Raw genomic sequence first — 283,127 nt, 5'->3', positions numbered from 1 at the left:
GGCTCTGACTAAGCAAATGAAGGTAAGACTTTGACTCCTTGACAAAGCTAAGCTGAGCTTTTATTGCAATACTGGATTCAGAGAAGCATTGTACTTTCCAAGAAAGTTCTACATCCTTTCATTCTCCATTCTCTTCACTTATTTCTAGCTGGTTTTTTGCCTGTGAAGGAAAAATGTAATACATCCTTTACAAATTACTTTTGCTTTTTTTTACCTGTAAACTTCTACTTTGGAACAGCCATTCCTGCTTCATGAATTATCAGTAGCAATGAGCTCTTTTCAACAACAACGCCTGTAGCATTATCACAAGTCTGAATGATCAATAGCTATAGGAAGAACTTTGATTTACTTTCTGTACTGGAGAGCTTAGCATCAGTTTCTCCTTTGGCAATCTTGTCAATACTGTGTAAAGAGGCAAGTATTTACTTTGACCTCAGCATTATCTGGAAACTGTCATGAAACCCTGGTTGTTTGTGATCACTGCAAGAGAGATCAACCAATAAGTGCTCAGCTCAAGCAGGTGCATTTTTACAGCAAACAGTTTAGGATTCTGATTGCCCTTTCTAGGAAGATACAGAAGAGTGGAGGCGTTTTCAAGCTGATCTACAGACTGCAGTGGTTGTAGCCAATGATATTAAGTGTGAAGCCCAGCAGGAGCTCCGTGTGGTAAAGAGGAAGCTTCAGGAGGAAGAGGAGAAGAGTGCCAGGCTGCAGAAGGAGCTGGATGAAATAAAGGGCAGCAACAGGTTGGTTACTTACAAAGGCTGGGATTTGATCTGTGACTGCTAACATGCGTGCAAACAGTGCTTTGTCAATAACGATTCATTGGCTTGAATGTGCACGTTGTCTGTTTTTAACTCTTCTGCCAGATTTTGTTGTCTCTTATTCTAAGATGTTTCTGTTCTTTTTCTTTTGGGCAATCTAATTCTGTCAACTAGGCCATGAAGGTTTTAATATTAAGTAATGACAATTGCCAATATATTCCTGCAGCTTTGTATTCATACAGTATTCTGTTGTGGTTTGTTGCCTTCATAATTCTCTGTGCAGCTGTATTAAACCATCTATGAAAAGTTTGGTTGGCTACATCCAGAAGAGAACTACTTAACTTGAGAGGAGTCAAGGACTTGTATATGTTGAAATTAAAATGAGGACTAGCTGGACTTTTGTTCTGCAAGTCTGATACGTGTTGATTGAGTGATCAATGCAAGTACTAGGGTTCCTTATATCACATCTCCTGTCCTTCATTTGAAACCTGTTATGTGATTAGCTGTGTTAAACGGTCTGGACTGTGGCCTGGGTTAGCATTTAGCCCAGAAGTGATTTTGTCATGCAGTGGACCCACCTGTAAAACACTTGCTGTAGTCTCGGTGGTTGGAGGGGGAACAGTAATTGTGAATCATTCAGAGATATGCCCCAGCATGGTAAGCTGTATGTGTGGGGCTTCCCTCTGTGTCATGGTAAGAACAAAGTGACTTCTACAACTGAATCTGGAACCAGTACAGATGCCTTACAGTGTGGCTTTTATGCAGTGCATGTACCACCTTTCATTCCAAAACTCCTACTACAATTGAAGTACTGAATAAGAGACAGAAAACAAAAGATGTATTAGAAGAGAGAACCAAAATGTCTAATGAAGACAGTGCTTTGCTCTTCTTTTGCATTGATGCAAGTAGAGCAAGCAGAGCTACAGTGATGAAAAATTGTACAGGGGGAATGAAGAAAGACAAAATAACACAAACCAGTCATACTGTTCATCAAAAATGGGTGCCAAATTAATTTTGCTCCTCTAGATTTTTCCACTGAATCTCTCTCCTGGTAGATTCATGACCACTGGCAGAATAGCCATGGGAACACAGTGAATCCTGTCGTTTCTTTCAGGTGGAGTAACAGTCTGGCTTTGTTGCACATACTTGCTCGCTGTTTTCCATTCAGGAGTTGCCACAAGCAGCTGTACAGTAGATGATAGAAAAAGGATGGGAGGGCTTTTGTGTGGAGGTGTACGGATCAGAATTCCTGGGCTGAAGAAATAGAAACACTTCAGAAAAATAAAGGAATGTGTTTAAGCTCCAGTTTCATGATCAGAGTCCCCAGTGGGTGCAAAGAAAAGCTATTACAGACTATGTATTCAGGCAAAATGATTACCAGACAGTACTTAAGTTCTGGGTTGTTTCCATTGCTAGTTTGTTCTTAATGAAATTTTTCTTGTATAGTGTGGGTCCATATATAAGGGTGGGAATCATATACTTGTAGTTTCCTTTTATTTTCTTTTTATCTGAAGATTATTCTGAATATGATTATTCTGAAGATAATACTTAACCTGAATAGGCGATGACCTGCTAATTTGCAAACTGGGATGTTTAGCTTCCATGTATAAGGAACGTGGCTGCATTGTGAGCTCTTTGGCATAAGAAGCCTAAGCTGCAAATACTGCTTTTGAAATGAGATCCCCAGAATCCATCCATACATAGTTCCAGAAGGAGGTATTCAGACATGCATTTAATTAAGTTCGTTTTGGCATTTGTGTCTCCCTCTTTCACATACGTATAAATAAATGTCTGTCTCTGTGTCCTGTTAACTATCTGTATAGCTTGCTTTGAGTACTGCACTGGTCATAGAGCCAGACACACTGTCTGCAGTGGGCAATACTTAATCTCTTTCAAAGACAGGAGTTGAGACCCAATTCTGTATGTGTCAAGTATGATTTGACTCGGTGTCCATGCAGAGAGTGCAGAGTTTCTGTGATATGGAGTGGTATGGAGAACATAATGAAGCCGATGCAAGTCATAGCTGTTGATCACTGGTTTGTTCAGGCAAAGCACGGAAATGTTAACACTGTACTGACCTATAAAACACTTGTCTTGAAGTCGCCAAAGCTGCTGCTGAGAGCTAGTTCTACATTCCCAGTTGGTTTTGCATTCCTGAGGTCACTGTCTTCCTGAGCACCTCAGCTTCTTTCACCCAGAAAGTTCTGGGATATTCCCATTGTTGCTTTTAGTCAGCCTTCACAAATGCTACTACTCAGAATCAGCAGTAGATTCTGGTACCTATGGTGACTTTTAATGTGTGCTCAGCACTGGTGGAAGCAGTTTGTAGCATGATACTTTGACACAGTCTATAAAGTATTCCTCATTTTTGTTAATGCTGAGCAGCTGTGCACTCAACTGAATATCTGACAGTCCCTAGTGAAAGTTTCCTGTTGTATTTTGAAGCTCTGATTGGAAAATGTACCTTCCAGATAGCTGCTACTCAAAGGTTTTTGGCAAAATCTCAGCCATCTCTTGAGGGTCATTAGACTCCACCTCATAAATTGATCCTGAAGCCAATTTATCTCCTACAACATCCTGCCATTTTAATGTTTGCTTGTGGCTGCCTGAGTTCCTGCCTCCAGTTTGATTTCACTGTTACATTCTTCTAATCAGACAAAAAGTCATTTTTGGTTCAGGAACAGCCAAAGAACTTGCAGAAAAAAATCCTGATGAGGTCATCAGAGTTCATCTGAATGAAGGTAAGAGCCTCCCAAAGGCATCTTTAACAAAGATTAAATGTCTAATTCTATGACTAAGAATGTTGGGGGGAGGTTGGACCACCATCAAACAAATGGAATGAGGAAGAGAGGAGTTAACTTGTCCCAAGTTAGTACTGATTGACACCTACCAATTGATTAACTCATGTTTCAAACAGTCTTCTATGATGTTTTTACATCCTAATTAATGTTACTTCTCTGCAATAAAATGCAAAAGCTTTTACGAACCACTGTTGTGTAACTGTCTCCTCACAGGTGGTGGACATGGAAATTATATAGTCTCTATCCTTGGAGGTTTTCAAGACCAGACAGGATAAGACCCTGGGTAACCTGGTCTGACCTCATAGCTGACCCTGCTTTGAGCAGGAGGCTGGACTAGGAGGTCCCTTCCAACCTGAATTACCCTATGATCCTGTAGCAAGTTACATCTTTTAAAAGAACTCACCTTGGAATTAAATTTAATTTTGTAGCTGATTTTAGAATCAAATATTTAAGCAGTGATTAAAGAAAGCTATATTGGATTTGTAACACAAAGGAAGAAAGTTATTGCTGAAAGTACCCAAATAATGGACAGCTCTTTTTGGCTTCATTACACACCCATTTCTAAGCCTTTCTGGCAATACACTGTTTAGCAGCAGTGAAAGTTTCATGGTTATGCTTTGACTTTTTCCCTTCAAGTTCTCAAAATCATTTTGGTTATGTGCCTTGAACCAAGAACATGGAGGGAATACAGTTGGGCTGGGAGAAGTACTGTGAAACCAGAGAGATCCTATCTGTAATTACACGAGCGACTACTTAGCGTAATAGAGCAATCTAACCAAATCTACAAACAGAAGTCTAAAGTGAAGATTTTGATGTATCCCACTAATTTGCTTCTGTTCTTCCTCCTAAAGTCTCAAATGCCACAGCATGGCAGTGTTACACGCTTTTTCTCTTGGAATTAAGCTTGTACTCTGTGTATTAAACCCTGCTGTCAGTCTGTATGTGTTGATGTGCTGCTCATTTGTGTCTGTGTTTTGCAGCTGTTCTATTTTATAGAGGTTTGATAGTTCATTCTGCTCTCACTGAAAGTAAGCAAACTAGAATGTCAGAGCAGGGTCCTCCAAGTCACTAGTTCTCAAAGTTGTGTAGGTTTATTTGGGGGTTTTGGTTTTGTTTCACTGGATGGAGATTATTCCATGCCCTTCAGTATAAGAACCCTGACACAGACACTGTGACTGAGGTAGAGCAGTTGCCTGAAGGGGTTCATGTACCCATTTTAAATGAATAGTCCTAAATTATTAGATGGGAGGAAAGCCAGGAACACTACCACCCCTGTCCTTTGAAATTAGTTCCCTGGTTTTAAATACTTAATTTCTTCCTGTTTGAGCAACATAGATTTCTTTTTTGTGCTTTGTAATTGCTGTTTGCTCATCATGTCCCAAAGCTGAGTTAGTGGAATGTTAAGGCACTCCTCCAAACTTCCTAGCAACACCATCAGCATTTTCCCCCCCCTCTCTTTTTTATTTAGTGATGATGGGATGATTAATTGTAATGTAGAGAGCTATACATCAGGATGGGCATTGTATTGCTTCTTATAACGTCCCTGGTTGTTGTCTGTATCTCCATAGGTGCCTGATCTCTACCAGCTAACACAGCCCTGAGTGGAGGCATAGCCAGGCCTGTGGGACACCGCAGGACATATCTTCAACTTGCAGCTGAAAAAGGGAAGTTTCAATTTGAGAAAGCACCTCAAGCTTTTTATTGCCCTGCAAAAGTCAAGTGTATCACAAAGTGTGAATGCTGCTCAGGTCCACCTCCTCCCCATGGGGAAGAGCCTATTTCTTTGTTTCAGAAGACTGCATGAGGTGGAAGAAGTTCTGAATTAGTCTGAAGCCAACGAGGCCATAAGAAGTAATCCTAGAGATTTGGGGAACTGAAATAATTGAGGGCTTTTTGGAGGGATGGGGATTATTTGCCCTGAAACAGAAATTCAAACATGCCATTTTAAGTTTAAGCGAAAAATAAAACTGTGTATGTCTAACTTGTAAAATGTAATGTGCATACACATTATGAATTTTCCATCTAGTATTATATTCCTAGATCTATTTCTGTGTCTAAATACACATATGCATATGGATCGGTATGTGTGTATATACACACACAAGCTCAAGAAGTAGGTTACTGAAATCCAGCAGGAAAGCTAAATAGAAACATGAAGTTGTTTATTCGGTTTCAGCTGCTTTGATGGTTTCACATCTTTAATATTGTATTGACAAGGCACTCGCCACTGGGTGGCATGTCTGACTCGGTGTGTCTTAGGAAGCGGGGTGGGGCCCAAGGAGCATGTCCTGCTATGACTTTGACAGAGAATGTCCCATGTGAGGTTTGTCCTGGCTGTGAGAATTGCAGATGGAGAGATCTGAACAAAAATAAATATATCAAGCCCATAGTAAATATCCTCTCAGAAAGGAATCTTTCTCATGCCCTTAACTCAGGTGAAGTATATGATGATCAGGGAGAACTTGAAGTTCAGCTTTCCAACTGGAGACACCTGGAGACAGCCTTACTTGGATGCTAAAGAGAAACTCAGAAGCCACCATCTCTACCAGGAGATCATCAGGATTCATTCCAGGACTGGAATTTCATGTTTTGGCTGTGGGATTCCCATCCCTTCCTTCTGGATGTGAAGACCTACCAAGGGCCTGGTCTCAGAGCAGGCTGAGCTAGTGGAGAATTCTGCGGGATGTCCTGGCTTTGGCATGGCCTTCACCTTTGTGCCGTGCTCCTGGAGTGCATGCATATATGCACACTTGTGTTGCCTTTCTTTTCCGTGCTGGCAGCTGTTGAATGTTGTTTTCTATGTTTAAGAAATATATATTAAAGTGCCAAATAAATGTTTAAGTGTCTGGAATTGTCTGCTGCCTGCCCTTTGCCTCTCTTCCGTTCTGTGCATCAGTAGCTGTGTGTCTCTTTGTATCCCCTGGAGTTCAGGAGGATTCACAACAACAGGAACTGTAGCAAAGACTAGATTGCAGAGTAATTATTTCTGAACATCTGGTTTTGTGGTCCTAGGCCACCTGTAACAAAGAGCAGCTTAGAAATTTCACAAACACATGGAGGTTGCTGTTGCCAAAATGTGTACATTAAGCACAAAGACTTGCACCTTGTTGGTGGTCTGTTTTCCACATATTCCACACTTAGAAAACAAGGAGACTAACTCTTTCTGTTAGAGAAGAGCTTGCTGCATCTACTTCTTTTGCCAATGAATGAATGAAACTAGGCAGTGGTTTTGTGAAAAGGACTGCATGTTTTAATTCCTTTGTGGCTAAAGTGCTCTGCTTCCTCCTGGAGCTGCTCCACTTAAGCCAGCTGCGCTTGCAGCATTTATCTATATAAACCATTCATTCTTGTTTCAAGGGAAGCATACAGTAGTAGACGACATTTTGTTCAAATCAATCCTTTTTGTAGCAGAGCTTTCTTGGTCTTCTTGGATGACCTAAGCTATAACTAAGCTGAATAAATTCTGTGCACAAGGCGTCAATTTTGGTTTGAAGTTATGGCTTGTCATTAATCTAAGTCATGTTTTCCTATCCTGTCCTCCTGAATTAGCTTGCTACTGCAAGTTAAGCTCTTACTCTTCTGCTTATCTCTTAAGACACCCATATATGTACACATACATGCATCCCCTTACCATACAGATTTTTTTTCTCATTAAAAATGGAAGATACTCACCAGGTTTCATAACCCTCCATTGCTTGTTGGCTGGCATGTGTGGTTTTAGTTGAAGCGAATGGGTCTCAGCACTATTCTTCCTGCCTTTTGTGCCAAGGTTTGCAGCATGAGAGGCCTCAGTTTTCTGATGTGATTGTGTTTAATCTAGGAGGTTGTTTCAGGGTACATTAGGAGCCTATTACAAATATACAAACTTCAGATTACAGGAAGCATCCTAACGAAATTGGAACCGGTAGTAGCTCCAGCACTTGAATCTTCATAATTACCCTGCACAATGCCAGAATAATGGCATGTGATTTCTCAATGGACTTTTCTGTGGCACAGCATAGGGGCTGGTCTAATTATTCTAACTTTATTTAACATGTTTGCATCCTTATGCAATCAAAGGCTAGACTGAGGAGACAAGTCTGAAGTTTGAGCTGTTCTTGGAGTTAAATCCTAACCATTGAAGTGATGGCTGCCTTGAGCATACCTCTGGCTTGCTTTAGTCTCACTTGGCCTCCAGGCAGTTACTGTTCCTTTCTTATCCTGATAATACTCTGCAAACCTGGCACATACCCTTATTACCTGGATAACTAGACATAACTCTAGCATAGTGGCCTATTTAAGCCTTGAAAGTGTAATGGATTGCAGTGGGTGGCTTGGTGTCTTGAGGCAGAAATCTATCCTTCCTCCATACTTTACTAGAAGCAGGACTCGTGTAGCTTTTGCGTGTATAATTACAGTGCAGATACTATTGCCTGTTGATCTGTTTTATGCTTTATGAAGCCACAAAAGAAAAACTGAAGGGTAGAACTTAAAGTTAGTCAGCAAAACAGTGGCTCCCTGAGAGCTCTGTGAATTTTACCTAATCTGCCTTTCCTCCTTATTGGATTAAATGGAGCATGGAACTGAAATGGCTTTTTCTCTAGCCATCTGCCTTTGCAGGCTGCCCTGGCACACAAGGAGCTTGAATGAATTAGCAAAGAAATAGCCAATGTCTGCTTAAAGACAGCACCTCCTTAAGCTCTGCTAAAAATAGAAACATGAGTCACTTTTATTCTCTTATTCATTGACACCCTTCGGACCCTTGTATTTTATAGACTGTAATACCAAAGGGAAAGAAGATAACTCTGACTTCTATTTTTAGCTCAATGGAAGTTGTTCAACCCCATAGGCACTTTCTGGGTGGAGACCTTCAACCTTCTTATGAAATGATTTCTGGTTTTGTGTTCACATAGCTCTTAGTGTCCACAGTGCTTAAAAGAAGAAGTGGTCACCTGTAAATCAACATGTGTTTCTTAAGCAGCCAGGACATCAGGAAGTAATGTACAAATACTCTCTTTTTATTTGACTAGACTGTGTTATTAATTGCAGCTTTTCTAAGCTACAGCTAAGTAGTTATAATCAAAATCTACCTGAGAGCTACTGGGTAAGTAGTGTTAGTGCTAAGCAATGCCAGCCAGATCTGTAAAATAGTGACTAGAGGCAGCAGTTATACTGGATGATTACATTTGCTGTTTAACAGAGCTGTGGGCTTCCCTGTGCTAACTGCTTTAAGTCTAGCACCTGATCTTGACTTCAGAATTTCTTTTCAGTGGAATAACTTAAACAATCCTTCCTGTTAAAATATGAGCCTTATGCTATTTTGAGTTTGTCTCTCTTCATTCTAGCCATTGAATGTTGGTATTCTTGCATTTGCTAGGATGAAGCACTTAACGCTTTTATTCCCCCATATAGCTGCTAAAGGATTGTGATTGAGGGTTTATATGTTCAGTAGATGTCCTTGTTGATAAGCTGTAAGAGTTGGGTTGCCAAAGGTTTTCTTTATGAAGTATGTTTGCTGGTTTAATTTTTATGGCTCTTATCTGAACCCTATCGTTACTTATTTTATTTTCAATGCTGGCATTTTAACTGGTAACAATTACTCCAGCAGTGGTTGCACCAACTAAAAACATAGAGTGTAAAATAACATCTTTCTCTTTGGTTACTTTCCTCATTACACACTGAGGACCACAGTAGCCCCTTGGCCCCTGTGCTGTATTGAAAGCCCATCTTCAGGTAATTATTGATGATCACTCACAAATCTCATCAAACTGTTTTTTTCTATGATAATTCTCCATCCTGTTTGAGGATGGGGAATGGGGGTGATATGGTTAACAATGCAGGAAAGTTTGTTAGACTTCATGATTTCATGTTTGCCAGGCATTGCAAGGAAAGAACGTGAACCTTCTGAGTGGTCCATGTTCTGGGCATTACAATATATGATGTGCATTGTTGGATGTGCCTTACCACACATGTAAAGACCTTTCATCTCTGCTTGCACTTCCTGTTGCCCCTGACTTTGATCTGGTTTCTGCTTTGCAGGCTGATAGCTGAAGAGGTAGAATCTCTAGAGGCAGATACAAGCAACCGCTGGCAAGGAGTCTGCATTAGCAGAGCATCTCCTACACCATCAGAATCTGCAGCCACTGTGAAGTCACTGATAAAATCATTTGACTTGGGATGCTCAGGTATTTGAACACTGTATTTTATGGTAAAAAACATTTCTAGCAGCGAGCAGGTAATTTTTGCCTTTTTGTGCTGCTCCTTAATAGATATTTTCCATCAGTGCTTGCTACATAAGTACTATCTGTGGCATATCACTACGTCAGTGGTTCCCTATTCTGACGAGAGGGACATAGTTGGTTTTGAAAATAAAATGTTTCCATGTTTTTTCCTTGCAGGTAGCACTGGACAAAATATCACGGTTCACAAAGTCCCCAGAAGCCCTTTGAGTGGAATTCCAGTGAGGACAGCCCCAGCAGCTGCTGTTTCCCCCATGCAGGTACAAGGAGCTCTTTCTATCCTCATAGTTTTAAAATGCAGTGTTTGCTGCAGCATGACATAGCTTCAGCATGCCAACATGCATATGTTGACAAGGGGAAAGGGAAGCTCATCTGTTTGTTTGCTGTGGAAGATCAAATGCGGTAGTACTACTAACAAAAAGGATCAAAGTGCGTTTGTCTTTGACTTCAGCTTAGAGTCTCAGTGGACGGATGCGAACTCTTTGGAATACAAGTCTGAACTTTAGTCACTGTTGACCAGAAAAATAGGTGTCGATTATTGGGAGTGAGTTACCAGAAACATCAAACTAAACTACGTAGCTGGCATGTGAGCCAAGAGACCTGGGTTAATAAGTTTTTAGCATGTATGCTCCCAGTTATCCAATAAGATCATACAGTGCTGAATGAAAAGCTCTTACAGTTGGGATTTTTTTCCTATTGAATCACAACTCTCTGGAATATTGGACTTCTTATGTCACTGCATCATCAGTTAACTTTCTGTTAGCAATTCTCAAACCCGTGGTGCAATGTTATTGGAAATAGTGCTTTTGTGAACGATGGAGAAGCATATGCACTGTGCTTCCCAATTTCTACATATGCTGAAGGTAGCATACGATCAGCCTGCTGACCTTTCTAGGCTAGAGAAGCCATTGTATGTTTTCTGACTGGGTGGTCACTGAATTTACGACAGGATGTTCCCTTCTCAATCTGGGTGAAAAACAGTTGTGAGACTAAAGTGTTTAGGTGAGTGTTCTGAAGTCAGATGACTTTGAAAGACTGCTTAACAAATGTGTGAGCACATTTCCTTCAAAGAATCAGCAAAGGAAGTTTAAAGAATGGGATTAAACAGAGGTCTGGGAACCTTCTGTTAATGCCTGGCTTCAGGGAGTGTTAATGCTGAAAAGTGGTGCCGGGGCTGCAGAGGGAAGAATGCTTCTAATTTACGATTCGAAGTGCTGGGGACAGAGGCAGGGTTAGGAACGGACATCCTTACTTTGGGTTTGTGACACTAGGTTATGTTTAGCAAGAGGAAATTATGATGCAAAGAGAAATGTGAAATAGTTCAGGAACCAATATATTACCAGCTAAAAATATTGTCCCTTTGTTCATTTATTTTTCACAACCATTTATGCAGCTCTAGGTACAGCTGATACCTTGTTGAAGGGTTTCTGTATCCCTCCACCTGCTTTGTAATCTTGAGATAGCAGAAACATCTCTTCTTTCTGCTTACCTGTCTGAGCATGCTGTCTAGTATTCTTTTAATGATCTTTTGTACATTTGTTTCACAGAGACATTCTGTTTATAATAATGCCAAGCCAGTCAGCAAGGGTGTTGCCAGACACGCGGATCTTTCAGACCTTCCTCTTGCAGGTAGGTTGCAGTAAACATGCAGATGTTGCCTCTTTTTACCAGCAAAAGCTTGTCATTAACTGTTGGCCACTGCCTAGGCCATTGTTCCTCTTCTTGTATGGTCAAAGGAAACATGAAGGGTCTTCAGAGTCTTTGTTTTAGAGAGCTTATTAATTTTGTTGTGTTTCCATTCCCATCTTGATCGTAGCCTTAGAAAACAAAAAAATTAGCTGATTTGTAATGGCTTGCCAACACAAACTTGCCTTCTTTATTCCAAAGTATCCATGGCACCTCTCTAATCCACGCTGTGGAACTGGAGAGGATTGGATTTTGTTCAACATGTATGTATCTGGAACAAGGCCAAAGCACTGTCTTTTGAGGGTTTATTTGTTTTTAAATTGAGTTTCATTTGGAATACATCAAACATTTCAGATACCGATGTGACTGGTTTAGGAACAGTCATATTTGGGCTTGAAATAGTTTGTTTTGAGAGTTCTCAAGAGATGCGTTTGTTTTTATTTCACACTTTGCTTTTGTTCTCTTGTCATTTAATATTCTCTTCTACCAGTGTTTGTTTCCCATTTTCTCTAGGGCCCTTTATTTTGGTTATCTAGTCCTTAATGTAGTTGTTGCATTGGAATCAAAGCTAGTAACAACAGATTATTGAATTTTTAAGGACAGCTGAAATATTATATTCCTATAGTGAAACCTCAGTGAAACTGCAGGGAAGGACAAAAAAAATATCATCAATCACAACTTCTTCATTGGTAGACTGGATTTGCTGCAATAGTTTGCTATTACAGGAGAGAAATTAGAACCTGTCTTCATTTTTAGACTCTTCAGTTAATCTGCTAAGCTTTTCCCCATCATTCAAAGCTGAAGAGGTACTGGATCTGAACAGCAAAATGGGTTATAGGGTGGATGGCAGCATAAATAAATAACATTTTTTCTATGCTACTGGCTTCTCCTGCAGGAGTAAATGCTAAGCAAGCAGAAGTTATCAGTGAGACAGACAGAGTTTACTTACTTGTATCAGTTGGCATCCAGAAAATGACTTGCATAAGAGTATACAATGATTCTAAAGAGAACTTAAGACCTTTTTAATCTCTACTAGTTTACCGTAGAGTGAAGTAATCTGTCAACTGTGTAATATAATGCCAGTCCTTAATAGTAAATATCCCACTTCAGGACATGGATAATTGCTCTTATTACCCAGAGACAATTGTTCTGTGAAGATCTATTGAATATGGTTTACCATCTAACAAGTTCCTGTATTTACAGCTTGTCTTTGTACCTGGGTTTAATTTAGTTCCAGTAATCCATAGTAAAGGCTTATTCACTGTAAAGTTGTAATAGCTCTGGTTCCAATCTAAATAATCCTAGAAGGCAGTTGATCCAAGCCCTATGCAAACAACACTGAATTAAAAAATATCCCCAAGGAAATTCAGAGTGAAGTAGTCTCCATAATAATAATCTTCTGGCTGATTCCATCTGAGCAGTACCACAGTAGGGTTCTGCGATGTCCTTAATATGACCCAAATGTTACATCGTTGGAGAGGGGAATGGATTACTTTGTGGAGAGAGCTGATCTTTGCCTATGATCTTTTAATTTAGAATCATAAGTTTACTCGTTCTGTCCTGGAGTTCTAAAATAAGTCAAAGGAAGGATATTACTCGTGCAAGTGAGACTCAAAGTACAAAGCTGCATACTGTTAACTTGCATCACTTCAGGCACTACTGTATAATTCAAGCCAGTAACCAGAAAGTTCCTTTAAATAGTGCAAATATAGTGCTAACAGAATGGCATTTTCCTTGTGTTGCATGTTTTTCATACAATTATTATCCTGTTTCTCTTTCCAAATGACTCCTAATATGCCTCCATCTTCTCCCTTGTTTCTTTCCATCTAGATGCTTCCAATAGCCTTTATACCTATCTGAGATCCTTCCTTCTCCTTCCTTTTTCTGTACCATGTGTGAACACATCCTGAATGATTGGCACAGCGCTTCCTGATTAGACCATGCCATTAGCCAGTCCAATTATGTTAATGGCAATTTAACAGTGCCTTTTTTTTGCTATTCTTATAAACTAGCAAGAAGCCTACATTCCTCTTCATAACATTCACATTTTTGCACTAGATCTGTTCCTCTAAGCAGAATTTGCTTAAGTTTAAAACAGACCCAAGAATCATTCATTGGTTGCCTGTCTGACTGGTGTGACTATTTAAATTTGAGGCAATTCCCCATAAATCCAGCATAATGAGGAGCTAGAAGAGTCATACACATTTGGAATATATAGTAGAAAACCAAAACAAAGTATGTTGTGTGCCATTTCTTGTTTGTTATGTGTTCATGATGCGCACAAAGAAGGGACAGTGAGTGGAAAGAACGATGACCCTAAGGTATATGCAATTCAGTGTAAACCTCTGCCAACAGCCAAGCTGGGATGGTTTCTGTCCTTTTCCATCTGGACTTAATAGATGGGAACTTGTCAGCCCGGTATGCTGTGGAGAGAAGATGCAAAATGCCTATAGCTCTCAGCAGCTGCAAATGCTTACGGAACTCAGGAGGCAAAGCAAGGGCAGCTGCATGCCTGTTTGAAGGATTTGTTTATCTGGCAACTGCTGATACACACACCCCACTTACTGCTGAAAAGCAATTAAGGGCTGATTCAGTGATAGACACCTTTGCTGAAGGTGAGATAAGAAGGAATTCACACCTCTAGGTGATATGGCACTAACTGATAATGAACATCGGGAGGGAACTGAAAAGGAGAACAAGTTGTGTTCTACAATCAATTAATTTCTGATAACAGCACATAATATGCTGGCATAGATGCGGGCTTGTTGACAGTTTGTCTACAGAAAGGAAGCAGCCAAATTTCCCCGTGTTATACATCACTGTACCTCATGACTGATGTGAATGGGAAGATAATTTCTTTTCTATGATCTCTTTAGCTTCTCTTAAAAAACCTATTGGGTTCTATGGCTACTAATTTTGTTGATTTTTATATATATACACACACCCCCTTGTAGAAATACATATAATTTAAAATGTTATATAAAAATATGTAATATGTGTAATAAAAATATAGGTGCATGTATTAATATGTGTAATAAAAATGTAGGTGAATATATTGAGGCTTTCTAAAGTCCTGTCAGATAGGACACCAAGCATCATATGATAACAACTGCCTCTTGCTGCTGCCCCGAGCTGGGTTGTGTTCAGGAGACAAGAGGCTTTCTCGTTACAAATCACTAATGGCAGAAAATGAATTATTGTGCTAGGGCTGGCCAGTCATCTGGTGAAGATATCTGGTGATCAGCTTTTGAACCTTGAAGACTGTAGATTTTGGTATTTCCCCTCATTCACCTGAGGCCCCTACCCCCCAGCAGGAGTATCAATCACAGGAAACCAGGCAGTCTGTACTGTTGAAATCATCAAAGCCATTCCTTGTTATGATCACCTCTAATCTGCTCAAGGTTTCCTAGCCCCATGTGTGTTTAATGAACAAATGAGTACATTTGTTTAGAATCAAAACAACTCACTGCATATTGTGTGCTGGGTGGCAGGACAGTGATTAATCAAATTCCTCAGGCTGCAAACTGACAGGGGTGTTTTTAATTCCCACAGACCTTCTGAAGGGGAGAAATGAAGAGCTGAAACCAGACCATTACCTGCGTAAAAGCCCCTCCCTGGAATCCCTGAGCAAACCTCCTATGGCCTTCAGCAGCAGAATGCTTACCTCTACCCCCAGCAGCTTGAAACCCCAAAGCAAACTCAGGTACCAACTGTTACCTGGAAAAAACAGCACACAGGAAAGATTGGCAGCATTACCTAGCACCAAGGTCAATGTTTTAATCTGGTGACCCCTCTCTCCAGTGGAAACTGCTGGCTACTCTGTCCAGTTCAGAATCACGAGGCTGTGGCACATCCAGATGTCGTAATTCAGATTGTAATAACCGCAGTTATCTGTAAGATGAGCAATCATAGTAAAATGAGGAATCATGGCAAAATGAGGCTAGCAAGCTTTCAGGAGCCACTAAGTTATATTCCATCATGTGTACGAGTAGTCTTACTGTAGCTTTGCATGTTACGGTAAGTTAAAAACTAAAAGCTTTGAGGTATAAGGGAAAGCTGGACACTTAATTTTCCTTCTGTCTTGACAGAACATGTATTTTCTTCTGATCTCCACCATTATTTCCAACAGTAGGAGCTGTAGGGTGGAGACAATGCAGGCGTTTTGATTGCTGACCTTGACTGCAGTAGAGCTTCCAGATTTTTCATTTTGTTCAAGAACTCATTCTGCAGCAGCTCAATTGGATGTGAATTTGCTGTTGCAGATTCTTTTGATAGTTGCTTTCCATTCTACTCTCTAAATCCTAGTTTCGATACGTAAAGCAAAGAGGTTACTTGAAACTTTATAAGTGAAGTTGGTGAAAATAATAGCAGAAAGGTTACAGTTTGATTTACATTTAGGTTCTGTGCTGCCACTCTGGTTTGTTATGCAGATATTATTTACACACTGCTAAAAAGAGACTTCAATCATATTTATCTTCTCCGTTTGCTTCTCTGGAATAGTGTGGAGAGAAAGGATCCATTGGCAGCCCTGGCTCGGGAGTACGGTGGTTCAAAGAGGAATGCTCTGTTAAAATGGTGCCAAAAGAAGACTGAAGGTTACCAGGTAAGGAAATAGGTACATTTTTACTTTTCCCTGGAGAGTAATTCATCACTTCTCTATAGGTGTGCAGAAAGCAATGTCACTTCAAAGAAATTTGTGTATTTCAGTCTGCTGATTTTTCATGTTTACTTCTATTGGGTGTTTCCATCCCCTTCCTTCAAATTAAACACTGCAGTGCCCAATATTACATTATCATAAATAATTTGTGTACAAAACCCAAAATACTGCATCAAAGGTTGCTGACGGTTAGAAACCATGTATATGGGCAGCAGCTTCAGTTTAGCATCAGATTTTGAAACTACACTGTAATATTCTTTTCTGTGAACAATGTGCTATTGCAGGAGTTTTTTCATTGGTCCTTTCTGTAAAAACCAAAGAACTATTTCTTTGTTTGGCCTTGACCAAATGAAGTTTGCAGTATGTAGCCCTGCTCTTTCTAATGTCCTGCAGTTTAACAGGGTTTTATAAAGCAAGTTTTGACTGCATGAGGCTGTCTCATTTCTTTGCAAAGTGATTTTCACTCTTAAACAGACATAATGATTTGTCCAGTTCTTGTATGGCCATTGCGGTGCTTATCAAGCTCTGCCTGGTGTTTGTATGCAGTTGGGTTAGGCCATTGGTTCTGCTTGTAACTGAGCTGTAGAAGGCAACTACAGACAACAGTTCATCCTGTGAGATATGCTGGGTGTGCAGGATAGTCTTGGTTTGATATAATGTTGAGATTTTTCTTTCTTAAGAATAATATTGTTTGTTACTTAGAGCAGAAGACAAAAGCCGTTATCACCACATGATATGCACGCTGGAGCAAGTCTTTAATAAAAGCAGAGTCCATCTTTTAAAGTAAATAATAAAATATTTTTTTTCTTCGCAACCAGCTCTTTATGAAGCATTAGCTGCAGGGGGCAGAAGTTTGGAAGAAAAGACAGTAGCTTTCCCTTTAAATAAACTGAGCTATAAAAGCTTGAGTTGTTTCTTAACGCTGGCGTATTCATCTGGCTTGCACCAATTTCACGGAAGGACGGGTATCAGAGAAAGCTCTTGATTTTAGACATACCTTAGAATAAAGCCAGGGTTAGCATTTGTCCCCTCAGTTCTGTGAAACTGCCTAAATGGCCACAGTGCTGCCCCCTGAAACTATACGCTTTGTGCTGTGTTGATTTATTTTATATCCCATCTACTAAAAGTCTCCTGGTCTTGGATTTGAAAGCGTGGGAAAACAATCACATCCAGCCTCAGAAAATCATATATGAAATACAACTTTTCCAAGTCTAACTCCTGTTAAGCCAGCAAACCCATCTCTTGAGGAACGCTTTCTCCTGACAGCGTTGCCCTTTTTTGTTTCAAATGGTACATGTGGTGAGCTTCTTCCACTTCTCTTAGAACATTCCGAGTTCACTGTTAGAAGTGCTGTCTGAGAGTCAGCCTGTAGTTTTCTTTTTCTGATTATACCCAAGTTGAACTAAATTTATTGCTTTTAGAAATTATTACATGGCTTTGCAAATATAGATTTGTCCTGATTCTGTAGGTACCAGCCTGGCACTAGAAGTGACAAGTATTCCCTCTGTGGTAGAAAAGAAAAGGAATTTTGTTTTTCTATGCTGAACCTAAGTAGTAGAGCTAGCAGTGTATCAGATAGCAGGCCACCCAGGAGGTATGCAGGCAATCTGGGTCTATTTGTTTTTCCTTTTAGTATTAGTCTCTGGAGGAAAGTATGTCCAGGCTTCAGAGGACAGTGGAAGTCTTTGCTTTTATATATGGCTGCTGAAGTGTTGTTGCTACGTGACTGTTCAGATGATGTTTCAGGAAAAGCTTTGTCGTTTCAGTTCCTGCTCTGATGAGGCTCTTGTTCTGTTCATGGCCGTCCTCTGTCGTTACTCTTTCTAAAGCAGCAGAATGAGTTCTCTGCAGTTTTGGAGAACAAGCAGGCAGAGCACTGACAAACACTCTTATCCAGGAGAGCCTGAGAAGTTCAGGCTGATGTGGTGAGGGGCCTCATTATCCAGAATGTAAGATCTCAGGGCAGAAATTAGAGTCAGATGAACCAAAAGACAAACATGGTATTGATTTATGGTGAGAGTCTTGCCTCTCTATCTTCACTGCTTCATTTAGAGGCATTATCTCTTGGACATTCTTCCTCAGATTCTCTTTCCATTGCGCTCTTTGTGGTGCATTAACTAACTTTTCTTGAACTTGCTTTTCCCAGACCCTTGCACTCTTACGATAAGGCTGATATTAAACTCCACAGGGAGTTTTTATCCTTCTTGTGTACAAAGAACTGGATCGGAGTAAAGAACGTCATCCTCCTTCCTGCCTTTCTTCTACTGCAATGGTGGGAATGAGGTAATGAACTCCACTGAGCAGAACCTCAATGATGTGCGTATCTTTTTTTCCATCAATAATAGCCCTGTCTATGAGGCATCATCTGTGCAAATCCCACTATAATCAGTCATGTTCTCTCTATCATGAAGCCCAGAACCTCACATGACTTTGGATACAAACTGTTTTCAGCTCTGTGACACAGCAGAATGAGAGAATAAGACTTGCTGCTTGGTTGGCTTAACTTATTTTTTCAATGTCAAAATATACTGCCTTTGAGGTCTAGTAACAGTTCCTGATCTGAGCTGGTGAGGAAGAGGGAGATTCCTTTGTTTAAATTATGAAGATACCAAATTTCATTAAATAGTATGAACAAAATGCATTAGAATAACTGATATTCTCAGTAGCACCTACTACCCGTGTCCCCCATTCCCTGAGGAAAGCTGGATTAGTGACCTAGGAAGGTATCTGGGGATAAGACCTAGGGACCAGCATACAAGGCTCCACTTTTTAAATGCTTTGATCCATACAAGACTTATCCTATAGATAGAAATTTACATCCTGCTCCTGACATATCATAGAATCATTTGGGTTGGAAAAGACCTTAAGGATCATTGAGTCCAACTGTAAACTATCCTTGCATTGACTGCAGTGGGAACATTCCCTGGCTTTGAACTTCAGCATGTTCCCCAGGAGGCAATCTCATAAAACAAGAGAGGGACACTGGAGGGAGCTGAGAGAAATGCAGCACAAATTGGTAGTGGCCTGGAGGGGATTTTTTGTGTTTTGAAAAAAGAAATTGCATGAGCTTACAGTAACTGAGTGGAAACATGAAAGCATTGCTGTTTCTCTGATCTGCTCTGTCATTTCTAAGATCCCTATTTAAACAGTGACTTGATATCTAAAAGATATGAATGCGAAAAAGAGAGTAACTATTTAGAACGTGAATCACTAGAGTGAAAATAAAGTGGAAGTTCACTTTAATGACTAGGACAAAAGAATATGAAAGTGAGATTGCATAAACTGTGGCATGATCAATGGTATGATTTCAGTCATAATTCAGTGCCTAAATGAATGTTATCTGGCGTTTTGACAATCCATTTTTAATAAGTATGCAGGGGAGGTGCTAAAAAATTCTCTACAGTAAAAAGAATTGTAGTGAAATAAAGCTTAGGGCCCAGTGGCTTTGTGCAAAACTTCCTTGAGGAAAACCTCCTGCTTAAAAACGTCAACCTTAATCTAATGTATGGTTTCCTGTAAGAATTGTGACCTGGCACATGATATCTTTCTCCAGACATATATAGACTGTTCCTTCTGCTTCTCTGAATTTGTTGACATCATGGTGCATAATGTAGGGTGATGAGATGACCAGATTTGAGAACTGCTTTTGTGGCTCTGGAACTCAATTACCACAAGTCCTTTAAACCACAAAGCCTGCTGAGAGCAAGTTATTTATGTGAAAATAGCTTTTTTCTCTGTTGTCTTGTGGGTTTTTCTTTCATCTATTTGAAAAGATTATACATCATAGCAATAGTGTGAAGTAGAAATTGGGTGCCTCTTTTCTAATAGGCTCTTTTCCTGTGAGTCGTAACTCCTGGAAGCTGCCGAGAGCCATTCTTGTTGCATTATCACCTTCCATAATCATATCATTAGTGACTGTAATGTTATTTAAGTGCCCTGGTTCTGTTTGCTCTCTGTGGAGACCATTTGTCAAGGGGCCAAACCTCTCTAGATTAAGTCTATTGCTACCCACAGATGTATTGTGAAAACACGGAACATCAAGAGGCACTTAACCCACAATCATTAGAACTGAGGATTATTGTTTCTGCCACATATACCCTCTCCAGAGAGGGGGGGGAATTGCTACCATGTTAGTGAATGTTTTGCTTAAAAGAGCTATTTTCATGGTTTTTTTCCAATCTCTGCACATCTATTCTATGGCAGAGGAAAAGAGAACCTGAAACCAACACTTTTCTCCAATGCACAATCATGATTATTCTTTTTATCAAAGTTGTATTTAGTTTAACAGGACCCATTTGGGATCCGCTTGTTGAAGAACCACTATCTTGTAAAGCTAGCTGTGCGGTTGTCTTAAGTAGAGGAATGCTAAATAGGATGAGACAAGGAATGTTCTAGAACTGACAAAGGGAAATGGCAGCTATAACTCTGAAGATTTTTATATTTCATAGATTCCTGACCTGTGCATTCAAGCCATGGCATTGTATCATCTCCCTGACTCTGACAATGTCAGTATGCCAGTGTACGGATAAAGGCAGTGGGCATCTTCAGGAGAAGAGGCAGTGCTCCCTATTAGCACTGGCACCAACATCAGATGGCTGATAAATTGGCATTGATCTTATTGGTATTTGCAGGACCAGCCTTAGAGCCAATTTCATATCATCTGGAGGAATCTCAAGAGCATGGGGAAACTGCTAACCAGAGCAGTTCTTATGTAGCTTTCATGTTGTGCAAGTAGTTCCTGGAGAAAAGAATTCCTTTTCATTATCCTGCATAAAATACACTAGTAAATATAAGCAAAGCTAGAAGAAAATGATTAATTTGTTTCCATGCCTTATTCGGAGCTATTTGACTTTGCAGTAGGTCCCAGGAACACTGTGCTGTTTTAGAAAGCATGCTTAGGAGTTTGTAGGAACTATTTTTAGGGTGATGCTCTCTGACATTGTATTGTTTAGTCTGAATTAGCAAAATATAAGTATCTGTAAGCCCAACAATTCTGAACATTTGCCTCAAAAGTTATGAATTGTTATTTGAAGCTTCCTTTTCACAGAATCACAGGTAGTTTTAGGGCTCTGATGAAGTATCCTAATGGAGACTGCAGCCTCCATAGTTTCCAGAAATATAGACTAGCATTAAGAGGAGTCTAAATACTTCAACCTTTGTCTTTACTGTATATTTTAATAAAAGTAAATATATATTCCTGTATAGTGCTTCAGCTGTTCAAAAAGAAGGGAAAAACCCTACCTCGAAGTATTCCCACTATAATGGCTATTCCAGCCTTGAGAAACAGAAATTGGAAACAAATTGCTTCCAAACATAACCTAAAAGTCTTTACATGTAATTCTGAATGCTTTTACTACAAGAAGAGTAAAGCTGGTATATCAGACTATGTAAAACTTGGTGTCTCTGCATAGTGCTACGTTCTTCAAGTAGCACTTGAAGATGCAAGTGCTTCTTCATCTTCTTCTTCTTCTTTTTGCATCTTCAAAGATGCAAAAGCTGAGGGGGAAAAAGGCTGTTGCAGTGTTTGCTGTTTGTCAAGTAATTATAGCGAGCGACTGGTTGACTAGTGGTTTGGCAGTGAATGTAATATAAAGCTTTCTACTCTTTTGTTTTCAGTTTAAACTCAGACTAATACTAGCTTTTTGTTTATGAATTTGTGGCTTTATTTTTCTCACAGGAATTTGCATTCCTTTTCTTTCTGTGCTAGACAGTATTTCCTCCATATCCTCTTTGTTCTCAAGCCCTATTCCGTGATATTATCCCCTGCTTTTTCTCATATTTTTTGCCTCATTTGCTGGCTGGATGAGATCCAGCATAGATTAAGTGTGGCCCAGAGATGTACAAATGCAGATAGGCTGACAAGGACACAACATATTCCCTTTGGTCAAGTGGTCATGGGGCCACTGCGTTCTCATTAGGGAGGTGGACTCTCTGCTGCTTGGACAGCCAGCCAGGATGACTATTTTTTGGCTGCTGATGCACTGAACAGGCATATTCCTGGGGCTGCACATTGTGGGGACCTTCTTTATAGGAGATCAAAAGCTCCTTCATGGCCAGTTGTACATTAACATGTACATGTTTGGTTTCTTCCTTATTCTGGAAACTAAGGGTTATATTTAGAAAGAAGAAGTCAGTTATTTCTTTGCACGTCATTAGTGTGGGTAGTTGACGTTGTCTTTCTTCTTAAGCAACTACTGTCTCAATCTTTTTCAAGTCCTGACCAAGCACTTTGCCTCACGTACACTTCAGTCATGCACTGGCTTGGACCACAGAGAGTGAACAGGGACATATTGCAAATGCTACCACGGTCCTCAGGATTGGTGCTCAGGTTGGGAGTTCCAGTAAAGAACCAAAAAGCTGAATGGGACAAACCCCAGGATCAACTCTCTCAACCTCTGAACCTGGGCAGAATATAATTCCTGGGTCTTGGCTTGTAAAACAGTCAGTCAAACACTTCCTTTGACACTAATATACTGGAGCTTAGTTTTAAAGCCTTGAGAATCCCAGCACAGCTGTGCACTGTCCTAAAGAAATACAGGGGAAAAAACCTAAAACAGTTGTTTCTTAATCACAAGATGTGAGCGTGGGTATGAGAGTGATTCTCCTACCCTTTTCTGCATTACTGCTTGTGTCACTAAGTAGTATGAAACTCAATATGTTTCAAAATTGTATCAATCTCTGTCTTATAGATCAACATTAACCAGGTTTCTATCTAAATATTTAAGTAGTTGGGAGAACTAGGTAAGCAGTGGCATTCCATAATTCAGTGCTAATACTGAGGAGGTTTTCTGGCCAGCTTTCCAACTGGTGTCTTTCAAGCAACAAGGATAGGAGGTAAATCCCATCTGCTGTTAGGCTGCGCAGTTCATATGCAGTCTGGAAAGGCTGGATTCCTGAAGTACTGTGATCTTATGTGCTGATGATCAACAGCAAAACAAGTAACTCCCAGTTTATGTGATGTGGGTGAAGAAAAACACTGAACTCCCCTCCAGATTTAAATGGCAGCCATACATTTAGTCTAAGCAGCATTCATGGCAGTCTCTATCTTCTGGGGAGCACTGGGAAGATTTCCCTTCTGCCACACCAGCCTGTGTGCTTCAGATTAGAGGCTGACTGCCAGAGCCTGCCGAGCAAGCAGGAAAAAGCTGTCTATTTGAATATTTACCAATACTGTTAATGCAGCAAAGTTCTCTGCTGAACAGTGACACTTCTCCTAAAGCACCACATACTAAGCATATCCCTTGTTATGGGAGGGTCCACATGCTTCCTAAGAGCTCTGCATCCACAGTACTTGTAGCATTTTGACATTTAGAAGTAGGATATATGTGCAATGGGGCTTTTCCCAGGAAGTTAAGACATTCTATGAGTTTCTGAGAAATGGGTGAAATTTCTGGCTTGCGTTATGCTTCTCTGATTTTTGCCAAAGAGGAGGTTGTTGACTTCAGAGAAACTTTTTCCTATCTATGCAAAAGCTATAGGGAGTCTTGGGTAATAGCTATCAAGATTATACTGTGTTTAAATAAAAATTGACAATAAGTTGGTCAGGCATTTTGCTTCCAAGTCTGCCTTGGACCATCTTTGTCAACTTGGCAGTCTTGCTTATCACCATTGCCTTGATTTCCCTAGCTGTTAAAACATAGATCATCATATCCTATCATTGGATGATGATGAGTTTCAGTAATATTTGGAAAGATACTCTGATAAAAAGGATAATCTTGAGAGTTTTGAATGAAAGTATGGCCTTAAAATTCCAAGATATTCCCAATTTTGGCCAGAATAAATGTTTTCTTTTTCTAAATAAAACCGCTTATAGCTGAATGTGTACATGCAGTTTCTCAGTATGTCCCAGCTGCATCCAGGGTTGGGGCTGGAAAATAAATGCAGCAGCCAAATTATGGCATGTTGGGAATAATCAAGTTGATTACCAATGTGCAAGCCCCCTTCACAGTGATGCCAATGCATAAATGTGCTTCTCCAGTGCAGCCAAATAACTTAAGCCAAGCTCTACCTTTTTTCACATAAAGGGCTTTATCCTGTAAACAAATCCAAGTCTCTGGATTGGAGGGATAAAATAAACGCCCATGCAGTGCTCTCATGCGTAACTTTCTATCCTGCTGGGTAATTTTAAAAATAGCATTTACATTCTATCCATCCCAAAGTCCAAGACACTTTCCTTGTGTTGCCTGGATGCAATGACAATCAGTGAAAACACTGAATTGATTGGTCACCAGCTGGAACAGCTCCAAGCTGTGAGTTTAACTGGGAGAGAGCTGAGCTCTGCTTTCCAGTTCCATGAATATCCTTTGCTGTTGAGACCTCTCCCCACCTTGTTCCCATCCTTTCCCGTGAGCCTGCTGCAGGCTGCAGCCTACCCCTCCGCCCAGGAATTCCAGGACATGGCTAATCTCTGAACTCTCAATACAGATAATTAGAAATAGCTGTGGGAGCAGTCAGTGTGGTCATTAGCAATTCTGCACCAGGGCTCCAGCCAGGAAGTAGCTGTGCTGCTGTCTTGGACACAGAAGGGAGCTACTTCCTCCCCCTTGCTTCCTCCCTCCTTCCCCAGAGTATCTGTGTGGCCCTTGGAGCTATGCTGCTGCATCTTCACTCTTGCAGCCTTGGGAACGAAGGGACACAGCCCAGTCTGTTTCTTCTCTGTGGCATTCAGCAGTGGTGTCTTTTATGAGCTGGTGAGAAAATTGATGGAAGTGTTAGTTGTGTAGCAAGCAGGGAGCTGGCTTTCAGCAGGTGAGCGTAACAGGTATCATTTATCCTGAAGAGCAGAAAAGAGATGCATAGCAAAAATAAGAACTCATCAATACCATAATGTGATTATTATAATGAGGAGAACTTGTTATTCCTGGTCTTGCTGTGTAATCCTTGTCTGCCTCTCCAGATATAACTAACACTTGTTTGCTCACTCACTGAATGTGATAGTGGTGTAAATTACAGAAGTACCAGTCAAACTTGATATAGATCTTTTGTCACCATTACCTCATATGTACAACACCCTGTGAGAGTTTCAGGTAGGTGACTTTTAGTAATGAGACTGTTGTCATGGGGTAATCTGCATTCAAACCAACTCATGCTATTTGCTAGGAATGCATCAAATACATTCACTATGTGTTATGTTCATTGTGCCAGCAACTACTCTCAACCCCTGTTCACCAGAATTTGTTTTAATTTTAAAAAGTGAAATTTTTATACATAAAAATGCAAATGAAACCCCAAAAATGTGGGCAAAGTATAGTGAAATGTTTTCCAGTCCGCACAGTGCTGGGGCCAACGGATCTGATGGGCACGAATGGATGCTATCTGGTTCATTAGAGAGCTTACTCATGTATAGTTACTGTCATGATTTCAGTATCAGTAGTAACTGGTTTTTACCTTGTATGCAGAGGAAATAGGAGGTCACATAATTATTTTATCACATATTACCTTAAATATCTCCTATGTGATACTACTTCCCTTTTTTTTTATTCTTATGAAACCTTTAAGTATAGCAGCACCATATCTCTTTTGTAATCAAAATACCAGAACTAGCCTACCTTGTGGAGGTCATGGACCCCCTCAGTACCTCATGAAGAAACAGCTGAGCTTGAAGAGTGCACAGCTCATCTTAGAATGGCTTTTCTTTCAGTTTACTGAATGACGTCTCTGGGACAGCTCCTGTCAGATGAGTGTGGTTTGAGCACAGAACTTTAGAGAGCATCATACTACCTATTCTTTCCAATCTGACTCAACTAGGAAAGGTAATGAAGAACATTGGACATGCCTGACTTCGGTATCTTCTTAGATCTCCAGCTTTTGAGAGACTAAAATTGTTGGTAGCTGAAAAATCTTTGTGCAGGATGCATGGCAAAAAGCTTGTTAAATTTCCTCTTTTTAAATGTCCTCACTCCATGTGACTACTGTAGTCAACTGATGTTTGATGCTTTTGCAAAAAAGTACAATCATAAGCTCTCTTTCTAATGTATTGTCTATGCTAAGAAGGCTCATTAATTCACACTTATTGAATGAAGAAATTAGAAATGGTAAACACAAGGCAACACCCGTGGCAGCAGTTGGAGCAAGGAGCAAACAGGACCTCAGAGTGTGTTGGGAAATGAGGTTTCTTTATAAAAAGGAATGTAGAAAATAGGATAACCTTTAAAGAGCTGGCACCAGTTCCTTATCATTTCACTGTGCTGTAACTACATTAATTTAACAGCCTTTTCACAGAGCATTTTGTGCCTGAACTATGTTGTTTCATATATGTGTAATCAGCAATATAAGATGCATGACTTACTGACATGGCTTGTAGAAGCATTAGAAATATGGATGATGGGGATAAAAATACAAAGTTTCAAAGAAAGGTTAAAACAAGTCTTATGGAGACTGCAGCTGCCTGAACCATTTGAACTAGGGATATTAATACAGCCTGGAGGATAGAAGGTCATTTGGCTTCCTTCCCAATCTTGGCTAGCCACTTAATCTCTATACAATACACAGTATTGCTGTCCCACAAGTTATTCTGGATTTTTTTTTAAATCAAGAGGCATTACTTTGTGTATTCTATTTAAGAGGAAAAGATTTGTAAGGGAATTCAGAAAGGTTTCTGGTAGTAGATTGACTAAATGTGATATGCAAATCACTTTAGACTTGCAGCTACCCATTGAAAATAGCTGTGTGCAATTGTCCAAGTCATCTGAGTGCACCCTGTAATTACAGAAGAATCCAGGCAGTCTTTAATTTTAGGCATTCATGCTTTTTATCCATGTTAACTGGACCTGACCACACTTCTAATCACCTATATTTCCAATAGATTGCCCAGATGTTTCATAGCTTTGCTGGAGCATTTTTTTTGCTCAGAAGGTTAGGTCATGCTAAGAGGAGCCCTTCTTCACTTGTATTGCTTCTTAGGAAGCATTTAGAACTTGCCTATCCAGAGCTCAAAGCCTATATGCTTTCTTTGGTAGAATCTCTTCGGCTGAAGCCTACTAAATGTCCCCAAACAATTAGGGCGTAATAAATCAGATCAGATTTGCATTTCATGCAGCTGTTGATAAAGGTGGGTAGGTGTAGGTAATCTTTGGAGGTTGCTTTTCGAGGTACCTTGATCAGATTTTACATTAATAAGGTCAGAGTTTAGATTTGCAGAGATGTGGCTTATGAAAAGCAGGTTCCTGATCAGATATCTGTGTCTAAATATAACCATGTAAAGGTACTGAGCTGTGAGATGTTTGCTCCGAGGAGGGGATGTGGGTCTCTGGTTAGTGATAAGCAGAAAGGATTGGAGAAAGCTGAGCTGGTTAAGGGGGAGCTGCTATTAAAAACAAAGCCATTCCCTTTGGTTTATCCAATATACTTATTTTAACTACTTCTGTCTTCAGTACTTAAGTTTATATACTGTATGGGCTGAATCTCAGTAATAAGCCACTCTGGCATGTTCCTGGTGTGCTATACCAATGACTTCTGAGAGGCAGGGGAGTATGTTGTGTGCTGAGGAAGAAGGGTGGAAAGAATGATGCTAAGGTCATATATTGCAGGCTTTCTTCCGTAGAGTTCCAGGCTACCTTCAAGCTGATTCATGTCTATAATTTATAATTCTGTGTTTTATAGACAAAATTATGACTCAGACAGTCATTGCTGTGGGCTCAGTAACATCAGCATAATGGGAATATCTTGTGTCAGTATTTTAACATCCTCAGGCTGTAATGAAGAGCGTATGATGTCATTGTTGCTTTTTACTGAAGACTTGGAGTCAAAGATCTAGTGAAATCTAATGGGGTGGTGCTTTTTTCCTCAGATAAACAAGAAACTGTTTTTAGTGAGAACAGATCACACACATTTCCCTGTGTGTCTTTACCATGGCTATTGTAGCGCGCTGTTATCTATGAGCAAAGGTCCTGTTCCTGGGGTGAGCTGAGGTTAATGGCTTGCAGGTGTCTAGTGTCTTTTAGGCTTGGCATGCCACTAATATCACAGATAATACATTTGCTCTCTAAATAACAATCCTGGTTTCTTTTTTTTCTTTGCTTAATGTCAGGTACTTTAATATTCATAGAAACGAGCCTCACTGGGTACTTCTGTACTTTCAGATAACCACATTGCCTGGTGCGCTTCCAGATCCTAGTCTCTTAATATTCCCAGTGCATGTACAGTAGTTCACTCATGAGCTTTCATTTTAAGTGAATGAACTGTTTTCACTCTCAAGAAGCCTGGGAACTACACTGGAAATAGTTTACCCTTGACACCTCTGTTCTGTGCACCACTATCCCAGCAAACTTTGTACCCTTACATTTTTCCATACTTCTTTTTGCCACTCCACATAGGGTATGTAAGGATGGTTATGTGCTTATGTTACAAAAAGCATCCCTCTTCTGGCCTGACTTTCAGTTCTTTCAAGATTTTTCAACTATACCACCCCACCTCCCCAATAGTTTCTTAGCAGCACCATGGAAGAGATCCAGGTCAAGTGCTGTGTGACGTGGGTATGGTATGTCAGCTCCAAAGGAAGTTAGTAACCCAGAGCACTGCAGGCCTGAGCTACTTGGCACCCCTTGACTCCGGAGCCAGGGGTTAATCTCTGGTGCAGATGCCTTTAGGATTTTGGATCCACTGATGGCATGCTGAAGGTAGACCTTGGGGCACTAGTGACCATGAGACACACTGTGACCATAAGATGGCAAGTTTTTCACCCTGTCTAACGAGCGCTACAGCTCAGTTTGATGTGCAGTCCCTATTCAATTTTCATATTTCTCCCTATGTTCATTCTGCATACACACTGATGGTGCATCTTCCTCCTGAAGGGTGCCATCCTATACAGGTTAACGTCTAAGTCTCCCCATGTGAAACCACATGCAGTTTTTCAGAGCTCAGCATGGGGGTTCTGCTGTAAGCACACTGGGAGACAGAGAAATCACCAAACTCTCCATCCTGCAGCTTGGAATTGTACATTAACAACCAGCATGTACACAAATAGCTCCCACGTATTTATGGACTGTGTTGAGGAAGAGAGGTGTGGCAGAAAAACTGAGACAGGTTCCACTGCCAAAATAATCAAGAGAAGTGAATAGTTTCCAAGGTGTTCATTCCCTAAATTGTTTTCCTTGTTTTCCTTTTTTTTTCCCCCCTGGCTTCAACAGAGCCAGAGATCTGAGAAATCAGAGTGCTTCTATTTTGATTTAATTCCACTTGGTGTGGTGTAGTAGGGAGGTATTACAAGTGAAGTTGCAGTGTAGCAAACCACAGAAGACTGCTTTTCATTTACCATGTCCTTATATCCCAAACTGAAAAGTAGTTAACACAGAATCCAAGATGAGATGCCAGAGATGGGTTCATGCCGTGTGTGAAATGGAAATGCATTTGTTTAGAGGAAAAAGCCACAATTCACTGATGCTGGTTGGATATGAAAATGGCAACTAAGTAGTTTTGAGTATGTCTAAGTGTTTGTTGTACTATTAACTAAACAATTGAACTGGACCTTCCAACATTCATTTTGGGTTTGCATTTAGGATAAAAATTCAGATTTGAGTTCATTTTCTCTGTTGCTGTTGGAGGTATGTGGATTTTTGGACCTAGTTCTGATTTTACCATAGGCCTTAGCACTTCTTATCTCTGGATATTGTTAGATGGGAGGAAGAGAAGGTTTTAGGTGTTAGTTAAAACTACAAAGATGGGTAAAGTTATCAAACTGGTGATGGGCTGGTGAAATACTGTAGGAAAGAGTGGGTTTGTATCTTGCATGTCTCTATAATAATAACATAATGAAAATTAGAGTTGGATATTATGTTCCAACACAAACATGACTTGCCTTTTTGTCTAGTCCTGTTGCTTAACTAAGGCTTTGTTTATTCCCGTTTCTGTGGTCTTTGGCAGGGGGACACACACAACCTCCACTTTCCATTTCTATCATACAATATAAAATGAGAATATTGGCATTTGATGGTCAGCTATTTGCTGAGGAAATATATTGGCCTCAATAAAAACACTTCTGTAATTGGGCAGTTGGTCCTTTTCCCAGTAACTGCAGATTGATAAATAGTAACTTGTTTATCTGAAACATCAATAAAGAGTAATCCAGCTTTATCCAGTTCCATAACACAAAGTTGGACTTCCATGGTGCGACTTTATGGATGAGGCAAAGCCAAGACAGCTTTCAGAGAAAAGTGGTTTTTTCTTGTGATGGTATTCAGCCACTGTGTTGCTTTTCTTTTATCTCCACTGACAGATTTTAAGAGAACAAAACATATTGTGGTGGCTGGTGCAGTGTGGTAATGTCTGCTGCTGATGGCCTGCTTTCTGAGCCCATTACACTTGTAGATTTATTACAGCCAGAGTATTTTAACCTGAAATATTCTGTACTGCTTCAATTTGAGTCATGTTTGGTTATGGACATTTATTACTAATCTAAAATCCTGTCTGACTGGACAAGGTCCAGGTTGGACAACTAAGCAGTGAAGCACCATAAGTGACAAGTATATGCTAAAATACTTCCTGTCTGGGTTTGAGTGCATCTGCATTAGCTGTTACATGAGAGATGCAGTAAAAGCTTTGTCTTTGGGGGAATCTTGAAAGAAACTGAAAAGTAGCTAAATAAAGAAAATGAAGTGGCAAAGAGTCTGAGTTGAAGTTCAGAACGCAGGAAGTTGTGGCTGGTGAGAATGATGTGAAGGTAGCTCCAAACCTACCATAGCGTCAGATGATGCAGTACCATCATGTCCTGCAGCCTTCCGTGCTCTAGCAGCTCATACTTTTCTAAGGAATATTACTTAGTTCACTGATTTGTTTTTAGCTGGCATTTGGAGCTACAGCTGCTACAACAGCAGTAAAACTTAGCCATGAGAATTCCTTAGTGTGCTGGTATGGCCAGTCAGTGCAGACAAGAGCAGTAGAAAGGTCACCTTGTTCACAGGATCAGAACTGGGCCACAGGCGTATGTTTAACTACAGCTGTGCCTCGCAACAGAATCCCTGAAGAACCTCTAGTGATCTTTGTATTTTAAAAGAGTTCTTCACAGATGGGCTGATTTTAAAATACCAGTTTCTGTAATCACTCTAACCCACCTGCTGAACATGGCATGTTCTGGACTTCAGTTGTTATGAGTAGGGAAACTGTTTCTTCTGTGCACCTGAGTGCATCCTTGTAATAAGTTATGTGACTAACAAAGAAGAATCCCACCATGTAGCAACAAGGGGAAGAAAGGTGGTTTTTCACCATTTAAACTCACAACAATATTAGACTATTTCTTTCAAAGCATTTCTTTTTCACTGCCCTCCTGTTGGAGCTGGGAGCGTTGCTACAGACAAATCAGAGATTTTTCTAGCTCAGCTCTGGGATTTCAATTGGGTGTTTATTAATATATCCATGCTCCCTGAAACATTGCTTCCTCGAGCAAACTCAGACTTGATGGAAATATGTGAAGACAAGATGTAAGGTTTCTGTCTGTTTCTGTTCCATAAGGATCTTGTACTGTACTTGTTACCAGTGACACAGCCACATTTATTTGTCAGTGACTCTTGTAGTAGGAGTGAGCATCAGGAAAGCCCTCTTCTCTCCTAACTACTTATGGCTCATTTTGTGAATTAGGATAGATGATTAAATTCTATCTCTCAGACTTCCTATTCTTTATCTGCATTTTGTTAAGTGCTCTGTGACATGCAGATGAAAGATACTGCGTTGGTAAAGAATATGGGAATGCAGACATGCATTCACATAAATGACTGCTAGCTGGGCACATCTCTTGGAATGCATCTCTTCCAATGTCCAGCTCTTGGAAAGCTGCCCATTCAGCCATTGCTGTTGCCACATTTAAGCCTCCCTCTCACGTACACATAAGCACATTCTTTATTTAGGGCTTGAGGACTATGTTAGTATTTCATCGATTTGATATAACTTTTGATAAGGGGATAAATCAAATCATAATTGTTAATTACATGTTCTCAATAAAGTATGTGTTGATGCATAGTATCAGAAAGACAACGGTGGTCAAAATACACTGATTCACTGCCTCATTGTTCTACAAATCCATCCACTGTGAAAAACATTTAACTCCTTAATAATCCCTTATCCAGGACTTTGAAACTTGCCATCCTATATGGTATCTTTCTACTTGACATAAAAAAGAAGGGGAGAATGGAAAATGTAAACCTATGTTCCTTTAATACTCTGAGGTTTTGGTTAATGACTGTGTCAAAGTATTGTTGAGAGACTTTGTTGCATAGCACTGCTCAGAACAGTTCATGTTTTCTCTTATAGAACATTGATATTACCAACTTCAGCAGCAGCTGGAGTGATGGGCTGGCCTTCTGCGCTCTCCTGCACACATACTTGCCTGCACATATTCCTTACCAGGAGCTCAACGGCCAAGATAAAGTAAGTTTTGTTGTACCTGCTCCTACACCATTTGTAGAATTCATGGTGAACATTATCCATTTTGATGGATATGTGGTGGAGATACAGTGTTGCAAGATCTTGATTGATGCAGTATGGGAGCAACAGTAAGAGCCAAGTGTCATTTGAGAACCTACAGAGCAAACTGACTGGATGAAAAGGGGAAGGAAACCAACAGTGAGCTCCCAAAGAGAAATGCAGGGACTACTAGATAAAGAGTTAGTGGCAAGTTGCTGGAATTCAGTGAGTGCTGCAGATAAACATGAAGACAGCATCCCTTTGGAAAGGCTAAAGCATTTCTGGACTCCCGAGTTAACAGCACACTTTAAAAGTGTGGCAGGCAGATCATTCATTGAGCTACTTGGACAGCAATGTATCTAAAAGTCTGACTATGTCAGCATATTCCATGTCTGTTAAGACCCTCACAAAGAGGAGGAACCTGGATTTCCTTAGACAACTAGTGTTACAATAAGAGTTATATTATATACAGGAATGTCTTATATTAGTTAACACCTCTTCAGAAGCCTTTCATTCATGACAAAGACAGAACCTCAGTGGCTTTTTTTGCCCAGTTGTAATCAGTTTCACAAGAACCTATTTGTCAAAAACAGAGGGCTGTAGCTTGGGCAAAAGTAGACGAGCTATTCAAAGACAAAGAACTTTTTTGTGAGTATACCTGACTAATACAAAAAAGTATCTGTGTGAAAGTACTGAATCTAGTGATTTTCAAATATACCTGCTCATTTAAACTTACTGATTAACCAGATGAAGGTAGAGTTCATGAATCGTACTTTGATGGTAGTCTTTTGAACTTTTGTTTTACAGAAGAGAAACCTGCTGTTAGCATTTCAAGCTGCTGAAAGTGTAGGCATCAAACCCAGCCTGGTGAGTAACCTTCTTTTAGCAAGGGAAGATTTACTCCATACACTGTTATAGAGCCATTGTTGCCATGTGGCCAGCCAGCTTGCACTGAAAATGTTCAGAGTGCTAGGGAAGGCTGCAGCACCATCTCTGAAAGTCCATAGTGTTAGGAGAACTTCCAGAAAGAAGAGTCATAGAATTAATATAATTTGAAGGAACTTCTGGAGGTCATCTAGTATTGAAATAAGAGTATTGATATGTCATTTCCTCTTGGAATCCAGAAGATTCCTATTTTCATGAGCAGACTTGCCTGTTAGACAATTTTCTTTTGGTTTAGTGTTTTAAGAAACAAAAGGATAAATAGTGTTTTAAGCTGTTTAAAAAGCCTTTTCCAAAATCAACAATATGATGACAAGGAAGAGATCAGTTTAATATGAAGGAAAAAGTATTTTGGGGTTCATAAGGTAAATGCAGAACCAAAGACATTTAAAGAAGCACCAATTTAAATAAAGAATTGATCTTTGATCGCATATGGAAAAATCTTTTCAGAATGTAAGATGTATATGGCTGTTTAAACACTTTGTTAATGAGTTTCAGAATTGCAGTAGGCCAGTAGTCATTCCCATGGGCTTTTATACTGTATGTGGCTTTAAGCAGCTCTGGAATGGCAGCAGTAGTAGTGTTCAACAGCCACAGCTACTCAAAGGACCTTGTGATGTTCCCAGTAGTGGTGCTTGACTAAGTTTTGCAATGTGTCTGTCCTGTGCAGGAACTCAGTGAGATGATGTACACGGACCGCCCAGACTGGCAGAGTGTGATGCAGTACGTCGCCCAGATTTACAAGTACTTTGAGACCTGAGACACAGAGCAAGAGGTGGACAGAAATGGGGAAGAGAACAAAGAATGCTACAGATGCACTCGATCACTTTAAAAATCCACTTGCTCCTCTTCCACAACCAACCTAAGCTCTTAGTTTGAAAGAAAGCTCTTCCATAGTTCTGATGACATCTGGGACTACAACCAAATAAATATCCATTGTCTATCTACACAAACCAAATTAATCTGTAATTTTATTCCCATGTGGAAATTGCAAAGCATTTTCAAATACACGTGGGATTTTCTGAAGAGGATCCCTTGTGCTAAACAATGTTTTCCTCCAACCAGACTCCACCAACAGGAGACCTGCTACAAAGTGAAGTTCTAAATCAGTGTGGACTATGCTGGCACTCAAGGGAGGCTGGGAGATTCACGTTAATACAAAAGCTCACAAAAATGCTCTTCTTGCCAAACCATGCTTAACTCATCCCAAATATGTGTTGTTTTCTTGCCTCCATGTATTTTATAAAACACCATGACAGATGCACATAAGTGTGTAGAACCTTAACCTGAGTTATTCTCACATGCCTGATTTAGTAAGTATACTAGTTTGCTTGTCATAGCTTTACCAGCAGGCTAATAACAGGGTTATTTGTAACTCAGAAACCATGTTCTGATCCATCATCAGTTAAAGTACTCTAAAAGAATCCTATTAGGTGCTGGGACTTCATTTCAGATCAAACAGAAGTCATCTCGTTGAGGAAAAATAGGTTTATTACTACAACTTCGTTACTTGATTACTGTGGGAAGCCAGAGCTTGGTTTCCCAGCTGACTGTGCAGGCACAGTTATCCTAGGAATACTGCAAATGCAATTTGCTGGCTTTAGTCTGCAAGGTGCCAGTAATCAGGTGGTGACTCTAAGCAATACAGTAACATCTCAGTAGTACATATTTGTGTGGATTGAGTGGAGTAACTTCTTTGTGTTGATCCTCTATAATCAGCACAGATGTGTAATTGCTGTGTAGAGGCATGACTCCTGAGGCATCCTGTGCTCTGTCCAATAAAATAGGATCCACAGAGCACTGTTAAATGCTTGGAAGTGACGTTACCCTGTAAAGGATCACAGCAATATATTAGTACCAGTGGAAGTTGCAACTTCACAAGTTACAAAGATTGTAACTGGAACTCCTCTGTGTGTCATGGAAATCTCTAAGGCGCCAGAGAATAGCTTTCCAGCTCGATGATACTGTTAGGAAAATGTCTGAAAGATACTGTTTAATTTCCATTATACCATTTCTCTTATTTCACCTCATGAAGTTAAATTTTCTATTGGTCTCCAAGGATAGCACGATCAAAGAGGCTGCTTGATTTGTTCTCAGAGCAGGTCTTGGAGAGCTGGCTTTATACAGGACCTCGTAGGAGCCTGTGTAGCTGCTTTAGATTATGCTGGTAGAAGAAAGTTGTTTAGTTAGCATGTTTAACCCTGTGACCAGACTTGACGCTTTGTGAATGTTAATTATAGGGAGCTAGGGATAATTTCTCTCTTACAAAAGAAAGAATAGTGCGTGCTCACTGCTCTTAACTCCTGAAAAAAGGCTCATGAAATAGAAACAAAAGTTTCTTCTTTCACAGAAGAAACTTGGTTTCAGGTTTTCTGGGGCTTTCTTTACAGGCAGCTGATCTCAGCCTCTCGCTTCCCCACAGTGCTCTGTTGTTTGTTTTTCTTAGTACTATTTAATTAGTAAACAACCTATTTCAGACTTTGGTTTTCTCACAGCAAAATACAGGATTAATGGATAGGTGATAGTATTGAACAGAAAGGAAGTTGGACGAATGCAAGAAGAGCATCACTTGCTCTTAGTCTTAGTCTGACATTTATTCTAATTCATTACCCCCAGGAAAGTCTGATTCCAATCTTTTGAGAGTCTGTGTGATAAAAAAGGACAGTGGCAAGCACTTACGGTGCCCTTGCACTCTTTGTGTCATCCTATACTGTGAGAAAGCAGTTGTAAATGCTGGCCAGAGTTAATTCTTTGAAAGAGAGTGCTTTCTAGATTGAATTAACTCTCCAGTATTTTTCAGCATAAACTCTGCCATCCCTAGAGAACATAGGATGAGTTGCTTTGAGTGTTCTCAGATGCAAGCGTTCTGTTATGTGATAAGATGGAAGAGAAAAATAGCTGCTAAACAGAGTTCATTTCGGAAGGCAGTTACACTGCAGAGCTCCATTGCCTTGTGGCTGCAGCAGCTCTTGTCCCTTGAGGTATCCATTGGCAGACATCCCAATTCTCTCCAACAGGCTGTGGTTCAAAGCATAGTGAAGTCAACACAGAAATTCCATATTCCTCAGTGGGCTTTGGATCGGGCACTTGCAGGGATGAGAAAAACTGTTTTAATTCCCTAGCTTCTGGTAAACATTTCAGAGTCAGAGGGTTCCACTGGATCTAAAAAGGAAAGATAATCTTAACCCTCTGCTCACAGGGAGAGCGTGTGCTCCGTGTGACTGTCAGATGTGCACTCAATACATGTGCTATCTAATGTGTCGGCATCACTTGCTTCCAGCGCTGTTCTGACATTTATTCTAATCTGGTTCTTCAAGACTTATTCTAACCTACAAACCATTTTTGATGGAGCAACTTTTTGGTTTTTTCCCCAAATGATTTTTGCAAAGTTCCTGTCATCTCTTTGCAGCTTATTCTCCTGTGTCCCCAGCAGCACAGACCAAACACTAATTCTACCCAATTCTTATGGTATATTCTTAACATTTTTTTACGTATCTAGGAGTTAGAACAAGGAGCCATCTGTCAGGAGGGAGTAATATTCAGTTTCACTGTTTGCTCAATGTTACTTTTCAGTCCTCAAACCTGCAAAACTTCTCATTTTGAAATGCTGATACTTTGAGACTGAGAGGTGATCTTTAAGTTTATTCTTTGAGATTGAGAATGTTGTTTATTTGTTCATTTAACTGTTACAATACTGTGTATTTTTCTTCTCCCTTTTGAATCTTGCACAGTTACGTTTCTAGCCCTGGATTTTCAGAAATTACTGTTTTTTCTTCATGCTGCCTTAAAATTTGAATATGAATGAAAATTTGTCCCACCCAAGATGCTGCAGACCAGAAAATCTACAGGCCCTGTAAGACATCTCAAATTTGAACTGTAAAATTAAAGTCTTAGCTGCCTTTACAATTAGAGAGTTTGCTGATTAAGTTAAGCTAGAGGGTATAGGGATAGTCATCATAGGAGTTCTGAGAATCCTTTGAAATGTCCTAGAATGGAACATGTGATGATATGACATGGATGGATCAATGTGTTTTATCAGTTACAGTTTGCCTAAATCCTTTCTGACTCTGCCTCTTAGGAGTATTGCATCTTTCCCTGATGCAGGCAGATGAAATCTCTTCACCATGTCACCATATGCTCCCTAAATATACATTCACTCTTCAACATACCTGCACATACTTGTATGTGTGTACCTGGGGAGTCTTTCGGACTACAAGAAACCAAATAGCTGATTTTGGATGAGCACGTGAGAAGAATGGTTAGGATGGGGATTTCAGTGAAGTTCCATGGAGGGTTATCGTATTGTGTGACTGTTGTACCATAGCTGCTAGAGAGGAAAGGAGATTGAAGTGTGGAAAGTATACAGTCTGGCTCCCAGAGCTTCTGGTGGGTCATAGAAGGTACAAGTTGTTTCATGGCTTGGGAAGGTACAGAGGTGTTGAGAGGCGAGCCCAGAGTCAGCCCTCTGAGAAGGTTTTCTAGGAAGGCTGATGAGCTGTTTCTGAAAGTACACAAGGAAACTGAATGATGGAGTGGGAGTCCAGTGTGTGAGGAGAGGGGCATACATGGGACGTGTACCTAGGCCTTTGTGGACAGCAAAGGACATCAGCTTGAGAGCCCTTACTGTCTTCTTGAGTGACATTTCTCCTAAGAGTGCAGCCTGGGGTGGATCTAGGAAGACAAGGAGGGAAGAGAGCACGGAGCTTGCTGCCTTTGCCAGGTTCTCCTTCCTGTGCCTGTGACAGTCACGGAAATGCAAAGGGAACAAAGATTTCCTAGTCCTTCTGTGCTGCAGCAAGGCAGCTGTGGTGAGCAGAGTCATTTTTGACTTATGCACGTTCTCCAGTTTCCTCTCAGTGAGACACGTTCTCTTTGACTTTTGGCGGGTTTTCTTTTTATGTTCTGAAGTTGCTTTTAGAGGTTTTCTTCGGTTTTCTTGTTTTGTATCTGCAACCAGCACAAGTTTTATGTCCAAATAGGTGCATGCTGGCAGAATGATTTGGTCTTCCCCATTTGATTCCTGACCTGGAACTCTTCCAAATCTTTCTTTTTGCAGCACTTTCTCTCTTCCTTGGCAATGAAGTCTGAGCATTGGCTCACTGGTTGGTTTGTATCTCCCTCATCTTTCTGTGCTTTCGGTACCACGTCTTCCAGCAGGAAGCATCTGACGGGGCAGCTGTGTGGAAAGCTGTGCCTCATGTATCTGAGGAAAGGCAGGGTCTGTATGGGATGAGATTATGCATTTTCCTGTCAGGAGAGGGCTTTTGCCTGAAAAGACTCAGGGCACTGAGCATTAAAGCATTTTTATACCCAGCAATAACTTATACTATGCTAGACTGTATTGGTTTTTACCAACTCCAGTGCCATTTAGACTCACTCACCAATACGGTGTAGAATCAAGCTTATAACTGAACTGCAGTTACCATGTTTCTCAGCTGATGGTCTCTACATTTCTGACTCGCACATGTGCCAAGTTCCACTGGGCAGTGCTGGACACAATGTTTTTATTGATTGTGGGTCCAGGCTTGAGTTTGTCATCTGGGATAATCACCTCTAACAAGTGTTTTCGCTTTCTCTGTTGGGTACAGATGTTACATCATAATCTAATTTATACAAAGAGCACATTAGAATGTATATACTAGGCATTGCCAGATTTGGACATGCTAATATTTAAAGATTAACATTATTAAAATGTACGATGCAAAAATCTGTGTCATATTTCTAATAAATCTTTTTCTGTTTCTGATGTTAGTTGTAACGTTTCAAATCTCTGCATACAACCAGACTCTCGTGCAGTCTGCTAGGCAGCAGGACTCCCAGGAGAGACTTTAAAAGATGCTCGTGGTTCATTGATTCTCCTACACTGGTAGCAACGAAAATTTGGTCAATTGTCTTTTCATAAATACATCAAGTTCCATTTTTTTAAAGTAATTTATATGCATTTGGATGCCTTTCTCTGAAATTGTCTTGAGGTTGAGATTGTCTTGGGGATAAAGGAGTACAAGAGATCTCTCAGTTTCTGAAACAGAGCATCAAAGAGACAGTAGGGAATCATCCCAGTGCAAAGGTAAGAAAAGAGCATGGAAGAGACCAATGTGTCTGCATTGGGAGCTCGTAAGTGACTAGAGGCTTAAGAAAGAAGTGGCCAAAAAGTGGAAGTAAGGACTGGTGGTTGGAGTAAGTATAAAATTAAGGTTTTCATTTACATAATCCAAACTGCTTTGCCTTTCCCCACGTAAGCATTGTGTTTCAGTGCTGGATTTTTGATGCTGGGCTCATCCTTTCTTGTGGCAGTGTCACAGGCAGAGCAATGTTGTTTTGGTGGTTTGTCTGATCAGGGTAGCTTTATCTCCTGGACAAAGTGTGACCACGTGAAATGGCAAACTAGATTTCCTCCTTTTGTCCAGCTGCCACTGCACTTTATTTTGAAGGTTTGCTGTGCCTCACTTAGACTGAACTCAATATTTGCACCTCAGTTGTCTTCTGCAAAGGAATTCTCAGAACCAGCCCTTCTTGCTATCTGGAAATCTCACCATCACCAGGAATGCAGGCTCCTGTTGTGCTTAAAGTGTGAAAAGCAGGACTCTGAATACTCAAGTTCATCAGTTGTATGACCTCGGAATAAGGCAGTTCATGTCTGTCTGTCTAAATTCCCAATTCCTTGTGGATTTATTTTCACTATCCTTTGGTTTGTCCTTGTCTTTTTTGGCTATAAAACCTCTGCAGCAAGAGCTGTATTTGCTAGGAGTTTATAGAGCCTCCAGCCACAAACTAGAGTTAATACACAATATTATAATAGAACCAATTAATCAGATTGGATTGATTTTGAAATATTGTTTAGTCGTGATGAGGACAAATCCTGGTTGTCTCACCCTGCTCAGGGAAGCTGTGATTTATCTGGATTTCCCCTGTATTTGTAACACAAGTATCATGTAACCCAACCTGGTGACAGGTTGGCATTCAAAGCTGTGTGTCACCAACTGGCTCATTTCCATCTGCCTGTGACCCAGCCAGGTCTTGGCTGAGGTGTAAAGCTGGTAAGTCCTGTCAGCATGTTGCAGTAATTGCAGTAAGTGTGGGGTTTAGGGCTATTTTACCATGAATCAAACTGTTCAGGATGCTTGTAGGACATTCTCCTTCATGTCTGGCAGCACCCAGCAATTTTTGGATGGGGATAGATTCTTGAGTCCTGGGATGTGGAAAGGCAAAAATCCTTTCTGCCTTACAGACCAGCGAGCAAAGATTGCACATGATGAGTCTCAGTCCTATTCCCTGTCTATAAAGAGATATGAATCTGACAATGCTGTCAGAGTTAATCTGTTCTTTGTACGGCATGGAGATACCGGTAGGTAGCGAGATACCTGTCAGTGCAGCTGCTTTAGTTCATGTTTGCTTTGGTTTTAAGCAAATGATCAAACAAGATTATCTCTGGCTCTTTAAAAACCTCTCCCTGTAATCCTTCCTACAACACAAAGCTCTGCTGTCACAAACCATGCCTTCAAGTATCAGCCAAACAACTGCTCATAAAGAATATTTATGTTAAAATGGATCCACTGCTCCTCTGCCTGACTTCAGCAGGTTACCTGAGCAGTGCCAGTGCCTCTGCTGTGGTGAGCACATGCTGGGGAGCCAGCAAAAAGTAACAGCTCAGCAATCAGGATGGACAGTTGGAAAGGACGGAAGACAGTTCTTATCTTTGTCAGAATTTGCTGTATTGGCCATTTTTAACTGTATTAATGTCTGTGAATTCTCTTGTTATCTTACAGAAAATAGAATCTGCTTAGGAACAATTGATTCTGAGGACCTGCTGTCTCCCACTACCAGACTTGGTGTTCCATTACTGAAGTAAGCTGTTAGCTGCTTACAGGCTGTGCTGCCTCGACTCTTTTCAGAACACACTCCAGATGCTTTTATTTATTCCTTGGGAAGAGCTGGGTTCTCTGTGGAGATGTCAGTGAGTAATAAGTGCCGGTATGTTCACAAGTGGTTCGGCAAGAGGCTGAAAATAAGAGGTGAGGCCAATATTTTCTCGGGTTTATTTGTCCTGGTTGTAGATGGGGTGAGGTGACGATTCAAGACTGTGCTTAGTGCTTAGTACACTTTGATTGCCAAGTGTCTCCTAATACATAGAGAACATAGATTTGGGGTGGAATGACTAATTCCCTTCCTGACTGGTGCACGTTCTTCCATTTGAGATGGAGAGGGTTTTATTTGTATCACCACAGTGCCTCTGACCCCAGCATGAACCAGGACTTGCCTGTGAACACACGGACCAGCTCCAAACATGGATTCAGCGTTTCGAGGTTCATATTCAGCTGGAGCTCCTGGCAGAGACAGATGAAAGCAAGGTGCCATGACCTGATCTATCTTTGAAGCTGAAGACAAGGCAGATAGTGTAGTCTAAAGTTTAAAGCCCAGAATGAGCACTAGGAGCCTTGCATTCTCAAGACAGAGATCTTCCATGGGAATTGAGGCAGGTGTGCTAGTCACAATAAGCATAAGCAATACCAGTAGAATAAAAGTCTTCCAGGTGGAGACTCAATAGGCTCTAAAGGTCAGAACCAGATAGATGAAGTCTCATAGGTATAGCTTTTCAGAATTTGATGCTGGAAAACTATAGGCAGAAACTCTGGGAAGCAGGACCCTGAAGTAAATGTCACCCAGAAAAGATGGCAGTCAGATTACGGGGGCAATCAGTTGGTTTTTATTGAGCATAGCAGGAAGAAAATGAAAGCTGTAAAAGGCCAATGTGGGTAAACATTATTCACATATCTACAATGTGAACTGCTGTCCCTTCTTAAGTACATAGCAATGACCGAGGTTTTATCCTTACCCACACACACATCATGAGTTTAAGCTGGTTAAAGAGAAAGTAACAAGATTAAGAGAATTAACATGGGAGCAACATGATTTTTCTAACTTGCTTCATGCAGACAGCTGCACACCCTCTGTGCAAAGCCCCATTTTACCACTCCTTTTGGCTTTAATAAAGAAAGAGTATATAGTAATTGAAACCCTTGTTCCACCTTGATGTGCTATAATTTTTGTCTTCTCAGTCAGCTCATCCTTTCTCTCTCACTGCTCCCACACTCCAATCCAGGAAGCAAGCAAATTCCATACCCAACATTCTCCCAACAGGATCAAGCTCCTGGGAAGCGAGGCTACAACCATGGCTCTGCTTGGCTTTTTCAGTTATAAAATGTCTGTTATTTTCCTTGCCAAAATCAAAAGCGCAGCCAGGGCAGTTACAGTGGAGGCAGTGAGTGTGGCCTCTTGTGTATTTGTAATGCAGCTACTAGTATTCAGTTCAGAAAACCCAACCTGTCTGAATAGCACAGCAATAATGATAATATATGCATAGCTCTGCCCTTGAGAGCAATTGCACTGCCAAGGCCCTGGAGAGCCATTCAGGGAAGGGAGAGTTCAGTCTGAAGCTTGCAAAGGGGCTAATAATATTAATAATAAATAATACGCCAGGGGATAGCGCGGTCCAGGTTCTTCCCCTTCAGCTGTGATTCAGACATTGCTTTCATAGTGGCTAGGATGGTTTCTAGTCTTGCAAGGATGGAAACCACACTAACCAAGTCCTTGGGCTCTAAGAGTGTTTACCACTAGATTTACATAGCACTTTTGCCAATAGTTATGGAGACAGAACAGACAAATCTCCTATCTTCGCAATGGAGCAATACAATAGGAGCTTTGTAATAATGATCCTGGAGTTCAAACAGGTTTGGAGTGCAAACTGAGCATTTGCTGGCAGCTGAGTGTGAAGCCAGAGGGGACAGGAAGGCTCATCCCTCCCCTGCATTGGCTGATTTGAATTTTGTGAGTGTATCCTGCAGTTTTCCCTTTGCCACAGCCAAGCTGCCCTTTAACCCCTGAGTCACCTGCATGGATATTTACAAATCTTGGTTCTATCTTGCACAAAGAGGCTGAAGGATTTTAATTTATTGTTTCTCTAGAATTTGAGCACAATTCTACACTCAGAGCAGTTGCATTGCACCAGTTCAAGTCTTCTCACTGCATTCATTCAGAGCTCCAAATGTCACATTTCTGCATAAAGCAGAATGGCTTTAAAGGCTTGGGAGAGGAGCACATTTCCCTGCCCTGTCAGGGTTTGGCAGGGAGCAGAATCAGTTCTTATTGTTGCTGTGAAGTGTTGATTGGGAGTGAAGCTCCAGTCAGGCTGTGGAACAGGCACTTATCAAGTTTGTTTTCTTAGGGGCATGGAGTTGTGAAGGTTCTGCCCAGGAAGCAGCTCTAGCTGTGAATGAAGCAATCCTGGGTTGTTTGATATCTGAATTGCAGACACATCACCGCCTGTCCAGCTTCACCCTGGGCTTTCCACTACTGACGTTAGCCTGGTAAATGTAACAAGGCTTCCTATCGATTTCTCTGGGAAATGGGCTGTGCCAGCTCCACCAGCATAAACGGGACAACTGGCCCCAGTAGGCACTGGGAGCCCTGTGCAGGTGAGACCTCACAACCAGGGCTCAGGGCTTCATTCCCTCCTGGCTTGAGCTGCAGCTTTCATTTGAAATGAGTGCTGGAAGAGGTACTTGGCTGTTCATCATAGAAGGTGGTTAGTAAATAAAATCAAACCCTGAGATCAATCAAAAAAGTCTTCAAGCTGGTATCCTCATACCCCTGCCTCCGCTCAGCCAAAATCCTTCCTTTTGAATTTCACCGCTGTTTATTTTTTTCAGTCTTGTGGTGACTTTTTTGTTTTCTAATGAAAGGTGTAAGATATAACCCACAGTGCACAAAGAATTCACACACCTGCATTGTTACAAGATGAGTTCTCGCAGATAATTTAAGCACCAGCTTTAAATTCCAGGATAATAGACGTTTATTACCTGGCAGTGACCCTGGAGACTAGGAAAATCCAGTATTGTTGAGCTGCTCTTTGTGATTTACCATAATTCTTCTGTTTTCCAAGGATTTTGCAGACTGGCTGAAGTCTCCAGTATGGAAATAGTTTTCTCTGGAATTTCACTCTCCGCTTTCCCACCTACAGCGATACAGCAGCAAACCTCACCTTTGGCCATTCACCTCCATCACTGTTTACCTCAGAGCTCACCTGGAATCTTTGCCATGCTAATGCTCAGCACGGCAATGCAGCAATAAATATCCAGGCAGAGCTGAGTGCTGGTTTCACCTGCCTGCACACCACCTGAGCCTCAAAAACGTGTTCCCTTCACCTAGCTTGCGTAGACTGTGTGTAGTTCAGCCCCTCCTTGGCAGTACCACTTTGAAGAGGGCTTTTGTACCTGCTGTATGGTTTAGAGGTTATATTGTGTCTTGGGAATCCTTTCTTGGAGTCAGGTTCAGGGCAAGCTATGTCTTGTCCTGCAAAACAACGCAGAAGTGCTAGTGAAGACTTGAGTTTTGGTAATGGGGATTTGGTTCATGCTACTCTGCGAGGCTCATGGTTCCTAACGAGCAAGTTGTAGCTAAGGTGTGCTGCCCTGGCAGTTAAGTATGGCTATTTTAGAGACATGAGCTCGTTCTTTGTCCAGGTCCTCATGTCTGCCTTGCAAATCCTCACCATCAGCACTGGCACTAGTCATTTCCTTAGCAGATAGCCCTTGCAGAGGAGATAAGTAGTGAAAAGAGGTTAGAAATGCAAGTGTCTTCTGGGGAGACGTGTGGAGGCTTGTACTGAGGTGTACTGGCAAGGTCTGGAAGAAGAGAGCACCTCTCTGCGCCTCTGTGGACACAGAAGGGCACATGCCACGGCTTGGGACTGTGCCGCAGCCTAAACTCCAAAACAGGGCTTGTGCGAAGAGCCCTGGGAACTGTCTCTGTCTTTCCTTATTTCCCATTCTCTCCTCTCTACGGGAAGGGTTTGGGATGGAGCGGCCTCTTCATGGAATGGATGGCTAGCAGCTGCTTTGCTTGTGAAGCCTCCAAGTACCGGGCTGATGCCCTCTACCACCCAAGAGCCAGTTCTACTCAATACTGCAGCTCTCATGGGTGGATGAAGGGTTGCCAAAGTCAGTATAATGGATGAACTTTTTGTCTGGCATCCAACTTTCTTTCCCCTCCCTGTTTTTGATAACCAGAAGGTGTCTTTGTCCTTTTGAAGCAGAGACACTCTCACCTCAGCCCTTGTTACTCTTTAACTCTGTGTTGTCTCAGGGGTGCCTGAGACCACAATTCCGGCTGCAGGACCAGCAAGAACATCTCGGCTGTCACTGACTCTGGAGCTTTTCTTTGTGTTTAGGGACCTGCCCCTGCAGGCTGCCTGGGTGTACATTGGGTGTGCATGGAAAGATGTGTGTTGGTGGAGCTCTCGCCCATTCTTTGTGACTGGGCCAAGAGAACTGGAGGTGTCAAGCCAGAGGTTGCTAGGGAAGTCCTCAGTGAAGCCCGAGGCTGCGCAGAGGCCTCGCACAAAAGAGATCACAGAGGGCTGCAGGAAGCACACAGCCTCCAAAGCGGCAGCTCCGCTCCCCCGGGACGGCAGCGACAGAAGGAACAGCACGTACGAGGTCGGTGGGCTCCTGCCAAGCCCCGGAGCCGCGGGCTGCAGCCACACCAGGGTGCTGATCCTGTCTCCCACTGCATCGCCATTCATAACGTGGGATCTGTTTAAATCAGCTTCCCTCTGAACAAAAGAGCCAGATTAGTTCTTACACTTGAAAGAAGCAGGTTGGGGCTGGTGCTGTTTCCTACATGAGTGCTGAGAGGCAAATCCCCAGGGTAAAATAGAATCCAGGAAAATAATAGTAATGGTGATTCATTTGTCTCTCACATCTTCGCATCCAGCGGTGCACCAGTGACCTGTTGCCATATTACTTTACTCTCCGTTCTTGAATGGATTCCACAAGCTTTGGGCTGTATTTACCTTCCTAATCTTGTGACTTCCTTGCTCATTTACAGACTCCAGTATATAAATATGGACATTATCACCTACAGACTCATCATCCTCAGAGCCCCAGGAACTGCAGAGTTTCACGACGACGTCTGCTCAGATGATTACTTTACAAGGCCAGCACATTCGGTTGGTATTTAATGGTAGGGTGCACAATGCCATATATTTTAAAACAAGGCTCAAAGAATGCAGCTGGAGGGCAGGGTCAGTATCTCTGGCTGGGAATGGGCTCATCCTCCTCTTGCTGCCAGCAGGATTTAATCACGTTTGGTACAACAGAGCTGAGCACACTTGTCCTTGGCTTCACTTGCAGCTAAGTTGTATTCAGAATAAGTTCAGTTGCATCAGTTAGCGCCAGAATAAACCACTGGACCTTGGCAAAGGCTTTGCTGCTTTGGAGAGCCATGAATCTCTGTGTAATGCAAAATCCATAACACCCACAGTGCCTCACTACCTGTCTCACAGAGAGACCTTGCCCAGAACAACCTATTCATCAGAATGTGAAATACTGGTTTCTCTACGTCTGACTTGATAAACCGCTCTTTCCCTTAGCTCAGCCTGTAAAACCTTTCATGATCACAAAAGCAGATCCTTTTCTAATAAAATGCATCCACTGTTTGTGTGTATCCACCAACGTTAATTCCCGCTTCACCCAAGTGCTATAAAGCCGCCGAAGGCTTCTGTTGGCACATGTTTTAGAGCTAGGAAAACGATGTGTGTAAAAACCCTGATGTAAATCCATTGCTTTGGGGGAAAAAGTGCTTTTCCATGCTAGTTTACCATCGTTTACATGATTATAACAGGCTCTGCACGAGGGAAGCTACACTCATCCCAAAAGAACAAATAAACCAAACCAGTGTAGGCAAGTTCAGGATTGAGCCGGTGCTGAGGATGATGGAGCAGCCTCACATGGGGGCTGTGCACCAGCAGCTTTGAGTCCTCCTCAAAACTCTGTGGTCCTCTCTGTGTTTGAATCACAGGAGTTATGTGCTTGTCTGTTACTGCTGTTGTGAGGCTCCGACCTTTCTTTGTGCAGGCAAAGTGCTTGGAGGATGGAAGTGTGAAGGTGTTAGGTGGGAGGGCAAGGGCAAAGGATCTGAGTGCAGATCCTTTTGTCTAAAAGAAACAAAGGGAACCTTGCTCTAAATCCCCATGGAATTAAATACACCACAGACATGGCTCTCCTTCAGCATCCAAGTCATCCTTAAGTCATTCCTGCTCCAAAGATGTTCAACTTGAAAAAAAAATAGCTTCATTCCATACAAGTTAGGAGTTCCCCTTCATATAACTCTGATCCAAAGCATTGTTAGTGAGAGTGTCTCCATTTACGCCATGTCCATTGGAATCATTTTGACCCTGTTTTTCCCATGTGGTTTTGCTCTAACTTTGGATCCCCAGAAAGCTTTCCCTGCTGCAGGATTTAATTTCCAACTTAGTTTTGTTTTGTTTTTTTTTTTAAAAAGGCAATTTATTTGACTTTGCTGCAGGAAGATTCATTTTGCTTTAACTCTTTGGAGTTTTTTCTTGTTTCTGTCCTGGGTTTTTAGTACTGCTGGATGCTACAAAACAGGAGTGAAGTTCAGCCTCCGATCTGGTTGTGTTTTGATGGTGAACACAATACAACGCATGAAAGCTGTGCTGGAAAGGTAAGTAGTTATGAAATTATATTTATCTTCACATCCTTTGCTGGTTTTAAGTGCAGACAACCCCTTTCTTTGGTGATTGCATTAGGTCTTCATTTTTTCCAAGCTCCTTAAACCCAAACCCAACGCCTGTAGTCCTCTGTGAGTAACAGTGTTTGCTAATCCGTGGTATTTTGCCATTTTCTTACATCAGGGACTGTCACGTTGCATGACAACCCGGCCGCTGGCATGAGGCTTTTTGTGAAATCTCTTTACTTTTCCCTTGCTCCCGGGGACTTTTCGCCGTGGGGCAACCACGACAACTGAGCCCAGCGCTCAGTGAGCGGAGAGCTCGGGGGAACTTTTGGTCCTCATTTGGCCCTGCGGGCAGAGCCCGGCGCCCCGGGGCTGGACCACCGGGGCCGTGCAGGGGCCGGGGCAGTCCCGGGGCCGTCCCGGGGCCCGCCGATTCCCGGCCAATCGGCTCAGCGCCGCGCTCTCCCCGCCCCGCTCGCCCCATGTGCAGAAATAGCCCCGCCGCGGCCGGCAGCGGCTTTCCGCGGGGAGCGGGCGGACGGGCGGGCGGCAGCGAAGCATCCCCGGGCGGAGCATCCCCGGGCGGAGCAGCGGCGGGGCCGTCCCGTCCCGGCCGGTGCCGTCCCGCCCCGAGGTGCCGGCGGATGGCCCCGCGGCGGGCGCAGCGGCCGGGCCCGGCGGCGGGCGGACGGTGACCGGAGCCCTCGGGAGCGCGGATGCCGGCCGCGGGCCGGGCGGTGCGGGCAGCGGGGGGCCGCGGGCCGGGGCTCGCTGCGCCCCTCGGGCCCCCCAGGGCCGGGCGGGAGGCGGCGGTGAGCCCGGACATGGGTGTTTGTCTCCGGGCAGCGCTGCCCCGTGGCCTGTTGGTACCTGCGGCCGGGCGCCCGGTGGAAAGTACCTTTTTCTCATGAACGGTTCTAGTTCCTCGTCCTGGGCTCTCGCCATGGACACTATGAAAACCACTTACATCGTGCTGGAACTGATCATCGCTGTGCTCTCCATCGCTGGCAATGTCCTCGTCTGCTGGGCCGTGGCCATCAACAGCACCTTGAAGAATGCCACCAACTATTTCCTGGTGTCTCTGGCGGTGGCTGACATTGCCGTGGGTTTGTTAGCCATCCCTTTCGCCATCACCATTAGCATTGGATTCCAGGTGGATTTTCACAGCTGCCTCTTCTTCGCCTGCTTCGTGCTGGTGCTGACCCAAAGCTCCATTTTCAGCTTGCTGGCGGTGGCCATCGACAGGTACCTGGCTATTAAGATCCCACTGAGGTAAGAGGCTGGAGTGGATGGAGGTAGCCACGTTCCCTGAGAGCCCAGACCATGATCTTCCTTGTCTTAGCCTGCAGGAACTTCTGGTCTCTAGCGTTGCCCTCAAGATGTTTGAGGTTCATGAGTGATGATGAAAATAACAGCTATTTTGAACTCGTTTGCTGCAGGACTTGGATCAGGGTTTCAGTATCCTGCCTTTCACTTCAAAATGCACCTGAGAGCTCAGTTTCTGGAGGATGTCTGCCCTGGGAGGGTCAGTGGCTTCTTGGTGGGGCGATCCAGGAGTATGCTTGGGATAGTTGTAGCTAATCTATGCAGGTATTTATACAGCCCCCATTACTGTGGTGTCTGGGCATCTCCCAGGTAACTAAATATAGGAGCACCCACTGTTTCTCCTATTTCCCAGCCTATTAGGGAAGCGGTTTTCAGGCTGTTCTGTAAAAGTTCTTGTCTCTTCCTCAGCTCAGGTCACAATACGTTCAGAAAGGCTGAAAGTCATCTTAAATAGATCTTAACATGACTTTGTACGTACTTATTTTCAGCCAGAACTAGAGTCTAACTAGCTTGTCTTCCAGTTTTTAGAGGGCTAGAATTAGACTGAAAGCGCAACTTGTTGTATCTATAAATGCTGAAACCATATTTCCGTGCTTGCATATGTACATTTTCCTTCTGAGTGCTTATCATGAGTGTATAGAGCAGTAAATGTCAGAAGGTGTCAGCTCTGTGCATACACTGGGGGAGGAGAAAAGGGAAGGAAAAAGGATTCACACATCAGACTTCAGAATTTTACAGTTCAGACTTCCACCCAAGTGCAGCATCAAAGACATAAGCTGTTTTCCTTATAATTTATGGGATGTTGCAACATAATGGGAAAAACTATCAAATATAATTTACAGGCACTTCCCCAGTGAGTTGCCGCAGCAGCTGCCTTAAGCTTAAATGCACCAAAACCCTGGCTTTGCATTACAAATGACCCGAGTCCATTAGTCTCAGTCTCCTCCATGTCTCTCTTGTCCCTCCCTGTGAATAAGACACATCATTGATGGAGCAGGAGTCCAGGACTGCTCCCGGGTTGGCATAGGGACCTCAGCTGAACTGTGTGAGCTGCAGCTTTCCTCCATTCTGCTTATCTTTGGTATCTTCCTTGCACGAGTGGTGACCTAAAATGACTTAAAAAACCCTTTTCACCCTCTTCTGACACCTTGCATTGGAGGACCCCCATCTGTTGGGCAAATATGAATCAGTCACCAGGCAGATGATAAAGATGGGCAGTGGAAATCTGTGTGTGCTGAGCGTGTCACACGGAAATTCCATGGGATGTAAAGCAGATCAGCAGCACCCATCGATACAGAGGGAGCAGGGTCAGAGCAGTTCACACCCCTGCCAGCACCTCTGACGCGGCTGCTTGTCTTCACAGCCACCCGCCTGCACTGGGAGACACTGCTCCGGGTAACGCTGTGGTGCCTCTTCCATCCCTTCCTTGGGGCTTTCTCAGGATGGGGGCTAATGGCATGGGAGCAGGTTGGAGTTTTTAGGATTCAGTTTAATCACGAACAGGCTGTTTCAAGCGCGGTTGTAACTCTCACCCTTTGTACTACAAGGGCTTTTTGCAGTGCTTGGCTGAGGAAATTGGATCTTGTGAGATCCTGTGGATCTCATGAGGAACCTGACGTGAGAGTACCAGCTCCAAAATGCTCTGATGGGACCATTCACATGCTTGTGGAAGGGAAGTGGTTTTGCTGACTGACAAGATAGCAAGTATTTCTTCCACTTTCTTTTCTTCTTATTATTTTCCCCCCAACCCTGGTCTTTAGCAGCTTTGCTCAGCTCTCCAGGAGGTCAGTTCATACACCTATGGGGGATGACATCCCAGGGCAATTTTGCCTTGCTTTGGGATCCTTTCCCAGCGTTGCTTTTTCACCCCCTCTTAGGCCAAATCTTTTATTCTGTTTGCACAAACATCTTTTTTCCTATGAGCGCTTTTAGTCCCTTCAGCTGTAAATGGAGATCAAGGAGTCCCATCCTAGGCTAGTCTAAAGTATGAAGTTTGGATTAAACTTGGTCTTGGCATTGAGGCTCATTTTATTGTTTTCAAAGGTGTCAAAGAAGTAAAACTCCTTTGTAAGGAGGGAGGTTTCTCCCTGCTAGGAGTGCAGGGCAATGGACAGAGTGTTGGTCGGGCAACAGGAGATTTAGAGACTGGTACTTAAAGGCTGCTTTTATTTGTACAGCCAAGACCAAGAGAGGATAGAGGAGGTTATAGAACTACACTGGCAAAACACTTCTCTACTGCACCAGGGTTAGAACTGTCTCATCAGCATCATTACTCCTGAGATGCTCCACAATGTTGCCAGCAGCAAGCGGGAAGGGACTTGTCTGGCTACCCGCCCTAGGTAGATGCACGTGGTGTTTCTGGAAGAAGGTTTGTGCTGTGGAAAGTGAAAGGTGTCCATCAATTTGTAGGAATAGAAACCTTAGGAAAAGTGTTCTCACTGAAACACTCATTCTGGAGACCAGCGCAGGGGCTGATAACAGGCCTTGAACTATTAAATGTCTAAGAAAGTGATTTTGTCCCAGCCCTATCTAGCAATTCCAGAACAGTTATGGCAGAGCAGACAAGTGTCCATGCTGCACCCAGTGCTCCACCAGCTCCCTATGGAAACCTCTGCAGGGACACTGTGAACTGACTGTGCCGTATTACTTAATACAATTTCAGGGCTATTTAAGCACACTGAGAGGCTGGGGGGGGCACAGGAGAAGTTTGCATTACAGCCAGGCTAATAATGGATTTTTCAGTTCTGTGGCTGAACCAAAAAATCCCATGGGAAAGAGGGAAATTATTCCAGTCAAACTGCAAGAGCGATATTTGGAGGTTTCAGTGAAACAAAGTGATCCTGACCAACCTGGCAGATTGTTGTTTGAGCTGCTTAACCCTCCCGATGTCGTTGTGCTGCTTTTTGAAGTAGTGGCATCCTCGCTGGGAAGGAATCACAAATTCTTATCTAGACAATTGTAGAACAAAAAAAATCTCAGAACATTTAAAAATGGTGTTTTTGAACCCTCCCTCTTCTGGCTAAAAATATTTGCTGGATTTGACCTGGAGCCATGAATTCTTTCTGTCCCTTGAAACTCTGATTTTGTTTGTTTGCTTTTGACAATTCACTGTGTGTGGAGGAGCCCGCGCTGCCCACTTTGTGCAGCTGCAGCTCTGAGCCCTTCCTCGGGTCCCTTCACACAGCTTCTTGTCCTCAGACACGCGCTAACCCTGCTTTTCTTTCCACATCCCCCTGCACCCCCATGCTTCCAACTAGGCAGCGCTGCTGCTTGTGTGTGCCCATTCTTGTACTGCCCCAGGTACATGGCACCATCCCCGCTCCCCTCTGCCAATCCAACTCCCAAACTTCGCTCCTCCATTGCGCTTCCTCCAAGCAGAGTAGCAAATCCAGAAAGTCGAGCACCTTTCAGCAGCAGTAAATCCATCCTGCAGAGTGTTTGGCACAAGAGCAGCGCGAGGCTTTCGCTCTCTGGCTTTCTTCAGGGCTGGATCTCACCCACAGTCCCATAGCTGTGAGCCAAAGAAGATTTATAGGTGGAATAAAGTCTTTCCCTTTTATTTGCATTAACCAAAATCCTTTGGCATGGCTAATAACTGTAGGTACAGAGAGATGCCTGGAACAAATGCGTCTGGAATTAGGGAGGGAGAAGAGTATCTGTACTTAGACAGCAAAAGAAGAATGAAATGCTGTGCAACATCATGCTGAGTGTGCCCTTGTCTGGCTGGTAATGTGCTGCAGGACAGTGAACGTGTTACCGCTGCTGCCCACCTGGCAAACACCCCAGCAGAGACCTCCAGAGGGAAAATTAGCCCCAGGTCCCTGTGATTTGAGCTTATCTGGTGCTTGTTCTTCCTCCCTGGATTTAGTTCTCTCCCATCGTCAGTTTTATCCCTAGCAGAACTGCAGGACTGATCTTCCCAAGCAGCTTTGCCATGAGCTGGAACAGAGTATCCATGACCATGGCCTCCCCCTTTCTGCACCAAGCCCTTGCTGTGCCCCTGCAGCCAGAGCATCCGTGCTTGGATCACGATCTGCTGATGGTGTTGCCTCGCTCTGCTTCTGGTGCTGCCAGCCTCCCATGTGAGCTGCTGCCCCTCTTGTCTTTGACACAATGAAGGCAACAGTCCGGTTCCTTTCTGCTGTCCTCATGGAGACAAGTTTCATTTGGGTTGTTGTGGCTCTTATCTGACCCTTTTAGCTGAGCAGTGGCCTTTCTAGACATGGGCTGGCCGATGCTTCACGGCTGCCTGCCCTCGCTGTGCCCTGCTGCTGCAGAGGAAGTGGTTCCCTCCGTGTTCCTCAGCTAAGAATTGTTCCTGATTCCTTTCAACTCCCATCTTGTTCCTCAGCAAAGCAAAGTGGTGGGTATTAATGGCATGTGGGAGGGCTGGAGCCACTGAAGAGAAAATCCTCTTCAGAGCCTTGGTCTTCACTCACCATTTTCTGTGTGGCATCAACGACATGCAGCATTGCGGCTGCTCTTCCTTCTGCCCTTGCTTCATTTCCTCTCTTGAAGGGAAATCCTTGCATTGCCCTTCATCTGAACCCTGGCCGTGTTCTGCTGTTCACGTGTGGCTCACGCACACGGTGACTGATCCTGACACCCTGAGCAGCACAGGAGCCTGGATGGATTTGCTGTTTGTCACAGACCACAAAACAGAGTCTTTTAGGAGTGTTCTGCCCCAGCCTTTGGCTACACCGGGCAGTCACTGCGTGAGGGTGTTGGGCTCCTATTACTGTATTTGATCCACAAGATTCCAGGAATCAGTGGTACCAGCTGTGCCCTACAGATGTGTCAGTCCTCTCCCCTCCCCATCTGCTCTCACGGCTTTGTGAAGTCCAACGAGCTCATGGAATTTGTATGTGCTAAAGAGCGGATTATCTCCTAATCCTATGGATGACAGCAGGCCTGGGCATGAGCCACAAATAACTTGTGAGGACATCAGTGGGGTGTGTCCGTGCCGTTATGCTCTCTCTTTGGTGCCATGTAGGCACCAGCATGTCGCTGAGCACCACGACCAGAGCTGCTGGACCCACTGGGGACAAGGCACACAGCAGTCCCCGTGCGGGGAGACTAGTGCCACCATGGCTGGGGCTCTGCACCCCCTTCGTGATGCACTGTGCATCAGCACCCATCACCCCAGTGTTCACATCCTCGCTCCCACCCAAACCCCAGTGCCAGGTTCCTGGGATCACGGTGCTGTGGGGTGGCTGTTGGCCACATCCTCCCTCCCCAGTGCCCAGACCTGTCAGGTTCTTCCATGAGATTTCCCTGTCATGTTGCGATGGTGTAGCTGGCACACAGGGCTGGATGCTGTGTCACTAACTGAACCTGGAGGTGAGGACAGGATGGGCTCCTGGAGCTGCTGGAGCACACTGGGATGAGGCGTATGAGGGTGAGTGGTGCTGGGCTCAGTACTGACCATACAAGGTCCACCAGCCCTTGGGAAGGGCTCTGCAGGGAAGGCAGATTAGCAGCAACTTGCTGAGGCTGGTGGATGGAGAGCAGTTTTGGGCCTTTGGGAAGGGCTTTAGCACGCGTTTCATTACAGAAAGAGTGATCCAGCAGAAATCTGCCATCTCCTTGCTCTTATCTGTTATCTTAGTGAGCAGGACACTGGGGGCCTGGGAGGGGGAGTGGTTGCAGCACTGCTCTATGTACAGGATCACACCCAAACAGCTCCCTGGGAATCGCAGTTCCTATCTCACCTCTACCAGCCGCCTTTAACTCAGCCACCCGGGTGCTGCACATCTGAGGTCTGACCGCGCTGGGAGGTTTGGAATGACAAAAATGCTCAGCCCCAGGCACTGTGAGGCCGATAACTCTGGGGTTTAGGGCCCTGGAGGGAGGTGGCGCCGAGGAAGAGCTCAGGAGGGCTCCGGGCTCCTCTCAGCCCTGCAGTTTCAGGTAGGGAGCACCAGACTGTTGGGCTTTAGGGCTCAGAAACCCCCTGTGGCACATGAAGCGCTGCTGTCCCACTCCCCTGCCTGCACATGAGCGTCTTGAGGCTGCTGCTTATGTTCCAGTGTCAAGTCGTTGGAGGGTGGCAGCTGAGCTCATTTCCTTCCTGTGCCCCGGGCTCTGCGCACCTCTGGCAGTCCCCCAGCATCAGGCACGGGCGCAGGGGCTGCCCAGCGTGGGCACTGAGCCCGCAGCCTCCCTGCGCCCCGTGTCCTGGTTCAGTTCTCAGTCACCTTTTCTCACCCCAGAGCTGGCTGGGGCCGGCTGAGGCGGACGGAAACCGGCCCTGAATGCAAATTCCTGCCTGTTTGTGGGCTGCTGTGACAGCGTGCATGTGAGAAGAGTGTTCACAGAACCACATCACAGGTGCTGCTGGTGTTCAGCAAGCACAGAGGTCCCCACCTCCCAGCCTGAGCTGTGGTTTCCCTTCTTAATCCTCCAGATTACCCGTTTGCAGAGTGCTTTGGGACAAAGCTGTGCTCTCCTGTGTTTCTCCTTTCCACATTCCTGGTCCTGCAAGACTGATGCTGTTCAGCAGTTCCCCTGCCCTGTGCGGGCAGTGGCAGGGCTGAGGTCCCAGCCTGCATGGAGCAGTGCGCAGGGATAAACTGGTGTGAGGCAGCTGCCCTCAGTTGGAGCCTTTCCTCTCCCAGCTGTTCTGCCTCCACCCCAGGGAAGGAGGAGTTCTCAGGAGGGATAAGCACATGGCTATGGATATCTTGTATTGAAACCTGCAGGCACTCGATAATCCGAGCTTGCAGGCTGCAGAGCCCAGGGTGCTCAGGGGTAGAGAATGCTCCCCTCCATACACCCGGGCCATCCTAAGAGGCATCACCGTGGCTGAGTGTGAAACACGGGTGGGTTTTGTCTGCTTTGTCCTTGGAAGAGTAATTTGAAGTGTTCGTAACTGGGGACCAGTTAACGTGGGGGCTGCAAATTTGCTTCTGTCTGCCAGTTTGCTTCCGACTGGCAGACATCCCCCATCCTTCCCCTCGGAGCAGCAAATGGCCACGGCCACCCGAGGGCTCATCCCCAGCCAGGATGGCTTCACACCCTGCTCTCCGTGCTGCTGCTCCCTGTGCCTTCCTCTGCCTCGCATCTCTGTGGCTCTTCTCCCAGGTGGAATTACTTCTCAGTGAGCAAACAGGCAATACGGCAGGTCTGGAGCAGCCCCAGCTCCTGACAGCCTCTGATCACACTGGGCTTTTCTTCTCATATTGGTTCAAAATCATCAAGCGTTTATTTCAGACTAAGGCTGAAAATGCCAACGTAAACAAAGCAAAGAAGTGAAAGCCTTCCAGTTTTTAAATCATAGAATCATGGAAAGGTTTGAGTTAGACGGGATCTTAAAGCTCATCCAGCTCCAACCCCCTGCCACGGGCAGGGACACCTTCCACTAGAGCAGGTTGCTCCAACCCCTGTGTCCAACCTGGCCTTGAACACTGCCAGGGATGGGGCAGCCACAGCTTCTCTGCGCACCCCGTGCTAGCGCTTCACCACCCTCACAGGGAAGAACTTCCTAATGTCTGATCTAAATCTACCCTTTTTCAGCTTAAACCCATTCCCCCTTGTCCTGTCACAAAATGTTTTTTAGTGAACTTCCGAATCTGAGAATGAAGCATTACAGCCTGTCACCTTGCTGGTGAGGTGCCTCACCACTGAGAGGCAAGGAGGTGGATGTTCCTCCTCACTCTGTGAGGGTGGGAGCCAAGGCAAGGCTGGGTTCCCTGTGTTCAGACCTCAGAGCAGTCCTCCGCTTTACAGACAAGGCTTGAGGAGCAGCCTGCAACCGGGCTCTGCGCTGCGAGGGCCGGGTCTTCTCATTTACCTGTTACTACCCAGGGCTGCAGGACCAAGGGGCCACTTGCCCAGTGGGTGCATGCTCAGGGCACCGGGAGCTGGGAATAACTGTCACCCTGTGAGTGCTCGCTTCTTCCCATTCAGCTTTTCCTGACAGGTTAAGGGTGGAATCCAGCATCTTATGGCACATCCAGGGCTATCTCCATCCCCGGTTTCCCATGAATGCACCAGGCAGGCAGCCAGAAGTGGATGGGGCTGAGCGGTGCCTCTGCCCCTCCAAAGAGCCCCGTGTGCTCACCTGGGTGCTGGCGTGGTTGCAGTAACCCGGCCAGCGGAAGGCCAGGAGTGCGAACGGGGGACGCTGCTGCTGTCCCCTGTCACAATAGGGACAGATGTGGGAGGAAGTGATTTGTCTACAACTGGACGTGGACGGGTGCAGATGTCCTGCTTCCTCTGCTCAGCCTGTAACTGCTAATCAGATTTCTCACTCTCGCCGCCAACTCCTTCCTGGTTAAAAAGCTTTTTCTTTCCCTTTTTTTTTCTTTTGATTCCCTCTCTAAGGTGCAATTTATGATTAATTTAAAATGTCCTGCCAGGATGTTTCAGCTGGTATGTGATCTCCATTCCATGGCTCTGCATGGAGCAAACAGAACGGCAGCAGTGGTGCTTGTTTCATGCTGTTATAGCTCAAAAAAACACCCTCAAAAAGAGCAAGATGCAAAGTCCAGCTGCAAGTAGCTGACAAGGATACAATGCTTGGCAGCCGCACTGCTCTCGCCCCTTGTGAATAGAGGTGTCTGTGTATTTTCCTTCACACTTAAAATAGAAACATATAAATTATCACTGCTTGTTTGTATCAGAACACCTGCATGGTCCGAGTTCTGCAGGCTCTCCATCTGGTCACCTCCCTGCATCCGGCAGCCTGGCCACTGGGAGGGAAGCGGGGAGAGCAGCGGGAAGCACCAGTCCGCAGGATAAGGATTGGGACTTTCCTTGCTTTTCCCAGTTAAGGTTGCAGAGACATCCCCATTGAAATGCTTGGAATGAGCCTGGAGGCTCTGTCAGGAGAGAAGGTTTTCCTGCTGGAAAAGTTAATGTTGCAGCTTCAGAACTGTGTTACCTGCACAGGAGAAGCATTTAAACACCCAGTGTGTGTGTGAGGCTTTCACAAGCATGGCCCAGCCACATTTTGGGGGTGGATTTCTCCGAATATCTTGTTGCTGCTAGAAACTGCATCTCAGCCATTCCCAGGGATTTCAGACAGCACCCAGTGAGGATGTGGGACAGCGCTAATGCCTGGGTGGGTGGACATCCTATTGCAAATGTCTGAAGAGTCAGGACCCACAGTGTATTTGCCAGATTCCAGCTGCAGGCCTTCAGACCATGACAGGGATGATGGAGCTCATTTTTGTGCCTCCAACAGCGGCCCAGTAGCAGGGGAGGTTGGAAAGATTTTGGGCACAGGGTGGACAAATGTAAGGAGTCTCCTCCTGCCTGCCCATCCCCAGGCAGGACAAGGGCTTTGTGGTTGGATGGTGCCCAGTGTGGCAGACCCTGCACTGCAGCACTGATGAGCACATGGGGGCAAGTGCTGACACAGTTCCTCAGCTTGCAGATCACCCTTTTGTTCAGCAACATCTCTCAGATGTTCAGTAACATAAACTATTTGCTATTGGCTTTGCTCTTTGCTAATCTCGGGTTTATTTACTCAGTAACTTATCAGTCAGGGCCCAGACCATCATCATGGTCAGGGCCACTCTCAGGCTCTGCCCAGCGCCAGGAGAGCAGATTTGTGGCACCACAATGTTTTGATCTGCTCATCCTTCAGGGCTGTTTGGGGATAGTGAGGAATTCTTCTCCTCCATTCCTGCTCTCGAGGCCAGGTTGGATGGGGCTTGGAGCACCCTGGTATAGTGGAAGGTGTCCCTGCCCATGGCAGGGGGTTGGAACTGGGTGAGTTTATGGTCCCTTCAACCCAAACCAGTCTGTGATTCTCTGAGATAAGTAACATGGGAATCATAGTCCCCTTCCAGACTGGTCTTCTGGAAAGCTCTTCAAGGAAAGCTGTGGACCTTGCTGTGCCAGGCTGTTGCTCTTTTCCATCCCAAGTTTAATCGCCCCAGATGCTGAATTACACCTTGGTGCTGCTGTACACTCCTTGTTTGACAGGAGCTCAGGAGCAGCAGTGCCTCTGCCTGGGTGATCTCTGCGGGGTTGGTGGGGAGATGCCAGGTACGTGCAGGACATGACTCAGTTCCTGCCACTCGGGAGCCAAACTCCAGCTCGGGAGAGGCTGCGCTGGCTGTGGGCTGGCAGCGTGTCCTGGTTTGCTCCAGCTGTGCTCAGCGGTGCCTGCCTGGGTGTCTGGGCTGGTTCCATCTCTATAGCAGGAGAAATGCCTTAAGACCTGTTGGAAAAGAGCCCTAACCCTGACCACCCTCCCAATCAGAGGCACGATGCCTGGAGAGTGCGGAGAAACTTCCCACGCCCTGTGCTAATGGAGAGCTTGGTCATTTTGGTGGTTGCCATGATGCTCTTCAAGGAAAGCTGTGGACCTTGCTGTGCCATCAGTGAAACAGAGGGGCCACATGTGACACTGATGTCTGCTGGGTGAAGGGCACCATCTCCAGTCCATGGGCCAGCTCAGGGGACGGCAGTGGCCGGGCGGTTACTCACTCCATGGTTTGGTGACAGGGCAGAGCTGCATGGTGCCCTGGGTGAAGCCTCTGCAGGCACATAGTCGGTCAGAGCCATGGTGTAAAAACAGCTGAGCTTTCTCTAAAGTATTTGAGCTCCTGCAGCCCGGGCTGTGTGACTGTGACAATGGTGGCTAACGTATGGGTATATATGTCAGAGGAATAAAAACCTGAATCACTCCATGGTGGCAGCACATGGAGGATGGCATCGGGGCTTCTACAGCATGTCCACTGCAGAGATAATTACCTGCTTGGTGATGATTATGCCAGTAAAGAGACTACCTGGCAGTGCAAGAGGAACTGATGCATTGCCAGAGTTATTTCATCTCAATAAATCATTTTAAAATATTCAGCTGTTATTTACATTGAAGCTAGATTTCACGCCTCTGGGCAGAAACATAGAGGAGGTTCAGTATTTGTTATACAGTAGGCGAGTAAATTTACTTTTATAGTTCTTTGCCTGATAATATTAAGCTGAGAAGAGAACGAAGGAGGGGTTTGCTGGAGCATTCAGAGCTGTGAAAACCTGCTGGTTCCTCACTGTCTGATCATGTTTTATAGTGCTGAGAAAAAGGCTGAGGCGCTGTCTCACAGCCCCTGCCTCCTTTTGCTGGTGGTGGTTTACAACAGGAGTTGCTCTGTCATGTGGTATGCTGCAACCCTTGCTGTTCCCAGCAAGACTCTTTGTACCATGACCTGGTGACAACCATGCACTTTATCTCTAAGCACATGCTTACCTTCCCTTAACTTTAGGGCAATACAGGCAGTGTCCCACCAAATCGATGTATTAAGGTTATAACAAGGTAATTCGTGAACAATTTGAGAACATCGAGCTATTCCCAGTTTCACCTTGGCCTCTTCTGGCTGGTAGCTCAGCACCCAGGTATTTGCACAGCCCCTTTCTGTAGTCACAGCAGCAACCATCACCCTTACCCACAATCAACTGTGTGATGCATCCCTATGAAAATAAAGAGCTAATCTAAGGGGTGCAGTTGTTCGCTGTGATTAACTATCTCCAATGAAGACCATCTCTTCATTGACAGGCTGTCAGCCCTCTTCGTTGCTCAGCTCTGGCTCTTGCAGCCCTGCAGCACAGCACATTTTGCCATCTCCTTCTCACAGAAGGGGCCCCTGTTTAAACGTGATGCTGCCGGCAGCTCTGCTGGGCGCTGAGGAAGAGCGAGCAACACTAAAATAAACATGCCACCATCATGGACATTGGAAAATCAAGTGACTTCTTAACTGCTTTTGTAAACCTTCACGATGGGCCTTATCTTTGCAGAAGAGTTCAGCAGAGCGGGTGGAAGAAGCCTTATTTGGGATCATGTGTTCTCAGCAAGAGGCAGTGGTGGACACTCAGAGCTGCGCCGGCTTTTCCTTGTGTTCCTGTGCGCAGCCTGATTCAGGGACACAAACCTCTTGACTCCTTCAGTTTCTGTTTCTGAACAATGGTCCCTTTTGCATTTTCCAGTGTCAATACGACAGTTCTGGGGATGTGGCAGAGGAGGAACTGAAGTGATCAACTAACCATGAACAGCACAAGCCAAGGAGCCACGTTTTCCTCTTCCCACATGCAGAGCTGTAGGTCAGCAGCAGCCCTTGGTGCTCGTGCAGCACTGGCTAAGCTTGGCCAATGTTGGAGCTCAAGACTCAGACTTTGCCAAGAGATTGGATTTCTGGGCTTGGCCTTACTGGTGCCCTGTCTGATAACTTCTCACCTTCTGGAGCAGTGAGACTTAGCAGGAATGAGAGAAAAGTCCAGGAGAAACCTCTCAGTGGCTGCACCTGCCCTTTAGACATCTATCCCGTGGAGTGTGTTTGCAGTTTAGCAATGCCTGAATGTGGCTGCTGCTCCCGCATCCTCCTGGCCATGCCCAAAGCAAGCCCCATTCACAGCGGCCACTCAGAAGGAGCCGAGGGCTCCCCCCAGCCCCTCTTTGCTGGGAGACCCCCCACTTCACCCTCCTGTCTGTGTAGCTCGCAGGAGGAGGGGGACATGGGCTCGCACGGAGGTGGCCGCAGCGTGATTCAGAGGCACAGCTGCGGTTCTGTGGGAATAGAGCCCTCCCCTGCCTCACGGGCCGGAAGAAAATCAGAACAAACGTTCTTAGGAAAGGAGGAGCAGGGAAGCCAAGCCAGAGTAAACAAGCGCTGGGAGCAGGGTGTGGGAAGGAGGGGACATGCATGTCAGCCAGCAGACTCTAATGGGCTGTGGGGAGGACATTAATGGCTTTCTCATGTTGTCTTTCTGGCAGTCGCTGGTTCTTCATATCTCCAAAGACTGATCCTACTGATGCTTTGATGTTGGCATCTGCTCTGGGTGCATCCAAAACAGCTTGACTTTTGCTGCTTTAGGTTCCAGCTCTGTGTCTCTGAGCACCTGGGGGCTGGAGGGGCACTTTGGTTTTCTTGGCCATGAAGGCACCCAGTGTGTGGGGTTAAGGAAAGATGTAGGCATCACATGGCTTTGTGCCCCTCAGCACTGCATCAGCCTATCCCTGGGTCACAGCAGAGCTTCTCTGTAGCACATGTGAGAGCAGCAGGTGCCCAAGGAAGGCATTGGTTTAAAATCTGGATCTTTACAAGCAGTTATGGTGGGTGAGCAGAACTCAGCCATTGTTTGACCACAGGCAGCTGTATGGTTTAACCCCACTGAGGGCTTCAGAAGCTGCAGTCCAAGAGCGTGTTGGACCCCTCTGTGCTGCATGTCCTATAGAACTGGCACATCACGTACATGAGCAGTGAGGGTGGCACCAGAGCTGGGTGAAGGTGCCCACATCAGTGCTGTTGGAGGATGCACAAAGCAGGGACATCAAACGGGGGGGGGGGGGGAGAAGAGCCCAGTGTCCCTGGCTCCCAGCTCCATGTCTGGATGTGAGACTGAACGGAGACACACCCCCTCACTTGTAATTCTCCTAAGCAATCCATCATTAGCAGTTGCTTTCAGACGCTGGCTCAGAAAAGTCTTTCAGGGTATTTGTTATCCACCCAGAACGAGCTCGCGTGGGCTGCAGTCTGGCATGTGTTAGCCAGGAATTGTGCTGCTTGAGAAGCTAGCAGAATCCCTGGTTTCCACACACATGTGTACTTCCCACTTGAGTGTATGAGGTAGCATGGGAAGGGACATCACATTTCACGACTGCTGCAATCTCCAGTGAAAGCCAGCATTGCTGCAGGCACAGGAGCAGCCCAAGTTGAAGCAAGTTGTCTGTGGTACAAAGGCTGTAAGTGTGTGGTAAGGGTGGTTAAGTCTTTAGCTACCCATTACAGGGGAGAATTGAAAGCCAGCATTGTCTCAGCTGTAACAGATCAGCCCAGAAGTTCATGTAGCTCAGCAGCATGCCCCAGCATGCTCATTAGTGGCTGCTTAGAGCAAGAGGGTAAGATGGTGGTTACAGAGTGAGCCTTCCCCCTGTTCTTGCCCTCCTTGCAGTTGGTGGTTTAGGCTTAGGCAGTGATAAAGCCTTTTTTAAGACTCCAGGTCCATACCTCCCATTGAAGGGTGTTTGAGGTCAGGGGTGGTGCTTCATGCCTCTCAGGAATAGTAAGTAAATCACCTCCCCAGATCTCTGTGTTGGTGCAGAGCACAGGTGAGATTTTCACCCCTCCGGTGATGGCAGAGATGAGGTTCCCACATGGGTGTGGGTGGGGATTTTGCGGCTTCAGCCAAAATGTTGATGACTTTAACTGCAGGGAAGTCATGAGTGCTCATTTATATAATGGCTCTATCCTGGTTTTGTTCTGGATGCTGTAGGTATAATAGTCTGGTGACTGGCAAGCGGGCAAGAGGCCTCATCGCTGTGCTGTGGCTCCTGTCCTTTGGAATTGGACTGACTCCACTTATGGGCTGGAATAAAGCCATGAGCGGTTGTCCCAACGCCACCAACGAGACAGGGGCCAACATCAGGACAGAGCACCATGGCTGCTTCATCTCATGCCTCTTTGAGAATGTGGTAACGATGAGCTACATGGTGTACTTCAACTTCTTCGGCTGCGTGCTGCTTCCCCTGGTTATCATGCTGGGAATCTACATTAAGATATTCATGGTCGCCTGCAAACAGTTGCATCAGATCGAACTGATGGGCAACTCCAGGACCACGCTGCAGAAGGAGGTCCACGCAGCCAAGTCTCTGGCCATCATTGTAGGACTTTTTGCCTTCTGTTGGCTGCCCCTGCATATCTTGAACTGCATCACTCTCTTCCACGAGGAGTTCTCCAAATCCAAGCCCGAGTGGGTGATGTATATGGCCATCATCCTCTCCCATGCCAACTCTGTCATCAACCCCATTATCTATGCCTACCGGATCAGGGACTTCCGCTACACCTTCCGCAAGATCATTTCCAAGATCCTCTGTAAGACTGATGACTTCCCCAAGTGCACCACTGACAACAACCAGCACCTGACTGTCACCAACATTAACTGTCCCGTAGCCTCTGTGACCATATGACCCTGCACGTCCTGCTCCCGGGATTCTGCAGTGTCCCTGACACTACCCTCCCCTGTGCCTCTGTGAACAGTTGCAGTGTGCTCCTGGAGGAGCGCTCAGAGATGACCACTATGCAGTTATGCAGCTGTATTTTTTGTTATTATTATTATTACTTTTGTAATTAACATAGTGCCTCCTGGAGGGATAACCTGAGTGGGGAGACCGACCGTAAACCCAAGTTGTGTGAGTGCTGGTGACCGTGTTGTGTTTCCATTCCAGGTCAGACATTGACTGTGGAAGACCCACTTGCTGGGGGTGTTTTCCCCAGTTGTGCTGCTCGTGTCAAGTCCTATTTTAATTATTATTATTTTTTTTTTTTAATCTTTTGATTCATTTAGGAGTAATAATTTTGTGTCTGGTTTTTGAGTTGTTCTTTAAGTCCATACTTGACAGCACTTTGGTAATACCCTAATTATTCCATCAATTGTTTGATGCAGCTAGTATTCTCCGATGGGAAAAAGTCTTACTTAGCCCAGTTGCTGGTGTGAAACTGAATCTGCGTTCCAGGCTCTGAGGGACGTGACCATGTTGATGGGAAAACAAGCTCAGAACTGGCCAGCTATTGCTGGCCCCAGTGTGGAAGCCCTACTTACTGAAAGAGAAGAATTTTAGGAACGGGTTGACTGAAGTTTTTAGCTCAGTGGTTTTATTGCCTTTAAATCCTTTTGGCCTACAGGACTGTACAGCCCAGTGCTTCAAGTTTGCTTTCAAATCTGTTTCCAGCTAGGAAAATGCAAAAGGCAGATGTGCCCTAAGGCTCGGCTAGTCTGCTCCAGCCACTGAGGTTAGTGCAAACCCTGTTTTGGTGACACTATCTCTGCAGTGAGGTTTTTGCTCCAAAGTCAAACCTTCACAGCCTTGCAGTGCTTCCGGAAGTGCTGGGTTTAGCTGCGATAGCTGGATGCTGCAGCTCGCCTGATTCCTAAAACTTGGTCTTACTGGGGCTTCTCTGTAGCCCAGTAACCCCCAGAAGCTGTGAGTGCTTTGCTTTCTAATGGTGATGTTTATTTTTGTATTCTGTTTTTTAATCCTGACCTGCATTGGTAGCAAAGAAGACTGTAGGGGAGCTAATTCATTTGAGAAGCTAGAATGCCTTGACTTGTGACCTGATTTTGACCAAGCTCTTTGGGGCTGAAGCTCACCTTGCAGCCTCTGCAGTCAGCCAGGAGTCCTGGCCTGACCCAAGTACAAAGCCCACTCAGCAGTGTAAATTGGTACTGCAGCTTAATAACTCTCTGCAACCACAGCTCAGTGATTTAATATGTAGCCATGATATGTAGAACTAGACAAAGGTAGAACAGCACATTCATTCTGAAGTATGAGCTCCACTTCTCCAGACTGCACAATGGCACGTGCGCTGCTGTAAATATTTCTGGCATGGCCTTTGTTTTATAAACAGGACTCTTGCCTGAAGGTCCCTATGTGGTAAAATAGACCTGTCTCTCTCCAGCAGCTTCACCATGCGACCAGTGAGAAGTGCAAGGGTGTGTATGAAACGGGGTTTTCGGTGGTAGCTCATGCAGGGAGACAAAGAGAGGGAGCCGGACTTTTAGAGCAGAGAAGGAAGTTTAAACACAGCCAGCTCCTGAAGAACAAGTCCAGTGGACAGACTGTGATGCCTGGAGCAGTTTGTCCATGATAAATTGTACTTGAATCATATAGAAATCAGCTTTCTATTTTTTTTAAACTGCATTGCACTAAAAGGGGAGTAATAGAAGACCCGAAGAGTTTAATTTCTCTGGTGTATATAATGACAAATGCGGTGTAAAATCAGCTGAAAAGCTGATGTGAAGAACTCCTGTTCCTGCAGCATCTGCTGTGCCAGCTGGCGTGACCAGGCAGCCCTGCAGGTGTGGCTTGGGCCCACCATGCAGCCAGGGAACAGCTCACTGGGAGTGATGGGTTTTGGTGCTGTGTGTGTCAGCTCAGCTGTAAGAGCCAGCCCCAAACCTGGGTGAATCACCAGTAGGCTCTGAATGGGTTTGTACATGTTTATGCAATGTCCAAATTTAGCTACAGCTCAGTATCTCGGATACTGGCATTTCCAAGAAGCAGCTGAATAGTTAAAGTTACTGTCCCAAGCATTTCTCCTTTAACAGCTTCATTCATCTTTGCTGCATCTGTCTTGGTCATAGTCCAGCTAACACATGTAGCCACCTCTTGCCATTTGGGCAGGGTTTGACTCTGTCCTCCTTTCAATCCTTCCCTTCTGTATGATCTTTGGCTGGGTTCCTTCTGTTAATCGTGGCTGGAAACAAGCAGGGTTTCACCTGCAGGTCTGGCAGTGTTGCAAAGCAGTTGCAAGCCACATTTATCCTTAAAACAAAGAATGTGATCTCTCCCTTCCTGCTGGCTGAAAATGAAGCAAGCTCTGGACAGCACGGACAGACTGAAACACACAGTGCTGCAACATGGAGAGAGATGTCCCAGAACACTTTCTGTATGTGACAGCTTGCACTGCAGCTCAGCAGCCACCACTGCTACCTTTCCTACACCTCTTATGAGCCAGAATTCCTGAAGATACTTGCGGTGCAGCCTTAGTATGATCTTGCCATTGGGTTGTTAGCCGTTAGTAACTATGGCCCGGGTCACTATGGGCTTTAGGCACATTAAGTGCCTTTGTGGATCTGAGCCAAAGACATTTCAAGGCAAAATAAAAATAGGGCACCTCCCTTGCCCCCCTCCAAAAAAACCCCCTGAAGGTATCTATAAAAATGTGAAGTATAAATGGCAGAGGAATTTCTGCAGCGAGTGCAGCTGTAGCTATTCAGCTATCCTTACTGCTCTGATGTACATAGGATGATGTGTTCTCCTCGTGTTGCTCAGATTTTGTATTTGCAGTAACTGTTATTTACATACAGAATGCTTAATTTACCACCTGCACAACCTGGCTCAGCCTCTGCCCCATCATTTCTTGTGGTGTTGTGTTCAGACATGTGTCATATGAGGCCACCCTGTACTGGAGAGGCCCAATCGCGGAGCATGGGCAGGGATGCACAGAGGTGGAAGGAGCTGGTTCACCCAGCACTGGCTGCCGTGCAGAACAGGGGAGCAGCAGTCTCCTTTCCCCCATGTCTGGTGTGACCAGCCTTGCCTTGCCTGCCTGCATGAGGTGCTCAACTTGTCTGAAATGGGTCAATTGAAAAGCACAGCAACCAGGGTGATGCTTCCAAAGATCCTGCAGCATAGTAAGTACAGTGGAAACACCAGTCTCGAGGTGCTGAGGGGTCCCTGCCCTAGTCCCTGGTACAGGTTTGGCAGTGATGAATCAGAAACTGCAGCTGCAGCGTGGCTCTGCCCTCACTGGCACTGCGCACTGGGCTTAGGCAAAGCACAAGCAGAGTTAATGAGGTTTAATGGATCGCTAAGAGACCCGCTGGACTGTTTGTATCCCCACACCACAAGCATATAATATTACAGATTAGTTCAACCACCTTCAGAAACCCCAAGAATAGCCTAAACAAATGAAGCTGAAGTCAACACAGGCTTCTTAACATTTATTAATTAATCTACCAGTTCAAGGCTGCTAATTAATGTCAAACTTGGCCACAGCACAGGAAGAAACCTACCAGCCATGATGAACATTTGACAGCCTTGTAAATACAAAAAATGCCAGCTACAGAGCCGGGAGGGTACACAGAAAGCACATCCATATGTGCTGCAAATCCTTCATCCTTCATCCTCTTCATTAGCCAGTAAGATGTTTGTGAGCTGCTCCTCAGACACAGTTAGTTCCTGGCAGGCTCCCATGGCCTGACTGAGGTAGACAGCAAGTATATGTTTGCACTGCAAATAATAGCACAGCCAAGTTAACAGCAGGAGCCACGCAGGAATGTCAGTGCTCTATCTGGAAGCTACAAGAATCCAGCCCGGTTTAATGAAGAGCTCACCCCTCCTAGGAACATGGTTGTCTCTTGGCACATCAAGCCCTGGCACAGGCTGGTGCTCCAGTTGGCCCTGGTCAGTTCTGCCATGAGGATAACGTAATACAGGGATCTGATACACAACAAAGCGTTACTGGCCTCTGATGCCCTCCCCACAATTGCAGGCCAATTGGTTACCCTGAGCCCTTCCTCACTGGCACCAGGTGAACTGCACCATTTCATCAGCTACACCCCATGTGGCAGTCCCATTAGCAGCAGTAGCCCTTGCTCCAAGAGAGCAGGGATTATTCATCTCTTGAAAGTCAGAACAGTAATGCCTAAGTACGAACAAAAGCCTTCTCTAGCCCTTGTAAGGCCGAGCTCCACCCAAAGACCACGACTCCCAGAGGGCAGATGATGCAGTGGGTCAGGCAGAGCCTGCACGGCCAACTCAACACTCATGCATTTATCCTTGGAAACTTCAGGCTGCTCAGGTTCAATGAGCAGAGCACAGCTTCTCCCCTGCTCCCTGTCCCGGCCCCAAGTTAAGGCAGACAACTTACCAGAAGGCTCTCGCTCTTCTGCAATACAGTAAACCCAAAAGCAGGACACGTGCAGTAGTGGCAGGAGCTGTAGCAGGTGTAGAGTTTGCCTGAGCTACCAAGGACCTGAAACAAAGGCAGATGGAGGAGGTGAAGTTAGAGGCAGCATCCACTTTTAATTTCCCTAACTCTTAGCCTGTGTCTGGCCTGATGTCCCCTCCACAATGACACATTGCATGCAGCTGGCAAGTGGGTGTCACAACACAAAAGTTGTCTCAACACAACCCATCTAAGCTTGAAGCTCCTCAGCCTTGTCTCCACACCTCTCTCCCTGCAAGCGAGGAATGCTCCTGACTTGCAGCAGACCTCAGCTCTAGTCACTTCCCTGCTGCTAAGAGATCAGGAAAAGGGCAGTGGCACCAAGCACAGAGCCCCCTCCCCTGATGTCCCACAGCACAGCGAGCCACCAGCTCCTCCAGCGAGCTCCCTCCCCCTGTGCTGGCAGACACAGGATAGATGAACATGATGAAGACTCTCTTGTCACAGAAAGCCCATTTGTGAATCCACCACAGGCCTGGGGGTGGAAGGAGAGCAGCAGCGAGCACTTGCAGTGAAGCCTTTTCTAACTAGCTCCGGTGGCTGAAGGCTGCAAAAGCTCTTGCTGTTCTGGTCCCAAACCCAGCTGCAGCTATTGGAATCCAGTTTTGCCTGAATAAACAAAGTTGAAGTCTCCAGAGAAGAAGCCTCTCTGCTACATCTCCAGTTTGGGAACAGCACTGCCTCCTTTTCCCACATGCTGTTCCTCTGTGAGGCTGGTACTGAGGCGTATTCCCTCTGCACCATGGGGATGGGATGCGGGATACCAGGTGTGGGGAGCATTTGTTTCCAGCATGAAGAAGCTGACAGGCAATCTGTGAGGTGCTGGAACTGACTGCATGGTACAGGAAAGCCAACCTATGGATTATTTCTCTTTTGGTTTCTTCAAGACTGGGAAATAGCTGTAGAAAGCTACTTTAAGAGCTGACTGCTCTCCCTACTTCTATTGCAAGGGAAGGGTCTGCAGGAGCAGAACACACAGACTTTCAAGCAGAAACTTGCACTCAATAGCATGGGCTTCACTAATGCTCTGAGGCCTAAACTGAGTGCACTCCATGGCTAAGACAAAATTACCACAGAGTATTTGCCATGATGTGTCTCTTATCTGCCACACCAAGTACTTTATGTCTGCTTTGTGGCCCAGGTAGCTGGCACTAACTCTTCCTGGATATTCCAGAAAATGATGGGGATTTACATGGGTGTAATCACCAGCAGTGCCCTCCTCTGCACACAAACCCTGGGCTCTGGTGGCACAACACAGTCCTCTCTCACACCAGACTTTAGATTCTGGTTGGGTTTGTGGTGCACATACACCTAAATCCAAAGAAAACACAAGTGAAAAGACAGTGGAGCTCTGCAGAGTGCTGCTCCCCTCCAGGGCACCCCTGGCACTCCTAAGTCCTTCCAGAGGAACATCATCCATCCCGGTCCAGAGCTGCATCTGCAAGGGGTGCCTTCCCCTGCCCCAGGAGCTCTCTTTGTACTCCTTGCCTGACAGGTAACATTCACAAGTTTAAGCAGCACCTATGCCTCCTAATCCCCCTTTTACTCCCAGCAGAATCAGGACACAAGACTTACATTCCCGTTTCAGAGTAAAACATTTTGCTTTCAGTCTGGCCTTTACCCTGCACCCTCCTTATACTCCAGGCTGAGTTTGTTTCACTTGTGATAAGTTTGTTTTTCTCTAGCCCCTTTGATTGTTTTTTCCAAGATGAAGGATTCCAATGGTGCCTTCCCTTTAGAAGTGTTTTGCTTTGATGGGGGGGGGCAAGACACAGACACTGCCAGATTTGGGCTGAGTTTAGCATTCCCCCATCCTGACATAGATGGCAAGAATGCAGCTTCTGTGTAATGAGGCAGAATCTAAAATCCAAAGACCAAGAGAAAAAGGTGCCTCTGTTTCTGGCCAGCTGCAGCTAAGCCAGGCACAGGGATGCTCTCTTGGACCTGAGATGCTGTGAGATTTCCTTCCTCTTCCCTTCTTCCAAGCCTGAAACTTGCTGGCTGCACAGTGAGGAAAAATCACCTTTGGTGGTGTCCCTGCCAGTGTGGGGGGATGCAGGAGGCCAACTGTGACACCAGTTGCTAGGTAGTACATAGGGCTAGGCAGCACCACAGTCTGTGCCAGGACCTGGTGCTGAAACCCTTCACGGTGGGGCAGGCTGCCACACAGCTCTAGGAAATCAATTTTAAAAGACATAAAACAGAAGAACCCAATAAAAGTGCAGGATGTGAGCAGTGCAAGCAACACTTGGCAGGAGGGCTAAAGCGCTGCCTCTTCCCCTGCTAATTGGCTTCATTCTCACAGCTCACAGCACTTCTGCAATGCAGGCATAGCTAATAGGTGCCCAGCTGCTCCCTGCTCACCACTTGACAGCTCCACCATCAGCCACATCCACCATCCACCATCTCTGCAGCAGGTAAGAATTATTTATCCCTGACGCAGAGTTACCAGGGTTGGCTTTAGTCTGCAGCATAGGCAGGTGTTACACAAGCCCTTCTGGGATGATTAACAACTCTGAGGGAACACCAGCACTTGAATACCCCATCAGTGCTACTCTATTACGTAGCAAAGGCATTAATGCCCAGGCACGAAATGACAAATCATAGGTTTCATTTGACTGAGGGCTCTTTCTTCTCCCATCTCAGTTCCTGAGGGCAAGAGCTGCCTACACTGGATCAACGAGAAGAGTTCTCCAGGTCCAGCTGCAAGTGAAAGCACCACCTCACATTCCAGCTCAACCACATCTGGGTGCAAACAGCAGATTTGCAAACACTTTCTGGGGAATGAGTGAAAGGGATGACTGTGCATGTGTCCAGGCAGTGCGTGTGCCCTGCCCCTCCCCACTGCACTGGCCATGCTTCCCTGCAGAGGCAGAAGTGCACACAGCTGGGATACATGTCTGCACCACACACACACATAATGAAGAGCCAGGGACACTACCCAGCTATTCTTCAGTGCAGAATCCCACTCAGTGTTTCAGTCTCTAGAGCCCCAGATTGTGTTCCTGTCACTGCTCCAGCCAGTGGCCTCAGGGGAGGCTCTGCTCTTTGTTTCTGCATCTCAGACAGCTGTGCTGGGGAAGAATTTCGCAATGGGACCAGCCTGACACCCCCAGAGAAAATATCTCTTCAGATTCCTCTGTTAATGAACTCATCAGCAGAGCCTTAATCAGAAATCAAGCTCCACTAAAGAGGAATGCTGCTGGGAAGCACTCCTGCACCTGCAGGCAGGGACTGCTTCCTGTAGGCTGCCTGTCAGCTGGGAGGACACAGGCAGAGACCTTGGGTTGATGCAGGGGGGCTGCTCACATCAAACTCATCAGCTATGAAGTGCATTCAAGGCTGAGCTTGTCCTACATTAACTCCTGGTGATCAGCCCTGACCTACCTGTCCAGGGGTTCCTTCTCTGCTGGAGCACATGCAGTTTGAGGCAGCACTGTTCAGCAATGACCCTGCCCTACCCAGAACAGGGTGTCAGGGCAGCAGCCAGCACATCAAAGCTCTCTTGCCATGCTTCTCTGAAATCTTCCATGTTCCATGAGGCTTCTACATCTAAGAGATGCATATTAGGCCTCTTCAGATGCAGATAACTTTGCCGTGCTGCAAAATGCTGTAAGCATGTGAACACACATTTAGGCTGCCTGGGAAGACCAGAGGCTCTAAGCAGTCCCTGTCATCCTTCACACAAAAGAGTGCTAAGTGAAGGCTTTGCATCCCAGCCTGCAAAGCTCTGCAAGGAGAATGTGACTATTCTCTGCCTAGTGGCGTATTCAGCTGAGCAACAGTAAAAAAGGAAAGACCTTTAAGCTTTGAATTACGAGGCAACTGCTGTCTAAGAGTCCTGGAAGCAGAGTTTCTCAGGCTTTACCAAATGCCCACAGGCAAGCCCTCAATTAAAATCAAAGGCTGTGTTCTTGGGCCCTGTATGTTTATGCATCATGCCTCTCTGGAGGGGCCAATGTCCTCTCCAAAGCCCCAAAACTGATAAAAGCTCCATGTACAAATCAAGCAATGCAAGCTCTGAACATGTGAAAAACGTTTGTGTCATTACCCAGGCCTGGCTTCACAGCTCTTCACTTACCCTAGATGACCCCAAAGCATCTCAGCACCTCCAGGGAAGGAGAAGGCAGCCCTTTGCAGGGAGGATATTTGGAAATATTCCTCTTGGCTGCTACAACACTGAGCAAAGAGATCACTGATGTGTGAAAAAGCACAGCACCAGGTTCAGTAGTGAAGGGGGTTGTGCTGTCTGAGGGGTTTAGTAGTGCTAAATAGAAGGAATTGGGTGCTTCTTCACCAAAATCTTATAGGCACAGGATCCCACTGCTTTAGCTAGGGCACAGCACACAGTGTCTCTCTGACTCTGTGACCTGCTGTGGCTGCTCACTGGTGCTGAGGCACAGTAGAGCAAGAAATTGTGCATACAACAGGAAAGTCAGAAAGAAGTGCCAATGGCTTGTCTCCTCACCTAATGAGCCTCAGCTCCATTTCCAATCCTGCGCTGTAAGAAGTTTGATCTTTAGGGCTAAGGTGAGCTCTTCTCCCTAAAATGCCATTTTATGAAGATGTTTCTGTGATTCACAGGCTTGGCTACAGTGAACTAGCATGAAACCCACGGATTTGGCCTGCACTGCTTCCTCCAAGGCAGCAAGGATCCTGTTGCCAAGTAGAGGTCATGAGTGTTCAGGACACTGAGGATCTGGAGTGCAAGAGGGAAAGAAATGCAGTGATGGCAGATAACACTCTATTGCGTAGTTTGTCAAGAGGAAGAACTGCCTTTGCTGGATAGGATGGAAGTAATAAAGCAAAATTAGCAATCCCTGGAAAACTTCCTCTGACCATGAAACCCACAGACATGTAAAAAATTGTCTTTGACTGGCTGGGAGCCACAAATGAAATGGTAATGTACCAGGCTGTTCTAATCCATGGCTAAGCTTTCCAGTATCACTTCAGGAGTTTGTAAAACAACACTGATATTCTCTCTGCGTTTATCCAAGTGCCCTTCCATGTACTGCAAGTTAGCAAAATATTGGCTCATATATCAACTGGAAACCATCAGAAAGTGAGACTGAAGAGGAGCGTGTACCTGGTATGCAGTCCTTCCACTGGGGGATGTGACTCGGGTGACAGAACGCTGATCCACCAGATCCAAAGCTGGGACAGCACATGAGCCAAATATGAACTTCAGCCTGAAAGAGAAAGTGTCTCTAGTTAGGTCACACCACAAAAGAAGATCACTTGGCTTAGCCTTATCGTAGGATTTAGCCCTATGGAGTCCAGAAAGCCTGTAGCCAAAGGTTCCCATTGCCCCTCAAAACCTCATCAGTTATAGCTCCATTGATTACTCTATCAAACAATGAAGTGCATTTGTCATTCTCAGCTCTGCTGCCTTTCACTAAGTGACCATTAATCCTTGCTCTGTCCCTCTGAGAAAATCCCAGGACTCAGTCCTTAAGGACAGCCTCTATCCCGTGGGCTATTCAGACCTGGGTTTTGATACTAAGATAACTTCCAAATTTCCAAGCTGCTCCTAAGCAGTCCCACATTTCTTTGCAAAATCCCACTCAGATTTAATTACATGACATTTTAAAGATTTTTCTTACACAGGACATTACAGCTTGTGTGTTTCTCCTTCAGCGCTATGACCCAAACACTATTCTGGCTGTCTGCTGCACAAACAGGACATGAAGTGGTTCCTGTCCTGAACTAAAATGAGACAAAGTGCATCAGAGGCACAGAAGTGAGTCTTTAGTCAGTCTCTATGACTGTAACACAGCGTTAGCCATGTAGGCGAGGAGTTATCTTTGAGCAGCGTTTCTGGCTTAACAGTCACTTTAGAGATCACTCATTATTGCAAAGGGAGGGTAGGTGAAATAAGAGCCACAGGTTGTCCTTACAGTGATCTGAGCAGCCTTTTTGTTAGTATTCCCGTAGTCCTTCCGATGCAAATTCTGTGCAGACAGAGCATTGGCACTTCACCAATTTATCAAACAGTGAATCTAGACTCTAAAACTGGAAACTCTGCTTCTGCCCAGCACCCTAAATACACCAGGTCTTCTTCAAGGGAAACTGTACCTCTGGCAGCAAAAGCAAGACAAGCTAGCAAAGAGAAGATGCAGGAAGGAAATCCTGGGGGATGCACAGCACTGGGGTTACAGGCAACAGGCAGTGTCGCACCCCCAGCCCAGTTATCCCTGTTGCAGTAAACTGTGAAACTATCACATGAAGGTAATGAGCATAAACAGGGGTTTTAGTGGGGGCAGCATCAGGTAAATAAGAGCACATGAAGCCAGACTCACTAATTCTAAGGGGAAAAGGGGCTCGTGCTCTGGGACACCTTAATTGTACCCACAGGCTGTCCTGGATGAGTTGCCCTGGGTCAGATTATTGATCAGTTGGTCTTGAATCCCATCTCCAGCCATGGCCCACACACCGTGCTTCAGAGCAAGGACAGAGCAAGGCTGATATGTAGCTCCTTGAGCAACAGGAAATGCAGCAGCAGGGCTCCTTCCTCATCCCAGGGAAATTGGTTGAAACCCCAGGGAACAAATGAATCATTTTGTAGTGATTGCATCTCCTCTATCACAACTAAGGTCTAAATTATTCTTTCTCTAGCCACCAAACTGCATCAGTAGAAAGCTAAAGACCATCAGGGAAATACTTAAGACACTCCACTGCACATGGAGCCACTGGATAGTGGTAGTTTTACATTTGTAATCCAGCTACCAGCAGGGCTCAGAGACAGCAAATTTATTCCAGATAAAACCAGGAACAGCACATCCCTTCTGTCACTACACCCTCCCTAAATCCCCTTTCCTTTTCCTTTCCTTCCAAGCAGGACACATTATCATTCAGGGATGCACTACTGCACAGGCTTCATGGATCAGAAAGTGGCTGGGGTGGAGTAAAGACAAGGTTGGCCAGGTTTGCTTAGGTACATGTTTGCTTCCTGCAAAACATTGCCTTTACACAACTCTCTCCTCAGCCTTGGTGCTGCATATCCTGGCAAGGAGGTTTTTATATCCTGCTGGTGCTGTATATGATAAGCTCTATGTCAAATATGGACATTGGTACCTGTAACCTATTGTCCAGACAGCTCATAGACTTAAAAGTTATTCTAGACTTGTATATCCAGCTGCTCTGAATGTGTCCCAAAATGCTCAGGGGCGACTCAGTTAACTTTACAGACCTTTTATCCGCTGAGAAAAATCTGTGTAGTCGAGATTAGTTACAAGGGTAAACAACAAGAAAATCAGCAGTGATGAAAAGATAGCACAAAACATAAGCAGGAGAACAAGAGAAAGCAGAGGAATGTTTCCAACTCCAGTGAAGACACAAAGAGCCAAGGCAGAGCCCTGGCGTCTCAGCAGCATGGCTGACCTATGTGTCTGAGTCAATCTCATTGATAACAAGCCAAGCAGACAGACTTATTCCAGGAAGACCAAAACTTCAGTTGCACAAACTCAAGGCAATAAGGATTGGCTTCATCTGAGGACTAAGAGGTGGGTGGGGGAACACTCAGCATAAGACATTCCTTAATGATTAGGTTTGGGACTATAAGGGGGCTGAGTTTAATGAGTTTCAGTAACTCTTTCAAATTTAGGGAATTCTTTTTCCATGTATATAATTCAATCAGTCTAACAGGAAATAAATAAGGGAATGCCCAAAGGAAATTCAAAGACTTCAGAGATTTGGAAAAGATTCAGAAGTTAAATCAGAATTACTTCTGAGCTGGTGGTCATGGGGGATGGAAATCTGACTGCCAAGAGTTACCACCCGACCGTTATTAAACTTAACAAGGGAATTTCTTTCCTTCTCTTTTCTTTTATGACAAGAAGGAAACAAAAAGTTAAGAGAGTTGTCAAATATAATCCTACCCTTCAAAGGCCATTGTGCTTCCAGAAGAGGAAGCCCGCATGCATACCTTTTACAACTGTTCTGTTAGATAACTTTAGACTCAAAGATAGTAAGGCCTGAAGGGTTCTTGGTGATCTCTCCTGGCTCAATTACAGGCAGGCAGGAACACAAAGTTAAAGATGAATCTGAAAAGCCTTTCTTACTGTGATAGTGCCTTTTCTCTACCTTCAATACCAATTAGTGAGGGTCTACAGAAGTTGTGAACCTTGGTTCTCTTACGAGACCATTTGGAAATGATTGAAATATTCCCCAGTTTCAATCAACATCAGGGTGACAAAGCTGACCTGAGACCTCTTCTAAACAGAAGAAAACTCTCAGGGTAATCTTCAGTTAACAATTCCCTTGTGCAGAGAGATGATACGTTCACTTCTCCCTTTCTATCACACATGCCCATGACTCAGATGGAAGAAGGGATCTCAGGATGTTGCTGTGCTCACAGTGATATGAACACAGTGGAGATGCAGCACTCCAGCGGCATGAATCACTCTGAAACACAGTCCACTCTCACAGAAAACTCATCCCAGATGTGAGGGTGGACTCAGAGCTCAGGTTAAACATTCCGGGCTTCTGCATGTTTAATCCACCCAAATTAGAGCAAGTCATTAAAGGAGATTCAGCAATACAGAGAATTTCATTAATTTCTGGAAAAATCCTTGAGATTGTCCCTTTGGACCTTCATTTTCACTACCACGTAGCAACTCTGCATGAGAAACACGTACTGGTCAACACGGGAGAAAAATAGTGGTACTATGAGAGCAGATTATCAACTGCCCTTTAGCAGGACACTTGGGACAAGAGCTGAAGCAACGGATACTCACCCCAGCAGCAGGTCATCGGGAACTGCAACAAAAAGAAAATGAAGTGTGATTTTGCTGAACTTCCCCCCTGTGAGAGACATCGATATCACAGGCAGGCTGGTGTCCCCCTAACGTACCCCTCGAGCCACACAGGACTGCAGTGCTCTAGCCATCCTCTCCAGCTATCAAAAAGCAACAAGGAGCAGCAAAATGATCAGCTATGATAGCACTAAAGCACTTATCAAGTACAGCAATCAGAACCACAGGGATTATTTTTCAAAAGTAAAGCAGAATCCCAAATCTACCTACTTTTCTAATATCCTACTTTTAAAAGCATGCAAGAATAGGCATCAGGCCTCACCATCTTACCCTGCCACTTTAAGAAGTTGGTTAAAAATATATATATTAGTTTCCCTGAAACTCTCTTGGCATGAGTTGAGAACTCTGGCATCAAATCTTTAAAAATGTTGTTCTTTTCCCAGCACAGTCTTGCAGGGCGCCACTGGTTTATAGCTTTTAATACAGCTACAGAAACATAATGTCTTCACTTATTGGAACTTCTTGTTAAGACGGAAAGTTACGCTTAGGAAAATTTGTTTGTTGTAGCTAACAGTTTAGGCTCTGATCACCCAATCTGATCTTTCTGTTCTCACTAATGGGACGCAGTGTACTGTGTCTCTGTATTCCAGTAGAAGATCAGGACTTTTGTCTTGAATATCCTTTGTTCCAACAATTCAAGGTATTCTCTATAATTTAAGCTTTTGGTTTGACTTTGCCAACTTTTCTCATTTACTCTAACTTATTCTAATTTAATTCTCCAAGATGATTGATCAGTTTGTTTCTGCAGTTACGTCTCAGTGCATGTCTTAGCACTATCCTGGTGCTTTAAGGAGAAGTATACCTTAAAGGAATGTTGACCTTTTTTTTTTTCCCCTCATTTACAGCAGGATTTATATGGCTCTTTTAAAAATTGACATGTAGATTTTGGATCTACTCTACCCTGACAGAAGCCACACAGCAAGCATGCCAAAAAGCTGTCAATGTGGTCACTCTGCCAGTTTAGACATTAAATCTCTGCCCATTCCCCACTCAGATGTAGTGCTCAGACCTCTCTGAATGTTTATTTGCTTGAGTTTAGTGCAGTTAAAAACACTCCTTTCCTTAGGAAGCACCATTCTGCGCTACTTATCATGTAAACACAAACAGTAATATTCTTTCAGCACAGATTACAGAAATACCTTAGTAATCCGAAGGGCAATGAAGGTAATTGTTCTTATCTACCTGTCAAAATTGGCCAAGATCTAACTGCTGGCTTATGCTTGCTTCATTCAAGCAACCGGAAAGTTGTTCTTTGCCCTGGCTCACTAACACCACACCCTCTGCCGGTCAGTCATGAAACATCATCGTTTCTATGAAGATTTCCCTTTCAACTCTCGTTTTGAAATTAGCGAGTCTGTAAAAACAGGCGGACAGTAGGCACACCAAAATGCCTGCCTAGAAATATGGAAAGCATCGTCCCTTGAATGCAACCACTTGCACTACAAACTCTAAGCAAGCAGGATCTTGAATGTAGGTCTCACATTCAAAAACATGTCCAAAAGGGACATGGTCTGATTTCCAAAAGGGCCTGACTTTGAGAAGGGGGCTGCTCCTCATTATCTGTGCTTCAAACCCCTTTGCGTTGGCTCCACACAGGGACAGCTGGCAACACCTGATACAAGCTGCTGCTCCTGAAGGTGAAGGCCACCCCTTAGGCTGGAGTTGGAAACCAGACGATGCCAACAACCCTCGCTTCTCGCTGAAGGTTATGACTGACCCCACCACCTGCCAGGATGGTTCTGTTTTTTCTTTACCTACCGTGCGAGGTCTCCTTAAAAGCCTTTTTGATCTCTTTCAACAGCTCTTCTGCTACTGCTGGCAGGGTACTGTCCATCTCATCGGCTTTGGCCTCATGACTGGAAGGAAGGCAGAAGAGAACAGTGGGAATCATTACACTGCAGATACTATAAACCAGGACAGTTTATCTGGGCACCGCTATATCTCAACCCTGCAACGAGGCAGCAAGCATCCTCGCCAACATTTGAAATGTGTTTTTCACAGGTTCTCAGAACAAAGGGTTTCTCCACAACAAACAGGGGTGTCTCTCAGACACCCCCACGTGTGAACACACCCCCTGGAAGCGGACGGGGGCATAGAGCTGGCAACGGCGAGAGGCCCTGACCCGGGCCGCCCCGGCGCTGCCCACTGATCTCTCATGGAAGGGCCGGCAGCCGCCAGCTCCTAGCAGCGGGAGCCCCGCCGGCGCCGCCCGCTCCCCGCCGGCTCCCTCCTTACGGCGGAGCCGGGTCGGAGCTACTTAGAGCGGCCGGTCCCGGGACGGCGGCCGCCGGGCCGGGCCTACCTGTGTCTACGCCGCCATGAGGGCGCGTCTCCATAGCAACAGGCGCCCTTTGCCCCACGTGACGCACAGCCCGTCTCACGTGGCGAGGGCGCGCTCTTAAAGGGCCCGCGGGGGACGATGCTGGCAGCAGCGCTGCCGCGGGCCCTGGGCCGCCTGTCCGCCCGGCGCTACCCCGCGGGGCTCCGGCCACCCCGGGCCGCCTGGCGCGGCGGGGCCCGCGGAGAGGAGGGCAGCGGCAGGGCGGGGTTTGAGCGGCGGCGGTGGGCCCGGCCGGCCGGAGGTGCCCTGGGCTTCCTAGGAGGTGAGGCGGGCCGGGGGCTGCGGGCCGCGGTGGTGTGTGGCCGGGTGGCGCTCACCTTCCCCCCGCAGCCTTCTCCCTCTTCCCCAGGGACGCGGAGGAGGACGGCGAGGACGCCATTATCCTCCTGCTGAAGAGAGCCAAGGTGAGGCGCCGTGCCCTGCAGGGCCGCGGGCATGGCGGGGGTTAGCTCAGCGGGGCCCCGGCCCGTGAGCTGCCCCTCGGCTTTCTCCTGTGTCTCCGCAGCTCAGCGCCATGAAGGGTGAGCTGGGGGAGGCTGAGAAGCTTCTGCACGAAGCCTTGCGGCTGTCGCACCAGTCGGATAACAGGAAAGCCATTATCTACACCTACAGCATGGTGAGGCTCGGGGGGCCGGAGGGGCCACCCCATGTCGTGTCTAGTTCACGTTAAAAGGTGCTCTGGGACTCTGAGTTCCCTTCGGGGTGTATTGCTGGGGCTGTGGTGGAGCTGTAGGTAGAAGGAAAAGCAGTTGTGTTGAGCAAGGCAAGTCCCTGCAGTCTTTGTGGAGCTTCAGCACTCTCCGTCTCTTCCAGATGGCAAACGTGGCCTTCATGCAGGGACAGCTGGATAATGTGAGTAACTCTGGTTTTCCTCTGAATTCTGAGGCTGACATCTTGTGCAGGGGCTGAGAGTTGTGAGACAGAGGCCTCCCAGTAAAAAGCAGAGCGATCTGCTTTGGAACTGCAGTCCTGTGGAGCATGTTCTGCTAAGAAGGATGCTTTTGCAGTTAGTCTCTGAGCTCCAGGATGGTGCTGAAGGGAAGGAATACTTCTTACTGTCAAATGCCACTGTCAAATGTTTAGATGGCTGTCCCAGGACGAACCTGGGAAAGCCCTGACGGCACAAAGATGTGATAAACTCATGGCTGATGTAGCAATCCTAAAGTAAAAACTGAAGGGACCTGCTAGTTGTTACTATGTTGGGCTCTGGTTAGCTTTTCACTTCTAATTTTGATGTACAATGTAAATGCCACAAACTGTAGGACAGGTTTCTCCCAGTAGCCTGCCTTTGTAAAGGGTAGAGATCTTTTAAGTGCCATTATTCCCCAGTGTTCTCTTCAAAATTCTCATTTCAGGCAGAAAAGCTCTACAAAGCAAGTATGAGCTATTTGCTTGCAGGGGACACAAAGGAGGTATGTTCTTCTCATAAAGGCTTTCAGCTGGAAGTATTAACAGTGGTGCATGTCTCTTTGGTCTATTTCTTGTGCTGTAATACCTCCTACTGGAAATTGGCAATACTAGCTATGAGCTTGCTGGCTTCTCAGAAACTTCCTTTAAGGGATGGTAGCATTGGAGTGAACAGGATGGGGATTTTTAAGCCCTAAACTTGTTCTCTGACAAAGTAATGTTTCTACTGGGGAGATGCAAAAAGAATAACAGTTGCATTGTGTGTCCTCCTGGCAGGATGACAATGCAATCCTTGAGATGTCCCTCAAGCTGGCCAGTATCTATGCTGCTCAGAAACAGTGAGTTCCTTGCTAAAGGCATCTTTTGCTTTCATCTCAGCTTCACAGTGGCAGTGGTATCAGAGAATAGAGTGCCTGAGGAAGCTTTGATGTGGCAAGATGCCATCAGCATAAAGGTTCCCACAGGCATGGTATTTGCCTACTCACAGTCATGTAGCAGGGTTTGCTGCAGATTACTGTTAGGACCTGCTCAGCTTAGGGCAGAAGTAGCCATAGAGACATCACTTAAAAGCCTTCTTTGCTGTGAGGTGTGGATTTGAAGTGGTTGGTAACTTGTAGCTTCATTTTTCAGTGGAGCATTGGCATGGTTTGTCTTAGCTGGCCTTGTCTGGGGGGAGGAGGGGCCCTCTCCACCGCTTGGATCTCTTTGCCCAGTGGTCAAGAGAAGGGTCCAGGCTGTGGAAGTGAGCACAGAGGGCAAAAAGGGTCCTGTGAAAGCAAAAAGTTGTCTTGCAGGCCCTCTAGAATGAGGAGTTGAAGGTGTTCACATTTGTCCCTTCAGGGGTGCAAGGAGCTTTGCTTTGCTCAGTTGTTGCACTTTGCAGGCACAAATTAGCCCTGGCTGGATATGAGTTCTGCATCCTCACCTTAGAGGAGAAGATTGCCAAGCAGAAGGACTTGCCTGAGGATGTGTTACCAGGTGGGACTGCCTTGTCTGCCAAAGGCTTCTCTTTATCTTTTCTCCATTTCTCTGTCTTTGATGTGGCTTTCCCTGTATTGCACCATCTTCACGTCAGTCCATTGTCTTCACACTGCGTGAGTTTCTTGCTCTTGTAGGACGGAGACTCATGCTTGATCTCGTAGAAGTGATCTCTTCCACTCCTCTCTATTTGCAGCTGAAGAAAAGGCCAACACCCGTCTCTTGCTTGGGATGAGCCTAGACTCTTATGCTCGCTATCTCCTAAACATTAACCAGCTCCCAGCGGCCCAAAAAATGTATGAGAAGGCTCTGCAGCTATCAAAAGATGTTCAGGGAGAGACTCATCCACAGGTGACTTGTATAGTGGACTACTAGGGAAAGAATGGCTAAGCTCCTAGGGAATGAGGCAGCCTTAAAAGCAGTTTTGCTGGTATCAAGCATACACAGCACTAAACTGGGCTCTGCTTTCTTGCCAGGAAGAATGAGCATGCAGCATGTTAATACAGAAATACAAGACACTGAAAGCTCCTCTGGGAAATACTGTTTTTACTAGTGTGGTGGGGTTATGAATGTGGTGCCTGTGATGCTCCAGACTTCTACACAGGTCTTGCCCTGAGGTTTCCTTTTCTGTCCTGGTGCAGACTGTGGTCCTGATGAGCGACTTGGCAACTGTACTGGATGCTCAGGGGCATCATGATGAGGCGTATTCCTATGTGAAGAGGGCAGCAGAGCTGGCAAAGGAGACTCAACATCCCGAGGAGCACATGGTGCTGAACAACCTTGCAGCAATTCTGATGCACAAAGGTAGGTAGATAAATGTCTGGCTTCTGTCACTGTGCTTGTGCTGACTGCAGACACCTGTATTGTAGGATCAAAGTATAGTGTTGGTTTTGTGTTGCTATTTGTAGTTTAAGCAGTAGATCTGCTGACTCTGTGTAGCAATCTGTGTGGTGTTCATATGGAATTCAGCTGTTGAAGGATCCTGCCCAGGATAAACGCAGTGCTGGTGCATCTGACTCAAAAGGTTGCCAAGGGATCTTGTTTCCCTTGTCCTATATGTGCAGTAACTGGCTCCAGAGGAACAGAAGACATGCTGGAGACTTGTTTCTATGAAATCTTCATGCTGAAGCAGCACCATCATCATTGCTGCTGTCTTGCTCTCATAATTGCCACCAGTGCTGGGTGTTTTATGAACCTATCTAGTTCTTGATGTGTTCCAGTAGTCCTTGCTTGTCCTTTGCATATGGTCAGCTTCAGGAGGAGACTCTGAGAATGCCTCTTTTTCCTCTTGCTACAGAGGACTTTCTGCAAGCAAGACAAGTGTACAAAGAAGCTCTCAAGCAGGCACAACAGAAGGGAGATGCTGCTTCTGTTCAGCATATCCAGGAAGAACTAGCTGAGCTGGCTAAGAGGAGAAAAGGCTCCAAGTAAGTTTGGCCAGAGAGTCCAACCTTGAGGTGGCCAACAGCAGCAAGGGCTGGTCAGTACAAGCAGCCTTGGTGCGATTCTCCAGGGGAACAGCAAGGAGTTTAAGGACTGTGTAACAAGAAGGGCTGCTATTACCTAACGACTTAGCCCAAAATAAAGTTGTGAAATCTTAACTGGGTAGATATGTGGTGTACTCTATGGTTAGTGAGCTACCATGCTAGTGATTTAACTTGGTCTGGACTGCCAGCAAAGCACAAATCTAGCCAGGCATTAATACTGGCACTTAGAGTATTTATTTGCTACTCCAGACTGATCACAGAGGTATTCAGTTTCAAAACATGGCTGTACTAAAGTGAAGTCATGAAAAAGAACAGGTAGGAATTGCCTCGCTCTACATGCTGGCTGCCACAGCAGGGTGTGCTTGTGTCAGTGCTGCAATTCAGTGTGTATTAAGTAGAGCATTTCCCAGGCTATACCTGCACTATGACAGAGCTGTACCTCCATGTCCTTTTCAAGGATGTTGCCTGAAGATCAAGTGTTTTTCTTCAAAGCATTTAGCATCCAAAGATAGAACATGTACTCTGTGAGGAGGGGTGAGACTATGTTACCAAGCAGAGCTGTTGTCAGAAATGAATCACTCTGCCGCCTTACCCCAGTCAAGAGCACAGCGAGTGCCAAAGCTGTCCTCCTCTCTTGGGTAGGTCAGTGCTAGAATGCTGAGGCTCCTGGTGGAAAAGGTGGTGTGTACAAACCATCAGGTCTGTAAACTACATGTGACTCCAGAATGAACAGCCTGCTCGTACAACAGAGTGTTTCAGTTCTGCAGGGAAGCCTAATGTTAAAGGAGAATTAAACCAGAAGATATCAAATCTGTACTTAGCTAGGATGGAATAGAACTAATTCTGTCACTAGCCATGCATTATTTTAACCTCTCATTTGTAAGAACTTCAGCTGGTTGGTACAACCCTTAATGTTAATTGCATTATCATTAGTTTACTTACAGTAGCATTAGTGGCTTCAGCTCTGTTTAACTTTGAGCTAAGAGGCAGCACGCAGGTTTTCTAGAGCAGATGTTCACTGAAGCTGGAAGAATAAGTCACATGTACAGCTTTGTTCTCAGCAAGCTAGGAAGTAAAAATACAGCTGTTACAGGCATGCTTATACTAACAGACAGGCTCTGACACAGTACAACCAATGTTCTTCAAAGTTCTGGGTTCTGTTTTTGAAATGGCAGACCTTAGCCACTCCAGCAGTGTTAACTGGGAACCCTGCAGCACTCCCTGAGGGAAGTGTTTTGCCTGTTCTCAGAGCTTGATGCTGCGAAACAAGAGGGAGACACAGGAAAAGCAAATGGAGAACTGATCCCCTTTATTGATTGGTCTGAATCCAGAAGTCACTGTCTACTGAAGACATTGTGTGGGAAAAAAAAAAAAAGTTGTTTTATGATGCATGGGTTTTTCAAGTCTTAAATGATTTCATATCAGAATCACGAAACATATCAAGATGAAGCATTGTGAAAGCGCTGATCAGAAATCAGTTAAAAATTTGTAGTAAACTACACTTTGTAAACATGACTTACAAACACCTTCCTGTTTGAAACAGGGCAGATGTAATTCCATACTTGAAGATTACTGGAATTGTGGTAAACCCTAACTTAGGCTCTGGAGAGGTTTTTACACTGGAGAAGTTAGAACTTGGATAACAAACAAAAAAGCAGCAACATTTTATGTGCAAATGCCACTCAAGCTGTAGCTTAGGAGAAAGTGACTATCCTACTTTGGGAATCTTGCTGCTGCAGCAGCAATAACATGAAGCTTTGCAATGAACATGCTATACTTACAGTTAGCAAAGACATTTGTCTGTACATGCCTCTTTCACATTGTATTTGTTACACTAGGAAAGTGAGAACAAGTGAGTTTTAGAATGGAACTGAACTCTCCACTCCAAATTTAGATCTACAAAAAGGGCAGAACAACTCGTTTTCCAGTATATGTTGCTGTGGGAACAAAAAAAGTTAAGAGCACAGGTCTACAGACAAGATGAAAACTTCACTATGTTAAGCTAGAAGCGTAAAGGATGGGAGGGTGAGCAAAGTCTTTCTTAGAGAAAGACTGGAAGGAGATTTAAGATTGCCAACTGATCTATTCTGATGCAGTTTAAACAAAGTAGCAAAATAATTCTGTATTTGCAACACAGCGTCAAGTTTCCAAATGAGTTCCTTTGGATCTTTTTCTTTCCCACATTTGGGGTAAAAAGGCTTTCCTCTCAAGTACTCGAAGTGAGTTTGTATTGATAAGTAGTTCTTCCTGTTTGTAACTGGACCTTACAGTCCTCCTGGAAGATGTAGAGCTTCCGTACAACATGTCACAAATACAGGGTTAAATTAGAAATATTTTGACTGGAAAATAACTTCGAGGCAAGGACTCTGTTCATGGATGAGATGCAAAAGCAGTTTGGAATCTGACAGACGGTGCCACCCCCCAGCTCAGTGCTATCATCTGTAAATCAGTCCTTCTACCCCAGAAGATTTCAATTCACTTCCTGAGGTCAGTGCAGCAAAAAATAAGATGCTTTTGAAGATGGATGTCAGGACACCCTATGGTATCACTGACCAGATGTATGTATACATGAGCTATAAGCATATCATAGCAGGCATTGCTAGATGAGTGATTAAGGAGACTCTCCTAGTACCATATACAATTTAAAAATCACCCTAACAAGTATTGCACACTTTAGGAGTTAAGCCAAGCATTTGTAAGGACTTCCACCAAAAGCTTGCTTACAGGGCCAGGGATTGGGATGCAGACTTTAAAATAATTATTACATAAAGATTTTAAAATCAGGCTGGAGGAAGGTAAAAATCACAGTACCTATTTCAAACCGGTTGTAACAGAAGCCAAGTAGTTGACTCATATGTTGCTCACTTATTCTATAAAAGCATTTTGTTTTATTTAAACTTGGGATGTGGAGGTTTTTCTTCTTAAAGGATTTATCAACCCACCCAGAGCCTCTGTTCAGATAAGCCATTTGCTGTGGTTAAATGTGACAGTAAAATTTAGTAGCCTGTCTTGACTGCATACAATGCAGAAACAGAAAACACTTAAGATAGGCTTTTGGGGCACAGTTAAAATTCCCAGTGTGCAGAAGTGAGGTATGCCTCCAGAAGCTGTTTTTGCTTTTTTTATATCCTTTTAAAAATGAACCATAACATACCCATGCAATAATAGTTCTGCAGTGTTGCTAAATAAAACCGACTGCACCAAAAAATTTACAATGTGGCAGAATTTAAAATTCAAAGAAATATATCATCTTATTCCAGCGAACTGGGCTATGGTAATGTACAGAATTCATTAAGGGGTCAGTCTTAATAATCAACATTTTCACAAGAGCTTGATCACCACTGAGAAAGTGTGTCTAGGGAAAAAAAAAAATGATATAAAAGCACAATGCCTGCAAGAAGTGGCCCGGCAATAACTGGGCAATGATGCTAGGCTGGTTGGGAGGCTAGGTTATGGTTAGGCTAGGCTGGGAGGGAGGCTAGGGTTATGAAGAGTACTCTACACTGGAGAAAATGCCTAAAAAACAAAACAAAAAAAATTACAAAATGACCCCCAAAGTTTAGGCAATGATTTGAACATAAGTACACCAGATACTATAGCAAGGGAAAAAACACTGCAAAAAGTACTCTCTATTTACAGAAGAATGATTTAAAGACATTACGGTTTTCTTTACAAATAGATGTAGAACAGGAATAGTCCACATTTTTTAAAAACTCTTTACATATTTATCTTTAGTAAGTCAACCTTCTTGTTAACAATCCTCCAACACACAGCCTGTGCAGAAGGCATTTAACGGACTCTCCATCAATTCTTCATTGTGTGGCCCTTGCTCTCTTGGAAAGTCTCTATGGGCCCAAGTCAAAAATAGATTTCTTTTTTTGACCCGCAAATAAAAAACAAAAAGAATCTGCATAGTTCAGTCATCACTGTCAGACAGAGTCTCATATTGTGCTGAAAGCAGTGGTGCAGGCTCTCGCTCCCATATCCTGTTCTGTTGGTGAGTGGTTGCTTGGCTCATGGACGGTGGGGCACACGCAATGGAAGTTGGCGGTGTACTGCTGAGCATCCTCATTGTCAACGGGTTGTAAGGAAACTGTGTTGAACCTGAATAAAAGAGAGTTTCTCCGAGTCAAAACCATGAGCTCTTCCAAGAGACCCATATCTGAAAGATAGGCTGGGTTTGGTTGTGACAACTAGCAGAAAATCTGTTATTTCTGAAATTCCTCATATGCTGTAAACTCCTGACCAATGCAGAAAAGTCATATGTAACACTGGTACAAGCATCACATCTGGTGTGTTACGTTTGAAAGAAACCCATTTCATTTCTCACCTGTTGATGAAGGCCTATCTTCCCAGGCCCACACTGGAGTCTGCCTGTGGTAGTCCCCTTCTGAATGTACAGATGAGACAGAAGAAGGTCTTTCGGTTCCCAAATAGCCCTGTCCAGGAATTGGAGACTTTGACTTCCTATTATTCGACTTGCTGATGAGCTTCTGCTTGCCCCCTCCTGGAAACAGAAAGGACACGCTTTACAAAGATGTTACACTGCTATTTAGCCTCTGTGTTTGTTTCTATAAATGACTGTGTACCAGCAAACAGGAGTTTCACACTGGTGCCTTTTGGAATGCTGATTTACCTCAATTAGTGACTTAGTCTTCTGACACAGTATTGCTAGAAAATCCCTATTCTTACTATAATGAAGTTATATTCCCATGTTTAGGAAGCGAGATGTTGTCAGTTCAAGCTGGCACATGTTCCTTATAGGTAAACATCAAACCACTGAGAAACTTCAGTTATCTAATACATCCTGTTATATCTTCCCTATTTCATTAGTGTTGTCATTCTCCAAGAAATACTGGCTAATGCTCCTGAAGTTCCCAGCACTATTTTGAAAGCCAGGACCACTAAAGGGAATGGAAACACCATCTCTATTCTTTCCAGAGGAAAACCACTGATTTTCAATGACATCAAGTTTACTCAAACCCTTAATTTTTATTTTAAGACTATGAAATATTTAGGAGTTGCAATAACCCACCTGAATTTGGTGATGGGTTGGCTTCTTCCCTACGCGTCTCGTTACTTGCTGATACTGCAGCACTGGAACTGCCGGGTACTACCGCAATAGATTGTGTCATTACAACTCCATGCTCCTCGCTCTTGTCATCAAAGTTTCCCATCAATGCTTTCCTAATAATGTCTTCCAGACCCAGATTACTGGCAGGATCTGCAAAGGAATGACCCCTAGAACTGACTGCACCTGGGAGATAAAAGAAAACATACAGGGAAAGGTGGGAGGGGAGGCAAAAAACGTATCTCGGAGAAATTACAATGGGATTTGGGAAAAGGTTTGAGAGAGAGGCAGAAAGGTGGGGGGAAAAAAGAATTTTTTAAGCGCAAAGCGACATACTCCAAAGCAGCTCACAGTGGCTACAAGTTAGGCATGCCAGCGAACACTGAGGAGCTATGTCAGTAGTACCACTGAATGTCAGAATCCTTGCAAGAGGGTGTATCTTACTGTTTTGTTGGTTGGGTTTGGGTTTTTTTTACATAGCAGAGGAAGCTGAGCATGCTGATTGTGATAGCATATTAAGTAAAATCGGCAGCTATGATTCAGTTGTAAGACAAAAGACCAGAAGAATGCTTCTCTCATTAGTAATTCATACTAATTTGGCTTATGAATTGTGATATGTGGCAAGTATTTATTGCAAAAACTTCTTTTCCATCTAAATTAATGGAGATCAGTACTTTCTCCATTTAGAAGACAGAAGCACTGTACCAAAAGGGGCAGTGACTGTCCAAAATCACGTAAAGTCAATCTGTGCTACAAGTCAAGATTCAGATACAGCAGCTCTTCTCTCCCACCTTTCCATTCAATTCTCTGCCTCACTTTCCTCTTTAATACAGTATAAGTATAGGTTATATTTAATTTTTTCATCTCATAGAAAGTTGAGGGGGTTTATTATGTATTCATCACAGGACAAAACAAAAATCAGGAAGTATTTTAAATACCCCAGTTTATAAAGTAAATTGCATTTGATAAAATAAGCTCAACTATACTATATTTAAATTCTTTTTAAGTGAGAGGCAGAAAATTAACCAATTTCTCTGTGTAAGATTTGCAGAGCATACAGAAATCAATCACTCCTGCTTAAGTTCCCATTTAAATATTTTCTGAAGCCTCCTTTGGTCATTTTTCTTTTTCTTACAATACAGGAAACAAGTTTTCATGTAGGATATTACCTTTTAAATTTTCATTGTCTTCCTCATTTAATGGACTCCCCAAAGCATATAAATGAAAGACATGACATGGATTTACCTTTTCTGAACCGTACGTTGGTTTTTCTTTACTGAAAGACTTACCTGAGGTAGTGACTGCTGGCAAATTAAATATTTCAGTCCCTGGCTGAGCAGTTGCTGCAATTCAAACACAACATTTCATTGAGTTTCTCAGTACTGATGATCACTATAAGTAATTGTTTCTAGTCCTAATGCACAACGTGTAATTACTTTTGAACTATTTTCAATGTTCACTTTTTCTTTCTCAGTCTTCTAGGATGAATGTACATCTATGTCTTCTCAGGAAAATGATCTATACCAGGGTAAAAGTATGATCATGGCTGTTAATTAAGGAAGTAAATTTGTGAAATTTCACAATCTAAATGCTTTAAAATGCAAAGCTGCATTTGATCGCTAAATATGAATTTTAAACACTACCTGTATGATGACCAATTTGAGAATAAAGTTTTTAAACTGTAACACTGAATTCAATACAGAAATGAAAAGTCTGCTGGCAGCAATGGAAAGTGTGCTTGTGTGCCAAACATGCACATCAAGCTTTCGACAGAGCAAAATCTATTGTGCGCACAATGAGGATCAGTACTGCAACCCTTACTGACACAGCTTGTTTCTCAGAATGAGATTCATTTGTTGCTCAGTGCAAGAGCATGTACTTTCAAATAAACAGTCTCTATTAGGTACTGGGTTCACAAACAGCTTTAATTCTCACTACTGATAATTTTGATACAAAGTGCTGTTAAGGTGTCTAAGAGAAAAACCAAAATACAGTTCTAGTATCATATTCCACCATGTCAGAATCTGTTACTGAAACTGTATTAAAATGGGTCTTTTTAACAGCCATAATCATAAAGGTCAAGAAAACACAAAGCATTCCATTTCAAGACACCTTTCCAAAAAGGAAAACGTGTAATAGCTAAGGGTGATATAAAGCAAACTACAGACACAAAGTTACCTAGAATAATGTCAGGTTTTAACAATTCTTTTGTTAATTATGCGGTTTTTTCCATGGTTTTCAGAAACCATTTCCATCTCTTGAATTAAGTGTTAAAAAGCTTTACTGTGACAAGTCCTACATCCACCAGAATTAAAAAAAAAAAAGGGGAGGGGAAATCTAACACAATATTCCAGTTCTTTAGTCATAAATTATTATATACTTGTTCTTTATTCATAGATGTGTACTCATCCATGTGTTATTTGAAACATTTAGGTTGGGACATTGTCGTGGGGACAGACATCTATGGACAGCAGTCACATAAAGCTTAAGCTGGAAAAGTTCAGGGAAAAGGCAAGTCCTGCATACCCATGTCAGAGTCACCTCCACCAGATGAGTTCAGCTTTCGAAATATCTCCTGTTTCTTGGATTTTACCATTGGTGAAGTGTTCTCAAGTTTGGTGAAAAACGAAGGCAGGTAGCTTATACTACCTGGAGAGCGAGAGTCAGTCCTGCCAAGACCAACATGTGTCAAAGAGAGAGAACGTTTTCCAAGACGTACATTTCAATCTTTCCAAAAGCACTCAGGCAGAAACCACCAACATTCACATGAACTTTAAGACTCTTTCCTCAGCCTGTTTTCTGGGGACTAGGCAAGTCTAATGACTCTCCAAAAAACTTCTGCTTTATCCAGGTAACAGAAAAAGTGATCATGTCATTCTTTGTGCATGGAGAGGGGTACAGAGATGATGTTCTTAGAAGTTACCTCCGGGGTGCCTACTTCTGCCTTGCAACCTGCACACCGGCTGAAGTTTGCACTGCGAATCGATAGGTGAAGAAATGTTTAAGCTAGAAGCCCAAATACTCATCCTAGCTGCTCCTATTTACAATCTTCTCACTCTTTTCCCCAGTATGCCACTAAAAAGACTTACTGCTTTTAAAGTCTACTCATCCACCCTGTCACAGATGGTCCAAGCAAATAAGCTATTTCAGGCATTCTTAGAAACCAGGTAAACCAACCTTATGCACTGGAATTTGGCTCAAGAGCTGGCAGTTAGCCACTCTTGCTCTATGGCACAAATTCAGACTGGGATCCACGTTCTGTATTTCATACCTCTTACCAATTTTACATTCACAGTGGCTGGCACACTTTCTGCACATTATTTCTGTCACAGCGTAAAAAAATGGCTGAAGTAAATGTCAAACCAACTTTATCTTCAGATCTTAAAATATGCAAAGTTTAGGCTGTTTATAAAGATGATAAAAGCAGTAGCATTCCAACTACAGAATTTTAAGGAGAAAAACGCCCTAAAAACCCAAGCTAAAGCATGAAGAAATTCAGGTGAAAAATCTAAGCTAATACCAGCGTCCTGAATGACTTGCACTGTTTTGAAAAGTGGATAAAAATGATCAACTGTATGTTCACTTCTAACAGTTGAGTTTATTTAAGCAGCGGTAATCCAGCAAATCAGCTTTAAAACCCCCACCCCATAAAAGTGCAATCTTCTCTGCCATGTTCCTGAAAATCCCTTTGCATCCAGCTAAACATCCATCCTGGACTGTAACAACCCTGCCAGCAACTGCAGAGTGGAGAGGGTAGGGGTGAAAGAAGAAGAAAAGAATCAATTTCACCAGCATGAGCCTTAAATAAGTACATGATGAGCCTGCTGGGTGCTATTCCTTCTTCAGCAGGCAGCAGAACAAGCATCCATTCCAATGTGCATCTGCCAGATGTTTGAAGACACCAGCCCTGATGCAGTTTGCCAGGGATCCCATGTAGTTTTATGTTGCAGATCTGGAGACTGACAAATAGCCCTGGGAAACAGGGCTGCCCGATGCACGGGCCTCCTGACACCCCACCTTCACACCTCCCTGAAATGAAACTCCTTAGCTTAGTGCCATTTCACGAGATAAGCTGCTCTAGAGTCACAAGCGTTGGAAGCCTGGGTTCTGCCACACTTCACCAGGACAGTATCCAGGAAGCCAAGCAGGCAGAAGCAGCCTGAATTATTTAATAAAAGCTGTAGAAATTGGACCTATCCCAAAACCACTTCAGTTTTACAGTACTGGCACTCAATGAGGAGTTTTGTTATAGTGCTTTCTATCAGATATGACATAGAACCCACTGCTTGCAGCAAGAAACTTGAGACAGAACTGGTACAGATTATGTTTCCTTCAGGCTTCCCAAAGCACCTCTCAAGTAGCAGGTTGTGAATGCTAGTGCAAAGGGATCAACAGTGATAAACTACTCGCCTGTGGCGCCAGAGGAAAATCACTTAAACTGCTCTTTGATAAAGATACTGTTTGCAGCACAAAGATCCAGAATTATGTTTTTAAAATTCAGCTCTACACATACCTCTGTTCAGTAGGCTCAGTTCTTTGGGAAAGCAAAAGAACATTTTCCTGTTTCTCATGTACAACCGGGACCTGAGGTGGCGAGATTGGCTCATAGGGCTCTGAAGAGACATGACTCCTCTCTGGAGATTTTCCAGGTCTACATCCATAATTCAGAGACAGGTAAGTGCTCTTAATGCATGTAAAGCAGTAGTTAACACATGTAACTGCATTCCAGTTGTTACATAACTACTTCTGTCTAGTTATGTGTGTTACATGCTTTTTAGTATGTCTGGAGATCTAGAAAAGATGACTTAGAACTTTATCAGAGTCATTATGGACAATTCAAAGTAATTAAACATTATCATCCCTCTAAAGACTGGAAATTAAGCATAGGAAGTGAAGGTAGAAGAGTTACAATCTATGTTATGGAGCCAAGCAATTGTCAAAAACAGTGCAAAAAAAGATGTTGCCAAAGAAAAGGACCAAAAGATACCTCTATGTCTGATCTACATCAAGATTACTGTGCTATATTTTATAAATATCAGATTTGGGCATTAATTAAACTTGCAGTTAAACTGAATACATGTGTTACCTTCCCCTGGACTTGTCAGACAGGTTTTCAGGCGACACTCTAGCTCCTGGCCGCTGATGGTGGACAGACTGTGTCTGGGACTCAGGGCTGTAGCGATTCGATGTCTTTGCCCGGGTAGCAACAGGCGTTGGAACAGGGGTGGAATTCTGGAATGTAGTGGTGGGAGGCTGCAAAGAGGCCTGAGAAGCTGCTTGGTTTCTAGCAAAGTCTTGTGTAATAATTTGCTGATTGTGGCCAAGAAAATAGAAGAAAGATCTCGGTCAGACACTGGCCAAGAGACTATGTATTCATGAACTAGATGAATACGAGACCGATTGCAACAAATGAGATGATTTTAAGTTCAGACACATTGTATAATAGCCTCAAGTAAAACTAATAATTACAGAATTGGTATTATGTTTCAAAACATGTGTTTTCATCATCAAAATATAACTTTTCACATCTGAAAAGATGCATGCAAATAAACCTACACAGATGTGATCAGCAAGGGTGATAAGTCGATGGGTCCTGGGCACATGTGCCATCCCTTCTGCTTGGGAAGAGGGAGGTGGAGGTTGTTGGGGTGAAGGGGGTTCCTGTTGCGTCCTATAGCGGTGAATCGGCCCCTCGTATTGCCTGTTTGGGTCATCTAGTTGAACAAGAAAAGGTCAGTCTGTTAAGATGGTATTACTGAAGCTTCAAGATTTGAAACTTCTGTGCTTACAAATTTAATAGAGGAAGTGTTTCTGCATTAGATTTTTGATATCCTGTGTGATAATCACCTTCTCCCCCTTCATATATAGGCCCTACAATTTAGAATAGATAAAATAAAGCTTCATTCCACAATGTAGACTAATTGCAGCTCCTTTCTCACCTGCAAATTGTTCTGTAATAGTTTGAGTTTTACCAATAGGTAAAAAATTGTGGGAATCAACACCTATGTGCAGGAATTTGAAAGAATAGATTGGAAATAAATTTCTTATTAAATCAGCTACCGTGTAATGTAAAGGAGCTCCGTCTATTGCCAAATGTCAGTGCCAATACATTTGCTCTAGTTTTTCCAGATCACTGCAACAACATACTTCCAACAAAAGTTTCTGAAAAGTTAAGAATGTGCTAAGCAGCCACTTAAAGACTCCCAAGATATTTATGATTTCATGGAGCTGGTAAATATAAGCAAGATAATTGTGAGAATATTTACATATGCAGATAAACTTACTTTCTGCCTGGCTTTGTTTAGGTGTCTCTGGCTGATAGGGCTGTAGCTTTTCTTGAGTAGGTACAGGTGAATTTGCAGGGCTAATCACCTCAATGGCATCTCCAGGAGCTTCATACCGGTGGGAGGATACTGAGTATCAAGCAAAGGTTGTGGAATAAGGTGTAAATATCACAGAAAATTTCTGTTTCCTCTACACAGCAACAACAGTGCTTCCATTAAAATTACACCAGTGAAATGAAAGTCAGAACACTATCTTTTTCTCGTGATAACCATGGTGATACAAATGCTTCCACAACAGTGTTCCAATGTAAACCAAATAATTTTAGGTTTCTTGACTTCTGATCAGGTTAGTCTTATTATCCTGCATTTTCTGTTGTAGCAGGGAATCTGAATAAAGCGAACAACTCTGATTTTGCAAGAATCTTGAGTCACTATATGCAAAAACTGTATTTGTCTATGAAGTGTTTCTACTGTGCAGAGGTATTTTATCATTGAACATCAGAATCATTTCACATCTTATTATTTCCCTAAAAGGCTAAGACAGACAGCAAAGAAGTAGATAGTTACTAAGATACGTACAACTACTGGAAGAATCTGAACTTTGAGAGCCCCTATCTCGTGCATCCTTGTCTGAAGCAATCTGTCGAGTGATGATCACATCTATGAAGTTAGCAGCAGTAATTGTGGTCTTTCCTCGAGTTCTCAGCTCTTCCTCGTACCTGGATTTAGGAGGAGGTCCTTTCTCTTTACCAGCCTCTGAATAGACTACTGAAGACTGTCCCTGGGACTTGCCACCAGAAAAGTTTGCAGATGTATAGGGGCACTGGACAGGCCTCTTTTCTACCTCCAGAGTCTTCTGTTCCATCTGCTGCTGTTCAGTAACCACAGCTGACCGGCGTCCCATATTCTCTTCTATTCTGGTGCCTTCGTGCTTGTTCTCTTTTGCTTTGGCAACTTCCATCTGAGGAGCAGAGGCTGCAGCATCTACGAGTGCTGCAAGGGCATCAGCAGCAGTATTGTAACGGGAAGCTGGCAACCCTTGAGTAATAGAGGGAGCTCCAGGGGTGAGCTGCCTGTTGGCAAACATTGAATATTCTCAATTATATCACATGAAGAAGAGAACCAGAGCCATATCACGCATACAACAAAGTGAAGCTTTTCTGACACTAATTTCTATTCAAACTGGACTAGTGAAAATGCATTGGATCACTTCCAATAAATCCAAGAGCAATCAGATAGCGATACATCCTCATCTTGTATTTTCCTCAGGCTAAATGCACCTTTTAATAAGCTCAAATGTTAGAACAGATATCTCTGGAACAGTAACTTATAAAACATACATGATACGTAGCTGAGCAGCAGGATCCAAAGGTGTGATTACACTCGTCCCGTTGGTTCCTTGAAAAATACTAGGCCTTTGCTGCAGGATGTTTTCCTGGCTTCTAACTGAAGGGGACGGGGAGCGAACATATCCATGACTGCCAGGTCTGCCAGGCTGCTCTGTACCTGTGGAACACAGAGCAAAGGGAAACAAACAAATATATATAGATCACTCTTACAACAATGCAGAACTATCTATCGATGTTGTCTCCTCCACATCCTTCCCCAGCTGTTTCCACCACTCTAGCTGTGACAGTACATATCAAAGGTTTAAATGGCAGCGGTATGTTTACAATGCTATGAATGACATGCAAGCTGTGCTAGCGATAAGTGGGATTCACACCATTCCCCAGGTACTACATTGCTGTGAGAGAAAGATCAAGAAGCAGTTACAGTCTACAAGACAACTGATCCAAACATAGGGATGTGTACTCACCTGGTCGAAGATAAAGTTCAGCAGGGACTGAAGCAATTCTCTCCCTCTCCCGCTCTCGTTCTCTTTCCCGCTCCCGCTCACGTTCCCTCTCCCTTTCCCGTTCCTTCTCTCTCTCCCTTTCCCGTTCCCTTTCAGCATTTGCAGCTGCAGAAGCTGCCAGATGTGTAGGGTGTCCTGGAAGGTCCACAAAAGAAAATGAAGTAGCAGAAAGAGACACTCAAGGCTCAACAGCTTTTTACTAAAGTGGTTTCTATACAGATAGAAACTACACAGCTTACAGACCCAAATTCCACCCTTCAACACATACAAAATGAGGTTAGTGAAATCATAATCAAATGAGTATAAATAAAGACCTGACAGAATGAGGCAAATCCTGAATTTGTCAGTGCTCCTAATGTAACTACAAAGGATATCCTTAAGAAAACCTGTGCTATCCAAGCAAGAAGTGCATGCAAAAAGCATCACCTGAGAAAACATCAAAACATGACATTAATGAAACCTAAAGAAAGATGGTTAATTATTTCAGCATGTCAGACAACTAGAGATATCAGCAAATCACAAGAGCTCTTACCTGGTGACAGAGAAGCAGGATTGTAAGGCCTGGGAGGGAACGTCAGTTGGGTACCAGGGATATACGTGATTCTCTCCATGGGTGGTGTGCTTGTTCCTCCAGGATGAGGCACTAAGATAGTGGGAGCCATATTGTTCAGGTCAATAATTCCTGTTAGGAGATGACACGTGTAAGAATGGCCATTCAAGGATAGATCAATGGCCCACACATATATTCTGTTCATTAATAAAGGTCAGCAGTGAATGCTTAGTGGAAAAACACAGAATTAGGCAAATGCAGAGCTATATTCCCACTGGTTATACTCTCTTAGATCTGGCAATCAATTTAACTTGTCCAGATTCACATTTTCTCTGTTTGAGGAGTTACACTTTCAAAGGATGTCTTTTTACTTTTAGCTCCTTCCTGCTGCTGTTAAATGTCCAGATTGACTTAGGCTTTTCCCAATCCTGCAACACCTCACACACATTTGTTAACTCTCTAACATAACACCTTTAAACAATCACCCTGTTTTTCACAAACCTTACCCTTTTAGGTGTTGCTTTTCTTTTCATTTTGAAGAAGCTCTCATTTTGATACAATTCTCTGTTCTGAAGTTGAAGATGAGTTAAATATGCTTCCGAGTATCAATTTAAACCAGCAAACCCAGTTTAGTTTCTTGAACACTAATAAGTCTTACAGCCTTCCCTTTAACAACACTGATTACATACGTAGTTTTCCTTTATACCCACTGAAGCTAGTTAGAAGTATGACAACACATTTGCAAACACATCTCTGCCTATGCACTTGTATGCATACACACAAACACATATATTTATAAGCAACAACAAAACAAACCAATCAATCACATATCCAAAACATGCTTTAAAGAACATCAGAATAAACACAGGCATACCTCTTGCTCCCGCATACGGGAGAGCTAAAGTTTGCTCTCTAGGGGATAATCCTCTCGTTACATCGGGACGTAAGTTGACTTGCATCTGCTGTGAGGTAATGTAGTCATTTAGGATTGTCTGTCGTGTGTTCTCCATTGCATAAAGCTGATACTGACTTGGGTAGCCTGGTGTAGGTGAGAGCTGCCTTTGGAACAGGTAAGCAGCAGCAGCTGAGGGTGAAGGAGGAAAAAAACCCAGAAGATTTAGGAAGCAGCCTGGGTGATATCAAATGAAAGTTTCAGATGTCTATGTAACTTCAATGAGAAGCACTATCAATTCTCTCTAGCCAGTGCCAAATGAATTCAAATAGCATTTTAATACTGGTGTTTCACTGAATTTATGCATTGCATGCAGACAGATTGGAGATATGTGTAAGAGACTTAAAAATATAAATCCTGAAGTTCTGAAGATGTAAAGGGCTGAAATAACTAAAGAAGATTAAAATACCTCAGAAGTGGACTGATGGCTAGGTTAACAGGAAGTCTACTGTATTTAGCATCACCAGGGATGACCTGATAATCCCTCAGTGAGAAAGAATCACAATCTTGAATGGAAAGGTCCTGATTACACTTTAATTCTACAGCATCTTCCACATCCCTCTCCGCACAGCTTTCCTGAAAGCTTTAATATATTTCATGAGTACTTATCTAAAAATACTGTCTGAACTTTATAACAAAACAGAAGCAAGCTGACAGCTTCTAGAAAAAAGTTACAGCCTTACACAATTATATTTTCCATAAGTTTCCTGACTAGATAATAAACCTGCCCCCAAACTGAAATCAAACCACAACAGTGTATATATATGACCTCTTATCAAGTTAAAAGAACCCAACACAGAAGTATTTACCAGGATCCAGAGCCCTGTGAAACGGCATAGCAGGATCTAAGTGAGGAGGGAGGTGACTCCTATAGACTTCAGGAGTTGCTCCTCTATGATGAGGGTCAAAAGGACTGTGAGTCACTACAGGATCAACCCCGGGGACTGGAGATTTTGCTGGCACGCTCTCCCTCTGTGTCGGAGTAAGTGTGTTTTTCCTTTCGTGATTTGCTGGCTTCCCAGAAGATATTCCAGCTAAAACCAAAGAAAACCTCAAATCAATAAAATGCCTATTTTTCAATAGACAATTCAGCTGTAAGTATACACTGGCTCCCAAGGAACAGTCTAGAGGATCTTGCAATGTGATACAATAAACCACAGAAAGTATTTTATATCACAAACTATTTCTGGTGAAAAATCTAAATCCTAAAGCTAAGATTGTTTAGCTTCACCATATTACCTTCCTCATCTAGATACCTCCATTGGAATAGCTTCTGCCCTTAAAACATTACTCTTGTAGGTAACTCTTTCAATATGATCCACAATCAAATGCAAATTGAGATTGAATTGTCTTCCCACCTCCATGTTACAATATGGCAGATTTTAATTTTCTTATTTCAGTTAACATCTTACAGCATTCTAAAATTCCTTCTAGCCACGCTCCAAATTGAGAGAAGCCATTAGAATACAAGAATGGATTACAGAAAGAAGTTTAAAATTAAGCTTAAAATGAAATCATTAAAACTTCTTGTCTTACTCTGGATAGGAATAACATACCCTCACTAACTCTATTCAGCATAGGTGAACTCCTGGACATTGGACTCTGATAGTTCACAGGTGTCCTCCGAGCATTGGTATCATCATAAATCCCAGGGCTCAGCTGTGATTTGGGAGTTTCATGAAGAGTTGACCTGAGAACAGAGGGACCAGAGCTGACTACTGATGTGTGACGGGAACGTACTGCATCCCCGGTCTTCACATCTTCATATTTTCCTCGCTCCACCACCTTCACGTTTTCTGGCACCATTTCCAGCTGAGGCATTCCACGGGGAAGCTTGCTTGGTCCAGTGATTAAAGATTTTACATTATGTTTGATGGCAGACTGGCCAGAGTTGCTTTCATATTTTATGGGTGTGCCCTGGAAAAGGAGAAAAACCTCAGGTAAGGTTATCCTGCAATGTTTCACGTATGGTAAAACCCTCACATTGCTGACATTGTAGTTCATTGCTTGCATCACATTAACACAGAATATAATTGAATCTTAGTGACTGTTACTTGTCAGTTCTCTCACATTTGCTTGCAAATATGTTCCCTACAGGTGTATCATCAGGATTTATCTAACACACAGAAAATATTGTGAAGCTTTGTAAGTTGGTAGCTTTCTTAAAACAAAACGCCCCCCATTTGAGATTATTCAAATATCCTGAATTGATTCACTCTTGGGTCTGTAAGCAACTGTGTGAGTGTAGCAGTGCTTTTTGTATTCACCTGAGATATGGAGCCTTCTATGATTGGCCTGGTCGTCTGCACCATTTCAGGAGTCTTGCGACTCTCCTGGCTTAGTAAGTCCTGTCTTGGGATTTCATGGATGGAACGACCCATTTCTTTTATAGTAGTGACTCCATCATATGGTTTCCCCTTAGTAATGGCTCCTTCAAATGTCCTTATGGGAGGCGACTCTCTCTTAATCTGTTTAGGGTATTTCAAGCCTTCTTCAAAACTTTCAGCTGTTGCTCTTGGTGTACCTTTTACAGAAAGAAAAAGTCACATGGTTGGTATCAGTAATTACGAAGTCTCTTTTTTCATAAAAAGAGTAAATAACTACATGTCATAATACTGGAACTTTGGTTTGCTGTAATCTCTGATATGTTCTCAAGACTAAGAAAATCACCACAGAAGAAATACTGAACAAATATTCAATACATTACTGAAAGCAACCCAAGCTATTTCAGATGCTGAAATAAAGGAAATAGCACACATCTTCACAGGTTCGGGAAGCTATTAGTGTTCATTTACAAAACAGAGCTAATTGCCAAGTATTTGTATTTAAAAAAGCCTGATTTCCAAGAAGAAATAAAATGCTGTATTTACACACTAGCTTTGTATACAGCATATCAGAAAACTGCTGATTTATGCTCTGAAAAACATGTTTAATAAAGTAAGCTCCACCTTTAACACAGCTACCATTGTTAACATCAGTTTTAAGATTCAGAAATCCAGACTTTTGAGGTTGCAATTAATGTTTGCCTTCTAAACTCACAATATTTTACCTTGCATTATAGAGCCAGACAACACTGTTCTCTCTTTTAGTTCAGCATGTGGGCTACCCCTAGGCAGTGCACGGCATATTAAACCTAAAATTAAAATGAACATAATTTAGAGAATTAAACAAGTGTTCAAAAAAACCCAACAAAACCCTCCTCTTTCTTACATACATCACAGATCGTATCTGTATCAGGGTAGTGCCAGAGGGCCTAGCCTCAGCATGCTAGGCATTGTAACAACATGTTATAAACACCATCCTGCCCTAAAAAAATAAGTCTTTCAGTTGAAGTATTCGTGCTATTACATTCCTGCAAGTTTTAACATTCTTAGAAAACACAAGGTATTTTTTATAACTAAGCTTAACTCTTGCCCCAAATGCAGCCACTGCTTCTCTTACACTTCACTTTACTTACAGAAAGGTGTTCATGATGGGAAGCAGAACAAAAAGAAAAAAAAACTTCAAAATATACCTCAGCATCTTTTATCAATTAAATTAATTGATAAAATTAATCAAAGTTCATCAATTAATCAAAGTTCATACTGAATCGTCTGGGAAGAGATGAATTTACTGTTCTTACAGTAGGAATCTGAATCAAACCTCCAAAGAACTCATGATTTTCCACAGTATGAGGACAGAAAATGTGTCAGATGCCAAGATACAGCATATATGTATCGGAGCAGCTTCTCATAACCCAAAAAACCAAAACCCGAATATGAGGCAAATGCATAAGCAACTTAAAGGCAAGACTGAATTTCTAGATTCTAGGAACTTCTTATTCATATTGCTCCATCTGCTGAAAGTGTACATGAAATAGCCTCTAAGGGCTACCCAAAGATGGGGAAAACCCCCTCACACTTAAGGAGAAAGACTCCATAGTTCAGGTATGCAACATTTTCTTGCATTTGTATTTTTTAAAAACAATCAGAAAAGTTATATAATGGCCTGACTTGACCTTGGCAGCCTTGGTTTCATTACAGTTTATTAAATCAAAATAGCACTAGCGATGCCCTGAAGCAGGATATAGCAGCTGTGCAATCTTCTTCTTGGCATAATCGAAGAGGTTTATTGCAGGAATGCAAAAGGTCATGCCAGAGTGTTCCCAAGATACTGCGCCATGGCCAATATTTAACTAAGGGGTGTGCCCATGGAGGCCACACTGGTGGTGTTTGAGCTCTACATGACCTGCTGGGACTGTGATTCAGAGTCAGTCGCACCTGCCAGATGTGCTAAGAGGAGTAAGCGCTAGCTGAACTCCAGTCGTATTTCCAGCATGCTTTAATTGTACTGGTTATTACATGGATTTGGTTAGTAGTGTAAGATTTAAATCTCATTTCTCTTTTCGTCTGCTCCATAAAATAACTCTAAATACTCTTACATCAATGTAAAATATTTGGATAAAACACAGAACACCTTGGAAGCAGTTGTTTTTACCTTCCAGTGGTGCAGACACCGGAGACTCCCGCATTGACATTCCTTGCTTTATATTCCCTTCCATTGTATCATAGCTTCTCTTTAAACCAATTTCATGAGCTGTTCTTGGACTCCTTGTTCCTTCACGAACATTTTTAATAGCTGGAAAAATTTATAAGAGTGTGGTTAGGAAACAGGGATGATAAGTAAGAGATACACGAGCATTACATTTAATGACACCACAGGTCATTAATACTTTAACAAGACAACTTCAATTGAATATTGTAACATTAAATCTCAACCTTAAAAAGATCCTTTATAGTTTGTTAAAAAATATATTTAAGAGTTACTCATTTATCAGTATCTCAACCGAAGTTCACACTTAAAGGATATATTTATTCTGATTTTAATACAGATCATTTTAAACATGTTTAACCTTTCAAAATAAAAATACTCCATGACAAATTGGAAATAAATGGCAAAGAAATTAAATAGCTTAACTATTATTTTAAATACATAGTACAAGAGACTCTTCGTAATACCAGCACAATTTCTGGATCACTTTAATTCTTAGACTCTCAAAAACACATGCAGGTCAATACTTCTCCCAGATGGCACCCCAGTGATTAAGGTTTATTCCTACCACTTGGAAACAGATACACTTCAGCTATGGACTATAAAAGCAGAACATGCTGCAGTCTTGCCTTGGATCAGGTAGAATATACAAATACTCACCATCATAAGATAAAATATGCCCACTTTTGCCTTCATAAATAACATGGCCTTTGGCTGAAGCTTCCTCTCGGCACTTTTCTGGGCTGTTGTCTTCTGTAGCTAGCCGGGTGATGGTTCCCTTCAATAACGCATCAGCTGCTATGCCGGGCTGGGACAGAGCTGGTGTACCCTGCAGTTCAATAAATCAAATGTAACTCAGAACATGGGCACTTATTTAAGAGAACAGAGAGCAGTGAAGGGGAAAAAAAAACCTCCAACCAAAACCCACAACGTTTTTTAGATGTAGAAAGCCAACTACTTTATCAAGCAGTATGGAAGTTGTTAATAAGCCTTCACCTAGGTTTACCAAAGGCTCTGGTGGTTTTATTTAAAGACTCATATACATGAAGATGAAATCATGGTAATGACGACTTCAGCAACAGTAGGATTTGGCCATCCGATTGTGTTAAAATGTCTTTTTTCAAGGCAGTTCCTACTTGTGATAACAACTTTTTCAGTCATGCAAATACATCCACAGTGACAGCTTCAATATGCAGGTTTGCCTCAGCCTTCTCAATAAGCAGAAAAATACCTGAGTTATGGAGCCTCTCAAAGAAGGAATCGTCTCAACAGAAACTTTATTGGTTGGAGTTCCTCGTGTTATACTTCCCTCCTGTATCGTTGCTGTACCTGATTTGAAATAAGACATCTTGATATATAAGAGAATAACAAAAAAGTAGCTACTCTAGTTGAAACAATTAAAAACTCTAGTGAGAACTATTAGCTTACATTAAAATACAGAGAAAATTTCAGTTTAACAGCACGCATTTGAGCAGTCATATAATTTCCTCTTTTAACATAGCCTTTTACAGACTGAAAGCATTTTGCAGCATTAATCCATGGTATTTAGTTTCTTTTCTTTTGATGTATTTGGATATTTGACATGTACTGCTCTGCATATGCTCTAGTGAACAGCTCCGTTTTGAAGCTGGCATGCCTTAAAACAATTGGTTTTAAATGAGACGCAGACAGAAGGAGCTAGCTACAAATACACATGCCTTGGAAATAGGGAGCAGATTAATCATATAATCTTATGGTACTTATATAACCATATAATACTTAAAAATAACACTTCAGCAGTTTGAGCTCTAGAAGTTAATTCCCTCAGTTTTCTCAGGCTCTGACAAAGTTTCTTAATCTCTGTGATTTTCTTTACCTCGAACCACACTTTCATGTTGTGCCCTAACCAGGAGTCCCTCAGGTTGGGAATTCTGGCTTCTGGGAGAGAATTCCTCTTGTTTGATATAGGGCAGGGAAGCTATTCAGAAGAAAAAAGAAGAAAAGTTTGGGTTTTTTTTTTTCTTTAATTACAAGTCATTAAACAGTCTATATAAAACACATGTTAGCTTTTCTTTTGTTACCAGATTTGGCTGACTCCTGCTGCCTTGGCAGCCCAAGAGATATAGAACCCACTGATGGCTTTGCAGTTTCTTGGGTGTAGGAAGCTTGACTATGGGATGTTAAGTAAGTGCCAGGTGTTCCCTGAAACAATGAATATATGTTAATTCTTGTTTGTGGAATGAAGATTCACATCTATGTTTGCAGGAGAACATTAATACTACTACGATCCTATCTTAAAATGCTACAGTACACCACTGCAAAGGATTAAAGTCAGTCTGGAGATGCAGTTCACTCAAGCTGGACATCCTCAGCCATGCTCCTAAACGTAAATAACCGCAAGATGTTCTATTTCCTAAAGCACCTGTAATTCCTGGACTTTTAGAGGTGGCATGTATAGGTCTTAAGTGTTAATGCTGTGAACACATAAGCCAGTACAAGATGTTGAAGGTTGGCAAAAGTGCAAATATTGATGTAAGCACAGATTTTCAAATAATGGTTTTCTTACTTGTGAGATTGAGCCTCCCATGATGAAGGAAGGCTTTTCTGATGGCACACTTGTTTTGGAGGATGGAATGAGTGGTGGTGGTGGTCTGGTGGGTCTGGTTGTTGGAAGGCGGACTCCTTCAGGTATATTGGTTATTACCTGGTGAGGTGCTGGCTGGAGAACTTGGGGGGAAAAAATTGTACGTTAAACATTACGGTCTGTTTCAGCTCTACTAGTTGTTAGAGAGACAAGAGGAACGGAAATAACAAGTTCATCTGATAATTTCTGATGGGAACACAATAGCCAAAAGCTATCTGGCTGTATTTACAACTCTGAAATTCACTACGTCCAAGTGTATGTTACGCATAGAAACTGAATGGAAAATATCTAACCTGGCATCAAAGTTCAAAAAGAAATGGCAAAAGCTGCACTGTAGAATTGCAGGGTCTGAAAACTAAACTTTTAAGAACAGCAGCCCAGGGCACATTCAAGTTTTTTGCTGTTTTCGTGTTTTCAAAGAAAGTTCTTATTCTTTGAATGGAATGCAACTGAGTCAGGAATAATCTAAGCTTCCCTGCTTTTGTCTTTTCTTAGCATGACATTACACTCTGAAAGGTAAAGCAATAACCCACATTTCACGATGAAGATTTGTCAGTTATTTCAGTGTTTTATAAAACACTCAGATTATAACATTATGCAATTACAGTCAGAAACTAATGCCAAGGCTAGCGGCAGCTTTCTCTTTTCCTTAACTCCTCCCTTCATAAGAAAGGCCACCCATGAATATGACAGTGCTTGTATTAAGCTGAAAAACTCTTGATGACTTTGTCCCAATGCTGTCCTAACACTTCCCAGATCATCCTATTTGCTTTAATAAAATGTGTTATGCAGCTAATGCAGCAACAAAGAACAAAAATACAATCTCAAAGGAGCTTGAAATTTACATGCACAAGGAAAACAATCTGTTTTCTTCTCTTGTTAATTTACAAAGCATTTAGAGACTAATTTGATCTACACCAAATTTCAGCAGTCCAGCTTCCAAAGGAAGACTACATATCCCTATGATACCCAACAAGGTACTTACCTGGCGGGACACTATAGCGAGCTGCATTCATATCAGGCTGGGGAGAGGCTTTATTGACTTCTCTTGGAGACAGCCTGTACGGTGATGCTGACCTTGTTGTTGTGTTTTGCACTTGTGCTTCCTGTTCTATTGCTCGCTTGACCTCAGCATAAGGCATATAGGCCACTGGTTTTCCTGTGAAGGTTAAAGTTATCAAAAAGGCAAAAACCCCGGATTAGAAATTGGACTCAAAAGGTTCAGTCTACAGCACAATTTTAACAAAGGGCCTACTCAAATGTCAGATGTACTCATCAGGTATAAATGTTACAATTAAATGTAGTATTAAGGTACAGCTTCATTTAATATGCTCTTGCTTCTATACTTCTATAACCAAAGCTTTGAAAAACTCTCTCATACTTTCTGTATGTGAAAAACACTATCTGGATCCTTCAGGTCCTTCAAGTGAAAGCTCTACCACTGAAAAAGATTTCATTTCAAGAAGATTCCTTTCCAAGTCCTGTGCACCAGCCAGGTTTACACGCAAGTACAGCCAGGCTTACACACCAATCCCACCAGACAAAAGCCTCCCTTCCTTGTTTGCCCAAAGAAGTTACAAATCAAATTTCAAATATCAATATTGCCCATCAGTGGTGCTTAAAGGGAAAAATGGGTTTTCCCTGAATTTAGGCAATTAAAAATCCAGCACCAGAACTTCAGAAATTCCTTTTCTCTGGCAATGGACAATTTCAGTATTCAAAATTATAAGCCAGAACAAGTCTACTGCAGCTGTAAAGTTGTATCTTTAACCTCCATAAGGAAAGGATCTTTAATATTTTATCTCATGGTATTGTGTAGGTTGTCAGGCTCTTTAGTTTGACAAGATGCTCCACAACATCAGCAGTGTTCTGATGTATGCAATACAAGGTTTCTAAAGAAGTCTGTGGGCTCTCTGCTGCATGCAGCAGTTGGCAGACAAGGTTCATATGCACAGTGTATCTTAGGAAGTAGCTGTTGTAATCATCTGAAGACAACCTCAGTCCCTTTTGGTTTTCAGACTAAGATGTCCAGGCTCGTAGAACTCATTTACATTAATCATGTTATCCCTCCCTCTCTGTTTGCCTCAATAACCACCCAGATTTTTGCTGGCAGAGACTTCACCCCAGAACTTTCCCACACTTCATAATTGCGTACTGCCAATGCCAAGAGTTATTCAGGTACTTTTTCAGTTAAATTGTACTTTTAAGCAACCTCAGACCTTCCACCTAAAGAAGCAACTTCCAAAACCCACAATCTTACCCTCCCCTCCTCAAATCTACCAGTTCCCTTCTCACTATTTTAACAGGCAAAAAAAATGGATATGTTACTTTCATTTTACTTTGGTAAAAGAAAAAAAGGTGAAGTATTTTCATAACATAATTTAAAATAGTTATGCATATTAAACATACTCAAGTTTCAAAGAACGTGATAGTTTCTGTTGCTAATACTGTGGAGACAACAGAACACGAGCATATAAAATCTAAAAATGCAGAATTATGCAACTGTGATGACATCTCCAACATTGTAACATTCAGCACATTAATCTTACTCGGTTTAGTTCCATGTTACAATGTACGGTTTGTGGATCTATTCCTTTTCTAGTAAGGGAAGTTGAGGCAAAAGTTACAAACTGCTGAGGTACAGAACTGGGCATCCCATAGGATATGCTTTTCTTGCACACAAAAACCCCAATGTTCTGCTAAGCTGTTTGTAATTTGCAAGCTGTTGATGAAATAGCTTCAGTTCAAAGAATGAAAATATAGCCAATATACACAGAGAAACCCCATAACATGAATGTCTAAGGAAAGCTAATAAATGCATCCTGTGGCTCTCAAGCAGCAACTTGGACAATGTAACATCTACACTGTCCATGTGAATCAGGTTCCTGTAACCAGCAACTGTACCAGACAGTTCCACATTTGGTCACCCTGACAGGTTCTGTGAGCAGTTTTAGCCTTGTTCTGTACCAGAGGTCACACTAAGAGCCACATTCACTAAACACAGGTCCAGATTGCAGAGTTCAGTTCAAACCCGGCCTCCATGTATCCTCTATACATACAAAAGCAACCAACCATCATATCCCCAAGAGAAAGAACCTTTCACACAGCCCTTCTGAGGACACACAGGCTGGAGTATGACAGTTCTTTTATGCCCTACTCCAGGGCTCAATGTCCATGTATGTACTCCAGTGCAGCAAAACATTCCTCATACTCCTTTAGCAATTCCCTCCCATCTTCACCTTAAGCTTCTGAAAGGTGCTTCCCCAGAACATGCAGTTATCTGGGTCCTCTCACCTGCACACTTAATCTTTCTGAATCCCTCTCTGTAGGAAGAACCCATGTTTGGATTTCACCTGAATAGAGCCTTTTTTTTTCTGCCTTATCTAAAGGGGCTACGAGGTAGTTCTCCAACACTGTAACTGCAGCAGGTTCTCTGTAGCAGACAGGTTCCTTTAATCAAGTGCCATCAGAAAGCACTTATTAATTATTGGTACACTAAACTTCCATTCTTAAATGAGGCAGCATTGTAACACAGACATAAAATGCAGGGTTGTTTCCATAACAGATGTGAAAACGCCTACCTTCCCACTCGACATTAGGGCTCTTGGACGTGCCACAAGGGCTTACAGCACTTCGATACTCCATATCCAGCTGCTCCTGCCTCTGGCGTTGCTCCTCCAGCAGTGCTGATTCATGCATTGCTTTAATGTGCCGTTGATACAGCGCGTAACCACTCACTGGTGTTCCAACGGGAACAGTACAGGGACTGCAAGAAACCTACAAGGGCGGGAAGGTATTAACATCAAGTACATTAATATAGGTACTTACTAAAGTAACTATCTTGCTCAATGCCTCCACTGCAGCAGCTACAGTCTATGTATGAGTGTTTCAAGTGATCCACACCTGTTTTTTAAGCTACTACTTGTGTATTTATTTTCCCCCTCAAAAGTACGAAATAAACCAAATGATGTATTTCTTCATTTGTTTCACAATTTTTTGCTGCTGTAGTGTTGCAAATAGTTTTAGGGACAACAGATACCCCTTCAAATATCACTTAAAACAGCCCGTACCATAGGCGGTATGACAGCAGCTCGGTGGTGAAGCTGTTGTAGATCCATCTGCCCTTGCTTTATCGTGGATGATACCAGTATTGACCCAGTGGGATTTAATAGTGAGGGCTTTGACTCCCTGCTGAAGATACTGGAAAGAGAGACAGAAAGAAAGGAAAAAAAATCACCATAAAGACAAAGATTAAACATCTTAATAAATTTACAGGCAAAAGTATGCCTCTCAACTTAGAAAAAACACCACATTTAACACACTGGACAAACAGCTGAAAAATCAGAGGCCTGCTGTGTTTGTCCCACAGCACATCTGGTAGAAGAGGCAACAGATGCTGCTGTATTTTTATAATACACAGAAATACCAAAAGAAGTGTTCAGAACCTCCCATACCAGAAATTTCTGTATGCAGTCTCTATATGCACAGTACTGCAACAATGCAACTTTCTTTATAAAGAATGTTTTGGGGGAAAAAAATAGATAGGAAACATTAGATATAGCACAGGAAATAAATAAGGAGTAGTATACAACGGACTACTTTCACACGGAGGGCTAATATATTTGTGAAGTGGAAAGCTGACGTCTGAAGAGGCAAGAGAGCGCAAAAACACCATCAACTGCACTTTTCCAGAGACCACGTGCAGAACAATGATACTGGATACTTTTGACATTTAACATCTACCCTTGGCACTGCGTGTATATTAAGGCCACTGAGAGGGAGGGAGCATTGGGTCTGGTGCTATGCTATGGTTACACAGGAATTGCACCAAGAGAATACTAAAAAGACTTTAAATATTATCAGTGGTGTGTCAGCCATCCCCAAAAGATAAATGGTTCCAAAGACATGCAGTGTTGTTCATTTACAGCCCTATATATATTCATGTGGGTTATCCAGAATACTTAGGGCCAAGTTTCCAGGAACTAGGAAGTTTGCATGAAGACAATGGAGAAAGTGGCCATCCATTTCTCAGGACACTTGCCCATTAATTTAGGGACACTGACTGGTAAGCGTGAGAAATACTTCCACTACTCTATCATTAAGAGCCTTCAAGAGATTTAATTCTTCAAGAGAATTCTACTGATTGATATAACATGGTTCTATAACAGTAACTGGGTACAGGACTCCAGAAGTTATACAAGCAAATAAACATGGAATGTTAAAAGGTAACTAAAATGTCAATATTTTATGCCCCTAGATTATTATATTTTTTAAAGCAATTTTTGTCTCCTACTAAAAGCAGGAGACAAAATCCCTGTCAAATTCAAGGAGGTTTGGATGCATTCTACTAAACTGAGTTTGTGAGAGCAAGAATCAATTATAACTTCATCTCCAAATTTCTGGTTCTACATTCAAACAGCTTTTTCACTAAAGGCAAGGGAGAGCCCACGTACTATCCCACAGTCATCAATCACACTATAAAAATAATAGATGGCAATATTTGAACACTAAACAATTAAACTCACCCCTGTCTGTCAGGTTCTCCATCAACCTCCTCATCAGCACTACAGGTGGCACTCGAATCATTATCTGAATGGGATTCTTGTCTTGCTGTATTAACCTGTTGTGACAGACTATAATCCATTTCCTCTGGTTCTGACTTTTCCTTGGGTTTTTCCATTTCTCTCTCTTTGGTATCACTCTCTATTTTCACTTGAATATTCTCTGGTAGCCTCATTTCAGTCTCTACAGGTTCTACTTTGGTATGCACTGGAAGAGTAATCACAGGCTTAGCTTCAACTGGATGGCTTCTACTGTCAACTTCCATAGGCTCTTCTGCCTCGTTATTTATTTCCTCCTTAACCTGTGGTTCAGGGTTCTGACTTTCAGCTGCTGATACACTTTGGGTTGCTAAAGAGGGAGATGTGCTGGTTGCAGGTTTAATGGTAGATTCTTGTTCTGTTGTCACCTCAGGGGTTACTTTTGAAGCAGCACTCTCAGATGGAGTTTCTTCACTTGGCTTAGCAGGTTCTGCTGGAGTTGGGGATGGAGCACTTTCTGTATCAGAACTATTTTCAGCACCTGGTGAAAATGAAAGTTTGACAAGAAAATCAGTCACTTCTATTGACATGCTGACTTGCAATTCTTGCTGTAAGTTAACAGTTCTAGTTTACTTCCTTTGTGAATCACCACTGTTTTATTGAAAATGCCTTCTTTGCACTGTGAAAGGTGTAAACAGCATTGACAACTGGATACCAGTTATACAAGGGTATTGATATTTATAGTAAAGAACCTTCCTCCTCTCTTTAGCCTAGTTTATGAACTCCATTATATTATAGATGCTTTTAGAAAAATCAAAACATTTAGGAAAACCTACGGCAACACCTAGAACATAGATGATATATTCAAGTCTTCTGATAAGAATCTTCATTCCTTAGAACCACATCATAGAACCATAGAAGGATTTATGCTGGAAAGGACCTTAAGATCATCTAGTTCCAACATAAATATTTTAACATTTGTTAAAAAAAAAAAAAAAAAAGGATGCAACAAGGATCCATCAATTTTAACCTATCAACTGTAAAAACAGTAATTAATTTTTACTTGTAGAAACGGACAACTTGCTGAATTGCACACATACACACTGCAGCTTAAAAAAATACCAACAATTAAAAACCAAGACACCCACATTTAGCCATATGTATTTGCGCATTACATTATGGAGTGGAACACAACTTTCTGAGTGTATAATTGGCACAAAACATAGGTCCCTTTCTGTGCATGCACAAGTTGCCTTCCTGGAAAAAAGTTACCTTCACTGTCTTCTGGATTCTCTTCTTCATTAGATGCTTCAATATCTTCATCCTCCTGAGCTGACACAGTCGAAGCTACACTCTCACACTGTGATACATCTCGCTCCTCACGGGGCCTTCGTGAGGACTGGTAAAAACATAGCATTTAGATTTGCAAATATTATTTCCTTTTACATGCATTCTCATGTATCAATCTGAGGTTGAAATGAAAGACAGAATCTCTGTTTAGCACAGATTCATCCACAAGAGCACGCTCTGAAGCTCAGGCCAGCTTTTGTTGCCTCTCATCAAAAATAAGTTTGGGAACAAACTACTGTCTCAAGATATGTTTGGTGGACAACAGAAGTACTGCAGCAACACACTGACACTTTCGCTTAAGTGAGAGAAGACTAGGACAACACTGAGTTTAGAGGATTAACACTCAGAGTTCTACTTTAAATGCCCCAAAACTTTCAGTTCCTGGGCTTCTGCCAATTCTCTTGCTCCATTTTGCAAGGTTAGTGCTTACTGTGTTTCAAGGTAACTGCTATACAGTGATGACCTGAACTTTTATAGTTGCTGATGTACCTAGGAGGAATGTGGATTTCAGAGCACTAAAGAATTCTTCAGGCTAGAGTGTTCTGATAGAAAATTTTCTATTGAACTTTAGAGCAAGAATTGATTAGTGTCACAGGTCAGTGAGCATCAACCACCTTTTCTAGGAGATGTATGTCACAACACAAATCCAAGTGGTGATTGCAAAACAGTCTTAGTGAAGCGTGACGAATGACTTCAGAAAGATGCCAAGTTTTCCCCTGCAAAATATTCAGCGCCCACCGTCCTTACCTTCTGTTTGTGCTGTTGGAGGAGGCTGTCCAGATTGTGTCTCCTTTTATAGTTGAAATAAAAGTTCTTACACTGAGCTTCACTTTTTGTCCCAACCATTTTGGCAATTGCTGCCCAGTTTCGTCCATGTTCCACTAGGCCTGTTCAAACATATAAGAACCAATATTTACTATGATAAATAATTCAGCTCTCCAAATCCTAATAAATGCCTGTAAGAAGGTAAGATACAGAAGTACTGCTGTCCGTAAGAGAATTCTCACTATGACAATGTACTTGATAACTACTTACAGAGTGAAAAAAAGCGGTGTCAACCTGAATGTCTGCTTACGAAGCCTTCAAACTTAACTCTTTGCTGTTGCTAATATGTAAAACTTCTGCTAAAATACTGATTTTATGCATAAAATTTATGGGTAACAGTATCTGCCAAATGAATAGACAAGTTATAAACTACATTAGCTTTTCTATGAAAGGAATGTCTTATACAAAAACACATTACTCTAAGAAGTTACATGACACACACACCTTCACAACATGGACATGTGTAAGCCCATGTTGTACTCCATGGACCAAGTGCAACATCAAACAGTTCTAAGTGAGCCACATGAAAACAGTCAACGTGTCTCAAAAAATTGATTCTGCCTATCAAAGATGTCTGCCTTTTTTTAAGTAAGAAACCAACAGCAAATCTTGAATTATTCATTCAGGGTAGTGTTGCAAAATATCACAGCACTCATATTCTGTAATTCAGTAAATAATTGTAATTATGTAAAAACAAGTATTCAGAAGTAAGTCAAAAGCTTTACAAGGTTTACCTTTCTTAGCAACTTCCATTTCTTCTTCTGTCCAGCGGGATGTCTCCACAGGCTCTGAAGAAGCTGAAAAAGAAACAAAAACACTGATCAGAGAAAGGACAAGGATTCACTATTATGGCACCAATCGTGCATCCCCCAGTCAACTAATCTATTTACATTAAGGCTTGTTCAACTCATTTAGGAAAGCTGCTTTGGTCAGTGGGAAGTAGTCAATCTCCATTAAATCAAGTCAGAGATATCATAGGAACCACCTCAATGAAAAATAAAAGAAAACCAAAAAACAGTAAGTAAAACCAAGCAGGAAACTAAGTAGAATTCAAAACAAAATACTTTTCCTTCACATATCTGCATGTGTATCATTCTGTTTAAATTTCTGAATGGCATTAACCTGCCACAGCCTCCATTTCCTTTTCATAAATTATGCCATTATGCACAGCATGCAAATGGACCCTTCCCCACTTCCATCAAAAAAATAATAAAAAGTAGGACACTATAAAGCATCTGATCCCTTGAAAAGCTATTTTGGATTTTCCAGAAAACACTGCAAAAATGGTTAAAAAAAGAAAAAGCAAAGCCCACTAGTGCCTTAGTCTAGCTGCTGACAAAACCCCACCACCTCGACTGAGCAAGAATGTCTATCACAATCTCTGATGTTTACAGTTAAATACGAACTGATTTGCCCACTTTGTTCTTTAGGATACTCAAAATATCTGAGCAACAAAAGAGCTGTTACAAATTCTAGAATAGCAGCTGCCTGAAGTACCCAGCTGAGGAGCCAGGAGCAAACTGCCACAGCAGAGCACTGCAAGAAAAAACAACCAAACCTGCCCTACCATCCTAGATAATTATTTACTAGCCACAAGGTACTCTGTTTGCTGGTATTTCTGCACCACCACAAATTACGTTAGCCTTTTCAGAAATGCAGTCAGAGACAGCATAGTCTTTTTTAACCATGTGCCAAGAAAGTAACATTTTAAAGAAGCTTCTTGCCATCTAACGCAGAAACAACAACAAAAACAACTTGCTAGGATCTATTTCAGCTTATGAAACTCCTACAAGTACTCAAATATCAGGTCTACTTATTTAATGATATCCTCTGTGAGCTACAGCCTGTAAGGCAATCTGTGTCAAAGGCTTTTGGATCTCTACAGATCCACCCTTAACCCTGCAAAGAGAGAAAATGTAGTTATCACAGGTCAAACTGCCTTTTCCAACCCTCACATGATTCTAACAGAGTCATCTGATTACACATATACTATTCATGAAGTTACACTTGTGAAGATTAACAGTACCACAGAGTCACAAAATACAAGCAGCTCTAAGAAAAAAGATGCACAAAAAAGGGCATAACTGACATAACAGTGAAGAGCCTGATGACCAGATGGGTCCCCAAGTGTCCTATAAATGCTACTCACAAGGTTCTGGTGGGGGTGGAAGAGGTGGAGGTGGTTCTTCAGTGGCTGCAGCTGCAGCAGCATTTGCTTGTGCAGCTTCATTTGTCATTGATCTGGTGATTCTGCCCTTACGACGACCTTGGCTATTGGCAGTTTTTCGGCCCCTAGGAGCAGCCTGCTCCCTTTCCTCTGTTTCCTCTGGTGCAGCTTCAGTTTTGTCCTTTTCTTTGGTATTCTCTCTGGGATTAGTTAAAATAGAATTCAGTCAAATTCAGATAGCCATTATGGACAGATATTCCTGAATACCAACGTAAAAAAAACCCATAAAGCCAAACTAAACCACAAACAAAACTCCACAAACCCAAAAGACGCCTTTAGTGAAATAGAATTCACTTACTGTCCACAGTTTAGAATTGCTAGAGAATAACATAGATACACATTATCAACTCCACAGAAAAGATGAACTGTGGTAGAACATATGAAAAAAGCCCAAACCAGCAAGATATGAATATTATTACATGTGCAAAAAAATAATCCCATAGCCTTTTTCACCAGTTTGATTAGTTCAGCAAGACAGAGAAATTCATACATCTAAAAAAAATAGTTTAATGCACAAAACCTAACCTAAATAGGAACAGTTTTCAGTCCAGATTTCACTGCAGGCTAATGTGAATCCCGTTCTGATCTTTGCAAAATAGAAAAATGCAATCTAGGCTGAATGAATGCATTTTCAGTCCATATACTTACTTAGATTCCTCCTTCTCGTCCTTTTCCTCCTCATCTTTCTTTTCCTCCTCTTTTTTCTCTGCTTTGTCTGCTTTTTCCTCTTCTACCTTTTCTTCTACCTTTTCTTCTTGAGAAGGACGAGCAATTTGTTGCTGAAATGAAATGGGATTTACATATTATAACAACTTGATCACACAAAGATGCAGCAACTCGTACAGGCTTCTTTTGCAGAGTGAGCAAAGAGGTGATAACGAACACGTACATGTGTCAACTATTACATGTGCTGTTGTATGCCACACTAAAAAAGAGAGGTCTGACCAACATCTTGCATAGTAATGGTGTTGCTCCTCTCAAATTTTATTTTTAACGTTGTCCATTTTGAAACAGTGAAACGTGATAGCTCACAACTTGGAAGCAGATCTCGTAGCATGAAAATTAGGACCAACTCTAAGTCACCTTCTCAACGCTGTCGTTCGTAATTAAGAAATATAAATGTTCAAAAAATTGGGTCAGGCATTTTAGACTTACGCTTCCAGTAGAAGTCTGGAAGGAAAATTGTAGCCTAGAATTTCATTTTTTGAAAAAAACTATAGTCTTTATTGAGATTATAGTTTTACGAGCACATTGAGCACTGGCAAATGACAAAGTAATTACCCGTTATTATCCTAAGGAAAACAGCGCACAACACTATTTACACATTCCTTCTTAAAAGACTCTCACTTCTTGTCTTTCAAAGCAATCCAGATGACTACCATGTGCAAGAGTATCTTATTTTAGAAAGCACAGAAATTTGATTTAAACTTTCCAGAAGGTACAAACAGGAATTAATGGAAGAAATTTCTCTTACTGAATGTGATTACACAGAATTACCAGCATGATCCCTTACAGATGCTAAAAAAATAAGTAAATAAAAAAACAAAACAAAAACCTTAAAAAAAGGTACAAAAAGTATGGCATTGTTTTTGCTATTCCTTATCACACACACAAAAAAGCTTTTGCATTTCCTTTTGCTGTTAGAGGTGGCCTAACATTAGGCAAGCCAAGTATCCTGTGGTGTTTTAAGAAAGCATTAGAAAAAAAGACACTGCTCATACAGGGAAAAACGAACAAAAAGTATCAGGAAAGATCTATCAAATGTGCCTACAGAAAAGATTTAATTAAGATTTAGTGTTGGTATCCTCCCTAAATACATTTAGGAGCCTAAATACTGCTTTTTGCCATCCTTCATGATGTATCCGTACATGGCCAAAGCATCTCGCTTTCCAACACCACTGCATTTCTATGTGCATAGCTCACCTGCAAATCCCTTCCTCTCCAGACTAAAATCCCAAGCAGGAGTTGGCTACCACTAAATAAACCATGTAGCAGCCTACTCACCAAATTACCAGAACTCTTATATGAAGCAAACAACACATGAATGAATACTGCTGATGGGCCTCAAAAGCCAGCAACCCATCAAGCATCTGATGCTTAATCCATATTGCACATTCATGCTGAACAGTCTCCGTAACAAGGTGATGATTTGAGTGCCACCAAAAAAAATCCAACCTTTCTGTACTAGGCACCATACAAAAAGAATGAGAAAAGAAACTGAGGCTGCAGGTGAGGTTTTAGCAGGCAGACCTCTATTTAAAGGCAAGGGGAGTGGGAGGAGGAAGAAAGAGCTCTCTTCCTCCTCTCTGAAAATATCTAAGTTTATTTAAAATGTATGATTACAGTTTAAATTCTGCCATATTCTTTAAATATGTTTTCATAAGAAACTACAGAATGTAAGAGGAGATGGGGAGTCGGATAGGGCCACACAGGAGTTTACACTAAAAGGGCTTGAATGGGTTAAAAACCCACTGCCTTTAATGAGTCATTCATTCAGAAGGACTGCAATACCCAGATGGTCTCACTCAAATATGGTCTGTGCAGAACCAATCTGTTCCTTACCAGGCATTAGACTCTGCAAGTCTACTTCAAAAAGCAAGATATATGTAATATTTATATAAAGCTACATTTCAAACAATTTCCCAAAGTACGTTTGGCAATTCATGGAAAGACAATGACAGAGAACTATGAGATTGCTGATCTAGGACTTCATTAACTCAGATTTTACAATCCACTGAAAAATTCCTCAAAATAGGCTTTTCTTTTTCAACAGAGGAACCAACCTTCCTGTAAGCGTAGCAGCAGGTGTCACTGTTCCACTAACAAAACTGAGGCTGGAAATAGTCACAAAAAGGTCTTGGTTTTGACATTTTAAATCATGTGAACTGGAGCAGAAAGCCCAAACACTAACTGCTATCATCCTCCTGCAAATTATTAGCATTTAAGATGCTGCCATTACTTGATTATGCAAGAACAAGATGTCAGAGACATGCTAAGATAATTTATTTCCATCGTGCTAGATTGGCCTCAAAAGCACAGAGTTAAAAAATGCATTTTCAAGAATAAAAGAAAAAATTTTTAAAATAAAATCTGTATTTTACACATAATCTATTCAGAGAAGTTGCTGAAAATCCTCTGTTCTTTTTGCCTGACTAACTTAACATCACGCTTTGTAAATAACAGGGTTCTCTATTTCACAGTGAATTTATTTAACATGCATATCAATAGGTCAAGTGCAGGTTAAACACAAACCTTAAAACAGTCGAAGCCTCGGTCAGCGACGTACCTGCACATTCATCTGTTGATTAAAACTTTTACTATCCAGGCCAGGGGACGGGCTTTAACTCAGGGCTCAATCCAAAAGGACAAAACCCACACCGGCACCGACATCACACAGCTCTCTAGCAGGGGCTGCCTGACCCAGCAACGTGTTTATTCCAGGAAATTGTGTCATTCTGCCACTTAAGCTGCCTACAGCAGAGTTGCCCATCTCACATACAACCTTCTAATCTCACCGGAGTCACCAGAGGTAATCCCCACCGAGCCAGGCTTGATTGGCCGGCACAGACATCCAGCGAATTTCTGTCTCGTCAGATCACTGGATGTACCAGCTGCTCCGGAGGCACACGGCTCCATCTGCGGCCATGCACTTGTGCTGAGCAGGCAGCCAGCACAGGAACACAGCCCTGACCCACCACCGCTTCTCTAGGAGAAACTTTACTCAGAGAGAACCTCCGTCCAAGGAGGTATTTAAGGAATTCTCTATAACCAATGCAAAAGCATCGTATAACCATGTTTTCTTCTGATACTCCATTAAAAACTTGAATTTGAAGTTTTTGAAGGATCTTATTTGAAGGCTCATATTTGGTTTACGACGCACTTGTTAGTTGTCTCAGTGAACATTCTGGAACAGTTCAGGTAGCATTTTCTAAAAAGCCCTTGCTAGACATATTTGAGGACACAAAATAGTATCAGAATTTAACAAGCTTTACGTCTCTTGACGGGTTGCAATCTAGTATTTAGCTCCTCTAAAGTAAAGGTGTCCCCACTGAAATTTGAGTCAAGTTGTACTCGCTACATTCTCTGAAGGATTTCACCATTATTACCACGATTAATATCTTCTTCTCCACTGCAATATTCCACTTGCTTGCCTTCTAATTTACAAAAATATATGAACTATTAAGAGTTTAAACTGAAGCACCCGTTACTGGCATAAGCTCATCTTGGAGCAGATCATAAATCCTACATGACTTGCCTTTGCTGATCAGCAAGGAAGTTTCAGGTTGCTACTCAAAGATATGAAAAATATCAGCTTCAAAGCTGGGGCACAGGAGGGAGAAGGGGGATGAATTGCATTCTGCAACCGTAAGATAAAAGTTCTGGCAAGCAAGGCAGTTCAACACTCTCAAGTTCTTTTTTTACTAGCTGTTATAGATGTTGGTAATTAATCATTAATGAAATTAAGAAATGCAAGGATGATTTTTGGTACTACGCAATTCCTTACTACAGCATTACTAGAATGCTAATGACAATACTTCTGAATTTAAACTTCCAGATATGGTAAAATTTGCCATTTAAAAGGCTTAGACTATTTCCTTGAGTTTGCAAGCATACTTCAACATTCGTCAGACCTATGAAGCCTGACACTTATCTGCATCCTTAACAGAGCACACACCAAGCCTGTCTAGCACTTTCTCAAATTTTAGTCATCTGCTGTAGTACTTAACGTGGATCAACAACTAGCAATTAAGACCTACAACCCTGCTAAAATTCAAAGGGCAAGTAATTGGAGTTGAACAAACAGCAACTTCAGTGTTCCTACTCACACATTGAGTTATTCACATATAAATTAGCATTCACAGGAGCAGTTACAAAGTCAGGCAGAGCACCTTGTGTTTCCCTTTATAGTGTGCTAAATTCACAAATCTATGCCCTTGTGTACAGGGGTGTAACCAAAATCTTTCTGGTTTATATGCATTATCCAAGAAAAACAAACAATTTATGGGTTGAGAAATCCAGTTGGACTTTGAGCCTGACCACCAAGTAAACATCACTATTAATTTCTGCTTTTTGACAAACACTGAGATTATGAAGTGATTATATATTCCCCACAGCAAGCCACATGCTACACCTAATTTCTGTTGGTCCCAACACAGGATTTAATGATGGATTCAATACAATGTCTATGGCAGGGTCCATAAAATGAACTGTCATAAAAAAAGCCACAAATATGCAAAGGAAGGAGATATTCCACAGAATTACAAACAAACTACCCCAGAACACCCTTGAAGTCATGATTACTTAAGTTTAAAAAGGGAAAAAAAAGCAGTAAACGAAAAATGATCATTTTTCCTTCACCTCCCACCTCCTGCATGTAATATACTTGCTGTATCGGGCAGTAAGGCAGTTGTAAATATGAAACAATAGAATAACAATACCCAAGTGATGAATAAACTTTAGATACCTGGTTTCTTCCTCTGCGTTTACCATAATTTCTTCGCACAAGGGCCTTATAATTTTCATTTTTCTTGGTCAAATAATAATATAATACACAGTCGGGAACATTCTAGAGTGAAAAAGTAGTAAAAAATTAGATTAGGTTTTACTCCTATAAGAAACTATGGGTTTGGTATTTAATATCTCTCAACACTTAAACTATTCAGCCCCTAGACTAAAATAAGATTCTATTAGGTTTGTTTACTCAGCAGGGAAATGAATTCACACACAAATATAACAATATAACTATGCATAAAATAAAAGTGTTAAACAAGTCTCATGTATTCATAATATCCCTTGGCTACTTCAGTCTGCATGATTTAATCTATAGGAGACAACCTGCAAGTTTGAAAGCTTCTATTTATCATGACAGCTGTACATACTCAAAATTCTGCAGTAAGTCTTAGCAAATCCTAATTCTCCATTAATTCTTACACCAGTTCTGCAAAATCAGTTCTAAAGACTACAACTAGTTCTAAAGACTAATTCAGCCAGCAGTAGGATCCCACTGACTTGAAAGGTGGTGGCAAGACTTCTTAGAGTTAGCACAGTAGCTTGGCAGAGCCAATTATGTCTTTATTCAAGCACAGAGATAGTTAAAGAAGCTTACCTGCTTCAAAAAGAAAGTAAGATCAAAACTCAATGAAGTGTCATTCTCTTTTATTGTTGTCAACAGTGTCATTTCACTAACTTTTGTTAGATGTTTGCATGCACTGATTATGTTACTGATCAAGTATTATAAAACCCTGTCAAAGCAGTAACTTTTTTTGGACTTAATTTTTTTTTCCAGGAAGAGAAAATGATGCTGGGATAAATGACTTACATTTGCAAAGTTAGGGAGCCCACCCTAGGCTCTACTTATATTAAAAAAGGTCTTACCTTTCGTTCCAGGTAGGAAGCAATTAGACCAAAGTTCTTGGGATGTTGGACAAACCTTTTGTAAATCAGAAATTATTTAAGTTTAACAACATAATTCATGATCAAATAAGCAAAGCAGTCTTCCAAACAATCTGTTCCATCAGCAAGCCTTTGATTTACACAACTGAAATTAGTCTAAAAAGCCCAGCTTTTGAATTGTGCAAATTTAAAACTAACTACTTAAAATTAGCTGATATAATGAGATCATATACCTACTCTTCTCACTTTAATCTCATCACAGAACTCAGTTTCTTTTGAGAGAATTTCTTATCTAAGGACTAAATGCATGTGATGAGCCTACTCAGGTGAAAAATGAGTGGCAAAGTCTAAAACTTTTATGTTTCATTCATCCAACAAAGAACATTATCAAATATTACTGCACAAAAGCTTCAGCATTCCCGATTTAACTGATGTTTACTATGGGGTTAGGTATTTAACTGTCATTTGCAATGTAATAAAAATAAAAGGTAAGAAAGCCCATTACTTTTCCTTAAAAATCTCTTTCTCATGGTCGGTCCAGACATTCATGAATTGTCTGTCTTTATAAACTTTCATGGGATCCTCCATCAGACCATTCATATTAATAAACTTCACTCGTCTTTGTTCTGCATCAAACATCATGGGAGGAATGACAGAGAGCTGACGCATTTGTTTTTCATTATTCTACAGGCAAAGAAAGAATAAAAGAAAAAGTAAAGAATACAGAAAGTTGCTTCTAATGTTTACAGTTCTTGAATTACACAACTCTTTAAAGCTCCACCACAGTATACATTCACAGTTAGTCTGAAACTTCTTTTTGTCCACTTAACTCTTCTAGAAGTTGCCACTACCCCAATGAGCATTTACACAGTCAGCTAAAGGAAATAGTGTTTCAAATGATGAAAAACTAAAATGGTGCAGGGTTTTAGAAAGGAAGAGTTTTCACATTTGTTAGAGCTGTAAAAAAACAGGTTGTAGCAAGCCTGCAATGAACACAAGGCACAGGAGGAAAATCTAGGACAGATACAATTAGGAAGCATAACCCATAAAAGTATTCGTAAGACTTGTTTCAAGCCAAACTTCACATAAATTCTCTCAAACCAGCCCCCAAAGTTTTCTCTTATCAAAAAAATAAACCCTCTGAAAGAGACCTTTCACTGACAATAAAAGGATATTGAGTTATTTGCTGTGCTGCTACAGCAAAGTACAGACAATAACCTCACCTCCTGCTCAGAAAGTCCATCAATGATTTCAGAAATCTCATGTTCACTTCTAGCAATAGTTGCTGAAAGTCCAGCTCCTCTTTGACCAACTCTAGAATGAGGGGAAAACAGAAGTAGTGAGGATAAAGTGGAAAATAGCTGTATTTTCAGATTTTGTACACAACAATGACAACCTTCAGAATTCCTTAAAATCCTGTTACCAGTCTCCCAGATCAGCTAGGACTGTTCTTTTGCAAGTAGGCTCAGGGTACAACCTCTGTTCATGTACTGCAAATTCTAACAACTGCTCAGTTTTACAGGCAAATGTGCAAAGCTCACAAGAAGGGTATGCTCGAGTCAACATCCAAGGAGTGTTACCAGTGATTCCACTGCAAGCATGTGTTTTAGACACATTAATACGCTTCTGCTGAGTATGAGAAATGTTCATCAGTGGCACAGAGATCACGACCTTAATCAATACAACTGAGACACTGAAATACAGCTTTTTTTTTTTTAAAGAAAAAAAAACACAAAATTTGCCTTTCACCAATTTAATCAAGTTACTAACACAGTGCTGAGACCCATCACAATAAAGGAAAATTTTCAACTTTATAATTGATAGGGAGAGCTGTAATTTGGAAGAATTTTTCAGCCAGTGATCTTTACACTTAAGAACATCATAATACATTAGGGCACACGGATCAAAAAGCATTTCAGAGTTAAAAATCACTGACAGACATTAACACTCTCATTTGCTCACAGGTTTTACTGAAGTAATCAGTTTGCACAAAATCTGTCAAAAAAACCCCTTAGTATTTTCACAGCAACAGAATTACAAGCACAGCTATAGACAAAGATGCCACTACATTAGAGAACATAAATACAGTGAAAAGAGATAGCCCCGTCCCAAGCAGTTTGCAATTACAATGGTGAGATGTGTTTTTAAAGTAAAAGCTTCTCATAGAAGTGCTGTTTCCATTCTAACAGTTTACTTTTTCCTCTTTTCTTGATTCCCCAAACCCAGATCCTGCAGTCTTCATGATAAATTGCAAACTATCCGCTTTTCCTATGTTTTATGAATTAAGGTGATTTAGACAGATGGGTAGGATGAAATCTTTATGGGGCTTGAACTCTCAAAGGTGTATTAAAATGGTTTCAAACATTGGATAAACACATTTTAACACAACTGAATCAAACTTGACCTAATTTTAATGCACTACCTACACTACCATAGATAAAGTGAGCTCTCAAATGAATTGCACTTCATTCCTTTTCAGACTTTTTGTACAATTTCCATTTAACAAGTGTCTGATAGATTAAAATTAAATAATAGGGACTTAATACTTTATAGGCAAACCCACATAATTCAAAAAGCAAACGTGTCTGGAATAAAATTACATGGCAAGTAGAACAAAAGATCACTCAAATTGTTAATTAAAGAAGTCAAATGATTTTTTGAGTGTGTAGGCTAATGAATATAGGGATCATGAAACACAGGAGTAACGGAGACACCCAGTGACAGAAAAACACAAGGATAAAATAGGGCGTAGGCCCAAAATGAACAGGCTCACGTGAAACTGATGCTCCACAAATCTCTTTGTGCACTTCAGCAGCTTAACTCACAGTCTCACTGAGCACTACAACCTATGAGCCTTTGCTAATTACCCCCTTTTCCGTATTTCTTTCGGAAAATACGGGGTTTGAGCAGGTCTAAAAAAGAGGGATAAGCAAGCACCAATTTGGACATCACTAAAGCAGCCCAACAGGACACCAAACTGATGAGGTTAGCACTGCTGACAAAGCTGATAGGGAGGGACAGGAAAGGGTGAGACATAAGACAGTGAATATACAAGGACAGTCATGAAGACCCTGAGGATGTGAAGTGAAACTTGAGCTCAATGCCATGAAACACGGTGAACAAATGAGAGAACATTTTAGTTTATATTGTATGATACACTGACATTCCTTTTAAAGGAAAAAAGTGATGAGCATAAACCAACCATTAAGCTGAACCAATTTTGTTATAAATAATTCTAAAACTGAAGTTCTAACATGTATTTTGTAGGAATACTTCAAATTCATGGTAATACCTTTGGAATCGTTCTTGCTGTTCTCTTTGCTTCCGGATTTCTGGAAATTGTTTTTCATAGTATTCTCTTGTTTTGCTCTCCTTTGCTTTCCTGCGTGGATTATTTTCTATCCTGTCAACTTTCTTCTCCCATGCCTCCATCAGCTGATCATAACGCTGACAGATTTTCTGTTCCTGTTAAATTCCAAAAGTAAGCCTTGAACTAAACAAAAATACACTAAGACATCAGTCCACATAACATGGGTAGGCTCCCAGAATGAACAAGCATATTTTTCATGCTCTAGTGGCTTCCATTTTGAAGATGACACACACCCAATTTTCAGCAGAGAGAAGGTGAGGAAGTGGATATGAAAATGCAGATTTTGACTATTACACACTATTTCTTTGCTTTACACATCACAACAGTATTTGGCAACTGTTATTACTGCCTTCCAGAAATCTCACATCTTCTGGTACCAGACTTTTCATTAGTGGAATTGGTTTAATTTTTATTTAAATGTTTAATTAACAGAGTGGGGTTGGAATGATCACAGCATATCCTCAATCTCAGCCATATGTAGGGAGCTGCTCCTACATAAAAAAATCCTCTAGGACTGTAAGAAGAAAAATACTTCATTACATTTTTATGGTGGAATCTTCCAATTCAATATATAATCTTCTGCTATTCATAATAACAATAATGATCTTTCAGACATCATCCAAAAGAGCCTTTTGACTTTGTATACCACTTGCTACAACAGCATGCAAGAGAAAGCATTAAATCAATTAATACTGGTATCTAGCATATACGAGTTGGATTAAAAATGCTGTCAGACTTCAAAAATCAGAAATCTGCCCTATTTTCTTTCTGATACTATAGCTACTATACTAGAAAAGAAGTTCAGAGAGAAGCCAGGCATGACAGTTAAAGATTTTCACTGGGTGTCTTCATGGAAGAGACATCCTCTTTAAGAAGAAAAGCTTTTTCCTTATTTTAGTTCAGATGGTTTTCAGTCACATAATCAACAAACCAGTTGTAAACTTGTAGTTTATTTTTCAATAAATCAACAGAATTTTAGCTTACGATCTTTTTCTAATCGACAGGATTTACATGACATTTGGGGATGCAAGTCAAAGATCCAGACAGAAAACCAGCTACTATGTGCTCTTTTTACAAAAACATGGCAATATTACCCGTTGTTTTCTTGCATGGTTTCTTCTTTTAAAGAACAGTATTAGCTTTTTCCTCATCACTTGGTTTCTGGAAAACAAAATTAGAACAATGTACATAAGAATTAAGCACTTCAAAACTACTCAACAAAGCCCATTAGGTGTTAGAAGCCAGATCATTGTTATGAAAAGTATTTATTTTTGGGTATAGACAGCAGAGAGAAAATTCCTGACGAAGCAATCATCTAACTAATACTGTATTTTTTCAGATAGAAGATTCTTGAAGATAGGTAAGACACGCAATTGAGACACAAAAGCTTCCAATTTCAAGCTATGTGCTCTCCTTCACCACAAGAAAAATAATTTGCTAAAATGAATAAATTTGGCTTAAGATGATACACTTTGGGGGAGTGTAATTGTAATTCAGCCCTGAAGCTGAGAGGTTTACAGTATATTGCTAAAAAAAAATAAATAAGTATACAGCTACATTTGAAGAAGTGGAGCAAGTGTAGATCTCTTACACGGCACAATGACAAGAGATTAAAGCACTTACGTTTTGATGTTTTCATGGTAGACTTTTGTGTCTGATGGTTGGTTGTAAAGTGGCTGCAATTTTGGATTAGAAAAGGTATACTTAGGACATCTCAATGTATGTAATTCTAAAAGTACATGCAATGTATTTAACAATAATTTAGTATTCTGCTAACAGTGCACTCAATCTGAGATGCAGCAATCTGGAAGGACTAGAAGATATTCAACACAAAGCATAGGTTACTTAAAATTAGATTATAACTACTTATGTATATAATAGTATTTATTTTATTTTTTGTTTTCATATTTCAAACTGTTCTCTCAAGTAGATTCCAATCTGTTTTTAAAATGACACTTATGTGGTCAATCAGTTCACTCAAGCCCCAATTCACCAGTGCATTTAAACACACGGTTCCTATATACATAACCACAGAACTACATCTGTTTATCACAACAGAATTACAGCAACTGGCAACACATAAAGGGGAGGGGGGGGGGGGAACCAAAACCAAAACCAAATCCAAGCACAACTTACCAGTTCGACTTTTGGACCAAGACCTTCAAATATCTTGTGAGCTTCTTCTGCTTTTTTCTGCAAGTAAGATTTTTGTATAGTCTAAGTAAATAATCTGAAATTAGTGTCAAAAGTGTATTTGAACTCTTTCACTTACGCTAGGTGCTAAACCCCTCTCTACCCAAACTATATCCTTTTAAATCTACTTCTGCAATGTTGCCTCAGCAAATCAAGAAACACGTACTTGAATCGTGCAGTTACTACTCCGACCTCTGTGTTTGGAAGCTGATAGAGCATAAAAGCAGAAACTGACCTCTGCAGTTCATTTAATAAATAATACAGCAAATAATTGTTAAGAGGAAGAGAGGGGTCCAGTAAAACAAAGATTAGCTAACTTTGAAAAATTGAATTAATAGACTAAAATCCTCCAATTGCCAAGTCTGAGAGTGTGAATCAATGTGTACATATACAAACATGAAGGTACATTAAAGGTCCTCCTTCCCTCACACTGGGTCAAGACCTCAAAATAATTCTGACCCTAAAGGAGGCAGCTCTAGATAAGACAGTTGGCTTTCAGAAATTCATTTCAAGCCTGTACAGTCTTCCTAAGCCCTTTCTCAGCAGAGAAGGCTATCTGAAATAACCCAACAATCTAGTTCAAATTTGCTTCTTTCCCTCCAGTAGCTATATGTGCCAGCCCTAAGGCATTTGTAAAAGAAAAATATAGAACAGACTAATCCATAAAGCAGTTATTATTAGAAAATGTTCTGCTAAGTTCTAACCTCTTTCCATGTAAATTCAATCTTGAGGAAGTATTTGGAACTCACAGCTGTACAAAATAATGATATATCAAGAAAATATTATAGTATTACCTGGGTACAATGTTTTTTCTGGCCTCAAAAGATTTAAGTCTAGCCCTATTACTTTAACCAAATTTTAACCAACAGTAGCTGACTATTAAAAGTAATTATCCTAAACTGCATGGTTTGAAGATGAAAGCTGCCAAGGGACTGTCCTCTTGTACAGCTGCAGAAGAAAAGATACCAAACAAGTGCTATGTACACAAATGGCTTAACACATCTTTAGTAACCCTTTAAGTAACACAGAGAGTATTGGCACGTGCTATTAGTATTGAGCCAATAAATATTGCCATTCTACACTACGTGTAATTCATGATATAAGAACTCAAACCAAGTGTTAAATGGATTCACAAATGAATCAAGCTTGGTAATTCCCCTTGTATATAGAATACCATATGAACAGCTGCACAGACAGAAGCAGCTAATAGATTACTATATATTGACACATTACTCCACCTCAGGCAACACAGAAATGGGCTTCCTCATCTCCTAGCACATACACAACATGGGGAGTGCAATAGCAGGTTCAAAATTCTGTTGTAGAATCCACCACTAACCAGTTAGCACAGAAAGAGTAGCACAGCAGCCCGCTAAGATGTACGTATTGCTGTACATTGGTTACATCAGTTTTTATAACACAGTAATTGCCCCTAAGCCCTGTATTAAGTAAATACATCAAACTTCAGAGACAGCTGGGGGAAGGGGAGAACAGGCTGGATGGAATGCTTGGGACACAGTTCTACTTTAGAAGATCTAGTATTGTGTTGCAGTTTTTTTACCACCTCAAACTTTCAAAAATAGCCTATTGTAACAGAAGTTAGCTGTTCCTCTAAACTACAAAATAGAATTGGGAAATAAAACAAACATATACCACTCTCACAAAAGATCATAATATGTTCAAAACCAGCGGATATCCAACTCGCTAATCTCAAACTACCAGGGGAAAAAAAAGCAGGAAGCACTTTGCTGCTGTTTGTGATCTACTGAGCTCTTGTACTTTTCTCACCACTTATGCAACGCAAGCTCACAATTCACCTACATACTGCTGCTTCTTATCTGTTCATTTAACCAAAGTGCCAGAAGTCAGAGTTTAAAGAGAAGGCATGGAATCTTACAACATATGCAGTTTTCCCCTCCAGCCAATTTAAATGGTGAGTCTTCAGCCAAGCTTGTCAGTATTTATGTGAGGAAAAGAGAATTTAAGACTAATTTCTGAAGCATTTTTTCATATCTATCATGTGTGTGTGTTCATATATACCTATATCTACCCATCTCAACACCAGGTTCTAGGGATAAGACCCACAGATGTGTTTCTCTAGACTGCTTGCAAGATAAAAGGATCCTGTGATCACCAACAGTCATGAAAGTGTCTTTCATTTAAAGAAGTAAATGAATATTAAAAGAGGGGAGGGCAAATCAATAAAGCAGATGAAGCAAAAACTGCCCCACGGAAGTAAATGAAGACATAATGAATTTTAGCAGTGGGGTCAGATTCACAGCTACACTATTCAACTAAAAAGCACTCTTACCCGATTCTCATCGTAAATGATTTGGACAATACTGCGGTGTTTCTGTTCCACTGGAGGAGGGGAGACAGGCCTCTCTGGCTCTGGAGGCTTAGCAGCTTCTTCTTCAAGTTGTTGCTAAGAGACGAAAGAAAGAAAATCAGCCATCCGTACCATGTTACCCTTACCAGTAATTAGTCACCAGAATAAAATATGCAGCTGATCAACAGTTAGCACCGCCTGTTATTTCTCTTCTTAACTGACAAGGAGTGAATGAAATAGTTTTAATGCCAACAAGGATGATAACAAGACTATTTTTTGTACTATTAGTAAACCAAATTAAGTGTTTACAAGACTCACCTGCCTTGAATAAGACTTGTTTTAGTTTGATGTTTAAAGACACTGTCACTTTTACCACTATTTAAGTTTAAGAAAAAGTATTAACTTTGGAGAACAGTTACACCAAACCTGCCTTTTCACAGAGGAAATCATCCACAGCACTGACTTTCTACATTCCAGATATTCCAGTGCCATTATTACTACTGTCTCATTGTTTAAAAAGGCACAAAAAGTCCTAACACTCCTCATCATTCCAAATGCACTTCAGAAATAAATCATTCCACATGTATTGAAGTTCCAAGACTGTTACAATACCAAAGCAGCAAAAAATACCAATAGCAAAAAAAAAACCACCCTGTAATCTTTTCCTAGCTGCTACACTGCTGTGATTTGCCTTCACACCAAATAAATCTGGTTCAGTGACATCTTCACTTTTTAATTGTAAATATCCTTCATCCATGGCTGCCACAAAGATGCAACAAAGAACTTTGACACCAGGGATCCATCCTGTCATACAGTACTGGCTAGAATGTGCTATACTGCCACATCAGATTTCCAAATCTAACGTTTTTGCAAAATACCATAAAAATCCAGGCTCAGTTACTGCAGGCAACAGAAACTCTGTCATTTTTTTAAAGTACAAATGTGCACAAATGAACTTTCATAGTTGATATGCACAGTACTTGCTGATTTTGTGGAAAAATGAACAAACAAGAAGATAAGCATCATTAACACACAGCCAGGTACTTCGTGACATCCTTGGGATTTTTCTGCTGAAACTCACTTTACAGGTCACTAAAATTCAGACATAATTAAATGCTTCCAGACCATAAAAACATACCACTCCAGAGTTGTCTATTTGTTCTCCTGGACCTACAAGTTAACGAATCCTACCATGCAACTCATTTCCTACAGAGGTCTCACTGAAAGAATAAAAAGGTAAAGCTGGTACTACATCTATGGATCTTTGAAAGTCTTAAAAGGAAAAGGAGACAAGGACTTTGTTTTTGCCAATGAATAACAGATGCCTAAATTGAAGGGTGGGTTTAGTTGGCCACAACAGCTAAAGGGAAAGCAACGACTACTGCCAGTAAACATTTCCTTTGCCTCCAATGGCTGAAATGCAGTTCTCTGATGCAAAACATAGCTCGGACCATACTAAAAAGGTGGTATTTCCTTCTTTATTTCTCTGCTGTCTCTGTTTACACGCATCCTGCCTACCACTTTCCCCAAGGCTGACCTTAGCTCCAGATGTTAGGATCTCTTGCCCTTGTGAAAGCAGATGATCCAGGGACTTTTGTACAAGCTCTGGTTTTGGAGATGCATGCAAGGGATTCTCCCCTTGCACAGACTGCGAAAGAAGAAAGCTGATAGTCTCCCCTCACTCAGCAGTCATCTTTAAAGCTGAAATTACAGCCACAGTGCCCTTGCTTCACTAGTCATCTAAAAAAAGTTCAATATAAATCCATCTACTGGTGGTGTTCCTCTATGGCTTCCTCCCATTTTCAAAAATGCTTAAAACTACGTGATGTCCAACCTATTTAAATGTTCTAGCAAAATCATACACCTAATCTTCCCTTTTTAGCTTGTTCATTTGGTTCATGTACCAAAAAATTTCACCACCACCAAAAACGATGCTTTTCCACACCTTTTTCACTGGCAGATAACAACAGTAGTGTCTGTTATGCTTACTTGCTTTTTCTTCAGTTTAAGGATTTGCTGTTCAACTTTCGCAATTTCACGATCTACGCGGTCCATGCTCTGTATCAATTCTTCCTTTGACAGCTTTGAAGGTGAAGCATTTTGGTCCTCCCCACAAGGCTGACCAGAAATTGGAGAAGATGGTCCCTCATGCTTTCCTCCAAAAGCTGGGTCCTTTCATGGGGACAGGGTGGTGGGGGAGATTGAGAGAAACCAGTCACACTGATAACATGAATAAGTGTTCAGTAACTAAACTAACATGCATGAATTTAAAAGAATTTCAAGTTATATATATCTCTGTTGAGGAGCTGAGTTAAAGTTTAATATTTCAGTTTACTAATGCTCTAAATATTTTAGAATTAACTGACAGCTCATTTATGATACTGTAATTTCAAAGTCCACCTTCAAAAATAACAGCACACTTCAGTGTTTACCTTGAAACTGACATAAGATCAAAATATCTCCCTTATCTTCCTTAAAAGTAAACAGTATCTTTTATCTTTAAAGGCAAGTTACTTGAGAGCCAATCCTCAATACTCTGCACATATACTGATGAGGATATCCTTGTAACCATGATGAGCCTGATAAAGTACATCTGGAGTTAGTTGTGGTTATAAATGTGAAGTTCTCTTGAACTTAACACAACTTCAAAATGATGACTTAAGAGAGGACAGGTCACTATTTATTTGGCTTTTGATTTTTTTTGTCTTTGGGGGGTTTTTTGTCTGTTTCCAAACAACATAATTCAACGTGCTTCATGTTCTAACATCAGCACTGATGTACCTTCTCTTTGTTTATGTCCTCAGACCATCATGCGCCATGACTACCTAGCTGGCAAATGCTAGCTCAGCAATACAGCCCTCATTCAAGGCAATTTGACTAAAAGATGACGTGTCTGAATGCCTCTTCTCCTCAAGATAATACTAGGCTGTATTTCTAAATCGAGACAGTAGATTTCCACACGTAGCACCTGGATAAAAACTCAGTTACATACAAGCATGTTAATGTCATTTAGTTTCTCCAACCCCTTTTGATCTTCGCCATGCAATACAGCAAGTTACTAAGAAATCACACGCTATCATAATTTCACTTTACTTGACAGTTTATCCACATGATAAAAGGAATGGCAGAGAGAAGACAAGTAATCAACTGTTTAAAAATCTGGTGCCTATTAGATTTTGAATCCATATGGTGAAATTTTTCTTTACATGATCTGGGTCTAGAGACTTGAGCACTCACCTTCATAAGTCACACCCTTTACACAGCACCTTTTTGGTGTGTGAGGCTGCATGCTTGTGTGTGTGCATGAGAGAAGGTATTTAATATTAGAGAGATTTGTCTGCTCTATACAAATAGCTTTCATCAATATTCAGTATCTACAACAGATCTACGCCAAAACTAGATTGTCCTACATTTACCCAAAATGAGACAGTGATGATTAGTGTTATGTAAATAAGCAGATTCATTTTAAATGCTTAAGAAAGGGAAAGAGGGTGGAGGGGTGTACTTTGACCATTCAGTACAAATATTAATTACAGAAAAAAACCAGATCTGCATTCATCTGCCAGCAGCTTTCAATTGAAAAGCAGAAATTTTTCATGCACTATACCTTAATCATTCTGCAAATGAGTTTTTAACGACTTAAGAGCGCAATGGCAACTCAGAACACCAGTATCTTTACTGTGTTTGAGGCAGACTTATCTCCTTGTTCTCTTTATAAGAGTAACGTTGACTCATGACCACAGATTGTGATAATGCGTAACATTATATTTCTGGGGTTGAAAAATGAGCCTAAGCAAATAAAAAAATTACCTAACAGTAAAGAATTGATTTGCTCACTACAACATAGTGAGTTGCACCTTCAGCAGCGCAACAGAAAACGACTTTACCTTCTTAATATCTGCAGATCTCAACCCTTCCTGCAGAGGATGCACTAAAGGCAAGACAGTAGCTGCACTGACACGCTGAAAATGGGAATCGGAGACTTGCTCAAGACGTGGTCGCTTAGATTCCAGTGAATCATGATCTGTCTGAGATGGACCTGGATGAAATTGCTGTTCATATCCAGTTCTCCTTTCCTGAGGCCTAATATACAGAAGAGAGAAACTATTAAAATACACACTGTCCATACAAGAAAAATATTTGGTGTTTCTCAACCCTTTTCAAATATATAGGAGATGCAATACAGTAAATCCCCTTCTAAACAGTAAGGCAAACAAATGTTTCTAAGTATGACCTTCCAAAATACAGGTTAAAATCCAGTGAAAAAAACAAAGTTTACTTGAATTTTAAGAGATGGTTTAAATGCATGCCCATCATTACAAACACCTGATGAAACTCAACCACTGCTACAATGATACTGTTCAAACCAAAGCTCTGATTCAAACTGTAAACAAAAAAACCCATGAGATAAACATAGTATTATATTCCACTGAACACAGATGGCCACAACAGCTCCATTATTTTCTTTTTGCAGTCAAAATGATTTTTAAATATACACAGAATGCTTGAAATGGGCTACGAGTCTATTTGGAACTTGATCTCTACTAAAACACTACTCTAAGACAGAAACAGTCATTGATTCAATCCATGAGTCATCTAAGCCCTCCTCCTCCTCCTCTTTCTCCAAAAAATGCAGAACACATTATCACTACCTTCTTCACAGAGCAACGCACAGGATGTCCATAAAAGAACCTCATATGCTTCAACATCTTCCTATGAAGTGCCACTGAAGAGATGACAGTAGTTGCCTGTATTTTGCCAGAACTACTGAATAAGCTTTTACAAATTTACAAAGAGGGGGAGAGGATTTATTTCTGCTATAAACTGACATTTTGAGAACTCTAAAAGCTATTATGATTCTCAGCACTAAAACAGAGCCTTACTGGCATTTGGTGACAAAAGACAAAGGCAATACACAAACCCCAGGTTTCACTATCACCAAGTTATTTCTGGGAATATTCTAATGAGATTTTAAGCTATACCAATATTTAAACAACATTCATCACTGGTATTTGTTCAGAACTAGGTATCTCAGTTATAACCAAAACAAACTGCTAGCAGTAATCCAGCATATAAAGTTGACCCTAGCAGATATACTCACTAAGAGCCTAAGTAAAAAAAGAGCTTGTTATAAGCAATAATACTTGCTTACGACAGCACATCAGCATACTAATATGCTAAAGAATTGAGGTGCATAAACCATATAGTAACCTCTTCCCTAAACAGCAGCATATTCTTGGTAACTTACTACAATCCAATTCATCTTACCCTGATCTATAGTTGGTTTTTAATTTCTAAACTTGATTTTCAGAGTACCTCCAGTATTCTTCAGGTATACAGTCAAACAAATGCTTCATATGTCCTCAAAACTTTCTTGAACCTATCAACCTTCCAGTAATACTAATGTACACTTGAACATTCATCAGTATCCACCATGAAGTAACGCATTTTACTGAGAAGATACTACCAATCTAAAACTAAGTTAGAACGTATGATTCAATGTATCTGTGCACTCCACTTGTCCTCAGTTAACCTACTGGACCCAGATCAGTTGCAGCTACTTACAGAGACAGGAGTGGTATATGAGACTGACAAAAAGGGTATTTAAAACAAATGATATGGAGCTGTGAAGTGTCTTGCCAACAGGAGCATACAGTCTGATTTAGTCCTCTGTGCCTAGAAGTCCATTTTCTGCCACATTTCAGTGCTTTATAACTCTTACAACTCAAACACCCCATTAGCTCTATTGTTTCTTACTTGCCCAGCCACACAGATATCATCTGTTGAATAAACAAGTCCAATCTAGAAAAGTACGACAGGTAGTATTCACTCTAACAACTCTGCACTTGTTGCTTCTACTCAGTAAGATCAAATTATCCAAAGGTACAAACTCTACACACTTCTGGCCTGAACCGCATTAAAAACCTTGTGCTGTGCACTTGGATTCTCAGGAGTTTGCTGTTAGGAGAGGTGTGGGCAAAGTGAAGCAGCCTGTCACTTCCTGTCTGTGAAATAAATGCATTAGTTAAGCCAAAGGGACTGAGGAATTACACAACAGTTACAACACTCAAACACAGGAGACCAACACTACTACGACGGAGCACCATAATGAAGTCCAGTACTTAAGACAAGAACTGGGAAACACAGAAACCTTTCTATTCAAAAGTTGAAACTAACTTTACGGAAAGCACAGATGCATAGAAGATTCATGTCAGATACTTCAAAACCAGCATCCTCACCTGTCCGAGCCCGGGTGAAATTCGGAAAGCAAAGAAGGCCTGCGCCGAAGTTGCTGCTGCTGTTGCTGCTGCTGCTGCAGGAGCTGGGTTGCCTGACTGACTTCCAGGTGAGACGAGCGATAATCGGGAACTGCAAATTCCTAAATGAAAGACACTTCTGATGTTAACAAGAACAAAGGTACAGAAAACAGGATCAAAAGAGTTTGGTGTCCCAGCATGATCATTTCCAAAGATACCAAATACAGACCAAGACCAGATCACTAAAACCTTAATCCAGCTCAAAAACTAAAAGCTTGTAAATGGCAGTTCTAAGTTTTGAATGAACTTTAAAGAGACTGAACACTTCTGCTAAGAATTTCACCCAACAATTTCTAACAAAACACAAATGAGTCAGCAGCAGAAAAATACCCATTCAAATCAATTTTGTGCATCCAACCACAAAGTGGTAAAATGAGAATGTATTTCAGTAACCCTGAAGCCATTTCTTCTGTTATCACCTCAAAACATATTTACATCAGACACTCTTAATTAGAACTAAGAGTCAGACAAGACACATTTCATTTATAGTCAAAGTGAGGTACAAGATAATTTATTTGTGTCTATGGGTCTTCAAAAGCAAAAATTAGCTTTAAAAAATGGTATGCAGCTGCCATTAACCAAAGAGAAGCTCTACAAGACACACAATAAGTCATTACCCATAAGATTTAGTTTTTACAAATTATCTGAAAGTAACTATGGAACTTGCCAAAAAGCTCCAATTCTTGAATATCCTTTTGCAAACATATAAGTAGAAGAAACCATCTTACGTATCCGTAGCAGGAGGAGAATTTAATTAAACTGAGAGAAACCTGAACCGTTCTAAAGCCAACAGCTAGCTCTCCATTGCCCACCATGCCACAGAGAGCACGGGATGGCAGAATGAATGCTCAGCAGGAATGACCAAGCATGAGATTCTTAGAAATCACTACCCCAATTCTGGCTAGCAGAACACAGCTAGCTGGAAGCACTGGTATAGCTGCTTCAGAAAAAAACCAGTGTAACACAACTTTTTACACTTCAGATTCAAGCACTACAGGACGTAAAGCACTACTTTTAGCTTACAGAGAATCTAGCCCAATACTCCTTACATAGGAGGAAAGATGACTGTGGGTGCATTTCTAATGCTCCTGGGCCTAATAGGAGATTAATTCCCCATAAAAATTTAGTACCCACAAAAGCCACAAGAGCCCAGACTCTCAAAGGACTTGTTACACCCAGAATGCTGCATTCATATTAAATGTACACTAACTACAAGCAGATTATTCACACATTCTTGGAAACTCATTGCTATCAATGAATATGGACTCAGGCACACTAACACTGGACAAATTTAGTATGATGACTAACCATTAATAAATTAAAGCAAAACTACAGCAAAAGTTCATGAACACAATCCCTAGTGAATTTATTCAAACTACGAGAAACCAATGATAAAACCAGGAAGTTTATATTAATTCCCTGTGATAAAGGTCTAGAATTATAAAACTCGGATTTCTGACACTAAAGAAAAAAAACCCAACATAAAAACAAACAAGTAAAAAAGCAGATACATATATAATCTTAAAGAAGCAAAAAGCAGTGCTTTCAGCAAAAAAAAGAAGGGCAAACCAAGCCACCCCCCATCCCACAACTATCTACCTAAGCAACACTGGCAGTTCTCCTCAGCAGGGCATTTGGTCTGCAACTCCACTGTTTTCAAATGCGAACGACTTTTATTACATTGGTTTAAAAAAGAAACAAAATACATCCCATTTGGCACAGCAAGCACCTGAATCATACTCTTGTTAGATTTGTAAGGCTCATGTCTCCTTACCTGCTGGTGCCGGGTGCTAGGGAAGGTGTACTGGACAGAGTGAGTAGGATAACGACTCTGTTCTGTGCTGAATGCTCCTTGGTTAGGAGGGTAGCCTGAACTTGACATTATCAGAGAAGAAGTCTTCACAAAGCTGTGAGATCAAGACCAGCAAGCAATCATGTTTCTAGGAAACCGCCTAAAGGAAAAAAGATCACTGATAAGCACCCAAGTACCAGATGTACTCACAATACATTACAGCCATAGTCACCTAAGCAAAACAACCATTACCAGTAAAAGCTTTTTCCTGATGTATTTATTTAACAGGTTACTCTAGTCTGAAACATGCTAACGGGTCTTAAATGGGCTCAAAATGAGGCATGTCAGCATTGTCTGCTTGAAGATTATACTGTTGGAATACATCATTTACCTTACCAGATGAATTAGGAGGATTTTAAAAGGCGAGTAGGTTACTTAAAATAAATGTTAGAGAGGATATAATAGTCTATAGATGGACTCTTTATTTACAGTAAATTTCTTTAGCACAACATGAAGTTAACTTTCATTTCTTCTACAGAGTGTTTGGATTCTATGAACTGTTTCTTACTTTCAGATTCAGGTAATCTTAGGGTTCCTCTACTCAATGCCGCCTACAGTTTATTACACCACAGTGTATTAGTCAGGCCCTAAAATACTATAACCATCTAAGAGCAGCTTTACAGAAGTAGTTTATAAAAAAAGGCAGTCACAAAGAGAAAAACGCAACACTTTCGACTGACACCACAGTTTGTCTCACATAGGATACCAGAAACTGAATATACTATGAAGCCTTACAACAATCTTGCTTAGTTAACATTTGATGGCTGCTTTGCCTCTATTGTATTCTCCAGCTACAGATTAACAGTGAACACTGCAATGCATACTGATCTGGAGAAGAATTTTAAAGACTGAAAATATCCAGACAACTTCACTAACTCCAAGTATCTATGAAACTGTGTATTGTTTCAGCTGCTGAAGATCAGAAGATATTGATTAAACGCTGCACCCATTAGGCTTTGAGTGGGTAAGTTATGGGTCTAAGGAAGAGAGTAAGACATTATATATATATACATAAAAACCACAAGATATTTCTCCCCGATAGCTCAAAAGACATAACCCTTAGAAGCTTAGGTCTTACATACAGGATTCTATCAGACCTGTAGCAAATTCTCAAACTCTGGTCCAGAGCACAGCAGACATATCAGACTTTTATATGAAGTAACTGTTGATCCCTGCCTAGATTGCTTCATTTCAAAGCGCATTCATCTGCAGCCTTTCACAACCACCACATGTGAAGTTGTACTTCTGAACTGCATTTTCCATTAAAAATCAATAGACAAAATCAGCTCAGGAAAGGATCAGACACAGCGAGCTACGCAAACAGATCTTAAAGTTTATCATTCCTCTTCCGGTTGGGATTTCCCCCGCCACGTCTCCATCAAACAAAGGAAGATAGTTACACACTGAACTATCAGAATGATGAGACAAATCTAGATTTACATTTTACACCTAATTTTCAGATATGAAAAATCTAAGAAAAAACTGCAGTTTCTGTTTCAAACCAGTACTACAGATCACTAGTTCTGTGATTTACAGTACTATATATCTATTATAGTACCTGTAATTTATATCTAAGCGACAAGTTCTAACATAGAATTCTTCACCATTAACATTTATTATGCTTCATCATTCATACTGCATTCATTAAAGTACATCTTTACCAACTATGTGATGGTCTAATAGGTCTGAGTCATATGGTTTCCATTTAATCAGGAAACAGCATCAGAAAGCAAGCAGTTTTAGTTAACATACATTGTGAGAGTTAGTTGCAAGCTATAGTACCTGAACACTCAGAAAGTCCAATGTACAGCAAAAAGAAAACCTTTGATTTTTCTCTCTTAATTTCTGTGAAAGTCCATGTGGAACTATGGCATAGAGCTAACTGCCAGCTCAATCAAATGTTTACTAATGTGGTAAACTACTCCCATCACAGCCTGCTGAACATCTATTATTAAATGAACTGCTGGCTCCATGGTATAAGGGTGCTCAAACAACTGAAGGTTATAAATGTACAAATCTTAGTTTGGTGAATTGCTGATGCCCTAAGTTGTGCCACCTCACCAGCTTCATATGCAGTCTTCATAAATATGTGGAAGATGACTAACTGGATTTTATATACATATGCAGCTGCCATATATAGAGTGTATATATGCCACTATATATAGTGTATATAAGGATATGTGTATAAGGATATGTTCATCTCCTACACCTTAAAAACTTTAGTGAGGAATAAAGACAGTAATACTGGATCTGAACAAAGCTCCTTTAGTTCAATATGCTGTGACCGACAGTGGCCAGGAGCAGGCATTTAAGAAGCATGTACCAGTGCCTTCCCAACAAACTCCAGCCTTCTGGTGGCAACCCAAGCAGCAGCTTCTGGCTCAGGGATTCCTTGAGTCAGAGCCTTTCTGTTTAAGATTTCTCAATGGCTTTCTCTTCCATTGGTTTGTCCAGCCATTTTCTGCATTAGTATGAACTCTCAACATTCACAACTGGTTGTTGCAAGAACTTCTACAGTTTAGCAGCACTTCACATGAGAAACTATCAGCTTTTGTTTGCTCTGGACCTGCTACGTTCCTTTATTGCAACACACCAAACATCTATTTCATATTCTTATTTGCCACATTGCACACACAATTTCATAGACAATATCATATCCCTCAGCTCTATCTTTTCCATGCTGAGGAATCCTAGTCGACTTGGTTGTTCCTTGTCAGCCACTTCAAAAGCTTCTCTAGTTCTTTGATACCCATTGTGAGGCACAGGGAGCCAAAAATGTACACCAGATTGTGGGAAAGTATCAATAAATACTCCTCCTGTTCTTATTCTCTTCCCTGACATGCTGGCCACAGTCAGATAGATCTGAATAATCTGGGGATGCAGAGCGGATCAGGTGAGCAACCACTTGAAAATCACACACAAATATAGGCCAACTACTGCATGATTCAAAGTCCTTTTTAGTTTCTCTCTGTCAGGTGACATCTTCTTATTTTTCCAATATTCAGTCAAATCCAAAAGTTGATCATTAACCCAAGTGCTGAAAGTTCAATCCACACTCACTCTGTATGATGCTATAAAGGCCATTTCTCCATTCACACGAACATGAGTGTATAGATCGTTAGGTTGGTGTTAGGACTGTTAGTCTTGAAATCTCCACCAATATAAGAAACTTTCACAAGCAACAGCAATTAGAAGTCCTGACCATCTCTCCAGACTCCATGCTAGACATGGAAAGATGAGGGGGAGGAGGGGAACCTGGCACACAAGCACTAACATCCTTCATCCATCCACCAATGTTAAGCCAAACCCCCATCTCATAACCTACAAGTTTCACACAACACATATGAAAGCTTTCAGCCCAATGGCCTTCCTGCTGGGAACTGCAACCAGCATCATGGTCATAGCACCATAATAAAAATTAAAAAAGGTGAAACAGAGAAAAGCTGCCAACAGAAGAAGGCAACAGAAACAGCATTAGAGGTTCTATTGCAGTCAATAAGAGAGGTGAGAAGCGAAGAGAGAAAACGAAAAAGCAAAAATTAGGTTATCAATGGTGGGGGTGCATTCTTGTTCCTCCCCAAGGGAACCGACACAACAGCAGGAAGAGATAAGGGTAACAGTAGAGGAAAATACATGGTTACACACTGGCAATTACAAGGTGTGTGTGCGTGGGGGAAACCTAAAGCATGGGGATTCTGCGTAGGATCTCAATTCTTTCAAGACAAAATCAGCACTGTAGTACAACAACGTGTAAGATGACATTAAAGTACAATATTTCTTCCCTCTAAGCCTCCTTCTCTCATTACATTTACATGTATCTGCACCTTTTCCTAATTTGACCTCTTTACATGACCTGCAGACCCCATCTTATCTCCCAGTCTCCTATATTATGAGCCTGTTTACACTCTGCCATATTATGGGGAATGGGGAGTTTTTGCCAATATTTGCCAAAAGAATTACCACCAATACTGCTCATTTCTCCCTGTCTTGCTACCTTAATTCTGCAAATGTGGATCTAAGTACTTGACTTTAACTCTTCTTTCTCTGCAGAAAACCTTATGACCTATCAGCTAAAAGCATGTTCCTGTCTCTTCAGCATCTGCGCGCATGCATCCGGCAGACACAGATTATTCTTCATCAGCCTATTTCCTGGTCAGTGAAGGCAATGCCAGCTTCCTGCTGTAATAGCTCCAAGTTCCATACGTTCAGATTATGTTTTAATACAGCAGTCTTTTTGCATAAAATTCTAAGTGTGCATGTAGACTGTAAACAACCTCATTGGGGCTTTCCTCACTGCTGTATCCTTCCATTAGTCATGACAAACCTTGTCTTGCTCTACTCAAATCCAGTCAGAATCCTCCTTTAAAGCTCCTCGCTATTAACTCTCTCTGCCTCTCCAATCCTTCCACTGGTTTCCTCTTCTCTGCTGGAACAGAGGCTGCTCATCTTCATTTTCAGCCCCCTTGACAAAACCACAATACAAGAAATCAGCTTCCAACTCTGCTCAGTCAATGACAGCAAGAGTCTATTTTTCAGACAAGTATTTTCCTAGCTTTTCATGTTATTCTGCAAATTTGAGGGGTTTCTCATATAAACAAGAGCTGTTATAGACTTTGGAATTTTGCCTTTACTGACTCACAAAGATAAAGTCAGGTCATGAATACTTTCATACAGCTGCCAACGAGGCTGGCAAATTGTCTGTCTTGCTGACAATTAGAAGGGACAGAAAGAAATATTTCTTGGTTTGGACCTCAGAACTCAGTTCATTCTGCTTTAGTGTCCCATTTCAGTGACATTCCCACATTCCCAGGCTCTGTGGTAAAACATATAAGGGATGGGAAAACCCAGTAGTACCAAACAGATAATATTAATATATATATATATGAGAAGCATATATATACACACATATATATATGAGCAAAGAGTCAAAACAGAAACTGTTACATCTGAAGATACTTAGCTGAGAAAAAGCAGTAACAAGTACCAGTTCCAGGAACCATGAGGAGATACTCAGCCCTGTGTTAATTTGAGCTTCTCGGGCAAGGAAATGATTTAACAATGTTTATTTCTAAATGTATGATGATATTTTTCTCTTTGGCCAGCTCAAACTACTTGAACAGATCCGATTCAGACTTCCCCTTAAAAGCTACTGTTTGCACTTGCATTTGTCACATGTGGAGAATTTTGAGTAAGTTACAAATAATTTAGAACTGGATATTACACTGGCAGCAGTCATAGTGTAATTTCAGATCTGATTTCTATAATGCAATACTAATTTGAACAATATCTCTTGATCTCCCGATCTCAAAATGCTTCAGAAAGAAGCAGAAGTTCATACTAACTTCAGTAGACACATGGGAAAACAAGTCACAGAAAGGTTAAGAAATCTACCAAAGACGACACAGGAAATAGTCTATGACTGAATCAGAAATAAGACTCAAAGTCTTGCAGCACTTTAAGCAGGCACAAGCTAAGCACTGCCTGAGAAAAGCAGTTCTTCACTTGGGAAAATGCAGCAGGTTAAAACCTGTGATTATTTTTAGCAGGCCAGTTCCCCCAAACCCTTCAATGCATGCCCACACACATGTTTATGCCAGCAGAAGGGAAGGAGTCAAGAGGCCAGATGGATTGTGGAGCCACCTACTCGCTGCTTGTGGAACCACGGCCCCACTTGCTGGAATACCCCATCTCCTCCTCTTCCATTCACCTTCACGGATAAACAGCCAGTCTCATGTGTAAGCTCATTTTTTCTTCTCATTTATGAAACAAGCCACCACTTTTGCATTTGGAGTAATTTTCAAGCCATCTTGAAGTACTTAACCAACATTTGCTAATTAAATTTCACATCCTTTTGGGAATTTTCCTCCTCTTGTTTTTGAGCAAACTGAGTGCGATATAAAGAGTGCAAAGAATTAGATTACAGTCATATAAGGCTTAAAGCGAGTTGGGGGATTTTGTTTTTAACTCAGTAAATTGAGCTGTGATGTAACTAACCTACGGCAGAACGAGGAAGGCTCTGCCATATGCGGAGGATCCACAATGTATCACAAAATTAATTCAGGGATATTTATTCAAAGTTTACTCTGGTGAGAAAATGAAGAGTGAAGGGGCTGTTTCAGCAGTGGGTAGCGAGGCTCTATCCAAAGCCTGATAACAACACTTGCGAATAATTCTTTCTGTGCAGTGAAACAATCTCATGGAAAAAAAACCAACCCCAAACCAGGCCGTATTTAAGGACCAACTTATCAAACTAAAATAACTAGATTTCATGATTTATAGACCTGTATCTGTACCTTCACAACGCAACTTTCCAACTCACATAGAGCAAGACAAAACTACAAGTTGAGAATCACGTAACTAGAAACCTTTCAAATATATTGCTAGATTTGCAAAACAAATCTTCCTCGTTGCATTCTTATTTTGTCAGATAACCATAAATCTGTTCAAACATTCCAGCAACACCATCAAATTTGCATCTTGGGGATATGCCATACACAAGGAAAAAAAAAAAAACAAGTACACTTCTGACCCATTCCTAAAAATACCTTAATGGGTCCAACCTCCATATAAAAAGTTATTTACTCAAACTATCAGACACAGTAAAAGGCTACGTATTGCCATCTAAAAGCTCCAATGCTCAGAACATTAAACGGCACCATTACAAGCTAGGACTGGCCTAACAGTCTGAAGTCTTAACTAAAAAAGCCTAACTAAAACTAGACCCTTCAGCAGCAGTTATTCATCCTTCAGCCCCTGCCTTATTTATCAGCACAGTCATATGATAGTTACTTAGAAAAACAATGAAGAAATGTAGTGACAAAGAAAGTAAGTTTGGGTTCAAACTGATCTATGTTAACCCTTCAAGTCTGATTATTCAAAGCTCTGCAAAGTATTGTGGAATGGGATGGGATGGTAAGAAAACCAGCTACAGGATCATTAGCTAGGACAATCCTAAAAGAGAAAGGGTTTTCATTCAAGAAGCTACCAGGAGGCTGATGTCTGAAGAGATTTAAGATAATTTTGTGCTTTAAAACAAGAACTGAAGGAAGTGTATTCCAGCTACAATATCCCAGCTTACAGGTGTGCTTGTAAGTATGAAAATCTGCCGGGCATATCCCCCAAAAGATGAAAGATTCTTAGCATGCTACAAGCAAAAAATGATAATAGGTCAACAGTGAAATTAAAGACAATTTAAGTAATGGCTATTTAAACACATTCCAGAATACTGTGCTTCCAGTTTTTGCATCAGCCTCATAGCTCAGGACCTTTTCCACACTTTCTTTAATCTTTTTCCACTCAGTTTTATGTTGCAGAATACTCTGAAGCTCATAGTCAAAGTACATGGGCATATGCTAGTAGAATGAATTGAAACAATGAACATATTTTCTCCAAATTGAGAACTAACTGCTGAATTTTCCATTGCAACTCCACATATGCAAATGCTTTTTCTTCTTCTGTGGCAGACATTTAAAATATACCATAAATGCCTGAGAACTTTAATCTCACTTTGTTGCACCCCCTCTACTCACAAGGTTATTGACGTAAAAATTGCTATTTCTATCCCTGCTAGAAATACAGTTAAGAAAATAACCTCTATAAGGCCGTGTTTTACTAGCAACACTAAATAACATCCTCTCCATTAATTATTAACGTCATATGATTCAAACCAGAAATACAGCAATGGGGGTATATGACAAAAGATGCTAAGAAAAGCCCAAACATCTGAATTTGACCCTTCTCACACCCTGAAATTTCCACTAACATACAATATCATCTTCTTTCTGAACATCCAAAGCATTAACTCACAATTATGCTATACAGTGTCTGACATATTCTACATGACATGGAAGCATGGTATACTTTAATTCAGGCAATTACAGACGTGACAGAAGTCAAGGAGCATTACAGCCGTCAATTCAAGATGTCACATTTACTCTACACTAGCAAGACTTTTCCATCTGCATCAAGAGAGATGAAAAATTAACATAGGATTTTCTATTTCGAATTTTAATAGAAAAAGATTTTCCATCACAGACTACCAGCTCCTTTGAGCACTTAAGTAATAGCTTTTGGAACATTAAATATTAAGTAAGTTTTAGAAGAGTACTTCAAAACGATTTTTATTCCCATTCCAAAAGGTGAATTTTGGTTTCACGCTTGCATATGCAATTTACAACCAAACTGCTGCCAAATCTCAGGATCACATTGTTATACTTCATCTTTAAATAACAGTTTCTCTCTCTCTCTCGAGCTAGGTAACTACAAATACAAATAGAATTTGTGCTCCACCAAAATGGGGTCGATCAAATTCAGTTGACAAGATACTCCAGGAAATTCTATTTTAATCTCTCCTGTAATTTCCGATCTTAAAGAAAAGTTGCTAATACATGATATCAAGACCCAGGCTATACACAACTTTGCTATATTATATGAGGGATCGTAAAAGGGAAAACTAAGACTACATCAGCATCTTAGGAAGCTTCTGATCAGCTACCCAGTTGCCTCACAAAAAAGAGGGGTGCTGAGTACATACATTTCAAGTAAGAGTATTTTCAGCATCTTCTCACCAGTTAACATGTTAACACACCAGGTTACACAGAATCCCTGAGGGAGGAAACCTCCTCTTCTGAATTTTACTGAGGAATAGCACCTGGTGATAGCGAAGGAGCCTATCCAGCTCTCTTCTGCCAAGGAGGGTCACAGGAACACCAAAACTGTCCAAAAGAGGTAGGAAGAAGTTCTCCATTCAGAAATGGAAATTAAGGATGTAGACATTTACTTGATTAAAAGTACCACTGAGCAATGATTTAAACCATAGAGTGGATAAACCTTACAAGGTTTTCTGGTTTTAAAAGTATACCATAGAAAACTAGATAGCTTATTTCCTGAAGACATTTACAACACATTTTGGTTTTCCCTGCAACACCAGATTCTTGTTTCTGATTGTCTCAATACAGCAGGCAGTTAACATACGCCACAAAAATTTTTCATGATCCAAAGACAAGAAACCAAATCTACAGAATTGAACGTCCAACACAAAGCCCAAACACTGCACAGACAAGGTCTCTCCTTCACAAGGGGAGACAGCTTTTTTCCCTGAGATAATTGCAGCAGTTCCCAAATCCCAGACATCTACCTTACCCCTTTTGAAGGATCCCATCCCTGCCACAGAGGCAATTCAATTGGTTATGAAACATCAACTGAAGCATGTAAATTCCATCCACAAATCTCTAAGGTGAAACAGAAACCAACCCAAGCATCCTCCAATGCATCAGTTTGTAGCATGCAAGGGGTTCAAGAGATGCTATGCAAACAGTGGTGGTAAGAAGTACAACAACCTTCCTCAGCAAGTCATCCTCACTCATGAATCAGTGGCCAACAACTCATAGGTTTACTCAAATTCCCCTATTCCCTCCCATTTCATTTATGATTTAATGAATCAGAAATAACCACGATGATCTCAAACTTCTCATGTACACACACACACATATATATGTATGTATATATATCATGCACTACACAAAATATTCTTTCCAAACAATTTTTGCTTCTCCCTCATGGACTGAAAGCATAGGCACTTTAAAAACAGCTACTGCATGTGAATTTATTCCTCCACTGTTAATCCATCCGCAGGTAAAACTGCTTTTGACATCATCTAACATGCAAGAAATTATGTGGTCACAGTTTTAAGTTTCCAACCTCTTCTTGTAGTTCATTCATTATCAAAAGCATATCTGTAGTGGCAGCTTTTTAAAGCAGCTTTGGCGTGGAAAAGTAAATGTAACTTGACTAATCCACACTGACAAACTACAATGTATTATGAGAGAAACCACATACGGGGCTTCAGGACAAACCAAGCATTAGCCTCATCTCTCTCCTCAGTTGACTGGGTTCAGATAAAATCAAGTCTAGAGTTTAGATACCGTACAGGAAATGCACCAGAGCCTTCTGGAAACAAAGTTTATTGTTATTACATTTATGATTAAGTTTGAGATGTTCTACTTCACAAGGAATGCGACAAAATGTAACTCCAATTGAGACTCAAACAACAGCCTCTAGGTCACAGAAAAAGGCAAAGAATGGAAGAAATCTTGAACTACGAATGTTCTAAGTAAACCTTTGTATCTGTGAAAAGAAAACCCCAGAACTTCGAGGTTCAAAATATGCCTAAGTCTGATCTTTGAGACCACAGTGAAACATCAGCACCTATACCAATAATAGCTATAATGGAGCAGGTAAGTGACTACATTTGTGAAGAAAGGCTTTGGGAATATAGCATACGAGCAGGAAAAGAGTTGAAGAATATGAATCCAAAGCAAAACTCTACAATGGATAACCAAGTGCATACAATTTTTTTGATTTAAACTAATTCCTCCTCTTCCTTCCCTCCCCCCCCCCAACTACTATTAATGAGGTGAAGAGCACAGCTGAACTGTAATAATATACCTGTCCAGTTTGCTGAACAGCACTTGAACTTGTAATGAACTTATACAGGCTTAACTTTCTAACATTGACAAACAGGAGAGGAATCAGTAGGTTTCCTAATTGATTGTTAGACATCTTCCTCGAAACATGAATGCATTCTAATCCATCTAGGAAAGAATCTGCTTTTCAAAGCAGCCCCAGGTTCTGCCCAGGAACCCAACCAGACCTTCCACATGGAGCGTGTGGCCTGTGCCCTGCAGCCAGGGAACGCTACTGTGGCTGTTTTCAACTCTTCCCAGGACAAACCTGCCTCTGACTTCATGAAAAGAGCTAGCCAAATGCACTTCCCCTGCAGCACGGCATACAGTGCACGTGAATGTATGGCACAAGAGAAGGTATTACAGGAAAAGTGTATTTTATAGTTTACCTCATCCTTTCTCATTTATAGGTGTTCTTTCCCTCGTCATCTTTGTGAATGTGTTTTCATTTTCAGTTTTATCCAAGTCTTGTCACTCAACACACACAGATTTTTTAAATCCTGGACAAGTTTGTCCAGGTAAGCTGTTACGACAAAAATTTAATTTCTGATTTTATTTTTTTTTTTCCTGCTGAGAGTTATGAACAATAGGATTTTTCGGAGATGGATGATGCATCTTTGTACCAATACAGTATGTTAATCTTGTAATACCCTTTGTAATCATAAGCAGATAAAGTCGCTCTCTTCAAAACCACACAGATCAACATCCTCCTTAAGCCTGAATTAAAAAACTGCATATCAAATCAGTGAGTGGCAACGTTACACTTGGTTTAAAAGTGAATCTATTCAAGGACATAGAAATCTCTCTTAGGATACTGGGAAGAAACATAGCTCCAAAGTAAGACTGAGCTTTCTGTATGCACACCAACTCACTAAACTTAAGCTCCAGTAGGCCCAGACTGCAGTTGTCATTTAACAGATGGTGGATAAACACTGAACTAGAATGGAAGAGTAAGGGAACATCACAAAACATCATTAGAATCATAGAATAGAATCATACAATCAACTAGGTTAGCAAATCATTGAGGGAGAGAGAAACTAAAATGGAAGATACATTCGGCACGTTCCTGGCTATTTGTATATTTTAGAAGTAGCACAAAGTAAATATTTACAGACAGCAGTCCTGCACAGGTCAGAATTTTTATCTGTAACTGTAACAGTAGAGAGACAAGGTAATACGTTCACTTACTAGCTTGTTATCTGAACCACTCATTCAGATTTGACTAAAAAACATAAATGACTTGAGGAGTTCAAGACTGGCATCCAGGAAACATTTGTTTGCATTCTGAAACCACTGTCTGGTTACTAGTCTGTTCTCAAGATTGTCCTCTGTTGCAGTGCACCTGCATGAGGCACAGATCCCTTCCAGTTTAAACAACTATTAAAAATCTTAAATATAAGTAGCTAAGCACACTAGAACTCCAAAAAGTATTTTTGACCATGCAAGTAAACCTTCATTGAAACCATTTTGTAGGCAAATATAAAAGAAGAGGAATAAAATATTTCACCAAAACTTTGGCTGAGAGCTCCAAGAGTGAAATGCCACTACTAAGAACATAATAAAGAGAAAAAAGAAAATACTGTTCTGTAATACAGAAGGGGCTTTTTTATTTATTTGATTTTATGCATTTAACAGTAGTTGAAGCAGAATCAGCTTCCCCTCCCTGTGAGCATCTCTCACTCATGCTGTAACTGAGAAATAAAATAACTTAGAAGATGCACTTAGAGAACCACAAGAACTGTGGAAGGAAACTATAGGGGGGAAATTGAAAGGAAGCTTTAGAGCCTATTCCTACTTTTATCACAGTTTTTGAAAGAGTGTTCTAGATCCCTTTAGAGCACAACAAAACTAGCAACTAAAATGAGTGGTTGCACGAAATAAAGTATATTTAAAATAAATCGGCAACAGTGTAGGAAAGTCGATATACTCTGGTTTTGTGCATGTAATTTTGACCTGGAGAGTTACTTTTAATTGATGGGTACAATAACTAATAAGCTGGAGAGAAGTAACACTTGTGGAAGCAAACACTTGTAACATCCTCTCCACCCCCTAAGAAATGCACATTGTAACTCCTAGAAAGAAGATTCCACTCTCTTTCCCGTGTTTCAGTAACAAGTTTAGCTATTTTAGTGACCGATATCAAACAGTATATTTCAAATAAGCAAATTATACTGCATATAAAGCACAGCTGAACTTTTTTCCTTAGCAGCCTATACTATATTACAAAGAAAAGTGATGTCAAGAAAAATTAACCATGCTTTCGCAAAAAGGGTCACTGTAGTTGGCTTATTTCCTCTCAACTTACAAGTCCTTGGGATAAGCACGAAGGTCTTTCATGCCCCAACACAAAACGCTAGGCTTCAGCTAACTAGAAATCCACTTCAGATATTACATACTTCTTTTCCAAATGTCAAGGTTGTTTAGTTAATCAGGAATAACAACATTCTGCTGAATATAATTCCAGTGCAAAACTGCAACAGATCTGCACAGTCCTCATGTGCAGTGAGATTAACACTGTGTCCACTTTTTCAGGCACTTATGCTCTGCCCATGGTCATCCTACAATAGTAATGGGGTTTTTTGTAATAGCACCAGGGTTTTTTCCCCTCAAATCATACTGCCTAGGATAAAAATCCCTACCTGAGCTCTAGCAGTTCATAACTACAGCGCTGTACCTAAAAATACTGCTTAATACAAGAACACTGCCACAAAAGCAAGTCTTCAGAATGAGACATCCCCTTCTCATTGTAGTAAGTTGTCTTAGGTCACATCAATATTTACAGTCATGAAAAGGTAATATGCTTGTTAAGACTATATCTGTGAAACAAGAAGAAACAGGTTTTGGATAATAGATTGTTCAGACTACCTACTTACTTACTTGAGCCTGTCTGACACTAACAGCACATACATCCATCTAGAATCCTGTCAAACTGCAACGCACTTGATATCCACAGATTTTTAAGTACAGAAAGATCAGTAAGTACAAAGTTCTTTACCATCAAGTAAGAATAATTCTAGAAAAAGCCACTTCCATTGTGCCCTTCAGCAGGGATGACAGAAGCTGGGGATGTTTACAGGTCCTATATGGATAATTCAGTGTCAGCATCAGCAACAACTCCTCACTACTGACAATCTCAACGTGGGGCTGGATGGAGCAGGCAGCCGCGACGCACCTCCAACGCTGCTCGGACGGCAGGACATCTTCAGGAACTAACGCACTCCTGGCCGAGCATCCAAGTGGCCGATTTTGAAGAACTGCCCCCTTTTTTACTATTATTATTTTATTTTGTTTTTAACTTGCACTTTTCCTACCTACAGGACAGGGATGAACGCCCAACACACCGATGCTCTGGGATTTCTCTAAAAACTTCCCCTCAAGGGCCATCCCTCACGGCCGCCTCAGGTCCCCTCCGGACCTTCCCGCACACAAACAGCGCAAACGGAGAACAAACCTCGGGGGCACCAGGCACCCCCGCCCCAGCCCACACCTGATCCGCCCACCTCCCCAGCCCCGGCGGCTCCCCCACGGAACCCCCCCGGCTCCAGCGCCCTCCCCCCGGGGACGAGAGCGGTTCTCTCCCCGGTGATGAGGGAGGAGGAAGGGATGGCCGGGGCCCCCGCCTCTTCCCCCTCCTCCTCCTCCTCCTCCTCCTCCTCACAGCGGAGGCACTAGGCCCCGCTGCGCCCCCAGGCCTCGCCGCCCTCCCGCGCCGCCCCGCCGGGCCCCCTGCCCTTACCGACGGCGCGGCGCTGGGGCGGCCCGGGCGGCAGGTTCTGGTGGGGCCGGACGGTCGCGGCGTCTCACCTCAACCTCAGCGCCACCGCCACCGCCATCTTGCCTCCCCTCCCCCGGCTCGGCGCGCTCCGCCCCCTCGCACCAGGTCCTGGCAGCTAATGAACAAACGGCGGCGCCGCGGCTCGGTGGTTTCTACCGACTGCTGGGGCTCGCTCCTTTCTCCTGCCATGCCGGTGTACGGTGGTGCCCAGGCAGCGCCAACCTGTGAAAAGCCGCGGGCGGGCTGGCGATAAGAGGGGGGCTGCTTTGCTCCTTCCAGGACCCGCTGGCCAGTGCGGCGGGGAAGGGTTCCCTCCCCCTCCCCACAGAGGGGCTGGGGGGGGCGGGAGGCGCCGCCATGAGGCGAGCGCGGGGCGCGGCGGCGCTGAGGCGGAGCGGGTCCCGCCACCCCGGAGCGGGGGGCACCGCAGAGCCGGGAGGCCGCGGCCGTGCCAATGAATGGAGTCTCCGGAGCCGCGGGCGGCGCGGAGCCGGGGGAACAGGAACCCGGCCGGGGCCCGGAGCGAAGCCTCGGGGGGCGTCCGGCCCAGCTGAGCCCTTCCAGTCCCTCGGGCTGAGGCACCTCAGCGGGACTCCCGCGCGTCCTGGCTGTCGAGCCTGTGCCGCTGGCGACGGCTGACTCCAGAATAACGTGAGAGGTTTAAAATCGCAAACTCTTTTTTATTCGTCCCCCTGAATGAGGGATATGTGAATTGTTCCCTGCTTTTTCAAGGTATTTCAAATCTGCATGGCGTTTTACCTGCGAATACGTAATCTCAGGTGTTCTAAGATCACAAATGCATCTCTTACCAGGTTTACTATGGTGAAAAAGAAAGAGATAGCATTAGGCAAGATTAAATTACCTCATGGTTACAGTTTCTATTAAATATGAGAAGTCATATCCCACATTTGCAGGATGTGTGCTCACACATTTATTCAGATTAATAAAGCAGGGGCTCGCCCTGTGGCAAGTGGGATTACTTATGAAACGTGTTGTATTAAGCATGTAGTTACTACAGCAGCCGAGCTCCACTCTCATGTAGTGCTACGTTAAGGTGACGTGACATCTCCAAAGCACTGCAGACTTCACATTAAAGATTTGCAGTATTTAATCCCAGCACATGCCGATGGCTGCCTCTCTCTGCTTAGAGGTGTCCAAATAGAAGTCTGTGAAGACAAGCCAGGCAGTTATCTTGTGAGCTCTCAGCTGCTCTTCAGATGCTGAACTTCTCTGCACCGTTTTCACCATTTTATTCTATAAACCCACCCAACCGCCATACGCCACCACTGCCAACTTGTCTTCCATATTGGCCGTTTGTCTGGAAAAGCAAAGTTTCCAAGCCACAGTGTATCCGATTGACATTTTTTCATGTTTATCTAACTATTTCCTGTCTCTTTTTGCTCTGCAACCTCCTCCCATGGTTGACTGCACTTCCAAGACGTATCCAAACATTTTTTTTCACCCTTGCAGCCAGGCTTGGCACAGCCAGATCTGCAGATAGCAGAATGTGCCTGAAGATAAGCTCCTCTTGCCCTGCTTTTGAGGCTTCCCTTAACCCGCGTCTCTTCCACAGCAGCGCAGCGCAGGGATCAAAGGTACCACACGCTGAAAAGCTCAGCTTTTGTCACTAGTAGCTATTATTTCTGGACGGCTGGCGCGCTGCAGGGCCTGGGCAACGGCAGCTCTCCCCGCGGGAACGGCCCCTGCTCGAACCGCGTTGCCAGGCCCGGTGAAGGCAACGCAGCGAGAGACCTCCCCGTTGTGCCCCTCCTCCGGGGCAGCCCTGGAGGAGTAGCGCCGGGGCACGTTTCCGCGGTAGCGGCCAAGCGGCCCCGCCCCGAGGCGGGGAGAAGAGGCGGAGTGGGGAGAGGGAGGAGGCCCTTTTGGAGGCCGGAACCTTCCAGCCGCTTGTCCCGTTTCCCGCCGGAGCAGCGCGGCGCGGGGCGCTATGGCAGCGGGGCTGTGGGGCTGGGTGCCCGCCGTGGCGGTGTTGGTGCTGCTCGTGCTGCTGCTCGGTGGCGCACGCCGCCTGCGGCGCCTTACCGCGGCCGGCGGGGTTTGCGCCGAGCTGAGGGGAAGGGCGGGTGGCGTCCGAGCGCTGCTAGTGACGGCGCACCCTGATGACGAAGCGATGTTCTTCGCCCCTACGGTGCTCGGCTTGGGCAGAGCCGGTGCCCGCGCCGCGGTGCTGTGCTGCTCCGCAGGTGAGGGGGGGAGCGCGCCGGGAACGGCGGGGCACCGGCCGCCGGCCGAGGTGGAGGCCGGGCTTCCCGCCCGTGACGTCGTGCGAAGGCCGCCATGATGTCTTCCCATGCTGGCTTGGCGCTGTGTGTCAGGGCAAGCGGTGGCTGTACCCTGCGGCCACCCCGCTCGGCTGCGTGTGGTGCCAGTGCTGTGCTGAACCTCACGGCCCTCTAGGTCTGTGCTGCCATGACTGCATGGCAGAAGTTGTGAATGCTCCATCCCTGGCAGTGTTCAAGGCCAGGTTGGACAGGGCTTGGAGCAACCTGCTCTAGTGGAAGGTGTCCCTGCCCAAGGCAGGGGGTTAGAACTGAATGAGTTTTAAGGTCCTTTCTAACCCAAACCAGCCTGTGATTCTATGATATCCATAGAATCACAGTGGAGGATGTGAGGTGTCATCCATCTGAGGTTTGATGTCATGGCTCCGGCTTGTGATGCACTTTGGTAACATCCTGCGCTTCCTGGAGAGCTGCCACAGATGGGCAGCTTTAGTCCGAATGTTACTTTCAGCAGAGTATCAGCAGTGACATCTTCCTCTACACCAGAACCTCACGCAGAGGTTTCATGATTCAGACCTAGGTACTTTCAGACTGTGCAGAAGTGTCAGTACGTTATACAAAGGCGCTGTTCAGCACAGCCTTTTGGCATCTTTGATTCCATCGTCTTGTAGAGGACTTGCTTGGATGATCTAGTTTTAATGGAGCATATGATATATGATCATTATATATGATATATTAGCTGGAACTCTTCTAAAAATTACTAAGTTGTGTAACACTCTAATCATAGAAAAATAGCCCAAAGGGAGCCTGAGGTCATGTTGTCCATCAGTCAGGCTGGTGCAGCATTGATGTCTCTTCAAGTGCTGCAGACAAATATTTGTTCTTCAGAACTTCCAGGGAGGTTCCTCAGCCTGTGCGGGCTGTGTCAGTGCTGCATTAGCTTTTTTTCAAATCATTTTTTCCCTGAATCGTTGGTGGAATTTAAGCTCATTTGTCTGTTTTTCCTGTCTGCCATGAACATGGAAATCAAAGTATCCCTTTGTGGTGGCCTCTTACATATTTTAAGACTCTTATCTGCCTCTTCTGTCTTATCTTCTCCAGACTAAACAACCCTATTTCTTGCAATCCTTCCTCATAGATCATGTTTTTAAGCCTCTCATTTTCATCGCTCTGCTTTGGACTCGTCCAGTTGGTTCACATCTTCTTTGAAGTGCAGCAATCAAAAACTAGAATCAGTACTCCTGCTGAGGCCTTTCTGGGGCTGAATAGAATGGGAAGATTCTTGTTTGCCCAGGACAGGAGTTTTTCACAGCATGTGAGAGTCTTGTGTTCTTTTTGTGATCTACTAAAGCTCCAGGTTATTTTTTTTCCTCAGATCTGATACCTGATCAGTTATTACATTGTTCAGCTTTTTGTGTCTAAGAAACAATTTCATTTTAATTGATCTTTCACACCATACTGCTGTACTAGAATTCAGGAGCCTGCTGTGAAGACTAGAGGTACTGTTTTGATGCTTGTCGAGAGGACTGTCTTGGGCTTATAAACATTTACATCTTGCTCTGATAGCAACTTACATTTGGGAAAAGGGCCCTCTGAGGTTTTGAAAGCTCTGGCTAGTTCCCTGCCAACTTTCCAGTTCTTTGTTTTCAAAGCCTTCTGTCATAACAGACCATGTAGGTGGGAAGATGGGGATTAAGCTATTGTTGAAGTCCTGTAGTGTCATGGCTTTACTGTACCTCCCATTCAAGATTTAGTGCAGAGCTTTCAGTTGTCTTTGCTGAGGGACAAAGGTCTGTGGATCCCATTTGGCTGTTTCACAGCTGTGGAGAGATTACTGAAGTGCAACTCTGCCATTTCAGTTTGGGGCACTAATACACTCCTGCTATTAGAGAAGTTTCCAAAGAAGTGTTGTGCTTCTGTTTATTTTGTTCCATTTTCTTTTACTCTTGATTCAGCACTGTGAAACTCTGTGTTTGACATTGCCTTCTGTGTACTCTCTTGCATGTCTCTAGCAAAACTAGCAGCCCATATAGGAGAGTACATTCATTGAGCTCACAGATTTTTCCATGCCTCTTACTAGTCTTTGGGGTGATTCACATGGTTCATCCTCTTATTGTTGGTGTTGATGATAAGTGTATTGATCAAAGACTGCAAATTGTAACACTGAAACAAAATCATTACTTAGAAACCATCATACTTGCAGTTTTCAGATGTCAATCAAAATGACTTAGAAATGAATTAGAATTGCAGCACTGTGGGGGAAAAAAAGTCAGTCTTTTACACACTGAATAATCTTCAATTGAAATAATTGCTCAGTCTAAATGTGCTTTGCTCTCTGTAGTAACTGACTATTGTGAGTGCTCCATGGATGAGGTCCAGCAGCATCAGCTGGTTTTGCTTTCAATAGCTTCCCATTTTTTTCATGTTAGCATTTATCTGTTCCTGATGTCCTGATACATTTCTCAAGCTGTGGAACATGGATGTATTCCCCGAGTTCAGTAGAAGTGAGGGGTTTTGAGACCAGGGGTACTATTTGGATAAAACATCACCAGCACTCAGCTTTTACACTGCATTGCAGCGAAAGATATATTATCTTAAACCACTACTATCATTTAAAAAAATCACTACTATCATTGTAAAAAATGAGTCTAAAGTAAATCCTGTTGTACTCGGTAATCCATCCAGTGAAGGTGCACACTAATTTGCTGAAGCTGGAACTTGCAATCTAAGCTGCAGACTACAGAGCTGACATGTTCCTAAGCAAACCCACAGATAATCATTGCCATAGTCTCCTAAAACCATTCACTCATAGTTTGCAGGGAGAGGTTGGGTTTTTTCTAATTACTCTCCCTCTTTGAACATTTGACAAAGCTTGCTAGTGATGGATCAGATTGCAACACTGCTCGAGAGAAATGCTGGATTTGGATGACTCACACCCACAACAATAAAAAGTTCTAGTGCAATTCAAGACAGCTGACTACAGACTTGAATCATACATTAATTCTCAGCCGTATTTTGTGCATTTTATTGCTTCAAAGTTAAAATTGGGTTGCAAGTACTGCCCCACACAGGGCAGCATTCTGGAAGGGGCCACCACAGCTCTGGCATGGACTTTGCGTGGCTGATGCCAAGAAAAAATAAGGGAATGTCGGGGCAAGATGAGAAGAAAATAATTCAGTGAAGAAGGAAGCAGTGTATAAAGATCATGAGTCCCATTTCACTGCTAGTTGTTGAGCTCAGTCTGTTACAACTTTTCCCAAATGCCTTACTTAAATTAGGTTTCCTGTCTTCTTTTGGTTCTCTAAGTTCTTTTAAATCTTACCATTGTAGTTTCTTCCTGAATTTCCTCTGTGAATGATGCTGAAAAGTCTTTGTCTTAAACCAGAGATTGTTATGATGAAATTCCTCCTTTCCTCAAATCTTTTTCATTCCATCACTGTATTCTATTGCAGTGTTCTAGTGTTGTATGACAACTACTGCTTATAAGTGGTCCACACTAGTATAAGCTTGAATCACTTTAAGAACACACCATGGGTCAGGCTTCCCATCTGTTATCTCAAGAGTTACCCTGAGCTAAGCTGGGTATTGCTCAGGTAAAAGCTGTCGAGTTTGTTCCCTGCAATTTATCTGTTGCTTTTATTTAATGTGTGATGCTCACACTTAAAGCTTTGAGAAAGAAAAGAGGAATTCTTTCCAAGCCAACTTAAACTAAGTTTGATGATGTTGCTGTGTTTGCTACTTTCAGGAAATTACTACAATCAAGGAGAGATTCGTAAGAAAGAACTAGAACAGAGTTGTTTTCTTCTGGGGATTCCTGCTTCTGATGTAACAGTCATTGATCACAGGTAACACGTTTTCATTTACAACATAATTTCACTGCAGTTTTAAAGGGGGGGGGGGATGAAGTTCACATTAAAGTTCAGTGAGAGACTAAAAATTCTTGAGGAATCTTAAAAAAGACCATATTAGATATTTTTGTTAGCTCTCAACATAAATCTAATCAATGCAGAAGACAATTCAAGGGTATAATGGGGATCATAATCCCTAGATTAAACTCTGTTGGCACAGCATGGAGAATAACAATAAGCACACTTGTTGGGCTCTGGCACAGTGTGTTCGGGCAGCATGATCACATCTTCTTACACTTGTTGCAGTGTTATAGAGACAATTGTAAATTCTCTGCATTGCGTGTGACAGGTTTGTCTGAAGGTGAGTCTTTGCAGGGTTGGTGTGGAATTCTATTATATTTATAATCTAGTTTAGTCCTGGCTAAAGACAAAAATGAACTGCAGTATTAAAGACAGTCCATAATAACATGACAGTAAGATTCCTTCAATTTAAGCCATGTAAAAGTTCTGTTTTTCTAAGGTGTGATGTTGTTTTCTTTAGTTGTGTGTAGATACAAAGGTAGGTGATAAAGCTGAGAGTTCTTTCTTTTGGGATTTGTTCAGGAACTGTCTTCTGGGAAGGTGATTAAACACTTTGAATCAGTGAAACTCAGAACTAACATTGTAAAGGCCTCTTCAATTGCCCAATCACTGTTTATGTAGGGTTGATAGGAGCTGAACTGGATACTGATTGCTAGGAAACACAGTACAAGTGGTTGTTTCAATTGTAAACGACTATTATACAATCCATGAAGAATATTTCTATTTGTGAATAGCTGCAATAGAAACATTGGTTTAAAGCCACACCAGCTAGAAAAGTCAGAGTTGAAAAAAATCTGGCTCCAGGCAGGCCCTTTTCCCATGAACATATTTTCCCTTGAGCTAAGGCAACAGAAACCACAGTCCAGAATATGAATCTTTTTGAGTTCTTTGCTTTTTTTAGCTTTAGGTTTCTCTCCAAGTTTTCAGCTCACTTACAAAAACAGCATAGGAGTTGTTTTTCCTTTGGAATGAAAAGAGATGTTTCCGTTCACTTCTCATGAACTGGTTTTGGATAACTTCAAGTTTTGTAGTACAATCATATGACAACGCCCAAAACATTTTGGGGAGGGATAAGGAAAAAAGCCGCTAAGTTTTACTAAGCATAAAGACTGCTCAACGCACCATGCAGAAGTGCACAGGCCTTTCATCCTTTAACCTTAGTATGTGATGTGAGGTTCCTGAACTGCTCAGTCACCCCCTGGTACACAGTCCAGAGGACTGCTTTTTGGCAGTAATGCTTTTGTTTGCTCTGTAGGAAGGTGAGGCCATATCAGAGAAGTAGCTTGGAACATGCCTGTTTATTACTTTCATTACTATTATTACACGTATTTATACATGATTTCTCCTAGTGAATACAATGCCTGAAAAGATAGATCCATCCCATTGCCCATTGCTCCTGGGCATGGACCAGAATGTACAACACTGTTCAAAGAAACAGGTTTAGATTTGAGGTCTCTATCTCTGAGGTTAGAATGCTATGAGATAAACATCAAATCATCTTTGTTGTGCATTCAGGGAGCGAACTGAAGCGAAGTTCTTGCTGAATTTTGCTCAGAGCTTGTTTGCACAGTGAAGTCAAGTGTGTTTACAGTTCATTATTTACTCTGCAATAACTCGCCAGCTGGATGCTCTTTATGAAAAACATCTGTGGATCAGGTGTTAGCAAAATGGTAAAGGATCAGGAGTGATTTTTAGATGACGCTGACTTTTTAGAGTAGCTGATTTTTAAAGTACTGTTTTCCAGCAGGTTAGACAAAGCACTGGGATTCAGGGTTCTTGAAACTTACTCAAAATCCCTGAATTCCTTAAGGTCAGTAGCTTTCCTATGCCTCTCTTGTGACTTCTGTAATTTATAGATTATACAAAAATATTTGCCAGTATGGCATCATGTGAAACTTGCTAAATTAATGTTATCTACCGCTAGATTCCCATGTAAATTCATGTCTATGTAATACAATTCAGGAAGTTGTTCCTCTTTAGTATTTTGTCTTCTGTAGGCACTGTTTAAGATCAGAGCCCTTTGGCTTTTTTTGTTCCCTTCCTAATTCTTCAGAAGATAATTTTCCATCAATGTAAAGAACTAGCACATTGCTTTAGGACTGCTGCTGGCATGCTGCCCATCTAACATTTCTTCTACAAACACTGGATGCTTTACATTATCCAAGCTGCAGATTTGTATTTGGGTAAGGAAAGCCCAAAGGATTGCTAGGTCTGGATCTGCTCCAGCCATTGTAGTGTGGAGCTGAGTCATGCTGCTTCCTCTTTCTTTGTGTGATCTACAAGTGAGTGAGTAGAATTTTCAAGACGTAAAGGGGGAAATACATCTGAAAAGCAAAGTGATTGACTTGCTCTGTAATGTCACTTGGCCAGGCAGGTATAAAATCAACATGACATTTTGAATTGCCTGTGAACTTGGAAAGAGAAAGCTTCTGTCAGTCAGCGTATGATGAAATCTGTGTTAAAGATCAAATCCTTATTAAGCAGTCCCCTGCCTTAAACAATGACTCTCTCAAGTACAACCAGGATTTTTAGGGCAGGACTAGCTCAGTCCCTATCAGACAACTGCTTTGCACTGATTCTTCAGCAGGTGTTTGATGTTGTCACCGTGTTTGTTACCTCAGTTAATGACAACTCAAATCTTCTGCACAGGTGTAGTCACAAACTGTACCCATGTTTCAACCCTAGAGATCTGAATCTCCTGCAGGAAAGTTCTTCACTGTAGAAGGCATGTCCAAGAGTGGAAAGAGACATGCATGGCTGTGCAGCACCCAGTTACTGTAGATGAGCAGATGGGCATGCAGGCAGCATGTTGCAGCCTATTTTAGATTAGAGCACTTGACTCTTCCTACTTGATACTTGTAGGAATACTTCCTACTGTTCACTTGTGCTTGTGAATAGTACAGGTCAGACACCAGATTGGCAGAGGTGTCCCCTGAGCTGGCATGTAATTGTCATAGCTCCAACTCAGCACTGAGTGTACAGCTGCTTGTAAGGGAGACAAAGTTTTACAGGCCACTTGTGTTACCATTCCCACACAAGGCTTAATATTTGGAGGAGCCCAGCTCAGAACTGGGACCTGCATTGTTCAAAGATCATTTCTGTACTGACACAGTTATTCCTGCTGCTGGGTGAGGGAAGAGCAGCAAGAGAGTGAGGTCGGAAACTCATGTAAGATAAAAGTCACTTCATTGATTATATGAATGGTAATGTAAACTCTGCTTTTATTCTGTTTGAAAATAGATTCTCTGTGCGTTTTTGTCGTCTTATGTGCTGCAGCAATGGACATCGTTGTAGCTATAAAAATAAGAGATCATTTGGTTTGTCCTATTTATGATACCAGCTTAATTTTCACAAAGTCTCGTATAGTTCTACAGATCTTCAGTGAAGGGAAAATGAACATAGCTAAAATACATGCCTCTAATGCAAACACAGACTAACTCAACTGAAAAATCTGCTACAGTGATATGTCTAAAATAGTAGATAAGTCAGATGCTGAACATTCCTGTGGTGGCAGAAGGGTCTAATATATAAAGCATTTGGCTGCACTGAAAACAAAAAGGGACATCCATTTTCGCCAAAAGTTCTATTGTTCTTTAGGCATGTGTTAGACTTTGCTGCCAGATTTAGCTTGATTGCTAAATTGCTCTGGTAATGTATGAGCAAATGATCCACTTAAAAGACATGAGTACTTGCTGAGCAGGGCAGAGCTCCCTCATCTTGAGAAGAGCAATTCTGAGTAACTGATTTGCACTTAAGGTGTGTGGCAAAGACAAGATTCAGCTCAGCAAGAGGGGAGCTTGTAAACAAGTAAAAAGCGAGTCCTGCATTTTCATAAAACGTGGCGATGCCTTCTCTTCAGAATATGCAGAAAAGAATACTTCAGTAACAATGTGAAGAGAAAATATGTTCACCAAAGAACTGCTTTGTGTGCTGTTCTTTGATGTGCTCTGCTACATGTTTTCTTGGTTGTTGCTTTGTCCGGTCTTGAGAGCATAGTGAGAGGAAGGTGTTCTAGTCTCCAAAACCAGTTACCAGGTCACAAGTTATTGCAGTGGTTTTGGACTTGTCAGTGTACTTCGCTGGAAATTTATTCGTAATTGGGAAAGCTCTTTGTAAGTAACTAATCCATGAATACCTGCTCCTGAGCTAGAAAGCGCTCTCACAGCGTGTGGAAGACCAGGAGTTCGTATCTAATTGATCTAATATTAAGAGTTAGTTAAGCTCCCATTAACATTGGGCACATGCGCCAATGCTCTGGCTGTCTACTAGTCTGCAAATTGCACATAAACAGGAGATATTTTCTAAGCTGTTTTCACTTTCTGAAGAGAACAAGCAAAAAGGAAGCCCAAATTATTCTCTTTTTCTAATATCTGGTTTGGGTTCATGGAACAATAAATATCAGGCATTTTAGTGCAGCTTCTGAAGCTTTTGTGCGTGGTTGTACTGGACAGAAAGTAAAACTGACTATTTGCATCTTTAATATGACAAAAAATACTTGGCCCAAGTTTGCACTGCAAAGAAAATAATAGCTGAGATTTGTGTAAACTGGAAAATTTTCCATTCACAGTACAAAGGCTTAGTGCAAATAATGTTACATCTGCTTCCAAGTTTCCATGGAAATTGCACTCCATTCGCTTTTGTATTATTATTTCATTTAAGTCCAAAAGGGCTCTGATTAGACAATGCACAGGAGAGGGAGGACATCTGCCCGTGCAGAATTACAGGCTCTCTGCAAGGTTTTTATGAGGCTGCAGAGAGGCTCAAATACTATTTTTTTTTTTTCCCCCACATAATAATTCTTTGCTGTTGCGTTTGGTTTTTCCCCTACAAGGTAAATGGGCTTTATTGCACTTCCTCATGTTTAACTCCTAATGAACTTCCTTCCATGAGCTCCCCATGTCAGAGAAGTGAGTCTACAAGGTCATGGGAAAAATATATCCTTAAATAAATAGTGTGTGTGTCTGTGATGATCAAAAAGATATAAAAACACTCAGCCCCTTCAGAGAATGAAGAATGTAACTGGAAATTTAAACGTTTTTATTAGAATTTAGGAACATAGAAACATACAGACAGTTATTAAGTTTCTCTTCATTGATCCAGTTAGGTTTTACTGTACTTGAGTGGTTTGTTGATGGCTTTATTGATTTGAATGCAGGGTGCTGAGCATGTGAAAGCTGCAGATGCAGCTATCTAGTGAGAATATGTACTGCAAGTAAGCAAGCCTCAAAACTGAGGGCACCAGAAGTGCAAAGGTAAAATCCTGGCTTCAGTCCAGTGGCAAAGCTGTCGGTGATCTCATAGCAGTTTCTGCCTCACTCATTTGCAGCCCTGTGTCATCTTGCTGAATGGGACTTTTAAAAAATCTATTCATCTTTTGTGTTTCTGATCAGAAAGGTGATATTATTCCCTGATGTTTCTTCTTTCCCTGTTGTCATACTTCATACTTTGGGATCAATGTTTTACAGTTTTGATTCTACTGAACTAATTGTGGTGATTAGTTACATTTTGTCCTCCTAAGTTCCTCATGGTATTATAGTTTGACGATTCATTGCCAATTCTACAGAGCTGATCCATGCGTTGATTAAAATTGCTGCCATGCTTTATTCTAGAAGAGCTGCATGTTTCAGTAGTGACTGATGGAATTCTCCTCATCTCACTTAGCTCAGCAATGCTGGAAATGTCGTTAGTTTTTGCAGACTTTTCTTTAATTAAGAATGACATCTGTGGGACCAGAAAATCTTAGATGCAAATTGGTCCCACATTCAGTGTGTATTACAGGGAAATCAACCTACATTTTTTGAATCAAACATACTCATAATCATCCTGAATACTAACATGCTTTACCATGACAAAGCAGCATGAAGCCTTTGTTAGTCAGGTGGGTATCTGATGTTTAGGTAATCACTGTAGCCAGATTTCACTGCTGTTTAGTATAATTCTTGAAGTTTAAATTGTTTTCTTTCTGAGAAGACAGTAAGATATTTGGCCACCTATTTTTATTTACATTTCTAAATAAGCAGCTAGTTTTTCCCAAATGCTTACCACATGCTGGTATTTTAGGACACCAGAACACTTTATACAAAGGATCATATCAAAGTCTGCCTTCTGGCTTCTGCTTTTATAAGTGTTGCTCTATGCAATAATTTAAGAAGAAATTCTTCTGGGGATTGAGATGTCTCTTTGCCCTCCAGAAAAGCTGCTTTCTGAAACAGAGGCTTGTATTGCAGTGAGTTAGGTTTAGCTATTTTGTCCTAACGTAGATATTTTTCTCAATAAGGAAATCTGCCCTTTTGCTTCCCTGGGGCTTCTGTGAAACAAATCCTTTCTCAGCTTTCTAGCACAATTAACTTCCTTGCTATACAAAACAGGAGGAGGGTCTGTGGGGAAAGGGAGAATGAGCCTTTCACTGCTAAAGGGGCATGTCCCCCAGCTTACCTCTGCGGAGCAATGAGCAATGGTCCTTTTCCAAACATTCAAGGATTCTCCTTCAGATGTCAACAGAGACCTGTCAAACCATGTCAGTGAAGTCACAGCAGGGTTTGATTAAGAGCAAGAGTCTGGCCAGAGAAGCCAAGGGCTCTGAGTAAATGCAAGGGAATGGAAGGAGTAGTGCTGAAGGACACAATGTCTTTATGGAAATCAAATCAAAATACTAAGCATTGAGATTTATACTTTTAATGCCCAATATTATTTTAGCAGAATAAAAGCTATAAAATACTGATCTCAAAACATGAAAGGTGAGAAAAGGGATCCCAGCCATCCCCTGAAGGTAATGCAAGTTTGATTCAACTTTAAAACCATCAGCTCTTGTAAGCTGATAGTAAGAAAAGCAGTAAGACAGTAAGACTGTTTCAGGAGTCTGTGAAACTGGCTGGGGCTGAAGACGGGGATAGAGCACTAGAACAGGGAAATCCACTAGAAGTCATATGTTCTTTCTTCTTTCTTAGATCGTATCTTCAGAAATGTCATTTACTATTATTTCATTAACGGGTTGTAAAAGTCCCCCCCCCATATGTTAAAGACAGGCATCTTCTCTGGAGCAAAGAAAGCTGCATTGACCCATCCTGAATTCATGGATGGTTCGTGTCCCAGTTTTGCTGTCTCCTGGTGACACCAGCAGATATGCTGACTGGAGTGATTCTGTAACATGACTACTTGTGTCCGTACTGAAGGAAGTGTCTTTGGAATTGCTGGTTTCCAGGATAAAATTCAGGGTTTCACATTAAAATATTTTGAGTGTATGTTCTTTATGATGCTAGTAAGCTATAGAAAGATACAGTCATTAAAGCTATTTTCAACCTATATAAGTTGAAAGTTATATATAAAACATATATATAAAATATATATATAAAGTTATATCTAAAAATATATATATATTTAACCTATATGAGTTCTCAAAGTTATACCTAAAAGTCCCCTTTTAAACATGACAAACTATAACAACCCTATTTTACTAGTTCCACAGTGAACAATACAGTGTGTTTTGCCAACAGACACCCTGAGGAACTAATGGAGAATGACAGGCGTTTCCCTTTTGCCCCCAGAAGGTTCCCTGCTTTGATAGCCCAGAAACACCACTGTTAGTCCCTCATTTTAACCTGCAGCTGCAAGTGCCTTGCTGTTAATTCTGGCCAGACAGATCTTTATAGAGAATATGAACAACTCTTTTCCTTGAAGAGTAACAGTTATGTCAAATAGTCTCAGTAAGCTAATCAAGGAGGAGGAACAACCAGAAAACAATCTAGCAGGGATTCAGCTTAAGCTTTTGAATCTCTGCATTCCTCCCAGCTTACTCAGGGAAAATATATTCCTATTTCTACTGAGAACTCTCTTAAAAGCATTGTCACAATAATGGATTGGGCGTTAACGCCTTGTTCACAAGAACTGTGTGGTTTCTTTGTATGTTCTTATAATCTTATTTTAATTGTAGCTACAGTACAGAATGTCGAGTGCCTCAGTTAAAGCTGTGAGATCTGAGGCTATGGCATGATTTGGAAACATAATTCAGTTGCATCTTCTGCATGTCAGATAATCACTGTGCTGGAAAAGAGAGGAAGGGGATTTGCAGCCTCTCTTGGTCAAACTCCCCTTTGGGATTCAGCCTAGAGAAGTGCAATTCTGGTTTTTCCTTCAGGTCGGGCTGCTGGCTGTACTGGGTAGCTCCCGCAGGCAGTGTGTGCCTGTGCTCACTTGTTGGTTGGAGGTAATTGCACTAACTTCCCCTAAGTTGCCTCCGTCTCCTGGAGACAAGAAGTGTCAGTATGTCCGGTGGCCTCATGACATTAAAACTAGTTGTTGGTTTATTCCTCTTCCCTTCATCTAACTGCTAGCTCAGTCACTAGAAAATTTATGGAATAATCAATATCTGAGCCTTGTGATCAAGACCTTTGTGAGGCTCATTAGGACAGAATGTTTCCAATTACAAAGCACAGTGTCAAAGCTGTCAGACCACTTTAAATGCCACGATATGCTATCATGCTGAATGCCACCATGTAATCTTCATTCCTTGAGTTTGTTTTCAAAATTCCTATTGAAGTCAGAAGGCATCTCCTATGCTGGCAGCTAGTGAGGGAATATAGGAAACAGTGCATACAGAGCCTGAGGTTTGGGTGGGAAGCATGCCCTTCTATGACAGACTCAAAGGGTTGAGTTGATGAGCTACAGAAGTAGGGTGTCCTCAGGGCCTTTGGGGCAGGACCATGGGGTGAAGGAAGTTCCCCCTAAAAGTGGTTGCAGGGCATTCAGTGGGGACCTTTCTGGCTCTTTCATAGAAGAATAGTGTCAGGATAGGAAAAAAAAAAAAAAAATCACTTTGCAGACATCACTCCTGGGTAATAAAAGGAGCTTAGTTACTTTCATGATGATTGAAGTATTTCATTTTTTATAGGAATAGCAATATTGGGACTGCAGACACTATAAGGACTCAGAGGAATTTTTTGTGAGGATGTAGACTTAAAATTCTGTGGGTTTTTACAACGTATGGTTTGGGTCTACATCCACCCAGTTCTTCCACACAGGTGGTAGAACTGGAGCAGTAGAACCTTGAGCACCTTTTTCTTTCCTCAGAGCCAGCTTCTGGTCCCAACAAAGCCAGTGGGGGTTGGCCATTGACTTCAGTAGGACCAGAAATGGTCATTGAAACAGTCAACAAGAGAAGACAAAGTCTTGTTTAAAAAACGTGAGTATGAGAGAAAGTTGGAAAAGCAACTGTACAATGGATGTTGTGTAAAATGTGTTTTCTCTTAATGACCTTCCAGTTCAGATTGGCTCTGTTTACATACAAATCAAAAGCTGGTTTGTCTAACTGCCAGCACAGCAAAACTCAGTCTGGGATCTGAACATCCAGCTGTGTCTTTTGCCTCTGACATCCTCCCAGTAATAAAAGTTGTGTGGCTGGGATTTGGCTAGAGTTGCAGATGATGTGTGAGCCAGAATTGAATTCAGCCTGCTCTTCCTCTGCAAGACAATAGAAGTTAAAACTTGTTTGTGTCAATAAAATAAGCATATACAACTCATAACCTCCCCAGGGACCAGATATGATGAGTAAGATGCTCTTTTTCCATCATCACATTTGTAACCCTGGCCAATGTTAGTAATAAGTCTGTGAGAACTCAGACTTTTGCTTTCCTCATTTCAAAACTGGAGCAGAAGCTTTTATGGAGTTTACCTGTGATATGCAGCATCCAGCGAGCAGACATAGTTATGACAACCTTTGCAGTGCTGTCTAATCCAGGTTCTTTGTTCTTCACTTCCAAACTCCCTGAAAGGTACACTGTGTTAGGTGCTGGCTATGCTCTGTAGGCCTGTGCTCTCTCAACAGCTTCCCTGCAGATAGGCATAGTGACAGAGACAGTAACTGCTTCACAGGTGGAATGGTAGTGCAAGCACTTCTGTTAGTTTTCACTTTCCTGTTTCAGTCTGTTCTCCAGTGGCATGTTAGTAAATTAGGCTGCTTTGTGTAGCAGAGACTCTCAAACTTTGCCATATGGAGGTTTCTGCCTGTCAGGTTGTCAGGAACTTGGGTGCTGCACCTTATGAGACTGATGCCAGTGAAGCATGTGGCAGTGGGGAGGCTTCAGGTCCTGGGGTGCTGCCTGGATGAAGGCAAAGCAATCTCGGTTCATAAGGCAGCAATGGGTGATGTAACTGTATTTATTATGGGGTCTTCTTTCTTACAAGGATGGTGAAAGCTCTGGCTGCAGTACAGAACTGCGTTAACAGTTTCACTTGTAGGTTGCACTTTGGCCACCTCATTGTAAGACTGCTTGTAAAGCTGTATAGCAGTTAGGCACAGCATTTGTTATCTCCACTCTTTCCATTAATAACCTCCTGTTTGACAGATGACTGAAAGCTCCTCCAGTTGGCAGTTTCAGTGTGAACCAGCAAAGGTGTTTTCAGCAGCGTAGAATCTGAGGCTCCCCAAATGCTTCTAGCTGACTGCCGTGGGGTGCTGCTCTGCAGCAGCATGCTCCAGGGCCGCCTTTTGAAGCATCCTACAGCAAGAGAATTGTGATTTGTATTTCCTTGGCAGAGTCTGTTGTGACATGCCCTGTTATTTTTGCATTCTGTGTCCATTCTCTAGTTCCTCCAGGCGTCTCTTCAAATGAAACATTGCATCACTGAGGAAGTGAAGCCATTAAAAGTGAATGCTTTCACCAAACACTTGGAGCAAATACAATCAGCTCTCATCTACCAGAAATGGACTTGCAAGTTGACATTGCAAAATTTGGGAAGAACAATAGTCTTGAGCAGTTTGGTGCAGCTTTTTAAAAAGCTGAGCTGTGCTGTTATTTTTTTGCCACATCGTGAGTGAAGGTTTTATATTTGCATAGAACAAATGTAGAAGAGTTACCAAATAAAGTGGTTGGAGCAGAGCTTCACACTTCAAAACCCTTTTGAAAGGAAAAGAAATTTGAAGTTCTCTGCTGAACTCTGCTAAGGTCTCTGACCTTCTCTGTGTTTCACTTTCATCCTGTAATAGTCCTTCCTTTTTGCAGAACTGTGGGATGGACTAATTACTGTTTACATACTATTGTCATGGTGTGAAATGCTGCGCAAGTGTTAAGGATGATTATTAGAGTTTTCCTTGCTAGTCAAAGGGTTAATTTCTCTCTCTCCAGAAGGAGGGCTGATTTAGGTTTGGCACAGGAGGAGGGAAGACAGAGGATTTTGTTCTGCAGGAAACTAGGTCAGCAGGTTTTTATTATCGTGCTCGACAACCCAATGTGGTTTGCATTTAGGAATGAACTCGGTTGACATTGCGTATGGTTGATTTCCTCTTCCCAGAAAGCAGGCCTCAAACATCGCTCCATACGTTATGGCTTTCCCTAATTGAATGCATGAGAATATTTAGCTGAAGAAGCTCAGGCAGTTGTGAGTTCATTAGATAGGTTTTTGGAGCTGTCTGTCAGGAGTGCCTCAGGAACACAGAATGAAGTCCAAGTCATTTTGGAGAGGAGGAACAATAGGGCTGGAATCTTCTCAGTCACTGAAGTGCATCACAATCGCAGAGATCTTCATTGTTTTTGCACCCCATGATTGATGATTGTTCCTATAGCCTGTAGCATTGTTTGGGTTTTGTTTGGATGTGATCAGATTCTGATCTTGGTCCTGCCAAAGTACATTTAGAGTAATTCCCTTGCTTGCTAATGCTGTGTGTGGCTGATATCACAGTGTCATCTCAGTGTTATCTGGGCAGCTGAAAATAGGTGTCTGTGTTCTTTACCTCTGCTTATTGAAGACCAAATTGTGGCAATCATCACGCATGTTGGAGAATTCAGGCTGCCTTTCTTTGCAGACTATTTTGACTTTACTGAATAATGAACATCCAACCCTGCTGTGTTTTGATTGTAGGGATCAGGTAAGGGTGATGGAGCTTAGAAACACTATTGATAACATCTAGGAAAATTTCTGAGTAATAGGATTTAAGGCTGAGCATCTATTTCCAGCTTTATACTCTTGTTGTTTTACAGACTTTAATGTGAGTTAATGGCTTTTCAGCATAATCAAACCATCTAATTTTGTCCTGTTCTAGTCTTTATTCCCTGTTGGCATCGAGAAACCCAGACATTTTTGCAAACCAAGTTTGGCTTTTAAAGCTGAACAAGGAAAATACAGGCAGTACTGAGAAGAGCAGACAGCAGTAAGTTGCCAGCAATTCCTGGAAATAATGGAGTTTCACAACCATTCCCTGCAGATTGGACATTTAGGGAGGAAAAATATCCTTGTGGCTTACATGGACAGCATAATGAAAATGCAAAATCTGTTGAGAAAGTTTATTATGGTAAAAATTCAAATGCCATTCTTGGGTTTAAACTAAAGAGCAGTATAGCAAATGCCTCAAAATGATGACAGCATAGAAATAATACAGGTCAGAAAATTGCATCCAGTCTCTCCTGAACTTGCTTTTAGTTTGTGGGAAGCTGTACATTTTAGTTGTCCAATGTCTTATGAATCTTTAAACAGTTTCAGCTGCAATAAATGTGCTCATATAATCATCTTTTGAAATATGAACATGTTAAACAGGGATGAAAGAGGTTGGTAATACCCTTGTGCATCTGTGACTGAGAGCCAAGAAGATGACAGCGCATGTCAGAATGAGAGGGCTTGTAGCGGGCAGACACGTACTCACAGCAGACATCCAAGCTGAGGCAGCACTTTGAAATTGCCTTCCACATAATGAAACAGAGGGGCTTGTAGGAGAACCTCCATTGCTTCATTCAGCAGTGACAAATTATATCATCCAAATTTGTAGCGACTCAGAAGACGTCACTTGTGTTGCTGGAAAACTTGGGTTGTGTTCCTGGCTCCCTAAACTGCGCTAAGTTTAATTAAACTCTTAGCTCAAGAAAAGAGAGATGGAAAAGATTCTTCCTCCTGTAGTGGCTCTCCAGAATGTATATTATATCTCTTCAGGCTGTCAGCCATGTGAAGCTTATGGGGTGTGACTCATAGGTTAAATAAATTTGGTCATTCTTGCTGGGAATAAAAAGGGTGAAATTCTACATTTTTGTAAAGGCTTTTTCGTCCTTAAAAGAGTTTAGAAAACGTCATAAATCATGAGGATATCGGAGCTGTCACTGAAAATACAGTAGCTTCTGAGTTGAAAAAGCAACTAATAGCACTCAGTAATGCCATGTGTATGAAAAATGGCTGCTGTCATACACCTGTGCTCTTTCAAATGAAAGAACTCAGGAGTTTCTAGACTGAAAATGAGGTTGGTGATGAAGAAGAGCAGTGAGTATATGTCAGTGAGCTAACAGATGATTGCAGAAGCCTGTGGGATAAACAGATCCCAAGTAATGCTGGTGTATGAAATAAGCCATTTGTGCCCATTTGGGAGCTGCACTGTGTAAAGGATGCAGCCTGTAGATTTAAGTAGGTTATGATGTTCTCACCTGTGGCTGGGGTTAGAGGCCAGTCCAGCCAAGTGCAGAGTAGTCACTTTGTGGAACAAACATGAAGGCACTAAAATTGTCTTTCAGAGAGCAATGGTTTCATATGGATGCATTCCTTTTTTGTTTTTCAATGTAACCTCATCTTTACCAATTAAAGTGGCTATTTAATGGTTAGAATATGATCTCTGAGCTATGAGCACAAACCCTCTTTATCGCTTTTGTGGGATAAAATATATTTAGGCTTGCTTTATTTGTAGTTATTATTCCTTCTCAGTGTTTTAACTGGTAATTAACTCTATCCTTCGATAGCTGTTTACAGCTGGGAACAGGCTCACAAGAATGGTGCTCTTCATTCTGCAGTAGGGAGGGAACTGTGCCAGGTAGCTATCCTCTGTCTGTTTGCCAAACTGAGGTAGCCATCTCCTGGAGCAATCCCTGTTCCAGCAGAGAGGGAACAGCAATCTTTTAAACATATCTGCTCACTTCCGACCTTTTCTGAGAATGGGAATTGTTTGGTTGATGATATATTTTTTTTGCTGTGCTGCCTCGTCTCTTAAAGCATCCCAATCCTTTATGCATGATGCTCAAAGAGGGAGAGTAGAGCAGAGTTGAAGACGTGCTGTCCAGAGCCCTCATACAGCTTCTGCTCTGTTTAGTGTCCTCTGTATCTACAAGGAGGTAAGGAAGGACTTTTTGTCTCCATCCTGGTATATCCTTATTCCAGGAGAACAGGTGTGCTCCTGCAAGAGCAACCTGGAGCAGCAGTTTGCCAGCATGGGATGTCTTATACACAGTGCATTCAATATCCCCTTCTCCAGTGACTCATTCTGTTGCAGGATCCTTCTGCAGTACCCTTGCTGGGGCTCCACACAGCTCCCAAGTGATCTCTGCTCCACAGCAGCTGTAGTACTGGAGTAATCTCCAGCCAGTCTTGGTGGTTGGACTTCCCCAGTGACCTGTATTAACCAGAATTGTCTTGGGAGGTTTCCCAGTTCCACCATTCTGCTTTTGGTGCTTACAGCTACACTAACTCCTGACATTTATACCCAGTTTGTGCTCTGATTGCTGGGGCTTGGTGCCTGTTTGCGCATGAGGCCTTCCGATAAGGCAAGCATTTGACCTTTCTATTCTTAACCCATTAACATTTAGAAGAGCTGCTCTCCTCACCTCCAGAGGCTGTGTTCCTCCCCCCAATATCCCTGTTCCTGCCAGATAAGATTACGCCTGGGTTATATATTGATCTAAAAGCAGAGTGCTGAATACAGCCTGCACTGGTTCAAGGGCAAATACTGAGTCCCTATGGGTGAGTCAAATGCTTTGGTTCAGCAGTGGAAAGGTAATGACCAACGGCTCTTTCTGCCCTCTCAGCAGAACCTGAGGGCAAACGAAGGGAATCAGTTCATATTGTACCAGTAAAATGAACATCATGGCTGCAGTCATTATCAGTCCAATTTGCTGGTTCTGCATCTTTGTGCTGTTTCCTCTTCTTCATCTGCACTTAATCACTTTAACCCCTTCATCTGTTTATTACACTTGCTTGAGGCAGTGCATTCAGTAACCTGAATACACAAGGAAACTTTGTGTATTCAGGTCTGGAAACAAGAGCCAAGATTCCTTTGTTTTAAGCCAAGCCTAGCTCAATGAATACTGCGCTGTGTCATTGAACAAATCTCTTCACCTATGCATATGTATTTCCCAGTTTTTGAAAGTAACAAGCTATTAGCAACCTAATGAATTATAAATAGCAAAAACTATTACAGGAAAGTGACTATATCATAAATGTATTATAGCCATTTATAGTAAAATACAGTCGTTCATTCTTTGCTAAAAATTAGTCATTGAAGTATTCCCAGATATAATAAGTGACACAAGGAAGTTCTAAGGGAGTAACTGCAAATAGACAGTTGTACGTCAGCTCCCAGTGCTGTAGCTATCACACAGAATGGGAATGGGACTACATGAGCCAGGGAATAACAGGAGTAAGGATATGGTGTTGCCTCTTCAGGTATTGTTTGAGAGTCTCTTGTTCCAGTTCAGTATCTTGGTCTAAAATCTACATTTCTGAAAGGATATGAACGTTTGGAAAATACTTGGGAAACTCTCACCAGAATGATGAAAGATGTGGAAAACAGACCTAATAGTGGATGTGCTATTTGCTTTATCCATGAGATGACCTGATAGTGGTACAGGAGGATCAGCATGGGGAAGAGATTTGTTGGATGAGGTCTGTGGAGGAGTTATGTAGCATGTTGTGTGAGAATAATGCCCACAGTGGACACTGCTGGCTTTAAAAACCTATGGCAATGATAATAACTACAGTTAATCATAAGGATTAGTTAGCTGGCAAGCCTGCAAACCCAAAAGCCACTGGAGCAGGATGGATAAAAATGTATTGCAATTATTAATATTTTATTAGGTTAAATGGTTTAAAATAAACATTGTGATTTAATGTGCATTTGTGACCATCTGTACTAAGAACTTTAAGTAGTCTAATAAGATAACTAACATGAGATTCAAGAGGCAGGCAGTATGCTTCTTCCTGCCAGTATTTAAGAGAAAGTAAAACTACTGAATTGATGGAGGGCTCTGGCTATGCACTAGACTCTTTTTTAGAGTCAACAACTCCATTTTAGTTGTCTTTTCTTACCTGATTCAGAAGTAATTCAGGGTTGAGAAGCTCATTCTAAAGTAAGGGAGGAAAGCTTTTCTTCATCTGTGCTCTGCGAATAGAAATATATGTGAAAGTCTGTTCTGATGTTTTAGAAGCCTGAAGAGCACTTGTGATCCAAACCCAACTGCTCTATCTCCTTAACCGCAGTTAATACTGCCTTTGTTACTGGATCTATTAGTTTTAATGCTAGGTTTTGGTAAGCTTTTCCATATATTTCTAGAAATCTTAATATAATTTACCCAGTTGTTAGAAAACAATTATAAAATACTGCTCTTATGACTTGGAGCTGCAGCTTCCATCTCAACTCAAAGTTGCACAAACTCTGAATAAAAATCAATTTAGTGGGGAAAAACACATCACTCCATCCTTGATAACACCATAAACTGTAAAAATTAAATTCTGTACTTCAGTACAGAGTTGGTTTAGAAATAACTAAATCACTTATATAAAATGGATGGGTTGCAATTAACCTGCCCTGCACTCCAGGCAGAGGTAGGGGGGGATTTTTGCTGTTCAGGTACTCTGGATTGATCCCAGCAGTTGTGACTTTCTGTGTAAGTGAAAATCAGCTCCTCAAGCCGGGGATCATCACTGGGCTGGGCCCTTACCCCCCCCTCTGTTTGAGTTTGCCCATGAGGCAGTCACTGTTGTAATGTCAGAAACAATCTCTGGCCATTGGAGCAGCCTAATTGGGAGAGACAAGGCACAGGAATGGAAACAATATTGGTTTATGTGGCTGGTTTTCCTTTTTTTTCCCCCCTCTTCAAGTGTTCCATGAAGTAATTTTTTTTCCTGTGACTCAGAGCAAAAGAAAATTTCAGATTTTTGTGATAAGACATTAAATGTCTGGACAAGCCTTCAGCTGAAAATGGGGGTTTGGACTAATCCACTGAACTGTACATGCTGAGATGTGAGTGTGTGAGCCTCCGCTTAGGATTAAACCAAATGCACGGATGTAGGAAGCAATAAAGTGTTATGCAGGAGAAGAGTCATCGTTTTTGGAACTTTGTTTAAAGGAAGCCCAGATGTGTGAGTAGGTATCTGCTGAATCAATCATCTCCTAAGCTACGGATGACTAGAAAATAAATTAAATTTTTTTTAAAAGAGAGATATTAGAGAGGCAAACCTGCAATACTTCATGTTTAAACAATGTAGCCTGGACTAGTTTGGCCTTAAAAGTGATCTGCATTAACAGTAATTTATTTGGGAATGTTTAACCCTCAGGATTTAATTTCAGGAGATAGTCTTGTTCAGTGGTTGCAAAGACAGGGGACAGTTTGCTTCTGCTGCAGAGTGTGTCAGGAGACAAGTCCCTAAGCAGAGCTCCAGTAAGGAGCAGGGGTTTTGCCACTGACTGCAGCAGTGCCAGGATTTTCTGTCCTCTCCATGTCACATTCTCCCTGTATAACTATGTACATAATGTCTGTTATGCCCCAGAGGGAGGACAAGGTGGCTGCTGGGTCACAGGTTTAGAGAAGGCTTGGAGAGATACCTGCATTGCTGTGCAGGGATAACTCCTGAGGGTCCCCAGAGCAGGGCTGCTGTGTCAGCACAGCTGTGCCCAGATAACCTGCACCTCATCTGGATGGGTGAAGAGGAGAGCTGCTCGGTGCTGATGCAGCAAGACTGCTTTTCTTGCAAGAGCTAATTATGCCATTAGCGTGCAGATCTCTGCACCTCCCTTCTTTGTGAGCTTTTTATATATTCGATGTGGTCTTTTGTGTCTAAAGCAAGACAGGCTCAGAAGAGAAACTTCTGCTAGCAACAGGCGACAAGAAAAATAAAATACTTCAGAATTGACTTGCAGAGCAGCACCAGGGTCAAGGTACTTTCTAACAGCTCAGTAGAAACTCCTATAATACCTTATCAACTCTCCTGGCTGCCTGGCCTATTTACAGTCCTTGTCCTTACCCCTAATCCGTTTCAGAAGATGTGTTTCCATTTTGATTCAGGGATTGCCCAGCAGGACGTTTGTCTTAGCACACAGGGACAGCTGTGTTGACAGTCTCTACTGCCTCAGGGCGTTACAGGCTCTCTGTAATCAGATGAGACCTGTACATGCTTCAGTGCCTTAGCAGTGAACTGAAACAACCTTTGCCTGTTTGAGATGATAAAGGAAGTGACCATGTTTAGGAGTTTGGCAGTCATTTCGTGAGATCCTTTAAAGGATATATAAACTGCAAACCCAAGTGAAGGTCCAGGAGTCTGTTTTGCTGTAGCAGTTCATCAGGATAGTCTAGTGTTGGAGAAAAACATGCAAGAAGTGCAGATGATCTGAGTTAACTTGTAAAAATATGTTGAGTAATTTTTATATAATGACTATCCCCTGGATTCTTGTCCAGTGTTATGGTTTTACAGCTGTACATGGCTATTTTCTGAAATGTTTCTGTTTCTTCCTCCTTGCTGTATGGCAGAGGTAAATATGCAACTCCTTCTATTTGAGGAATCCTAGGAGCTTCTGTTAACAGCAGTAGATAAAAGTTGGGCAGAAATTGAATTTTTAAACTGCTAGCACACCATTTAAAATGCAGTTTGCATAGCAATAGCAATGCCCAAATCCCTGTTGAATACTAGCCAAGAGTATCCATCGGTGTGTTTTATTCATGCAGTGTGACAGTGCAATTAAGTCTCTATCAATTCTATTTATTTCAATTTAGAAAACATCCCCATTGAGCATTCGGTGTAATTATTATATGGACAAGAAGCAACATTTAGGACTGACAACCATGTGTATAAATACAAATCTTTTGCAAAACATGCTGTCATACTGCTGCTCCAGGAGAACAAGTCAGGCTTAAACAGAAGCAGATTCTGCTGTCAAGGTTCTTGCTGAAAATGCCCTTCCTCCAGCTCTCCTATGATTATATCAGGGCACCATTTGTTCTAGTGTCTCAGGTGATCTCCACAGCTGCATTATTGTAACACAGAGAGACAGACAAGCTTGAAGGTAAACAGGCTTAAACACACTTAATAGGTAAAACGTGCACTTTACATTGTACTTTGTAACTAACAGGCTGTCAGTAGAGACGCTGGAGTACTGACACAATGGAAATAGGTGTTTGTAACCTCAACGCTGCTTGTGAACCACAGGCAGTGCGTAGGTAATAAATATATACAGATCCATGGTACATAGTATGTAGTAAATGGCTGCAGGTTACTTGGTTGTCAGAGGGAGAATTGTTTGAATGCTTCGTCAGGCCAAAGGTTGTGAACGTGAGACACAAGTTTGAGGAAGTCCTTTCAGTGTGAGAACCTGCATTAATCAGCTCTGCCGCTCATTGCAAGTGTTTCCTTCTGCTTAGGAGGATTAAGTCACACTGATCTGGTCAACCCAGGTCAACCAAGACAACTCAGTAAACTAGTCACTGCCCTTGAGTGTTGCCTGCCACAACCCAGCTGAATATGGCAGCATGAAATTGCTCACAATTCCCTACTCCAGCTTAGTCTGGATGTTGGAAGGGTGATGTGATAGAACGGAACTTCAGTTCCTTGTACAAACAAGGTCTTGATATAGCTGAAGTGTTGTTTAGTGTTGCTCCTCAGCAACAACAACCAAGATGGATGAGATACTCAAAACTGGACTGAATGGGACCCCGCAAAGTTTCCAAACAGCACAGTATGTGCTTGGCCATAATCTCTCTTAATATGCCAGAAAAAGAAAGCACTCATAAGGGGCTACAGGCACTTACTCCTTTATTCAGTTTCAGGAAGATTTTAGGGCTGTGCATAGGTAAAAGAAGGATGGTGGGCCTTGTGAAAAAAAATTGGCACATTCCACCCCATAACTGTCCTATTGAAGGGTGTCTCTGCAACAGTCCCAGTTCCTTCTTGCTAAAAATTTCCTCATTAGATGCTGTTAGACTGGAAGGGGTGAGTGAAGGAGAGCCCTAGCTGTCATTAAAAAGGGAAGGGGAAAAAAAGACGAATCTTATAAATCCCTGTAGTTCATTTCCTCTTAGAAGATCTGTGCTCTGTAATTATATTGCCAAAGAAGCCTTTCTTCTTTTGCGTTCATGTGAAAGCTAAATGGTTTTATTCCCCTTGGCCTTAGTTCAATCAGTACACATGAAATTACAGAGTTTTTCAGTTCCCGTGTAAGCTTGAATTAGAAGTTGGTGGGTGCGGTGCTTCAGATTAGAGCAAACTATTAGCAAGAATAAATTCCTTAAAGGGGCAGCTGCTGGGTTGGGATTATGTTTAATGTAACCCCACCACCAAGGAGGAATTTTGTTTGAGAGAACCCACCCCACCAACAAAGAGTATCAGCAATCCAAAATTCACAACATAAACCAACTATGAATAGAACAAGATACTCTTAGGAGGTAAGTGATCCTAACAAATGGTTAAAAAAATATATAGGTATTTTCATTATAATGAGGAAAACCGTGTAAAAAAAATACTCAAAATAATATGACAAAGTAGTGGGATGGGATTCACACAGTTTGCTCATGGAGTTTCAGTGTCTCCATGCTCTTGATGGAGATACTGAAGCAAATTTTGAGTGCTTCAGATAACTTGCTCTGTAAGAAACGTGCTGTTTTAATGCAACACCAACTGCTTCTAAAAAGGAGAAACCAGAACTTGATGAAGCAAATAGGAAGTGTGTGTTGTCACTTGGCACATATTCGCCTTTTTTGCGAATGTACACTAGATTTTGCAAATGTGGATGGTGTTTTATGACCCATAATCTCAGTTTAATTGCATGAGAGATCAGGAACAAGCAAAATCAATGCTTTGCAGGACATCACTGAGCATCTTTGGCCTCCTGTAGCTTTTTCAATCAATTTTTGTTAAAAGGAAAAAAATACTTTTACTGCAGTACAGGCAACTAAAATACTTTTTTAGAAACTGAAATGGGATTTGGAATGAATATTTTTGTTATGTGATCCTTCTGTAGCAAGTGAAGGGTTAAATGAAAACAGTTTGATTACAGTTCCATGCCAAGTCATGCCCCCTCTTCTAACAAGTCACATATTAACTATCTCAGTGTACCTGCTCACTCCTTAGACAGTTATTTACTTTGTCACTTCAGTGCTGCAGTCTGTTTCCCTGCAGTTACTATTTACATTGAAATTATTCAATTAATTACATAGCTTTTCCTCCATGCACATAAGTTTTACATTCTTTATAGTTTTTCTGACTGTAAGCTTAACAAATCTTGTCCATGTGCCATTCTCCCTTCTTTAATAGTTAATATTTAACTGAATTTCATTAAGGGTGTAAGTGTTGCATCTGTTTTCACATGCAGGATGAATGTTTTAATGTAAATCAGTTTTTAAATCTTCTGAGCACAGAGAACTCTAGCAAACTGCTTGAAAGAAGCAAAATTTGTGCTTATGTTGGGGTACAAAATGGCAGGGAGTAAAGGATGCAATTCACAATTTAAGTTGGACATATTCTTCATGAAGTCCTTTCCACATCATGTCATTACATAGCATCAGCAAGATTTAAAGCCTTTGTTTTAGAAGAAAGGGTCACATCTGTAAGAAATGATGGTCTCTTATTTAAACAGTAGCATTGTTATAAATATTGTCTCCCTGTATTTCTGTTTCATAAGCCAAATACTCAGCATTTCTCTTTTTCTCGTAAGTAGCCACACGATGGGCTGCCAAGGCTGGTTTATCATTTGCCTTGGAAAAGACATTGTGTAATGCTGCAGGATAAAATATTGGCAGACAGAGCTTCAATGTGTCGGGAAGAGAGGTAAGGGGTTTGGAGAGGTTGTGCTAATAGATTGAAGCTTGAATGGGGAGCAATATGTGGAGAGCTCATACATGAACATCAGAGAATTCAGCTGGTCTTAGCAGTCAGGGACAGAGAACAGTTTATTGCAGTGATCCTGTTTCTACAAAAATGAGACTGAGTCACTGATTTAACTTGAACCTTTTCAGTGCTTAGATTTTTAGCCAGAAAATTTCCTTTCAGAGTTTTTTATGCAACATTTATATTTGGATGTAGGTATAACTGTGGATGAAGCTGTCAAAAAGAGTTCTGATATCAAAGTATACCCACTTTTCAGTGCTGGATCTGCAGGGTCCATTATTGCTATAATGAACTTTTCATCATAGCAAATAAAAGAAATCCACACAACCTCTTACTGGGAAGAACAAGGTTTTACTGGAGAACAAATATTTTAGGGCAAGACATGAGTTAATGTAGACTACTCCTAAGGAGCAAGTGCATAAGGAAAACCAGCCAAGAATATTGATAGAAACAGTCACCCAGGGCTGTGTTGTACCACTGCAGACCACAGCACAAATAGGAGATGGAGAGGTCAACGCTTTGGCCATCAACAGGTTTTGGGGGGTACTTTTAAGCAGCTGTTTTCTTGGGAGTAATGGTTGATAATTTGCAGTTGTTAAAGTGTTTTCTGCTCAGTCCAAGTGCCCAGGAATATATGAGGCTCTGCAGAGCACCATAAGAGGCCCGTTCAAAACTGGATCTCTGTTTGCCCCAGCATTAAAACGTATTCCTGGAGCGAGTGTGGTGATGCAGGGAGCTCACATGCTCCATTCCAGGCTCTGTCCCTGACTCAGCTCAGTTGCCTCCAGCTCTCTAGGGAGAGTTGCCTGAGCTCTTAATTCTCTCATTATAAATGTGGAGGTTATTACTTGCTTACTTCCCCATTCCAGCCTCACAGGGGGCTTAGTTAATGAACATCTGTTAATGTGTAGAAATAAATGCTGTAAAAGTGCTGAAGTAGTGGTAGTGCTGCTCAAACAGTGATGGCGTGGCTGCAGCTTGGTGATCTGCAGCTTTTTCTCACAGGATTGTGCTGTAAGATTAAATAACCATTTTAGCAAGGCCCTGCTCCCTGTGCCCCTGGTATTTGTAGGGTGCTCCAGAGAGGAGCTGTGCACCGCCATGTAACCCAGGTATGTGCAATTCATAGCACGCAGCTCTTGGTGAGGGTATTATGTTCCCAGCTCCAGTTCATTATTCTCCCTCCTGAAGAAAAAAAATGATACTGTTCCCTAATTTCAAGCTTAGTGATTTCCTTACCCCGCCCTCGCTGGATGCCTGAATCCCGCTGCGTTTCCTGCAGTGGCGTGGGGAGAGCAAAGCACCACTCGCCCTTTCTCCTGGGCCATTGCAGGCGGCTGCCGGAGCGTGAAGCCCCCGCTCGCAAGAGTTAATCGTTTCCAGCCTTTGGCAATCTTGGCCTGGTCCTAGAAATCCTGCTGGATGCTGGTGGCTGCCAGGAGCCTCCCTCTCTCCCGTCATGTGAGCAGTGTAAACAGGGGCAAGCAGGAGGCTTCACTAGTGGGCCAAAGTTCAGCGGCTGCCTCTCGGCCCCGCGGCAGCGGCGGGGTTACTGCCGATCAGCCCGGCTGTTGCTATAGCAAACCCATTGCATAACGCTTGCATTAAATCCGAGCGCGGAGGAGAGGAAGGCCGAATGAGAAAGGTCGTTGTGTTTGTCCTCGTTTTGTGCGTTGCTGCTGAGTCCCACTGAGCTGCTGCAGGGTTCCCAGTGTAGTTCCTGGCTGTGGAGCCCAGTGTGGGTTTTCACCGGCTGCAGAGAGAGAGAGCAAGGCCTGGCCCAGAGCTCGCTCACGTAATCATGTAATTGGGGCATTCACATGAATGGGGCTGGCAAGACAGTGCCTGCAAGAGGATTATTTGCATGAGTAGAAACTTTGCATGCCAGTAAAATTTGTGGGATCAAGCTCACAGCTAAGATAGGTGTTTAGCTTCTTGAGACAAGCTGACTTAGGAAAGGAAGTGATTTCATGGTAGTAATAAAATTTGCACTCGCCTAGAGAGCTCAGGGCAGCAGAACCTCAGGATTTTACAAAGGGTGGGTACACCATGACTTCAAGAAGTAATGGTCCCGTATCATTACGTATGGAGATGGTTACTTATGGGAGGCTGAGGAGTCAGGAAACCTCAGTACAAGGGAGCTGGAATGTTGTGACATGGGAAGCTGCATTTGGAATCAGGCCATCGTCCTCTTGAAATCTCTGCTGAAGTTGCATCTGCATTTACATAAGTTTTGGCATGAGAAATATGTGTCCATGAAGTGACTGTTCTGTGCTTTCTCTTCCTAGATGATTAATTAAAATGGCTGAGGGATTGATTTGGCTACAAGCCTTCTCCTGAGGTTTCTGACTGCAGTTTATTTGTTACGTGGAATAGACTATGGACTATCTCTTTGGTTGGAGCAATTATGCTCTTGGCTGGCCTGTTTGAGGGTCTGGCCCATGCCAATAATTTGGTGGCAAAGTTCTGTATGACTTAACTGGCCCAGAATCAGAACTGCAGGTTTTGCCTATGCTGTGTGGTGTATTTATCATTCCAAGAGCAAACAAATTTAATACTAAGGTTGCAATGAAGTGGTGCTAAGGTTATTTGGCATATACACGTTGTGGTATTTCAGCCTTTCGCCTCTGAAGGATTTTGCTGACTGCTGTGAGAGACTTTCTGTTCCTTCCCTTGGGTTTGTACCCTTTCCACTGCAGAGTCCTGAGCACGTTACAATGCGTGTTGGGAACTTCATGTGCCAGGACTGTAGTAAAAGACTAGCTAGGAAGTCTTTTTCATCACTGCGTTCCCCTTCCACCTGTCTGCTTGCTGCTCTTCATCCAGCAGAGTGAGACCTCTTGCCCAGCAGTTTGAAACTGGAAGTCTGTCCTTCTTGAACCAGTGGTGCCAGGACTCATGCTGTTTGGACATGGCTTCTTGGTGCCATGTGTGCGCTGTCCCAAGCTCTGCCCTGATGCACTGTTCTTTTATTTCAAAGCATTTAACAAAACAAAAGATATGAGTGAGGGAAGAGTAAAGTCCTGTGGTCTGCTCCTCAGAGTCCTGGTTGTGCTGGTGATTTGTATTTCAGTTTTAAAACAGAAGCTTTGATTGTGGGATTGCTGGGCATTCTGTTCTCACTTTGGGCTGCTTAGACTGTCAGGCCCCAGGTGAATTCCTAGGCACTATGGCAAAACCAATAATAATAATAATGAGGAAGTGAGTGCTGCTATGAGCTATTCTGGGAACTGCCCAACCATGTCACATAGGCATAATTATGTTCATTCCTTATGGTACAGATGGTGCTTTTGGAGAGATGTAGTCTGTGTTCTTCCCCTGTTGTTGTCAGAAATATCAGCGAGACCAGAGACATCCCAAAGTGGTAACTAACATGCCTAAGGAGCTGAAGGTGTTAGCAGAGGCGAGTCCACCTTTTTTGGTTTCAGGTCAGTTTATCCCTGCTCTGGGAGCTGACATAGACAAGAGCAGGTTGTTCTGGGAATGGGGGGCAAAATTCCTAGAAGCCACCAGGGGCTGTAGTCCCTGTGTGGTGTTCAGGCTTTCCACTGAGCATTTTCCTTAAACATCTTGGCGTTAGGAAGGCATTGAAGTGAAGAGCTGCTACATACAGAGCTTTGCCCAGCAGTTATGCTCTAAGATCCCAGCCAGCTGCATGTTTGAAGATGTTTTTCTTATTAGAGGTCTACAGATGAGATTGCCAGGTGATGCTGATAGGTCTGTTATTTGTCCGTCATTTGGGACAAATACCAGAACTGCACTTTGGCAACAGACACTCAGGAAAAGGTTGGTGGATTTTTGTTTTTCTGAACTATGTAGGGATTTTAATGGTCTTATTTTCCTGCATACCTCTCCAACATGGGAGTGGAATTGACTTTGTTTCACACTGCACTATTGTCTGCTGCCCAAACCACATTGCAGAGGGCCAGAGGAGGAACTGCTGACTCATAGTTCAGCATGGCAGCCCCAAATCTCATGAGATTACTAAGTTTGGCCTCTACTGATGTTTTCAGTAAACTCTGTTAATGGCCCCCAACAGATCGCACAGAAGTCCAGCTTCTATAAAATGAAAGAGAGGCTTCTTGCCCAGCACTTGGCAAGTCACTCCTGGCAGTCTGTACTGCTGGAAACTGCTGGTTGTGCTAGAAACAGGCTACATGGTGGCTGGCTGGAAATGTGTCGCTGATGTGGGATCTGTGGGCCCCACTCAGTTGATGGGCACTTACTATATTCAGATCACATAATGCTGTCAGGGACAAAATGGTTGTAACTGGCCTTGGCTTGGAGTGTAGTGTATGTGAAAGCGAATGCAACTCAAACATGAATGAAAGTTGGGAATAAAAAGTAACATAAAAACCAGCACCCAACTTGATGGTGAAAGGTAAGGGGGGGAACTGCTTTTAAAGAATTCATATTAAGGACTTGAACTTAATTGGTTTGTCATTACCAGCCTTACCAGGAATCCAGATATACTCCATGGCACTGTGTGGTTCTTGCACCAACCTGTTGCAGACTTCTGCTTAAATTGAAGTGAAGTTGGAGTGAATGAACCAGAGGCCCCTCCTTCCTCTGGCAACTGCATTCAAAGCTGTGTGTGACAATGAGGTATTCGGTGCTCACTGCCTTGTGTGATTGATCAGTCAGTGATGACGACAACACAGGTTAGGATGTGCTCTTCACACTAGTTTCTGAGCACGTTCCAGCAACCCGGTAATAACATGAGTGTCGCACATGGAGTGTGGCACTTGCACGTGAGACTCTCGGGTCTCATTTCTCCTCCTGCAGGTCATGTTTGCAGTGCACTGTTCACCACATTCAGCATTTTGGAGCTTTATGCAGTCTTTTATATATTTTGGGCCACACCTTCAAGCCAGGACTAAGATGTTGAACTTGATTCAATATTCCATGGGAAGACAGTGCAGGGAGTAAAGCATGGTTTGTGGGGTTCCCAGTACCCAGGATTGCCAAAGCACGTGTTTTAGATTTCAATCTAGGAATCAGAGCACAGGCATAACACTTTTCTTAGAAGGAGCTCAAACTTCTTTACATAGGTGTGAACATATAATTATTTCCCTTTCACAGCTGTGAAGAGCAGAAGATAGGAAAGCTGTGACTAAATCAGCCATCAGTTCAGAATTAGTTGAGCTAAATTTTGTTTGCAGTCTTACACAGAAGCCCTGCTGCCCCTTCAAACTAGTTTTTTTAAGTTACTTTTTAAAACTGGCTTTAGCCACTGCAGTTTCTATGCATTTCTGTTCTTGAAAGGTCCCATCAATTGTTTTTGTTTCAAGACATTGAATATGAACTTGTTCCTATAGCGCTTTGTGCTGTAATTCATCAACAAGGCGCTGAGGCACAGACGTCAAATGAATACCAGATTTCAAATTATGATAAGCAATTGTGTCATCTCGGTGAATAGGCATCAATCTCTGCTGAGAAATCATCAATAATTCATTAAAAATAATAAATGAGTACAGGGACATTTGGATAGGTCTTTGCAAACAACCAGTGCTGTGTTCTGTAATCATTCCTTTGAATTTAAACCCAAAGGATGCTTCTTTCTCAAACAGAAACACATGGTCATGCCCAAGTCAAAAAGTTTGTTCCCTGGAGATCTAATTACCATTTACCTTTGTGGAGTTATGGAGGAACTTGGAATATTCTCTGTCAGAGGTGTGCTGTGTTTTACGTAGCTCAGTGGAGAAGCTGTGCACAGCTTGCCTGGACTTCTGAGCAAGCTGAAGCGAATGCTGTCTTTCCTTGTGCTCTTTCCTTTTACACATGACTTCTGCCTGGTGCAGCCGCATCAGGGACAGCAGCACTTGCCTGGCATCTAAACTTATTTAATTTACCTTTGAAATTTGTATAAAATAAGCCAAATAGAAGTTAAGGATGGGAGAAGAGGATTATGTCCATTCTGCTTTTTTTCTTTCATGAAATATTTAAAGTGTATTATATTCTTAATACATCAGTTATTTTCAGCACTTCCTTTACCCTCTACCTACACCAAACCCTAAGATTCTTATTTCCAGTCTTAAAATACAAATCTCAGAATAACTTGTGTTTCTTTACTATGAGGAGAGGGAGGAAGCTGCTGCTGTAAAAATTTCAGCTTGAGCTTCTTTTATCGTAGGTGGTTTTTCATTGACAGTTAGCATCCTGCTTTGGTCCATTTTTCTCCTAAATTGTAGATTGTTACATTCCAATAAGCACACAGCATCTGTTCTGTGTATAACATGATGTTGCAAGATGCTGATCATTTAAGTGGGTTTTTTCCAATCGTATCAGAGATGTAGATGCAGCCTAACAGCAATATTTCCCTCCTGTCTGTAACTGGCCATCATAGGAAGAGAAATGTATAAATAGTTATTAATGTAAGGATTTAGAGGCTCTGCTTCAAGATCTGGGGCCAGTCTGCCTGGGCTTATCTTGGTGTAATCTCAGAAATAAAAATTCTCTGCTCTGCTTTAGGGAGCATGAAATAATTTCTTTCAGTTACTTTGATGCTGTGATATAAAGGTCACCGGTTGCCTCTAGTCATCACATGGCTTTTTCACTAATTGTGCGCTCACGTCATTTTGTTCTGTGGGATCTTTTGCTTTTTGATCCAGTTTCAGTTGCCCAGATGTTCATTTCATACAGTTAACTTTATACAAAGGGCATCCTTTGTTCCAACAAACACATTGTGGTCATTGTTCTCAGCTGGGAAGCCAGTGCACAGCACTTCACCTGTTTCCTATGTAACCCACCATCAATCTGCCGACCTTCGTGCTGGTTTAATGTAAAATCATTCATTGGGAGAGGAGGGATAAGGAGGAGAAATTATGCAGAAGTGTTTCCTGGTCCCTAGCCTTGGATTGATTAAGGTCATGCTGCAAGATAAAAAGGCAGTAAGAAGTGGGAAAGCTCTTTCATCTTGACCCTTTTGGTGTGTAGCGGAATGGAAAATCACATTAGTACCTTCAAAGTTTTGCTCTGCTGTCTCAGAATATATTAATGGAGACCTAAACATCTTCTAGAAGGAGCCTTATTGCCACTCCACTCCTTTGCCACCTATAAAGGCTTCATGGCAAGGCAGAGAGAGTGCTTGCCAGTCCATGTCAGGGTGACTGTTACACAATGAGAGGCACTGCTCCAGAATCACCCGGGAGCCTAAGGATTGCCCATTTCAACAGGTTTGAGGAGGGACAGATCTCAAGGTTATTCCAACTGCAAGTGTCCCATATAGAACAGCCCCTTTGCTATTTGTTAAGCCACGTGGACATCACGTAGACTGTTTAGTTTAATTTAACCTTTAGAGCAATCATGAGAGCTTAGTTCATGAGCAGAGAAATTCCATAGAAAGCTTTGGAAGATGATTGTATGTATAAATGCGTTTGCTGTTGCTGAAATATCTGGGAAGTAGTGGAAAATTGGGCAGGGATTAAGCAGTATATCATGTAAGAAGGGTGTAACTTGGCAATACATATCTGGGAAGGTTTTTAAATCTCTTTCGTGGCCAAGAGACCTTCCAGATGACAGGAATCCAGCCATCTTGAGCCCAAACGTTCCTAGAAAGATGACCCTACAAAATTGTCCAGGCTGTTGGCAGGGATAGTGTTACTGGCAACATGTGCAGTGTTTTAATGGCCAAGGCTGAGGCAGAAGAGGAGCCACGCTCCACAGCCCGCAGCAGGCAAGAGGAGGAGGCCTGGAGAGGTGCTGGCACCAGGCAGTGATTTTTGACATTTCTTTCATCCAAGCAGCTGTAAGGGTGCTGGGCAAGATCTGCACAAGGTTGAACTTTGGTTTAATGTGCTGATGTGATTTGCTGTGACCCCCTTGTAGCTCTCTGGTGCCTGGGCCAGGATATCCAGGACATCCACCATACTCTTCCTATGCAAACCTGCAAGTATCTGCTCAGCTTGGCAAACAGAAAAGCAAGGAAATGAGAAGGAGGAAACCAAGGGTCCTGTCTGGTTCTCACTACCCACAGTGGATGGATGACTAGAAAGGTACAGGGTGTTGTTTTCAGAAAACAGTATTTCCCATCACTGATCCTGCTGAAATAGATGAGCAGAGACAGACACTATCCCATGCTGCAGCAGCTGCAGCACCATCATTCTCCATTCCTCTCTCTCTTCAGTCTATAAATCCCTTGACATAGCTGTAAATTCCCTGTGTGGTGCCCAGCATGGCTTTCACTGAATATAGCTGGGAAAACAACATTTCTGGAGCCTTATTCCATTAAAATATTTTTTTTTTTTCTTCTTCTATGCATCTCCCTATTTTTCCATGGTCAATAAGGGCTGCATCCAAGCAGCCACCTGCATTCAATATCAGTCACATGGAATGTCTGTAAACATCACTTCCACACTGTAATAGTTTGGGGGAAATAAGGCCAAGTGACCAACCCCCTCTATCCTTCTCACCAGCACCCTCCAGCAGCATGACCTGGGAGGCTTCTGGTGCAGGACTTAGAGCTTGATCCATCCCAGTGACTGACAGCAGCAACAAGTAGCTCTCTGGGGCAGAGGGCAGGTGGGGAACTGTGTCTCCTGGGACAAACTCCAGTCTGCTCCAGGGAATGTGCTAATTTTCACTCCTTTATAGTCCTTTATCTCAACCCTGTGACCTTGAGCTCAGAGGCATTATCAGCCTTGGCCAGAAAGGCAGTGTGGAGTTAACCATTGAAGTGCTGATTGTTTCTGATACGAAGTCCTGAAGGTAAACCCACAATGAATGCAAGCAGCAAGCCAATGGACTTCTCAGCTTTGGTGAGGACTGATTTATTATATTAGGAAAAAGTATTTTGTACTGAATAGATGGTTTTGTGAGGTACAGCAGTTTTCAAAGTCTGCATGCCCCACAAAGTTCCTGTAGACACCTCCTGTAAGAATGTCTCTTGTGTGCATTGCTGTACATGTATATGAACTTGTTTTTCTTAGTCACCTTTTCATCTTTATCTGGATTCAATTGTTGCTACCCAGAGCACAGGCAGAAAGTTCCTGGTCTCATGCTCTCTGTGAGGTCCCTGCTATCATGCTAACACTTAATATTTTGACTTTACAAAGCATTAATCTTGATTAATGTATTGCCAGTTCTGCTACTGACTTATTGGGTGACTTTGGGCATGTCATTTAACCTGTGCATCACTTTTCATGTTCACAGAATGGGCTAAGAGTACTTTAGTGGGGCATCGTGGCTATTCATGAGTTATGTATGTGCTTATGTACACGTGTGTCTTGTTTGGCAAGATCAGCTTCTCTGCCTTTGGTGCCTGACAAATACTATGCAAGAAAAAGAATTCCTTTTCCTTACTGGAGTGAGTTGTCCCTCCAGGAGCAGCAGTAAGTGGGTAGAAGCAGAATTTGTTTGCAGAATATTCCTGCAGAATCAGGTCAGTGTTCATGGAGTTAATTTGCTCGTGCCTTCAGATTGTTTTGTTTCCAGGGATTCTAAACCGTTGCCTCCAGCTGTTCATTTCCATTGACGAGGGTGATCTTTATCTGTCTAAACTAGTTAAAACCTGCTCCACTACCCGGCAGCTTTTTTTGGAGACAGCCCAATAAAGCTGAGTGCAGTGGCTGTGACACCAAAGCCTCCTGGGCATCAGAAATTCCAAGCCCTACTTTTTTTTCTGACTCCCACTGTTGGAGTCCCTCTTGCTTAATGGGACTCTTCACTTCCTCCATTTAACCCTTGTCCAAATAGGGGAATGATATTTGCATTGTAAGTGGCCAGTGAAAAATCCCTTTTAGACTAATGTACTACTTTAATATTATCATATTAAGCCTTGACATAATCTCAAAGGTACCATTTGAATAACTGAAGCACTGTTAGGCTTGCACTTAGGCTCTGCTCAGTGTGCAAGTTGCTTGGGATGGTTTAGTTGATGCACATTTTTAAAACGTGCTCCATTTAAAGCTTGCTGTGATGTGGTGGGACTTGTGACACCTTCGGGGTCAGCAGCGCCTCTTCCTCTTCAAACATGAGATGTGCAAGTTTCTGCCTCGAGCAGATGAGGTGCAGGTTTGTTGCGTTGATGAGATGGCCACCAGATGTACCGAAGAATCTTTCCTATGATGGAATTCAAGCAAAGATGTTGTCTGTACAACAGGGAACTGAAAACAACAACAAAAATTTCTGTTGTTGGTAACACCACTACAGGGACCACAGTAGAATGTGTGCACTAATGTGGAAGTGCCTTCTCTTGCTGCTGGGGTTTCTCATAGCACATTGTTTTGGCCTGTGCTGAACAGGAGCACAAACACTACGGATGAAATGCTGATGGTCAGTTTGTACTTTAGGCTCTTCCTTCTACTACTACTGTTAACAGCAGTGGGAAAATTTGTGGCCAGAAGACCTCTCATGAAGACCCAGGCTGAGCTTTAATGTGGAATGTGCCAAGGAGACGTTTTCCTGTTGCTGCAGATGTTCCCATCCTTGCTGTCTGGGGAATCAGACCCTGCTCTCTGCAGCAAACAGCTGGATCAGTTCAGATCCAAACTCCTGTGTCTGTGTGAAAGGCTGTGTAGTCACTAAACCACTTCTCAGCAATTATCAGACTAGCAGAGGACGGAAAAAGTCTGAGGAAAAGACCAGTTTAACATGTCGTTATAGGTCTTTAGCAGCTGTGTGTTATCCTATTGTTACTAATAACCTTTTTAACTTTGCAAGCAATGTTTTCTTGGCATCATTCAAACATAATGACTGGAGGGTCAAATTCAGCTCTCAGTTATGTAAATATGGGATCATTCTCTTGGCTGTCTGGTGTTATTTTGCATATGGCTCATGGTTCCTGCCCCTAAAAGCCAGGCAGAGTATTCAGTCACAGTATTTCTTTGCATACCCAGTTGGTATGCAAAGCACAAAGTAAACAGATGAAGAACTACTATCAAATCCGTGCAATATAATTATGACTTTATTGTCCTCTGGTTGAGGTGAATAGGTTAGTCCTGTATAAATGAGAGCAGGAATGTGCTTGTTACTTTTCATACGTAATTCCACCAGTAGATGATGATTGGAAACTCAGGAAAATGTGTTTTAAAAGGGGTTTTAAATAAAGAGAAAGAAATTCGATTTGGGTTAACAGAGAAAAAGAATCATTGAACAGAATAGTTGTTGCTTGAAGTAAAGCTGTCAGAAAGTCCACCTTAATGGTGAGAAAGGGAGAACTTGGCAAATCTATGAGGAGGGAGTTGGAACTGCTGTTTCCCTTTCAACCCCCCAAAATACAAGCTTGTAAGACTCTTTACGTAAGGTTCAGTAGTTTTATATGGTAAATAAATTTATCTTTATTTCATTCTCTCTTTTCTAACATGGTCTTTGCAGAGTTCTCAGCAGTGAAGTGACTAACTGCACTTCTTATTTTCAGGGATCTTCCGGATAATCCCACTGTGGAATGGGACACACAGCTCCTTGCTACCTTTGTGCTAAAGCATATAGAAGCCAATAACATCAACCTGGTAATGTGAAACTTTCTACAGCATAGGCAATTTCCACATTACTTTTGAGCTAGTGTTCTAGGCTTTTTCTTTCCCTCTGAAAGCTTTCTTTGAAGTCTTTAAAGTTGGGATTTTGCTTCTGGAGTCTCTGTGAAACAGCCGAGGGTAGGGAGAGAGTGTGTTTACTCATTTTGAAGTATTTGCTTTATGTTTATCCCTTTCTGTAGCTAGATCTTACGAAGCCGCTTTTGGGTTGTAGCATCACCAACCTTCACTGAAGTAAAAGCTTCAAATTGGTTAAAAACTCTGTTGGAACTAAGGTTTGCTGTAGTAGATCTTGAGGTTTGTTAATTGTAGCAGACCCTCTGAATAAGCCCAGCTGGATTTCAGGTCTAAAATGATACTTGAAAACAAGTTTGCATTTTATAGTCTAAGACTTAGTGTGAGTATTAGTACAGCTCTTTTGTCTTGACAAGTAAGACATGGTCATTCTGATCCTCTTCCAAACCTCTTTCAAACAACTGCTACAAGTTCAGAACAAATAGAATTACTCCACTGGACAATTAGGAAAAGGACGATGGTGTAATTTGGGTGGATCTTTTCGCTCTGGAGATCTTTCATTGCTTCCCAGTGAGAAATGAACAGTGGAGGAATTTTGCTTTACTGAGTCCTCAAATGTTTCCTACATTTTAAAGCGACCATTTTGACCCTGTTGCCAGGTTTCATTGATGAAGAGAACCCATCTGGGATTTGGGTTTACATTTAGGCTTAGATTTGAAGTACATTGACAGGCATGTGTTACAGATTAGCAGGGATGTAGGGCAGGATTGAAGAGTATTAAAATGGGGAGATTTCCTAGCACTGGTATAGTTGCAGGGTTTTTTTCCCCACAGAATAGGAATAACGGCCTAAGCATGGCAGAGGTTGTGTTCTGTTCTTCTCTGTTGAACCTCGCTGTGATCAGGCATGTCACTGTCACACACTGATTAGCAGCAAAATCCCCAAACTCTTAAAGCCTTTTAGCAATTCACAAAACAAGAAGCCACATCTCCCACATGAGAACCCCATGAGCACAAAATCGTACCCTGCATCCAAGTTTGTATTGATTCTGAAGCTAATTTTCCATTAAATTCATTGCTGTGCAGTTTTCCTGGACTCCTTTTGTGTGTTTTGGCTCCACGAATAGATAGGTTTTCATCTAATCTGAAAGCTTCTAGCACAAGAGGATTTGTATTGCGTGTTTGCGTTCTCATGGGCACTAGGACCAGTGCACCAGAATCCCGGTAGAAACTCTGAAAATACTAGAATTCCTCTAGATGGTTTGAAAACGTTAGAATGTGGCCTCAGAGACAGTTAAACTCAAGCTGTTGATGCAGGGGGAGACAAGAAACTGCCACTAACAGCATGAGCTGAAAAATGAAGTGTGGGGTTTTCAAAGCAAGGAACATGCACAGTCGCTGCTGTTGTCTCTGCTGTGCTGCGGGGTCAATGTAGCTGCAGTAACCAGGAACACTGCAGAACACTGCAGGAACACTGCAGCAGGACCCACTGCCTTCCCCTCAGCACTTCCCTGATGAGCAATGAGGACACATTACTGTAGCAGAACACAGCAGCAGTGCCAGAAGTGCCTGAAGCAGCTTCTCGGGGATGGTGGTAATGAACTGCTCTGTGAACTTACATTATCTTAAATGTCCCAAGTAATCACAGAGGTCTTAGATGTTTGCTATAGTACCATCCATTTAGGAGCAGACCTAGTTTGCCAACAACAGCAAGGCAAGCACCCGATTACCTTTGTTGAACATTCTGCATTTTAAAACTTCAGAGCTGGCTATCTATTACCTGCTCTTGGAGCACCTCTGCTGTCCTAAGACAGCGGCCTTGCCTTGAGAAGTGCGCTGAGTCTATTCTTCAATAATGTTGAAACTGATAGAATTGGTGTAACATGTTAGAAGAGTCTTGTCAAAACATAAGCTGACAGAGTTTCAAGCACAACAGGCTAACTCAATGGAGCCAACATGATTGGAAGACATGTATTGTTTTAGCTATCCCCATGGGAAAACTTTCCCTATTTCTCCCCGTAGTCATAGTATAGACAATGGTATCTTTTACTTACAGAACATATGTTTCATCTGGCAGTGGGGAAGCAGGCTGCAATTCCAGCATGTCTGAAAGGGAAGATTGCAAGGCAAGGAGTCACACCATGTTGTGCGTAGTTTTGTTCCATTGCATAGTTACTCATTTCCTCAATTGCCCTGGAAGTCCATGAGTAACTCAATCTTTTTGTGAGCTACAGGGACATATTTCATCCAAGCTCTACATTAAATAGTGCAGACACAGAAATTAACAGTTGGTGTACTCAAAGCCAAAACTAATTTATAGACCTTGGAAATTATTTCCTGCCTGCTGGATTTATAAGCAAGAGGCAGTGTTGCTGGGAGAGGCAGCCAGGGCTAGTCTGCCTCCATCCCCATGAGAAAGTATTCGGTGTGTAAGGCTCTAGATTACAAAATCCTATTCTTCAGGATCTTGGGTTTGGTGATAGCAGAGCTTGGATTAGGAGGTGACATTCAGACTGTGTTTGGGGCAGATGCACTGCCAAGACCAGAATTCAGCAATACCATGTTTTTACAAGCTGCTTTCCACTATGGATTGATGAAAGCATCATCCTTACAACTGTTTATGTAAGAGTCCCATTGTCTTGGGTCAGATCAAATCAGCCTGGAAAGCCAGACCTTTCTACAAAAGGCATTCAAGTTGGAGCTTACATTTGAGAGGGTGCGTTCAGCTCTCATGTTTTGGGTCTCGGTCTCCACGCCCCTAAAGTTCAAGAGCATTTGAATGTGTGGTGTTTGTAGAGGATTTAAAATGCTTTTGCAGAACACAAGATATGGGGTGCAGCATATGGAGTTTGCTAGAGAAGGCAACAGAGCTGGGGCAGGCTTTGGCATCCCTTTTCCTCCCTTACTTATGTAGCAGTCTCCTCAGGTGTGTTTTGGGGTACATGAGCAGGAATCTTTCTAAGAGCTGGTGCATGACTTACACACCTGCAGCTCAAACCCAGTGGACACTGAGATATTGACCATGGTTGGATTTTTCCATTTTCATCCAGTTCTCCTTTCTTTTTAATCTTTAGCTTCTCTGATTTAGTAGCAACAAGAGACATCTCCAAACACACAAGAGGCTCAAAGGGCGTTTGCATGAAGTGATGCTCAGAGGAAGGCATCACTTGATGAAAATGGAGTTGCTTGCTATGGCAGTTTATGGATGGCCCTTCTTAAAAAGGAAAGAGACCTTTCTATCCCCAGCAGTCTGCTCACAAGCAGATGTGTGCTCTGTTGGAAGCACAGGGTGACGCCAGGAAGAGCAAGGGAGACCCACAGCTTTGTGTGCTTTTTTTTCTGATGCACATGGTGTGTAGCGGGAGCATGGACTCCAGGCCTCTCAGGAGTTTTCTCTTCTGCTAGTAATTGAGTGATTTCCTCTGTGCTCTCCCTTCTCCGGAAGGGATTTCTGGACCTGTTTGTCTTGGCTGTTGCTCTGGCTTCCACTAGTGAAAGCTCCATTTCCTGAATACCAAGGTCACCAGAAGAAAACCCAGCAACCCCGACAGCAGCGGCTCCCATTTCAGAGCAGGTGTGGGAAGGGAACTCCCTCTTGCCCTAAAGATTTCATTGAGCAATAATTTCCACATCAAGTATATTTACTATCCCAGCCTTTTGCTCCCAGAACTGGCTAAGCCTGTTTTTAACCCAGTTTCAAGATGTTCAGGTTTTCTCATCCTGCCCTGACTGTTTGCTTGATTTCATCATCAGCCTGGTTGGGGTGATGGGTTAAAAGCAAGCGCACCAGCTAGCTGCACCATGCTCCCGTGTGAAAGTATCTTCAGCATGTGAGAAGGAAATTCAGATCTGTTATCAATGAAATGAATCCCTGAAGCCAGAGGAATACATTTACATGTGATTGCTGACTGCTTTAAGCCGTGAGCACCACGGTGATGTTATGGAGTCAACATGGAAGACAGCAGACCTAGAAGCTACATACTGGATAGGTGGGACATCACTGCTGTTTCAGAGCCAGCCAGTGTGTTGAGAGGGATTTCTAAAGGTGAAGATCTAGTGTTTCAAAGGTGGTATATTTGCAGATAAGGTGAATGCCATCATGGCCAGTGTGCAGATACCTCGGGAATTGTACTTCCGAATTTGTATTTATTTGAAGAGACAGACAATTCAGCTGCAAATGTCCTAACAGTAAATTAAACAACAACTCCACGCAATCTCTTTAGGTACTTCAGACGTTAGGTAAGCCCAGCAGCACTAAGAACAGCAGCTCCTATTTCAAAATAGATGTAGAGAAGGAAAACCTCCAGAGGTGTTTCTGACAGATAATTTCCATGTCAAGAATGTTTCCTAACCCAGCCCTGTGCTCCCGCAGTTGGCCTGAGCCAGTTTTGTCAAAACAATGATTAGCTTATTTAGTCTCCTCACTGTAGCCTCTTATCTTGGTCTTCTGGTTTGTCCTCTTGTACCTCCATAGAAGGAAGAATGTGTATTTTGGCTTGCCTGGGGTTTTTAGCTTGGTTTCCTAAGGAAACAAGAATAATGTAATTGTATTTATGTGTGTGCACATCATGTTTCAAAATACTTTAGAGCCCATTGGCTAATTTTAACCGCATTTGACAGCAGGGTAGTAGTCTTAAAAATGTTCTGTTTGTACAGGTACATGAAAAGAAATGACCAGCAGAAGAGACAAACCCTCTCTCTGTCCCCATTTAGTAGAAAAGGTTTAGTGCAAGTCCAGCCCTTGGCAGACTCATGCTATTATTCACCTGCATAGGAATTTATTCTGCCTGCAGTGAGTGGGGTACATTGTCATCTTAGGGAAGTACCATTTTAGGTAGGAATGACTTCAGAGCATGTTTTTTCTTATCTGTAAAATGTGGGGTGCTCTGCTCATTCCCTGAGCTGTGCAGGATTTAATAATGCCTTTCCCAGATGAGCTGCTCCAAAAGCTGATATCCTTAGGGGGACTCAGCACCATGCCAGGCCATGGCTGGCATGCTGTCCCTGCAGAGAGCCTCTCAGGTAATGCAGTTGTACAGCAAAAGCAGGCAAAGCTGAACACGTAGTTTTTCTCCTTATAAAATAGGGGTTGAGCAGAAAATACTTCTTTGTACCTGAACAAAACCAAACTGAGTCCCCCCACTTCCTGCCAGCCATGAATAACCCCCCTGCTTGGTGGTAGCATTATTACAGCTGGTGGACAAAGCAGAGAGTTGAAACTGGATTTGTCCTGGGTGGATGGGTTTATGAGCAGGCTGGGCTGGAGTTGGTGGTTTTGGAAGTATTGCTTATCGCTGTCTTTGTGTTTCCTCTCTCTCTTTACACAATATCCCCTGTGTTTGAGAGGGCCTCTCCTGTTGGAGGGTGGAGTAGCATGTTGCAGGACGGGCAAGGAGGCTTTTGATCTTCGCTTGATCTTTAACCCAGTGCTTCAGGCCCTGCGTATAAAATAGGTTTTGAGAATGGAGCTGTGGTGAGTAAGCAAGGCAGCAGCATTTCCTTCCCTGAAGAGAGAACAAGCTGGCAAGGAAGCAGACATTGATTGAAACGTGGGGAGGTTAGGATTTCTGCCTGGCCATGGAGAAGGGAACTGTGGAGACCTCTGCTGCTTGGCCTCTCCCAGAGCAAAAACCTAACTTTAGACTGTCCAAGGACTGTCACTTTTGCCTTCTGGAAAGCCTACCAGCACACGTACCCTGTCTGCTCTGCACTTTGTGCTGCCAGTTAGTCTTCTATGTTGGAAGTGGGAGCCTTTAAGTACTTGACAATACTGTGCAGAGGGAGCCCTTGGGGCGGATGGTTCACCTCTGACACATCACTGGTACGTCTGAGGGCACGGAGCCAAGGGTATTCTGTGCTTTGGAGGGTGACTTGTTACTGCTGTGTTCACACATTACTTCTGCATTATGAAGTTCCCATTGCTCCCTCCAGAGAAGCAATAAACAATATGATCTTCTCATGCAGTGAAAAGCCCAGCGCAATGGTGCAAAAAGTGCAGTCAGCTGAATCTTTAAAAAGACTGATTCTCATATCAGAGTATTCTATCACTATGTTATTCTGTGAGGAAGCCTCGTTGCAATCAGGACAGTACAACATGATTGTGTTTCTCTTGTTAAAGCAGTTCATGGTACAACAAACGATAGTTTCACCCTGTAATGCTCAGGCATTCTCATATGTTCTCATATCCAGGAGAGAGTGATTCACAGAGCGGGACCTCTTGGGTCAGGAACAAGTTTGCAACAGATCGCTTTGAAAGTAACCTTTTGGCCTGGTAATAAGTACCAAGTGCATCCTGCCAGTGGGAACAGGGTATTTGTCATCTTTCAGTTCTTCAAGCTGTTAGACCGTGTAGTCATCTAGGTCCAGAGAGTCTTGTTTATTTAGTTGTGTTTCTGTAGCATGAGTTCACACACAAGGCCTCATTGTGCAATACAAAAGCAACTCTTTGGATACAATGGGCTGGGACAGTGCTATTTGAGATGTCAAAGTTGGTAACTGCGCAGTTTCCTTCTTCAAAATGGTTATTGTTCTGTGGTTTTATTGCAGGTGGTAACCTTTGATGCGGGAGGAGTGAGTGGTCATGCAAACCACATTTCTCTTTACACTGCTTTAAGGTACAGTGTTCTGCACGCTTCATTGAATGCCTTGCTATAGTGTTACAGAGTGAACACGGTGTTTGGGTGTAAGCAGAAAGCTAATAGCTACAGCTAAAAGCAGTCCGAAGTTCACTGATATAACTGAGTGGCAGGCTAGGGGACGTGATATAACTTGGAGAAACTCTCACAGCTCTGCAAATGACCTACAGCATCCTTTATTATTCCATCTGCTGGTGCTTTGCCAGTCTCCCTTTCCCTGGGCCCTCTTTGCTCTTCCTGTCCTTGATCCCACTAAAATATGCCACAGATCACATTGCGCTTCTGGTTTGAGGAGAGCGTGTGAATAGCTGATGCCTGAGCTGGTGGTAGTTGGATTTTGGAAAGTTCTACGCTGTTGTTCCAGAGGATGTTGCCATCCTATCCAGGTACCTGAATTTACCTCTCTGACCCAAGGACATTGGTCCTTCTCTGGAGTTGTCCCTATTTACTGCTCTTCCTAAATCGGTTCGTTCCTTCACCACTTTATTTGTTACATTCTGAGAACTTCTGTCTCTGTGCTGTGATCTGGAAGGTTGCTAGATAAAAATACCTTGTATTAAGATCACCCATATTTTTCAGACAAGACAGCTACTGTGTTTTATTTGAACCCTGTGCTCACTCAGACCTCATTGTGTTGTAGAGAGATCTCCTCCAGAGCTGCTCCTGCCTTTCCCAGGCATGAGAAGAACTCTTTGCAAGTATATCTTGTATTTTTAGCACCCATTTGTTTTCTGAATCATCTGTGCAATTCCAATAACTCTCTGGCTTTCCTTGCTAACAACATCACAGTGATTTGCCTTTCCTACTTGCCTAGAGAAAGCTGCAGTGCTACAGAACCTGTACTCTGACCTACTGAGCTGCTCCGGGAAGATGCTGAAAGTCTTTGATGCTATCTGATGGCTGGAATTCAGTGTTAGAGGGGATCATGGCTTTTCCCAGCAACTTCTGAAATAGCCTCACAGAAGGCAAAGGGGTGGAGTTCAAGGAAACAGTGTTTGTTTGGGCTAAGCAGGGAGATGCTTTCCGGCACAGTGTTATTTGGGGAGTGAGGAACAGAGGTTGATGACCGATGCTCACCCTGTTGGCACAGAGGGACCAGAGAGCTTCCAGCTGCCTGGACTTCTGCTCAGTCAATTGCTGTATGCTCTGCAAATAGGAATGGAGGGTGTATTGTTAGGTGTCCCTCTAAACCACAAAGAGATACAGGGAAAACAAGCTAGCAGCTGAATTAGGTATGAGAAAGTTAAGGAAAACTCTCAATTTTGATCCCGTCTCTACTGTTTTCTCACTTTGTGGCTGTGCAGAAATCACTTTCCCACCTCATGCTGTAGGTTGCCCATGTGTGCTGTAGGTAAACCTCTTCTCAGAGTATGTTACTAGCAAGTGTTCATTGCCTGCAAGCCCCTTGAGCTCAGACCTTTATATTAGTCCTTAGCCTACAGGAGAACGTTGTCCTGGGCTGATGAAATATGTTGATAGGGACACCAAAGTATAAGCAGGCTCTCATTAACTAAGGGCTGGTTTGTGTCTTGTCTCTATCCCAATCCTGACTCAGCAAAAATAAGCATGGTGGCCCTGTCATCTGCATGTGGCAGGAGTGGTGCTGTGGCCACTGAAAGGTTAAGTTTATTTTTAGTGGTTTGCTTGTCCTCATTATTTTTCAGTTTGTGCTCTGGAGGAAGTAGAGCATGACTGCATCACTCCTGATTTCCAGTGCCCTGATGAGTTCTCACACATTGGCCAGTACAGGCAGTGCTGGGAGCATCTGCTGAGGCTCCCCACATCCCTCCCTGCCAGCAGGGCTTTGCCAAGCAGTGGTTGCTGCCCCTGGGGCCCCAGTGCTACATGGCAAGAAAAAGGCAAATGAACTGTCCCCTCCAGGTATTGTGTGCAATCTATTTATTAACCATCTTTAAACAAGGTCTGCAGGGCTCTGCCTCCGCTGTGGCTGGAAGTGGGAAGGGTGAAGCAGAGGGCTGGTGCAGTGATCCTCAGCTCTTTAGGATGCTCCCAATCGGTGGGAGATAGACTTGTGCCCACTATCTAAGTGATTGCTGTCTGCAAGAGCAGGGGTAGGACAGGCTGTGTGACCCATCCCACAACTCCTTGCTTCAGGAGGTGCAAATTACTGAACAGCTTCAAGGAACAGAACAGTTCAGGCAATGGTCGTAGCTGAGCAGATGCTCAGTATTATCTAAGGGCGTAAGTATTCTTCTAGTGTCTGGAACAGAGGTTATGTTCAAAGGAGCAGGGACCATTCAGAAGAAGTGTGCCCTTCCCCTTGGAGCAACCTTCCTCCTGACAGCTTGCAGGGAGTCCAGCTGCTGCTGTGTGTCTGGGCTTCAGATCTGGGAGGAACTGAGAAATGCCAGGGTCTGAGGTTGGGTTTTTATTTCTGCAAGGGACAAATAAGAAAAAGGCAGGATGGGAGAGGAGCACAAATTGCTGTTTGATTTCAGTCTCCCCTGGGAGTGGGAGTTCTGGCTTCCAGACAGGAAAAAAACTCCAACAACCCAAACCCAAGAAAATCCCATTGTAGAAAAGAAGGGTGAATTGGAAGCAATCTTCTCCAGCTCTGCTTCTTTCCTTGTCACCTTGGATTTGGCAGCATCATTCTCTCTTATCCCCTAAAATAGGAGTTTTCCCTGTGGCCAAGAGAGACTCTATCCTTTACACGTGTCTACAAGTAAGTGTAGGTCTTGAGTAACATCAAGGTCACTTTACTCCCCTCTCAGCACTTGGCCGGTCACAGGGCACTACAGCAATAAGCATGGTAAACACTGCGTGTCAGGAATATTTGAGAACCTCTTTCCTGCACGTTGAAATGACAGTGTTTGCACTGAGATCACATGTAATATCCAGGTGGTTTAGTTCTGCATGAGTCATTGTGCATTTTGATTTTAACCAAGCCCTCTTGCCCAGTAGCCTGACAAATGGGGGGCTGCTGGTTGTGTTTGCTTGCTTGCTTAGGGTGGAGAGGAATGGTCTTTGTGAGGGGGAGGAAGGATTGTACCACTTCTTTTCTTCAGTGAGCTATCAAATCCTCTTCATCCCAGCTAGAACAGAAAAGAATAGTCCTTGTCTACTTAGGGCAGAGCAAACTGAGTGGAAAATAGGAGCTGCTATATTTAACCACTGTGCATTATGTTGTTATAGCAACTGCATCCATAAAACTTATATCAATGATGCCATATAAAAAGCTACATCAAAGAATCATTAGCTGAGCCTGTTCTCCTCAATTCCGTTTGGAAAAACACCTCTCAGTCCTGCAGGATGTTTCTTAACATTCACCAACTCAGTGGTAGGTTGTAAATGAGACTGTGCAGAGCTAATATTTGGGAGCTTAGTGCTTTATCACCCTTGAGCTGATTATGATGCAGCTGGAGTGCCACCGGTGCCTTATTGCACTTACCTGTCACAGCCTGACTACTGAATTACCCCCATAGCCTGACTACATAATGCCATGGGATGTGGCATGGAGCAGAAGGGTTGCACTGAGGCTCCCTGGAAGAGGAGGATTGATTAAATGCCATTTTCAAAGAAGTGTATTGGAACAATGAGCAGTGCATTGTCCAGCCCAATCCCACAGACTCAGTGGGTACAGTTCTCAAAAGCCAGCAGCTGCATTACATCCCAACAAAGCACAGTTCTTGTGTTGAATTTCCAAGGCCAGGTCTTTCAGGATGTGTTGAGGAAGCTGGTTTCGGGGTGATTAGCTTGATGACAGTGAATGGTATCCCACCTACCATTTTTACTTACTGCCTTCTTACAGTGTGGGGCCAGAATGGGACTCTGATCTCTCACTCCAGCAGCTGCAGCCCATGCATTTCAAATGAATGGTATCTCATTTATGTTTCTAAAGCAGGGTGCTGGTTTTATTTCCCTTGCCTTTTCCCAGAAATTATTTCTCTATCTTGGAAAAAGATTTCCCATGTCACTGATGTGTTTGTTCAGGATTGTTTAGTCCCTGCTGAAGTTCCAGGTTCCCTGCGAAGTAGAGAGTTGAAGAAATAAGAGGTTCCAATATCTTATGTTTCAGCCTCTCCTGTCACAGCCCAGCTCACTTCTGGTGCTTTGTTTTACTGATCTTAAATGTCCCAGGGGGAACTGAGGAGTGGTGGCTGTGATTGCACCCAGACTGTCCCTGTGAGGCCAAGACACAACAGTCCTCCTCCGTTTACCCTTTGACACTGTCCCTTCCAGTCACAGGACTGCCCCATGCCTGGCACACATCCCATAGCTGGGTATGTTGTCCTAGATTTTACCTTGTTGCTTCACCCCTGCTCTCTCCTTCCTTAACTTGATGAAGTTCATTCATGGCAGTGCCCTTCCATCATACTGTTGAGAGCCATTAGGATAAAGTTGAGCACAGGGCACCAGCATTGCAGGGATTCCCCCCCAAAGATGTTTTGTTCCCCAGAGAAACAGCCTCAAGGAATGTCCTTCCTCATTAGGCTACTAGTGCAGCAGTGGCACTGCACCTTCTCCCAGGCATTGCAGGGCCCAAAGCAGAGAGCCACAGAGCAGCTCTGTCAACTGGAAGATCTCTGAATCACCATCTTCCTTTGTGACTGGCAGAACCATCTTTAGCCACTGCAATACACGTGAGTACAGAGTGCCTCAATAGTGTTTTACAAACTGCATGTTGCTACATAGTGTAGTTCAGGGTGCATGGAAACGGAGCCAGAAAGTCCGGTTAGGGAGGGAGGAGGCGTTCCAGATAGCAAACATTCAACATCTGGCAAGTATATCCTTCTAATGTCTCTGTGATTCCTGGGAGACTGGCTGTTCTTCCTCCTTCACATCTGTTTCATCAGATTAATTGGGCAGATTAGAGGTTAGGATCCTAATGGAGCCCCAGTGCATCTTTAGGACATCCATTCTTTGCCGTGCTCTTCAGAATTGTGTTTCCCCAGTGCTCTGCAGCAGCCAGTGCAGTCAGTTCAGTGAAGGGTTTTGCCTTTGGCCAGGGGATACTATTTGGAGAGTGGAGTCATTGCTTTCAGTGAACAATTTCTCATCAAACAGAACTTCACCAAAACTATAATCCACCCACCAGGGTGTCAGTCCCGCTCCTCCTCCTCCCTAGAGGAATTCTGTGTTCCTCAAGACCGAGTTTTCAGCTCCGTCTTGACTTGGTCCTTCGTACCATCATGGGGTGGTATCAGTGGTCAGTGCCTCTTAGGAACTAGCCCACTCTGCTGACATCTTCCCTTAAGGATGACTGAGTAAAGATGGAATTTGGGAGCTAGCTCAGTCCTGCCCTTTGCAGGATGAGGATTGTTGGGCCCTTTCGGTTTTTCTCCTGAGCAGATGTAGCCGATGGCTACAGAAAGCAAAATCTTTCAAAGCAGCTGGTCCTTGAGGGAGGAGCTGGTGCTGAGTCCTGGCAGTGCAGAAATGGTAGGTGCCTTCAGACATCTCACAGCCTTTTGAAGCTCTTCGTTGCAGAGAGTCTCGCTTTCCTTCAAACGTGGATCTGAACCTACCACAGGCGTAATAAAGAGTGTGCAGGGAGAGGTGCCCTGTAATCAGCTGGCCTCTGGCACTTGGCGGGTAGGTGGGAACAAGCCACTTGGATCACTTCATGTTTAAAAAGAATTTATAAAAAGTCTTCCCAGAAAAAAAAACAACAACCAAAACCACATGGAAATAGCTCCTGAAAAAGAGCCTGTTTGTGTTTGACTTTGAGATTTGATGCCAAACTCTTTCATTTCACCCAAACCACAGCAAGTCCAATCTATAAAACAACATTCCCAAAATGGCAACAACAGAGAGCTGCAACCTCTCCCCTACTTGGAAGTGTCCCACAGAGATGGCTCCAGCAGGGTGGAGATGGGAGCTGAGGCTTGATTTGGGAGAGCATTAGCCAGTTTTATGAACGTGTGCAGGAGGTAGAGTTACGTGTTTCTTTCTCTCTCTCTCTCTGCAACCACAGTTCATTGCCATCTCTTGCCTGAGCAATACAACAAGCAAGGCTGCAATTCCTCTGGAGCATTTCAGCTGGGTGGAGCCCATTCCCATAGCTCTGTGCTCAGCCTTGCCGAGTGCTGAAGTGTTTGGCTCAGGACAAAAAGCATGAGGAGAGAATCAGTTTCCTCATGTCTGTTCTTCCAGATCAGTGACAGGTCTGCCTGGCAACAGCCTTGAGCACCTTTCAGTAACCAGAATACAGTTTATGTCTCTCTGAACCTCTATACAAGCACAAGCTCCTGAATTTGCTGCTGCATCAAACTTCCTTGCAGAAGATGCTTTCTGCTCCTGCTGAAACATTTCCATATGGATCTCTCCTTGCTTCTGGTTCTAGTGGCCAGGAATGGTTATTATTAGCTCACTCGTGGAGCAGCTCTTTACATCCTCTAATTTGCTGTCAGTGCTTTGAAGGTCCCTCTGTGGCAGAGCAGCACACCCAGAACAGGCACTAGGGCTTGGATAGTTGGCCAAATTTCACAACCACTCACTGCTTTATCTCTCCAAGCTTGTTTTAAAAAGTTCCCACCCTGCTAGCTGTACCAAGTGCTGAATCACTTCTTTGGGTGGCCAGATTCAAGTTGTGGGGGAAGAAACTTCTGGCAGAAGAGCAGAGCAGACATTAATGGAGACACTTAAACTTTCCCCCCCCCGCCTCCACCACCCCTGAAAAATTGCTGGTAATGTTTACAAGGCAGCATTTAACAGTCTTTGACAGAACAGTAGGACTTGAGTAGTGGGGTAGAAGGTGGCCAAGTCAGTATTACAAGGCCATTGTTTCGTAGAAAAGGGTATTGCTTGCAGATCTTTGGCTCTGGAGAAGAAGAGACCATTGGCAGGAGAAGAATCTATTTAAGGCATATGTCTACTGATGGCTGGCTGAGTTCAGCCATGACCTGCATTTCTGGCTTGACTTTTGCTTTGAATTGCTTTGGCTATTCATTACTCCCTGCTTCCTATTTTGTCTACACCTGTGTAGCTAATCCTTTTCCTTGAACTTAACCAATATCCAGAGATAATCCCAGTTTGAAAGTGACTGAGAAACAACAGTTTACGTATAATGTATGTTTTATCCTGGTTGATTTACACATGAACTGTCACATTGCCCTTCGTTAAATACACCACTATGAGATGATAACAATCTCTTTAAATATTACACAGGGTTAAATAACTTTTCTTTTTTTATTTCCTTTCTCCTTTTGGCAAATGTTCCATTGTTTGCATGTTTTTCTCTATGGAAGAGCTGGCCGGGGTGTGGGACAGCTCTGAGTGCCACCTGCTGGACACCGCCTTCCTCCCATCCCCACCATGGGCCAGATCTGGAGGTGATGCAAATGGTGTTGTGAGCTTCAGTGCTCCAAAGCCACGAACCACAGGCTAGAGTAGGAAAAACATGAGAATTAAAAAGGAGTTGAAGCTAATACCTCTAATGCCTTCACCACATCAGGACCATTTCCTTTCGTTTCTTGATGGAAGTACCATCACTGCTCACGTCTCCTGCGCTGGTCCTCTCATTCTCTTTCCAAAAGATGCATTTTTGCTTCAAAGACTTTATAGAATCATAGAATTGCAGAGTGGTTTGTGTTGGAAGTGACCTTAAAGCTCCTCCAGTTCCAACCCCCTGCCACAGGCAGGGCCACCTTCCACTAGAGCAGATTGCTCCAAGCCCCTGTGTCCAACCTGGCCTTGAACACTGCCAGGGATGGGGCAGCCACAGCTTCTCTGGGCACCCTGTGCCAGCGCCTCAGCACCCTCACAGGGAAGAACTTCTGCCTCAGAGCTCATCTCAATCTACCCTCCATCTGTTTAAAACCCTTACCTCTTGTCCTCTCACTACATGCCCTTGTAAAAAGTCCCTCTCCAGGACAAAGTCATGAAAGGATCAAAGTCTTAGTGAGCTAAAAGTCAGAGCAGCTTCTCCAATGTCCCACTGCCAGCAAGGGTTAGAAAGAAAGAAGCTGGTCCCCAAACAGGAGCTGCAGCTGAGGCAATGTCCCTCATCCGCAGACACAAGGCTTTGAAGAGCCTTGCCAAGGTGAATAACCTTTGGCAGCCTCTTGCAGTTTCCCTTAGTGCAACATGAGATGTTTGAGAGTGACTTGGATTTATGGAGCTTGTTTGTGCTGTGTCCCGGTAGCCAGGGTAAGGAAAGTAATGGCGGAATTGTGTGAGGAATGAGGCTTACATTGCCTGACATGTGCATTCAGTGTTAGCTCCTGAGCTTTCCTGTAAGATTAGCCATTGTAAACGTGTGTGTGTTGGTAAGAGAAAAGGGTTGATTTACCATACAGAGCAAACTCAGGATCTGAGTGACCTCACTGAGCGTTTACCCCCATGTATCTTCATTCACAGGTACCTGCATTCAGAGCGGAAGTTGCCTGAAGGTATGTGACATTGCTTCATGCCTGCAGGCTCATGGATGTGTAATCCTTTACGTGCATGTTCTGTCCAGGCTTTCATCTGCCTAACTCACCTCTATTTGCAATGCAAATGAAACCTGCAGCTGAACTCTTGCTTGCCCTTTTATCTGCCTGCAGTTTTGCACCAGCTCAAGCTTCTCTGCAGTCACTTTTCCGTCCTTTGGGGTTGTCCTGTCTCAGCCTTTTGTTGTCTTGCATGCTCATGAGTGCTGTTTCCAGGCCTCTCAGCTCAGTCCCAGAGGTTTTTCATGGGGTTTTTTATGTGTGTGTGTTACAAGGGCCTCAGAAATCATCACCAGCTCAGCCCAGAATGGTTGCATGTCCAAGCTTCCATCAAAATGTGGTCAGTATGGGAAAGGTACATGAAATCTTCATTGGCAGAACAAATTGTGGAGTGGCTTCTTCTGTGTGTAAACCAGTGAGTCTCTCTGAGAAACTGTACAAGTAGGGAAAAGAAAGAAGCAAAGTAGAGAAGCCTCCTGCCTCCCTTTTCTAGCTGCTGTCCCAGAGCAGATCTGCAGCCATTATCTCCAGCAAACAGCCCCTGACTCAGGGGCAAATCTGTGGAACTAGTTTAAGCACAAAGCTGCCAGCTGTTTGGACAGCACAGGAACATGGCTCTGCCAGGCCCACCCAGTCAACCTCCTGCTCCCTCAGCAGTCATCCAGGCTGTGTTTCTTTACTGCTAATTCCCCAATCATTGCAGGATTTGAATGTGTCACAGCAAATCAGTTTTAATGCCCTGCTAGCAGCAAATTGCAGACTGAGATCTGATGGAGAGAGTGTAAGCCAAGGTGGCAGAATGCCCTTTAACTGAGTTCTGACTCCAGCCCTTTCAGTTCCCCCCATCTATGAAAGAGGAGTATTAATGCTAACTTCTTTCCTAGGACCTTTCCTTTGTTCAGCTTTGGGATGCAGGAAAGAGCTCTGTGTGTGCTGTGTGCAGTACAGAGAAAGAACAAGGAACTGCAGTGCTAGATGTCAGGTCTTATCTAGACTGAACCACCCTCGTGCTGTTCATGCAGGTTTGTTAGATACACTGTGGTCCTGAATATGGGCCATGCCTCAGATTAGTTCAGGTTTGAAACAGACCTGTGTATAGACATTCCCATTTCTCTAGCAGCATCAAGAGACTCCTGAAGCTATGTGAAAGCTTTGCTGCTCTGATTACATCACATCTGACATGACCTACAAATGCCAAAGGAACGGGGAGCTCCCATGCTGCTGCTTACACTAAGCCCTTCCAAATATAGTTCCAGTCTCATTGAAATTCCCAGTATTTATAATTCGATCTGGCAGGCACGCAGGGCTGTGCATCCGAGGGGCTTAATGAAACAAGAGTGATGCTGGGATTGAGGCTGCCTGGATAGAGCTGAAAGGCGTGTTCAGGCCATGGAAATGTGCTGCTTTTCTGCTGGGAAGAGGGAACTGTTTGAGGGTGAGCTTGTGTAAGCCCACGTGATCAGGGAATCCACAGAAAATCTCCCTGCAAATGCAAAAGCCAGCTAAGCCTTGCACTGCTTCAGTGATATGCAAACAAGCACCCTAAATATCCTGCTTTGCTTTCTAATGCCAGCATAAACACAACAGGCTTTTTATAATCTGTAATCAAGTTCTCCAGCCCAGGCACAAGCACAGAGGCTTGTTTTAAGAAGCTGGACAGCTGCTGGACGTGCATCCACCCCTGCTACTGGCCCCATCCAGCTACAATGAGTGCTTTTCCAAAAGAATCGGTGTGCTAACGTCTGCCAGGAGCAGGGCAAGCCTTTAGCACCCACAGATCTGCTACTGATCTTCTCATTCTAGGCATGCTTGCTGCACAAGTGATTTGGAAGTAGAAAGCCAAGCCGAACAGGCTGTAGGCTCCATGTTCTTCTATTCTAGGCCTAATCCACTAGCTATATTGATCTTGCCCTTTCTGCCAACCTAGAGAGGTTGTATTACACTGTTAATCCCATCCTGCCCAGGTCACAGTCACAACAGGCTCTGAGAAGCTTCACCTGCTGGTGTCACAGGAGTAGACTCATCAATGGCAGCGCTTCTCTTACCCTGCTTGGCAGGGAGCAGCCTGCTTCTCTGAACCCTTTTCCATCTCTCCCTGGACTGTACATTCCTTCCTTGCTTCATTTCATCTCATGTTCCCATGTGGAGCAGCCTTTCTGTCAGCATGTGGAGATCCTTGTCATGTCACTGACACAGAAGACTCTTACAGTGCCCTTCATTTTGTGAGGCTGGAATGCCATTGCTTTCCCTGATCCGACCGATGGGGACCCAGGAGGTCAGACTGATCAATACTGAAATCACCTGCAGTTGTTTTGAGCCCTTATTGCTGAGCCAGGCTCCATTAACAACCATCCAAGAAAGGAAAGACCCATTGGCCCATGTTTGCTCTAGCCGTGTCCTCCTCAGTAAGCACTGAAAAGCAAACAGATGGACAGTGGGAATGCTGACTACAAGAGGAAGGGATCCATATCTATTCCTCTTCTGTGCCATAGTGTAGCACCATTATAATTCTCTCCGAAACTACCCACCAACAGATTGGGCCCGCTGAGCAGCCCAGGGGATCTCTGCAGAGGAGGGAAAAGTGGTTCCCCTGCTCCTGGCACATCACAAGCTTGCTTCCGAGTTTCCTACTTGGAAACAAGAAACGTCTTTAGTGGGAGTAAAAGAACTGCCTGGGCACTTTGTGTGCAACTGCAACGCTTGTCACTGCAGAGCATTGTCTGCAATAGCAAGATGAAACCTTAGGGCAGCCAAACAGCAACTGCTTGTCTGTCACTTGTCAAGGTGGACCATGAGCGAGGCGGGGGCTCAGGCTCGCAGTCAGGAAGTGGCACAGGCCATGCTGGTGACACAGCTACCAGCATTCCCGCGCGTCCCCCCGGGAGACTCCAGGGAGCTTGGCAGAGCCATCACTCCTTCCAGCTGGCACCGCACAGCTGCTGCTCTGCGGGGACGGGCACCATGACCTTGCAGGGGTTGGATGGCTGACCTGCAATGGGACACGGTACTGACGTGGATAAGACAGGAGGGTCTTCAAGGCAGAGGGGTGCCAAAAGTGATCCCAGCCTGATCCCTGCCTGGGCAAGAGAAGCGGCTGCGGGTCCCTGCTCCCTCCGCTGCTGGTGGACACCGCCATCTCCCGGCAGCTCCTGGCGGGCTGGGCCTGCAGCGAGAATCCGGCAGTTCCAGAAGGGCTTTTCCTCTGGTTCCTGGCACAGCACAGGCTCGTGCCAGCGTTTACCTGGATGGAAGTGCCATTGATGTTTGCTTCTGCCCCTGTCCTGGAGAGTCTTTTCCCTTAGGAGGACACAAGTCCTGCCTACATATTAGGGCCAAGAGGTATCTGAGCACCACCAGTTTGCTTTGTGTTCAGGACATAACAGCTTTAGCAGTGGTAGATGTGGGCACAGGCTTCTCCCACTGAAATGGTCCATGAGGCAGCCTGTGTAGCAAGTCAGCATTGCTCTTTGTCTCTTCTGTGTAATTTCACTGTTTAAGGGCATACTGAAGAAAATCTCATTGCAAATCTATTTGTGTATCTGACCGCCTCTGCCAACTGTGATTTGAGCCTCTTCTGTCGAACTTTAATAGAATATCTGAAGTTAATACAATATCTTGCAGCTTCCAAACCCTATGAAATCCCAAAGCAGCTCCCTTGAGAGCTACAGGCTTTTAATGGGACCTTCAGTAGCTCTGAGCTCATCAGTGAAGACAATTTAGCCATGGTAAAAAAACAGCAATTAACTTTGAGTTCAAAGGACTCTTTAAAAAAGAGAAGAAAATTCCACCAAGTAGAATCTTTATACATGTTACCTTCATCTGCTTCATCACAAATGTTGAGCAGTGAATTCTGGAGCTCTGTTAAAGTGTAACTGTCTGAGTTAATATTTGATTAAGCCATTCCTGAAACTTGTAGAAATTTTTCGTAGCTAAGAATTGGAGTAGAAAGAGGAAATTTCATTTTTTTTGTAGCTGAACCAGAAACTGTGGTTTTAAATTTCCATTACCTGATACAGTGCCAGTACTCAGTCAGCTCTGCTTTTCCCTCGAGTCTAACTACGCAGGAATAATTGAAATTATAAGCAAGTAAAAAACCCAAAACCCAAACCAACCAAACCCTCTGGTATTCAAAGCCAGTGTTGTTTTCTACAGACCACATACACAGCAAGCTCCAGTACAAATGGTCGTAGATGTGCACTGGGCACATACAGATCCTGGTGGAAGCATGAGTAGAAGTTGTTCCCCTCTTGCACAGGAAGGATGCTCATGGCCTGCAGTACAGGGCAGGCTGCAGAGACCTGCTGAGCCTGCAGAGATGGACACCTTACAACAATGCTGTTGTTTTGAAGTATTTATCCTCTTTCTGTGTCCAGGGTGCCGTGTGCTCGTGCTGGAATCAGTCAGTCTCTTCCGGAAGTACATCTCCATCCTGGATGTACCTATTTCCTATCTCCTGCCCAGTGATGCACTCTTCATACTCACAGAGGAGGAGACTGAGCAAGCCAAGGTGAGATGTGTGATACCTGTTTCACACAGTTATCTCACACATTTAGTGCACAGTCCCATATATCGAAATCTGATCAGCTCCTCTTCCGTAGCATAAAAGTATTTGCCCAGCAGACAGTCCTGTTAATCCACAAGTGACAGAACTTTCCTGCTTTTGAGGCTGCTAAAAGATAGAGTTACATATGGAAACTGCTCTGGTAAAGGCGGCGTTATTCCCTTGTGGTTTTTGTTTCTGACATGTGACCTTTCTAAGCTGTGCACTATAAATAGATTGAGTTTCAGCTGGCAGTGTATGATCGGAAGCAGCATGCAAAGTGTTCTCAGATGCACACCTATCAGGTTTCTGCCTTCCCAGCATGGGAACACCCAGGATTGAGATCACATAGGGAGGAGGAGTTATATGTGACAAAGAAACTGTCACAGCACCGACCTGCAGCTGCTAATGTCCTTTCTAGCAGGACCCCTCTGAACACTAGGCAGCATCACACCAGCAATGTAGAGGTGGACACGGCTCTCCCCACTCTTTAACCTCATAAAGCAGACAGCCTTCTACCTCCCACTGCTTCTTCCCTACTCACTGAAAACAGGCTGTCCTGTAAGCTGGCAGTGAATCTCACAGGAGGCCTAGGAAACTGCGCTCGTGTTAGTTGTGGCAGATTCTTGTCATGCTTTCTCAACTGTTTTTCCTTCTAGAGAGCCATGAGGTGCCATCACAGCCAGCTCCTCTGGTTTCGCCACATCTATATGCTCTTCTCACGTTATATGGTGATCAATTCACTGCGCCTTCTGTAAAAGGGACAACTTGAGGAGTAGAAGAATGAGTGAAAAAAAGACTGTGCCAGGGCCAAGACTAAAGCAGACTCACCTGTGATGTGCTCTAGAGGACGGGATTCTCTTTGTGTAACATTCATTCAGACTACAAAAAACAGGCTGTGTGAACTTCCTTCTGAATATCTTGTTGCCTGATACATTGAGATGTACAGGGTTTAACAGCTACTCACTGTCAAAGCTTAAATAGGGTAAGAAATTTGGACTAACCTAATACAGGAGTATGCTGCATTAGAGAAGATAATGGCACAAATTATTATACCCCAAGAGGATACAGCTGTGAGGACTGCTTGGCAACTGTCTCTTGGTGCTTTTGTAAAATCCAGTTATCAGGAGTAACTTTTCAAAGGCCATGCTATCTCTAAAAATAAAACGAGAACCACCAGACCTGTCTTACTCAGACTGAACTTTAAAAAGCCAAAGCTTATGAATAAAACATCAGAAATCACACTAATTTCTCCAGTTGCACTGATCTCTGCTGCTGCTTCCGTACTCATTGGGTTGCAGGCTCCACCTTTGCAGTGTCCCTCATGCAACATGAGCGTTTCTTGCTTCGGAATATGGGGCTCAAGATCAACTCATAAGAGCCTCAACGGACCTAAGAATGAGGTGCAAGAGTAACTGTAACTAGGTCTTTTATAGAACAGAGATGAAAATTACAAGAGATGTTTCAAGAGCTGTTCCACTTATGTAAGAGACAAGTGCAGGAGTTAGAGATCCTCTCCCTTTATGTTAAAGGTAAGTGAACCAGCTTTCAGTGGTCTTGTTTCTTAGCCTACTAGTGATTTGGGTTTACATGGGGTCATTATGGAGCAAAGTCAGCACCAAACATTTCTGTAGGCCTTTGCACTCATTCATGTGGGCTCACACCTGCAGGAAGCATCTCTCCTGATCTATGCAGCTTGTCATTGCATAGTCAAGATCAGAGTCCAAATGGCCAGATCCTGGTCTGCTGCTGTGAGCACATCCTCCTCCTGAGGATAACAAACAGGTTCCTGGTTGTACTGAAGTACGTGCTCATTGTATGACAGTGTTGAACTCTGTTCCCTGGCCGTGAGTCAGTGCCTAAGCATATGCCTACTCAGCCTTAAGACCATGAGTAAGTCCAGCCTTAAGCAAAACAGTACTTAATCACATGAATAACTTCAATGGCCTCTCTCTTGCATACAGCTAGGCTCCTGTGTAATGATTTACTGAACCTGAGCCTGTGCTTTACTGAACTTGAGCTCGCTAAGCTCTTTCAAATCCCCTTTAGATACATGGTCAATTCATTGAAGTCAAGGGAGAAAAATCAGTGTAAGTTAGCATTATGTCCTAAGCAAGAGATAATCTTACATAGGATGTTTTTATAAGGCAGACTTGAAACACAGGAAATATCCATACAAGCAAAGATTAGCTTTTTTTCTTTGTCTTTTTGTACTTTGCTCTGTTTATTATGATTTAACTTCAGCACAGCTAAGGGTAAAGTATCAAAATAGCAGCCCTGGGTACTTTATGGAAAGGAAGTTGTTTGGAAATTGCAAGTCACAACTGAATGGGACAGGCAGCACAGAAAGATTTATTTAAGAAACAGAGAACAGATAGCAATAATGTAGAGATGGATTTTGCCAACCCTCACCCAGGAAAGCCCAGGCTACAGTTCCACAGCAGTGCCCCAACATCAGCTGCTGGAAGAGTGCGTCAGGGTTTTGACATGTCTCTGATGGTCTTGTGTTCCTTCACTGCCTTCTCCCATTCCTTGCCATTGATATCCTCTGTGACAATGGTCTGCACGGTGCCCTCGTCCAGACAATGGGGAGCTATTCCTGAAGAAAGACAGAGTACATAGAAACCCGCATCCACCTCCTGTGTGGGAGATGCCTGCGCTGTTTTGGATGGGGCATCTCAGGGAATGCTAAATGCTCAGTCCAGCTATTGCTGTAAGGCTGAGGAGCCTACATGGGAAGAAGCCCACACAGCAATAGGTGAGACTTACAGAGGAGCTACAGGTTCAGACTGCAGTTCCAGATGTTTAGTACTTTAGGAGCAAACTCTTAAGGCACATGCTGCCCACTGCTGTCATGTTAGCATCCAATGGAGTCTTTACCCAAGGTTTGCTTGGTGGTTACCTTTGGTTACTACAGCTTTCTCTTTCTACCTACCATAACCATCTGGATTAGAACGAGGAGTATAAAAGCTCTGTACACCACAGGTCTTGCAGAATGTGTGCTGAGCACGATGGGTGTTGAAGGTGTATGTTGTCAAATTATCAGCACCCTGAGCAAATGAAAAGCAGTGTAAGTGTTCCAGACAAGCCAGAGGTATTAATTCCTTTCTATGGGTCTGTAGCTAAGAAATGTAAAATCTAAAATACCAACTTTGTGTCTTTATTTGATATGAGTTCTGCATTCATGCTCCTTTTCTAAGGCCCTGTGCTTTGTATATACACGTGTCCCTGACAGTCAAACCTGAGAACTGCAGCAGCTCCAAAGTCAGCTCACTAAGATGCATTAACACACCCACACCAGACAGCATAAAATTCAGCTGTTTCCTCCAATCAGCCATAGACAAACTTAGGGTAGAAAACTGGCTGTCTCTTGCATCTTTGATGATAACCCTGGCTTATACTGCTCATGTTCACAGCCATGCTCTTACTGCATTCTTACTCTACCTTCAGCAGCTTGAAGCGTGATGCTGGGACAATGAAGTGTCTGTTCTGTTTCTTTGTGCAAATGCTGCAACTGTAAAAGAAAAAGGAGACCTTTCTAGAAGCAGTGAACAAGTTGTGGACAGCAATCAGACCTATCACGGACCTCTGGACAATAGAAATTCCACTGACAGCTTAAATGGCTCCTGGAAGCATCACAGAGGTAAGCAGCAACAGTGGACTTGTGGTATCAGTAGTGTTTGGTTAAGCGCAGCCACTTAGACTGACCCTACCTGGGTACACCAACAAGGTGTTCCCTTACACCAAACATCAGATGCCATTTTTTCTTCACATACACAATCTCAACAGCCATAACAAGGCTCTAGGCCTTGTCTCTAGGCCTGAGAAACCCATTTAATCTTTCAGACCAGACTTGACCGGTATTGCAAACATGAATTACCTTGCAAACAAGAAAGAAATGGTCAGAAGTTTATCTATGTGCTAGAAGCAAACTACCTGCAGGCAAAGGGGGATCACTACTGAAATTAGACCGTGTTGTAGTTTGAGGCACATGTGGTCAGAGATGTCATGTTAAAACAGGATTGATGTGCTCTGAGCACACTCCACTCAGAGGAAACATAAAGCAGGTAGCTGAGTACCTGTATTTGTAGATCTCTCTGAGCAGTGAGCAGGGCTGTGAGACCAGAACTGCCCAAAGAAGTAGCACCTGAAATCACCGGTACCGATCCCATATTGGATCAGGACGTAATCAGGGGTATACCCTATAGGAACAGCTCAGAGCAGTTGTCATCTTTTAGCTGTAAGGTGTTGACTGGAAAAGCATACAAGCTTATATTCATCCATGAGAATATGGAGCACATAAAACACTCACTTGCAGTTGAAAATATGCAGATCTGCTGAAGCCCAGACCTCGAAGCGGACAGCCCCGCAGTGACAGCCTCCAGTGTGCTTGACCAAGCCTCGGTATTCACTGGAGAGGGAAACAACAGAGAGGTTTTCTCGATGTAATTTTTGTGGGGTTTGGCCAAGAAAACAGTAAGGTTTATGCTATGTGATTCAGTTCAGCTTTGAGCAATTGCAGAACACTAGAAAACGTATCTACTCAGATGTGTTTTAATAAAACGTGCCAGAGTGACGAGGACAATGACTTCTGTCCTCTGTGGCAATGGCTCTTCTAGTTTAATTAAAATAGTGCAAAGGAAAGAAGAGCACTAGTTGAAGGAAAATGCAGTCCACATGCGATACAAGACGTGTGCTGTCCTGCCAGAGAGCAGGGCAAAATGCTGACCCAGAGTCCATGCCAAGCTACCACAAGGAACTGAACCTTCCCACAATTATCCCACAAGTGCTCCAGCACTACTAAAATTCCTCCATTTAAAGCTGGGGAAAACAGAGGTAAGTAGATTCTATGTAGTATTCGAAATGTATTTGATTTGGTATTGTAATTGCAGAGGAACTTCATGGTCCAAGGAAGTTCTAAGCTTGTACTTCTCTCTCTCCCCCAGGACGCCTCCCACGGCCCTTGGGCAGCACCGCTGGGCCAGCTCCAGCGCAAAATGCGAAGGAAAAACCTTTTCCTTTCGGATTTTCGCTCCCCGGGCCCGTTACTAATTACAGCCCAGAGGCGCTGGATTGTGCTCTGGAAGAAGCGAGCACAGAAAGGGGTGGAGATTTAGCAGCTGAGCCTCAACATCCTGCGCGGTGCCCCCAAGGGCATTTTTGATGGGAGAGCCCAAAACCACAGGAAGCTTTAGCAGAAAAAGCCGCTTTCTCCGCGGTGCCTGCGCCCCCCCGCCCCTCACACATCCTTCCCCCCCCGCAGCTCTTCAGACGCCGTGTTTAGTGCTGTGCTGCCGAGAGGTCGGTGATGTGACGGGGAAGAGCCGCGGGGCAGTGACCGCCGTCCGGCCCGTACTCACAAGGCGTCCAGCAGCAGCCGCGCCGCTTCCTCGCAGCTCAGCCGGTGCCTCTCCTGGAAGGCGGCCCAGCGCCCGCGCTGCGCCCCGAGATCGAAGTCTCCGGGCGCTGGGGACTGTTCCTGCGCCCCCGGACTGGCCGGGGCGCCGGCCGCCGCCTTCTTTCGGCCGCGGCGGGCCGAGCCCGCGGGGGGGCTGGCGGTGGCGCTGCCCCGCCGGGACCGCCGAGCGCTGCCCGCCCTGAGCCGCCCCATGCGCCGCAGAGACGGGGCGCGCCGCGCCCGCCAGGGGGCGCTGCAACGCCGCGCAGCGCGACCGGGGGCGGGGCCGGGGAGAGGGGCTTTGGCGAGGGGGAACGGCTTTAACCTGGCGGGAGAGACCGAGATGAGCTCTGAGGCAGAAGCTCTTCCCTGTGAGGGTGCTGAGGCGCCGGCACAGGGTGCCCAGAGAAGCTGTGGCTGCCCCATCCCTGGCAGTGTTCAAGGCCAGGTTGGACACAGGGGCTTGGAGCAACCTGCTCTAGTGGAAGGTGTCCCTGCCCGTGGCAGGGGGTTGGAACCGGATGAGCTTTAAGGTCCCTTCCAGTCCAAACCACTCTGTGATTCTGTGATTGGAAGCACACTATTCTACATCCCTTCTACATACCCACCCTCGATTAGGAGTAAGACTGCTGGTGAACAGTACTGCGGTGCATCAGGATTTGCCTTTGGAAGTGTGGTTAGTCCTTCCTGAAACTGGAAATCATTATTGCAGCTTTGCAGAGAAACAGATTCTAACATGATTCCCACTAGACAACCTTTCACAAGTTCTGTCATCAAAGTCTTAAAAAGGAAAACAATCAAGATCATAGAATCTTAGAATTGTTTGGGTTATATAGTACATGCCATTAAAAAACCCCGAACAACCAACCAAACAAAAAGCCACCCCACGTCCACCAAAAAACAGCTTAGGAAGATATGAAAGCTCTCCTCTAGTGGTTAATATCTTAGAAAAGGATATTCTTGAACATCTAGAAACATTGCTGTTTCTCAAGTAAAACTATTCCATGCAGGGGGAAAACACAAAACTTGTAGTGTCCAAGTCACATTTGGTTGGGGAAAAAAACCCAGTCGCTCCAAGGATGAGGCTTTGTGCCCAGCACTGGGAATTTCAATAGAACTTAATGTCTTGCTCTTCTCAGGAAGGAGAACAGGGAAAGCTGTAAACATGTGAGCTGTGACAGCTGGTTGTGGGGTGAACGAGGCACCGAAGGGTCATGTCTCAGCCAGGAATACAGCAAAGCAACTGGACAGCGATGAATGAAGCAGCATCAGGTGTGGATAACAGCTTTAAAAACATGCGACTGCAGTGTGTAGGCTGCATCCTGAGATGGCACATGCCAGGACTCACATAACAACCCTGTGGCTCAGCACCTCTCTCCTCTGATGATAGGAAAGGTGCTGAGTTACAATTTCCTGTTATTCCTCATGTGAACCTCTGTTCTGGTTACTCATCCTAATGGAGCCATTTTAATACACTGTATGTGACAAATTCTGGCCCACGCCAGCGTGTTCATCTATAGCTCCTGAGCTAAGCCACTCCTAGACCTTTAGTCACCCTAAAGTTCATGTTAGTCACCTTATATTTTGGGAAGAAAAGTCACTGAGGTGAAACTGGAGACCATGAGCTGAAACTGAGCCTGTGCAGTTTGCATCATGGAGTCATTTGCTGTCAGTGCAGGGTTTGGCAGTTGCAGGTTTGAGCCTACATGGTCAGTTCTTTTCTAAAAACAGTAAACTGCACTGAACTGAAAGGCAGAATGTATTTTAGGAGTTCATTAGCAATCAGCTCACACAAATTACCTCCTCTTTGCGAGACAGGAGACACTGGCACTTGTATGCTCTCATAACACAGTTCCAGTGGCAAAACTAATGTGCAGGCCCTGATGTTGCAGCCGTTTGCGTAGCTGCAAATCTATCCCTCTGTGCTCCCATGCAATTAGTTCAGCATATTTTAAATGTAGAAAGCATTTTGAGGAGCTGAATTCTGTTTCTCCTGTGACATTTCAGGATAAAGAACTGGGAGACAAAAATGGAAGAACAAACCACAGCTTTGTTTCAGAAGGCTGCTGTAAAGAAATTCTTTCTCCTTTTTTATTTGTTTCACATTTTATTACAGAGGACTCTTAGAGCTCAAAACTGGGTCTCACATAAATAACCAGTTCAAGACCTTTATAGGGGATCTCTGGCTGATGACAAATTTCATTGGCATTTGGATTTACAAGCCCTACATTTCAGTGGTTGCATATGGTATTGTCGGTGTACCTGGGCAGCCAGTGTTACCCAGTGCCTGAAGAGTCACCAGCTTTCCTGGTACATTACCTCCAAATCTGATGCAATGTTTGCCAAACTTCAGTAGAAGGCAATAGCTTGATGAAGAATGCTTGTGTTAAGCTTCTGAGAGAAAGTGGAGAAGGAAGCTTTCAGAAAGATGAGGAAAAGTCCAGTAAATCGGTTTGTTTTCTTTAGGTATCTTGTGATACTCAGAGTTCAACAGCTGACGTGGTTTAATGTTAAAGTACAAAGGTGTTTTTCTGTGCCAGCCCAGCCCTGCTTGTATAACAATGACTCAGCTCTGCAGAGCTGGCTTGCAGCCCACATTGAGATTCTGTCTGCAAGGGCATTTTCGTTGCAAAGGCAACACTGAAAGCAGCTACATGTTTGTGGGTTAAAGAGAACTAGTAACTATGGATGCTTTTCATCTAGTAAGCGTGGAACTAGAAATTGTGTATAGCTCACACCACACTTTAGAGAACTGAAGTAGTTAAAACTACATAGTTTGTGCAAGGGAGAAAAATGCCAGTGCTTGGATTTTAGTTTTCCTGTTGAGGAGGAAAAATTCTGCACATTCCCCTCCCCATCAAGGGATCTAGGCTGGATCTGAAAACAGAATACAGGGTTATCACCTCTGGGCTTCTGGATGCAGGCTGTTCAGACTGGCCTTGACAGTATTGGTTTTTATTCACTATCATAGAGGTTCTATTGAAACACACTGATAATGATTAACAGTGGGTTAAGACTTATTTCTGTCTTTCTGTTGGTTTTTTTTTTCAAGGTGCTTCTTTGCTATCCTGCTGAAAATCCTCACCCCAGAAACCACTTGCTCAATGGGCTCAGATGCAGCAGAGGGAACGTGAACAAAGAGAGCTCCTTCACTGCAGTGCAGCTTGGATCAGATCCAAAAGACTCGCAGGCAGGAGGCAGACTGGAAAAAAAAGATGCAGACAAGTAATTTTTAGAATAGACCTAGTTATTGATTGTTGCTTTCACTGGCGTAACATGCAGACACAAACCTGGGATGGCATCTTCATAAAATGCCCTTTAGAAGTCTCCTTATATCAGCAGCATAGAGAATTGCCACATGTTCCTTGGGGTCAGTTAAACCTACAGAGAAAGACGTGCCCAAGCCTATTTATTGGGGCAGCGCAGATCTTAAAGCTGTATCCCATGTGTCCTGCAAAGTCAAAATAGCCTTTAAACAAACAAGGTAACAGAGGAGTATTGCTGATTCTCCCCTTTTTACTACAAATCTGGATATGTTTGTTTTTCTTAAGCTTTCAGCTCCTGAAGTTGGTAGCTTATTAAAAACTTTGTTTATTTAAGGTATTTTTAGCATAAGGCTTAAAAACCAAACCTCGGAGAGTTGTCTTTTTTTGGTAATCTCATAATATTATACTCAATCTCACAGTACTTTGGCTTGTGACTCACTATTTTTGTAGCCCTTGAGCTTGGCAGTACAAGGACAAGCAGTAACATGCCACAGTTCTGTTTGTCTTGCAGCTGGAACTTCAGCAAAGATCAGGCTTTATTGCTGTGATACAGGTTCGGGAAGAAAATATTTATCTCCACAACTGTAAATAGATAAATATAATTATCTGGTGTCATACACAGTGAGAGAGGCCTGAGGTAGGTAAGAGTACTATTATAAGAATATACATTGTGGGGTTTTTTCCCTGTGGCAAGTAGCCCTATTTATATCTGAACAAAGGAACAGTACTGAGCTGGCTGCACATACTCAGGTTGCCTGACCAGCCGGCTGTCCCTACTTAAACCCTTGTAACTAAAGATAAACAGATTGCTTCATTTGACATTGCTCACTTAGAAATGATATGTTGTTGCTAAGACATTAGTGTACATAAAACGCAGACACAGCTTGCATTCTAGAATGTTACAGATTCGTTGGAAACATTTCTTCGACCCCCAGATGCTTCTCTTCTGAAAGTAGGTTGCTTTGTACTACTGCCCAATGACCTACTTTTGAAACCGCTTGGAAAGAAATACGTGTTCCCAACTGCAGGCCCCTGGCAAAGGCTGGCACCACCTGTGCAGTCAGGCCAGTCACAAGATAATTTCTGTTTTATTGAGCTTTGCATTTATTTATATACAGTTCACAGTCAGCTGCTCGATGATTTTTATTCACCGAGAGCTACATAGTGGTGTGTATGTTAAATACATAGACTTTGTATTTATGTTGTATAACCACAACATAAACAGATCTCCTGTGTCTGTATCAAATTCAGGTAATAAAATATTTTCTGAAGAAATTCTGAGGTAAAGCTGAAATTCAGTAAAACGAAGTCACCAGGCCATCACCTCCAGCTTGGGAGATTGTTCTGTACACATGATGTGTGAAAATAAGGCAGAATCTGGCCCACAATGTAGAAACAGTACATTCTGTCTTAAGAAGCTATATGTATTCAGCCCACCTCCTACCCAGAAACAAAAGAGGTGGGCTCCATACAGGCATGGCTGTATGTAGTAGCATAGATGGATACTGAAAATTAATAATTAGGAGAATTAAACAAATCCAATCAGTAGAGACTGCAAAATGGTGGCCTGTGAGGAGTATGTTGCCTGCAGGCTATGGAGATTAGTTTAATTCTGCTAGGCCCAGGAGCTGCGTGCACAAAGCCTGACTCTTTATCTCTTTTGACAGAGGGATAACTGAGGAAAATAATGAGGCTTTTTGCATGGAATTGATGAATTTAAACCATAATTGTCTAAAAGTATGAGCCTACATTCGATGTCAGCATGTTGCTGCCTGCGCTTGCTTTGGATAACATCATTTCCCTGAAGAATGAATTTTTCAGGAGCCATTATTAAGAAGGTATTTAAACAGCTACCGGTGGCAGACCCATCTGGTGGGAGTTTATTCTGATCTATTGATTTGAATACTTACACAGAAACAGAACAACCATTGTGAAAGCAGATTGGTCATAGGATTTAGCCATACTTGGAAAAAATACAAGGGAGAGCTCCTGTGTTTTCTGGTTTACACAGAAAGGGAAAAAAAAGACGGAAATTTCTCCTTCTCCATCTAGAGGGACATTAAAAAGCAAAGACCTGCATGCTAAAATCCTTAGTACAAGTCTGATGTGCTCAAACACAGGCCAGACTTTTAGCCTGTTAATTTCCAGGTTAACACATACAAGATGTGGCCTTTCACGTTTGTTAGTTACTCTTGCCCTCCTCTCAGGACTCCATGATCCTGTTTGGCTTGGGAACATGGTTCCTGGAGCAGTGCCTGGGATATACAGCATACACAGGTCAGCCTTGGAACAAACCTTTAGTCACCCTGGCACTGTGCAAACAAAACCAAGCTATTGGAAACACTGAGCAAAAACAGCAGCATAAAGGAAACAAATATGCTATTGCCTAAATCTGATACTGCCTTTTGTCCTAAATTTATGTCACTGGATAATATTCCCAAGGTTGGTTATTGCCATGGAGCTGTCTCTGAACTTTGCAGTTGTCATTTTCCTCTCTTCCTGTGAATACATTGTGAATAATTATTGTTGGGGTGATTTATTTCCTTTTTACTGTAAACCAGGAGCTACTAGCAGACACAAGCCCTGTTAGGAGAGAGGAAAACAAAAGGGGTTTGTTGTTGCTGTTAAGGTTTTTTTAGTGGATTTGGTTGTCTTTTAGGTTTTTTTAAGGGAGAAGCAGAGTAGCTGTGCACTGAGTATTGCCATTCACACATGTGCTTATGCTTTGTGAGTGGAGGATTTAAGCAAGTTCATCTGGCTTCACTGATGGAGCTAGCAGCAGGTAAAACACTGCCACATAAAAGCCTTTCTGGATTTTGTATACTCCAGATAATATACGATGTAAAATGGGTTAAGAGCCAGCCTGAAAGGTATAATGAAGCTTAATTAACACAAAGCACATTTCCACATCAGTTCTCAGAAGGAAGTTGCTCCATAACCTGATCAAAGCTTCCTGTTCTGAAGTAAACAGCGATTTGCATTTCAAATGTCAGCATTTCATCACGGGGGTTGTTTTGCAACCTCCCATTAACGAATTAAGCTGTCAGCTGCCTGAAACTGGTTCAAAGGGCTGCTCAGGAAACTGGCCGCATGATGGGGCACCGAGCGTGACGCACAGGGAGCTACCAACGCTCACGAATGTCTAAATAACTTTTTTCCAGCTTTATTAACTCAATCTTGCGCTTCCCGGCTTTTCCTCACATCCACACATGCCAAGACTAGGCCTACAGACTATTCCAGGCTCTGCCATAAATGCTTCTCGCCACCCCGGGCAGGGAAGGGAGTTTGTCAGAGGTGCTTGTATTAATGTGGATCAACAAAAAGCGGGCACCGAGGGCAGCCCCTCTTTCCTCGGGATACTTTTCCCGCATCCCGGGCCAGGCTCTTGCCTGAGCACCGCTTGGGGCTGACACGGGGATCGAACACGCGAGCCAGCGCAGCCCCCTCCCCGCCGAACTCTGCCTCCGCAAGGCGGCTCCCCCCTAGCAACAGCGCTGACCTCACCGCGCACCAATCAGCTCTGGGCAGCACCCGAATCTTCCAGAGCTTTCCTTACCCGCGCCCCTCTCCATCAGCCAATCAACACCCGCTCTTCCTACTGCTGCGCCAATCCGTGGCGAGCGTGCCGCTCTGTCCACCGTTGCTGTCCGCAACTCCAGATCCATCCGCGCCCTCAAATATCGGGATTTTTAAGGATCTGAGACCCCACACTGAGATTCCAGGACCCCTTTTCCCTCCGGAATAGGGAGTGGAGAGGAGAAAGGTGAGTATTTTTCACAACAGTGCTATTTTACTTGGGACTACTTTGGGAGGCGGATGGATACATCAGCGGAGGTGGGCGGGGTCTATGCGGCAGGAACCCCATAAGTAGCGGTGGGTCGCGTCATCCGGCAGAGCACAGCTGCGGCAGAGCAAGGGGTGGTGTTGCTGGAGAGCGACGCGCGGGGCCTAAGACGTGAGTGGGGCGGCGGCAAGGGGGAAACTGGGATGGGTTTTACAAGCTGGGGTGGCGGCTTGTCGGGCAGGGGTTTTTGCTGAGCAAGGGGGGGGATGGTGCAGACTCTCACTTTACCGTGAACCACTGTAAGCACTAGATGCGGGGGGGAACAGTAAAATTCCTCCTTGGGGAAGGAGGTGGCGTTACGGGAAGATGGTGGAGGCTGTGCCCGTCCGTCCCGGAAGCGCGTTGCTGAGTCACCGCCGCGGGGGGGGGAGAGGGGGGCAGCGCGGGGCTGCTGGCGCAGATCCTGCAGCGGCCGTGCGGGAGGTGCGGGGCAAGGGGGGGGCCGAGAGCCGGCTGGTGAGGGGGGATGGAAAGGGTCTGGCGTAGGAGTGTAGCGTGCCGAGCCTTGGAAGGGGGTTTATGTCGTTAAGAGTTGGGGAATGGTTGTAGAAATAAAACGAAAAAAAAACCCAAAACAACCAAAACCACCAAAAAAATCCTAACTGGTTTTGTGCAGTGTGAAACAGCAATAAACCGTTTAATTGGAAATAACTGAGGACTCTATTTCGATAGCTAAAGCTGAAACTTGTGTATGTTTTGCAGTTCAACATGCAGATCTTTGTCAAGACCCTGACTGGCAAGACCATCACACTTGAGGTTGAGCCCAGTGACACCATTGAAAATGTGAAGGCCAAGATCCAGGACAAAGAAGGCATTCCCCCTGACCAACAGAGGCTGATCTTTGCTGGCAAGCAGCTGGAAGACGGACGCACCCTGTCCGACTATAACATCCAAAAGGAATCCACCCTCCATCTTGTGCTGCGTCTCAGAGGTGGCATGCAGATCTTCGTGAAAACCCTGACTGGCAAGACCATCACCCTTGAGGTTGAGCCCAGTGACACCATTGAGAATGTGAAGGCGAAGATCCAGGACAAAGAAGGCATTCCCCCTGACCAGCAGAGGCTGATCTTTGCTGGCAAGCAGCTGGAGGATGGTCGTACCCTGTCCGACTACAACATCCAGAAGGAATCCACTCTCCATCTTGTGCTGCGTCTCAGAGGTGGCATGCAGATCTTTGTCAAGACCCTGACTGGCAAGACCATTACTCTTGAGGTTGAGCCCAGTGACACAATTGAGAACGTGAAGGCCAAGATCCAGGACAAAGAAGGCATTCCCCCTGACCAGCAGAGGCTGATCTTTGCTGGCAAGCAGCTTGAAGATGGTCGTACCCTGTCCGACTACAACATTCAGAAGGAATCCACCCTCCATCTTGTGCTGCGCCTGAGGGGTGGAATGCAGATCTTCGTGAAAACCCTGACTGGCAAGACCATCACCCTTGAGGTTGAGCCCAGTGACACCATTGAAAATGTGAAGGCAAAAATCCAGGACAAAGAAGGCATTCCCCCTGACCAGCAGAGGCTGATCTTTGCTGGTAAACAGCTTGAAGATGGTCGCACCCTGTCCGACTACAACATCCAGAAGGAATCCACCCTCCATCTTGTGCTGCGCTTGAGAGGTGGCATGCAGATCTTTGTGAAGACCCTGACTGGCAAGACCATTACTCTTGAGGTTGAGCCCAGTGACACCATTGAGAACGTGAAGGCCAAGATCCAGGACAAAGAAGGCATTCCCCCTGACCAGCAGAGGCTGATCTTCGCTGGCAAGCAGCTGGAGGATGGTCGCACCCTGTCCGACTACAACATCCAGAAGGAATCCACCCTCCATCTTGTGCTGCGCCTGAGGGGTGGCTGTTAAGTTCCTGTGCGCCTTGCTTAACAACGGGATTGCCAATAGCACTTGTGTTTGCACTGTAGTTCTGTGATGTCTTAAGTTAAATGCAGGGTTAAAGCAAGCTAAAATAACTGCTGAACAACTGAAATGCTAATAAAGTTTTCTGTTGCACATTACAACTTGTAGTCTGTCTCAGTTCAAGCTAGTAAAACTGGTGTATTTAAGTGACGTGCTTACCCTGGCTTTCTTCCATGGCAGTTGAAGCCTCTTTGCATGCTTAATGAGGCCCATGTGGATGAAACAGATCTGCATTAAAGTCTTAATTCAAGCACTAATAAAATGTTGTTGCTTCTTACTGTAGTTTATTTCCAGGAAGGGTAATCTGTTAAAAGACTTGGAAAGCCACACACCAAATACAGGGGTGAGCTTATCAGTACAGTGGGGTGGGCTTTGCTGCAACTTGTGGGCTTGCAGTGTGTTTAAGTTGACTTTGCTGGTGAGTGTGAACGGTTGCACTGCCTGACACTGCCATGGAGGGACTCAGGCTTCAGTATGCTTGGGGAGGTGGGCTGTAAATGAGCAAATACAAGCAGTTTTGTATTTTTAAGTGGAAAAACTAATGTGTATTGCATTGGCAGCTTCTTCAAGGTGCAGAATGGGGTGTGGGGGGGTATTCTGGTCTGTGTGGAATTGGTGATCTGGGAAGTACTAACTGCAGTCAGAGTGACTGGTGGGGCAGGAGTGGGCAAGTGGGAGGGTGTCTTCATGCATTGGCTCTAGAGAAGTGCCTGAAATGAAAGACAATACATGACTGAGCAGGGTAGCAGTTTCCTGGTTTGGGTTTTAAGTACAAGTTTTCTACACAGCCTTGTAATGCCAAAAGCTGGGAAATTATCACTGAAGTCTGGGTTCTCTTTATTTTGTTTTAGTGGGATGGGGTTAAATGGTTTAGTTCAACTTGAGTAGTGGTGGGTCTGATCATCCATGTGCCCATTCACTTGAGCGTAACCAGGTTGTACCCATGGTGGCTGCTTGTCTTCATCTATTGCATTTTGACAGCTGCTTACCTTGCAGTGGGAATCCCGGCATCCATATGCTGTGTGCACAGCATTTCTGTGCTGGTGCACTTTGCTCTTACTGATAACCCTGTATTATGCATTATCTTGGTGGGGTTGGGATTTTGGTTGGGGTTTTTTTGTCCATTGTAGTGTTGCTGTTAAAGTTTGTTCCTCCTAAATGTCAGCTTTCAGTGTAGCATCACAGTGTCTGTGGTAAGTAAGGCACTCATTAGCAGTGTGTTCTGGGCATGGATTCAACCCAGGCTAAAAAGTTACACTACTCATTTCCAGAAGGCTGCACATTGTAACTAAAGCTCATTGTGGTTTAATGGTTATATTGTTTTTCTCAGCAGCAGGGCTTGCTTCCCTGCTATCTGCTGTCTGCTATTCCTGGCTGTGATAGCAGAAACCTGAAGTGTTTCTGTGAACAATTGCTCTTTCTACCATAAGAGATATCTTCCTTAGATTGAATTTTCGTGGAGTTGCTGCTTTTGCCTTTCTTATTTCATGCTTTTTGTGGTTCAGGTGCTCGGCCAGCTCCTGCTTTTTCCAGTCCAGCTGCCTAGGCAGGTTGCCCAGGGAGGCTGTGGAGACTCCTTCCTTGGAGATCCTGACGGGCCGGCTGGATGTGGTTCTGGGCAGCCGGCTCTAGGTGGCCCTGGTTGAGTAGGGGGCTGGCTGAGATGTCCTCCAGAGGTCCCTGTCAGTTCCCCAGTTCTCTGCTCAGCAGTGCATGAACTCCCTGTCCAGAGGAGATAGAGCACCGAATAAATTTACATTACTTTTTCTGCTGCTGGTTTGCTCCATGATACAACTAGCTGCTTTATCTTCTCTGGCTTGTAATTAACAGATGTCCTTTCTCAAGTTGTAATAATTAAGCTAATCTGTAATAATTCAGCTGATCTGCTGACTGGTTGGATAACACAGGCTGCAGGTACAGTTTGCTCCATTTCAGATACAGGTCTGTAAGTGGCAGGTTGCCAGTGTAGGAGCTTTGGCTGGTTGGGTGAAACTGGATGTGCCCATGTGCTGGTTTCCCCAGCCCTGTAGGAAGATTTCCTTAGGTGAAGCTTGTGCTGAAAGTTAATTAGCATTTGGCTTACTAAAAATGCCACATAACTGCATATCCTTAAAGCTAAAGCACAAGGAGTGAAATCCCCAGAGCTGTAGTGTTGCACCACTACCTGGGTGAAATGTGGAGCCAGACTCACTGCGAGGATGTGGGGGCACTTGGGCTTGAGCTCTGCTGCTCCTTGTGTTATCCAGGCTTCTGACCCCTGAGCTAATAGAGGGATGGCAGTCACTAGCCAGCAGAGATGACTGCAGGGGATTTTGTCATTAATGAAGAAAATTCTTTGCCATTTATCTTAAATGATGTGAACTAGGGGAATGATATAAATGACAAGGAAATGTAAATATGAATGTGCATAACATGCATTGTTTGCACTAAAGAAGATGGGAGCAAAAGACACAGGAAGAGGTCTCGGGCAGTATGAATGACTGCTGTTAAGATACAACTGCAGTGGTACCTCAATTCAATCTGCTTAGAGCCGACTATTCATAACTAAAGAACTTGATAGGCTTTAGCCAGAATCTGTATGCTATTAAAATAGAATAATCCTAATGCTCCCACACCGACAACAGGTTCTGATAACATCTTCTAATCCTGCTGCAAGGTGAACTTTGTGACTGGCCTTTGGGGTTTTTTCTTACAGCTTCAGTTAATTTCTAGTCTGTTCTCTCTTAAAACGAAAAAAACCCCAAGATTTCAAAGGATTTGTCTTCTGTGCTTTTAAAAAAATACTTCTAAGACAACTGAGATAACCCTGTGACAGTGGTATTTGGATATGTTTAGTGTTTTGCTGTGTTAGCAACTGCCCCAAAAAGTAATGCTATAGGAGAAGTGGGGATTAAGGCAGATAAACATTGGGAATACCTCAGTATGTTTGCAATCTCGTCTGCAGTTCCAAAGGCATTGTGTAGCAGCTGTGTCCAAAGATCCTTGGCTGCACAATTTTGTGTTTATGGAATGTTGCTGCATCATCCAAACCAGCCTCATTTGGAACTAGAGTTTTTAAATTAGGCGAGTTTCTGTTAACTCGTTTGATACAAGAAGCGAATGGCTGCAATTCTCACAAGTGTGTGATTGCAAGTCTGCTCTTTCTGAAGAATTTCCTACCGAGGCTATTTCCATAAGCAGCAGGGATTCAGGTTTACTTGGTGGCCACTGGATGTCACTGTTTCTCCACAAAAGTGTTTTGAAACTACCCTTGGGTTTCCTATTTTGCTGCTATTTGATTGTCAGTGGAGCTTTCCTTCAGGCTATAATCCTACAGAAAGGGATACATCAAGTAGAAAGATATTTCCATGTAAGGAATAAGAGAAGTGGATGTTTCCTTCAAAGGCCTGAGAAGTATATATAGATAGCAGCCTTTAAATATTACGGTGTAAGACTAGCATTTATAGAAATACTGTCATGTAAATTACTTCAGTCCCCAGGGATATCAGACAGGTTCTGACAAGGAATTATATTTATGAGTATTTGGATTTGATTTGGCACTGGTTGGTGTCTCTAGAGATACACGTTTCTATCTGTGTAACTACAACGAACAGAGCTGCTAAAATTCATCCCTTCAGTATGGGGCTTACACAACTTGCATGAAAAAAGACTCTGTATTTTCCCAGGTGTGAAAGTACAACTTTAAAGCAAACATTTTTTTCAATTAACCGTATGGCTTTCATGAGGTTTGAGTGAAGCACTGCCCTACCTGCTGGTTTGGAGAGAATTAGCATGGTCCACCCTTGAGTGCTGATATTACAGGCTTCCCTCCTCCTCTGAAGAAAAGTTTGAGCTGCTGCTCCAAATGCAGGATATTAATCATACGACATGTTTTTTAGTGTTTGGTAAAAATGGGCACTTAGGTGAACAGAGAATACATATTACAGGAAATGTGCTTGTTCCATCTTTTCACAACACCATCGTCCTCATGCTTCCTTTTGATTTCTGCTTAAGCAGGTTCTGGTCATCACTTTTCCTGCCATGAATTACTGTGCTTCATCATATATCATCTATAATTGTATCATTAATATATTTTATAGTATTATGAAATGGAATTTATTGATTTGACTTAAAGTTTCACTTAGTAGTAAAGAGTTTGACTTCTCTCTTCCCAGATTTAAGGTTTCCGCAGAATGCATGTCTTCTGTCAGGAGAAACTTAGTGCCATCAGCCACATTTTCATCAGTAAAATAAGTACTGAGCAAGTGCAGGATTCCTTCTTGTTCCACCAAATAGAAGCCTCAAAAAGCAAGAGGATCACGAGGCACTTTCAAAACTTCAGGTTGGCAGATAGGTGAAATGAATTTGCTGCTTTTATTCTCCCTGCATGTTGCTTTGGACGGCTCCCTCCTGAGTCCCAGCAGCTGTCAGGATTTCTAAGTTTTGGTGGCAAGATGCTTGTTAAGCATCCCAACCAGCTCAGCTGGCTGTGCACAGCAGTGTCGTCATCCCATGACAGACCTCGGAACGCTGTCACTGGCAAGTGCATGTTTGGGCAGATCTTGTATTTTTTTCCCTGCCTTGCTCTGAAATGGGAATGCAAGTGTTTTACCCTAGTGTACTCTGCAGAAGCATGTGCGCATGTGTGTGCACATACCAGTGTTTCTGTGTTCCCCAGCAGTTCCATGGTTTTGTTTTGCTGTGGTGACCCCTCAGCTGGCAGTGATTCCTTTCCCAGCAAGCTGCACATTCTCCTTCCTCTGTGTAAGCTATTAAAACCAGATGCGCAGAAAGAACTCTGTTATGATGAACTTTTGTGAGCTGATTTCATTCCTTGGCTGGAATAGTGGGCTGTCTCCCATGAAAGCTGGGGGAAAAGCCCAAGAGGATTTAAACTCTTAAGTCTGAGCTAAACTCCTGGGTCTGAATCTATGTCTGTTGTTATCAGAGTAAATTAAGTGTAGCACGGCTAAAGCAAACTGAACTAAATCAATACAAAGCTGGAATGAGAGATAGGAGAAATGAGATCTGACCTTGCATTAATCTGCCTATATTTGTTCTTTATAGGTTATTCTGTGGGTCCTAATACATCATTAAGCCTGGAAAGAATAAGTAGCTTTGTGTTGTTCCTGGATCAGCTTGATTTTAAAACACAGGAATCTGAGAAATAAGCTTGTGATCTCATGCAAAAGCATGAAAGAGGAAAAGGCACCCTGCCATTTAATGGGTGTATTTATAGGAAGGTCTTCTCACAGCCTGTATCTGACTCAAAGTAGAAGCCATCTGGGAATGTTTCTGTGGGTAAGGACCACATTCCAGGAAGTGTCACATCATCCTGCAGTCCTGTCAGACAAGGATTGCTTTAGGCTCTCTTTTGGCTCATGGTAGGTTTGGAAGAAGAAAGTAACAGCCAGAGTTCAGTGTGTCATGATGTGACACCCCTTCTCAATGCTTTTGGACCAATGGTAATTAAAGTTCTGAGATTTCTTATGGAATCTGCCCCTGCTATCAAGCTGTTGATTAGAAGAGTTCTTTACCATTTTGGCAGTTAATAAGATTCTCTAGATGACCCCTAGATCACATAAATGGCATCGTAAACCATCAGTCCTCTGCAGAGTACAGATGAGAACCACTCTGCGGGAAGACTGTTGAGACTGTGGGTGCTGAATGTCATCCTGCGCTGATGCTGAGGCCTCCTCGGGCCTCAGTTCTGTTAGGAGTGGAGAGAAAAAACTAAGACACTTGGTGTGGGCTGATGTCCTCTGTTTCCCGGGGTCCTATCTTGTGAGTGGTGAGTGAAGTGGTATTGGTGTGTGTACATGGTCTCAGCGACAGGCAGTTGTAGGAATGGCCAGTCAGTGCTCCTAGAAGTAGCCTCACCAAGACATTCACTCCTTTGGAGTGCTCATTTCCTTTAGAGTAAGGAAATGAGTACTAGGGGCAAATGGAGTAACCAGTGGCCTAAGTGTTTGGGGACTGAGGCTGCTTTGTGCAATTTCCTGTGCCTGCGATGAGTAGCTGACACTGTACTTTGTACAGTAACATTCTGGCTAGCGTATTGTCTCATATCATTTGCACTGCCTCGTAGCTGGGCTGAGTGAAGTTCTGCAAGGAGAATTGGCTTCCCACAGAAACAGTTGACCTCAGACGTTTTGCTGCTTACTTGCTTGTCCTGGGGCTAACTGAAGGAGCCTTGTGACAAACCTCACAACAAAATCACGGGCTCTAGCGCTGTCAGGGTGAAATCAGCCGCCTCCCTTGAGATCTGAGTGGTGTGTTGTTGAAAGCCCCGAGATGTTGCCTCTATACGTGCAGGCAGGGGTTAAGCATTATGAATTTGCAATAGCCAGCCAGCTTTCCCATATAAGAGCACTGCGCTCATTGGCTCTCTCTTTTACTGAGAAATCTATCTAGTCATTTCCTGTGCAAACCCTTCTTCGCTTGGCAAAAAGCTATACAGTTGAGTAAATAACAATAATCCGTGGTTATTCCTTCTCACAGGCAGCTTGGATTCTCTCATGGACCACCACCAACTAGGAGTTCAACGTTGTGCCATTCACAGACTGCTATTATGAGCATGGTCTTCTCTGCAGAGGAGGAGGACTCTCACCCATGGATGTGAATAACTTGGGGTCTGCTTTCACACTAATTAGCACTTGTTGGTGTTCGGCTTGGTTTCTACCGAGAGATTATTTACCCTTTGAAGAATCAGTTGGGACTCCTTGTCAGATCAGTTCTTGGGTGGAGCTTGCAGTAACTTGGGGTAAGTGCTGTGCTCTTCCTCTTTTGACAGCAGGGCTTTTCTGTGCTGCGCTACTCAAAATGGCTTGCTAAAGTCACGGAAAGAAACAACTCAGTTCTTGAATAGAGAAGTGGAAGTTGGGCTGGCAAACAGAGAGTGCTCTCTGTTTCCTAGGGACAGACAAGGTGGATATATATATTATAGGGTCCTTTCTTATAGGACCGTTTTGCTCTTGCTTTTAAACCAGACAGTCTGTCTGTACAAGACTGACAATAAATAACTCTCTCCAGTGCTGTGGAGAGATGGAAACTGCAGCTGAAAAATGAGTTTGGGGAAAGGAAGACAGAAAAGCACAAGCAAACTATTTTGGAAGTACAAATAGTTCTCTAAAGGGTGAGCAAATATACCAGTAAGTGTTTTGGGGGAGGAAATAAGTCTGAAAGAGTATTATAGGGTGTATGCCTGTGTGTGCAGAGGAATGTTTGTCGTTAGAGCGCAGACTAAACTGAATGGCTGAATTATCATAATGGTTTGTCTTGAAACCAGCCCTTGGATTTCTTGCTGTGAGCTGCATAAAGATGTTTTGTGGCTGTTTGCTGCCTAGAACTGTTTCTCCATATCCTAATCTAAGGCATAATGCTTATGCTTTCTTATATATGTCAATTTACTTCTTTGATGGTACAGGCTATGGAGTCTGGCTGTAGTCCCAGCAAAGGCGATTTCTCTTCAGAGAAAACCTGTTAACCATTTGGAGGGAGTACATGTGAATAAGACGGAGTTATTAAAGAAAGCTTTACTTCAGGTTGGTAATCATGGATGTTTTTCCTTGCTGCTTCACAAACTGTGTGTGAAACTGCAGTCATATGCTGACTACAGATAGCTTGCATTGGATGTGGATCTGAGATGCATCCAGATATATATGAGGAGATGTCTCAAAAGAGTAAAACAGGAGTACAAGGCATACTTAATAAAGTGGGCTGGCTGGATGCTCTGATGAATACTGATGCTTTCTGTACATCTGATCCAGATCCAACTTTGCTCTTGGGAGATCTGTGCTCTGTGCAGGCTCTGCGGGCTCTTGAGTGTTCACCTGGCAGCTGGGCTGTGCATCTGCCTGTGCTGTGGGGCTCAAATTCAAAGCCTGTGCTCACATGGATAGCCAACAGCTCCAAACATTGGGAAGATCCCACTCCTTTTGTCCCAGGATGAAACATAAGAATGCCTGAGGGGAACATAATTTGCACGTGTGTTTTCCATGTAGAAACAGCGCAATGCTTACCAACAGAGAACATGGACAAACTTACCACTCTCTTGTAAAGAAGGCCTACAGTTAATCTTATCTTTTCGGCCACTTGGTGACTAGCCTGTGTTGGCTGCACTGAGACAAGAACAATGACTGTAGTCTCCTAAAGATCCACTTTCTTTGCCTTTTAAGTAAGGAACCTGTGCTGCTGCCAACAGGTGAGGTCATCTCACAAAGGGGGTTCAGATGTTCTGCAGATCAGTTGCTTGTATTTTGTGAACTGTTTGTGCACTTCTTTTCCAGTGGTACCCTATCTAAGGCTTTGTATTTATTGAAATACTCCCACTATGGAGAGTTTTACTGAGGCTCTCAAGGGACCCATAGTCAACTGTAGGAACACCGGACCTGGAACCATGTTTTCCTCTCTGTGCTGCATTGAACACATTCGAGGTTTGTGAACGAATGATGTTCATTCTCCCTTTCCCTTGCAGGTTTAGTCTCCCAGCACGGAACGCCTTTGGTGATCTGAAAGACCATCTCTATCAGAAATGGATAACTTCACAAATGGGCAGCCAGGCCCAGGTCAGAGGAACAGGTTGATGGGATTGCTAGAAACAGATGACAGTACCCCAGAAGATAAACCTGCATCTAGTAAAAAGGAAGAAAGATCGGGACCTGGAAAAAGAGAGCAACGACCCTTGGAGACACCATATCAAAAGGAAAGCAGTAACTTTCCTCCTAAAGTCAAGATTAATCTGACTAGGCTAGGACTTGTTAGCAAGTGAGTAACTGTTGGGTATTTGACAAGGGTGCAATCCCTGCTGATCTATACTGATCTCTGCTGCGGGGGGCCTATAGACTTCACCAAGTCTACACTAAAAGTGGCAATGTAGAAGTATTACAGGCATCTGGCGGGAGGTAATTGAAAGAAGAAAGGGGACATATTAGCCCTTTCCTTCTGCACTTGGTAGGTACACGTAGGATGTGTGTTGTGGTGTGTTTTGTGTAAATCTGAACTAACACTAAGCCAAGTTGGGTATAAGAGCATCTTAGCATGGAGCCCTATGCTTGCCACGAAGGGGTATAAACCAGTTCACAGAGTGTTTCACACCGTGTGATGGGACTGACTCTGGTCCTGCAGCTATCTTGGGCTTCTCTGTCTTTATGCTCTGGGTGTGTTCCAGGGTTGCACATCAGACTAGATCTGGGAAAAGCTCCAGCTGATGGAAAGAGCAGCCACTTAAGAGAATTCTGGGAAATAACTGCCTCTATTTTTCCCTTGACTTAAAAATAAAATACTTGTTTTTTCTGACAAACTTTTCTGCTTCCCTCCTTTCTTACACCATCCCCCTGGAACTTACTGAACACTCTTGTCTTCTGCTCTCCAGAACTTCTTAACACTTTGCATTTCTTCCATAGCCAAAAGGACCCAAATCGCTTCGACAGAGACAGGCTCTTCAGCGCAGTCTCAAGGGGCAGCCCCGAGGCACTGGATGGTTTACTGGAGTATTTAAGGAGGACTTCCAAATTTCTCACTGATTCTGAATACACAGGTAGAGTCCTGCTCAGTACTCCATAAAGAAGGTTAGCAGGGGCAGCACTTCTTAACATAAGGGGGAAGCAGGGGAACTTGCTGGTGGTTCTTTGCTTTCTTCAGCCCTCTGTCCATACTTTTATTTTCCTAATGTCCACCTGAGGATGGAGAATGCCATTAGCTAGATATATCTTAAAGCTTTTGCCTCTACTGCAGACTAAAAATACTGAGAAAGGCCTTCAGAATAATTATTTGGTCCTACAGTGAGAGTTAAGTTCTGAATCAAGTGATAGAGATGTGTGTGAAGTACATGCATAACCCATTCAATTCTCTTTTTCTACTAGATGCAAATACTGGGAAGACCTGCTTAATGAAAGCCCTGTTGAACTTAAAAAATGGAAAGAATGACACAATCCCACGTTTGCTGGAAATAGACCAAAATACACACAATCCTAGGCCTCTTGTCAATGTGGCATGCTCTGACTGTTACTACAGAGGTAAGAGTTCTGTTCTGGTGCCGTATCAGAGCACCTTCCTCATCACCTGGGTAAGAGGTGCAAATACAAGGAAAAAGAAGGGAACTGGAGCTTATGCAGCACTGGAGTTCCAGAGTTCTGGTGCAGTTACACTAACAGCCCACTCACCTTATATTTCTGGTTCTGGTGCTGCATCTTCTTCAGCCTTGAGTTATACACTTCCACAACTTTGTTCTTGGTCTATAAAATGAATGATGCATGTTTAATAACCCAAGAATATGAGAGAGTATGCTTGGGAAAGTTTAAAAAGCATGTCTAAAGGGAAAAAGAAATAGTATATCACTGTTAAAGTAGGAGTTCTGCTGTTTGGCAGAATAGCAGACATGCAGCATAGTTGTGTACGTGTATGATTGTCTTTATCTTCTCATAGCTGCTTGGGATTTTAGTGCCAGGCAGGGGCAATTGCCTGGTCTTGTGCCGAATGTATAACAGCCTTGAGGCTTGTCTTCTGACTCGGTGTTTGCAATGTTCTTTTCCAATGAATGTTGTTGAAAGTCATCAGTTGCCACCCATCCCCTGCCCAGCAATGGGCGGCAGGATTGCTGTGCAGAATACAGTGATTGTTGAAATAGCACTTTGCTGAAGAGTCCTTTGCCTGTTCCCTCTGATAGTGGCACCGAGTGATGGGTTTTGCCTGTTTCCCTAGGCCAGACAGCACTCCATATTGCTATAGAGAAAAGGAGCCTAGAATTAGTGAAGCTTCTAGTAGAGAATGGAGCTGATGTCCATGCCAGAGCCCACGGTGAATTCTTCAAGAAGAAGAAAGAAGGAGTTTACTTTTACTTTGGTGAGTCAGTGTGGAACATGTTCCTTTGCTTTTTATGTTGCCTTACTGGATGCAATGCCACTAATTCTCAGTTGGTTTGCCCCTCTGTGCATAGGTTAGCATCTCCACTGTCCTGTAATCAAGCTCTTGCTTTATTTGAATGGCAGGATCCTTTCACAGACTGAGGTGTCCGATGAGCATTTGGCATCGTCTTTGGTTTTATGTACTTAATCCCATCTGAGGAGCTTCAGACAGAAACAAGCACTTGATTAGTTTAACCAAATTAGAGGTCTAGGAAAGTGTTTCAGCTGCCCCCAGAAATAAGGAGTAATTTACTACAAAACGCTTTCTGAATCTAGAGAGATTGAGGAAGAACTTGTTCTGTGTTCCAGTGGTAAAACTATAGGCCAAATATGTTTTCCTAGAATTGCTTTTATTTTTCTTTAATTCTTTTTCACCTCTTTCTGCTTCCCCTTCAAATACTGTCCTCCTCTCTTCAGGTGAACTTCCCCTGTCTTTGGCCGCTTGTACCAACCAGCTTGAGGTTGTGGAATATCTTCTAAACAATCCCCACCAGAAAGCCAGGCTCCAGGAGCAGGACACGCAGGGCAACACAGTCCTCCATGCCCTGGTGATGATTGCAGATGACACTGAGGAGAACACCAAGTTTGTGAGCACAACATACGTTGAGATCTTGAAAGCAGGTGTGAAGGTTGACCCAACATGGAAGCTGGAGGAGATCGTGAATTATGATGGATTAAATCCTCTGCAGCTTGCTGCCAAGACAGGCAAAGTGGAGGTAAACCTGGGGTGGCTGAGAAACCTGGGGTGGCTGAGAAACACAGAAGACTGTAGCATACATCCTCAGCTTAGGGTTAAGAATAAGCTTAAGATTATTCTTAGGGTTTGATGTAGGAGCATCTTGTACCCAGCCTGTAGTAATGCTACTGGCAGTGGCAGTGCCACAGGAGACAATGAAGGAGGCCTCCTCCAGGCCACCGCACTTAGTGTACTACAGAGTTTGAGCTGGTTGCTGCTGCTCTGGACTGAAACTGGTTCTACTTCTGGAGGAGCCGATACAAGGCATAGTTAGATGATTGCATGCTTTTATCCAGATAGTCTGATGTTTGGGTATATCAAAGTGAATACTGCAGAAAGCCAGGTGTCATATATTTTGAAGGCGAGTTGGGTATTCTTGTATCATTCTACACCTTCATTGCATACATATTTTTCTGGTATTCAACTGGTTTCTCTTCAGATCTTCAAGCACATCATCCAAAGAGAGATCAAAGATCCGGTGTACAGGCATCTGTCACGCAAGTTCACTGAATGGACCTATGGGCCTATCCATGTGTGTCTCTATGACTTGTCCTCTATAGACAGCTTTGAGGAGAACTCTGTGCTGGAGATTCTGGCATACAGCAGTGACACACCGGTAAGTGCTTCGACTCAAAGGCAGCAATGTTTTTGCTGCCTTCCTATAGTGTTGCTGTTGTATTATGCAAATCATTTCAAGTTAATGTGATGTTTCACATGATCATTTTTCTGGAAAAGAAATGCATGCTGGAAGTATTGGCACATTTTAGTATTTATAGTCTGCTTGGCGTACCTCTGATAATCTAGAATATGAGAGAAATTTTTGAGCCTTTGGTTGTCCTAAGCCTGGGTGTGTCCAAATACCTTGATGAAGCTGAGCAGAAGTAACTTCTTATGGGATGGTTGATTTCTTTCATACTGAAAGGCCTGACTGAATAAACCCTTAGCAATTCCCTAGTTGGAGTCACTGACCTCTAACCCAGAAAAAGACAATCCTCTGGTGAATTTGCATTCCTGCTGACACATGAGTACATTTTTGTTTGTTTTTCCATAGAATCGGTACAAGATGGTGGTTTTGGAGCCACTGAACAAACTGCTTCAGCAAAAATGGGAAACATTTGCTTCCAAGAGATTCTACTTCAGTTTTGTCTCATACTTGTCGTTCATGATCATCTTTACAGCCATTGCGTACTATCAACCCTTACGGGTAAAGGTGGGTCCAATCTTTTATCTAGAAAGGCCTGACTGGATGAGTTTAAAAGGTGCAGGGTGGTTATCATCACTACCTCTGCCTGTCTTCAGTGGGGTTTTTTTGTTTTGTTTTTATCCTGCAGCCTTCGTTTCCAGTGGAGTTTACGGCTGGAGGCTTCCTGTGGGTCTCTGGACTGATCATTATCTTGCTAGGAGGCATTTATCTAATCTTTGCTCAGGTATGGGGATCTCTTGTTTAGTTCCATTGTAAGAAAGAAAAAAAGGAAACTGTCACTGACATGAAGGCAACAGATTCAGTTCTCTTGACATGAGGATGTGCATGAGTGGATGGCAGGAGAGAATCCTGCTCCAAGACACAGTGTCAATGTAATCTAACAGTGATAGGGATGGCACAAGCCAGGTTGCTGGGCAAGAGGAAGAACAAGTTCACAATAGCGAATAATTATGAGAGACTTCTGTGATTTTTGGTACTGAAATTCATCCTTGGCATTTAATGCAGTCTGTTAATAAAGACATTGGCTGAGCCATGATTCAGCCCTTGTTTATCCATGCACTCTATAAATAAGGCCTTTCTTTCATCGCGGAAGGATGAATAGCTGAAATTTGGGATTTTGCAAATGAAAGCATGAAGACGAGCTTATGGAACAAACCTTGCCCCTGAAGAATAGGCTATGCTGGGCAGGAATCACTCAGTAGCATGCCCTGTTTTTTGATGAATGGCTACCATTGATTTTTCTCTGCTAGAGTCTGTACTTGCGGAGGAGACGCCAGTCCCTGAAGACTATGTGTTCTGACAGCTGCATTGAGATCTTGATGTATGTCTCTTGAGGTTTTTTGCACAGTGAAAGCATGGGTGAAATTGGTTCTCTGCTGTGTGCAGCTAAGTTGCCCTAACATTGCTAGAGAGATGGTGAGCAGGAAAGAATGATTCTCTGCCACTGTCTCCTCTTTCCATCCCTTCCCTGCTTGCTTCTACTTGCTGCATCTTGTCATAACCCTTTGTTGTAATGGACTTTGCTGGATATGGTCTGTCCTTGGATTTGTAGTGGAACACAGTGAAGGTCAGACCCTCAATTATTCCACAATTAAGAACATATACTTGTTAGAAAAAGAGCTCAAGTTCTTCATCATACTGTCACTGTGGCTCAGGGTTGACTGAAAGGAAAATAACTTCTCAGTTTTCTGAGGAGAAATGTGTATAGATGCATGTGTGTGCCTGTATGTGTGCATGTGTTCATAAGTGTTAAATTTTTTTCCTCTTAATGTCAGTTCTGTGAGTTACATCAAGCAGTTCAAAGTTTCCATGCTGTGAGATTAACCAGTTCATAACAAAACTGCAACAGTTCGTGGGTCTGGTTATAACAGGATTTGCTTATATAAACTATGTGTCTGAATAACTGCCACTTTATATGTTCCATGTAGCCTCGTAAAATGTGTTTGCTTCTCCTTGCAAAACAGAACAGATCTGCAAATGGGCCTTTTTGTTGAGGTAAGTCACTGTGTCACTCATTCTGTTTCTCTCCAGCTTCATCCAGGCTTTCTCATTGCTGCTGTCAGCAGTCCTGTATGGTGCAAGTTCAGAAAACTATGTGGCAGTGATGGTGTTCTCCCTGCTTCTGGGATGGATGAACATGCTGTATTACACTCGGGGCTTTCAGCGCACTGGGATCTACAGTGTCATGATCCAGAAGGTCAGTACTCAGGAAAAAACTTTGTATGAAAGGCTTTTGGGTGTGAGGAGCTAATAGAAGTCCTGCAATCACTTTTCTTCTCTCAGGACCATGAAAATCATAAATGGAATTGATGTACTGACTAGGGAACTAAATATATTGCACAAGGAGATTAGACCAATATCTTCAAGGAAGTACAGTTGCAGCAAACCACTAATTTGCTATCTTTGAATATAGGAAGTGGCAGCAGCTTACTCTTCCCTATTTGTCATAAAACAACTCAAAACGAGCAGTCAAAACCAGTGTGAGTTCCCTGGAACTGTTGTGCATGGGCTGAGAAGTGTTTCCAGATCCATAGAGGAGAATGGTATTACAAAGACAAGACAAAGCAGAGGTGAAATGTGGTACCAAGGAAGAATTCTGATCACCACTTGTGTGAAACACCATGGAGATGGAAAAGAAAGAGATGTGTGTGTTAAAACAATTTGGAAGCAGCCATGCTGGGGAACTGACATGATATTTATTTATTTCTAAGAACCTATTCACACAAACATAACAACGAATAAGTTCATGTAGTGCTGTCAGATTAAGCTACCAATGATGTTACTTACCTAAGTAGTATGTGTTAGTTTCTTAAACTGGATACAAGCATTTTCCAACTTGCTTTCAGTATTGTTACTGGGTGTTGGTTTATGATGTGTGAGAGCGGGAGATCATCCACATGATTTCATGTGAGATAAAGAATGGCACTTCCTCCTGATTTGTGTTTCAGACTATCTTGAGAGATCTGCTGCGTTTCCTCTTGGTTTATATGATCTTCCTCTTTGGCTTTGCTGCAGGTAAGGACTTGCTCAGCGTTATGTTGTAGGCTGGGCTACAAGAAGTAAATTTGTCTAAAAAGGATTCAAATCCTGTTTTTCTCCTAGCTCTGGTTACACTGATGGGGGATGCTCCTTCAGTTTCTCACAACAAGTCTCTTGCTCATTTGGAGAGCACGGGGAACCATGCTATGTACGGTGGGCTGCTTAGTGTCTCCCTGGAGCTCTTCAAGATCACCATTGGGATGGGAGACCTGGATTTTCAGGAACATGCCAGATTCAGATACTTTGTCATGCTCCTGCTGCTTCTGTTTGTGATCCTCACTTACATTCTTCTGCTCAACATGCTGATTGCGCTCATGAGTGAGACTGTCACAGATATTTCTGGTTACAGCAAAAGCATCTGGAAGCTGCAGGTGAGGCACAGTACTGCTCAGCAGTTATGTCATGGCCTAGACTCCTACTTGAGTCTCATAACATCAGAGATGACAGTGCCTGTCTTTGTCCTAAGCCTTAGCTATAAGCTAAATCCTATCATTTTTATATGTATTTAAAACTCTTGCTTTTTGGATGACTACCAGCCAGTCAAGATCCACATGCATAAATAACTTGAGTGACTGGTACTATTAAGCTAAGAACACTTTGGGATTGAGTTCCAAAGCAATTTTCTAAGTCAAACTAGCTGCAGATTGGGGAAGATTGAATTGAAAAGAGGGGCTGGGCTCTGTATGCCCTGTTTTCTCTCTGACATAGACCTCTTCTTTCAGAGAGCTATTGCTATTCTAGAGATAGAGAAGGCCTGGCTGTGGCGCCAAGGCGGGAAGAGGAGATCTGGCTGCTTCATGTCGGTGGGCCTCAATAAGAAAGATGAGAGGTGGTGCTTCAGGTAAGACAGATGACCATTACAGCCTTGTAATGGATTCTCATGATTCATAAGCTGGTAACCCTGAACTGCCACAGGGAATTTCAGCACTGATTCAACAGAGTGCCTCAACCACATGTTCCTAGGTACAAGCAAGTTGGTTAGTGGAAGTTTGAGAGCTAGTTGAACCACCAAGACATGCTGTCACCCAAAGATGTCCTGTTTAACCCACATCCGTGCAAGCACTTCTGGTGGCAGAATGTCTGCAGTGATGCTTGCTTTATTGCTGCAAGTATAGCTGTGCCCAGAGCAGGCTGTGGTGGGAGGGATGCAGCCTGATCGCTCCTTTACCCAGGAACATGCAATTGGAGTGCAACACGAGAGGGCAGCACTCCTCCTCGCATATAGGGGCTAGGAGAGCAGATGAACCTTTCTCCACCCAGTGAAAAGAACTGCAGGCAGCACTTCTGTAACTCCAGTGTGTTACAGGACATGTATGGAAAGTGGAACCTCGGAGCCTCCTTTGTATTAAGTATGTTCCCTGGGAGGAAATGGAGTATCTTAAACCAAACGACATAGACCAGCATACAGTGTGCAGGGGAAGAAGATACTGACCTCATGGACTTAGACTACAGAAGATCTTTACTCAAAGAAAAGCTCTGTAGGGTGGTGGTGTTACAGCTAAACCATTAGGATTGTGTTGGCAGGATGAGCTGGGTTGTGACACTGTGGGACAATGCGAGCTGGGTTGAAATGCTGTGCTCCATGTACCAGTGTCTATTGCATTTTGTCTCTCCAGAGTAGAGGAAATTAAGTGGACTGATTGGGCAAAGGATGTGGGAGTTCTTAAGGAAGACCCTGGCAACACCAATGATTCAGAAATAAACCCAGAAGGTAAAATAAATAATGAAGAAAGATCTTCAGTATCTTTTTAGCTTCCTGCTGAGCAATTACTCATGGCCTGCTATTATGTCTTTGGTAACAGAAATTTTAGACAGTCTGACTTGCTCATGAAATTGCTTCCACGCAGCATCCCTCAGTAGCAGCAGCATCACTTGTGAGCTGAGAAATAAAGAATTAGAGTAGGTACGGACCTGGTCAGAGGTTGGGAACAAATAATGAGTATGAAGGAGATGCTGTTCCTACTTAGCTCTGATAGAAATGGGCAGGAAATGCTGCTGAGAAAAGCAAGGGCTGTTCTTCCCTTTGACTCAGTAGCCCAAATAGATGGTGCTTTTTCTAGGAAAAGTAAAATTTAGGCCCACTCATAGTCCAAATGTTAAAACCATGGGGCTTTTAGAGCACAAATCAGGGCATTACCACTGGCAACTTTGGCAAATTCTGCCTAAGATAACTATGTTTGCTTCCCTTGTGAGACCTGAGAAGTAGCTTTGTATGGGAAATGAAGAGCTGTTACTCTCTAGAAGTTTTGTTCAGCCTGGCAGAGCTTGGGCAGAAGCTCCACCGGATTGAAATACAGCCTTCTGCTCTTCCAGCATAGGTTCTACCTAGATGCCGGCTTTCTAGGATTGGGGATGTTGCAACACTTAAAATACTATTTGTGTGGTGGGATTTCCTTAAACTTGCACCCTTCTAAAAACTGGATCCCTTTGTCAGCCTACTGCTGACAAAGGGCTGCTGTTTTTATGTCTCCTGCTGTAGAGACAAGATCATGGAAACGGATGCCACAGAAACAACTGAGACCAGCTGGTTCAGAGGAGCAGTCACTATTGCAGCCCCAGATGTCAGCAACTGAGATGGTGCCTCTAGAGGGACAAACCAGGAATCCTTAGGAGGTTTTCTGGATTGCAACCTTGCTTCCACCTTCAAAGGAGTAGTTCTTCCTCTAGCACCTGGAAAAATTGAAGGCATTATCAGTATTAAAGTGCATTTCATTGAAGACTGTGGTTCATCCTGTGGCTTTAAATATTTTCATGCACTTTAATCATTAATTTCCTCTGAAGATACTATTTTTACTCAACTTTCTTTGCCTGACACTTTCATATTACTATGTCTAAAGATGCAAGAGCAAGGTCATAGGGGCAGTGGGAGTGGTCTTTGGGAGGCAGTGCTTTCTGAGCTGTATAGAAATAATGCTGCTTGCCGTAGAGAAGCAGAGGATGGAGTGACTGATCTAAGAACGGGTCAACTGTTATTCTTTTGTCACAAGAGACTGCACTGAAGTGCTTTGGAATAAAGACTGCTGTAGAGTCCTAAAAAGTTGCTAAGGATGGAGTTAGCTTCTGTGCAAAACACTGTCGATGTGAGATGTGAGTGGAGAAATACTCTTCAGTCTTCAAAAGCTCTACTGAGTCTTTGTGTCAGTGCCTGCAGTGCTCAGTGTTTAGCCCACATCAGAACTCCCATTTTACAATATTATAATGAAATTGTTTGCACGATGTGCACATTTGCTTAAGAGCACAATAGTGATGTGGATTTCCTGGACCTATAACTTCACATGGGGAATTTCTGAAACATCTGTCTTTCACAGGTTGCTTTGTGTCTGTAGCAAACATTAGCAGAATCCTGCACATGGCTTCTGAGAGACAGATAGCCCACAATGCATCATGTGGTTAACGTTTCCTATCAGTCTTAGTGAGCATCCTGTCTTGCTGTAAGTGGTTACAAGGACCTCATTGCTTTTTGTAATGTGCACACTGCCTCAGGCAGGATGAGCAGTGTACTTTGGACTCTGGGAAAGAGATAAAAATGAGCTGTCTCACTTTCACCCTATATTTAAAAATAATAACAGGAGTATTTCTGTAAACTGTCAATATAGCAAGTGTACTTCATTGAAAATGTTCATCTTTGGGCATGAACATTTTCAATGTTCAGAGCTTCAGCCTCTCTCAAAAAGGAAGAGAAGATGTGACTATAAGGCCTTATAAAATTCCTAATGACGTGTCACCCAGCACTGAGCTGAACACACTGCCACGCAAGTTAATGAGTGTTTTTCAGGACTTCATGTCAGTTTACACAGCCACATCTGTAAATGTAACAGCTGATGTTGCATTGGATGTACCTTTCATACAGGCAATGGCTAGTGATAGCCCTGAAAAAGCTGCAGGCTACGAATGTTGGCAACACCTTTCCTTCAGTAAGATAAACTATGCAACTGTAGATCTCCTGTCTTTCATTTCTACTCTGAGCAAGTGAAGCTAGGAGGTTTGTCTTTTGGAGGCAATCATTTTAATCCTGTTGCTTACTACGTGCAGATGACTGACAGCAAAAGCATTTCTTTAAAAACTTACGCCCTGTCACTTCAAATGGGTTCTTCCCCTGTGCTGGGCAATTCCCTCTGCAAGTATCAGTGCATTGGGTCTCTGAACTGTAACTAACTTTTCTCACTCCAGCTTCTGTTGTCTTGCTTTGTGAAGCCTTCGGCAGCTTTTTCCATCTATGGCTTTGTCCTAAATGTTCCCAAGATTTGGCAAGGTGCTCATATTGCACAAAAGGATCATCTGGCATATAGTGATCTATTGCTGTGCTTGGTGCTTTGCTGTGCAAGGGACACTTTGAGATTCTCAAGGAACACAGAATCAGATCTGCCATCCCCGCCTGGAATCTTAATAAGGAGGAATCTTGCTCACTGGCAGTGTTTTTGATAGCTGTGGCTTGTGACGGCTTGCTTTCAAGATAACCTGCCTCTTCAGCCATTCCTTGAACCTGCTTCTCTTTAAATCCCTTTCTTAAGGGATTTAAAGTGTTAGTTTATCTTTTGATCTGCATCAAAAATGTTCTTAAACATCCAGTGTCTGCTCTGAAACAGGGCCCTGACATTCCTTGTGCTTCACAGTCACACCACAGACCACCAGTCCCAGCGCTCCCAAGCTCATGAATGAAGGATGATGGACACCAGACAGGCACATGCAGCAAACAAATAGGTCAGGTTGTCAGAAGATTTATCAGTACACAGGCTGTCATACAGTTCTTTGATGTGCTATGGAAAAAAAGAAGATTTTTTGAGGAGTTACAACCTCTCTGCAGTGAGAAGTGAGTTAGCACTATTGAGATTAATATGAATAACCTCCCAGTATTCTTCATTCTTAATGCACAAGGCTCCTATTTGGTTTCACCTTCTGAGCCACTTCCCATTTTGGTCACGTTACAAACAGGAAGGCTGTCTGGGGTTTATTTTGAGGGATATCTGCAGTTCCTTGCAAGAGGAAGGACTTAAAAGCTGATTCATAGCTTTGAAGGCCCAAGAGGATTTTGGGATCCACTCTTAATAGGTCATAATGTTTTGCAAGAAAACACTTCAGTCATTGACACAAGAAATTATCAATAGGTGAACTGTTCCCTCCCTTCTACATCTTGTGACAGGTAAACCCATCTGCATGTGAACCCATCCCTATGCAAATGGGGAGGCTTTGTAGGGCTCTCTTCTGAGAAAACAGAAACCTTTCACAAACATCACTGAAGGAATAGCTGCAGTTTCTCTTCTCTGACTGCTCAGGATGTATGAGCCATGGAGACCCTGGAGTCCCAGCCACGCCATGAAGGAGACACCAGCAGCTCTCATGACTTTTCACACAAGGCTATGGATGGTCAAACCCTCCCCTATTGAATTTGGTCAAAGTTGCTTGGCTTCTGGCAGGGTTGGGAGATGAATGCAGACCTTGTTGCTTCCAAATTCCCCCTCCTCTACTCAAGCACACTTTGTGTGGTCATTGATCCCTGTGGCCTCTCTATTAGGCTCCAAATGCTTCCCACTGCAGTGATCTTTCTCCCTGCTTCATATCTGGTTTGTATGGTTCCCAATTCCCCATAAAGCCATTTTCCTCAGGGCTATAGGTAGAAGCAAGACTTTCTTGTTCCTCAGATGCTTTGCACATTTTATTTTATGGTTGTTTTTTCCCCCTGCTTATTTCAAAGCATGCTCTGAAGCTGAAGCCAGTGTGGGGAGCTGTGTCTGTGTCTCAGTTGATTCCCTCTCTTTTCATCTCTTCATGACCCCACTTGCAACTGAGCATACTTTCCGTTGCCTCTGTAGCTAGCAAAAGGAGTCTTTGAAATGTGACAAGTGAAAGGGCTCAGACAAAGAACAGATGCTTTATGTAAGTCTACATAAGCTGCAAAGAGCTATTTCTGAAGTGATGCAGCTGGCCCATTTCTCAGCTGGAGTGTTCCCATGGCTAGCTATCAGCTTTATTCTTCTTTGCTCTGTTTAAGAACTTTAATTTGTTAAATGACTAAAAAGAAAATAAAATTGGGGAGGGGAAAAAAAAAAGACATTTCAAAAAGTTCCACTTTGCAACCTCACATCTGCTTCAGCAGCATGAATAAAAGTGGGGCCAGACAGGACTAGGCAAAGCTTCAGGAACGCAACTGCAGCTGGTTCACAGCTGGCACATAACTGTTACCAAATCTGAGCGCAAAGAGCGTTTGCTTTCAGTTCAGATCCCTGAGATGTGGAGTGCTACAGCATTTCTGAACTGTGAGAATGGTTGTCAAATGGTGTTAAACACAGGGAGTCCTTGGAGGAAGAGAGATGGAGGTAGCTAGAAAGTGTCTGTGTGATTTGTTGCGCTCTTTTCTGAGAATGCTTGGAAAATTTACGGTTTCTGGGCAAAGAGAACTGTGTCTCTGAAATGGCTTTCCCCTTCCCTGCCCCTGAAAGGATTTGCCATGCAATTAGTTGACTCTTCTGATTCCTTAGCATTTGCTACTTCAGCTCATTTAGCATGTGTAATAACAACACACTGCATCCGAGTAATACTTGCTACACAGAATTCTGATAGTAGAAGCTATCTGGGAGTAATTCTGTGTGAGTCTGGTCCAGCCTAGGCTGAACAGCACAGATAACCATGGGATCAGTAGAAAACAAAGAATTGTTTGTACAGGGGAGAAGAGATGTACAGAATCCCTTAAAGTACCCTGGGCATCCTGCCATAAAATGTCAATGTTTCTGACACCAACAATGTACAAAATAAAGGGGGAACACCAAGTGCTCTGTGTGTGTGTGTGCGTGGGGGGGATCTCTTGCATTAAAAAATTACTATGAAGGGCATCTGAGAGCTGACATCTCTCTTAAATCCCTGCTGTGAGCTCACATGAGACAATTTGCGCATTTCAATGTGGTGTGGCACGGCCATGTAGCAGGCACCAAAGGACAAGGTGACCAGTACAAACACAGACCCTTGCGGCTTTTCCCAACAGATCCTATGTATTCTAAAAGTATTGGTGGACAGAAATGGAGCCACTGCTAAAAATGACCTTTCAGTAGGTCTTTGCATCTGCAGTTTTATTACAATGTCACTGGTGTACGCCTTGAAACCTCAGTTAGGAAACCCACAATAGATTCGCTTTTTCTCAGTAAGACATGCAGATCTGGAGAAGCATCAGAGGAAGAGCTTTTACTTGGTGTCTCCAGTCCTCCTTCCTTCACCTTCAAGTTGGGAACAATGAGGTTGCTCCTGTATCTACTCTTCCTAATGAGTGAGTTTTATCTCTATATTTATTTTATATATTAGAAAATAAATATATTAGAAAATAAAAATCTTAGTCTAGAAATAATTTCTGGAGACTCAGATTGGTCCCTTAACGTGAGACAATAAAATTATGTAGAAAATTCAGGATGTTCGAACTTGTGTGGAAGGTCCTTAGTTTGAAATGTGTTTTAATACGATTCATACTTTTGGGTGGAGAGAGTTTTATAGGTCATCTTTAGTGGGAGAAAAGTGGCTGGTGAGAGTAGAATGTAGATGACATTCCTTAATATTCTTCCCTTTCTAGTATAATTTTAGATACACCCTGGATTAAGCAGGTTTTGGTTTGTTGATCTCCTTAGCAAGATCTCTAGAACATGTAGGGGGTTTTGAAAGAAAATTTAGAGACCTTTGCTTGGAAATAAGTGTATGTAAAGTAAAGCATAGGTATGAATTAGCGGGAATGTTTCCTGAGTCAGAGCCTGTACCCGCATCATTGTGTCCTGTAGCCTTGCGGGAACACTTCTGCTGTGGATTAGTCTTTAGTTACTTATCCCAGAAAGGGCAACACCCTTATACTTACCTCAATCAGTGGACAACAGCACTGGGGATGTTACTGGCCACTCTTCCAGCCACTCCACAGAGAAGTACTGGTTTGAACCTATGATAGAATTTCTGTTTGTCTGTTTCGCTTTTCAAAAGACCCAATACCTACTCTATATCTACTCCACCTGTATGGAAAGAATATTATCCTTTAACTATTAATTTTGTGCCCTGATCACCTCACAGATTTTCTGACAAGCTTTACACTGCTAGTTTGGGGGAAAAACTGTTAATTTTATTCTTTTAGTGAGATGCCCATCACAGTTCTCTGTAGCTTGCTTTGCTGTGCTTTTAGATTTAACATCAAGATTTATGCTCTACCGTTTTCATTATTTGGGCTTGACTTCTCCCTGTTTTATGATGATGTATTATTTCTGCTAATATCTTTGTTCTCCTGTTTATTGCTATGGGAAGTAACTCCCAGCTTTGTAAACATATAAATCCTTAATGGATATGCCTGCAGAAGTTACTGATGTTTTTTCAAATCTTGATGTTTCTTGATTTGTTTTTTGCAAAATCAGGGTGGGATCGTTGCTGGAGGCTTCTGTCCTCGTGAGCTTCTGCAGATCTATAATATTACTCTTCTTTAGCAACCTATTTTTGGTTTTTTTTTTTTTTTGCATTTGTGGGTTTTACCAATGAAAGCAGCAGAGCAGAAAAAGGTAGTTGGTGGGTCTCAGTTGTATTCTCAGAATGACTCTAATAGCTTTGTGCTGAGCATCTAAACTCTACAGATAATTTGTCTGTGGAGTTGGCTAATTGACAACACAGCTTTCTTTTTTTCTTAGTTAAAGTCTAGTACACTTAATTTCAATAACTAAAATGCTAAAACCCTCTGGGTCATCTGTGTTGGAAACCCCCGTGAGCAGGGAGTTGGAGCAAAAGTTCAGGTAACTTGGCTTTGCAGCATGGCAGCAGCAGAGCTGAATGCAGAGCCTCTGGTTGAGCAGCCTCTGGTTTCCAGGCCAAACATCACACAATTCCAACACAGGAATATTCCCAAGAGTGAGGTCAGCTCCCTGGCCATTGGTTCTTTTTGTTACCTGCTTGAGAATTGTCCCTTACATCAAAACCAGTTGAACTTGCCAGGTTGCTTTTTAGGTGGATCTAGAATTCTGGTTCTGTTTTAAAGGAAGTTTGCTGGAAGCTTTTGTAAACATGTGGTATTGTTGGCCTGATTCTCTTCCAGTGGAAACGTACACTGGAGCATCTCTGGGTTAATTTAGGCATTCTAATGGGTAAAGTGGGATTTGCAAAGCAAGGTGGGAGTCCAGGATGGTCTGCCTGTGCTCTGAAAGGGATGCCTGAAGTGTGGGATATTTCAGGAAGCAGAAGCAAGACTTTCAGTTCATACTATTTGCATGTTTAATGTCATTGCTCCTATTCTGGTACTTCTTCTTTCACCTGTGCTTTCAGAGCCAGGCTGGGAAATGACATGGAATTGAGTCTGAGTGAAATTAGAATCAGGAAAGACTCTAGATGGACACAAGGACAGAATTTGACCTCTTGTTAGTACGTCAGGGATTATACTCAAAATGCCAGACTCTATGTTTAAATGCAGGCTCAACCTAAGGCTTCTAGAGTCAGAGTCTGGGCATTCAGAGCAAGGATTTTAGGCTGGAGTAAAATTCACATTCTGTAAAATTCAGATTGTGTACTTTCGTTCTAGTTTCAAACAGGAACAGAGTGTGATTGGAGTCACCTGGGCTTGTTCCTGAGATTAGTGTGAAGTTCTCATATGATTGACAGAGGTTTGGTGATACAGCATGGATCAGTGCTTGAATTTACAGAACTTAATCATAGAAGCTTGCTTTCCGTGCATCCTACTTTGTGACATTTTCAGTCTGCCACCTAGGTTCAGGTATATTTCTCTTCCCAGCCTGTGCATTTACTGGTGTTGACACACTTAGAGAAATCAAGACCAACGGTGTGAGCAGCAGTGAACAACAGCACAAGCCCTGGAGTTTTGTTTCCTCTCAGGAGGAAAACCCAGGTTTGTGAGCTTCAGCTAGTAGGAATGTTCTGTGATGTCCAAGATGGACTTTCATAACAGAACAATAGGACTTACATTATTTTATTTTTCAGTAGGCTGGGAAAAAACCCCCCGACTTTGTTAATCTAAATCAATGAAATTTCCATAGCTTGGTATCTCCCTCTGCCAACTGCTTCTGCTGCCGTGGTGAGCAGGGTTCAGGGAGAGCTGGCCGAGGATCCTGTTAACTGTGGCTCTACAGATCACAGTTTGCGCTCATTTATTTCTTCATTTTCAGTGGTCGAGTCCTTGAGGAGCTTTAACATTGACACTGGCAAGACATGGATCACACCACACACAGCCTCTTTGTTGTGGCCCTCGGTTCTTCAGCACTCAGATGGCAACACAGCCATGTAAGGAACAGAAGAAAGAAAAACATACCCCCATTTCCCAGGTCTTTATGAATGAGTGTGTCCTGAGGTCACGTAGCTTCTCGCTTTCTACAGCTGTTAGCACAGGTTGCTCTGCCTGAGACCCAGAATTGTTCCTTAGTTCTCAGGGGCTGATGAGCGGTGCTAGAGCTTCATTGGTGTGGGGAGTACGCTGACAGCCTGTGAATCTTCACGATGCTTCTCCCCTCACCCACACCTAAGTTGTGGCTCTGTACAGAAAGGGTGTCTGCCCATTTAACCAAATGGCAGAAACATGCAGCTGGGTTTTTGCAAGACTTCCTGGCATATTGCATCTTTGCTGGGGCTGCAGCGGTCAGAGCACCCACCAGCTAACAAGAGTTGTGTTGTGAGGTTGGTCTGAAGACCATACAGAGTTGGAAACTGCTGTATTTTAAACTATTTGGTCTGTAGAGGAAGCGAAATGCATGACTAGGCCAGTGAACAGAAGCCAACCACAAGTGGTTGCTGTAGAGATAACCTATATTATGCTGAGAAGATTGCTCAGGCTGTGTAGCAGGCAGCGTATTTTAAGTTTCACAGTAAATAAACTTTTCCACCCCCTGAGCAGAAATTGGCTGACTCAAAGAGCAGTCTCCATTTCATACAGCAGAGCTGCCATTTCCTACATGGTGGTTGGTCTTTCTCACTGCACCTCCAGCCTCCCTTTATCTCCAGTATTTTATGGGCAAGTCACTTCCAGACCTCTTCCTTGACCTGGGATAGCTCTCCTGAATTCATAGTTCAGATAATGGGAAGGATGATGATTTGTAGGAGAAAATCAGTGTTTTCATCTTAGTGGCTGATTCAGCTCAAATCTGCTGCCTTCCCTCTTTTCCTCCTTTTATTCTTATTCCACAGGATTTTGGCTACTTCCTCAGTAGACAAGGGGCTGGGCAGGCTGAGGAAGTGCACCATTTTGCAGGAGGAGATCCAGTGCCAGGAGATAGCTCTGCGAGGTACAGTCCTGCTTCCCCTTCCCAATACTTGCTTTGCCATAGGGATGAGGAGGTGCACAGGCTGGGTGCTCCAGAGAAAACTGGGCACACTGCTAAGTCCCATAGGCTACAGCTTAAATCCTCACCTAAACTCTGTTGACATACAAGGCAAAGTTTCTTGTTTCCAGTATATTCATTACTGTCACAGCTGCTGAAAACATTAACCCTGAGTCCTTCTAGGGCAGCAGAAATAGCTGACCTCAATAGTTGTAGCCTTTCTCTGTATTTATTCTATTTGCCCAAGGCTGACAAGTACTGTATCCATTTCAGTTCTGTTCTTCTTCATTCATTCAATCATCCATCATTTTCAGGAAATATTAAAGGCTCCAAAAACGTCCAGGATGGTGGCATAGCTATTGACAGGAATTCAGACTGGATCCTGGTAAGGGACTGAAAATATCCTTGGCTGAGAACAACTGTATTTTTCCAAAATGCTGTGTATTTTTGCTGGGAAATGCAAATGAACAAAATGAGCAGATATTAACATAAGGACAAAGGCTAAAAGCTTTTGGCTGGATACTGGCTGGTTAGAAAGCCAGATGGTGCATTGCCAGCCAGGATGGAAAACTGAGAAGAGCCCTTCTCAACAGCTGAGGACTGCAAAGGACCTTGTATTTAACCGCAGCCACCCCCACTCATAAGAAAGGGAGGATTAGCAGAGGAGGCTTGGGAGAGCCACCAGTTTGGAGGCTAACACCTCAGTCTGGTTAGCCCCCAGCCCCACTCTTTGCCTCGGCTCAGGGCTGGAGTCCTGGGTAACCTCATGTGGGAAGGGTCACATCAGGGAAGGTGCTTTTTTACTCCCACTAGGCTTTCAATGCTGTGCAGGGGATGCTGAATGTTTGCCAGATTTTGCATCTTCAGTCATTCTCTGCCTACAGCTTTGCTCCTCATTCATTAGCTTTTCCTTTTGCCCCATAGGCTTGCCTGCAGAAGAAGCACCACCGAGCCTTCACCACTTCTGAGGACATGAATGGAGTCTGCACTCTGCTCACCGCTGACCTGCACAGCACAGCCTTCCTCAACCTCACCAAGATGGGTATAAGAGCAAAGCCAGTGCTGTGCCTTTGCAAGGGGACAGATATAACAGCATGAGACTCTGCTCTAACAGCAGGGGCCTTCTGAGTTCCTAACCTGCTGTCCACTGGGAGAGACCTAGAGCTGGATTTTAATGTATATCATAGTGACTTCAACAGGGTTACAAGGTTCAGCCTTGCAGATTAGCACACAGCAGCAGGGATCTCCTGTTGTGGTGTTCATGCATCCAAAAGATCCAGTTCTTAAACCAGAATTTAGAAAAGCATTGACGTTCTCAGTGGATGGATATGACAGATATCCACTGGGATTTTTAAAAGTGCCTGGACATTAAAGATGGTTCATTCCAACTGAACTGGGCATTTAATCAAGAGACCAGAGAGCTGGTCTGATTGTCTAGCCTTGCTCTGCTTCTTGCTGTCACTGCAAAGAAGCTGACAGGTTTCAATTAGACAACTAGATGGTCTCGTTCCATCCTCAGTTGCCTAACTGCTGTTAACAGTCTGATCCTCAGGTCTTTTGCAAATTTGGGAACGTGGGTGGAAACAGGTTGTGAGTTTAAGATGTGTTTATTAGAAGAGTATTTTCAAAAGGTAGAGTGTGTTTTTTTCTTGCTTTTTAAATTCTTTAGTTGAGACCAAATTAAAAGGCATTCAAAATAAAACCAGCAATGACAAGACTACTGACAGGAGCAGCTCTGTCAGCATGGACACCACCAGCAGTACTTGTGGTGAGCTCTTTGGTAGCACGCAAAACAACTTTATGTGCAAAGGTAAGTACTGGAGAGGTACAAATACTACTTCCTTCTGTATTAGCTGAGTTTGAAGCAGCTCACATGCACCTGGTGGGAGAGAGCTGGGGAGGGAAAAGATTGAGGTTTTGAAGGTTATTTGTAATGATAAATTTCAATCATTGTTACAATCGTCATTAACTGAGATTTTAAACAATAAAACCTGTCACTACAGTATAGACCACATCAGCTCGACCTGCTTTTAAAATGGCTGGATGGTGTAGTAGTTAAATTTTTGGTTGTTTAATAATATGTGAATGTTCTTGAACCCTTTTTAAATGTTGTGCTGTTCAGATGTCCCTTCAAATGTGCTTTTATATTTAACTGCATTGACAGAAGTGGGAACAGAGATTGCTGTCATTCTGGGTGGATCAGAGAACACCAAGCCAGACGATTTCCATAATGCCAAGAACTCTATCCTCGATCTGATGAAGTCAGTGTGGCAGAAATGCTCAAAGGTGTGTGAACCTCCTCACAATCTGATAGACAGGGTGGATCAGAGCTCTAGTAAAGAATGGAAAGTCTCCTAGTTCATCTAATTATTGCTTTTTAAACTTCACATTGATGCTGGTAATAATTCTACATATTCTAATGCAAGAGTTAAATGTTAGTGAGCCAAGGAGGAGGAGTAGCTGAAGAGGGAAGTGGAAGAGCTAGGAGTGGATTTAAGCAGTGGATATCTACGCAGAAGCATGCTTAGATATTTTACCAGGCAAATCTCTCAGGGCACCTTGAACCACTACATGCGAAAATAAGGAGTAGGGTGTATAAGCCATTACTTTAAATGATTTAAATAAATCTGGGGACAAAATGAGGCTGAGCCATATGCTCACAAAAGGTCTAGCCAAATAGATAAATACAGGAACTTCAGACAGAGAAATCACTGTGTTGAGCCAAAGAAAATAAAGTCAGTTCCTGGAACTGATCCAGAAGTGATCACCAGAATACAAATGTGTGATGGAGACAGAGGGATAAAGACAATATACCTATTACTTGCAATATATGCTTTTTGTGTTTGTGCAGTAGAGTTTGGGACTAAACTTGGCATTCTGAGAGTCTTAGGGAATTTAGCATTCTGACATCTTAGGTATCCTGCCTTAGATCTTGTCTAACCAGCTCTGGCACTGCCATCTGCTTGCTCCAGATCAGGTTTGCTGTGGTGCAGTATGGAGCACAGATCCAAACTGAACTGAGCCTGCAAGAGAGCTGCAACAGACTAACTGCTTTCTTCAAAGTCCGGAACATCAAGCAGCAGAGCTCACAGACTGACATCGCAGCCACACTGCAGCATGTGTTGTGAGTTCGTGTGTCTCAGGAAGCTCTGGGAACACTCAAGTGATTCCTTGTTTCATGTGCATCAGTGCAGCCTCCCACATCTCCTCTCTACTCTTCTTTATCTCACACTCTCAAAACCTTCACTTTTCCAATGCTTCTCTTAGTGACAGGCTCTGCCAGCTGAGGCCTGTAAATGAGTAATTGCCAAGAGGCAAAGTGTGAAATCCTTCCTGGCTGACACAGGGGCTTCAGAATGAAAATTCAGTCACTTGGGTCTTGCTTTAAGCAGCTGCTTTCCCATCTGCACTGATCTGCTGCATCTCTGGGAGTCATGCTTTCCCTCTTGACTCCATTTTCTTCTCAGTAGCATGACTTTAACAGTCCTGACCCACACTGTAAAAATGCCCCATATGCTATTTGTGAAAGTGCTCATGAAGTCAGAGCTACCTGTTGTAGACAGCCAATGTCCCTGGAAAGTGTAAATCCTTGTGTGTGTTTGCCTTGCACATCTCTGCTCTTGTGGGCTGAGAGCTCAGTGAACATCAGCACCCTGCTATCAACATTTCTAGCTCTGCAGACATGGCTTGTCCCATGAAATATCTCTTGGCTTCTTTTTCCACAGGGATAAAGTCTTTGAAAGCCATGACTCCAGCCAGACTGTTAACAAGATAGTCATTGTCATGGCATCTGGGCAAGTGCATGTGGAAAACGATAAGTTGAGAAATGTGATGAACTCCTTGGAAATGGCTATGGTCAAACTCTATGCTCCTGCGGTGAGTGGGAAGCACCATCAAAGTCCTACTTTTTTGCATCAAAGCACATATATAAGGGAGTGATTTTTCCATTCATCCCATGTGTCTGCTCTTATGCTTTAGCAGGGGGTGAAAGAAAAAGTAGTCACGCATTAGACTTGCAGGATGTCCAATCTGAGATGCCCTGGCTTCCCCGTTTCACTCAGGCCTCCATCTTCTTGATGTCAGAGAGCTTGTTTTGAAGGAGTTAAGGAATATATCCTAGAAACAAAAGTGCTTCGGTTGTGTATGTCTTGTGGCTCTAGAGCTTGTGTTATTTTTTTTTTCTTTGCAAATAAGGGCTTTCTATGGGATCTAGGATCAGGGTTGCTTTACCAAGCTTTCAGAAAACTCGCTCCTATTAAGAGCTTTGAAGTTTTTAATGGCAATTTGGGAATTTGCTGGTTTTTTGGTCTGTGTATGAAATGTGTTCAATCTCCCTGTCTTCTCCCTAGATTGGAGAGTTCATAAGCAACCAGTGGGTCCCAGAAGAGCTGCAGAAAGTTAGAGGTGACAGGTTCATGCTGTCCACACATGAAGATTTTGACAGTTTCCTTTCAGAGCTGGAGAGAGAGACTCTGAGAGATTCAGGTAGAAGAAATCCCACTCCTGACACATCTATGTTCTCTCTAACTTATACAGTGGATCTGTAATGGGGGGTAGTTTCATTGCTCAAGGAATGTAAATTCATATCCAGATCTTACCTATTCTGGTAATCATTTGCCCAGCAACAGCAAGTTGCAGCAAGTGATTTCTATTACACTAGTAACAGTCCTCCTCAGCCAGCCAGCCAGGAGGACAAGAGAATCATATTTGGCATCTGTGACCTGCAGCCATAACATCAGTACAGAGAGAGATGCTTTACCATACATTCACTGCAGGCTCAGTGTTTCTGTTAAATTACTGCCCTTCTGGGTGTGCTCAGAGCAGTTTATATCTGTTGATCTGTAGCTGCAGTTTTAAAATGCAGCTTCAAAACTCCCAAGTATTTCCATAGTACCTGTAGTCTTGCACCTGAGTACAATATGGACTGCAAGGATGAGGAAGGGTTCAGTTGGCAGGCAGCAAGGTGCAGGAACACTGTATAGGCAGTAGTGCAAAGGTTTACTTCATCTTTTGCTTTCTCTCCCACCCCGTCATCTTTGCTCGTTTCCTAATTCAGCTGAAAATACTCCACCTGAAGCACCAGGGCACAGGAAACCTAATAACAGCGGTGACAGCAAGCTCCCTTCCTGGATAGAGGAGGACGAAGAGGAGAAGGAAGAAAATGACTTGCGTACGTGGTGAAGTATCTTTTAACAAAATCGTGGCAGGGACTGTCATGGGCTGACAAAGTCTGGGGAGTTGCTGTACTATGAGCTGCTAGACCTGAGATGTAGGTCATGCTGAAAAGACAGCTGAGCAGTCTTGGTGCAGTTCAGTTGCTTGTTTGAGTGAGATGACTTGTGTATTGATCAATAACACTGCATAAAGAACTTGGCTCTGACCAAGACTGCTGAGTGCTGCCTTCTCATTCCTTTACTTTCCTGGGCAGCTTCTGGAACTGAGATTGCTTTTGTCCTGGATGGATCAGGGAGCATTGAGCCCGAGGATTTTGAAAGAGCAAAAGGATTCATCCACAAGATGATGAAAACACTGTATGAGAAGTGCTTTGAGGTACTCTCTGCTCTCTTTCTTTAGCAGGCTAAAGAACGTGCTGTCCTTTAAGCTGCTCTTCACCAGAATTTGAAACTGCGCAGGTTTGTTTCTATTAGGATGGAAAAGCACTTCCACAACTGGCATGTATTCTCAACATAATTTTGCTTTCATCTCAGCAGTACATTCCCAGTCTTGATCCCAATAATATTGTAGATATAAAAGGTCTGATTTGTAAGCTCAGAAATCCCTAGCTCTGCTACGCCGCCCATCTCTGCCTTCTTGTAAGGTGACAGTCATGACTCTCCTCTGGTTTCCTGTCTCTGCTCCTATATTGTAACATCTGTACCTGCAATCACAGAAGCACCAATTAGACTGCTTATTCAGCCAGGTACCTTACCAGTCTTGTTAACTCCAGTCACATATTCTGTGTGATGGTACTCTGCTGCTTCCTCTTGTGAGGCTGCGAAGTGTGATCCACACAGCAACTTTAGGAAAGCCCCTATCTCTCAAATGCTTCAAGTGTCAGAATATTCTAGGGTGCAAATACAAAGTGAAGAAATGGTCCCATTCTCCAGACTGTCTTTGATAATCAGAGCATCATGGCATAGGAGAACTCCAAGGAAAGACGATGTGCAGCAGGGAGCAATGAAGGAACAATTCAGTAATAGCACAGATAATCTCCTCCGCAGCCTGCACATGGGCCAAACAGAGCAGGAAAATGCAAGGACTTGTTTCCCAAAACAATTTTTCTCTCTGTACTGATAGTGCTTTGGTTTTCCTCAGCTATAATATACTTACAACAATCTCTGCGTCTGCACTAGACATACTTAAAAGCCACTTTCTCCTGAAAAAAAAAAATCTTCCTTTCTGCATAGTCTGGCTAATGTTTCTGTTGGCATTTCTGGGCTAGTTGTTGCAGAGATGAATCAACAGTAGTCACAAGCAGGTGCTTATCTGCTGCTTCCTTCCAGTGCAATTTTGCAGTGGTGCAGTATGGGTTTGAAATCCGAACTGAGTTTGACCTGCGAGAAAACTGGGATCCTCGTGCTACCCTCCAGAAAGTACTTGATATTGTGCAGGTGTGCAATGTGACAAAAACAGCATCTGCCATGCAGCATGTCCTGTAAGTAACAAAAGAGCACAAGAAATTAAGGGGATGAATTTCTGGGGCATTTCATGAGTAAAGGAGAGGGACATCTATGGACATTCAGGTCCTGAAAGCAGTGATTTATCTGGCAGTGGTTGAATGGCAGGCAGTGGTTCCTATGCCATGTTTTAGAGGGTTATAAAAGCCAGCTGTTGGTGCCTAATTCTTGATGTGGGAGCACTCAGGAAGCAAGAGACAACCCCTAGTAGTTTTAAGATGTGCGAATATGAAAGAAATCCTCTTACCTCGTTGCTGTGACTGTTAGTTGCAAGTGCATAATTCAATAAGACTCTTCCTTCTATCCCAAGGAGGGAAGCTTCAACTTTCATCCCAAGTCCTTTGTTTTGATGTTTTCCAGAGATTCTATCTTCACTGAAAGTCATGGGTCCCGCAAGGATGCAGCCAAGGTCATGATTGTGCTTACAGACGGGGAAATACTCCTGGATGAAATGAACTTGACAACTGTGATAAATTCACCCAAAATGGAAGGAATCAAGCGTTATGCCATTGGGGTAAGTTGGGAATGTAGTTGGAGCATATTTCCCTTCTATTTCTTGGTAGCACCAGGGGCAGAGAAAAGGAGAAACCAGAAAATTAGCCTGTGTTTGTCAACAAGGCTTTGTCCTGAAGTCTGAAGTTTAGTTTCAGACATGCTCTATGTCTCCTCAGATAATATTCCTGCTATCTCTCACCGTTCTTTCAGGACAAGAAAATGTTCTATTTTGTGATATCTTGTAATTAGTTGATTTCCAAAGTTGGATACAACAAAGGTATATAACTGAATACAGCACCAGCCAGTTACATGAAAAGGTTTGTAATGGTTTGGCCTCAGGAGGCACTGAGGGTGTCCAGTTCATTGGTTTCTAAAGCAATTGCTATTTCTGGGTTTACACATAGTGGCTGAAGCTGAGGTTTTTCCACAGACTGTTGAAGGAAGTAGGTAGAGGTAAGGAGCCTCTAAAGGCTGCTTCTTTTGATTGCTTTGCATCTCTTCTGCAGGTGGGAGATGCCTTCAAAAAACCAAAGGCCCTAAATGAATTGCGTCTAATTGCATCTGGTCCAGATGACACTAATGTATTTCAGGTGACCAATTATTCAGCATTAGATGGGCTTATTTCAACCCTGCAGCAGAGTATTATTGGTATAGAAGGTAAATATAGCAACCTTTCTATTTCACTAGTACCTTTGGAGAAATACGGAGAAAGTAGCGTACCCTATTTCTGCTGTGTCCTCAGGTACACAGGGTGATGCTCTGGAATATGAACTTGCACAAGCTGGTTTCAATGTGCAGATCTTGGATGAAGTAAGTGTTCTGCATTTAACCCTGCTAAATGGTTGTATGCTGTGCTGCTCTGATACTTGTAAGGATTCAGGAGGTCTCCCACAAGAAACTATGGTGATACAGAAGCATGAGATCCATGTAGTCAAATCTTCTTCTCAAGCCACTGCTTGCTTTGAATGTGTCAGATAAGCAAAAATATCACTTTTATATAGTCTGTCAGTAGGGATGGGATTTATCTTATGACCCCTGTTCTAACCACTGGATCCTTTTTATTCCACTGGGCAAAAGAGCTATCTCCAGTTGACAGATTTGATTTTGCTGGCAGAAATCAAAGCTACCAACTGGATCTCCAATGCACAAGTCAGGGAAGTTATAAGCCAGAAAACATTGCTCCGTACTAAATTGTTTTGCATAGTGCTAGAGGCAATGGCTCTGTGTTCATCTCTTTTAATTTGCTAATGTTATTTCTGCAGCAAGTCTTAATCTTTGGTGCAGTGGGGGCCTTTGACTGGTCTGGTGGAATTCTGCTGTATGATCTGGCAACCAAGACTGCTGCTTTCCTGAATGAATCTAAAGAAGCAGCCCAACAAGCAAAATATAGTTACCTAGGTAATGAGCTTACCACTCTCTGAGATCAAGTGACAATCTGACTGCAGTTTTGCTTAGTTTATTGGTGTTTAGTGCAGTGTGGTAATAATGACAGTATCTACCTGATGAAGGCAACCTCCTGCTGCATCATACTAGATTTCCAGTATTTTCTCTAGCAGGGAGATCAATTCTCATGAAAACACCGTCACCTTGTTTTGGGGAAGATACAACTTGTTTTCTCCTATGAGTTATGATACCTTGTGGTACTACTCTGTTAACACATGCCATTTGGTTTCACTGTGCAAGAATACTTGCAACGAAGGGCATTTTTAGAGCTGATAAATATTTCACTTAATGCAAGTGTCTGGAGAAGAAATAGCTTGGGAATCAACCAATCCTGTCTTGGTGACAAATAAAGCCTTGCTTATCCACTCCAGTGCCTCATGATCCCTGTCTCTCTCGGCTATAGTCTTGGCCATAAAGTCTTACCAGGTAATATGAGGTGCTGCGGCGGACTGTTTGTGTCGGGATAATCCCTCTCCCATTACCTCCTTGTTACAGAAGCTCCATAATAGATCTCTTTTTGCTTTCTAGACAGAGTATAGTATTTTCTTCTCTTCTGTGAAGGGTGATAAACCTTCCAGCTTGCAGACATAATAATTGAAACCAAAAAAGTGTAGATGGTGGATAATCACGCAGGAACAGTGACAAATGCTAAGAAAAGTCATCAAGAGTTCAAGCATGTTTTTCAGGGCAGTAATTTATTCCATTACCCTAGGAGCTGCTAAGGCAGCTTTGCTGGCTTTTCTCTCAGAAAAGTTACCTGCTATTTCTTAATCAATATTTTTGTGAGATGCTGTGTAATCAAAACTATGGGCTCCAACAATTAGATCATGGTGTGAACTCTTGGATCTCACTGAATATGTAGGTCTATGTCTCAGACCAAAGTCTGTGGGCTTTTTCCTTCAGGCATAGAGTATGCTACCGATAACGTATGCAATTTTGTTCCTGTGTGAATGTACCAGGGTACAGTGTGGCAGTGGTACACACAGAATATGGACCCGTGTACGTGGCTGGAGCTCCACGGCACAGCATGAGAGGGAAGGTGTTGGTGTTTCAGGATGGCCACTTAAAACAAACCCTGCAAGGAGAACAGGTACTGGGCTTCACTCACCAGGGGCTGGTAGGCTGTACACATCTTTCTGCTCAAACAGAGCTGCATTTTCTCCTCCAGACACACTTGGATTTAGCTAGATGTGCATTACAGAGTCTTTGTTCATAATGCTTTGGGAACAGCAGAAGAAATCATGAAATTTCGAAAAAGACTGGGAAAAAAATTAGCTAAACGGGCTGTGCTATATTTATGTCCTGTCTTCATGGTTCATGGGGAAAGAGGTCATCAACTGTGGTACTCTTTTTTTTACTCTGTCAAATTGTTGAATAATGATTTTGTTACTGCTAATCTGGTTATAGGATCTGTCCCTGAGGATGGCTGTAATAAAATAAATAATAGGAAATGATCCACATATAAGTAGATATGTGTTGTTTTGTTCTAAAAATTGCCTTACTGCTGCAAAGGACACTAATTCTACAAAGCTATATATAGAGAATTCCAGTGAAAGAGCTGCTTGTCTTTTTCTCGAGCACAGGTTGGATCTTATTTTGGATCTGAGCTCTGCCCAGTTGATGTGAACCGTGATGGGGTGACAGATCTTCTCCTTGTTGGAGCTCCATTTTACCACATTCGAGGGGAAGAAGGAAGGGTTTACGTCTATCGCCTGGAGACAGAGGTAAAAACACTGGTAGCGTAAACACTCCATGTTGGGGATTTTCCAACCATGCCTAAGTAGTGACAAATAAAACATTCCTCCTTTGTGCTCTCACTGAACGTGCTCTCCCTGTATGGTAGAGGACTGCAGGCTGAAGCCAGCAGGCCTGTCTTAGTCATTAGAATCTAAAAGAGAAGTAATGAGAGAAAAAAACAGTCTGTGCCTAAGGTATACACTTATCACAGTGTGATGAAATAATGTCTTTAGCCTGTACACAGGCAATTTGTTGGTGCAGACCTTGCTCTGCCAAGCAGTGTCCTTTGTGATGCTTGCAATAAACGTGCATGGGTAGCTGCTAAAACTTTGCTTCCTGGGACTTGTAGAAAACGAAATGTTTTGTGAGCCTAACTACAGGATCTGTTACACAATATACAGGATATAAGTTAATTGTGTCATTTTGAATGATATGTGAATTTTAATAGCACACCAGCAGAAAACCCTCTTCGGTGCTCTGCTAAAATTGGCTCAGGGCACTTACAGGCTGGTTGGAAGCAGAAGGTAAGTCTGCGCAGGACAGAATTCAAATAACGAGCACCCTCTTGTGGCTTATTCATGTAACAGGGTGGAGAAGATGGGATGCTTTCTGTTAGGAAACAAACCTGGGATCAACTCAATCTGCTACCGATTTAAGAAAAGACAGGTCTTCGTGTGTCTGCTTGGGTAGGGCTGTCCAGAGACACTGCTTCTGTGTGAGAATTTGTATGCTCTCGAGGCACAAGGATCAATCTTTTGCCCCAAGAATCAGCTGGTATCTTGAACTTAATATATTGTTTAGGACTTCATTGTTTACCTTTAAGAATTATTAGTGTGCAGTAAAATATTAGTGTGCAATAAGATTATTTCTTTTTTTTTTCATGTAAGAACTACTGATGCTACATTTGCTATAAATGGATTTCCTTCTTGGACGTTTTTCAGACTGGATTATTCACCTTGAAAGAACACTTAAATGTGCAGGTGACATCTCCTTTTGCAAGGTTTGGGTTTACTGTGGCCAGCATTGGAGACATCAATGGGGATGGATATGAGGATATTGCAGTTGGAGCTCCCCTTGAAGATCAGCTTTCAAACACTTCCTCTTTCGGCAGCATTTACATCTTTAATGGTGATAAAGACAAGATCAAGAGCTCTTTTTCTCAAGTATGTGTCTTGTTGGGAATTGGCTCCAGTACACCTTGAGAGGGAAAAGCTTGTGGTTTTGTAGCATGAGGCTGAGAGAAAGGACTTCCACATGTCATTGCATTGATGGATGAGAAATTTGCAGATGTCAGATGATTTATGTGACTCCTTAGGTTTCTGCAGCAGACCTGCTCTTAACTGTAATTACTCACCTTTCTGCTCAGGCAGAGGAGCTGGGTTCGGGTGCTGGCTATAAAACAGCAGAGCCCTTTGCAAGCCTGCCTAAACCAGCAGTTCAGAGTCAGTATTTTGTATCTCAGGTGTTACAAAACCCTCCTCACAGCAGCCTCCTGAAAAGAAGTGTATTTTCCCAAGGACAGCAGAGAGAGTTCATGACTTGTATTTGTTGATGTTTCCTCCTTTCAGAGAGTAAAAGCCTCTGATGTTTCTTCAGGACTCCAATATTTTGGACAATCTATTGATGGTGGCTTTGATTTCACTAATGATGGTCTCCAAGATATCACAGTAGGATCACTGGCGAATGTGATTGTGCTACGGTAGGTAGTAAGTTCCGTTTTTTAGTGTGCTGAGGAAATGCTTCAAAGACAAATTTAGAATCTGTGTTCCAAGCAGTGTGTAATGATTCTATTTTTAATTCAGTACCAGAGGGACATAAAAAAATCTTTCCCAGTGCTAGAAATTATATAAAATGTAAAGCCTTTAGCTCAAGTTGCAAAAGTTTTTGCCTTTGTATGTGTAAAGCTTTGAACAAGTACGAGATAATGAACATGAACCAATTAACACAGATCTAGGTCTAAGGAGACCTTGGTGTCTGCAGTTCAGTACTGATAATGTAGGTCATTTAGGCAAAAAAGATCATTTCTTTACAATATCATGCCTCATTTTCAATCAGACATCTGGTAACTGAGTGACCTGTGCAGTTCACAAAGACTAAGATACGGCAGACAGATTTGATTTCATTCTTGCTTTTTATGTTTGAAAACAAATTGTAGGTAGAGAATTTGAACCCCTAGATAATGTGTTTACCTAATGGAAACATAAACACCATGTTTAATTCTGAAACTCTAGCCATATTGGTGTATTTTGGCTGTCTGTTCCTTCGGACTCTTGGGATTTTGTGTGTTCTGAACGTTCCCAGCAGAAACTGGAATTTCTGTAAATAGGCCAGCCTGGTCCAGGTGAAATACCATGGAAATACTGAGCAGTTCTTACTCTTGCTGCCAGGCTTGCTTCAAACATTTTTCCTGTAATGTTTCAGTTCAGAGATTTATATTTGATTCTGTTCCTTATGTGTTCTTCATTGACTAGCTCGAGACCAGTTGTCCACTTTCTCACCAGCATGAGATTCAACCCTGGCAGAATCCTCATTTTCCAAAATAACAGCATTGTTACAGCAAAACTGTGTTTCGATGCAATCTCAGCTTTACCAGTGTCCCAACAAGGTAATGAATGGGAATTGTGATCAGATTGAAATCTGCAGTCCTACAACTGTCCTTGGAAACTTGGCACCGAGGACAATTTCTGGTACATCTAACAGGATTTTGAAAATCTTTCAGAGTTTTCACAGTTATACATTCTCTACACGGTGGACTTAGATGTGAAAATGGCAAAGAGGAGAGTACAGTTTGAAGATCAGAACACCACAACAAGTGGGAAGCTGTTGGTCAGCGAGCACATGTGCACTGAACTGCAGCTTTACCCGCTGGTAGGTGCTGTTGGTCAGACTGCCCGCAGAAAAAAGGGTTGCGAGGATAGGATTTCATAACAGAATCTGTATGATGATAAGTCTTGAAATGTAAAAATACTACAGTGGGGTGGGTTTTTTCTCAGTGTTAGACTTGCTGAGCCTGTTTTACAGCTGAGGCAGGAGATGTAGAATTGTAGGAGAGGCATGGAGCTGTACAGGATTAAAGCAAACATAAGGAAACTTTTCCACAATGCGTAACTGAATCACTGAACACATTATCCAGGGGATGTCATGGGAGCCAAATGTCTAAAGTGATGCAAGAAAACATTTGACAGGCTTATGTTCCACTAATAGCCTTTAAACACAGTGGCCCAAAGAAAATGTTTGAGCTAGAAGGTCCCTCAATATGACAGAAGCTGGAACAGAGATGGCATGTGAACACTTCTGCATTTTAATACCCAGATATTTTTTTCAACTTCTTTTCTTTTTTTGTAGCCATGTGACTTTGACTGTTTTTCCAGTGTTTTTCTGAGAGTTAAACATGAGGTCTATAGCAAAAATGATCACATGGAGTTTGCTGTCCCTGTGCTGGATACATACCAGCCATCAGAAATGCATTTTCAGGTAAAAAACCAAAACAGTAGCAAAGAGCTTTCTCTCTTGCTTTACTTTTGACCACTTTTGACTTTCTCCTGTGCCTCTGTATGAAACGAGATTAGATGCTACTTGTGAAGAAGGCAGATGGTTTGTGTGTTTTGTGAAGTACTTCTCAGATATTGAGCTCTCCGTTGGAACTTATATTACGACTTGCTATTTGAATGGTGTATTTGGTAGCAACAACTATACAATTTCCTAATGTATAATTTTAAATTCGACATTCATTCTAAATTAATTTTCTAATTTTAAAACACATTCAAATTATATTTATAATTTTTAGTTTTAGTTATTTGTTTCCAATCAATATTTGGGAGGCTGCAAACTTCTAATAACCTTAAAGTTAAGTTTGATATCCTGTCTCCTCTCTTGCAGTTTAGTAGCCAGATTCCTACAAGCTAATCTAGCTCTTTTTCATAGTTTCTCTGAAATCCAAATCACAGCTTCTGAAAAAATTCCATAAAGCTCTGTAAAGGGACAGCTTTTTGCTACTTAATAGGAGTCTACCATCATTCGATATTTTATTAGCTGCCCATAAAGCAGAGAACAGAGATGTTAGGAAAACATTTAGCACTGAGCAATAATGAACACTAATTACTGTAGTTACAGTGCTCTTAGGGATTATGATGTTGATGGTACATTAATTTCCTAATAATTCATGAGATTCTGGCCTGTTGGTCAGCATTGCTTAGTACTTATGCACACAACATCTAATTATTAATTCTCGTTGAAATTCTCCAGAAATATCAGCCACAGACAGATTTTTCTTGGTGAATAAAACTATTGCTAAAGAAAGTAACCTCATCTCTACGGAATAATATGGCTGTAAGATGGCACAGCATATGAACATATTTGTTCAAGAAAAACATATAATCTCTGGAAAAGAAATTAATATTATTGCCCTGTAGCAATCCAGGGGTAAACAAGTGGCATTTCTTTAACAAGACCTTGACCCCAGTGAAGACTTTTCATGCTATTGCTGATAAACCTTCTCCTGGGAGTTGAATTACAAAACATCATCGATTTAGGACTGATTTAGCATGGAGGGTCTTTTATTTCCAACTTTTCCTTGATGGAGGTTGTGAGAATTTTGGTTTTCAGAGAATGTATGTGTGTATGTAGATATTCTGAATCTGCTACCTTAGAAAAATTAGGGCTGTTAAAATCTAACTTGCTCCATGTTTGCTTTCAGTTGCCTTACAAGGAGGATTGCAACAAGACCATCTGTGCTGCTCAGTTAACTTTGACAACTCAGATTCAGTGAGTCAGTTATTGCATTATCCATATCTTGCATTTATCATTCATATAGGATGGCATCTTTGTGCTTAAGATGTTTTCTTCAAATTCTCAGATAAGATTTGCTGTCCTTCTTTTTACATTGCTTTCCACTCAGTTCATCCTTTTCCTACTATCACACTCAGGCAGTGTTGTAACTTCATGCCTTCATGCGCATTGCTGGGCTGTTCTAGGAAATCCTAGAGGACAGACCAAGGTTTAAGCAACTCTGGTCATCCTAAAATCACAATTCTGGTTTTTAATTGTGAACATATGGCTTTGTTTTAGGCTAATGCACAGCATAGCACTACAACAAATAGCTCCTCAGTTCACACAGCCTTAGACAAAATGGTAGCTTCACTTCATTGTAAAAATTTACCCTGGAGATTCACTGAAAAGCCAGTCAAGCAGAACAATATTTGAAATCTCTCTTGATGTAAAACACATTATAAAATGTTACATAAAGTAACTGCCTTTGAAATTAAGAAGGAAACATTTTTCTACACACCCTGAAGAATAATGAATAACTAATTGGGCTATTGCATTATCCTGTGTGTGAAAGCATCTGGAGGGAGTAATTACCAGAACGTTCAGGCCTCTTATTAATAACCCTTAGAAATTACATGTCACCTCATTTTTCTGTCTGCTTCTAGAAAGGAATTAGTGGTGGGCTACACTAAAGAAGTGAGCATGAAGGTTTCACTAACGAACAGTGGAGATGACTCGTACATGACAACTATGGTCTTGAATTATCCCAAAGCCTTGCATTTTAAGAAGGTGACATTTGAGGTAAGATTATAGAACAACTCTTCAGCTAGCAGCAGACTGCTTAAAGAAAACCCAGCGTAGACTCCTGTTAATTTACTACCTAAATAAAACTTTACGTGAGTTCCAGGGAAGGAGCATTTATCTGATTTAATACTCCCAAGCTTTTATTGGGCTATTTGTACTTAATTCATTTTATGGGAGCAGACACAGACCGAGTTGAAATTCCCAGTCTGTTTTTACTCAACATTAAAGATCATTCCTGTTCTGTTGGCAGCCATCCTCTCCTGCTGTTCACTGTGGCCAACCAATACCATTAACTTCTGCAGTCTTATCCTGTAACTGCAGAATTGGGCATCCAGTATTCAAGAAGACAGCTGTAAGTAGAGATCATGATTTCATTATTTTAACTTTTTCCATACCTCTAAATGATACTTTGAGTAGCTGCTCTTGCATTCTCTATCTCTACAACTAGGCCAGATCTGCCATTCTTTCTAATTCAGCTTATGGTTGGTATGCATTTTCTGAAGGTAAGAGATAGCCTTCATATTCCTGCACTTTATTTAATGTCTAATTTCTCCAGAAGGAAACTATGAGCAGAAAATACATTAGCCCTCGTGTTTTAACCGGAGAGTTAAAGAGTATTTACAGGGTAACTGATATTTCATTGTCTTTCTCTTCCCTCAAAATAGGCAACTTTTTCAGTGATTTGGCAAGTAGAAGAAAGCATATTCCAAAATAAGTCTGCAATCACAGTTAGTATCACCAAGTGAGTATTGCTATTTTCACCACAAAATACATGATGAACTAGAAAGGGAGTATCAGAATTCCTACTCAGTGTCCATGCTGTTTATCAGTCACAAAACTACACTTTTCAATCTTCTAAGGCATTTGGATCTATGTGAAAAATCTTTCCTTCCCTTATGAAAATCTTAACTCTGCTCATACTTCCTTATTTCAGTGAAAGATGGAGCACCCTTTAAGGTCCTTATTTAAGTGCAGTGTGTATTTAAAAGCTTGTATGTTCTGAAATGGCAAAGTGGGTTCTGGCATCCTCCTTCCTTAGCAGAAAGAACAGATAATTAAAATATACAATCCAGCTGTGTTCCAAGAAAAACTTTCACTCCAATTGATGGGTATGAAAACATAGGTTTAGGGCATTTTTCTTGATTAGGGGCTATCTAATGGGTGGAAGTTACCATTCAGATTCCTTTCTTGTCACCTTCCTACCTTTAAAATGTATGGGGACTGACTGGTACACAGCATTTTTTTAAACAGAGAGCATCTTTAAAAAGGAAATGAGAACTCATCTCTGGCAGCTATACTTCCTCACAAGCACAGTTGAAACCAAAGGGTTCTATATTAATTTAATGTCCAGTTTTGTGAGGGGTAGAAGCTTTACATTTTCGTTAATGAAAGCACAGATGAGCATTGGTTTGTGGGGAAACATTTCAAGGCAATGACAGCTTTCAAAATCTGTAGTAATTATAGTAATAAAGGGCTATTCCAACACTCCTGTACCATGTCACCACTGTTTCCATCGCTCTTGTACAGCCAATATTAACAGTTCTCAAACCATAGAAATAAAGGACCAAGGCAGGCAGATAATGAAGTGGTTTCATCCCTTTTTTTAAGCATAAATGAAAATAGCACCATTCTGACTGAAGAACACATCCTTGACATCAGATATGCATTCACTGCAGTCCTTACGAGGTAAGTTTTAAGAAAATTTAGTTATATTTTATTACTTTAGTCAATTAAAGGCAAAAAGGATTGAGAGGATGCCTGGTATGTTTCCAATGCAATTTCCATCTTAATAATTTCAAGCACTGCAGATTGTCAAGTCACTTTCTGTGGTACTAGACAGCAAAAGTAGAGCCTGGAAGACAAAACAATAAAGCTCTATCATTTAGATAGGGGGGTGCCATCTAAAGGCACCCCCTGGACCCCTAGGCCAGGGGGTGCCTAGGGTGTCCAACTGCTTAGCTTGTAAAAAGTAGACTTCAAGATGAGTTCAGAGATGCATCTAATTGACAGACTGCATATATACACATATATACAGACAAACTGCATAGACAGCATTCCAGTTATAGCAAATCTGATGATGGTAGCTCTTAATTACACTTAATGCATCTGGGTCATTAGATGTACTAATTTTTAATACTCTAATTCACTTTCCACTCAGTTTGATTTATCGTTCTCTTTAGACCAGTTTCTTCAATGTACGTGAGTGTTAGCAAAGGACTACTTGAAAACAAAGAATTCAGATTTAATGTAAGTATAGCTTCAAATTCAGGTCATCTGATCCACCTACAATCAGGACTGAAGAACACTTATTACCTTTTGCATTTTCTTCTGTAGATAAATGGAGAAAATCACTTTAATGCTACCATTGAGTTACAGATTTGGGTTCCCATCAGCATACAAGGTCACAACATAATGACAGTCAAAAATGCGTCAGGAACACAGGTACTTTTCCTTATATTTTTCATAATCAAATATCTCTTCACTAGTCCTTAAAAGGGGGGGGGAAATACCCTCAGTGTTTTTAAAACCTACACTACAGAACCTTTACATATTTACATATTGTAGCGTCATTCCAGGTACAAACTTTGCCATACTGCTCAAAAGTTCAGTGTTAAAACTAAGTCAAAAGGTGGGGTTTTCCCTCTCTGTCCCCAACTGGCCTAACACTATTTACCTTTGTCCTCACTGCCCGGAATTGGGTTTGGTTTTTGGGTTTGGTTTTTGGGGTTTTTTTTGGTTTTTTTTTCTTTTTTCTTTAAAAAGAGAATTTGTAAGGAAGACAATAGAGTAAGGCAAGAACTTTAAAAAAATCTAAGACTGAAAAGGTAAGAAAATTTCTGTGGAGTTGAAACCATGAATTGAGCCTCAAGAAATCTTCCTTGTGATCTCAAACATCACTTCTCAAAAAAAGTACATATGGAAACATGTGAGACCAGAACACATTTTTGGGAGGTTTTAGACATTTTTTACAGCATTTTGTACATGTTGGTAACTGATCATAACACTTCTTCATCGTGCCCACATTCAAAAAGATCATACATAAAGACAGCAAAGGAGAAAGGCAGCATCAGCGACTTAGTTCTTGGAAACACTGTGCTCCCTTGCTCACTGGAAGAGGCTGCTGTTTTGTAAAACTTCATTGGCTGACTCAAAGTTCAGCACTTCCCTGTGGAACTTATTGAGCTGCTGCTTTATTTTCTTCAGGGCAGAAGTTTTTTCCTTTTTCTTGTAGCACACACCTTTCAAAAGTTTATCTGACAGGTAGTGCAGCCAGAGGACGTTGCTGTGTGGATGATAGTCAGCCCAGCTGTTGGAGTTCTCCACTTTCATTTGCCTGTAGATATCAAACTGGTAGTCCCCCGTGCCTTGAAACAGCTCTTCATCAGTGGAAAGGTCACAAAACACAGTTAACCCATCCTTCTCCAGCCGAGACAAGGTGTAATCGATGATGTTGACATGAATCCCTGCGGTGGGGATTGTGTGTGTTGCCCCATTCAACACATAACTAAGCTCCTTGGCATTAGTTTTCTTCACCAGCACGTTCCCCCAGTGCAAGTCCCTGTGCTCAAAGTACAGTTCCTGTTCTGCCACAGCCAGGGAAGCAGTGACCTGGTGCAAAATGCTTCTCGCTGTTGCCACTGAATTCAACCTGTTTCTCATATTCTCCAAGTCACTGCCCCCATATTCAAACTTCAGAACCATGAATAGCTGCTCATCCCCAAAAAGGTCTGGCCGATCATTTTCCGATCCCATTACTTCATGGTATTTGTCCCAAGCTTCCAGGAGATACTTAGGATAAGCCCCTTGAACACAGTGCACAGAGTACAAGCTGATGAACCCAACAGTTCTATTCACAGACTCTTCAGATAGAAGACTGAGTTCTTTTGATATTATTATCTCAGGCAGAATCTCTCCAAAGCTCTTTTGAGATTCTCCGTTTACTCTTTCAGTCCCCTCAATGGGAATTATTTTTAAGGCCACAGGTCCTCTCTCACTGCCAATCTGGAAGACCTCTCCAAACACCCCTTCTCCAATTTTCTTGCAATCTTTCATCTTATCTAGCGGAATGCATTCCTCAAAAGTAATAGGCCCTTCCTGCTGGCATTCCCCAAGCACCTTCTCTGCGTCTGTAAGCATTAGCTCCAGAACAGAAGAGGAGTTCATAGGAGCCAGCAGGGCCATGGAGGAAGCAGACCAAGTACAGTACTGAGCCTTACCAGCAGACAGCATTCCTGGGTGCTCTGAGAGCTGGGATTTCATGGAAGGGGTGCAAAGGATGCTGTTGCAGGAACTCTCATCCATGGTAACTTTCTTCTTCTTATGGAAGGAGAAAGATGCTTGAACCCTACCCCAGGAATGGGAGCTATTGAGGACTGAATAGTTGTTGACGCTTACATCTGCAGACATCTCCAGCACTCTCTTCTTCATTCCTTTTTGTCTCATCTGTGGTCTGGAAAGGGAGTTGTTAGGCTGCTGCTGTCTCTTGGTTTTGAGCCTTTTTGGAGCGAGCCTTTTTGGAGCAAGCCTTATTGGCATCCCCCAGCGGCTGGCACTGAAGCCACTGATGCAAGCTTTCCTACAGGTACTGGCCTCTCCAGATACAACTTTGGTGTTTTTATGTTTATTCTCTAAGGGTCCTTGAAGGCCCAAAGGAGAGGCTGGCTGCTGGCAGGCAAGTTGAGTATCTCCCTTTTTGTTGTGTTTCATGCTTGTCAGCCATGCTGACACTTCTTGAGGGTCCAGAACCACCACTGGCATAAGGTGGCAGTTCTCAGCTCTGCCTCTCTGACAACTCGAGGTTCCTTTTGTTGAATCTCTGCTTAGATCATCAGATGGCTCATTAGAAGTGGCATGATCATGTGGGGAAGAGTGCTGTCGGTGGCTGTTAATGGGAGACAGTGCTGCTGTGGCTTTCTGGGGGGACAAGGGAGATTGTTCCCGGCAGGGTTCCTGCGCCAACATCCTCAGAACCCTGCGGGACCTTTGCACCTCGGGGCCTGGCTCAGGGCTGCTGCCCGCGCGTTTTGAACGGGACCATCCAGCCGCCTCCTGCCTCCCGCTGTCAACCCCCGGCAACGGCGGCAGTTGCTCCGAGTCCCCATGGGACAGCTCCAGCGCGCTCGGGGCGCTGTCTGACGAGGCAGTGCGCTGCTTGCGCGGCGGGGAGCAGAGCTGCAGGCTGCCGCGCAGCCCCGAGCCGCCCTCCGCGGTGGTGCTCAGCTCGGCCGGCGGGGCCCGCCGGCGGCGGCGGGGCCGGTGGCGCGGCGGCGGCCACTGCGGGGTGCTGCACAGGAGGGGACGCCTCACCCCGCAGGGCGGCCCCTGGCGGCGGCGGGCGGCGCAGCGCGGGGCCGGGAGCGGTGATGGCGGAGAGGAGGCGAGGGCCAGCGGCCCCGGAGCCCAGTTCTCCTTGTTCGCGGCTCCGCCGCGGCGGGTCCGCAGGCGCCAGGGGAAGACGGGGCGCTTACCCGGCGGCTGCGGGCGGCGCTTGTCGGGCGGCGAGAAGTCGGGGTCGTCCGACTGGGCGGAGAAAGCGCTGGAGCCGGCTGAGGCGGCGCTGGAGCCGGCAGAGGTCGAGCTGAAGAACCGCTTACGGTCCTGAGGCGGCGAAATCCACCGGTCGGGCAGCGGCACCGGGCGGAGGCGGCCGCCGCGGCGCGAGTAGGTGCGGAGCAGGCGAAACTGCAGCGGCATAGCGGCGGCCGGGCCGGGCCCTGCCTCTCAGAGGCCGCGGCGCCCGCCCGCCTGCGGTTCAAATGAGGTATCGCGAGATCTGGGCGGGCGGGGCGAGAGGACGGGACGATCCCGCCCCGCCTCGAGGCGGGGGTGTTGCCCGCGCCAGGCCCCGCCCCCTGTGCAGTTTTGGCGCCGGTGTGCCGCTGTCATAGAGTGTTGTTGCAGGAGGCGACGGTGTGCGGGGTCAGCGGAGAGCCGGCACCGCGGGCGGACAACGGCGGCACGGAACCCCAGGTGAGCGCTGCTGGCACCGGCTCTGCTGTCCGGACAGAGCCACGCAGCTGCGCACCGGACCCCCCGTGACAGCTGGGGGCTGAGCCGCTCCGTTCTATTGCAGGGTATTCGGGATGTGCAGTATCAGAGCGTGCACTGCTCTCTCCAAAGTGATGGCGACAACATTACCGTGATAGCGGAACTGTCTTTAAGCAATGCACACCAGGTATATATGCAAAAGACTGCTTTGCTGTCTTTATTCATGGAATCAGGGAATGGTTTGCGTTGGAAGGGATCTTAAAGCTCCTCCAGTTGCAACCCCCTGCCACGGGCAGGGACACCTTCCACTAGAGCAGGTTGCTCCAAGCACCATCCAGCCTGGCCTTGAGCACTGCCAGGGATGGGGCAGCCACAGCTTCTCTGGGCACCCTGTGCCAGTGCCTCAGCACCCTCACAGGGAAGAACTTCTTCCTAATATCTAATCTAAGTCTTCTCTCTCTCAGTTCAAAGCCATTCCTTCTTGTCCTCTCCCTACATGCCCTTGTCAGAAGTCCCTCTCCAGGTTTCTTGTCAGCTTCTTTAGGTGCTGGGAGGCTGCTCTAAGGTCTGCCCAGACCTTTATTCACATAATTGTTTAGGTTGGAAAATACGTTTAAGGTCACCAAGTCCAACCATTAACCAAAGACTTTGCATCTCAACTCAGTACTGATGCAGGGCACATGATCAATAGCAAATTTCAAAAATTCACTTATGACTAAAATGGAATGGCAGTGAGCAGGGAGCGTGCTGCAAGCAGAGGTTTATTACTGAACCCTGAATCAATGAATAACAAATCAAATCCTTGGTAATGCCTTTACTGCTAAAACCTGTTATCTTTCAGAGGTCCAGGGCGAGGGTATCTTCTACACCACAGTGGTGTTGCTGTTTGCTGTGATGCTGTTTGCTGACCCTGCAGAGCAGGAGGGATGTTTTACTCATGGCAGTGTCTCCCAGGAGGCACTCAGAAGAAGAGCTGTGGTTCCTTTGCTCCCTTTGGAAATTGCTCCTTGTGAAATGACTCTCGCAGTGCTGCCAGCTTTCACGGCTCCAGAGCTCATCCTGAGGAGTTCATCGGCGAGTTGCACATAAGCTCATACACACAAGAGACAGCTTGGTGGCAGCACTGCACGGGGTGGTTCTTACAGTCTCAATAAGGGTTTACTGTTGCAACCCATATTTTTCAGAAAGGACCAAAAAGCAACTGATATTTTGTTCCCTTTATTTCTTTTTCCATAGTTCTTAGAAAGCGGAAGTGCTTTGCTGGTCCCTGGGAAAATCACCTTCAACAAAGAACTGTATCTGGGCCTGAAAGAAGAGAATCATAATGCTGAGGTATCAGAGCATCATGTAGGCAGCTTGGTCTTTGGAGCAAGAACAAGTGTGAAATAAAGATGTTTTTGCTGAATCTAGAGAACCAGTCCAGTTCCCAAAGTTAAATTTGGGACCTTTTGAAGCAAACATCTGTTCTGCCATGGAACTTAGTGAAATCAGGTTTTGACTATAGGATAAAAGCATAGGGAGAATATTTGCTAGTGCGTATCAGAAGTATTTTTAGGGCTCTGTGTTGAACTCTCTGTATCTGACACTAGTGGCTAACACAAAGGCCTCCTGCCCTCTCAGGGATTTCAACATCTATATTCCTTCTCTTCCCCTAGTGAAGACAGACTCTTCTTTAATCTGAAAGACTCTCACTGGTGGCTACTGTGATCACTGTAAACTTATAAAGAAGACTCAGTAAATTTAACTCCCTTGGCTAGGCTTGCAATGAAAAAAAGTTATTTCATATTGTATCGCAAACCACCTGTATAGATGGGGTGATGCTGCCTCTAGCATAGCTTAAAGGTGGAACACCAGCTCAAGCTGCATAGCTTTCTCAGTTAAAAGCTAACCAAGAAAAAATAACTGGGCATCAGCGTATGCTAAATTGGTCTCGATTCTGTTCCAGATTACTCTTATCTTCCTGAAAGACGAAGTGTTTGATCCCTTACCTACTATTGTAAGAAGCTGCTTTGGTGGACTTTTCTTGCTGGTGTTCATTATTCTGCTCCTCTGGAAGGTGGGTATCATTAATGTACACACAACAAAACAGAAAACTTTTTGTTAGATGTTTTAACTTTTTTTTAACTTTTTTTAAGACCTAAGTACGAAAGCGATATTTTCAACTGTGCGCTGAAGGACATCTGCCACTTATTGTTGTAAAACCTGTCTTGCATTTTGAGATGTTCTGAGCATTGCAGTAAAACTTCTCGAGTCCTGTTTTGAAATGCTCTGCAGAACACTTGCACCTTATGAAGGGTTTATTGGTGTTCTGAAGAGTTTTGAACAATGTAGGCTTCAGGCTTACAGCTCTGCCAGAAGACATACGTGGGCTGCATCCTGCATTCACTCATTTCACTTATTGCAAGCCTTGCAATTTTCATTTTACATTTTTTTAAGAAAAAGCAAAAATGAATTCATATACAAAGACTTACTAAGTTCTTTTATTTATTTATTTTCCCAGTGTGGCTTTTTCAAAAGAAAATATAAAGCTATGATGGAGCAAGAAGATACTTCCTGAAGACCGAGCTGGCCAAAGCAGAAAGCTCTGCATGCTTTCCCCAGCTTTTGGAAAAATAGAGAGTCTCTCTTTGGTAAAGTCAAAGCCCGGCTAATATGCAAAGCAATCCATATTCCCTGGTAGAGGTATGGTGCTCCAGATCTTAAGACTCTCCCAAATTGCTGTTCTCACCAGAGGGGCCCAGCTCTTTTGGGCATTTCAGTTATCAGCTTGCTTAATTTGAACTATTTATCGCAGAGGTATTGATAAACTAGATTCCCCATGAAAAATTTTGCTTTAATGTAGATATGCTAGGAAAAATTCATTTTGGAGCCTGTTAGATTTATGTACTGGATTGCAGTCTTAGTTGCTGTGATGCTGAGTGGTTCCTAACTTGATTTTGGTACTGACTAGCTTCATAAGATTGAAATAGAAATTGATGAGCAGAAGCTTTCCATGCTGCTATTGCTATTGAAAATGGAGACACAAGCATTTTGAACATACACGTATATATATGCACAATTTGTGCATTTTAATATGGTAAATAATACAGGATGTCCTTTGATGTCTGTGGTTCTTGGAATCAGAAGCGTGTATGTGGCAATCAGGGGGTTTTGTACCTCACAATCTTATTTCTAATTTCCCATTTCCAGTTGCTTTCAAATCCTCCTTTGGTCACAAATAAACCCTTGTATGATAGACATCCTTGCCAGTTCAGACAGATTGGCAGAAATCCTATATCAGATTTCTCCAAATTGGCATGATTTACCACACCTGCATCAAGGGTGGAGCTGAGCAGTGAGCTGCAGTGTTGCCACCCACTCTGCTGGATGTGTGACAGAAAATAGGGTGAATCATGAGTAATCTCATCGGCCGCAGATAATCAATGATTGCAATTTACTGAGTTTGGGGAAAGAAGGTGCCAAGCCAAACCCTGTGGCTGGCCTTTAGCTAGCACCAGGGGTTTTCTTTCCTTAGTAATGAAATGATCTCAGGCCCTCCTCCCCTGGTGTTTGCTGTTTCCAAAGAATGACAAGTACAGACACTTGGTACTATTCCTCTCTCTGTCTTTCCCTGTCCTGAATTGTGTAGTTGTGTTATTTCTGTCATGTTTGGCTAACCATCACCCCCACAAATCTAATGTGTGTTTATGCACAGCAGTAGATTAAACAAAGATTTTTCTTTTTATTCAGACCTTCAGTAGGCAAAACAGTTCCCATCTCCTTTGGCTTAACCAGTGTTGCCTGATGGGAAACTAAAGTTGCACGTACCAGGGATTGAGAAGATGAGACTTCCTAGGTGAGAGCTCAGAAAAGGTATTGGCTGAACCAAGGAACCACCTATGTCAGGTCTTTCGTCATAACAGCTCTATATTATTTGGAAAGAAATGTGCTTTCCCTGGTCTGAATGGCTTTACTGTCACCCCCCTTTGTGTAAATCCTCTTTTTTGTACTGTTTTTAACTGCATCTTGTTTGAAAATAAATTCTTGCAAGAGAAGCCTGACCATGTGTTGCACTTGCTGGCTGGAGGTGGTTTGAGGATTTTGCTGTACCCTTTCCCAGGCAGCATAGCAAGTCTCTGGCGCTGCTCTCCATCACTCAGTCCAGATGTTGGCAGAGCTGTTACAAAGCCGTTCTTCTTTATATGTCCTCCTGTGGAAGGCATGAAGTACACAGAAAGCAGAATATGCTGGGCTGGGAGAAGAGAATCCCTTTGAAGAGCTTCAGGCAAGACAGCTTCTCCTCTGCAGTAGTGACTGTGGTGGTGGCATTATAAGGAAGACACTTTTTCGAAGGTTCCTTTTTTATTCACTTGTCTGAGGGCATGCTGGCTGTTCTTGGGGGAGGGAAAGGTGTTGTTGCTTCTTCCACTGCTCTAGAGAGGTCTTGCACTGAGTGACACATGCTGTGGAGAGCTGACAGTGAAAGGTCTGCAGCATACTAGCAGTTGTGGTCTTGCTGCCCATCCTTCCTCCCAGACCACCTCCAGTTCACACTCAAGTCCTGCCTATGCTGAAACACCTGGAGATCTCTACAGTCAGATCGTACTTGTAAGTCTGGGCACAGAAAAGCTGTTTGTAGATCTTCCTTAAGGGAAGGAATGTTAATTGTAGAAGCTATGCTAAGAATAAGGAGTTGCAAGGTGAGTTTTCTCAAGGCTAAAGAAACCCAGTTCCTTCAGCCAAACTTGTTATTCTCCCTCTTTTCTTCCCCCCCCCCCCATTTTCTTCTCTGAACTAAGTTTCCCTCATTATTTTGATCCCATTTTTTGTCCCTTATGGCTTTCAAGAAGGTCAGCTCTTGCAGCAGGTAATGCTGTTTTCCCTTTTAGATGTTTTTTCTTAAATGCATTACAGTGGTCTGTGACTTGTAATTTCTGATGAGTGCCATCAGACCATCTAATTCTTTGCAAGTGCTATAGCAGGTGCCAAACACATGTGTAGTAATTGGATGGCACTTAAGAGTTTAGTCAAGACTGCCAAGACTCACAGTCATCCAAACCACAGCTGGGGATTTGTGATGTTTTACCATGGAAGCCTTGCTGTGGCTGCTCCTAAATTTATTTGCAATCTGCATTTTGAGCAACATCCCCTGTGCAAAAGCCTTGTCAACATTTGTGGCCTTGCTGTGTGGCCCTGACTTTTGTGCATTCTGGCAGTGGTACTCCCAGTGACCATGGCTGGGCAGGTGACGGGGGCTGGGGCACAACCGCTGCCTGGTGGCTCCTGACTGGCCTTTCCGCGCTGCATGTGAAAGACACCATGGCCTTGGAATTGTGGTGAGAGCTTTAATCAGAAAGATCCATTTTCTTAAGCAGGGCTTCACTGCTGCCTGGCTTTTCAGAGCGAGCAGCACAGCGCCCGCAGGATCCATCCCCGTCTTGGCGGCACCCACGCAGAGGTCAGGATGGTCATGGTCTGAGCTGCCAGGGATGAGACCTGGGTTTCGTCGTCTTTGCTTGCATAGTAGAGGGCTGCAACAGAAGGAAAGAGAGCAGAGCTGAAACCCACCAATCTGCAGAGACCCACAGGCATCCTTTCCAGACCATGCCAGCCCCAGCCATCCCTTTCCCTGGTCAGGAGGTGCAGGCGGGACAAATGGATCACCTGGAAGCTGCTGCTCAGGAATGCAACAAATGCCCCCGAGATGTTCCCTGGAGCAGGACAGGGCATGGCAGCACGCTGCCCAGGCTCTGTCCCCTGCCCCACCAGCCCCGGCACACACAGCACTGCCCCTACTCACCATCGTAGATCTCCTGCAGCACCTTCACGCTGCTGCCCTTCAGGTGCGGCGCGGCCAGCCCTGTGCAGAGAGCTCCGTCAGACCTGCTGCCGCCCAGCACGCTCCCGGCAGCATGGCCCCGGCCCTGTTGGTTTGGCTGCAGACCCCTCCTCCCCTCAGCAGGGTGACCCCAGGGAAGGACAGGACCCGAGGCGAGGTGGCACTGAGCAAGATGCCACCAAGTCCCACTGCGAGGGCAGGGGTAGGAGGGGGAAGCACAGAGCCCCTGGCTGCATAGACCCTGCACAGGGCAGTCGGGGCTCTGCCAGCCACAAGCCTGCTCCTCGCTGCCAGTGCAGCAGATGGGACTGGGACCAGGCTGCCAAAAGAGGGACCCCAGGGGCTGCGGCTCACCGATGAACCTCACGGCTGCCATTCGCACCGCGACCTGAGCATGCTGCAGGTATGGCAGGCTCTGATACACATATTCTTCAGCCCTGCTCCCGTCGTGCTCCAACTGGAGAGAGCACAAGGGCACAGGGCTGACACAGACCCTTCCCAGTCGCCCAGACCAGTCCCTCCTCCCAGCACACCCCCTCGCCCCCCTCCACCTTGCTCCTCAGGCTATTTGCATCTCCCAGCCAGGAGCCCTGTGGGGCTGAGGTTCAGATGCAGACACAGGCAGAGCGGGGTCTGGAGTTCCTGAGAGCCCCCTGTGCCACTGCCAGGGCCCAGATGGGTCTCCTGTAACATCCTGAGGGCTGGGAGGCGAGAGGAGCACCCCGTGTCCAGCCTGGGACTTGTCCTCACCAAGCACTCCCCAGGTCTCCATCTCTCCAGTGGCTGCACACGGTGACTGAGCCGTTTCCATTTGAGCAGCTTTGCAGCTACACACAGGGTTTCATAAGAGGCCTGCAGAGGGGGACAAGGATTGGGGAGATTGTGGACAGGGCTTGGGGCCCAAAGCCCTGGCCCCCAGCACCTGCAGGGACAGCTGGGAAGCCCCTGGGGACTCTGGTGTTCAGGCCTTGCTGGCCATGGGCTGCTGCTGAGCCCTGCTGGACCGTGTAGGGCAGGTGTGGGAAATGTCCGTGCCAGCTTCTCCGGCCCTCCCTCATGCTCAGGCCACCCCTGCGGGCTCAGCACACCCTTCCCCGCACCACTGCTCAGGTTTGGAATCTGTACCTTGGCCACGTTCTCGGTCTCGTCACCAAGTGTGTGCAACATGAGTGGAACCAGGCTCCTCCGCACCTTCTTCAGCATCTGCCGCTGGTCCTTCCAATCTGCCATCTGTATTATGTCTTTGAAGAGGCAGATGGAGAGCTCTCGCACCTGGCTGCACTCCTGGTAGGGAGGAGGACAGGAGGACTTCAGCAACAGCCGCTCCCTGAGCAAGGGTGTCAGCGTGGCTGAGGGGAGGGGGCTCAGGTCTCCCAGAGGCATCAGCCCTTCAGGAGAAGCTGTGCTGGGCTGCAGAGCCCAGAAGCCACCCCCACGAGAGCAGAGGCGTGTGAGGAGGGGCACAGCCCTGCCCAAGTGCTGCCACCGGCCTGTGCTGATGGGCAGTTGTCCTTGCAAAAAGGCCCATCAGTGGGGCTCAGGCTCCTACAGCAGCCTTACATCATCAAAGTGTTGCAGGCACTCCTCAGCCAGCTGCAGAGCAGTGGAGCTGGCCTTCTTCTTCAAATGACCCATCACGCTTCTGAAAATGAGCAGGGCCCTCATCCTGTCATCTGCATGGGCACTCTGCAGGGCCTCCATCAAGTCTGGCACCAGGACCAGTATTTTCCTTGCCTGTATGAAGCACAGAATTTCTTTTTTGTGAAGTGGTGAAAGACCACCCAGGCCAAAATGCTCTGGCCATTAAGCACCAGCCTCCCATCCGGCTGCCTCGGCGGTGGCACAGGAATCCCTGCAGCAGCCTCCTGGCAGGCCATGCCCATGGGTGCACTGATGGGATCGAGGCCTGTGAAGGGACGTCAAGGGCATTTGGAGCCATCACCCCAGCTCCCGACTCCCAGCCCAGGTCAAGCCACCGCGTTACCCATGTCCAGGCCCAGGCAGCCAACACGGCTTCACTTGGCTATGCCCTGCTCACCATGTCAGGTGACTGTGACAATGTGATGAGGCCTTGGAGCATCAGCAAGAACAGCCTTGGATGCATCGGGTGCTTCTGCCTTTTGTACACCCCAGCAAACATTTTGGTGTCACATTGCTGGAGACCAGCAGCTGAAACAAAGACGGCAGTGAGAGACCGGCCAAGCCTGCAGGGCTCCCCGCACTGTGCAGCTCCTGGGTCCCACTGGCAGCTCAGAGCAAGGGCACGGGGGACAGAGAACCCGTCCTGGGGGACACGTGCTGCACACCACACGCTTGCCTGTGCCGGCACCACGTGTGCAAGCAGAGCACTGCCTGGGCAGACAGGGGCTTTGTGCACCCACACCCAAGCAGCGTGGCAGGGCCCTGCGTGACTGGCGCAGGTTAACCTGGTGCTGGGCTGGCCCTAAGGGGCTGTGTCCCGGAGGAGGTGACTGTTTGGGGGCAGATGGCAGCAGAGAGGGCTGTGCCTGTCTCTCAAGGAAAACAGGCACAGCCCTGAGCATGAGCAAGGACTGGTCTGGTTACTCACAGACAAGACCTGGAGGCAGGCCTCCACTCTGTGGGAGTTGAGTGTCCGTCGCAGCTGCAGGTACTCGATGTTGCTGCTCAGCTCCCTCAAGACCTTATCCAAGATGAGGGGCTGGGACAGCAGCACTTCCCACATGGCCATAGCAACACTGCAGACACAGAGCATTCTCTCAGCAGGGCTGCCTCGGCCACCACACAGTGCCCGGGCCAGTCCTGCAGCAGCCAGGCTGTCCTGCTGCCCTGGCGCTTCCCGACCCCTCGCTTGGAGTGCCCGGATCCCAGCCTGGGCAGGCAGGAGGGGGCTGAGATAGTGTTCCCCGTGGGGCAGGGAGGAACCTCGTGGCGGGGCTCGGGTCTGGCTTGGCCAGCTTTGGCTACTGCAGGCCTGGCTGACCCAGCAGGGCTGGAGAGAGTGGTGGGGTGCAGGCCCTGCTTCTCA

General features: G+C 43.2%; 12 protein-coding genes and 2 long non-coding RNA genes across 49 annotated transcripts in view; 8 read left to right on the top strand and 6 right to left on the bottom strand.

Moving 5' to 3' along the window:
- Window positions 1–39,206, top strand: part of SPECC1 (sperm antigen with calponin homology and coiled-coil domains 1) — a 98,074-nt gene extending 58,868 nt beyond the window's left edge. For 7 of the 8 annotated variants that reach the window (XM_030472650.1, XM_030472651.1, XM_030472649.1 and 4 more), the window contains 10 exons: window positions 1–22; window positions 568–746; window positions 9,584–9,729; window positions 9,943–10,043; window positions 11,331–11,412; window positions 15,022–15,172; window positions 15,970–16,072; window positions 32,366–32,482; window positions 33,326–33,385; window positions 34,131–39,206. The exon at window positions 1–22 is cut by the window's left edge and continues 52 nt beyond it. In XM_030472650.1, the coding sequence (XP_030328510.1) occupies window positions 1–22; window positions 568–746; window positions 9,584–9,729; window positions 9,943–10,043; window positions 11,331–11,412; window positions 15,022–15,172; window positions 15,970–16,072; window positions 32,366–32,482; window positions 33,326–33,385; window positions 34,131–34,220 (1,051 nt within the window). In that variant the 3' untranslated portion in view covers window positions 34,221–39,206. Of the gene's footprint in view, window positions 23–567; window positions 747–5,133; window positions 6,417–9,583; window positions 9,730–9,942; window positions 10,044–11,330; window positions 11,413–15,021; window positions 15,173–15,969; window positions 16,073–32,365; window positions 32,483–33,325; window positions 33,386–34,130 lie in introns of those variants that run through there. The other variant, XM_030472656.1, reaches the window with a different exon arrangement.
- A 9,310-nt stretch (window positions 39,207–48,516) lies between these two features.
- On the top strand, window positions 48,517–67,158 carry ADORA2B (adenosine A2b receptor). The gene is made up of 2 exons (XM_030472641.1): window positions 48,517–49,267; window positions 63,536–67,158. Exons 1-2 carry the CDS (start codon window positions 48,903–48,905, stop codon window positions 64,227–64,229), a joined length of 1,059 nt encoding a protein of 352 aa, XP_030328501.1. The 5' UTR covers window positions 48,517–48,902; the 3' UTR covers window positions 64,230–67,158.
- Window positions 67,159–67,750: 592 nt separating this feature from the next.
- On the bottom strand, window positions 67,751–79,934 carry ZSWIM7 (zinc finger SWIM-type containing 7). Of its 2 annotated transcripts, XM_030472646.1 has the most exons (7): window positions 79,888–79,930; window positions 79,344–79,441; window positions 77,508–77,529; window positions 73,859–73,961; window positions 68,695–68,799; window positions 68,159–68,264; window positions 67,751–68,054 (listed from the first exon to the last, which is right to left on the bottom strand). In XM_030472646.1, exons 2-7 carry the CDS (start codon window positions 79,417–79,419, stop codon window positions 67,987–67,989), a joined length of 480 nt encoding a protein of 159 aa, XP_030328506.1. In that variant the 5' UTR covers window positions 79,420–79,441; window positions 79,888–79,930; the 3' UTR covers window positions 67,751–67,986. The 2 variants fall into 2 exon arrangements, with proteins under 2 accessions (XP_030328506.1, XP_030328507.1); XM_030472647.1 differs by lacking the exon at window positions 68,159–68,264 and having other exon boundaries at window positions 79,888–79,934.
- A 57-nt stretch (window positions 79,935–79,991) lies between these two features.
- Window positions 79,992–83,915, top strand: TTC19 (tetratricopeptide repeat domain 19). 2 transcript variants are annotated; one of them, XM_030472640.1, is made up of 10 exons: window positions 79,992–80,188; window positions 80,257–80,330; window positions 80,432–80,542; window positions 80,740–80,778; window positions 81,282–81,338; window positions 81,610–81,671; window positions 82,217–82,311; window positions 82,508–82,662; window positions 82,953–83,115; window positions 83,609–83,912. In XM_030472640.1, the coding sequence occupies exons 1-10, from the start codon at window positions 80,005–80,007 to the stop codon at window positions 83,740–83,742; spliced, it is 1,074 nt and encodes a 357-aa protein (XP_030328500.1). In that variant the 5' UTR covers window positions 79,992–80,004; the 3' UTR covers window positions 83,743–83,912. The 2 variants fall into 2 exon arrangements, with proteins under 2 accessions (XP_030328500.1, XP_030328499.1); XM_030472639.2 differs by having other exon boundaries at window positions 79,995–80,188; window positions 80,411–80,542; window positions 83,609–83,915.
- Window positions 83,916–85,090: 1,175 nt separating this feature from the next.
- On the bottom strand, window positions 85,091–152,403 carry NCOR1 (nuclear receptor corepressor 1). 7 transcript variants are annotated; one of them, XM_030472630.1, is made up of 47 exons: window positions 152,327–152,403; window positions 137,982–138,159; window positions 136,130–136,269; window positions 133,778–133,973; window positions 131,880–132,062; window positions 129,873–129,986; window positions 127,505–127,561; window positions 126,992–127,044; window positions 126,463–126,529; window positions 125,291–125,463; window positions 123,222–123,312; window positions 122,504–122,682; window positions 121,981–122,035; window positions 121,070–121,171; window positions 116,254–116,384; window positions 115,528–115,745; window positions 114,113–114,175; window positions 113,301–113,440; window positions 112,476–112,602; window positions 111,189–111,744; window positions 109,734–109,863; window positions 109,245–109,440; window positions 106,649–106,822; window positions 105,586–105,746; window positions 105,101–105,221; window positions 104,896–104,997; window positions 104,272–104,369; window positions 103,701–103,869; window positions 102,987–103,127; window positions 101,560–101,643; window positions 100,778–101,034; window positions 100,067–100,427; window positions 99,320–99,544; window positions 98,433–98,642; window positions 97,541–97,690; window positions 96,970–97,143; window positions 96,494–96,659; window positions 95,733–96,226; window positions 95,154–95,282; window positions 94,426–94,583; window positions 93,956–94,179; window positions 93,383–93,520; window positions 91,396–91,538; window positions 90,159–90,212; window positions 88,834–89,055; window positions 88,129–88,305; window positions 85,091–87,902 (listed from the first exon to the last, which is right to left on the bottom strand). In XM_030472630.1, the coding sequence occupies exons 2-47, from the start codon at window positions 138,087–138,089 to the stop codon at window positions 87,715–87,717; spliced, it is 7,599 nt and encodes a 2,532-aa protein (XP_030328490.1). In that variant the 5' UTR covers window positions 138,090–138,159; window positions 152,327–152,403; the 3' UTR covers window positions 85,091–87,714. The 7 variants fall into 7 exon arrangements, with proteins under 7 accessions (XP_030328490.1, XP_030328489.1, XP_030328493.1 ...); XM_030472629.1 differs by having other exon boundaries at window positions 152,259–152,382; XM_030472633.1 differs by having other exon boundaries at window positions 88,834–89,022; window positions 152,259–152,382.
- A 1,762-nt stretch (window positions 152,404–154,165) lies between these two features.
- On the top strand, window positions 154,166–212,721 carry PIGL (phosphatidylinositol glycan anchor biosynthesis class L). Of its 2 annotated transcripts, XM_030472643.1 has the most exons (7): window positions 154,181–154,501; window positions 158,283–158,382; window positions 191,654–191,744; window positions 198,329–198,396; window positions 206,740–206,771; window positions 211,184–211,317; window positions 212,010–212,721. In XM_030472643.1, the coding sequence occupies exons 1-7, from the start codon at window positions 154,246–154,248 to the stop codon at window positions 212,106–212,108; spliced, it is 780 nt and encodes a 259-aa protein (XP_030328503.1). In that variant the 5' UTR covers window positions 154,181–154,245; the 3' UTR covers window positions 212,109–212,721. The 2 variants fall into 2 exon arrangements, with proteins under 2 accessions (XP_030328504.1, XP_030328503.1); XM_030472644.1 differs by lacking the exons at window positions 206,740–206,771; window positions 211,184–211,317; window positions 212,010–212,721 and adding an exon at window positions 199,058–203,021 and having other exon boundaries at window positions 154,166–154,501.
- Window positions 212,722–213,549: 828 nt separating this feature from the next.
- Window positions 213,550–217,806, bottom strand: CENPV (centromere protein V). Its single transcript, XM_030472642.1, has 5 exons — window positions 216,711–217,806; window positions 215,663–215,761; window positions 214,795–214,864; window positions 214,286–214,400; window positions 213,550–213,949 (listed from the first exon to the last, which is right to left on the bottom strand). Exons 1-5 carry the CDS (start codon window positions 217,172–217,174, stop codon window positions 213,825–213,827), a joined length of 873 nt encoding a protein of 290 aa, XP_030328502.1. The 5' UTR covers window positions 217,175–217,806; the 3' UTR covers window positions 213,550–213,824.
- A 1,435-nt stretch (window positions 217,807–219,241) lies between these two features.
- On the bottom strand, window positions 219,242–223,604 carry LOC115601995. 2 transcript variants are annotated; one of them, XR_003989556.1, is made up of 2 exons: window positions 223,571–223,604; window positions 219,242–220,199 (listed from the first exon to the last, which is right to left on the bottom strand). It is a non-coding gene; the product is annotated as an uncharacterized LOC115601995 (long non-coding RNA). The 2 variants fall into 2 exon arrangements; XR_003989555.1 differs by lacking the exon at window positions 223,571–223,604 and adding an exon at window positions 220,454–220,521.
- LOC115601994 lies at window positions 219,885–221,649 on the top strand. Its single transcript, XR_003989554.1, has 2 exons — window positions 219,885–219,973; window positions 220,968–221,649. It is a non-coding gene; the product is annotated as an uncharacterized LOC115601994 (long non-coding RNA).
- UBB (ubiquitin B) lies at window positions 223,597–226,023 on the top strand. 2 transcript variants are annotated; one of them, XM_030472638.1, is made up of 2 exons: window positions 223,597–223,777; window positions 224,561–226,023. In XM_030472638.1, the coding sequence occupies exon 2, from the start codon at window positions 224,567–224,569 to the stop codon at window positions 225,710–225,712; it is 1,146 nt and encodes a 381-aa protein (XP_030328498.1). In that variant the 5' UTR covers window positions 223,597–223,777; window positions 224,561–224,566; the 3' UTR covers window positions 225,713–226,023. The 2 variants fall into 2 exon arrangements, with proteins under 2 accessions (XP_030328498.1, XP_030328497.1); XM_030472637.1 differs by lacking the exon at window positions 223,597–223,777 and adding an exon at window positions 223,881–223,969 and having other exon boundaries at window positions 224,561–225,867.
- Window positions 226,024–228,906: 2,883 nt separating this feature from the next.
- On the top strand, window positions 228,907–247,259 carry TRPV2 (transient receptor potential cation channel subfamily V member 2). 12 transcript variants are annotated; one of them, XM_030472619.1, is made up of 18 exons: window positions 228,907–230,087; window positions 232,251–233,289; window positions 234,222–234,511; window positions 235,150–235,283; window positions 235,609–235,761; window positions 236,447–236,587; window positions 237,067–237,365; window positions 237,825–238,001; window positions 238,437–238,595; window positions 238,717–238,812; window positions 239,339–239,409; window positions 240,120–240,285; window positions 240,502–240,732; window positions 241,037–241,103; window positions 241,191–241,498; window positions 241,850–241,968; window positions 242,744–242,838; window positions 243,607–247,259. In XM_030472619.1, exons 3-18 carry the CDS (start codon window positions 234,279–234,281, stop codon window positions 243,735–243,737), a joined length of 2,580 nt encoding a protein of 859 aa, XP_030328479.1. In that variant the 5' UTR covers window positions 228,907–230,087; window positions 232,251–233,289; window positions 234,222–234,278; the 3' UTR covers window positions 243,738–247,259. The 12 variants fall into 12 exon arrangements, with proteins under 12 accessions (XP_030328479.1, XP_030328478.1, XP_030328482.1 ...); XM_030472618.1 differs by having other exon boundaries at window positions 228,907–231,536; XM_030472622.1 differs by adding an exon at window positions 233,749–233,948 and having other exon boundaries at window positions 228,907–232,508.
- ITGAE (integrin subunit alpha E) lies at window positions 244,737–278,336 on the top strand. 6 transcript variants are annotated; one of them, XM_030472607.1, is made up of 36 exons: window positions 244,737–245,041; window positions 251,246–251,360; window positions 252,258–252,355; window positions 252,706–252,776; window positions 253,316–253,433; window positions 254,061–254,201; window positions 254,556–254,677; window positions 255,364–255,515; window positions 256,117–256,267; window positions 256,741–256,876; window positions 257,448–257,561; window positions 257,820–257,941; window positions 258,895–259,046; window positions 259,429–259,582; window positions 260,070–260,220; window positions 260,306–260,373; window positions 260,826–260,961; window positions 261,966–262,096; window positions 262,590–262,730; window positions 263,685–263,906; window positions 264,312–264,442; window positions 265,215–265,348; window positions 265,463–265,611; window positions 266,089–266,217; window positions 267,440–267,507; window positions 268,176–268,311; window positions 268,565–268,666; window positions 268,980–269,056; window positions 269,923–270,000; window positions 270,495–270,561; window positions 270,649–270,756; window positions 274,216–274,284; window positions 274,388–274,489; window positions 275,539–275,634; window positions 276,248–276,358; window positions 276,803–278,336. In XM_030472607.1, the coding sequence occupies exons 1-36, from the start codon at window positions 244,759–244,761 to the stop codon at window positions 276,857–276,859; spliced, it is 4,392 nt and encodes a 1,463-aa protein (XP_030328467.1). In that variant the 5' UTR covers window positions 244,737–244,758; the 3' UTR covers window positions 276,860–278,336. The 6 variants fall into 6 exon arrangements, with proteins under 6 accessions (XP_030328467.1, XP_030328469.1, XP_030328470.1 ...); XM_030472608.1 differs by lacking the exon at window positions 244,737–245,041 and adding an exon at window positions 248,166–248,382; XM_030472609.1 differs by lacking the exons at window positions 270,495–270,561; window positions 270,649–270,756; window positions 274,216–274,284; ... (2 more) ...; window positions 276,248–276,358; window positions 276,803–278,336 and adding an exon at window positions 273,031–273,110.
- Window positions 269,896–274,069, bottom strand: HASPIN (histone H3 associated protein kinase). 2 transcript variants are annotated; one of them, XM_030472614.1, is made up of 2 exons: window positions 273,783–274,069; window positions 269,896–270,166 (listed from the first exon to the last, which is right to left on the bottom strand). In XM_030472614.1, the coding sequence occupies exons 1-2, from the start codon at window positions 274,006–274,008 to the stop codon at window positions 270,147–270,149; spliced, it is 246 nt and encodes an 81-aa protein (XP_030328474.1). In that variant the 5' UTR covers window positions 274,009–274,069; the 3' UTR covers window positions 269,896–270,146. The 2 variants fall into 2 exon arrangements, with proteins under 2 accessions (XP_030328474.1, XP_030328473.1); XM_030472613.1 differs by having other exon boundaries at window positions 269,896–274,069.
- A 1,276-nt stretch (window positions 278,337–279,612) lies between the features above and the next one.
- LOC115602131 lies at window positions 279,613–281,503 on the bottom strand. The gene is made up of 5 exons (XM_030472917.1): window positions 281,246–281,503; window positions 280,871–280,972; window positions 280,475–280,577; window positions 280,082–280,141; window positions 279,613–279,812 (listed from the first exon to the last, which is right to left on the bottom strand). Exons 1-5 carry the CDS (start codon window positions 281,501–281,503, stop codon window positions 279,679–279,681), a joined length of 657 nt encoding a protein of 218 aa, XP_030328777.1. The 3' UTR covers window positions 279,613–279,678.
- Between the last annotated feature and the right edge of the window lie 1,624 nt (window positions 281,504–283,127).

Source organism: Strigops habroptila (assembly GCF_004027225.2).
Source record: "Strigops habroptila isolate Jane chromosome 13 unlocalized genomic scaffold, bStrHab1.2.pri S16, whole genome shotgun sequence".
NCBI lineage: Eukaryota > Metazoa > Chordata > Aves > Psittaciformes > Psittacidae > Strigops > Strigops habroptila.
This window is presented reverse-complemented; position numbering and strand designations above follow the sequence as displayed.

Excerpts from the sequence above, each read along its gene's own strand:
- ADORA2B (XM_030472641.1), top strand. The coding sequence starts at position 48,903 with ATGAACGGTTCTAGTTCCTCGTCCTGGGCTCTCGCCATGGACACTATG. Across the intron at positions 49,268-63,535 it reads GCTATTAAGATCCCACTGAG|GTATAATAGTCTGGTGACTG; the intron begins GTAAGAGGCTGG and ends TGGATGCTGTAG.
- ZSWIM7 (XM_030472646.1), bottom strand. The coding sequence starts at position 79,419 with ATGGACAGTACCCTGCCAGCAGTAGCAGAAGAGCTGTTGAAAGAGATC. Across the intron at positions 73,962-77,507 it reads CCCGATGACCTGCTGCTGGG|GCTGAAGTTCATATTTGGCT; the intron begins GTGAGTATCCGT and ends TTTCTCTTTCAG. Across the intron at positions 68,800-73,858 it reads GTGGAAGGACTGCATACCAG|GTCCTTGGTAGCTCAGGCAA; the intron begins GTACACGCTCCT and ends CCTTTGTTTCAG.
- TTC19 (XM_030472639.2), top strand. The coding sequence starts at position 80,005 with ATGCTGGCAGCAGCGCTGCCGCGGGCCCTGGGCCGCCTGTCCGCCCGG. Across the intron at positions 80,779-81,281 it reads TGCAGGGACAGCTGGATAAT|GCAGAAAAGCTCTACAAAGC; the intron begins GTGAGTAACTCT and ends TTCTCATTTCAG. Across the intron at positions 82,663-82,952 it reads AGGGAGAGACTCATCCACAG|ACTGTGGTCCTGATGAGCGA; the intron begins GTGACTTGTATA and ends GTCCTGGTGCAG.
- NCOR1 (XM_030472630.1), bottom strand. The coding sequence starts at position 138,089 with ATGTCAAGTTCAGGCTACCCTCCTAACCAAGGAGCATTCAGCACAGAA. Across the intron at positions 111,745-112,475 it reads GAATCCAGAAGACAGTGAAG|GTGCTGAAAATAGTTCTGAT; the intron begins GTAACTTTTTTC and ends CATTTTCACCAG. Across the intron at positions 93,521-93,955 it reads TCTGACAAGTCCAGGGGAAG|ACCTGGAAAATCTCCAGAGA; the intron begins GTAACACATGTA and ends TTATGGATGTAG.
- PIGL (XM_030472643.1), top strand. The coding sequence starts at position 154,246 with ATGGCAGCGGGGCTGTGGGGCTGGGTGCCCGCCGTGGCGGTGTTGGTG. Across the intron at positions 191,745-198,328 it reads AAGCCAATAACATCAACCTG|GTGGTAACCTTTGATGCGGG; the intron begins GTAATGTGAAAC and ends GTTTTATTGCAG. Across the intron at positions 211,318-212,009 it reads AGGAGACTGAGCAAGCCAAG|AGAGCCATGAGGTGCCATCA; the intron begins GTGAGATGTGTG and ends TTTTCCTTCTAG.
- CENPV (XM_030472642.1), bottom strand. The coding sequence starts at position 217,174 with ATGGGGCAGCCACAGCTTCTCTGGGCACCCTGTGCCGGCGCCTCAGCA. Across the intron at positions 214,401-214,794 it reads CACGCTTCAAGCTGCTGAAG|GGTGCTGATAATTTGACAAC; the intron begins GTAGAGTAAGAA and ends TCATTTGCTCAG. Across the intron at positions 213,950-214,285 it reads TTCTAATCCAGATGGTTATG|GAATAGCTCCCCATTGTCTG; the intron begins GTAGGTAGAAAG and ends GTCTTTCTTCAG.
- UBB (XM_030472638.1), top strand. The coding sequence starts at position 224,567 with ATGCAGATCTTTGTCAAGACCCTGACTGGCAAGACCATCACACTTGAG.
- TRPV2 (XM_030472619.1), top strand. The coding sequence starts at position 234,279 with ATGGATAACTTCACAAATGGGCAGCCAGGCCCAGGTCAGAGGAACAGG. Across the intron at positions 238,002-238,436 it reads CATACAGCAGTGACACACCG|AATCGGTACAAGATGGTGGT; the intron begins GTAAGTGCTTCG and ends GTTTTTCCATAG. Across the intron at positions 239,410-240,119 it reads AGCTGCATTGAGATCTTGAT|CTTCATCCAGGCTTTCTCAT; the intron begins GTATGTCTCTTG and ends GTTTCTCTCCAG.
- ITGAE (XM_030472607.1), top strand. The coding sequence starts at position 244,759 with ATGAACATTTTCAATGTTCAGAGCTTCAGCCTCTCTCAAAAAGGAAGA. Across the intron at positions 265,349-265,462 it reads TTTACCAGTGTCCCAACAAG|AGTTTTCACAGTTATACATT; the intron begins GTAATGAATGGG and ends AAAATCTTTCAG. Across the intron at positions 275,635-276,247 it reads AAGAGAATCATAATGCTGAG|ATTACTCTTATCTTCCTGAA; the intron begins GTATCAGAGCAT and ends ATTCTGTTCCAG.
- HASPIN (XM_030472613.1), bottom strand. The coding sequence starts at position 274,008 with ATGCCGCTGCAGTTTCGCCTGCTCCGCACCTACTCGCGCCGCGGCGGC.
- LOC115602131 (XM_030472917.1), bottom strand. The coding sequence starts at position 281,503 with ATGCCTCTGGGAGACCTGAGCCCCCTCCCCTCAGCCACGCTGACACCC. Across the intron at positions 280,973-281,245 it reads AGACCGAGAACGTGGCCAAG|GCCTCTTATGAAACCCTGTG; the intron begins GTACAGATTCCA and ends CCCCCTCTGCAG. Across the intron at positions 279,813-280,081 it reads GCTGCAGGAGATCTACGATG|CCCTCTACTATGCAAGCAAA; the intron begins GTGAGTAGGGGC and ends CTTCTGTTGCAG.